This window comes from Armigeres subalbatus, chromosome 2 (genome assembly GCF_024139115.2).
Source record: "Armigeres subalbatus isolate Guangzhou_Male chromosome 2, GZ_Asu_2, whole genome shotgun sequence".
NCBI classification, from domain to species: domain Eukaryota; kingdom Metazoa; phylum Arthropoda; class Insecta; order Diptera; family Culicidae; genus Armigeres; species Armigeres subalbatus.
Window position 1 is genome coordinate 435015260 of NC_085140.1, and position 271304 is coordinate 435286563.

Consider the following 271304-nt stretch of genomic DNA (forward strand, 5'->3'; position numbering starts at 1 on the left):
ATCTGTTTAGTAGCAATTCATATTTCTGCTGAGTTATGAAAGGTTCAAAATGCATAACGTAGTATTATCTTAGTTTCTCAATTAATAACACAAGTAACTTAATTTTTAAAGGATCCATCAAAAATCAACAAAATCATATCTTGATGTACAAAAAAAATGTCAGAAAAATGTGTCAGAAATGGACACCTAGTAATATCCTTTTTATTCCTGGTATTACGTACAGAATTCCAAAGATTCATTCAAAATCCCATATTCTCAAATTATGTCTGATACAAATAATAATATCATAATTTCGAAAATTTACAAGAATAAGAATTTGAACTATATTCAAATTGAGGCAGTTCCGAATAGTAGCTTATTGTTTATTAGGCACATCTATGGTTATTAACTGTGATGTTTCATAGCCAATATATTATTTTTGCATGCATATATCTTAAGGCTAACACGTTGGACTGAAATTCTTTTGCCTAGGAAAGTTAAAAAATAACTTCCTAACCCAGATCGGGAATTAAACTCAGCCGACTTCAACTTTAATATTTAACTTCACCGCTACTCAGTCTTTATTGATAGAAACGGGTATATTCGTTTCCTAACGTTTCACACGTTTCAACACACTTTTTCAGTTGATAATTATTTGTATCGTTTCACTTTTTGGTGACTTTTGGACTTTTAAGGTTTGGTCTGAACTGTATAAACTGTTATGAAACACTACAAATCGCGAAATTACGCCAGTATTGAAATGGCGCTATTTCAAAAACATTTTTTTTTTAAATGTCAAACATTTTCATTTTGCATAGAAAACCAAAATCCAAATTTTAAGTGTTTGTCGGTAACCGGATGAAATTTTTTGAAATATGAGCCTTTAGTTCATTTTTTATTAAAAAAAATCAAGGGGTACCTCAAGCAATGCAAAGGTCTGAAGGGGTACCATTCATGAAAAAGGTTGAGAATCGCTGAAATAAAGGATTGATAATTTGGTCGAAAAAGACAACCCGAGTGAGATCGGGCAGGTTCGACTAGTAATATTGTATTATCGATCGATCGATTGATCATCAACTATGTGAATATCAACATCATATGTAATTAATTTAAGCACCCTAAATTCCCTTCCTTTCATTCAATATTATTGTATTCCCTGACCTCGACCAAACCGCGAGTCTTACGGTTCCCCAAAACTAACATTAGTGTATAAGAATCATAATAAACTGTATTTAAAAACATGATCCCGGCTCCGTAACGCTTCACGGCAAATGAGCCTTCCAAATAAATAATAGATTAAAAGAAATTCTTCGGTATGCAAAGAATGTTTAGGCCAAATTTGAGCATAATCAGTCATAAAAAAAAACCTCCGACAATAATAGAATAAAACCTGCCAAAGCCGTCATTTCCCGCACATGGAAAAGTGTGATCAAGTCCAGCCAGCAGCCGTATCTTTTTTCGTAACATTTTATAAAAATCTCTTCACCCAGTCTGTATCCAGTATTTTGCGCTTAGTAATGGCGGCCAAGTAAGTGCCTTTTTCATGTTCAAGAGGTAGAAAATATTTACATAGGTATTTTAATCAAAGCAGGTCCTGAACTCTTCAAAAATATTGGCACTCATGAGCTCTGCCACATAAAGAAACAATTTTCTTTATCGAAAGTCAAAAAATGTTTTCTGTAGATTTCTTTATTTTTTATTCGCTACGATTATTTTCTGCTAAAGCTATGTGCATTTCAACATTCCAGTTCGAGACAGTAGCACGTACGGACGTGTTTTTTGCTCGCGCATTTTTCCAAGTGTTTTTTCTCGTTTGTTCGCTGTTTACGTTTTCGCCTCGTCGCCTTGGCGTTATTTTCTCCCGGACCCGTCATGGGAGATTTGGTGACCGATTCAATCGCTGGAAAAGTGCCTAAGCGCACTGCTCTTGGAGGCACGAGTAACCCCTTCAAGCAGCTTTTGCAGAGCAACGTGTTCTCGCCGTAGCAAGAAGAAGTAGCAATTGCAGCTGCCGCAGGTGCAACCGGAGCGGAAGGAGAAGTGCTCGCCCGTGTTTGTGAAGGGCGATCCGCCGGATTTACACCCAAAAATTTGCCAGCTGATCGCTAAGGGGTTGAAATGTACTTTTCGGCTCTGCAGCGAGGGCGTGAAAGTGATGCCAGCACACAAGGACCATCATCAATCCGTCGTGGAGTTCCTTGAGGTCCACAAGTATGAGTACTACACTCATGACCACCCCAGGACGAAGCCGCTCAAGGCTTTGCTGTGAGGACTCGACGACATGAAGGAGGAAGAGCTCCAAACAGAGCTTGAAAGTTGCGGACTGAAGCCAGTAGAAGGCTTCTACCAGGACCATTCCGAAGAAGAATCGTGTTCCTGTAATCAACGAGGTGAACTTTCCAGCCATCCCGGTTCCCCGTCGTGTAATTCCAATACTCCCACCGCTACAACAGCACAAGCGACTGGCAGCGGCAGCTGCATCGGTCCAGCATCGTCGTCACCATCCACCAGCGAATGGCCCCCGCTCCCTCCTGGGTTCCGTCGGCAGTCGGAGAACGAAGCCGTCCCACTGGAAGAATCTGCCCCGCTATACACTCCGGAGCAAGTGATTCCGATCTTCGCGCAGCTCGCCACTCGGCTGCGCGGCTGCAAAACCCGCTTTGACCAGGTGGGCCTGGTCAACTGGAACGCTTGCTCGCTAAAGAGCAAAATAATTGAGCTGAAGGATTTGCTTGAGGAGAAGGAAAAAGACGTGGCGTTCATCACCGAAACGCACCTAAAACCGGAGGTGAACATCAACATCCCGGACTTCCGCATCGTGCGACTCGACCGGCCGACCAGGGGAGGCGGTGTGGCCATCGCTCTTCGCTACAACATCAACTGTCGTCTGCTTTCAAGCTTTCAGCTCAGTGTCATCGAGGCCATCGGTGTCGAAATCACCACTTCTGTCGGCACAATCGCGTTCATCGCCGCGTACTGTCCAACGCAAGCCAAAGCCAACGATGGATCATCGGCTGCCCTTCGGAGGGACATCGTCAAGCTGACGCGGAGGCAAGGCCAGTATATCATTGCCGGCGACTTGAATGCCAAACATCAAGCCTGGGGCAACAGTCGCGGCAATCGAAACGGCACCATCTGGAGCAACGATATGGAGGAAGACCACTACACTATCTTGAGCCCGGATTCCCCCACTCGGCTGAGTCGGTCCTGTATACACGCAACCCTCGGGCTCGACCTATACATAATGAACATGAATGATCACGTCTCGGAACCGGTCGTCTACCAGGAGCTCAGTTCGGATCACTATCCGGTGGTGGCGGAAAAAATCGGAGCTTCAGTATAACTTGAACCCGCTCGATATTAGTGCTGTCCAATGAGCAGCTCGAAGTAGCTCGAAGTTGTTCCCGTCCTGCTCGTTCGTTTTTGTCAACAAATGGGCATGAGCAGGACAGGAAGAAACTTCGAGCTACTTCAAGCTATCATTGGACAGCACTATTAATACATAGCTGGAACAAAGTTAATTGCCTACATTATGGATGGAAATCCGTCGTGGTAGCGTACCAGATTTGTATCCGTTATGTAGGCAATTACTTTGAAAGAAGATTTTTGTACAGAAAAATTATATAAACGTTTGTTATATGATATGAAGGTATCAACCTCTGTTTTAATTGCGTAACCGCTAGAGGTATTTTGGATATAATTTTTGTTATTTTAACAATTAACCAGCCAAATTTATAATACATTTTGTTACAATATTTTTTTCTGAAATAAATAACTCCCCTTGATTTAATTTTGTTATGCATTATTGATCGGGATTACTCCAGGAATTTCTTCAAAAAATGCTCTAGAAATAAGTTCAGAAATTCCCTTGAAAACTTCTCCAGGAATGTCTTCGGAGGTTTTTTCAGGAATTCTTCCGGAACTTCCGCCACGAATTCCTTCCTATTTTTTTAACTGACTCTTAGGAAATGCTTCAGGATTTTTTCTCCGGATATTTCTTATTAATTTCCTTCAGGAATCCTTTCAAGAATTCCTCCTTTAGGTCTGAGGGAAAGATTTTCCGTTGAAAAAGCACGTGGTAGCACTCCCTGAAAGAGAAAATCGCCCAATTCAGCCCGCCAGAATGATGCTGTCAATGTCGTCAAAATTATTTCATCATTATGCAGTTTACAATTGCTTTATAATTTGCAGAATTTGCCGTAAACGGAGAACAAAAGGAATAGGCAACAATGGGAAAGAAATTTATCACTCATGCAGTGGTTCGGCGAGAGAACAGCAGCAGTGCCGACCAATCACGCAATGAGGAGATATAAATAAACAAACTCCAGCTGGTTTTGGAAAATGAAAACATGAGCCGTTTCTAGAACAATATTAGAAAATATCGTGAGAGGATTTCTGTACAAGGTTTCCACACAAAAGGTTTCCACGAAAAGGATTTGGGTAATAACAGTGGTGCGGGTGTAAATAAGACAAATAAGACAAGAAATTCCTTCGGAAGCTCCTCCAGGAATTCATTTGGAAGTTCCTCCAGGAATTCCTTTGGAAGTTCCTACAGGAATTCCTTCGGAAGTTCCTACAGGAATTCTTTCGGATGTTCCTACAGGAATTCCTTCGGAAGCGCTTACAGGAATTCCTTCGGAAGTTCCTACAGGAATTCCTCCGGAAGTTCCTCCAGGAATCCTCCAGGAATTCCTCCGGCAGCTCCAGGAATTCCTCCGGAAGTTCCTCCAGGAATTCCTCGGGAAGCTTCCGGAGGAATTCTTGGAGAAACTTCCGGAGGAATTCCTGAAGGAACTTATCTTATTTATCTTACTTATCTTATTTAACTTATTTATCTTATTCGTCTTATTTGTGTTATTTGTGCTATTTGTCTTATTGGTCTGATTTGTCTTGTTCACCATCAATTGTTTATCTCACACCGTTGATTGCTATTTATTTATTTGGTATCTCCGTGTTTACAAATGGGAATACGCTTTTTTCTATTGTCACGCTACATAAAAAATTGACGGACTTTCTATCGCTCTCATCGCTCCTTTGCTGTCGTGCGCCAAAAGAAAATATGGTGTTGACTACTCTCCCGAAATGGCAATTTTTGTATGGAATTTGGAAAACTTGGTTGAAGTAAAAAGAGCTTCCTTCAAAATTTAATGCGGTCACATATACTTTTTATTACATCAAAATGATCGTTGAAAAATTTCAAAACTTTTGTCAGTTGGGTTTTGCAAAATTCGGTTCCTTTATGCCTCAAATCATCGGAGAGAGGTACTGAGAAGCGAAAATTTTAGTTGTACAATAGTTTAGTATTTAGAGCTTAATTCAAATTTGGGAAATAGTAGGTCCACAAAATTTTCTAGGAGCAATAAAATATAAATTGATAAATTCCAAAGAGATTGTCAGTTGGAATAAGCGAAATTCGTTCCCAATTTTGAGTTATAGACATTTTAGTATGAAAATTGCGCTCTACCGCGAGAGAGCTTCCCTCAGACCTTAAGGAACACTTTAGCTATTTGGGAATACTTTCATAAATACCATTAGGAATTCATTTCGGAATTTTAGCACAAAATTCTTGGAAATTCCTTAAGAAAATTTAAACGAATTCCAATTCAAGACAATCTCAAATTTCTTCATGAATTGCTTTGGATATTCCTTTAAAAATTACATTGCAAAGTGAATTGATCTGTAGATAAAATATCGTATTTATGCACCAAAACAATTTAAAAATATTTGAATCTCGTGATTCAATCGTGGTTCAAATCTGCAGAAAATAGAACGGAGTGTTATACCAGTTTTATTTTTTTGACATTTGACTGGTATAAAAAATGAATCTAGAACAGCTGCTGGGAAAATGAATGTTTCAGATTCATATTCAAACTGACAGCCCCGAACGATTTGAATCACTGCTGATTTTACCCTTACATTTTATTTACATTAGTATTTATTTGATTGAATCGTTGATAAATAAGTTGAAATTCGCAATTCTATATACGTCAACAAAAGTTAAAAATGTTAAAAGTTGAAAACATGGAAACAAAGTAGGTTGCGAAGGCCGACGGAGGTCCTTCGTAGCTTAGTTGGTTAAAGCACCAGTCTAGCGTACTGTAGGGTCATGGGTTCGAGTCCCATCGAAGGTGGTTACCTCCAATACATTTTCCAAATCAATATCTTCCACATAACGTACATATTCACATATGAGTTTTCACAACATTGTAAATTATTGTCCAAGTCGGGTGGTTTAATCCCCTTGAAATAGGCAATTAACTTTGATTGAACCGAAAGTAAAACTTTTCCGACAGAATACCGCTGGTTCGTAGGACAGGTACGCTCAACATTTACCAGGAAGGCCACAAGAATAGGGGAAGTGGGGGTAGCACGCCCATAGGGGTTAAAACGCGCCACCCCTGAATAAGGTTAAATACACCCAACATTTTTTTTACACGGGTGGTATTCTTCAATTTCCCGGTTAACCTGATTTTTCACAGCTTTTTAAATACCACCTGAATTTTCTTTGATTTTTTGTGAATTTTTTCATGGGGTTAACTCATATTTTCATCAACGCTAAAGGTAGTAATTAACTAAAACCCACTCGTGTAAAAAAAGAACCGGGTGTATCCCCATTTTGATTATTTTCAATAGTCTATACGATAAAGCAATGAAAAATATTGCCATTGGATACATATATTTCATGATTTTTCTCTAGTTATACATGAAAAACTCGAAAAAACGATTTCTGCGTGTTTTGATGCAATCTAGCTCGGTGGAATTTAGTCTTTCTGTCGCTGTTATACATTGATAAATTAATAATTGAGCCATGAGCCATGCTGCTTACTCGTGTTCTTTATGTTCCACACGAAATCGTCGTCAAAAATGGTTTTAAAACGATTTTATGGGCCTTCAAACTTCTGAGGTCGGTGTGGGGCATTACGCCCATGCTCATTTCGTATGACCGAAACAGCTGAAACATTCGGTTAATTGCCTTAATGTAGAGTAGGCAATTAAAATGAAAATCAGTACGATAAGCACATGCGCGTTTTAACCCATCCACTGGCGCATCTCACCCCGCATGGTTTCAAAATCATTTTTTTTCGGGTGCTTTTCAAAAATCAAATTTCTGTGCAATAAAATGGACAATTAGATATCTGTTATCGGTAGTCAGTCGCAGATATGCTGTTCTTCAGTATGCGCTGATGAAAACTGGCTGAAATGGTGGTTTTCATTGATAAAAATGGCATTTTCCTTAACGTGGGCGTCCTACCCCCAGTTCCCCTAATCACCTTCAGTATAACTTGAACCCGCTCGATATTAATACATAGCTGGAACAAAGTTAATTGCCTACATTATGGATGGAAATCCGTTGTGGTAGGGGTAGCGTACCAGCTTAGTTGGTTAAAGCACCAGTCTAGCGTACTGTAGGGTCATGGGTTCGAGTCCCTTCGAAGGGAAAGTGGTTACCTCCAATACGTTTTCCAAATCAATATCTTCCACATAACGTACATATTCACATATGAGTAACATTTACAACATTGTAAATTATTGTCCAAGTCGGGTGGTTTAATCCCCGGAAATAGGCAATTAACTTTGATTGAACCGAAAGTAAAACTTTTCCGACAGAATACCGCTGGTTCGTAGGACAGGTACGCTTAACATTTACCAGGAAGGCCACAAGAATACAAGTGCCATTAGCCAACATCATCGGGAATAAACTCATCCATGAAGATTTTGTCTCTTCTCCGTGCATTAGATCTTGCGGAATGGTGAAAGAATCAGGTGAGGCAATGGATTTTTAGTACCGAAAGTTACCTATACTGCCAAAAACAATTTGTGTATATGCTTTTGTTTACTGAATTCACTAAAAATTGTGTACACATTTTTTAAAAGTTCTCTATTTATGGACATTCCGGAATAAAATTTGGCCAAGGAAACTTATCTATTTTTTTTATAATGTAAATTTAATGTATTGTGAAAATAATTGAGCAACAACAGTGTATTCTACCAAGTGTGGTTTAACTGAGGCTATAAAGCTGTAAATACAGAACGATGGAAGTACAACAGTGGCACTTAAGTAAAAACGTGTAATTCTGTAGCTTATTAAAGAATAAAAACCTTTCCGGAAAGTTTGAAGCAGCAATATTTATAACGGTGTGGAAAATTTCAAAACGATATTGAGCATTTTCTAATAAGCTTCGCCATATCGCCGATGTTTGACTACAATGGAGCTATCTATTTTGTGATAAAATGTTGCTCTCAATGGCGCTCTAGATTACGGCGGAATACCTGCTTAGTGCTACATAAAAAAGCAACTTTGTTCATACCTGAGTTCCTTCTGTAACGGTCGCACTCGTTGTTTCATCAACAGGATCGGGCAGCGTCGCAGCAGCCGGGAGAACTTGGCAAGTTATTTGTGGCTCCGGTTGCATTGTCTGTCCGGTATTATCCTACAATATGAATAGATTAATAGGATAATGGTATAATGGACCAAATATTACTTGGCGGAGGTGATATTTAAATGACTTTCAGCAGTATTCTAACCGAATCACTTAATTTTATTTAATTAAATGATGAAAGTAATATTGGATACTAATAAAGTGTTTAGTACTATTCAAAAATATCAAGTTATAGAACAGAGACGAAAATAAAGGAGATCTTTGATATACATGGGGGTAGGCTGGTGAAAAGTAAGTTAGAATGTTACTCACCTTTTTCAGCAATTGATATATTTTTGCCATGAACTTTTCTTTTTTCTTTCCCGGATTGTTGCGAGTTCTCCTACTGACATGAACGGCGTCCTCCGAATTCCCTAACAGCATCTTGCATTTTTGGATTTTCCAACTGTCCACATCTGGTTCGGAGGCCACATCTTTCGACAATGAAATTTGGTGTATATACGTGGTCTCGTTTTGCCCACTTAGCGGGAACCACCGTCATACACGGTTTTGAGTTTTTATTTTTTCGCGTTTGCACTATGACAAATGACATTTTTGGAACACAAAAAAAACCGTACTGCACTCGCGAACTTGTCTTGTCGAATATAATTACTGGAATGGTGGCTGATATTGTCTGAGACAATGAAAGGATGAAATCAGTTTACCACACGTTGCAAAACGATTTTTTGTGGCGCATATCTGCGACGTCATTGCTTCATGTTTTCAACACCAGTGTAACACAAAAATGAAACGTAAAAACTTTAAAAAGTTTCATTACAGTAACATTAAGGTGTGCAATATCATCGTTTCGCATTTTCCAGCTAAAACTGAATCGAAACGTTTCCTAAATTTGATTTTTTTTGCATCGACGACATTTTTAAATAACAGTTTTGAATATCATCAACGCTTCAAAAATCAATGAATTATTGTTGGCAGTGGCTGGTTTTCTACCCACCGCTGCCAGCATCCAGGCGCTATCGTATATGCGCAAAAAGCCAGCATGAGTTAACCGCCAGAAATTTGTATGGCGAAAGACATCTAACGCGGGTTTTATCAAAATTAGGAACTTTTTATGAAAAACTATTTGGTACCAGTTACGTAGGAAGGTGTCCGCTACTACGCCTACCATATCTTTTTTCGATGAAGGTGCTTAGTTTTGAGAAATCGAACCCTAGATGCCTTTCGCCATACTGATTTCAGAAAGTTAACTCCTAGTGTGCCACTGTAAGCACGCTCAAAGCGGGCGATTCATTGGATTCACAAGAATTAATTGAATAGCTGACGGTATTTAAATTGTCACGATATTAAAAAAAAAGTTTTTGTTATGTTTCGCTGAAAAAATTATAAATAATTACAATTATGAGGCTTGAATTTTTACCCCAACAAAACAGCAGACGTTTTTCCGTTAATTCCCCGACTATTTGGAAGCGAACCAATTTAATGCTTATTAGTATCTTCGCTTTGTCACAAATGAATTTATCACCGCCTTTGACTGCTCCAGACTTAAACTCCTAAGCATTCTCGTTGTTTAAGTCGCTGTCAAAGCGTGCATCCGTACGAATACCTTCCAATGCCATATGTCTCGCCACGCCGCAGGACCAACTGTTGCCGCGCTCTGCCGCCCACACACACGGTCACGCTCGGTCTGTCCCAGTCTTATCGTTGAAATTGCGAAGTAAACCGCGGCGGAAGCAACACACCCGGTTCGTCGGAGATGTGTTGTAAGAATCGTGACGAATTCTGTTTGACGAGAGAAATCAATTTTAGTGCTGTGGGCCGTTTTGTCACGGATTCCGCATCGGATCAGCAGTGAACCGGAGACAGTTCGAGTATTACCCAGATGCCACTTGGATTTTCGTCTTGAAAAAAGCAATTCGAAACTATGAATAACTTGACCGGGGAAATAGACTCCAATGACCTCATTCATGTTGGTCACTGTAACTCCTCCCAGAACTTGCGACAACGTAACATCGCTTGACAGCCCGGAAGTGCGTGTCACAAAATGAAGATTTATTATGATAAAAGTGCCCTGTGTCAGCGTGTCTTACTTCCTCCCGAGTCGCAATCATGAAAAATGCTTCGCTTCCAAGACGTCCCGGTCAAGCACCGGGACACGTCCACGGAGGCATTTTCATAATTAATCACGAAAAGACAAATTTTGCATATTAAAACTTGTACCGAGCACCCCTCACCACAGCAGCTGAGCTGGGGAAGAGGTTGACCACTTGTCATGTGCTTTTTTATACGCCACCCCGAGAACGGAAAAAAGGACAACCAACGGTGAGATCGGGAGTGGAAAAACATTGTACAAGAAAAGCACTAAATCAAAGACATGTTCACCGCTCTTTCGCGTCCGGTTCGGGCCGGCAACGACCAAGGGGGGCTCGTAAAAATTTAATGACACTACAAGGGAAATAATCAACGAGCAAGAATTTTTATTCATGATCAAGGCAATAAAAATTTTCTTGTATTTCGTTACCCTTTCTGCTTTCCCGCTTCGGTGCCGATGTCAGCTTCAGAGTTTTCCGAGGTCACCGCTGACTGCCGAGCGGGGAAATATTTTCGACTCCAATAAAACCGCGGCCACTGGGGCTATAGATACCGAGATATCCTGCCAAGTCCTCCCTCCTGATAAGCGATTCCATCTGCGCGAGGCACTGCTTCGCAGGTAATCACATTTAGTGGACGCTTCTTATATGGCTACTTTCGTTTGGTTTTATAGCTGTCGCTTTTTCTACATGACGCTTGACCGCTGGTTTACGGCCTTTTCGTATAAATTTGCATCGTATTTGACTTTATCGTTCCAAAGATCGATTCTCATTTTTATCCGTTCGCTTACTCGGCGGGTTTAATCGGTTCATTGTTTGCGTGCAAATAACAGGTGATTGTCCATTTATTCCATGATTTTTTTGCGCTAAAAATGCTTTTTTTGTGATTAAACAGAATAATATTTAAAAAATATTTACACCAAATTTGTAGTACCGTTCATATTCTGAACCGAACTGAAAACCATTGTGTCTATTCTTGAATCGATGATCCGCCAATTTTCTTCAACCAACAATTGGTGTTGCAATCCTTCGAAAGTAAGATGAAGTACACAAATTTTGAGCTTTTTTCAAACTTTACAATTGAAAAACGCTTACAACATGCGATTCTGATTTTCAACACAAGTAAAGGACTTCAAAATAGCATCATTAGCGACTATTGTATATTAGCCCTAGCAACATTTGTTTCGCAAAGTGTTAAAAAACGCGTTTTGCCTATCTGCATGCATGACCCAAAGTTCATAAGAAGGTCACAAATTAACTGTTTATCTTGAGCCTGATTTTCTTATTCAGAAAACTGACCTAAATTTGAGTTGAGTCAGATGAGGGCTCCAAAGCTGCTTGATGAACCAAGTTGGTCAACTCGGTTTGGCAAACGACCACTACACACAATAATGTGCAATTTTTTACAATTTCCTGGGGGAGGAGGTAATGTTTGTCAAACATGCCTAACAGCGATAGTTTTGAAGGGTAGAGTACTTTGGAAGTGCATGCAATGATCCTTGATGTACCTTCAGTCTTCACTAATGTATTCAGCCTTTACGGCACCAAGCCCTGATGGAGAGGCATCGGGATGGGTGCCGTGCTTGAGCTCTACTGGATACTCTGAGTTGTGGAGTTCGAATTCTCCAACCTCTATATCCGTAGAAGCTGTCGAATATTGATTGAGCTCGCAGTTTGGTGTTCATAGCATGGAGCAAGATGATCTTGTTTACAGCTACTTGTTTCCTACTATCCTGCCCTCCTTAGTCAAATTGAAACCAAGAAAATATACAAATTAGATTATGAAGACGCACTATTCGCATTTAATCGACGTTATGCTTGTCTAGATTCTTCTTGGGACGATACGAACACCAGAATGCCCTCCTTCCCATTTAGAACCACTAGCTGCAAAATGAAGTATCCATACCTGCTATTACTGGCTTCGAGACGTCTGCCTTGACCGAACTGTGAATGCGAATTTATTCTATCGGTTTCACTGACAAGGGAATATTGAAGAAAATATTCCTGCATGGAGGCTTGAACTTATCATTGGATAATGGAATGTCGAATCTGAAAAATCTCCCTTTGTTGATTATTGCTGCAATGTCTCCTGCAAGCATTGGTCCATTATCTGGCATATCTTTTAGCTGTCTGACCCAACCCTAGAATACTGTATCTGGTGGCCGTCGCTCAACTCAAAAGGGCACGATATTCCTGGACGATTAAAAACTTTTTAATGTAGGTCTATCCTCAGAAATGATGTTGATCTTGAGGTTTTGTAAACCTCGTTAGGCATAAAGGACTTTAGGCATAAAATGATCCAAAGAAAGCAATTATGACTAACGTCTGTTATGTCAGTCGCAGCTGACATGAGATGGCACACCTGAGATCTGACATAAGCTTTCGAAGCAAGCAATAATGCAGTCTGGCTTTATCGGGACGCTTTGTTTTTTCCCCGACGTAGTACGCAGTACAACCAAACTCAGCAGGCTGTCAGAAGCAAGAGCATTCTGTAGGTCCATAAGTCCAATCGATCGCTTTCCGGGCACCCCGGGAACACAAACCCGTGTGGTAAGCGCTGCCACTACCAACATTGTCCTCTACCTTGTCCAGCTGTCCATAATGGTTCCGCCTACGAATTCAAATACCACCATAGCTTGACCAATTATTTTACCCTACTCCCGCGCCCTTACTTTCCCTATGGAACAAAACCCGATATTATGCAAAAGGTGAGTAGCATCATTAGCGAGATCCCCTCTCCTCTTCTAACTACTTGTTAGAGACATGAACGCCCACTATCCGATGTGGGGTAGTTGTAGCTTGTAGGTATGATCCCCGTGGAGTCGCGTTACTCGAGGTTTCCTAGGATGTTGATCCCACTCCCCTCAATGATGGAATCCCTTCTCTTTTTCAATAAACACTCGGCCACCATTGCCTCACGGTATTGTGCCGTTGATTGAGAATCATTCGATGACAACATTCGACACGCAATAGAAAGAACCCAACAAACAATGAATCGCCTGCTTTGAGCGTGCTTACAGCGGCACACTAGGAGTTAACTTTCTGAAATCAGTATGGCGAAAGGCATCTAAGGTTCGATTTCTCAAAATTAAGCACTTTCATCAAAAAAGTATTTGGTAGGCATGGTAGCAGACACCTTCCTACATAATCGGTACCAAATAGTTTTTCATGAAAAGTTTCTTATTTTGAGAAAACCCGCGTTAGATGACTTTCGCCATACAAATTTCTGGCGCTTAACTCTTGCTGGCTATTTTGCGCATATACTATAGCGCCTGGATGTGACAGCGGCGGGTAGAAAATCAGCCACTGCCAATAATTCATTTAAGCTGAACAAGCTAGTTTTTTAGCTGAAAAAGCTTATTTGCCACGAAACAAGCTCTTCTTCAGCTTCCAATGTTTGTTGGGAAGCACCCCGCTAACGCTTTCCGACTTTTCCAAGGTCGTCATTGACGCCGCTGACTTTGCCATCCCTCAAATCCTGGAAGAAAAGCTCTCCGTTGGTGGTCGGATGACAAGACGCGTCAAGACGTCAAAGCCAGAAGAGCGCCCAGGAACCGAAGACACTATGTAATGAATCGCCTGCTTTGAGCGTGCTTACAGCGGCACACTAGGAGTTAACTTTTGGAAATCAGTATGGCGAAAGGCATCTAATGTTTAAAATCTCGAAAATAAGCTCCTTAATCGAAAAAATATTTGGTAGGCGTAGTAGCGGACACCTTCCTACATGACTGGTACCGAATAGTTTTTCGTGAAAAGTTATTACTGTTGAGAAAAGCCGCGTTAGATGTCTTTCGCCATACAAACTTCTGACGGTTAACTCATGCTGACTATTTTACGCATATACTATAGCGCCTGGATGTGACAGCGGCGAGTAGAAAATCAGCCACTGCAAATAATTCATTATGTCATTATGTATCCATTGTACTTGCCACACTAGAAACATACTCATACAATGGCGGGCATTGAAAACCTTTCAATTAATAACTGAGGAAATACTAATAGATAACTAGGTTGAAAAGCAGGCCAATTTCCAGTTGGAATGTAGAGCCATAGAAGAAGAAGGAGGAGAGGATATGACAAAGAATTTTAACCGCATCTGGACTGCGTTAGTACTTAGGCAGCTGATGGACTTGGGCTTTCGTACACAATTTCTTCTCCCGCCGGTTCTTTTCAGGAGAGCAAGAGAAAATAACTTGGTTGTCATAAGAGAAAATACTAAAAGAATAATTACCAAAAATTAAAACGCAAAATACTTCCGGCATAACATACTTTGTTATTATAATACCTGAAGTAGGGTTTCTTACCCCATTCCCGGCCTAACTTGCGTACTACTGCATTATTTAATTGATATTTATGACAGGAAGCAACTTTTCCTGAATTTTGTGGGCTGTATATAGGGTGGTCTAACCGGTAGTACCGAAACCGGTAATACCGGTATTACCGGCCAATTTTGGGTACCGAGAATACCGGTATTGAAGACGGAAAATACCAATATTTTCGGTATTGAAAATTTTGCTGTCAGTATTAAAAAAATTGACTTTTTCTTCAATGAACATTGTTGATATCGTTCAGAATTTTCCCGCAAAGTATGAAATTTTTAAAACAGTACGAGAAGTATTAGTTCTTTTCCGTTGATCACTGAAATAATTCAAGTCCTCGAACATGTTCAAGCTGTTGTGGAACTACTGCTATGTGGGTTCAAATTTACCAATTCCAAGCCATAGATATTTCCGCCACTATTTCGATGCTTTTTTCATAGAATGACGAGAGAGACGATCCAAATACGCCGATCTTTATGCTTTTTTGAATAATTCTGCTGTGACGCAATTAATCAGAAACGATTTTGGCTTTTCTTCAAGGCATCCAGAGCTACTTTGATTAAGCATGCGTATGGGATCTTGAAGCGTCTAATCATTCCTAATGCGATCGTTGAAACTGAGACAACGATCATACCTGACGATCGGTCCGAATTAGAAGCCTCTATGAATATTCTTCTGGTTTTTCGATTAAAGAACAACTTGTGAAGAGACCGTAGCAAAGAAAAACACTTGCCTTGCTGGTGGCAAATACGTTGACGCCGGGATCCTTACATACAATCCGTAAGGAATTCTCCTATTATGAATCGGAAGGGATTACGGGCAAGTATTTGACACTGATTTTCGACGGTCTTGGAACCATTCGTCCTACTTCGGTTGAACCAGAGAGGGCATTCTGAGTAGTTGGCAACATTGCTAACAAAATCCAATGCGGATTGGGAGATGAGTTGCTCAGTATGTAATGTCTACTTTTTCGCTTTGCCCAGCTCAACAAGCAATGATTTTGAAGTTTGTCAACAAATATTGTTTTTCATCCAGAAGTCCAAATCAAAAGTTTTTCTTTTACTACCTGAAATTTTCACAAAAACCGGTATTTTACCGGTATTACCGGTATTACCGGTATCGACTCCATCAAATACCGAAAACCTGTATTTGACGAAAATGGCCAATACCGACCGCCCTAGCTGTATTGAGGCTGCTTAAAAAATAGCTATTCGTACTAAATATCGTTCAAAAAAGCTTTTATTTGATTTAAATTAACGAGGTGTCAGTCATAGCGATTGCCATTCCGGCATACATAAATCCAGTTCCCGGCCTAAGCAAAATTTTACTCAATCTCTCAACATTTTACTCTCATTCTCTCTCGGGACGGTAGAAAATGCGACGTAAACAAAAATATGCACGTTCCACGACAACAAGATGCCAGATGGTATTATTCATAATCATTTTTATTTGGTTGAGAAGATATATTTACTCATCCAAATTTCTTCCAAATACTTAAAAACAATATTTTTTTCACCTTTTGAAATCGAGAGAATTATAAATAACATGATAGCGTCAACGTATTAGACAGTTTTCCTATTAACAATGAAGGATCATTTTCATACTCCTGGCCTTTTGGCAGCACGGTGCGGCTAGAAGTTCTTGGGCCGAGGTGATTTTTTGTTCGGTTTGAGAATACTTTTTAAAATGTATTCTAAAATGTTTAAATAAGTTCTAGTGAAACGAAAAAGAGAAATTTTGAAATCTACATTTTTATTTTCTACAATTGGATCAATCAGGAATAAAACAAGTGGTTGAAAAATATTGAGTATTGTGAAAAATAAATGGGAGACTTTTTAAAAATTATCAATCATGAACCTAAGGCTTCCAAACAGTATAAATCATTAGTTTTCTGTGCAGTGACCCGGGAACCGGGTCCATAGGCCCAAGTAGTGATTTCTGTTATCAAGGAAGTCGCTCCTGCTCGGGAGCCCTTCCTACCGCACCAGATGTTTTTTCGTCCTACTTTTAATATCGTCCAGCTTTTATCACCCAACAAAAATGTGTTAAATTTTAGGTTGCTTTGTATTTTCCATCAATTAAATCATATATTTTGACTGCGGTATCCCAAAAAACATTATGTTCGAAAATGTTCATGATACTCAATCCATAAATGAAAGATTTAAGCATCTGGAGCATTTCTGTAGAACAACCCAAAATTTTAAGAAATAGTTCAGAGGTTCCGACAGCGCATTTTTTAAAAAAAGCTGTTTTTTAGTTTTTAGAGAACACCTCCCGGGCAGAAGCCATGAACAGAATAACAAAACATGATATGGACTTGATTTATATAAGAGATAAAAGAACAGGCAACAATATCAAAAATTTGCACCGAAATATCAATTAAATATCAAGATATGCTATGGATAAGAACAAACTAATGGCACATGATATTTATCACTTCTTATAAATAGCATAACTTGATCTCCTCATGATATTTCAGTGCAAAATGTTGATATTGTCTTTCGGCCTGATCTTTTATCTCTTATATCAATCATGTCCATATCTCATTTTGATATCTAATCAACATTTGATATTATTGAGCTATTTTCGTCTACTCGGGCTGTCATGGCGAGCGTCGAGTGAACCATCATACCAGTGGGTTCGATGACCATCAGACACCTTTGATTTTTGTTGAATGTCCCCGAGACCCGCCGACAGTGAGCGGAGCCACTGAAGTCGGAGAGTCTGCATTGATCCGATTTGGGTATCTACGAAAAACCACACGAACTACGCCAGCGGTCGCCCGAGACCGACCCACGTTACCCGGATTACCCCACCACAAGATGTTGTCCAATAAGAAGGCGGCAGTTATCACCGTCGACCGTATCGAGTCGATGCAGTCACACACTCCCACCGCTATTGGTGTTTTTTATTAGAATATAGCCGTTTAAAAATCGTAAGTAGTTTAAAAGACTATTATTCTTCCATTTACTTCCACTATTCACTTTTTATGTATTTTATGTATCAGTGTTTGTTATCGAATGTTTGAGAATAGTGGAAGTAAATGGAAGAATAATAGTCTTTTAACCTTGTAGCATTTCCCCTAAGACGCTCTAAAATAATTAATCATAACGTAAGTAGTTGTTCCATTTCCCTTGCCTCCCGAAAACTTTCTCTCCGTTCAACGCCCTGGGACCCGGGAGCAAAAGAGACCCTCGGTGCCCACTGCATGAGCTGTCGTTGGCTCTAGACCAACACCTTGGAGTCTAAGCCAGTTCCTTCTGAGTCAGCAGTAACTCCCGGAGTCAAAAGGTAGTTTCAACAGGGCTGAGATATTACGAAATTTGCTAATCTATCGAGAGTCTTCAATTGTCTAATACAGTGATCCCCAAATCGCGGCCCGCGGGCCGCATGCGGCCCCCGAATCCTTTTGCTGCGGCCCGCGAAGGATTTCAGAATATACACTTCATGTGGCCCGTTGCTACGCATTAAATGTCACCAAATGCTTTTCATCATGCCCAATTGTTTGTGCTACTCAGGGAATCTGTCAAGTTCACATCATTATGGTGTTTGAGAAGCATGTTTAAGAAGCATCATGATTAATTAAATTCATCACTTCAGATGTTACGTAGAAGAACAACAAACAACTGCAATGGTATTGCCCGGGCTATGAAAATAGGAAATTCGTTGTCTTCCTATCGGTCGGACGTGTTTTCTGGTGCGCTTACACAACTGTTCTACGTCCGTGAGCAATCACACAGTGATGATATGGCCCTAAACTCGCGAGAAAACACTTTTAAGCTGGACTTAAAGAACTTTCCTCGGCGACCTAGTTATGAAGAAATTCATAAATTTGTGCATCGTGTCCTAGGATTACAACCTAATCAAGTGAAGCGCCTACAGATTAATCATTCGTTGAAATGCGCTCATGTAAAATGTGTTGATTTGGCTACGGCAGAAAATATTGTGAAGAAGCACGATGCCCGACACGAGATGGAAATGGAAGGATGCAAGTACGGCATTAGATTGCAAATCGATAATGGATACACAGAGGTTAAGGTCCATGACCTTCCCGAGAGTGTTACAAATGAATAAATTGCTGTTTTTCTACGTCACTACGGTGATGTACATGATGTGAAGGAGCTGAGTTGGGGTTCAGTTTTCCTTTATCAAAACATCTCATCAGGTGTTCGTGTAGCGATTATGACACTTCGGAATCACATCCGATCGTTCGTCACCATACAAGGACAGCAAACCCTGGTTACTTATCGTAACCAACATCCCTTATGTAAACCACTACATCCAGGCAGTACTTGTGTACAATACAAGAAGGAAGCAAAACTCAAGTCCAACAATGAAGCAGTTTTTAAACCGACATCTGTATCGTCCAACGATAACCCAACACCCAGACAACACGACAAACCAAAGGAAGTAAGTGCATCCATTCTGAGCCGTTCCCATGAAGCGAGGAAAAAAATTCCTACTAAGCCGCCAATCGACCCTGCTGAAGCTGGTACACAGAAGAGAAAAAAAACAAAAGGAGCAACAACGCGTGGATTCAAATGCAAGCCGCACGATCACATCGCCACCGAGAAAGAAGTCCGATTGCACAGAGAATTTCGATGATACAATTAGGTTCTGCAGCGTCTGTATGTAACCTCAAACTGATGACAGATTAGTAGTACTTCGCGTTGAACTCGGGGGCAGCCAACCAATCACGAACTCGAAACTTGTCGGAGTCCGCGTCGGAGTCAGTGGATAGTACTACTGAACTGTCAAAAAAGTTCATTCGACGAGGACCGAATTCATTCGTGACGTCATGCTGCAGAACCTAATTAGGTTCTGCAGCATGACGTCACGAATGAATTCGGTCCTCGTCGAATGAACTTTTTTGACAGTTCAGTAGTACTATCCACTGACTCCGACAAGTTTCGAGTTCGTGATTGGTTGGCTGCCCCCGAGTCCAACGCGAAGTACTACTAATCTGTCATCAGTTTGAGGTTACATACAGACGCTGCAGAACCTAATGGAGCATGCAAGCAGCGCTGATTACTTGGATGAGCCCTCGCCGTACGACGATGTTGATAAATGGATTGAATGGGTAGAAGAAAATCATAAAAAATGAAATGTATTTGAATTATTTAATTTTAAGTTTTGACTGTTATGAACAGTAATGGTTACCCAGAGACGAACCAGCCTAGGGCTGCAAGTCTCTTTAATAAAGATTAAAAAAAAACAAACAACTGCAATGGTATTGCCCCGGGCTATGAAAATAGGAAATTCGTCCATTTTGTTCACATATTCAAACAAACTAAATGTTGGACTTGAGATCAAAATAATGTTGTCATACACTGCTCTGAAATGAAAAATCTACAAAATACAAGTTAGGATTTGACATAATTTAAATTGTTTTTAACTCCAGAAAATAAGCTGAATATCAACGTACTTTTCACTACCTAAATTTTTAACGAAGTCAAGTGTTTGTTCATGCTCTGGTTAGTTGATGAAGGTTTCAGTAAATTTCAATTGATCTGAAATCTGTAAACACGGTAAATAGTGCGGAATTCAGATTTATTCAACTTCTATTCGAAATTGCTGGCAAGGCTCCGAAATATGTTTGACGTTATTTGACACGACAAGTTACGATCAGTGGAGTCTCGACATCTTACCTTTTATCTATTCAATGACACAAAATTGGGAGATTTCAATATTTTGATTACCCAAATAAGAAATAAAATTATCAGAGTCAAATCATAGCAAATCAAAATCTCATTATTCCATAAACTTACGCGCACAAATTTTGCATATTGACAGTCCTTGAACCGATAGAATGATGTTTAGGAATCGTTACTTATATATATATATATTACAATTATTAAAATATTTTGTGTTTCCCTTGAAAAGACATAATCCTCGTGGCGAAACGTCTTGTCAATAATAAACTCGTTGTAAAAATTGTAAAACTGAGCAGCCGTCCAATAAATATAATTAAAACAGTTGATCCATAATGAGGAATCGTTACTGTTTTGTAGTGAACAATTAATAATCTTTCAATAAAATTCAAAATCTCAGTATCGGGCGACATTATGCGAAAATATGTTTCTCGTGCCAAGTCCGCTACCACAAAAGTTTCTGTTAGAATCAGAATTAGTCAGCTACGGCAATAAAACCCGTAGAATAAAATGTGCTTACTAGTATGTTATTTGAAGAAAACTCATCACAACAAGTTTTATTCAAATGTGAAATAGGTGTATTAAAAATAATTTTGAAAAAGCTTTAAAATTCTACATGAAATGAAAATCTAATGTTGGAAATGTACTGCGGCCCGCTTCGGCAGTTCAAAATTGCTATGCGGCCCTTGATTGTAAGCATGCTGGGGACCACTGGTCTAATAGTTGTTTCAACAATTTTGACGTTCAACCCATGACTAAATAATTTACTATATTCTACTAATAACGAATAGTTAAAGCAAATATGTAATGTCTTTGATAAAACCATGAACCCAGCCGGTCATTCAAACCGAAATGGGGAAGGACGGTTAATATATGCGCCGCCTAAGCAAATCAACGAATTTACCGTGAATCTGTTCAGGTTGGTTTCAAATTTACGCAAAAAAAAAAATGTTATCGGATTCCGTTTTAATGGATCCAAATAATTGTGTGGAAGTTCTAAATTGGAATGCCCTTTGAAGGGTAAGGAAGATGAATTATTCAATTTCCTAACAGTTCATAATGTGCATATTGCCATTCTAAATGAAACATATTTAAAACCAGGACTCCCCATTAAACGAGATCCAAATTATTGTATCTACAGAAATGATCGTCTTGACAGCGCCTGTGGTGGGGTCGCCATTATCATTAATAGACGTATCAAACATAAATTATTTTCTTCGTTCGAAACCAAAGTTTTTGAAACCTTGGGCTTTTCTGTTGAAACAAGTTTTGGACAATTTTCCTTCATTGCAGCCTACTTGCCTTTTCAATGCAATGGGCAGCAAAAGAATTTGTTGAAAGCTGATCTTCAAATTCTAACTCGCAACAAATCTAAATTCTTCGTAATTGGTGACTTCAATGCCAAACACCGTTCATGGAATAATGCTCAAAGCAATTCCAACGGCAAAATTTTATTTGAAGATTGTTCTGCGGGATATTATACTATTCAATATATGATGGACCTAATGGACCAACTTGTTTTTCTTCCAGTCGAAATCCTTCTACAATTAATTTAGTTTTAACGGATTCAAGTCAGCTGTGTGGCCAATTGGTAACTCATGCTGACTTTGACTCTGATCACCTTCCTGTAACGTTTGAAATCTCACAAGAAGCCATTAACAATCCAATCAGCTCTACTTTTAATTATCATAGAGCTGATTGGGATTTATATAAAACGTATATCGACAGGAATTTTGATGTTGATATTCCTCTCGATACCAAAAGTGATATTGATAATGCTCTCGTATCTTTGACAAATTTAATTGTCGAATTCCTAAATGTGAAATTAAATTCAACTCCATTATTGTTGACGACGATCATCAGCTACTGATCCGTCTTAAAAATGTGAGGCGAAGGCAATACCAAAGAACTCGCGATCCCGCCTTGCAAGTTATTTGGCGAGATTTGCAAGATGAAATTAAAAAACGTTTCGCTATTCTGAGAAATACCAACTTTGAGAATAATGTCTCGAAGTTGGATCCCAGTTCGAAACCCTTTTAGAAATTAACGAAAATTCTTTTAAAAAAAACTCAAAAGCCAATTCCAGCGCTTAAAGAGGGAAATAAAATTTGATTAACAAATTGCGAAAAGGCTCAAAAACTTGCTCAGCAGTTCGTGGGTGCCCATAATTTTAGTCTAGGTCTCACTAGTCCAATTAAGGATCAGGTTACACGAAGCTTCGAAGACATTCTCAATCAAGAGAATGTTTTTGACCCTTCGTTGGGAACTAATTTGGATGAAAAATTTAAAAATATGAAAGCCCCGGGTGATGATGGTATTTTCTACATACTTATCAAAAAACTTCCTGAGAGCTCTTTATCCTTTTTGGTTCATTTATTTAACAAATGTTTTCAATTGACATACTTCCCAGATAAATGGAAAAACGCCAAAGGTGTTCCAATTTTGAAGCCGGACAAAAATCTAGCTAAGGCTTCTAGTTATCGCCCAATCAGTTTTTTTTTTTCCTATAAGCAAACTGTTTGAAAAGATTATTTGAAATAGAATGATGGTTCATATTAATGACAATTATTTTTATGCTGATGAGCAATTTGCTTTCCGCCATGGGCATTCAACTACTCTTCAGTTATTAAGAGTTACGAACTTAATTCGGCTCAACAAATCTGAAGGTTATTCGACTGGAGTTGCTCTTCTTGATATAGAGAAAGCATTTGACGGTGTTTGGCATGAAGGTTTGATTGTAAAATTGATGAATTTTAATTTTCCTTTGTACATTATTAAACTGATCCAAAATTATTTATCAGATCGCTCACTGCAGGTAAACTATCAGAATTCGATATCTGATAGATTACCTGTAAGAGCTGATGTCCCCCAAGGCAGCATACTGGGGCCCATATTGTATAACATTTTTACTTCTGACTTACCTGATTTACCACCAGGGTGTCAAAAATCGATGTTTGCAGATGACATGGGCAAAGGGCAAAGCCTTCGTTTTGTAGCAGATTGCAAAAAAGTTTGGATATTTTCTCCACTTACTTGCAAAAATGGAAAATTTCCCCGAATGCTTCCAAAACGCAGCTTTTAATTTTCCCACATAAGCCGAGAGCTTCTTATTTGAAACCTTCTAGGAGACATATTGTCGCTATGAATGGGGTTTCAATGAATTGGTCCAACGAAGCTAAATATTTAGGACTTCTGCTAGATCAAAAATTAACTTTTAAAAGGCACATTGAAGGCATTCAAGCCAAATGTAAGAAATATGTTAAGTGGATACTTATAAACAGAAAATCAAAACTCTGTCTTAAGAACAAGCTTTTGATTTACAAACAAATTTTTTGACCAGGCATGTTGTATACTGTGCCAATATGGACTAGTTGCTGCAATACCAGAAAAAGGGCACTTCAGAGGATTCAAAATAAAATTTTGAAAATGATTCTGAAGTTGCCTCCGTGAAGTACCAATGAACTTCATAGAATTTCTAATATTGAGAAATTGCAACAAATGTCCAACAAAATAATTTCTAATTTTAGTTTGGTACGATCGTGAATAATAAATTCACCACTATGTGAAGAAAAAATAATTAATGAGGCAAATTCTTTAAAATTATACGAACCGTAATCCGGGGAAACAATGATCATTTATTCTGTTATATGCAATGAACAATGACTAGTCGATAAATTAATTACATTCCTCTTATCCACCAAGTTGAAAGCGGTAATAAACACAATAATAAAGCAGATATTGCAAACTTTCATGCCCTATCACGGAATAAAAATTGTGTGACTTTTTTAGCATGCCTTTCATTCTTCACGTTTCTAATAGAGATTGAGAGTAGCAGATATGTAAACATCGCGTGACATCTCTCATCGAAATTAAGAAACTGCAGTAACGCTTCATCTTTTTGCTAGTAATGTAAATTTACGATCCTTCAAATGGGCGGAAATTGTGGTCAGGCAAAAATCTTGAAGCCGAGAAAAGCTAAAACGAAACTGACTTTACAAATATCGTTTTCAGAACTGGCCCAGTTCTTTGGATGCTCAAATTGCGCCCCAACCGGTGAAAGTTCATTTTCTCATTTGTGAAAAAAAATTCTTAACTTTTCCCGCAGTCTTCAATTCGTCATTAGATTTTAGCTTGAATTTTGGATTTCTCCATAGGCACTTAATTTATTAGGCACTTATTAGCTATTGTTTAGGATTTGATCTGGCTTAATAAAATTGAAGAACTGAAGTTTCCTTTCATTGGTTGTGTTGAACAACCAATTCAGTACAAATTTACCCTTGAAGAAGCTTTTTTGGTATTGGTCATGCTTCTTTTACGAAAATATGTCATTGAATTAATAAGAAAAATATGAAATAGAAGCTTGAAAGCTATGTAAAAATAGAAGTCTTCCAGCAAAATTGAAGAATTCAACAGCTCAGAATAATAAAACCATCATCTTGGCCAAGGCATCAGATTAACCGTGAAGCAGAATAAATTAAAACTAAAATATGCTTTAAGTCAATCTTCGATAGCCAACCACCCATTCCACCAGCGTGAATTGCTCGCCCTTATTAACCAGTTTATGGCGAAAGTAGCCTTTCTCGGAACGTTCTTTTTTTTTCGTCAAATAGTGCGACGTGTGCACACGATAGTCTGGCGGGCGGCGCTCTCACGGTTCCTCTGGTGGCGCACCGTTCACGGGACAATATCGCAAGCGACCAGTTTCGGCTCGCTGATAAGAACAGCCCAGGAATGTCCTCCAATTCTGACGCGATCAGCGCACGAACGCATAGCAAATATTTGGTCCCCCGATTCTGGTCCGTCCGTTCTTCACTCTTTCGGTTTTTCCACTCGGTTTGCTGTCCATTATTAATAAATGTATACATTTTCACCTGTCTTATGAATATTCATTCTAAAATTTATTAAAATACCAATAAACTTCGTGAAATATGACGGTGATAGCGGAAAAATGAGCCAACATTGAGTGGCAAGATAACATCTCTCGATTTGGTTAGTCAGTGGCTTTTTCTTTTCGTTGACACATCCGAGCTAAAGGTTTCAGGTTAGAGGGGTTAGGAGGGACTATCAGATTCTGATAAAAGTCCGTTTCTAAAATGAAGGTGACAAATCCATTTACTACTACGGAAAAGTGGACTCACCTTGATAAACCTTCAGGAAGTCGTATGCGTATACGCGATAAAAGCAGTAGACAGCAAAAATGATTGCGTGATCCGGATCTTCAACAGTATTGTTGAAAATTCATCTTGTGAAGTAAATCAAATATCTGTTTCCGCAAAAGTTTCTATATTTTTTGAACTCTATTTCTCTCATATTTCACTAGAATTGCCATTTTATCGGTTAAATCTCGCACCAAAGCGAAAATCATAGGCACGTAACATCAATGATATATGGAAACTTATTCAATAAATTTCCACAAAACAATAATTCAACACCGGAAAATAAATTTTCCATTCAATTTCCTCTCCTGTGTTCTCTTAGAACACACGCACCACCGCCGATTGTGACTTCCTGCTGAATTCTCTTTCTCCGAAAGATTCGTTGCCACGACATGTGCAGGCAGCATATGTTTTCTATTGCATTAGTTTCGGTTATGTAGCTTGACCTTTGATGGTACCTCGTTCCCGCAACCGTCGTCGTACTACATTCGATTGCTAGTGATTTAGTGAGAAAATCTATTTTTATTGGCTGTGTCCAATCGGCCATATGCGCTCTGCTGAATTTATTGAGTGGCAAGGCTGAGAGCTGCTGCTGCCTGCGTTCGAGGTTTTCCACGTGATTTTCACCTCCGGTGGCTTATCGAAAACAATTTGGTCGTAATTTCCATTTGCAACCGAAACACCACCACCCCCTCTAGGCAAAGGTCATTCGAAGATAGCGACTCAGGTCCGGAAGAAGTTCGGACATAATTAGCTCGGAGAGGACCTTTTCGTGACGAGGAGATTTGACCTAACCGCTGAACCGTGGCAATTGTCTTATCAATGGTGGCCTTTAAGATAGGAGACTATACTGACTAAATGGTGTGCGCTTTGGTCCTTTGAAAACCACAGTGCAGAGGGACATTTACGAAGGTAGTTGGACTCGGGAAGGACCGTTGGTTGCTGCTGGGCGATGAACGGACAACATCGTAATGCTTTTAGAAGTTGACTATGGGGGAGTGAAGAATGACACTTTTAACAGTAGCACGCGTTCGAAGCATGCCAGTGGCCAGTGATTTTTGTTGGAATAATTTCCAGATAAGACAGTGGGTACACTTTGCCATGAGGAGCTCGTTTCAGAGTGTCTTTTAGGGATAGACAACCGGTCAGGAGCTGGGTGGAAAGGTATTCAAAAAAGCTTATATCGGAACTTGCTTTTAGTGCTAATTTTAGGTGGTAATATGATGGAATATTAATGTGGTATCAATGGTTTGAGAATTGTTCTTAGACATGCATACAGCAAAACATGTGAACAAACTTAAAGGTTCTATGGTTCTATCTCAGCGATTCCATGAAAAAATAATAGAGTCGCGAAAAGATCTCTGATTTTGCTCAAAATGTGTATGAATGATCTCTTCCGAAAATAATGAGATCCGTATTTTTTTGCTTCACTCCTAGGGTGGCTATCTTCTGAAAAAAGTGGTAAAAAAAGCCTATTAAAAAAAATGTTTTTAAATTTTCATAACTTTTAAACCAATGCACTATGGTCCAGGATACAGATTTACGCGGAAAGATGCATTTTACGCCAAAACTATATTTTTTAGAAAAAACTGTTTTTCTACAAAATTGTTCGAAATAGTAAGGCCATCATTATGGGTCTACCGAAAAATAGGGTGGCCCATCATATAAAAAAAATTAGTATTTTTTTTTTTATTTCTCGGAATATTGACATATTATGTTCTGCAAAGTTGAAGCGTATCTTATTCCAATCAATTTCGCTAAAAAGAATTTTCTGTAGCTCTTAAGTTGGCTGATTTAGAGCAATTTTACCTAAACAGTATTTTTGATCTACTTTTTTTGTTTTAGATTTCTCGAAAAAGTCGTGTTCAGGTGACTTCTAGAGCTCAAAAAAATGCAACTTTTGATGTGTAAATATGCTCAATTTCTTTTTTCGATCAAAAGTTATAATCGTTTTACTGTCAAAATTACATTTTTTTCATAAGTTGATATCTCCGGTTAGGGTAGACCAAAAAATATATTTACACGGCATTTGAAAGAGAAATTAATATTCTTTATTATGACAAAAAATTGGGGATATGTTATTTTTTATATCTCAAGTTTTATCAATTTTACTAAAATCATGTTTTTTTCAAATAAATTAATATAACTCGACAACGGAAGAAGATACAAATGATATTCTTATAGCAAAACACGCGTTTTGAAAAGCCCCAAAAGTCTTCAGAAGATGACATTCGTGAGAAATGAAAAATAAAAAATCTACAGCTTTAAGGTACACCGGGGCAAGTTGAAACGGTTTTTCCAAAGTTGAACTTTGACGTGCTATGAAAAAATCGCTCTTTGATAAATTTTGAATCCGTTTGCGGTGTTTGCTAGTTCGGGCTAAAGATTATACATAAAAAATAAGCAACCTCAGCAAACTTTTTCACAAATTTTTTGTATACTGAAATTACTTTTTTATGTGCATTGTTTCAACTTGCCCCGCGTATCGGGGCAAGTTGAAACACTGCGCTTCATACAGACATTAGCATATTTTTCCGTATTAAAATCACAATATATGTACTCAGTGAGACTCAAGATGCGAGGTTGTAAAGGTGACTAAATTCGCATAAGAGTCCCATGTAATTTTTTGACGATTCTGATTTTCTTTCTAGAAATTAGCTTAAAACTGTCTCCTGTTTAAGAAAAACTGATGACATAGTAGGCTTTGTTCTAAAAATTTGAAAATCAAATCCCAAATTGTGTTGCCTTATCTTGATACTTACTCGCATAAAAGTCACATTCTAGATATTGATACTCTTTTACTCAAAAAATAAACTTAAATATAGTCCATTCAATTGTCTCATATCAATATATACAAATAAAGAATATTATGTAAAATTTGTGGAAAGATTGATTTTTTTTTTCAATTTCTTAGATTTTTTGTATTTTTTCATGCAAAACATGTTTGAAAAATTCAACGGCAAATTACTCAAGTCGGATAAAACTGTCATGGGACTCTTCTGCGAATAAGGGCAGTATACAACCAAGTCACAAGAGTAATTTTCAGGGGCCAAATTCTAGAGAACGCACTACGCTGGAAATTTATCAGATTGATTACCTCCTAATGGTGACCACTCGGATTACTTTTCAGGATGGTTCATTATTTGGTTCACTTGAATTGTGCGCTTGATAAATTCGGTTGTGGCTTTTTAATAAATTCACATTAATTAACCAGTGTATCTCTCATAAACTCTTCGATTGGAGAATGAGTGGGCTGAATAAGTGAAAGGTGGAGTTAACGAAATGTTTACATGCTCTTTGTTTTGTTTTGCTGACTACGAGAAAAAGTAGATTAAGAATCTCAAAACTAGACCATGCGGTTAAAACATGACCCCTTTTCATTTTATTCTTTAGTCGAGATTGTAGGATGGTTGCATTCATGACGGGATGGGCGGAAATTTATTAAATTTATTTTCAGCAGTCATGGACCTTATAAATTTATGTTTTCCGAATGTATTTACAGACCATGTTGAATTTTAGAAAAAAAAAATTGCGAGGGAGACGTTTTGAATCGTTGTTTCAACTTGCCCCGCACCACACATTTCTATTTGCCCCGATGGGTTTGAATTGCGGAGCAATTTCAAACGACCGAAATACAAAAATTAAAACGGATCTCCCATCGATTTTTCATAATCATTATGCTTGTTCAACATTGAATAATTAGCTACCGTAAAAATTTGATGAAAACACTCTTCCAAACATCATTTTGAGACCTGTTTTATTGGCACGTCAAAAAGTTGGTTAAAATTTTGCGAAGGGCGAAAAATAAACATAGGCAGGGATTGCGTTTTTGTAGCTGAAATCTTCTGGGAATGGCAGTCAGAAGGTGCGTTCAGGGGAGTAGTTTGTTGTAAAAAATAATCAGGGCATTGGGTCATTTCCTATCCAAATTCCTATCCAAAAACAGCTTCCGTTTCAACTTACCCCGCATTTCAACTTGCCCCGGTGTACCTTAACACTTTTTATAAGTTTTATCATTATCATCGTATTGCAAGATTTACGAGAAAAGATGCATTTTCGGTCTGAAGCATACTTTTAAGAAACAAAATTTGTTCTACAAAGTTGTTCCGGATACTTGGGCCCTTATTACAGAGTTACCGAAAAATAGGGTGGGTCATTTTATAAAAATGTGAAATTTTTATTTTTTTATTTTGCGGAATATTGACATAAAATGTTTTATAAAGTTGTAGCGCAGCTTTTTCCAATCAACTTTGCTATATACACTTTTTATGTAGCTCTTAAGCTCACTTGTTTTGAGTAGTTTTACTTACCAGGATTAGGGTGTCCCTTAAAAAACAATATTTATGATCTGCTTATTTCATTTTTTATTTTTCACGGATGTCACCTTGTGAAGACTTTTGGGGATTTTTAAAACGCGTGTTTTGCTATAAGAATATCGTCTGTATCTTCTTCCGTTGTCGAGTTATATCAATTTATTTGAAAAAAAAACATGATTTTAGTAAAATTGGTTAAACTTGAGATAAAAAAATAACATATCCCCAATTTTTTGACACAATAAAGAATACAGTCAAACCTCCATGAGTCGATGTTCTATGACTCGATATCGACTCATGGAAGCAAATTATTCCATACTAAAAAATATTTTCTGGGTTACTGTGATGGTCCCTCCAAAGAGCTTTCCAAGGATTTTCTATTCTACATCTCGATATTTCTATGAGTCGATGGTCCCTTCAATATCGACTCATGGAGGTTTGACTGTATTAATTTCTCTTTCATATGCCGTGTGAATATATTTTTTTTGGTCTGCTCTAACCGGAGATATCAGATTTTGAAAATTTTGTATGTAATCTTGACAGAAAAACGATTATAACTTTTTATCGGAAAAATATATTGAGCATATTTACCCATCAAAAGTTGCATTTTTTGAGCTCTAAAAGTCACCTGAAGACGACTTTTTCGAAAAATCTAAAATAAAAAAGTAGATAAAAAATACTGTTTTTTTGAGGTACACCCTAATCCAATTAGGTAAAATTGCTCTAAATCAACCAACTCATGAGCTACAGAAAAAAATTTTTTGGCAAAATTGATTGGAATAAGCTGCTTTACAACTTTGTAGAACATAACATGTCAATATTCTGAGAAAGAAAAAAAAATTCTAATTTTTTTTATATGATGGGCCACCCTATTTTTTGGTAGAACCATAATGATGGCCTTACTATTTCGAACAATTTTGTAGAACAACATTTTTTTCTAAAAAATATAGTTTTGGCGTAAAATTCATCTTTCCGCGTAAATCTGTATCCTGGACCATAGTGCAATGGACCGATTTGCAACTTTTTGGCACGAATGAAAAGATTTTCAGTTATAGATTTTAGAAAAAAAAGTTTTACGAAATGTTTAAGGTTTCCCGAGCAGGAGCGACGACCTCGATAACAGAAATTGGTATAAACTAGCCTTGCATAAGAGGTAAAATACCAAAAAGTTATACCAAAAATAATTATGCAAAATACTTTAGGCATAACACCCAAGTAACAATTTCCATGCTTCTTAGATTTAATTTATATAGCGGATTTATAATAGCAATCACCATAGCTAGTGATGGACGGCACTTCTCCGACATTATCGACGTCAGGACATATCGTGGCGCTAACATCGACTCTGACCACTATCTGGTGATGGTAAAACTGCGCCCAAAACTATCCGCCATCAACAATGTTCGGTACCGAGGGCCGCCGCGGTACGACCTAGAGCGACTGAAGCAACTTGATGTCGCCACTGCATACACGCAGCATCTCGAGGCAGCGTTGCCGGAAGAGGGCGAGCTCGATGGAGCCCCTCTTGAGGGCTGCTGGAATACATTCAAAGCAGCCATTAACGACGCAGCGGAGAACAACGTCGGGTATATGGGACGAAGTCGACGGAACGATTGGTTCGACGAAGAGTGCAGACAGATTCTGGAGGAGAAGGACGCAGCGCGGGCGGTCGCGTTGCAGCAAGGTACCCGGCAGAACGTGGAACGTTATAGACGGAAGCGGAGACAGCATACCCGCCTTTTTCAGGAGAAGAAACGCCGCCTGAAAGAAGCGGAGTGCGAGGAGATGAAACAGCTGTGCCGTTCTCAAGAAACACGCAAGTTCTATCAGAAGCTCAACGCATCCCGCAAAGGCTTCGTGCCGCGAGCCGAAATGTGCCGGAATAAGGATGGGAGCATCTTGATGGACGAACGTGTGGTGATCGAAAGGTGGAAGCAGCACTACGAGGAACATTTGAATGGCGCTGAGAGTACAGGCAGTGAAAGTCAAGGCAGCGGAGAAGATGACTACGTCAGTTCAGCGGACGATGGAAGCCAACCAGCCCTCACCTTGAGGGAAGTTAAGGATGCCATTCAACAGCTAAATACCAATAAAGCAGCTGGTACGGATGGTATCGGAGCTGACCTCATCAAGATGGGCCTGGAAAAGCTGGCCACTTGCCTGTACAAATTGATAATCAGAATCTGGGAAACTGAACAGCTACCGGAGGAGTGGAAGGAAGGGGTTATATGCCCCATCTGGAAGAAAGGCGACAAGCTGGAGTATGAGATCTTTCGAGCGATCACCATCCTTAATGCCGCCTACAAAGTGATATCCCAGATCATCTTCCGTCGTCTGTCACCATTAGTGAATGAGTTCGTGGGAAGTTATCAAGCCGGCTTCGTTGACGGCCGCTCGACAACGGACCAGATCTTTACTGTACGGCAAATCCTTCAAAAATGCCGTGAATACCAGGTCCCAACGCACCATCTGTTCGTTGATTTCAAGGCGGCATACGACAGTATAGATCGCGTAGGGCTATGGAAAATTATGGACGAGAACAGCTTCCCTGGGAAGCTTACCAGACTGATCAAAGCAACGGTGGATGGTGTGCAAAACTGTGTGAAGATTTCGGGCGAACACTCCAGTTCGTTCGAATCGCGCCGGGGACTAAGACAAGGTGATGGACTTTCGTGCCTGTTGTTCAACATTACGCTAGAAGGTGTCATGCGGAGAGCCGGGTGTAACAGCCGGGGTACGATTTTCAACAGATCCAGTCAATTTATTTGCTTCGCGGATGACATGGACATTGTCGGCCGAACATTTGCAAAGGTGGCAGAACTGTACACCCGCCTGAAACGTGAAGCAACAAAAGTTGGACTGGTGGTGAATGCCTCAAAGACAAAGTACATGCTTGTGGGCGGAACAGAGCGCGACAGGGCCCGCCTGGGAAGCAGTGTTACGATAGATGGACAATGCTCGAGGAGGACTTGCAAGCTCTCGGAGTATTCGAGAGACGGGTGCTTAGGACCATCTTTGGCGGTGTGCAAGAAGACGGTGTGTGGCGGCGAAGAATGAACCACGAGCTCGCCCAACTTTACGGCGAACCCAGTATCCAGAAGGTAGCTAAAGCCGGAAGGGTACGATGGGTAGGACATGTTGCAAGAATGCCGGACAGCAACCCTGCAAAGATGGTGTTCGCTTCCGATCCAGCAGGTACGAGACGGCGTGGAGCGCAGCGAGCGAGATGAGCAGACCAGGTGCAAAACGACTTGGCGAGCGTGGGGCGTATCCGAGGATGGAGAGATGCGGCCTCAAACCGTGTATTGTGGCGTCAAATTGTTGATTCAGTGTTATCTGTTTAGATGTAGACTAAATAAATGAAAAATAGCTAGTTGCTCAGTTTTATTGTCGATCTTATTGCTATCTACAAACCTCTAATATAGAGTGGTTGCTACTCCGTGATTGACGCATGAAGAAAAAGAAGCAGAAGGATGATAATCGAAAAAATCCCCAAGGGAAAGCATACGAAGAAGTTTTCAAAATTCGTTTCAAACATTCTAAAAGCAATTTAATTAAAAACGGTAAGCAGGGGTGGCATTGTGCATCTCGACTCGAAACGAGCAAACCATGCAAACTCTCATACACACTCGTTTCAAATCACTCAGAGACTGAGTGAAATTGTATTGCCGTCCCTTTTTTTCTCACGGAAATCTTACTCATTTTTCATAAAAAGTGGAACTACTCAAAATTTGATTCCACTTTTTACAAAAAATGAAAAGGATTTCCGTGAGAAAAAAAACGGCAATACAATTTCACTCACTCTCTGAGTGATTTGAAACGGGCGTGTACGAAAGAGCCAACGAAAGGTAGGGTGACCATATGGTATTCTAATGGAGGACATGTCCTCCTTTTTCATTAAAAACCAGATTTCCTCCTTTTGCGCTAAAAAGTTCTGCATTTTTAGAAATTTTGGAAAAACATTTGCATGAATAACTATTGCTGAAAAAAATCTAGTTTAACAAACAATAATACAGCATAAGTCCATACCCAAAACTAATCTGCACAGTTTTGAGTTTCTTTAGTCTAAATCTAAACAGTTTAGAATTTGTTCAATTTAGAATTTTGTGGTCATACAGTTGAGGGTATCATTCTAATTCACATGCCTTAAATTGTGATTCTCAATGGCAGTGAAAAAAAAATTGCTGGACAACTAATGTTGAACCTAATGTTCGATCAGTTGTTTATTTTTGCAACAAAATATTCAGAATTGTGAACAATGATTATTGTTATAATTCTGTGGAATATCGCTGAAAATGCCAGCATAAAAATATTCAACATTTGTTCGCTACTGATTTTAAAAATAGTTGAAGCTAAAATCTTTCCATAAAGCTGGTAGTTTATAATTAGAAAGTGCTTTATGTAGACTATAATGAGAGTCGGAAACGTTCCATCTGGAATTAATAAAATAATGTTAATAAAGGGACTATGTCCCAGGGCAGCAGGGACTATGTCCAAGGGCTTGACGAACCCTCCTCAGGCCATCTGCGAGTTGTTGGGCCTGCCTAGGATGTGGTGGGGTTTGACAGTGGGCCCTGTTAAACCTCTATAACAGCGGTTCTCAACCTGGGGTACATGTACCCCTGGGGGTACCTTCGCCGAGCCCAGGGGTTACCTCGGACAAAAAAGCGTAATGGCGGATGAATTACAATTTTCATCAAAACTTATTGATAAAGTTTTGATAATTTTGTATTTTTTTATTTCGAAACTTTGTCTTGTTTTAAATCCTGCCTTCTACATCCAGTACAATGGATAGAGGGCTGTGGGACAAAAGATCAAAAGGGCAAAACCTCGAATGAACAAATTTTAAAAATCTTCTTTGCAATCTACCTGATCAAAACTGCATGTTGAGTAATATGTTAAGAATATGATTCTTAACTAAAATCTAGAGTTTACAGATTCAGAAGCCTCCATTTGAGAGACATGAAGGCTTTTTCTCGAAAAGCTCAGCTGCTTCGAAGCAAGAAAATTGGAAGCATCCTTCTACGCTTCTCGGAAACCTCCTTCGAAGCAGCTCGGAGGACTCCTTTATAAAGGTTCAGAAGCCTTTTTTTAAGAGGCCCGGAAGCCTCATTTCAAGTGACCCGGAAGCCTCATTTTGAGAGGTTCGGAAATTTTCTTTCAAGAGGCCTGGACTCCTTCTTTTAAGCTTTTTTTCCTATGAAATTTCTTGTTTTTTCTGGTTCTTTTAAAAACCTCGGAATGATCTTTTCAAGGGGCTCGGAAGGCATTTTTCACCAGGGTCGAAAGCCTCCTTTTAAAAGGCTCGGAAGCATACTTTCAAGAGGCTTGGAAGCTTCCTTTCTAGAGGCCGGGGAGTCTTCTTTTAAGCTTTCTTCTTCAAACTTTTTTTTTCTTTTCCCCTGCTTTTAAAAAGCTCGGAAAGCTTTTTTCAAAAGGCTCGGAAGACTTTTTTCAAGAGGCTCGAAAGCCCTTCCTTTAAAAGCTCGGAATTCTGCTTTAAAGAGGCTTGGAACCGTACTCTCGAAAGCCTCAGAAGCGTCCTTTCAAGATTCTCAGAAGCCTCAAAAGCCTTCTTTCAAGAGGCTCAGAAACCATTTTTAAAATGATTTGGAGGCATCCTTTCATCCAAAAAAATCGGGAGGCTCTTTTAAAATGCTCGAAAGGTTTCTGCCAAGAGGCTCGGAAGCCTCCTTTCTAGTGAGTCGGAAGCCTTCTTTCAAAAGGCTCGAAGCCTTCCTTTAAGAGGCTCGGTATTCTTTTTTCAAGAGGCTTGGAAGTGTCCATGTAAGATACTCCGAAGCCTCCTTTCAAATGGCTCGGAAGACTCCCTAACAGCACAAATCTGCTTTGGTTGTAGCAGCACTTATGAGACTTGATTTGGTCGTATATCAGCTACAGAACCTCGTGTATGCCAAGTGTACTACTCGGGCATTTTTGAAATGCTCGAAAGCTTCCTTTCAAGAGGTTCGGAAGCCTCCTTTCAAAAGGCTCCGAAGCCTCCCTTTAGGAGGCTCGGATCTTTCCCTTCAAGAGGCTTGGAAGCGTCCATTCAAAATTCTCCAATGCCTACTTTTAAGCTGCTAAAAAGCCGCCATTCAAGAGACTCGGACGGCTCAGAAATGCTTATTCAAAATACTCCGAAGCCTCCTTTCAGGGGGCTCAAAAGCCACCATTCAATAGGCTCGTAAGACTCTTTTCATGAGGCTTGAAAGCCTCCTTTCAAGAGCTTGAAACCTCCCATCAAGATGCTCGGAATTCTCTTTTAAGAGACTTAGATGAGTATTTTCAAAAGGGCTCAAAAGCGTCCTTTCAAGATACTCAGAAGCCTCCAGAAGTGGCTCGGAAGCCTTCCATAAAATGGCTCGTTAGGTCTTTCAAGAGGCTCGGAAGCCTACTTTCAAGACGCTCGGAAGCCTCCCTTGAAGGTGTTTAAAAGCCTTCTTTCAAGAGACTCGGAACCCTCTCTTCAAGGGACTCGGAATTCTTTCTCCAAGAGGCTTGGGAGCATACCTTAAAGCAGCTCAGATGCGTCCTTTTTAGATGCTCGGAAGCCTCCTTGTAAGTGGCTCGAAAAGCGCTTTTCAAGAGACTCGGAAGCTTTTCTTCAAGAGCCTCGGAGGGTTCGCTCGGAAGAGACGCGGAATCCTACTTTCAAGAGGCTCGGAAGTCTCCTTTCAATACGCTCGGAAGCCTTCAATAGTAAAAAAAAATCTGGAGGAAGCTCGATGTATCAACTTGAATTGAGAAGTTTCAAAGTAAATGTTAGTTTTCATGCCTACTTTTCATATTTCTTAAGAGTTACGATAATTTTCAGTTTTAGCGAAAAACATAGGGGGTACCTCAATTAATGCAAAAGTTCGAAGGGGTACCTCTCAAGAAAAAGGTTGAGAACCGCCTCTCTATAAAAAGCTGCATGAATACGCAAGTAGGCTCCGCCAAAGCGACCGTGTGCCGCTCAAAGCGCACAAGCCCAAGTCCTGGTGTTAGGTGGGACGCTAAACAGCCTGACACGACGGCCCTCCGACGAGACAGGAGGTTTGCGCAGGCCCAATAAGCCGCCTTTCAAAACAACTATTACGAACGACATAGAAGATAATACGACTCGATACAATCGGCAACGACCTAGGCGACGAATAAAGGATCACGATTGGAAGCTTGGAACATGAAACTGCAAGTCGCTAGGCTTCGCAGGTTGCGACAGGACAGAAAGTGTGGAAAAGCGGGTATCGAGCGGCTACCTTCTATCAAAGCTGTGGCACCACCAACGAGCTGGGTACCGGCTTCATAGTGCTGGGAAAGATGCGCCAACGTGTGATTGGGTGGCAGCCAATCCACGCAAGGATGTGCTAAGGATAAAGGCTGGGGCTGAGGATAAAAGGCCGTTTCTTCAACTATAGCATCATCAACGTGCACTGCCCACATGAAGGGAGATCCGACGACGAGAAAGAAGCGTTCTATGCACAGCTGGAGCAGACATACGATGGATGCCCACTGCGGGACGTCAAAATCGTCATCGGTGACATGAACGCTCAGGTAGGAAGGGAGGAAATGTATAGACCGGTTATCGGACCGGATAGTCTGCATACTGTATCGAATGACAACGGCCAACGATGCATAAACTTTGCAGCCTCCCGCGGAATGGTAGTCCGAAGCACTTTCTTCCCCCGCAAGAATATCCACAAGGCCACATGGAAATCACCTAATCAAGTAACGGAAAACCAAATCGACCACGTTCTAATCGACGGTAAATTCTTCTCCGACATCACGAACGTACGCACTTACCGCAGTGCAAATATTGAATCCGACCACTACCTCGTTGCAGTATGTCTGCGTTAAAAACTCTCGACGATGATCAACACGCGTCGGAGTCGTCCACCGCGGCTAAACATTGGGCGGCTACAAGACGGTAGACTAGCCCAAGACTACGCGCAGCAGCTGGAAGTGGCACTCCCAACGGAGCGCAGCATCTCTTGAAGATGGCTGGAGAGATATTCGATCCGCCATTGGAAGCACCGCAATCGCTGCACTAGGCACGGTGGCTCCGGATCAGAGAAACGACTGGTATGACGGCGAATGTGAGCAGTTAGTTGAGGAGAAGAATGTAGCATGGGCGAGATTGCTGCAAAACCGCACGAGGGCGAACGAGGCACGATACAAACGGGCGCGGAACAGACAAAACTCGATTTTCCGGAGAAAAAAAGTGCCAGCAGGAAGATCGAGACCATGAAGAGACGGAGGAACTGTACCGCGCTAATAACGCACGAAAGTTCTATGAGAAGTTGAACTGTTCACGTAAGGGCCAAGTGCCACAGCCCGATATGTGTAATGACTTAAACGGGAATCTTCTTACAAACGAGCGTGAGGTGATCCAAAGGTGGCGGCAGCATTACGAAGAGCACCTGAATGGCGATATGGCAGACAATGGTGGCGATATGGTAATGAACCTAGGAGCACGCGCGCAGGACATGCGACTTCCGGCTCCGAATCTCCAGGAAACCCAGGAGGAGATCGGCCGGCTGAAAAACAACAAAGCCCCTGGAGTTGACCAACTACCAGGAGAGCTGTTTAAACACGGTGGTGAGGCACTGGCTAGAGCGCTGCACTAGGGATTACAAGGTACTCTCCCAAATTTTATGCCGCCGACTAACGCCAATTGCAAGAGAGTTCGTGGGGCAGTACCAGGCGGGATTTATGGGTGAACGCTCTACCACAGACCAGGTGTTCGCCATACGTCAGGTATTGCAGAAATGCCGCGAATACAACGTGCCCACACATCATCTATTTATCGACTTCAAAGCCGCATGTGATACAATCGATCGGGACCAGCTATGGCAGCTAATGCACGAAAACGGATTTCCGGATAAACTGATACGGTTGATCAAGGCGACGATGGATCGGGTGATGTGCGTAGTTCGAGTTTCAGGGGCATTCTCGAGTCCCTTCGAAACGCGTAGAGGGTTACGGCAAGATGATGGTCTTTCGTGTCTGCTATTCAACATCGCTTTGGAGGGAGTAAATACGAAGGGCAGGGATTGACACGAGTGGTACGATTTTCACGATTTTCACACGTCGAAGACGAAGTACATGATAGGAAGAGGCTTAAGAGAGGTCCATGTAAGCCACCCACTACGAGTTTCTATCGGTGGTGACGAAATCGAGGTGGTTGAAGAATTCGTGTACTTGGGCTCACTGGTGACCGCCGATAACGATACCAGCAGAGAAATTCGGAGACGCATAATGGCTGGAAATCGTACGTACTTTGGACTCCGTAAGACGCTCCGATCGAATAGAATTCGCCGCCGTACACAGATAGAAAAAGTTGTTGAAATTTACACGAAAGTAATGCACATAAAGGGAATGTCAAAAAGAGCGTAAATTTAATCGATATTATCAACTGAATGTATGCAATTTATATAGCATTATGTCACTTTTTATACGAATAAGTGTCATAATGCTATGTAAATTGCATACATTCAGGGCAAACTTGTTGGGAAAGATCCATGTACGCCCAGAATAGTGTAATTTTCCACGTCTGTATTTTTTACGCGCTGATTACTTTTCATTATTTTTTTCTGTGTACCAAACTGACTATCTACAAAACGCTTATAAGACCGGTAGTTCTCAACGGACACGAAACCTGGACGATGCTCGTGGAGGACCAACGCGCACTGGGAGTTTTGAAAGGAAAGTGTTGCGTACCATCTATGGTGGGATGCAGATGACGGACGGTACGTGGAGGAGGCGAATGAACCACGAGTTGTATCAGCTGTTGGGAGAACCATCCATCGTTCACAACGCGAAAATCGGAAGACTGCGACGGGAACAAGTAGGCGAGGTGCACAGCGGGCAAGATGGATCGATCAGGTGGAGGACGATTAGCGGACCCTCCGGAGACTACGAGGTTGGCGAAGTGCAGGCATGGACCGAGCTGAATGGAGAAGACTGTTGTGTGTAGCACACCCCACTGCGGCGTTCGCCTGAAAAATAAAATTAAAAATCGGAAAATGTATTTGGTTGCAAATGCTAGTGATCAGAAGAGAAAGAGAGAGAGAGAGAGAGAGAGAGAGAGAGAGAGAGAGAGAGAGAGAGAGAGAGAGAGAGAGAGAGGGGGGGGGACTAATTACCTCAGGGCTATCGGCTATGGTCGTACTAATGACAAATCTAGTGTGAATTCATTTATACAACGCACTTGAATCGTATAAAAAAGCGTCTTGTTGGACGCTGTGGTCCAACGTAAATAAGAAATTAGAATAAATATATAATATAGAAATGAATTCTAACTGAATTACCTTATAAATAGTTTTAAACTGCTCAGAGAACAGTGTTCACCCCTAGTGATACGTATCTCTCAAACTAGATTTTTAGTATAAGAAAAAGATATTTTAATTAGAAAAATTAATAACCAATTCGCGCACTAAAGAGATAAAACTTTCACTTCACATTGCATCAATTATTTTACACACCTTCAATAAATGAAAAAAAGGTAAAGGTCACCGAGATTCACTTCTGTGCTTCAGCCGACGTAACGTAAAGTGATCCGATGTAGCATAAAGAAAAGTTCAAGAACATAAAATCTAAGATTACCTTTTTGTCGTTTACCAATACCAAACAGCGTTCGCCCATTTATACACGTTTATTTACTTCAACTAAGTTTATGAGACATCTGTCTTAAATCCTAGAACTAAACTTGCTCCAAAACTTTTATTTTATGGCACTATTTCATAGGTTGTTATGTAAACGGTTCATATAATTAATAAAACTATTTTGACAGTATCTACTTGTTTTATAGTTTATAATATAAATATATCTATAATTATGGATAAAAAAAAATGGGATAACCAAAGAACGTTACAAAGTCACATATGAGTTCCAGCAACCAAATCAGTCTGAATTGTACTACTCGAGTATGTTATAAACTCCATCGGCTCAACAGACCTGCGGCGATGTTTAACGATGCACGGCGATGTTTAACGATAACGATGCACATCGTTCAGGAATTGGTGGATCGGATAGATCACACGTTCTGAACTCCAGGACGTTTTGAAAACCTGAAATAGTTTACGTTTATTTAAAACTCGATTAATTTATGTATCATGATCACATGGATAATAGGGCGTCCCAAAAAAACACTATGTTCGAAAAGTCATGATGCTCAAGCCTTAGATGAAAGATTTTTGCATATGGAGCATTTCTGAAGAACAACCCAAAATTCTAAAAACTAGTTTAAAGGCTGCGACAGACCAATTTTTGAAAAAAAAAAAACCTTTGCCTTTCTCTCTTTTTCAAAGTTGTACCGAAAGGCTATCATTTCACTCCAAAATCGAACTTTTTATAGAAGTCTCGGAGACCCATGATGTTATATACCAATCGACTCACCTCGTCGAATTGAACAAATGTCTGTCTGTCCGTGTGTATGTGTGTGCACACGAAAACCGAAAAACATTAGCCACTTTTCATATAGTAATTCTTAACCGATTTTCTCGCAATAAGTTGCATTCGACAGGGGACAAAGCCTTGTTGATCACTATTGAATTTGATAACGATCGACCATTGCGTTTAGAAGTTATTTAAAAAATGGTATCGAACTATATAAGCGCCATATAAGGTTGGTGTCTTGGCTAAATGCGAAAAAGGCAGTATCACCACTCTGTGAATTAAGTTGGGTTTTTGGTACTTGTTGTCACATATTGCCTATATTCACCACAATTTAATCAATTTTTCATCGGTTCAATATTTTTTGAATTTTCTGTCGACCATAATGAGTATCCTTCATTGTAATTCGGTTGGTATTATGCAATTATATGACACCTACAACCATTTAAATATCATAAAGATACAATTTTTTTCGATGATTTTGACAGAAAATCGCTTTGTATACGTAAAATAATTTTTTCTCGTGCTTTATCAAGTCTAGGAACTTTTTTCAAATGGGCGTAATTGATTCTGACCTTTATTTTTGGTACAACGATTGTACTCTTCATTCAAACTATTTTAGTGAGCCCATGTACCTAACAGAAAGAATAGATTCCAAACTATCTGGTAGTAACGTCAGTTGTACGAAATTTGCTGAATCGAGAAAGTGTTGGCAGTTTCAAATTTCAAGGTCAAACACAGTTACGCCTATTTGAAGAAAGTTCCTAGAACTTTTTCATTATACGGGCAACGACGCTAAATCTGTGGAAATTAAAGCTCTCGGCGAATTTGCAGATCCGTATAAGAAATCTACGGAAAACCGGAAACTCGAAATCATCGTGAATTAAAATGATTCTTCATCGCATCGGCTTTTCAAAATTTAAAAAAATATAGTCGTGGTTCGAAAGGTTGATAATCCAAAAAATCAGATATTTTGATTATTTAAAAATATAAAGGCTAACTATTTTCTTTTCATTCGTGCTAAAAGGTTGCAAATCGGTAAAAAGTTATGAAGATTTGAAAATATTTAGTTTTGGAAAACGCCGTTTTTTTCACATCACATAGAACCTAAATTCTGGCCAGACCTATTCTGAAAATGGTCACCCTAAGAGCGAAACAAAAAAAAAACTACGGGTTTAATTATTTTCGGTAGAGATCTCATACACATTTTGAACTAAATCGGAGATTTTCTTTTTTCGACTCTATTCTTTTTTTCATGGAGTCGCTGATCTATGGAAAGCTCCTAATGCAAATGTGAAATTCTAACAAAGTGACATCACAACTTTGTCACACCGAATGTAAGGACACGTGCACTGACTGGCACATATGCAGCGGAACGGCCAAACAAAGAAAAATTTGCATATCTCCGCACGGACAGCAAGGATCGCCTGACCCGTATCGCAACAAATGCACTCATTGCGGGCCTCCAGAACAAGCCTCATAATTTCTAGACAATATTCGATTTACCCAACTTATGCCCACCGAAGCCACGATGATGTCAACTGAAATTCACAAACGCTACAAAGTTGTATGCTAAATAAGGTGTTTGTCTCCGGAAGGCTTAAAACTGCTTCGGTCAGACGATGCGTGCTCCGGGGACATCACACCCGACCAGTCCTTCTCCCGACTGTTGACGATAACCTTAAAGGTCACTATTTATTGCCAGCTAGCTCGACGTACATTTAAAGAGCATAACGTTCAAAACAGAAAATAATACAGTTTACAAATTTTCAATTTACCGGATAGGGCGCGTTGCCTTCAGTTGATCACGAACGAATGATTTCATCGCGAGGAATTCGTCCACATCTGAAATTGCGCCAAGGTCAGTGTCGAAAAATCGCACTTTCCTGCAAATAAATAATGGGACGTGATTGTTTCCACAACTTTTCTATTCAACAAGTTCGGATATATATGCGTGGATATATGCAACGCTATACAGCCTTGTGGACCGTCCATCCAGAATAGCGCTTATTCACGGTTTGCCTTCAAAGGCATGCGGAAATGCGAGGTTTCCTTCCCTTTCGGTCAATCTTTGTGAATATAATACACAGAGACTCGCTAGTTTTGAACCATTGCATTGAAGCACACTTTAAATATTTATATTAATTATACATAGTAAAAACAGAATATGACAATCTTTAGTTAGAAGGGTTAGCCATCTTCAAGTGAAGGAAATAGAGTATGAATTAGTTAGTGCGCACATTAACTTAAACTGTTTTATTTCATTTGTAACACAGTGTTGTACAAGCACTCATTCAAAACCAGCATGTTAATATACTGACCGCCAAAAGGTACCATCGTAGTCAGCCTTATTACAATCAAGCACATGGATTAAATGCAACGAATAAAATAAATGGAGAAAGTATGAAACAAGCTACGATGCTACCACTGACTCTTTTTGCTATTGGCGAAAATTTTGCATTTCGCAGCAGCCCATTGAACCATTGAACCTGGGTGGAAGCGAGAAATATAGGTCACCTACTTGACTAACCAGAGACTTGACACTATGACCAAAAGAGGGTTCTTCCTTCCTTTATCCATGTGATTAAATAGCGATAGTAAGGCAAGGATAAAATTCTTTCAATGATTTTCAACATGATTTTATGCTGATTTTTGAACGCTAAATGCACCCGATGCAGTAAAAGAGTATGAACAGATGGAGGGAGGCGGGTCCTGAGTACCCAAACTGTGGGGACAAGCACCGGGCCATCACGAGGACCCGCGGAGTGTGTGGAGTTTCGTCTCTTCTTGATGACGATCGAAAGTCGGCTCGTCCACAAAGCAGTAAATCCCGTTTCGACCTCATTTACACCAAAATTTCTGATTAGGGGTCGTACATTTATTACGTAAGCAATTTTTCTGGGTTTTTCGACCTTCCTGTTTTTTCCCATACAAATTATTTTTTATATATATGGCGCGTAAGAAAAAAAACAGGCCCCCCTCCCCCCAAAAGTGCTTACGTAATATGTGTACGGCCCCTTATAAGTTGCGCAAAGAGGATCTTCTTACTCTTATTCTGAATGATGCTCTTGTTATTATGTTGACAACTTTCAGTTTTGTTCAACCCTTCAAGTGACTTCACGGGAGTGTTACTTCTAAAGCTTTTTAATTCGATAACCAAGTCGCCCTCCTTAGCCGTGAGGTAAGACGCGCGGTTACAAAGCAAGACCATGCTGAGGGTGGCTGGGTTCGATTCCCGGTGCCGGTCTAGGCAATTTTCGGATTGGAAATTGTCTCGACTTCCCTGGGCATAAAAGTATCATCGTGCTAGCCTCATGATATACGAATGCAAAAATGGTGACCTGGCTTAGAAACCTCGCAGTTAATAACTGTGGAAGTGCTCAATGAACACTAAGCTGCGAGGCGGCTCTGTCCCAGTGTGGGGATGTAATGCCAATAAGAAAGAAAGAAAGAAACCAAGTCGCCTACAAGGCACGGCAAATGCTGAATAAAGCGTACTTAGCCTCTTTTTTTTTTTTTTTTTTTTTATTTGGAGCAGGGAAAAGCCCCTGGGAGTGGAATCATACAAACATCCTTCTCCCAAAGGCATAAAACCTCCTCTTCTTTTCAACTTGTATACATCAAAAGGAACACTTCCAGTGAGATTTAATATCTCTTTGAAGGAAGTAAATTTCACTTTCATTTATCCTTAGTTATAATACTAATATGATATGGCGGTAAGCGTTGGGCGGTGGGTGGTTGGCGGTAGGCGTTGGGTGGCGGGCAGTTGGTGGTGGGCGTTGAGCGGTGGTGGGTGATGGCAGATGGTGGTGGCTGGTGGTGGCTGGTGGTGGCTGGTGGTGGCTGGTGGCGATAAGAGAAGATACAGTGTTAACACTCCAAGACAGGGACTTGATTCCGTTTTTATAAATCACTTTATTGATGATTATAAAATTCCTGTGGGCGTATACGGGAGGAATTACTTTTCTTTCTTATTTTCTTATGAGTGATAACTTACGTTTACTGATTCCACTAAGTTGAACAGAACGCGAACCTCTCGTCGGTTCTGGTTTGTCTTGAAATGCTAAGGGTATTTAACAAGCTTGGGTGTCAGTTGAGCCTCGTAGAGCCACAGGAATTCAATTCAGGTTAAGCTATTTACATGAATAGGTTTGGATATAATGCATGTTTAACATATTTGAGTTCACTTCTTACCGATATATAATAGAAATTAGCACAATGCACGATAGATTTAAGTAAATACGAACCAATTACTTAACGTTTAAGGTAGATTTAAAGAGATACTAACAAATTCATGTGTTTTTCTTTTAATTATTCGGAGCACATTTTCTCCTCTATCCAATTATGTCTCTATTTTTGATTACAATCGACAACGTCATCCCACTGACAGATTTTATCATCGTATAGCCTAGCGTGAAGGTGCGATCGCATCTTCGTCTCTATAAGTGTGCCTTGAGCAGCGTTGCCAGTGTAAGAGAGGTGCGTTTTATAACACTTCCCCCAAGTGAGCCATGTAGCTTACTCTTCATCGCGCCGAACGTCCATGACCGCCAGTTTTGTTACTGGTCTCTCGTATATCCCATTCATCGTTTGAACTGTTGCAGATCGTATGCGTCCGTCCTTTCCTACACTAGTGTTGATCACCCGTCCTTTCGGCCAGCAGTTCCTTGGTAGCTTGGAATCAACGATGACTACTATGTCTCCGACCGCTGTTGGCTTTGTGTTTTCGTACCACTTTGTCCTCCTGGTAATTTCAGGAAGATAGTCGGAGATCCAACGTCTCCAGAATTGATTGGCAAGAACTTGAGATGCCCGCCAATTTCGTCGCAATGCGCAGCTACTGTCATCCAGGGTCGTAAGTGGCTTCATTCCGTCGGAAGACCCAAGTATGAAATGGTTGGGTGTAAGAGCTGGTTCCGAATCATTATCAAGAGGGACGTGTGTCAATGGCCGCGAATTGATGATACCTTCGACTTCAATAAGCAGGTTCCTCAACACTTTGTCGGTAGGTTTGTGAACAGGTTGGATCGCCATTAGGTTAGTCTTGATCGTGCGAATTAACCGTTCCCAGGAACCGCCCATGTGCGGTGCAGCCGGGGGGTTGAACTGCCATTCCGTATCTGGTGTCACAAATTCCCGTGCGAACTTTTCTTCATCGAGTGCTGTCATGGCCTCTTTAAGTTCGCGATTTGCACCGATGAAGTTCGTGCCGCGGTCGCTGTAGATTTTTCTTGGTGTACCTCGACGGGAAATAAAGTTACGTAGACCCATAATACATGAGTCCGTGCTTAGGGTACAGACCAGTTCGATGTGTATAGCGCGTACTGTTAAGCAGGTAATTAGCATCCCCCAGCGTTTTTCCGTCCGCCTGCCTATGACTGCCTCCATCGGGCCGAAGTAATCGACTCCAACATATGTGAAGGGCCGCGTAAATGCGGCAAGCCGAGCCGCTGGTAAGTCTGCCATCATTGGGGGAAGAGGGGCAGCAGCTTCGTTCTTACATAGTTGGCAGCTTCGGCGTACTTTGGAGTAGCCGACACGAATGCGAGGAATATGAAATCGTTGTCTTAGCTCATTAATGACAGTTTCATGGTTGCAATGATGGAATTTTCGATGGTAGTGCTGTATAATCAGAGTTGTAACGTGGTGACCTCTAGGCAGGATAATGGGGTTTATGGCATCGTCGGTCGCAAACTTGCATGCGCCTATTCTCGTTCTCATACGGAGTACACCTCTGCTGTCTAGCCAAGGTCCTAATTTGTATAGCTGACTGTTTTTCGGTAGGTTCTTCATGTTATTTTCTTCTCGCTCAGAGCGTTCTAGAGTCGCTATATCTGCAGGAAAATCATCGTGCTGGGCTATGCGGAAAAGGTGGTCTTCGGCTTTCTTAAGCTCCATTGAAGAAAGTGGTCCATGAGGTGTTGGTTGTTGTTTTACCTTCATCCGCAAAATGTTTATGTAGCGATAAACAAAAGCCATACAGTTCCTTAGCCGTTTCCAGTTTGAGAAGTTTGTCACGTACACAAATGGGCTACACGGCACCCCGGCGACAGCTCCTTTGCCATGTGTTAACAAATGGGGACGAAGCTCCAAAGTTGTTGGCGCGCGTAGTGGGGGCGTTTGAGGCCACTCTGATTCCGGGAGCCACAGGAAGTCTGGACCGTTAAACCACCTGCTTTCCGGAGTAAGATCTGGTAGCCCTGTCCATTTTGTCCCGTCGTCGGCTACATTAAGCTTTGAAGGAACCCAACGCCATTCTTCTTGCTCAGAGGTTTCTAGAAGCTCGCTCACTCGAAAGGCTACAAATTGTGAGTAGCGACGATGATCTGAGTTTATCCAGTGAAGCACATCTCTGGAATCTGTCCAGTATACTCGGCGGGTAATTCGAAGGGCGAGGGAAGTGATAATTGTTTGGGCAAGCCTTGCACCGATGACCGCAGCCTGAAGTTCCAACCTTGGGATGGAGAGCATCTTCAACGGAGCTACCCTGGTTTTCGAGGCGACTATGGTACACTTTGTATGATCTTTGAATCCAAAGCGAAGAAATCCCACCGCAGCAAATCCCTTCACTAGCGTCGACGAATGTGTAACTGAATGTCCATGCAGCTGCTAATAGTGTGTGAAGAACTGTAACATCGAGGTACCCGCACTGTTTCTACTTGTGGTAGGAATTTCGTCCAATGTTGCCACTTCTTGTATAGGTCCCCAGAAATCTCTTCATCCCACTGAACGTTCGCGCGCCAGACATCTTGGAGCAGGATTTTTAAAAAAATGAGGAAATGAGCCACAAGTCCCAAAGGATCAAAGATCGTCATTAAGACTCGGAGCATTTCTCGCTTCGTCGTGGTCGTTGTCCGACTTTAAACATGAATTCATCTTTTTCCGTCTGCCACCACATGCCGAGTACTTTCTCTTTGGTTACCTCCGGCGAGAGGTGTAGGTCCTTCTCTACAATAGAAGCTTCTTTTAGAGCAGTAAGCACTCGCTTGGAGTTGCTCATACAGCCACGAATATCGAAGCCATCCTGCGCGTGTACGTATTTGACTTCTTCTGCTAACCGAACTGCTTCGTTTTCTTCATCAACACTCACCAGCATATCGTCAACATAGTGCCGTTTTTTGATGGCTTCCACGGCGGTTGGATGAGTCACTTCGAACCGCGTTGCGTTGAGGTTTTTTACATATTGGGCGCATGATGGAGAGCAGCATGCACCGAAACTCATGACTTGCAATACGTAGACCGACAGCTCCCCATTTTCGTCCGCCCAGAAGAATCTTTGACATTGCTGATCGTCTTCTCTCATTGCCACCTGATGAAACATTTCGCGGACGTCTCCTGTTAGCCCCACACGTCTCTGACGAAACTGCAGCAGGATTACAAACAACGAGCAAAGCAGATCTGGTCCTTTCAGGAGAACAGAGTTTAGAGAAATACCAAATGTTTTGGCAGCTGCATCCCAAACCAGCCTGAGCTTGCCTGGTTTAATGGGATTTACTACCGGAAAAACAGGCAGGTACCAAATCCGGTCGTATTTTTGGTTGATCTCTTCTGACGTGAGCTTTCTGGCATATCCTTTCGCCACATAATCGGCAATCATGTCGTTGAGTGCTTTCACGAGTTCTGGATTTCTTTCCATACGTTTCTGGAGATGTTGATGCCGGCGCAAAGCCGTTGATCGGTTGTCTGGCATCCGGATGTTGTCATGACGCCAAAGCAGTCCCACTGTATAGCGGCTTCCATCATATGTTGTTAATGATTGGAGGAGTTGTTGAGCACGTTGATCCCCGGCAGACACGAGAATCTTTTCTGGTTTTGCCACACCGACACTGTCCAGAGCGAAATACGACTTCATCGCATGGTGTAGTAGTTCGTCTGGATTAGGATATTCAGTGCTCATGTGTACCATACACTGCACTGAAGGCACGGATTCGTTGCTATTCAGTCCTCCACAAATCGTCCAACCAATCCGAGTCTTGACTGCTAACAGTTCCTCAAACTTTCCTTCTTTGCATTTTAGAGCCATTCCAAGCAGGACATGCTTCATGCCGATCAGAATGCGTGGTCGAGCATCCCTGTATGAATCAATTGGCAACCCGCGAAGGTGTGGGTAGATGCCCCCTAGTTCGACGGCATCCAGAGTTTGAAGTGGGAGCAATAGTTCGTTCACTGTTCGTACAGCTGTGAGTGGAAATATCTTTTCCTGATGGTGGACACCAGCGATTCCTAGATTGACAATACGAGAAGTCTTCTCATTGCGTTGGGTTCCTCCGGTCCATCGGAGGCAGAGCGGTTGTTCGATGCCTCCAAGCTCCAGTTCGTTTGCCAGTTTTTGGTCAATAAGCGTTAGCTCCGATCCTTCATCGAAGAATGCGTAGGTTTGCAGCTTCCTAGTTTTTCCATGTAGCACCACCGGAAGGTAGCGGAATAGAACGGTGCTAGATTTTGTACGGTGAACATTGCAGTCATGTGTCTGTCTACTTGTTCCTGGTTGATGGGCCCGTGAATCCTGAGTCTGCAAGGAAGCGATCGCAGTCGGCGATGCCAACTTCCGTTCGTTGTGAAGTAGTTCGTGATGCTTCAATGTACATCCCTCTTTTCCACATAGTTTTGCTTTACATACTCCGTTGTGGCTTCGAAGGCATCTTCGGCAAAGGGCAAATTGTTTAACCACGGCCCATCGCGAATCTCGTGAGAATTCAAGAAAACGCTTGCATTTCTCGACCATTCTACATCCGCCTCTACATATTAGGCACGACTCGTTGCTTGTTTGGCCTTTCCATGTGCCTGGCTTTGTCTCAACAGACGTCTCTGAATGGGCGTTTAGGAAAGCATTCCCCTTTTTGGATCCACGAGAGTCATTACGACTAAATTTCGCTTCTTGAGGCGGTTCAGCTAGTGTGCTGGCAGCCTCGGCTAACGAATAGACCCAGTGTCCGAACGCAGCCAAATTTATAAAATTCGTTTAGACGAATCAGTGTCATGTCAAGCCGTAGCGCGGGAAAGCAGAACGCAACTGTTGGTGTTACCGAAGGATTGCAAGCAAAAGGTGCTGCTAGTGAGAATGGTGCCCGTCTTGATCTCCCTGTAGAAATCACAACTGAAGCAGGCGACGTAGTTCTCCCAGGTCAGTCATGCAAGATATGCAGAGAGCCAGATAACAACGACATGGTTCAATGCGACTTGGCAAGAACACTATAAAGATCTTCGATCATGTCTTCGACGCGTTTTGTTCATCATGGTGATTCCATGGACGGCGCCATAGGATTGGACGATGCGACCAAATTTCGATACAGATCTCCACCGCGAGATGCACGGATATCTGCCGAATTGTTGCTCACTCGGTCCGACATAAGCCGCTAAACTAAGGAACATCATCGAATAAAGACGCACAAGAGATACGTTTCGTTGACGCGGGCAGAAGTTTCAATGCGAGAGATGGGTTGCTGCTGTAACAGAGAACAATAAGCTATCACTGGACACTGGACAGATGTTTACATCGTATACTGGACAACGCGGAGCGGCATCAATCAGACCGTTCTACAAAGCGATATTGCACCGTAGGGTCATGAACAGAGCAGCACCAACGCACGTCCCACAGGTAGAAGTTCAAACGCATCTTCCAACGTAATAACAGTTCGTTAGTTCGACTATGCAGCTATATACTCAAAATTCTCACGCAAGAACATCTGTGTGTGATGTACAAAATTAGTAAAACTTTGATATGTAGCTTACTCAAAGTGTTACGGGGGGGAATGTTACGTGAGAATGGAATTGTGAGCCCCTGATCATAAGTAGAATTAGAAATGTGGTTTATTTGTGTGTGAATTCATCTTCGGTGTTGTTTTGCCTGCTAATCAAATAAAACAGAAACTATGAAGCAGCAGCACGGGAGTGACGGAAATAAAGTTTCCGTTGCTGCATAGTGAAACACCGAAGATCTTTATAGCATGACGCAATAAAATGTGTCTTAATTGCCGTGCTGAAAGATCGGTGACTTCCGTGCTGTCCGCAACATACAGAATAATTGAATCGTCAAGCGACTACTAGCTTAAATAATGTAACGGCCAATGACTCAATTTTATATAATGTAGCGAGGAAGGTTTCTTTTCAAATGTTTTCTCGTTCGCAGCTTGAAGTGGTTGAGATTTGGAGCTGATTTGCACATAGCAGGCAACTCGTTGAACAGTTTACTTCCGGTATAGCTAAACTTTCTCCTGCCAAACTCAATGTTAAGTCGACCTATAACTAAGTTTCCATTCTGCCTCGAATCCCGAACTCTTGAAACTCTTCTTAAGGACGTATTGTGATGTGTTGAATTTTCGTTGATAATTTTCCAAACTTGCATAAGGGATTGGTAACTATAAAGTGCTTTTATTGGAAGAATTGAGTCTTCGCAATTCATGTATAGGTCGATTGTTGGATGTCTCCATGGTTTTCCGTATATTACTTTCAAACACCTATTCTGAATAACCTGTAGCTCCTTCAGTACAGATTTACTTGCTGAACCCCAGCAAACAACAAGATATTGTAGTCTGCTATGGAATAGTGCGTGGTATAGCCTGACTAATCACTTCCTCGGTAAGAAATTTGCTATTTTTTTGAACACTCCGCAGATTGAGCTCAACTTGCTTTTGAGCCTGTTTACGTGGGCTATCCATTTTAACGACGGATCCAGCGTGAGTCCAAGAAACGAGTATTCTGTCACCTTCTCAATTTGATATCCATTAACTTCAATACCATCATGTGGGGGTAGACGTTTCCAGGGTGAATGGAATATCATGTATTTAGTTTTATTGAGGTTCAGCGACAAAAGGTTCGAGCTAAAGAACTCATTCAGTAGGGCGACGTCGTGTTTTATCTGTCTCTGCAGATCATCTATCGCGTTACCTTCATAAAATACAGAAGTAGCATCCGCAAAAAGTCGAAGTTTTCCTCTCAAAGGTAGCTTAGAGATGTCATTTATGAAAAGAAGAAATAGGATCGGCCCCAGGTTGCTGCCTTGTGGAACCCCCGTTCTAACTGAACCAGGAAGGCTTTCACTATCCCGAACTCGAACAATCTGATACCGATTCGTGAGGTAGCTTTCAAGTATTGATTTTATAATTCCTCTAAATCCTAAAACTTCCAATTTCGCAATCAGCAATCTGTGATTTATTGTGTCAAACGCTTTCTTTAGGTCGATAAATAGGGCAGCAGCAATTCTTTTGTGGTCTAGGGTGTATTAAAAATCATCTACCAGATCACTAGAAGCTGTTAATGTACTTGGTCCGCTCCGAAATCCATATTGATGTGCGAATATCAATTTGTTACGTTACATCAACTCGGTTATTCTAGCAGCCAAGAGCTGCTTCATAATTTTGTCCAGCGTGGATAAACAGGATACTGGACGATAGTTGATAAGTTCGCTTTCACTTCCTGATTTGAATATGGGAACTACTCGTGCAAGTTTAAGGCAGTTGGGATGGGATACACGCCAGTGCAAATCATATCGTTGAATACATCCATAATTAGTAGTGCAAAGAACTGATGATGGAGTTTAACAAAATTGGCTGGTATATTGTCGGGACCGGGAGATTTTCTAACGTTTAACTTGTGTATCAGAATCACAACTTCGTTGTACGTTGTTGGATATAGGTAGAGTGAACTTTGTTGAGGTACGAGGGTGCCAAATTTATGGATGTTCATGTCGCTGTTGATCCCAGCGGCCAAAGATGGGCCGACATCGCAAAAATACTTATTGAATGCCTCACAAATGCTGTCGGGTTCGGTAGCCACTAACCCGTTGACCTCTACTGCTGATATCTCATTATCTGTATTATGCTTCCCCAGGTTCCGGTTTATGAAGCTCCAAGCTGTTTTAGTATCTAGTCTATCTAGTTGTCTGTAATAATAATCCTTCTTACATTGCGCCTTTTTTTGGTGAAGTAACTTTGAAGCTCGTAATAATAGTTCCTTGGCCAATAGGTTGTCAGGAGAACGTCGATGTCTACGTAGTGCATTTTCTTTCAAACGAATCAGTTTTATTAAATCGAATGTCATCCATGGACAATGGCTTTTTAGTTTTGCCTCTAACGTTACTGTCTTCGTGCATTCCGACAAAAAAGATTTGTACAAGCTTATCACGTGTTCCAACTTGTTTACAGCACTAAAGTTCGTCGGAAATTGTGTTATGTGCCGAACAAACATTTCGTTAAGTCTTTCATGGTTCACGATATTTTTCGTGAAAGTACGTTTGATAGGAGCTTCTTGAAGGAAAAAGTGAGAAACAACAAAAGAGTGGTCGCTTAAATCATTCCTAACCGTTTCATTGACAACATTGTTGGCGATCTTTGCAGTACAAACAGTATGATCCAAAATATTACCACTAGCAACTCTTGTACTGATAGTGTTGGTAATAAAAGTATTGCAAGATTCCAAGAGACGAACATACTCGGAGACGACGTTGTTTGCTGTTCGATTCGATGGAATATTCATGTCGCCGACTAATACGCAATCTTGCCCTTTCTCAACATTAATCATTGCTTCAACTTCTGTTAAAAAACGTCTAGAATCGAAGCTTGGTGGTCTGTACACAGCATGCAACTGCAGCTCTTTACTTTTGATTTTTATTGCCAGATGGATGTGGTGAAAACCATCAAATGTTCTGTTCTTACACACCTTGAAGTTTAGATCCTTTCGAATGAAGATGGCCAGCCCTCCATGCATATCATCTCTGCAAGAGAAAATTGCCATGTATCCATCGAGAGAATAAAGCCTTGTTTTATCCATCTTCAACCAAGTCTCCCCCAACACAATAACATCCACTCGATTAGCATACCTATCCAACAGTTCTTTGATACAGTCAAACTTGGATAAATCATTCATGCCCCGGATATTAAGCTGAATTATCCTAAACGTACTTCTTGTTGTTATTATATCTTTATTTATTACCCAGGACTCTGTACAATCGTAAGCTTTATTTGTATACATTTTAATCAACTATCTAGAGCTCGATATAAAACATCATTTAACGTCGCTTAGCTGCAGGTTGCTGAGTTGGAGATGATTGTAGTGACGTGTTCGGAGTAGAATTCTCAAGATTCCTTTTTGCACCGGTTCGTTGCAACCGTTGTAAATCTCCGCGTGAACGAATGATTTCGGGTCTAGATGTTTCACTCCTCTTCGCCAATATAACGCCATTTCGACCAGGCCAAACAAATTTGAAGTTGAGACAATCTTGTAGCTCCTTTACTTGTCGATGCAATTCCATACCGCGTGGTGTCAACTCGTCCCTCAACATCAGTTTTCTTGCAGGGCCAGGCAGCATGGGTTCGATTGCAGTGGTCAGCACGGGTCCATAACTTCGCTTTTTGTAGAAGAGATGATCGGGACTGACTCAGCGTTGCGTTGCTTTGGCTCGGATGAAGAAAGGCGCTTAATATCCACGATTGCGCCATTTGGTAAGTCGTATCCAACGACAGATGATAGCTTCTCGATGATTTCAATCATGTTTTCATCCTTCCGCGAAGGCATCCCAAGTAAAATTGCGTTTTTCGACAGCGCCACTCTATTCAGACGATCCACTTCCAGTTCCAGCTCGCTAACAGCACCATTTATATCCTGATATTTCAACTGCATTTCGTAGGCTCCCGATTTCAGTACCGATTGCTCCGCTTTTAGTAACTTGACTTCTTCCAGAATAGTGTCCATTTTACTTGATAGAAAGTTTTGGGACCGCTCCAACTCCGTGATAGTGTTCTTCAGATCATTACCCAGCAACTCCTATCCCTACTTCCCCGTGGTGCTGGGCGAGATACGAGCAACCTTAGGGAAGATCGGGTAACCAACCCCGGTGGGAACTATGGTCGTATGCTGACAGGGAAGGGGGGGTTTGAACAATCAACAAGAGAGTACGGACCGGAACCACCGGCGAAGACCACTGCGACGAAAAGGGGCTAGGGATTGGAAACTCGGTTCGTGGAACTGCAAATCTCTCTCCTTCATCGGGAGCACACGCATACTCGCCGATGTGCTCAAGGACCGTGGATTCGGCATCGTAGCGCTGCAGGAGGTTTGTTGGAAGGGATCAATGGTGCGAACGTTTAGAGGTAATCATACCATCTACCAGAGCTGCGGCAACACACACGAGCCGGGAACAGCTTTCATAGTGATGGGCGATATGCAAAGGCGCGTGATCGGGTGGTGGCCGATCAATGAAAGAATGTGCAGGTTGAGGATCAAAGGCCGGTTCTTCAACTTCAGCATAATCAACGTCCATAGCCCACACTCCGGAAGTACTGATGATGATAAGGACGCATTCTACACGCAGCTGGAACGTGAGTACGACAGCTGCCAAAGCCACGACGTCAAAATCATCATAGGAGATTTGAACGCTCAGGTTTACCATTGCTCAAACAAATATATATAAATAGATAATTTCTCAATTTCAATGAAAGATGTCACGCGATAAAAACGCGAAGGATGAGAGGCATGCTACAAAAATCTTACCAATTTTTATTCCGTGACAGGGCATAAAATTATAAAATATCTGCTTTATTATTATGTTTATTATCCAGGGTTGGTAGCGGTCAATGCCGCTCAAAATAGTGACTTTAGTGACCAATTCTGAAAATCTCCGCTTGAGTGTGAAAATGGCACTTTTTATAATAGAAATATTTCGACATAGATTTAATTTGACTCACAAAGTATTAAATCTGAAACCCAAGAATTAGTTCAGAATTCCGAAAAGCCTAAACAAGTGAGTGTTAAACTCGAAAGAGTTAAACTCGAAATAGTTAAAATCTAAAAAAAAATCCAACTTTTCTCGATGGAATATCCAAAGTTTATACAGTCTCGAATGTCTAAATTGTCATCAGAATAGATTTTGGATTTTTTATTAGTTTTTATCGGAGCAGATGTCGAGAGACCATTCATTTGTCTCCTTACGGAAAAAAAAAAATGAAATAAATCTTTCTATTCCCTTATTCCCTTACGGCGACGACTCTTAGCGCGAAACAACGGACACGAATAGGAACATGAAATGTTCTAACCCTAGCCCAGCAGGGTAAATTGACACAACTTTCCAATGAGGCACGCCGCATGAAGCTTGAGATCCTGGGACTGAGTGAAGTTCGTTTGCCAAACTTTGGAGAACACAGAACGCTGTCGGGACAAGTTCTCTATACTCTGGTTTACGAGGTGAACACGCTCTCCGGCATCGCGGAGTTGGCTTCCTACTAAGCGCTCAGGCACACTCTGCGCTTATGATGTGGGAACCTATAAGTGAAAGGATAATCGTTGCCAGATTTAGAACACGGGTCCAAAACCTTACTATAATCCAATGTTATGCGCCAACCGATGCTGCCGACCTGCAAGACAAAGAGAACTTCTACAGTCAACTCAATGCCGTCGTAGATAGAATTCCGAAGGGTGATATCAAGATCTGTTTGGGCGACTTCAATGCGAAGATCGGATCCGACAACTCGAACCATGAGCGCATTATGGGATGCCATGGTCTCGGAAAAATGAGCGAAAACGGAGAGCTGTTCGCAGAATAACGACATGGTGATCGGGGGATCGCTCTTCCCTCATCGACCGGTTCACAAGGTCACGTGGGTCTTCCGTGACGGATTTACAGAAAATCAAATCGACTACATCTGCATCAGCCGAAAATGGAAACGAAGCCTTCTTGATGTGTGGAATAAACGTAGTGCCGATATCGCGTCTGATCATCACCTCCTCGTCGGCGAAATACGACTGCGCATTGCGCGGATTCCTCGGCAGGAGAAAAGAGTTGGACGAAGAGAGAGAAAACAATGGATTACCGATGAGACCTGGAGAAAGATAGAGGAGCGAAGATAAGCCAAAGCCGCGATAGAGCGATCGAAAATCAGAGGAGTCAAAGTCTTAGCCCGTCAACGATACGCGGCTCTTGAGAAGGAAGTAAAACGCTCATGTCGACGGGACAAGCGAACGTGGGCAGACTCTCTGGCCGACGAAGGAGATAAAGAGCCGCCGCATCCGGGGACATTCGCCTCCTCTACGATATCTCACGACGCTTAAGCGGGGCGAAGATGAATGCAACGATGTCTGTGAAAGATCAGTTTTTGACCGACCCAACGAGCACTTCGAACAACTTTTTCAAGTGCCAGCCAGGCCATCACCACCTCGGCATGATCTGCCTAGGATCCGACGTATAACACGCGTCAATACCGAACAGCCATCTAAAGCATGAAATCGAATAAAGCCCCAGGGGTTGACCGCATATCAGCCAAGATGCTCAAAGCTGACCCCATGACATCCGCTCAACTACTGAATCGTTTATTTCGTAATATCTGGGACACCGCAACTTTCCCGGTCGACTGGATGCAAAGTATCTTAGTGAAGGTGCCCAAAAAGGGTGACCTGACTGTATGCGATAACTGGCGAGGCATTATGTTGCTGTGTACCGTTCTCAAAGTTCTGTGCGAAATTATCCTAGCCGGACTCTCCGGCGGCAGCAAGCCGGATTCCGTGCCGGAAGATCCTGTGTGGACCATATTGTCACATTCATTCATACATTCTGGAGCAGGTCAACGAATTCCAAGAGTACCTTTACTTGGTCGAAAAAGCTTTCGACCGTCTCAATCACTCAATCAATATGTGGGGCGATCTGAGACGCAAGGGAGTTCCTGAGAAAATCATCGGCCTCATCGAGGCACAGTACGAGGCCTTCTCGTGTAGAGTGCTGCACAATGGGGTCTTTGTCCGACCCTCATTTCATTTCATTCATTTATTTAGTTAACATCTAAACAGATAACACTGAATCAACAATTTGACGCCACAATACACGGTTCGAGGCCGCATCTCTCCATCCTCGGATACGCCCCACGCTCGCCAAGTCGTTCTGCACCTGGTCTGCCCATCTCGCTCGCTGCGCTCCACGCCGTCTCGTACCTGCCGGATCGGAAGCGAACACCATCTTTGCAGGGTTGCTGTCCGGCATTCTTGCAACATGTCCTGCCCATCGTACCCTTCCGGCTTTAGCTACCTTCTGGATACTGGGTTCGCCGTAGAGTTGGGCGAGCTCATGGTTCATTCTTCGCCGCCACACACCGTCTTCTTGCACACCGCCAAAGATGGTCCTAAGCACCCGTCTCTCGAATACCCGAGTGCTTGCAAGTCCTCCTCGAGCATTGTCCATGTTTCATGTCCGTAGAGGACTACCGGTCTTATTAACGTCTTGTACATGACACATTTGGTGCGGTGGCGAATCTTTTTCGACCGCAGTTTCTTCTGGAGCCCGTAGTAGGCCCGACTTCCACAGATGATGCGCCTTCGTATTTCACGACTAACGTTGTTGTCAGCCGTTAGCAAGGATCCGAGGTAGACGAATTCCTCGACCACCTCGAAGGTATCCCCGTCTATCATAACACTGCTTCCCAGGCGGGCCCTGTCGCGCTCGGTTCCGCCCACAAGCATGTACTTTGTCTTTGACGCATTCACCACCAGTCCAACTTTTGTTGCTTCACGTTTCAGGCGGGTGTACAGTTCTGCCACCTTTGCAAATGTTCGGCCGACAATGTCCATGTCATCCGCGAAGCAAATAAATTGACTGGATCTGTTGAAAATCGTACCCGGCTGTTACACCCGGCTCTCCGCATGACACCTTCTAGCGCAATGTTGAACAACAGGCACGAAAGTCCATCACCTTGTCTTAGTCCCCGGCGCGATTCAAACGAACTGGAGTGTTCGCCCGAAATCTTCACACAGTTTTGCACACCATCCACCGTTGCTTTGATCAGTCTGGTAAGCTTCCCAGGGAAGCTGTTCTCGTCCATAATTTTCCATAGCTCTACGCGGTCTATACTGTCGTATGCCGCCTTGAAATCAACGAACAGATGGTGCGTTGGGACCTGGTATTCACGGCATTTTTGAAGGATTTGCCGTACAGTAAAGATCTGGTCCGTTGTCGAGCGGCCGTCAACGAAGCCGGCTTGATAACTTCCCACGAACTCGTTCACTAATGGTGACAGACGACGGAAGATGATCTGGGATATCACTTTGTAGGCGGCATTAAGGATGGTGATCGCTCGAAAGTTCTCACACTCCAGTTTGTCGCCTTTCTTGTAGATGGGGCATATAACCCCTTCCTTCCACTCCTCCGGTAGCTGTTCGGTTTCCCAGATTCTGACTATCAGTTTGTGCAGGCAAGTGGCCAGCTTTTCCGGGCCCATCTTGATGAGCTCAGCTCCGATACCATCCTTACCAGCTGCTTTATTGGTCTTTAGCTGTTGAATGGCATCCTTAACTTCCCTCAAGGTGGGGGCTGGTTGGCTTCCATCGTCCGCTGAACTGACGTAGTCATCTCCTCCGCTGCCTTGACTTTCACTGCCTGTACTCTCAGCGCCATTCAGATGTTCCTCGTAGTGCTGCTTCCACCTTTCGATCACCACACGTTCGTCCGTCAAGATGCTCCCATCCTTATCCCGGCACATTTCGGCTCGCGGCACGAAGCCTTTGCGGGATGCGTTGAGCTTCTGATAGAACTTGCGTGTATCTTGAGAACGGCACAGCTGTTCCATCTCCTCGCACTCCGCTTCTTCCAGGCGGCGTTTCTTCTCCTGAAAAGGCGGGTCTGCTGTCTCCGCTTCCGTCTATAACGTTCCACGTTCTGCCGAGTACCTTGCTGCAGCGCGACCGCCCGCGCTGCGTCCTTCTCCTCCAGAATCTGTCTGCACTCTTCGTCGAACCAATCGTTCCGTCGACTTCGACCCATATACCCGACGTTGTTCTCCGCTGCGTCGTTAATGGCTGCTTTAACTGTACTCCAGCAGTCCTCAAGAGGGGCCCCATCGAGCTCACCCTCTTCCGGCAACGCTGTCTCGAGATGCTGCGCGTATGCAGTGGCGACATCAGGTTGCTTCAGTCGCTCTAGGTCGTACCGCGGCGGTCGTCGGTACCGAACATTGTTGATGACGGATAGTTTTGGGCGCAGTTTAACCATCACCAGATAGTGGTCAGAGTCGATGTTAGCGCCACGATATGTCCTGACGTCGATAATGTCGGAGAAGTGCCGTCCATCAATCAGAACGTGGTCGATTTGTGATTCTGTCTGCAGTGGTGATCTCCAGGTGTACCGATACGGGAGGCTGTGTTGGAAGTAGGTGCTACGAATGGCCATATTCTTGGAGGCGGCGAAATCAATTAGTCGTAGGCCGTTTTCGTTCGTCAGCCGGTGAGCGCTGAACTTTCCAATAGTCGGTCTAAACTCCTCCTCTTGGCCAACCTGAGCGTTCAAATCTCCTATGATGATTTTGACGTCGTGTCTTGGGCAGCTGTCGTACTCACGTTCCAGCTGCGCGTAGAATGCGTCCTTATCATCATCAGTGCTTCCGGAGTGTGGGCTATGGACGTTGATTATGCTGAAGTTGAAGAACCGGCCTTTGATCCTCAACCTGCACATTCTTTCATTGATCGGCCACCACCCGATCACGCGCCTTTGCATATCGCCCATCACTATGAAAGCTGTTCCCAGCTCGTGTGTGTTGCCGCAGCTCTGGTAGATGGTATGATTACCTCTAAACGTTCGCACCATTGATCCCTTCCAACAAACCTCCTGCAGCGCTACGATGCCGAATCCACGGTCCTTGAGCACATCGGCGAGTATGCGTGTGCTCCTGATGAAGTTGAGAGATTTGCAGTTCCACGAACCGAGTTTCCAATCGCTAGTCCCTTTTCGTCGCAGTGGTCTTCGCCGATGGTTCCGGTCCGTACTCTCTTGTTGATTGTTCGTTGCTTATGATTTTTAAAGGCTGGCTTGCAGGGCCTGACACCAAACCCCTAAATTTCCGGAGGACCATTCCTCCTTATTTCCGGTGGACCATGGTGCACAGTTTCACTTAGAGTCCCTCGCTGGCACTCGGACGATGATCAGCCGCCCTAACATGGAGAACAGACGCTGTTGTGAGCCGATCCTGACATGGAGAACAGACGCTCAATAAGATTTGCACCTCCGGAGAGGAGCAAACCCCCCCTTCCCTGTCAGCATACGACCATAGTTCCCACCGGGGTTGGTTACCCGATCTTCCCTAAGGTTGCTCGTATCCCGGCCAGCACCGCGGGGAGGTAGGGATAGGAGTTGCTGGGTAAGAGGCTAAGGACCGCGAGGTGGGGTCTATTTTATTCCTTCAGGTACGCGAAGTACCAATGGTACGCTTTACCCAGCATTTGCCGTGCCGTGCCCTATCCGGGTCGTAGCTGGTGTTAGGCAAGGATGTATTCTAGCACCGTTACTGTTCCTCATCGTAATCGACGATATTCTGGTAGATGCGATTGACCGTGAACCAAACCGCGGGCTGTTATGGCAGCCTATAACCGTGGAGCACCTAAACGACTTCGAATTGGCGGATGATGTTGCACTCCTCGCGCAACAGCGCTCTGATGTGCAGAGTAAGCTCAACGACCTTGCCGAGCGCTCCTCTTCGGCAGGTTTAGTCATCAACGTCAACAAAACCAAATCGTTGGATGTAAACATGGTGACTCCTTCCAGTTTCACAGTAGCTGGGCAACCAGTGGAGAATGTTGAAAGCTTCCAATATCTTGGTAGCCAAATGGCGTCAGACGGCAGTACCAAGATCGATTTAGGTGCACGGATCAAGAAAGCAATGGCTTCCTTTGCGAGTTCAAGAAATATCTGGAAAAACAGGCAGATAAGTGAACGCACCAAAATACGAATTTTCAACTCTAACGTGAAATCTGTGCTGTTATACGCTAGCGAAACATGGTGTGTATCAGTGGAGAACACTCAACGGCTGCAGGTGTTCATTAACAGATGCCTGCGGTATATAAATTGGGCCAGGTGGCCTCACAACTGGATCTCAAACAACGAGCTCCATCGTCGTTATCACCAGAGGCCGATAGCGACAGAAATTCGGGATCGGAAGTGGGGCTGGGTCGGCCACAATGTACAGGATCCATAATTAAGTAAGCAGGGAGGTCGAGACAATTTCCAATCCGAGAATTGCCTGGACCAGCACCGAGAATCGAACCCACCCTCAGCATAGTCTTGCTTTGTAGCCACGCGTACGCATGTAAGACGTCTTACCGTACGGCTGAGGAGGGCCCCATACATATATGTTTACGAATAAAGCTAGCAAACGAATTTTCTTCAGAATGACTCCGTTCGTGCTTCGGAATGTTCTGAACAGAAACTGCCATTTGTGTTGTCGTGTCTTCTTGCATCAAACGTGAACGAACACTTATGATGTTGCTTCAGTTGATCACGCACATAATCAAGATAATGTTACTGGGAGTCGCTCGGGGGCGCAAGCGTACATAAAGTTTACACTGCATTGAGGTTTCTATCTACATCCCTATGTGTGGGATGTGTGGAGTATTTACAAAACATTACCTTTTCTTGTTTGCTGTTAGGCTCTGTTAATAGAGAACAACAAACAAATCCGGGGCTACACTATTGTATTCTTATATATACATAAGTGTACATATATATATAAAACTTCGCAAATTTTAAAGTATGATTTGTCTGACAGACATCAGGTGAAAATAATTTTTTTTTTATTTGAATCAGTGTGCAGCGCTCTGCCTCTGTGATAGGGTAACCAACTTGATTTGGACCCCTTCACATTTTGGACCCTCCTGGCGACATTTTTCTGATTTCTGAACTGCTAATTCCCCCATTGGCTTCAGGAAATTAACATTGTTCAGCATCTATTTCACGGGTTTCCCTTGCGAAAAAGCGATATTTAGATGAAATTTCAAGGAAATTAGTTTGTTCAAGAAGGCGAGCGTTACAATGCGTTACGCTTAAAAGTATACATCACTAAAAATCTCAGAACGCACACAATAAGTTTTTGTCGAAATTGTGAATTTAAAACGCAAAAATCTTCTCATTGATGCATGCCAATCGAAAGATAAGACTTGGCTTCGACTCAATTTACCAGGGTAAATTAGAAATTCGACTTTGAAGAGATTAATTGGGGGTGTCCAAAATGTGTACATTTGGGGGTCCAAAATATGTTGCACTGTCCAAAACGAAGAATATTTTCATTTCAGAAAATGGCAAATTTCACTGATTTTTCAATAACTGAAGCTCATTTCGAATTTCTATTTCATAAATAAGACCTTCATCTTTGAATTGGTGTCATTTCCGCCCATATCGAAACTGTATTTCAATAGATATAAGCATATATTGGGATATACTTCCTCTAGGGTTCCAAAATAGGACAGTTACCCTACACTGCCAAAAATATCTATATAAGATATATATGTCGCCGTTATAAATTTTTGCAATAGCTCCACCCTAATATAACCGATATAGAACCACACATAAATTAAATAATTCGGGACTGATTTGCGATTTGGGCGTAACTTATTTTGTAAACAAACATTGTTTTATCAATTCCGTAGAATGCAAACATTTTACTCCAAAACTAATTCCCTTATCTGGTAGAGGAAAGTCTATTCTGTCGGATACATACGTGGGTTTTCTCTAAAAATGCTTGGTTTAGCAGGAATTTGCCTTCCAATGTTTGTTTACAAAATAAGTTACGCCCAAATCGCAAAGCACACATAAAGTTTATTCGGACATATATTTTATTAGTAGTTCGCGTGGAGAATTATTATGTGTGCGCTGATATACATCATAAGTTAAATCTATGGATTTTTGCCAATAAATATGTGTGGATTTTTAGAAGTGTAGTGTTGTTAAAATCTGCTTGGAGACCTAAATATGCAAGAATATAACAGTTTTATATCTTCTTATAAACTGTCTTCGCTTTTATCCTGAAATCATATCTCAAAGTTTAATTTTGCTGAAACAAATCAGCGTTATGTTTTACTGGAAAAATGCTAAATTTACAGCACAAAAAGACTAAAATTTGCTGAATTTCAGCAATAAAAAATTAGTGTCTAAAATCAGCACGTCTTTTCCGATATTTTTCTTTATTTATGAGACAGGACCATTTCAAATGTTTCGCTACAAATTACCAGCGCCTCGATAACAGAACGAAAACTTCTGAAGGGTTCGATTATTTATAAATAAATTTCAACTGTCAAACTCAAAATCGATAGTAATTTTTATTCTATTTCTTCTCAAAATTTCAAAGTAAATATAATTCAAAATGAATAAAGGAAAAATCACATTTGGTAAAATACAGCTTAAATCAAACTCCGTTGCTGATAAAGACGTCCCAGTTGCGACAGGTATTGAACAAAAATCAATTATAATTCGCTTATCATTGAAACCAATCCAAACTGCTCTTTTCCAGCATCCGGTGGTTTTGGCTCATTTGGACGCGTAGAACCTGCTCCGGAACCGGGTCCATCCGGATCCAGTAGGTTGTTACCAGATGTTGATAAGATAGCCACAGATCTGGAGAACAGCCGCATGCAAGAGGTAATGGGAATCAGCGGATTCGGTCGGAAGGCCAAACAATTCGACATCAACGAAATGATTCAGAAAGCCAAACAGAACGCTCCCAAAGCGGAAGAGGATCCGAATGCAATTCGGGTGGAGGAACCGACAGATCGTGGGGGTGGCACTGGATCGTCGGATGATGATAGCGATGGGGAGATGATTGGACCCATACCAACGATGGCGCCCGGCGATGGGAAGAACAAGAAAAAGGAACGCAGGGACAGCGCTGAGGATAGCGACGAGGATGACGAAGATGAAGACGATTTTGACGAGGATGCTCCAATCAATAAAATTCCTAACTCTCATGAGGTGGAAATGCGACACGGCTCAAAGGCGGTAATTTCGCTTGCAGCAGATCCATCTGGGGTAAGGTTGGCATCAGGATCCGTGGATTACAATTTGAACTTTTGGGACTTTTCCGGTATGGACAAATCGATGAAGAGCTTTAGGAGTTTACAGCCTTGTGAAAACCATCCGATAAGAGATTTGCATTATTCGACCACCGGGGACATGATTCTTGTGGTGTCCGGCAGTTCTCAAGCTAAAGTTTTGGACAGAGATGGCTTCGAAAAGATGGAATGCGTTAAAGGCGATCAGTACATAACGGATATGATCAGAACCAAAGGCCACGTGGCCGGATTAACGGGAGGTTGTTGGAATTTTGTCAAAAAGGATGAATTCTTGACCAGCGCAATGGATTCGACTTTGCGGACATGGGTTTTTGCCAAATCGAAAGAACAGAAAAATGTGATTAAGACAAGAGCCCAAGGAGGCTTAAAGACAGTTCCAACGGCTTGCACATACAATCGGGATGGAACATTGATTGCGGCGGGATGTAGTGACGGCTCGATTCAAACTTGGGACACGCGGAAGATGTTCGTCAATACGACGCATTGCGTGAGAGATGCCCATGCCAAGGGAAGTGATATTTCCTCGATTCTGTTCTCATACGCAGGCCAAGTTCTCGCTACAAGATCAACAGACGAGACACTAAAATTATGGGATCTACGAGCATTTAAGAAACCTTTACACGAATTTGGAAATCTCTTCTCTCGGTATGACACCACGGATTGTTGCTTCAGCCCAGATGACACGATGGTCCTAACTGGAGAATCGTTGCCCAAAGGACAAAAGCAAGCGCGTTTGTACTTCTTCGACACTAAAACATTTGAAACCGTTGCGACCATTCCGATCACGGACTCTCACATTATTCGAGCTCATTGGCATCCGAAGTTGAATCAAGTTTTTGTGGGATGTGGAAACGGGATCATTCGTGGTCTATACGACGAAAAGCGAAGTATGAGAGGAGCTAAGCTGTGTGTCGTCCGAACCTATCGCAAGAAGAAAGATATGGAAATGGTCGGAACGACTCAGGTCATAACTCCTCACGCACTTCCTATGTTCCGACAGGAGAAGTCCCGTTCACACCGTAAAAAACTCGAAAAAGATCGTCTGGATCCCGTCAAATCCAGAAGGCCGGACCTACCGATCACCAGCGGTCAAGGCGGACGAGTGGCGAGTTCGGGAGGAACACTTTCTTCGTATGTCATCAGAAATCTTGGACTTAGCAAGAGGGTGGAAGACGACCAAGATCCGCGCGAGGCCATCCTAAAATACGCTAAAGAGGCGGCCGAGAATCCCTACTGGATCTCTCCAGCTTACAACAAAACTCAACCCAAGCCCATTTTCAACACTGAAGACGAACCGGACAGTAAGAAACCAAAAACCGAATAATTTTCCATAATTCAATAAATTTGACTCACTTTAAAGGAATTTCTTTCGATCAATCAACTCACCGAACTCCTCTAACGATTCGTCCTTGTATTTAATCCAGTTCCTTAAAAGATAGCATCCTGCAAGCGGAAGCAATCGCTCGCAATCTTCCATTTGTCCCCTTGGGCCGTGATCATGAACGTCTGCTGGAATGGTTTGGTGGGATTGTCCTGGAACTTGACCGTTCCCGACACCTGGATGATGAACGTCAGCTGCGAGGACACAGCATCGTCAATGATTGGTTGTGCGTCCAGGGTGTTCATGATGTGCTCCGATCGGGGCAGTTCCTGGAAATACTTTTGGATGTTGTCTTTGCCGTTGGCACCGTTTCCGTTCCACACCAGCAAACCGTTGTCCATGTAGAGCCGGGCCATTTGATGGCGCTTTTTGTCTACGCTTTCGTAGTAAAGTTTAGTGAATTCCTCGGCCGTCCGGCAAGCGGTGTCAATTTTGGTGCGCAGTTCCTGTGGGTGGAGCGATTTTTGTTGTATATGAGAACTTAACCTCAAAATCAAAGAAATTTGAGCAAAATTTACTTACTGGATCAATTACGGTTGCCATTTCGATTAGTCAGTTCCTGATGTAAATGCGCTTTATCCAAACTAATATGTTGCGTCTTTTCACGAGGAAATACAAGTTTTTTTTACAATTTTATAATTACAAAATCCCAAGGATGAAAATCGACGCCGCTATCTTTTTTGTTTATAAAATGTTGACAGTTCTAAGCCCTTCAGAAAAAAAGTTGAAACATCATTCTCGTTTATTTAAAAAGGGCCTAATTCAAAACGAAAACATTTAAAAAAATATTAGTGCTGTCCAATGCACGTAAAAAAAAATAACCTTATATGTTATGGCAAAAAACCATTCGAAAATACTTATGCTCTTCATTATGCCACCTAATGAATGATCCTATATCAAAAAGCTAATAGCATTCATTAGTTAATGAAAAGTATAAGTTTCCGAATGCCTGTGACTAATGCGATGTATAAGTTTTTTCTTATACATGTCATTAAGCGCCTCCCGGATAAAAAAATACAATAGAGTTGCAATAAAATATCATAAAAATACAATAGATTTTTCTGATGAGCATTAAATTCTATTGTTTTTATATCATACCAATTAAAGTGCCATTTTGTTATTCAAATATACGTACAATAAATTCTATTGCCAGTGAAAGTTTGGCAATAGAATTACAATAAATTCAATTGTAATGGCAAAAATTTGTTCGTGAAAAAATCGATTTTTTTATTGTAAAGATACATAACAACCCCTATTTTCTTTTGTAAAACTGCCATTTACAACAGACTTTATGGTGGAAAACAATAGGCTTCATTGTAATTCTATTGTGAGCCACAATAGAGTTTAATGTAATTACTATTAATTTCAGCGTACTGTCACAATAATTTCTATTGTAATTCTATTGGGAATTTTTATTAGGGCTGCTTTGGCAAAAAAGTATTAGAAATATTAATAATAAACAACATAAAATTTTTTTACGTGTGAGAGCTTGAAGTAGCTCGAAGTTTCTACCTGTCCTGCTCATGCCCATTTGTTGACAAAAAAGAACGAGCAGGGCGGGAACAACTTCGAGCTACTTCGAGCTGCTCATTGGACAGCACTATTGTCTATCCGAAAAAAAGTTAGACCGCTTTTTATACCGAAGTTGGAATTTTCTCCAAGTACAGGCAACTTTCCCAACTTCGGAAATAGTGCGCTAGATTCGCCTAAAGATGCGCTAAACAACGCATCAATTAGTTTGACAGATAAAACATCGGAAGAAAGTTCGGTTCGGAAGTCCCGACTTCCAAATTGGTTCTATACGCTGTTCTACGCCGACTACACACAAAAAAAAATCGTTGGTAAAAATCAAAGAATCGTTGGTAAATTTAAGAAAACGCGTTAGTGATTTTCAGTAGAAAGTATAGCGCTGTCCAAGGGGTAAACCACTCGGCACACTTTCAGAATGGTTAATTGTGCCCATTGTGCCTTATTTTGTGCCGAAGTGTGCCGAAATGTGCCGAGATAAAAATAATATTTTTTTGGCGGCACTGGCTTTTTTGATTATTTGGCATCACGGGAAAAACAGTTTTTTGTCAATAAAAAACAAAAAGGAACTATATTTAACGGAAAAAGTCGTAGCTCAATTGAAAAACTATTGCCTCGTCTATTGCGTATATTGCCAGCTCCGGAGACCTAAGTGAAATAACACGTCGGAGAACATAATATTAAAATACGTTTAATGTTTCGCCACTCTTGGCGTCACCCGTACCATCCTAAACGGATAATAACAAGCGGAACTCCGCCAGGAACGGCTATTAGCCACTACCGTCGTGACCGACTGGTATCACCACAGAAGTTTCCGGCATACTACACACTTAAAATAAATTGCCGAATTCGGTAAAATTTTACCGAAATCTCAACAGCAGAACTGTTCGGTAAATAATTAAACTGATTTTCGGTGATTTTGACATTTGAGCAATGGAAAAAATTACAAAAAATCTGTAAAATAAATTACCGGACAGTTCTGCTGTTGAGATTTCGGTAAAACTTACCGAATACGGTGAAATGAGTTAAGTGTGTACTATTCCTACAAGTAAGTTCCATTAAATTTATGAACTGTACAGTTTGATTACATTAGATATCCGTCTCCATCCTTCAGGAGTAACCAGAAATATCAATTCTGTCATTCCGTATGATGAACTGTTACTCTATGCATGCGTTAATCGTCCCGAATATCCACCACCGACTCACGTTCACCCTGTGCCAGCGCAATGATACGATCTGGAAAACCTTTCAGCTAGTTCTCAGTGGCAAAAGATCGGACAATCATCTCTCCGTAACATCGTTTTATCCATTATCCACCTCGTCGAACCGGAATCCTATGCCTACCATTTTGAAGCTGCGTTGTCGACTGACGTGGAACCGTTTGTATAAATGCGAAGATCAATTGATTCTTCCGATAGTTGTTCCAGACGAAAAGCAACCTCAATAACAACCTCGGAAGAAGATCATACATTGGCGGATAACAAGCGAACAGCATGAAATGTGGACCCGTTGACGGCTGGAGGAATTATCGACGTGGACATCAATCTTAACAGTAAAAGCAGAACATAACAAGAAAAAATGTATTGTAAATTTTAATTAGAATTAATTTATTGTATTTTTTTTTATTACGATGGGGATTACTATTTCACTTTGCTTCATGGTGCTGCCGTATCTGTTGAGGATTGCCTTCTGATACACTAGTTATCAAATCCTGTCGGTCATCAATGTTGGTTTCTCTTTCGTGAAAGACTGGGCCACTCATGCAGTTTGTGGTGGATTAGGAATAGTTTACCAAATCTTTGGTTTTGTTATTGTTCACTTCCTTGATGACCTGAGTGCTTGCCTGTGTGTCTTTTGAGGAAAAGTTGAACGGGAATAAGAAACGGAATTTGAAACAAGCTCATTTTAGTAAGCTGTCTGCCCCGCGATGCTTCGTTACTATCTCCTGGAAACACATCGTCATATGCGACCACTTACCACAGGGGCTAACTTATCCAGCATAAGTGCTAGGGCACACTGTTCTCTCGATTCGGCACAAGTGTGTCTTCCGCAGGAACAAGTCTGCTCAGCCCAGAAGCTCTTGCCGGTGTCCGTCTCGACCGGCGATTCCCCAGCGAATAGTAGCAGCTTGGCACATCGAATCCTTCCTTGGAGAACAGCCTTCATGCATAAGGTGGAACCGATATTGTTCTTTGGGCGAATCACCAAACTCCGGCCCTCTGTCATCACCATATGTTCACAACGTCCGTGAATCCAGCTTCTGAAGCAAAGTGGAGCGGTTTGTTGTCTTCGTTTTCTTGGAGGAACATCTCCAAGAAGTTTGTCAGGTTCGAAGTGCAGATCCATGATGTGACCGTCTTTCCGCTTCGATGTGTGGTGTTAAAAGGAAATGCTGTTTTCTAGGATGTTCCGGAAAACCACCTACAGGTACTCGTTTAGCTTCACGGAGATCACGGAGACAGCCTCAACAGTGTGGTTTTGTGTTTAATGTCACTTTTTGTTTCATTTCAAACACCTTGACATCCATGCTTGACACTGATTTCTCGACTGTCAAAACTAGATAGAGTGCCCAGATGTGCCGAAAGTGTGCCATACTGTGCCGCGGGCACATTGTGCCGAGTGGCTTACCCCTTGGCGCTGTCGGATTAACAAACGCAGAACTTTTGATTCAGGAATGTGGCTTCTCATATTGTTTTAACAGTTCACCACTCTTAAATGTAGCATCATGCTCTTATATCAAAAGTTTTTTCCGCTTTTCTTCTAACAGTTCTTGCTTCTTAATGTTAATGGTGTTCTTATGATTTTCATTATTTTTTTTTTTTTTTTTTCTCTTGTTGATGGCTCAGACCTTTTGATCCATAAAGCCAAGGATTGTGACATTTGTGTTGTTTTGAAAATCATCGTTCGGGATACCGAAACTGATGATGCCTCTTCAGTAATTTACTGATAATCTTTTGTGATATGATTACATTTTTTTAATTTCTTTTTTAATCTCAAACATATTTGTCAATCTTCCTCAGGTATTCAACAATTTGTTGGTCAACAATTTGTTCTCTGGGGTCATTTTTTTGAAGAATGTTAATCATTGGTGTATTATTATTTAGTATAGGGGTGTTTGTTCTGTTTAAATTGTATTTAGGGCAGTGATAAAGAATGTGTGATAAGTCCTCTGTGTTCCCGCAATGGTCGCAACGAGAATTTGAGACAAGATTCCAGTTTGCTAGTTTTTCTTTCGTTACTACATGTCCTGTTCTGATACGTCCTATTTGTATTACTTCTATTGTCGTTAAATTTAGTCCTTTGAACCACGGTGTATTGCTGATTGTTTTAGAATGTTCATAGTGAAATTTGCCTTTCTCCGTTGAAATTAATTCGTATTGTTCCTGCCATTCTTTATTAGTTTCGTTTTTGAATATGTTTAGTAAGTCCGGTAGTGAGTATCCTATTTGTTCTTCTGTAGTCTTAGTTGTACCCATTTTAGCTGCATAATCAGCTCGATCGTTCCCTATTATATTAATATGTCCTGGTATCCACTGTATGTATATTTTACTGAAGTCTGTTTGTTGTATTTCGTTCCATAATTTTACTATTAAACTATTATCAGTTTCCATTGGTTTTAGGAGTAGTGTGCAAGCATTTTTGGAATCAGTTAGTATAGCTATATTATCTATATTTTGTTTTTAGCATAGTTTACTGCATTGATTATGGCTACTATCTCGGCGCTCAAAATAGTGTATCCAGTTCTTAGTTTGCTACTATAAGAAATTTTCTCCTGAGCATCATAGAATCCACATCCTACTAGTGTGTTTGAAATGGAACCGTCAGTATAAATTTGGTAACAGTTTTTGTAGTAATTGTCTATTAAGTCTAATACTATTTGTGTTAGTATTAATGTTTTTCTTTTTGATTTCCTTTATATTGTTTCTGATAGTTATTCTATTGTTTGATCTGTTATCGTGAACTGGAGTCAATTTTGGTAGTAGTTGTAAAAGTAGGTAGTTATTCAGTGATGCTGTTTTTTCAAGAAAAGATATATGTTTTGGAAGATGGTCTAAATTCATGATGGCATACAAACTTTCTACTATTGGACTATTTCTATGGAACAGTGTTTTACTTATTTCTTTCAGGGCTAGCATTTCTGCTCTTTTTTTCAAAGGTATTTCTCCTGATTCACATAGGATTACATGGTTGGGTGTCGATTGTAGATATCTTAGAGAAGTTCTAATAGCTAAGTTTTGAACAGTTTCTAATTTCTTAAATGTTGTTTTACATACTATTCCGATTATTGTTAAACCATATTCTATGTGGGGTCTTACTATAGCTTTATAAATTTTCAACATTTGTTCCGGGTGTGCGCCACTACGTTTTCGACTAATCATTTTCAAAATATTAATTTTATTCTTTGCTTTTATTATACTATTATTAATGTGTGTTTTGAACGACAATTTATGGTCTAAATGAACTCCTAGTATTCTATGATTTGGTACTACTGGTATTATTGAATTGTTAATGCGTATATTAATAGACGGGTCGAATTTATTTTTGAAAACTATTGTTGCTGATTTTAGTGGGTTTATTTCCATTCCTAGTTTTTCAAATTCTAGTGATAATCGGGTCAGGAATATGTTCATTTTTTCTGCTACTGTTGCTACACTAAATCCTGTTACTACAGCTGTAAAATCGTCTGCAAACTGTATGAGTATTTCGTCATTCCTAATCACTTGGTGAATTATATGAGTGTAAATATTAAAAAGGATGGGTGATAGAGGACATCCCTGCGGTAAGCCTTTGTTTGTAGTTTGTACTATTCGTGTACCATCATTTAGTTCTAGTATCATTTTTCTTTCTTTTAAATAGTTATAAACCCAATTGACAATTTCAGATGGTATTTTAAGATGTTCCATGATTGAAAGGAGTTTACTAACGTTTACATTGTCAAATGCTTTGGTAAGATCAAGGAAGGTTGCCGCAAGGACCATACCTTCTCTTTTAGCTTCATAAATTTTTGAAATTAGTGTGTTTACACAATTTATAGCAGAGGTATGTTTTTTGAAACCATATGAATTAAGCGGTATGACGTTATTGTCTTTTAGGAAATCATTAAGCTTATTTTTAACTACGTTGTTTATTAGTTTTATTAGGACATTTATCATAGCTAAAGGTCTATATGATTGTGGTTTGTCGGGTTCCTTAGTTGGTTTTAGTAGGGGTATTATGTTTATTGTTCTCCAGTCTTTTGGAATTCGTCCTGTATTCAATACTTCCTGCATGAGTTCCGTAAATCGAATTATTAAGTTAAATTTGATGTTTTTCAAGATAAAGAATGATAACTTATCTATACCTGGTGTTGAATGATCTTTTTTGGATTTGATTATTTTACTTATTTTTATGCAATTAACCTCTATTTCTTTTCCTGGTTTTTGGGTAAATGTTATTCTGTCTGGAGGGAAATTTAAGTTCATGAACTGCTGGGATAAACTATTGTTGTTCAAGAGATTTTTGTTGTTTTTAGCTGGTCGACCTCCACTCACTACTCTTATTGTATTCCAAAGTGTTTTATTGTCCATAGTATTGTCAATTGAGTCTATCTTTTTTATTCGACTCTTCCTTTTTTCTCGTCTTATTTCTCTTTTCAGTATGGCTTTACTTTTTTTTTAAATTCTGTAAAGTTTTGATCTGTTTGGTTTCTTAAGAAGTCTCTTAATTTACTGTTTTTTTCGTCCAGCATGACTTTGATCTGATTGGTCCACCATGATTTTGGGTTTATATTTTTGTTCGAATTTATCTTGTATGTGGAATCTTGAACTATTTCCTGAACTATTTCACTTATGTCTTCTGGTGTATGGAAAGCATGAGGTTGTAGTGTATTTAGTTTTTGTATGGCTTGGTTTTATTGAAAAAATCATGTTTGTACTTGTAATTGTATGCTGTGCTGTCTATATTGAAATGAATAACTCTATGATTGCTAAAAAAGTCTTCTTCTGTGACCTTCCAATCTATTTTACTAGCTAGTTCTGGTGTTGCAAATGTCAAATCTATGGCAGATGGTATAGTGTTGGGGGCCTTAATTAATGTACTTGAACCATCATTCAGAAGTACTAAGTTCCTATTATCTAACAAATGTTCGAGCAGTTCTCCTCTTGGACAGTTTTCATGTGATGGATTCCATAGTTGATTATGGGCATTGAAGTCACCTGCTAATATAACTGAGCCATTAAAGTCATCAATTGTGTCCAGTAGTTTTTTAAAGGGTTCTTTAATATCATTATTGTTAACAGGTAGGGGTGGAATGTAAATTGAGATAAACAAAATTTTGGGTTGTGTGTTTTGTGTGACTATTGCAATTGATTCAATGGGATGTAATTTGGGTAGTTTGTGTGATTTAAATTCTATTTCATTTTTGACGAGGAAACCAACCCCACCATAGCCGGCGGCTCTGGTTTCAGTCAGAAGTTTATAGCCTGGAAACTTGTAATGTTCGTCTTTCTTTAACCAGATTTCACTGAGGATTACTATATCAGTTTTGTTTTTTAGTAGGAAGTTTTTAAGGTCTCTCTAGTGTCTATTGGTCTTAAGCTTGTGATATTGTTTTGGATTATTTCAAGTTTTTTTAATGTATTAAGCATTGTTAGTTGACAGTTTATCTATGCTAGTGATTAGTTCGTTTACTTCCGGATTTATTATTTTATTAAGTTCTTCGCTGATATCTATTAGTAATAAATCTTGGTCAATACTGTCCGTTTTGTTAGCACTTTGGATGATGGTTTTTTGAATGGTTTTAATCTTGTCGAAAAGGTTGTTTAAGTTGAATTGTCGGATCAGATCGTCTTTTATTATTTGTGTTATTTTTTCAATTTCGGTGGTTCTGTATGGATTTGGTGAAAAGTCGTGATGGATGTTTTGCGTATTGAATAAATTCTGAGGAGTTTGGAAGTGTGGTGTTAGGATATCGTTACGCCTTCTTTGTTGTTTAGTTTGTTGGGTGTTATTCTGGATGTTCCTGGGTTTGTTATTTTCTAGTTGGGGAAAGTCTCTTATTGAGTCTAATCGTGCTTGTAGGTTTTGTTTCGTATGTCTTGGGTATTTGTCCGATGCTTCAAAATATGATGTCTTATTGATGGCCATATCCTGTCTAATTAAGTCCTGTCTAGATCTTTCTGGGCATTCCTTACTCGACGCTTTATGAATTCCAGCACAGTTAACACATTTCGGTTCCATTGAATCACATTTGTCCTCAGTATGTTCCTGACCACAGTTGCAACACCTTGCTTCCCTAGACTTGCAAAACTTGTCCCTATGACCAAATCTCCAACATTTTACACAGATTTTTAATGGAAACACATACGGTTCTACCGACCGCCTTGTTCCGTAAATTTCAAGTGATTTCGGGAGTTTTTCACCCCTGACGAAAATTTTAATGGAGTATGTTGGTTGGAATCTGTTTTCTCCTATTCTTTTGTTGATCCTTTCCACCTTGAACACTTTGATGTTGTTTTCACATACAACATTTTCCATTACCTCCTGGTCTGTTATTGATGGCGGCACATCACCTACCACTCCTATGCTTTCCTTAAATCTGGTTGGAACAAAGATTGTGTACCCAAAACTATTCTTCAATAAATCTGAGTTTAGTAATTGTTCTGCATCTCTCGGTTTGTCGAAGCTTATCTGAAATTTACCACGGCCTACTCCTTTCATTGAGCTGTACTTGGTTACACCTATGTTTTTGAGCATTTTTGCCACTTCCATCGGATGTGGATGTTTGATTCCTTTCTCTTTGTCATTTTCTTTAGTTTCCTTTTCAATGATAAAAGTCGTGTAGTGATGGTTTTTGGTCCAATTGTCGTTGTAATTTCCGTCAGTCTTGTCTTTGTTTTGTCTTTTTGTCATTAAGTCTGTTTTTGGTTTTGTACTTGCCATTGACATTGTATGTGGTTGTTCAGTGTTTTGTATTTGTGCGTGTGCGTTTTTGTCGGCGTCGCCATTTTGTTTTTTCGCCTCATCGTCATCAGCAATGTCACGTGTCGTTTGATATTTGTCTTGTTTCCGTTTTCTGTCGCCATTTTGTTTGCTGCGCTTCACTCTTATTTCCTTCTCACTTTCGTCATCTGAATATTTATGTCTAGCTTTCGATTTTCTTATGATTTGTCCCCAATCATCGTCTTCCATTTTGTCTTCAATTCCCGCCTCCATCACTTTCCCACATGTGGACCGTCCCCTAGAGCAATTTTTTTTCCAAGAAATTTGCCCAGAAAACACGTCCGTCAAGTTGATACCCAATAAAACTAACTATATGGAGAATACTTACAGTAACTAATTGTAATCTTATCATTATTATTTACAGTAATTTACACTTTAGGTTAATCAGTTTTTTCACTAATCTTCTTTTTCTTCTAGAAAATTCGATTCGCGAAACGCGGTGTCACAATCCTCGTCAAAGATCGTCCGAACTGGTCGAAGTGTTTGGAGAGAATGATTTTCATTATTTACATCAATAATAAAAATACCACAAAAGAAACGTCAAGTTAGAAAAGTTTATTAATCACAAAAAAAGCAGATATTGAATCCATAATTTATGAGTTTTCAGCATATGAATTATAAGCTACAATCTTTCTGGTCTTGCAAGTTACCAATTTCCACGTTGTTGCAGGCGCTGATGCGGACATTATTCCACATGGGTAAAACTGCTCACCTACCGTATCTGAACTCCCAAAGATTAGCGAGTGCGCTATGGTTTGGGAATGTATAGATGTATTACTCTCTCCGGGATCCATCTGTCCGGTGAGCTGTCGGGTTTCCATGATGGCAGTTTCTGCAATAAAAAACAGATTAATCGAGTAAGAACCATGATCACAATAAGGACATATGTATCTAGTTTAGACAAGACTTAGGCACAGTGAATTTCGGAATCAGTTGAGCAAGATAACCTACCTACTTGAAGATATGAACATCTCATTAACAGGTTTTTCTCAGCACATCAATCTTTCTCAGCACCTCCGCGGCGTTTGTTGGTTAACTTGCCTTTTGTGACACTTTTTCGTCTGCTTTTGCACTATAGGATTTCGGGCGGTCATTAATCGAAAATGTCATGTCTTCCGAATTATTTTAAAATATTTTCTCTCCATTGTCAATACTCTAATTAAGAGAAATTCTGAATTTGAAGTCTCTAGGTGCACTAGTTCCAAAGATATAAGGTGTCAAAGTCAGAAATGGGTAAAAAAGTTAACAAATTTCCTGAAAAAATATTTTACTTTCAACTATTTATTGAAATATTTTCTTAATGTTTTTTCTTTAATGTTAATACATCATTACAAAGGTAATTGTATAAGCTTTAAAATGGTATGCAAAAACTAATGGTTACATTGTGAAAAAAAATGAAAAAAATGCGGAAACAATATTTTTTCCAAAACGACGCTATTTTCAACTTTGATAGTGAAGAACTTTTTTCCTCAGAAATCCCCGGGTTCTTTTATGATGCACATCAAGGACGAAGCTTCGACTAAAATTTCCCGAAATAATTTCTTGCCACTATTTGCAATTAACAGAGTTAAATCACTTTGATTTTTTTCATTTATTTTTTTACTGTGTTTTGCCTCTCTCGTACTCCAAGGTTAATGCTCATTCCAAAACGAATGTTTGATAGAAGGCCCGGAGATCCGTAGTGGTATATATCAACTAACTCAGCTCGAAGAATTGAGGTGATGTCTGTATGTGTGTGCATGCGCGTCTGTATGTATGTGCGCAAATCGCCATTTAGACGCTTATTTGTGTACGATTTTCTCGCAACAAGTTTCATTCGACGGGAAATCTAGTCCCATCGTTTCCTATTGAAAATGGGCCAGACTGAACTATGGGCTCAAAGGGTATGGTCAAAATACATGTATTGGTAATAACTTCGACTTTATTTATAACAATTTTTTAACTTTTCAAAGGAGTGAATGAATAAAACCCCAATACAATGCAGCACAACGGTAACGGTAACGGAATTTATATATTTCCTGTCAAATTTTACTGGTTCCGTCGCCATTCCGCTGAATTGCGTTTGGGGCTTGAGTGGTTTGAGTCATTTCCTAAACCTATTTTTCTGAGCTATTCATTAGCTACTGATGGAGAACTAAATATGAGGTTTCATAGTATGTAAATATTTATAAATCTCATGGAATCAATAATTCTGACATGTTTATTGCAAAAGTAAAGACGAACAATATCTTAGTTAGTACGGAGAGTATGAAATTCTTGCTAGTGTTCATGAATGTCTGGCTAAAGGTAGGGAAATATTTATTCACTCATCTACACTTTGAGGTTCACTGGCTGAACAACCAGCGGAAAGTCAATATAAAAAAGAAGAAATTTAGAACTCATAATGCAAGAAAATGATCAAGAGAGGCAAATGTTGACATTTTTCTTCGTGCCTTACATGAATCAGATCTATTTTAAGCTCGATTTGGATAACGAGGAGACATTGGAAAAAATTCACTTAGTTATTCTTATGCCATGCGTAATTTTGTAATATTTGAAGATTTTTAAAAGTTCTTTATCCTCTGATACTTTAGATGAATTCATGTCATCTTCCATCGTTGATGGAATTGAAGAAAATATCATTAAAGATTTAAACCTTCACACAGAAAAGAATGATGCTATATATAACTTGTAGAAATCATGAAAACAAATCAAAAATAATTTAAATAGTGTTGTTATTCAAATTGAAAGAAATTTGCTTTTCGGAACAATGGAGCATTGTGGAATGAATGAATGTTCACATTTTTGAGAATATATTATTCTCATTTATTTTTGAATAACTTGTACAAATGTCATGGGATTGCGATTTCTAATTTGCTAATACCCTTTTTCAAAAGTTATTTCCAATTCTGATTCTTTAAGAAAATTGTTTAACTATTTTTTAGTGGAATGTTTTCACTGTCATAAGACGAGTTTAGTAAAATTCCATTTTATTCCACCAACTCGTATTAGTTCTACATATACGTATTTCGACCTGTTAGGACGTCTTCAGTGTCTCGTACTTTACTCGTTCTTGACTTCTGATTCTTTGATTAACATTTAATGCTTTAGGATCCTTCAGAACCTAGTACTTTGTCAAACAGATTGTTCTAAATACAAATTGTGAGGCATGAGAGTAAGAACAAAAAAATATCACTGAATGTCATGAAATTAATGTCTTTTAACATTAATTCGGTTCTCTCGCCGCCAACTTCAGATTTAGAGCAATGAAAAGTTATTAGATTTATTGGTAGGGGAGGCGTTTTGTTACTTTCTTCCCACAAAAATGATTACCTTCCGCAAAAATATACAAAAATATATAGACGACAGTCCACAAATGAGGATGGAGAAGGGGGAGGGTTCATGATGTCCATAAATTGCTGTACTTAGTTTTTGTACAACCCCCTTCCTTCTCCTCAAGAAAACATATAAAATTAAACTTCCTAAATTGGATTGCTTTGTCACGTTAATCGAATTTATGAAAAAAAATATTACGTAATTCATAGACGATCCCTAAAGGGGGGGGGGTGTTAGAAATTATATATTCATGCTATTTCGACCATACACAGCTAAAGCAAAGTGGAAAATCACTTGAAAAGTCCAATTTTATTTTTGACCGCTCGCTTGTATGGGGATCCCCCATAGTGTTTTGGTCGGTTTATCTCCTGCATCCAGGTAGTAACAAGACGTGTCTTCCGCCCTCGCTCCCGGCGATAGATTTTCATCGTAGCTAAATCGCTTTCGGCGATAGATTTTCATCGTAGCTAAATCGCTTTCGGCGATAGATTTTCATTGTGCAGATGTTAGTCGTTGATGACCACAACGAAATCATTGCTAAATCACTTTCTCCCTGCGTCTTCTTTTAAACTGATGACAAAAGATGTGTGATTCCAACCGGTTTCCATCGACGATGTTTGCACCATACACACTTAATCACGATTTTCTTGTTCGGTAATTTTTTTTACCGATCTGAACTGCAAATTGTAAAATATACCGAGAAGGTCGTCAATTTTTAGAAATTTTTCAGTCCTATCAGTAACAGATTCATTGAATTACTGACCACTGTTATTTTATACAGGGTTTTCAGCAAAAAGTTACGTTTACTGGATAGATCATTAAAAGTCAGTACAAAAAAATACTGACTATTCGGTAATTGAAACTAACTGTGTACCTTCGTCTCGAAGGAGGAACTTTCGGCGACAATTAACCTTTGATAAATAACTAGAAATATTATATTAGAATACTTTTAAAACAAATGGAGAAATAAATAACCTACCTGTTTAGTATAACATGGTACAATACCAGGAAAAATTAAATATTATTTTCTGTATGTTTGTTTGCTTTGTTTGGTATAACTTTTTTGGCGCAACTTTCAGTGACAGATCGTCGTATGCAGGTCGTTTGCTGCCAGTTGCATTTTTTTGCTATCAGTGTTGCCAAAATTGTTAGATGTTTACGTTTGTTCAACTATTTCACACATTTTGATCTGAGAGCTCTACTGTGAAAATAACAATTTTTTGCGACTAAAAAAACTTTCCTATCAATCAATTTAGCAGTTGATTTAAAAGTTTTAGCATTCAATAATACCAAATATTCTCTACTTTTGAAATAAAATTAGAAAATGTTGTAATCACAATTATTTTTCGCTCTGTGTATAAGTACATTAGGGTCTCGCCGACATTTCTCACCAACACGAACGCAGGTTCGTGGTTGCAAACAATCCCATTTGATTTTGCCGTGACAGCTGCTCGTGGTTGCAAACAAACCGAGTAAAAGTGTGAGTGAAACGTGCGTGTACGTACACGATCGCTGAAAGCCTAATGGAGAAAAATATAAAGTAACTTTAACCTTGAACGGCGACGGAACAAAAAAAGATATTTTAGTTTCAAGATAGATTGTCGCTTCGGTTACCTTTGTTCTGCTGTCCGAGACACGGTACCTAACTGTCAGATGATCTGACTCAGATCGTATGTATTTTTCCTTCATTGGCATTTAGATCCCCTATGGTCCAATGCACCGAGTTCATCATTGACGTTTGAGACGGGCGCTGTTTACTAAGAATGAATACTTTTTCATTCATCGAGTTCATGCAAGTGTTCATTTTTAGTAAACAGCGCCCGTCTCAAACGTCATTGTGTTCATTCGGTGCATTGGACCATCCTCGCCAGCAAAAGATGGTCTGGAAAGCGACTACAGCGACAATGTTTATCTTGTAAATATATTTATACACTCAGCGAACTGGACTATCGAAATTCATAACTGGCGCCTTATGAATCTTCGACTGATTATTCCACCAACAGTGATTCTTATACGCAGTTACCTTCCTAAGTAAACAAGCGTCGATGGGCGTGTGGTCTACATACCGGCCTTCCGACCCCGACGTCCATGGTTCGAACCCAGTCTGCCGCACTTAACTTTTTTTCAAATGAAAATCATCATTCATTAGGCAACTTATTGAAATTCATACCGATTCCTTGTGGCAAATTTTCATAAGGCGTTTGATTGAAAATCATACGTCCATTTTCCTCAGTGTATAGTTATATAGTTAAATATTAGTTATAACTAAAATATCTTTTATGCAAATGCATAATATTTTTTCAACAAGTTTGTTATCTGTCCCATTTCGCATCTGTGATCGATCGGGAACGCCAGCAGCTTGTCATCTTTTTCGCTCTGCCGTATCGAAATCGGAAGCTCTCCTCCAACCAACGCACCGAGCACGCATCCACAACGAAAAACGAACGTCAAAACGACGAAAAATTGGTCGCAAAAATGCTGAACGCTGATATTTGGAAATCGTGGGAAAGAAGTGGAAAATCTGAATTGTAATTCGAGTTTCTTCCGTCTGAAATTTAGTGCAAAGTGTAGCTCGAGTGGTGCCCTTCCGTTTGGTGGTGGAATTTCCGCGAATGCTGGGTTATTTTCCGAGAAAACATGGATTCTAGTTTGCCTGATTTCATTCCTCATGCTCAAAAGAAAAAGTTTTCTTTTTCTTCCGGCGGTGGTGGCGTCGGGATGTGTTTGATTGCTTCATGTGTTTTGGATGTTTGTGCGTGAAATCCGGTAGTTACCGGTTCGATGGGAGCGATTGAGCGGTTCCCACTTGAGAATAACACTTTGCGGGAGATCAGGCGAAGTGGCAGGTAACCTTGAAATTGATGATTTTGTTGTTTCTTCCTACAGCTTGAAACAGTGTAAGACGCTGCTGAAGGAGGAAGGCAGTCCACTGTTCGGAAAGAATGATCGGAAAACGGAAATATCGCGGGCGATCTATGAACTTGTATCCCATGGTATCCACGGCCAGATTAAGAAGGAGAGCGCGCTCGTGATGCTGGGCGAGCTGGCCAACTTACACAGCGACATTCCATCGATCATGCTGGATATATTTGGAGTATTGGACGCAGAAACGGCTGCCGGTGGCGGGGGAAGTGGGACAGATGCCTCCACCGAGGAACGTGCTGCGTTTTGCTACATTGTTAAGGAATCGGACCGATTTCTGTCAGAGAAATTGCTGAAAGAGCGACTGGAAATTGACACGCTGCAAGATGTTGGGACAATCAAGAACCGCAGTTTCTATACAAAGTTTATTAAAGTTAAAACGAAACTCTAGTAAGTAATTTATTATTCAATTAATTGTTTTCATTGACACAAAAAAAAATCATTGCAGTTACAAACAGCGTCGTTTCAATCTGTTCCGCGAGGAAAGCGAAGGGTATGCAAAGCTTATCACGGAATTAAATCAGGAATTCACCGAGACGAACACGGTGCAAAATATATTGGAAATTATCAAGTCGTTGATTGGCTGCTTCAACTTGGACCCTAACCGGGTGTTGGACATTATGTTGGAATCGTTTGAGACGCGACCGGAGCACGATAAAATCTTCATTCCATTGCTTCAGTCGTACATCAATGATGGCAACATCATCTGCGAGGTGTTAGGATACAAATATCGGCATTTCTCGGATAGTCGCACGCCAGAATCGCTGTTCAAGGTGACGGCGCTGCTCTTGCAGCATGGAGTCATCAAACTGGACGATATCTACGCTTGGCTTAGTCCGACCGACAAGCTAATCGTCAGTGAATGGGAGTCGGAAGTGAATGACGCGAAAGAGTTTGTCCGCAGATTGAATGTTGTTTCCACGAACAAAGATAAGGAGCAGGAGCCAGAGCCGGAAAAAGAGATGACCCCGGAAAAGTACGCCACCAATCAGAAATGGGGTCTCTGCGAAGCGCTCCTACATGTGGGAGATTGGAATACCGCTCAGCTCTTGCTGAAGAAGCTCCCAGAACAATCAGTAATGGTACATGAGCGTATCGCCAAAGCCCTGTGTTGGCTACTGCATATGATAATCGAACCGGTCTACCGTCTGAAGTGTGCCCTTCCGTGCAATATCAAAGGACGCCCAATTAGCAACGGACTGAGTAAGTTGGCGCCGGCGCCTGTTACCACAATCTCTAAACTACGCAATCATGCCTTCCCCATGTTCACCGCCTTGGGCCCTTCACTGCACTATGATTCGGTTCTGCTGTACAAGCTCCTTCGTCTGGTTCGCATCATTCTCACAGAGATGAACGTAGATCCGGCGAATACGCCTACTCCCGGTTCGGAGAACGAACAACTCTACTATGATATAATTACCTTGCTGGATGCGTCTATTTTGCCTTCTCTGTCCTACATGGATTGTAACTGCTGCGTGGCCGAAGAAATCTGGTCCATCGTGAAGCTGTATCCGTACCAATATAGGTACAGTTTGTATGCGCGTTGGAAGAACGACACCTACCAGCTGCAGCCGAAGTTAATCCGACGTCGGGGGAATGCCCAGAAGCAAATCAAAGCTCTGATGAAACGAGTCAGTAAGGAAAATAGCAAACCCGTGGGAAGGCTGATCGGAAAGCTTAGTCACTGCTCGCCAGGTTTTCTGTTCGATTATGTAAGTCTGCTTATTGGTTTTCTTTCAACATCTGATACGAATGATTCCCAACTGTTTTTAGATTCTTTTGCAAATCCAAATCTACGACAATCTGATTACCCCGGTTGTCGATTCCCTGAAGTATTTGACATCCCTATCGTACGACGTGCTCGGCTACTGTCTGATTGAATCACTGGAACAAGTCGATCGCAATCCAATGCAGAACGATGGTACTTCAATATCGCTCTGGTTGCAAAGTTTGGCAAATTTTTGCGGCGCCATCTACAAAAAGTACAACATCGAATTGAGCGGACTGCTACAGTACGTGGGAAACCAGCTGAAGGCGCATAAGAGGTAAGCTGCTGCTTTTGTTTTTTTTTATTAATGATAAATAATGTGTGTTTATGTTGCAGTTTGGATTTGTTGATACTGAAGGAGGTTGTGCAGAAAATGACTGGGATCGAAGCGGCCGAAGAGATGACAGTGGAACAGATTGGTGCGATGTGCGGAGGAGAGTTGCTGCGCGGTGAGGTAAGAAGCGGTCAATCTTTTTATAGTTTGGTGAACACGCAATTAACTGTAACTAATTTGCGTTCCAGGCCGGGTACTTTAGTCAAGTACGCAACACCAAGAAATCCTCTCAACGATTGAAGGATGCTCTGGCAAGTAACGATCTGGCAGTAGCTCTGTGCTTACTGATTGCCCAGCAGAAGCACTGCGTAATTTATCGTGAAACTGCTTCAAGTCACCTGAAGCTCGTGGGAAAACTTTACGACCAATGTCAAGACACTTTGGTCCAATTCGGAACGTTCCTGGGATCGACTTATTCTGTCGAAGAGTACGTTGAAAGATTGCCAACCATTCATAGTATGCTGCAGGAGTACCACATTCACTCGGATGTGGCATTTTTCCTGGCCAGGCCGATGTTTTCGCACGCCATCAGCGTAAGTTTGATATGTTTCAAATAATGATCGATTGCAAAACTGACTTTTCTTTTTTCATCTACTCCAGCAAAAGTACGACCAACTGCGCAAGGCTGATCAAAACTCGAAGAAACTCTCCACCTCGCAGAAGATGGTCAAATATCTGGAAGCGACCGCCTACGTTATGAATCCGGTAATCGAATCGGTCCGACCACTACACCCTCCGAAAGTCTGGGAAGACATCAGTCCCCAATTTCTGGTCACATTCTGGTCCTTAAGTATGTACGATCTTCAAGTCCCGGCCGAAAGTTATCAGCGCGAAATCAACAAACTGAAGCAAATGTCCATCTCATCCATGGACTCCAAGGATCAAAACGCATCCAAGAATAAGAAAGAGCAGGAACGGCACGTTGCACTGATGGAGAAACTACAAGACGAGCGAAAGAAGCAGCAAGAACATGTTGACAAGATCATGCACCGCTTGACAAGCGAGAAGGATTCCTGGTTTCTATCACGTTCTGCCAAGTCAGCCAAAAACGAAACCATCACGCAGTTCCTGCAGCTATGCCTTTTCCCACGGTGCACCTTCACAGCGCTGGATGCCCTTTACTGTGCCAAGTTCGTTCACACAATTCACAGTCTCAAGACGGCCAACTTCTCGACCCTGCTGTGCTATGATCGAATATTCTGCGACATCACATACTCGGTAACTTCCTGCACCGAAAACGAAGCCACCCGCTATGGTCGTTTCCTGTGCGCCATGCTGGAAACAGTCATGCGTTGGCACGCCGATCAAAGCACCTTCAATCGAGAGTGCTCCAACTATCCTGGCTTCGTTACGAAATTCCGCGTGAGCAACCAATTCTCCGAGGCGAACGATCACGTTAACTACGAGAACTACCGCCACGTTTGTCACAAGTGGCACTACAAAATAACCAAAGCCATGGTGTTCTGCCTGGACTCCAAGGATTACATGCAAATTCGTAACTCGTTGATCATTTTGATGAGAATACTCCCGCACTTCCCTGTCTTGGCCAAGCTAGCGCAGATAATTGAGAAGAAGGTCGAGAAAGTGCGTGAAGAAGAGAAGAATCAACGTCAGGATCTATTCGTGTTGGCTTCGAGTTACATTGGGCAGCTGAAGGCCAAGTCCGGACAAATGATGCGGGAAAGTGACTTCCATCAGGTTTCGGAGAAACCCGTCAAAGTGGAATCCCAGGAATCCAAGGCAATGAACGGGGATAGCAAAAGTGGTAAGATTTTTTCAAATGTTCCAGGTAACAAACTACAACCATCTCATTTCTCAGATCGCAAGGAAATTAAATCGGAGAAGAAAATTATCGTCACCAGCAATTCGTCATCCAGTTCTAAGCAGCAGCAAAGTTCAAGCTCGTCGTCGTCGAATAACGTGTCATCGAACAACAGCAACAACATCTCGGACGTTAAGATAATCGAACGGGAAATCAAGAAGGAAACTCCGGCACGTGATTCGACACGCGAAACTTCAGTCAGCAGTAGCTCGAAGGATAAGTCGTCAAAGGAATTAAAACGGGAGGAACGAGCCCGCGAGAAGGAACGCGAACGCGAGGAGGCGGCCACCGAACGAAAGCGTGAGAAGGAGAAGGAAAAGCGACGGGAAAAAACCACCAGAGGTTTGTAGAAAAAAAAAACGATATTTCCGCCAACGGTTGAAACTGATTTTCTATTTGTGTGTTCTTTTCAACAGCGGCCCTAGTAGCAGCCGCACAAGCCGAGTATGAACTTCAATTGCAGCAGCAGCAGCAACAACAACAACAACAGCAGCTTAGCAGTGACAGGGATTCGCGTGCCAGCGAGAGGGAGCGGGAACGGGATCGCACCGAGCGGGACCTCAGTTCTGTTTCAAATTCCAGCAACGAGCATCGGCGCAGCCAAGACCCGCCGGAGCACGACAGAGGTTCGTATCATACACGGATTTCAGTAGGAAAGCTATTGAATCCTCTATTTCTTTTCAATTTATCACTTTTTTCCTCTTTTCTTTCCAGAAGTGAAACGTCGCAAGCTGGAAAGTTCCACCTCAAAGGTTAGTATTGTGGTGTAAAAACACTAGTCACATAGTGCAAATTCGAAAGAAAAGATAGAGAAATCGCCGATCCGGACCGAAGAGGAAAAAACCATGAAGACTGAGGAGGTGAAGACGATTCGAGCGAGAAAAGAAACAAAACCGCGTGATTGTTGATCGTTAGTGAAAACCGAGGTTTCGAGAGCCGACCGTGCGGGGTGTGGACAACACCCGGATTCTTTGCTGTTCCGTTAATCGATGCGTAAACCGATCGATCATCCAATGGCGGATTTTGCCACAGCGTGTCTACCGGTACGCAGGACGTGGAGGAGATACGAGAACCAACCTGGATGATACTTTTGGAAACCAGTTGTATTGAAGCAGTTGACTAATAGCCGATATTCGTATTTTTTACACACCACATGTTATTGTTCCGATTTATGGAGATCCCTTGAAAATAATTTCGAATAAAGTTGAGTACGTGAATGGAGTACTGTTCAGAAATTTCTGTAAGCAATGAAAACTGAAATTTGACAATAAAAAGGGATGTTTGTGGTAGTTGGAGAGATACATCGGGAAGGCGTAACGATATTGGGATTCGATCGAGAATCAGTAATGAAGGAGCCAGACGTTTGAAATGTTGCTTGGAGACCAGAGCATGGGAGAGATGTTTCTAGAGACGAAAACAACACGTGCATCATCCAATACAAATCCATTGTTCTTCAGAGGAAATCAATCAAAAAGCAAAAACGCACGTTGCCAATGCTACGAAGATATTCACTTCGAACAAAATAACTAAGCCTACATGTATTCGATGCTTCGAAATTCAAACGATAGTAAAAACAGAAGTCAAAACCACTATAAAAAAGCGCAATACCTAACTTGCGTTGGTGAAAAACTCGAAATGGAGAATTCAAATAACGGATTTTATGACGCCATCTGAGGCAATGGACAACATGCTGAATAGATGTCAACCTTTCTGGAAGTAGCTGAGGCCAGTAATCACCACCATCATCGGAGGCAGGAACGGAAAACTTGGAGCGTGTAGTTTCGATACCTTTGAAAAGTGACCGCGTAAAACCGAGTTTGCCCGAGTGTTTGTGTAAATCAATACCTTTTTTGTCGAATGTCTTAAAAAAGAACTTTTTCTGCGGTTGTGCTGATATCGTAAATCTTCCACAACTTAACACGATTACAAACTTTAAATAACCATCAATGTTGCTTCCTCGCGTAAACATTAAAAACGATAAAAAAAATTTCAACCGCATAATAACGGGTTGGTTATATCGTTAGGAAATTGATTAGTGAATCAGCAGAATGAATTTGGCAGTAGGCGGCAATCAATCTGCTATCTACCGGTTGGAAGTCAGACTTGTTTCTACGATCCAGTGAAGCGCTCGTAATCGATACCATTTCTGTAGTCCATCCTCTCTTCAATGGGTCTCCTATCGGTGCCAAGGTATGTATCACTCTCACAGACAAATGAAAGAAAATGTTTGTTGTTACATAGAAAGAAAAAAAAAACTTCAATGAACAACCCTATGTTTGCACTAACTGGTATCGTCCGTACACATGTCCAGGAAATCAAAATACGTCGAAAGTAAATCTAACCAGTACTGCAAAAGGTCATGATGGTCACTTTTTAGTGACTTATGTAACTTTTTTCGGGCCAGTCACTAAAAAGTCTCTTTTTTCGACCTCAACTCACTAAAGTCACTTTTTTCAGAAAAACTCACTATTTTCAACTATGTTGAAACTATCGACTCGGTTTCATCAAGAACATCGTTGCGGAATGAAAAAAAAAATGTTGAAAAATTTGAAAACTTTATCCGTTGGAAGCTACTCTATTCATAACGGACATGAAATGACGGATTTAGAAAAAAAAAGTTAACTTAGTATTTTTTGACCCGAAAGCTGTTAGCAACTTCTTACCGACTTCAAATCCAGTCTGAATCTTGGTGTGCCTATTAGATTTTTAACAGCGATTGATTTGAGGGGTTTTGTGTCACAGTGATGCAAGCAGGATTGACACAGGGGATTAAGATTCTAAACAAGGCTAATAGCATACTCTGCTTATTTCAAAACCTCTTTTAAAAACTCATAAACTCTACACTCTACATTTGTTCAATTGATAGACCTGTTGAGTATTCCGATTCATCTTTTTAATTAAATTCTGATATTTTCATCTTAATCCTACACAATTTTTGATGTAGTCCCTGTTGTGATGGGAAAATCATTAGTGAGCGATGGCTTGGTCTAATTTTATAATATATACGCCTTATTAAAAAAAAAATTATTTTTATATATTTTGAAACATAAGCACCCTAATTCTTGTTTACGTACGAACGCGCTTTCGAAAGAAAGTTGAAGTGCATTCTCGTGTACGCCAGCAAAATCAAATGGAGAAACGGTTCGAACGAATCGCATTTGTTTGAAATTATCCTTCGTCCGTAAACAAGAATATGGGTGAAGATTTTTTTTAAGACGGAATGGAAGTATTTGAATCACTGCTTGATACTGCAAAGGACTTTGGAAGTGGAACATTTTTTACCTAAGAGAATTTACTACTTACTTATGGATCCTGTACACCACCGGTAGTGAAAGGGCCGACTTGAAAGATCTCCATCCTGAGCGTTGCCCGGCTATCGCTTTAACCCGTTGCCAGGTTAGATTTCGGTCGACTTCTTTTATTTCTTTATTGAGGCTTCGCCGCCATGAGCCGCTGGGTCTGCCTCTGCTGCGATGTCCCGCTGGGTTCCAGTCTAATGCTTGTTTACAGATTTCGTTTCCGCCCCTACGTAGAGTGTGGCCGACCCAGACCCACTTCCGATCCCGAATTTCTGTTGCTATCGGCCTCTGGTGACAACGACGATGGAGCTCGTTGTTTGAGATCCAGTTTTGAGGCCACCAGGCCCGAATTATATACCGCAGGCATTTGTTGATGAACACCTGCAGCCGTTGAGTGTTCTCCACTGATACACACCATGTTTCGCTAGCGTATAACAGCACAGATTTCACGTTAGAGTTGAAAATTCGTATTTTGGTGCGTTCACTTATCTGCCTGTTTTTCCAGATATTTCTTAAACTCGCAAAGGCAGCCCTTGCTTTCTTGATCCGTGCGCCTATGTCGATCTTGGTACCGCCGTCTGACGCCATTTGGCTACCAAGATATTGAAAGCTTTCAACATTCTCCACTGGTTGCCCGGCTACTGTGAAACTGGAAGGAGTCACCGTGTTTACATCCAACGATTTGGTTTTGTTGACGTTGCTGACTAAACCTGCAGAGGAGGAGCGCTCGGCAAGGTCGTTGAGCTTACTCTGCATATCAGAGCGCCGTTGCGCGAGAAGTGCAACGTCATCAGCCAATTCGAAGTCGTTTAGGTGCTCCATGGTTATAGGCTGCCATAACAGCCCGCGGTTTGGTTCACACTCAATCGCATCTACCAGAATCTCGTCGACTACGATGAGGAACAGTAACGGTGATAGAATACATCCTTGCCTCACACCAGCTACGACCCGAATAGGGTCGGACAGGACCCCATTGTGCAGCACTCTACACGAAAAGGCCTCGTACTGTGCTTCGATGAGGCCGATGATTTTCTCAGGAACCTCCTTGCATTTAGGGCGCCCCACATATTCTCGTGATTGAGACGGTCGAAAGCTTTTTCGCAGTCAATGAATACCAAGTAAAGGGACTCTTGGAATTCGTTGACCTGCTCCAGAGTCAGGATCTTCCGGCACGGAATCCGGCCTGCTGCCGCCGGAGAGTCGCATCGATCTTCTCCTGAATCCGGGCTAGGATAATTTTGCATAGAACTTTGAGAACGGTACACAGCAACATAATGCCTCGCCAGTTATCGCATACAGTCAGGTCATCCTTTTTGGGCATCTTCTCTAAGATACCTTGCATCTAGTCGACCGGGAAAGTTGCGGTGTCCCAGGTATTACGAAATAAACGATGCGGTAGTTGAGCGGATGTCATGGGGTCAGCTTTGAGCATCTCGGCTGATATGCAATCGACCCCTGGGGCTTTATTCGATTTCATGCTTTGGATGGCTGTTCGAATCTCTAGCAGTGATGGAGCTTCGGTATTGACGCGTGTTATACGTCGGATCCTAGGCAGATTATACCGAGGTGGTGATGGCCTGGCTGGCGTTGTTGAATCGTCGTCCAATTCTTTCCTCTTGCCGACGAATCCGCGCAATGCGCAGGCGTATTGCGCCGATAAGGAGGTAATGATCAGACGCGATATCGGCACTACGTTTATTCCGCACATCAAGAAGGCTCCGTTTCCATTTTCGGCTGATGCAGATGTAGTCGATTTGATTTTCTGTAAAGCCGTCACGGGAGACCCACGGGACCTTGTGAACCGGTCGATGAGGGAAGAGCGACCCCCCGATCACCATGTCGTTTTTACCACAAAATTTTGCGAACAGCTCTCCGTTTTCGCTCATTTTTTCGACACCATGGCGTCCCATAATGTGCTCGTGGTTCGAGTTGTCGGATCCGATATTCGCATTGAAGTCGCTCAAACAGATCTTGATATCACCCTTCGGAATTCTATCTACGACGGCATTGAGTTGACTGTAGAAGTTCTCTTTGTCTTGCAGATCGGCAGCATCGGTTGGCGCATAACATTGGATTATAGTAAGGTTAAAAAAAACGGACGACTGTGTTCTAAATCTGGCAACGATTATCCTATCACTTATAGGTTCCCACTTCATAAGCGCAGAGTGTGCCTGAGCGCTTAGTAGGAAGCCAACTCCGCGATGCCGGGGAGCGTGTTCACATCGTAAACCAGAGTATAGCAGAACTTGTCCCGACGGCGTTCTGTGTTCTCCAAAGTTTGGCCAACGGACTTCACTCAGTCCCAGGATCTCAAGCTTCATGCGGCGTGCCTCATTGGCAAGTTGTGCCAATTTACCCTGCTAAGCTAGTGTTAAAACGTTCCATGTTCCTATTCGTGTCCGTTGTTTCGCGCTAAGAGTCGTCGCCGTAAAATCAGTCCGAATTCTTTCATTATCGGATTCTCGAACAAATTGATGTTTCGGGAACAGTAGGTTGATGGCCCAAGGTTCCCTATCCACTGGGATGGGGCTGCCATCTTAGGTATAGCTTCCGGGGAATAGCATTTCATACTCAGCCGCTGGATGCCAGAACAGACGCTGTTGGAGCCGCACCTCCTTGGTGAACAGACGCTCGGTCAGTCGGGTCAAATTTGTTTAAAGTCCCACCCAACACCAGGACTAGGCTAGTGCACACGGTCGCTTTGATAGGGCCTGCTTGCGGACACATGCAGCTTTTTATAGGAGTTCAATAGAGTCCACTGTCGAACCCCACCACATCCTAGGCAGACCCCACAGGACGCACCCTCTCACTCTAGCTGATGTCAGAAGGACAACAGTGCCCAGGCTGCACTACCAGCTAAGTACGCAAACGCAACCCTTAGCTGGCGGTCAATTGTCATCGGAAGACCCGTGGAAGCGTGAGTATTGGAACTTGTGAGGACCAGAGCTATGTTAGGCGCCCCTTCCCGGATGTCAACTCACCATTTCGCAGCCCAAGCCAGGGGTATGAAATAACAAAAATTCTACTTTTTATTTCATTTTGAGTCATTAAAGTAGAAATCTATTTTTATGTCAATCGAAAAATGCCGGGGCAAGATGGGTCAAACAGCGGGGCAAAAGACATTAAGAAATTAATATTGTTTTTATTCACAAAATTAAATTACACACAGATAGATAAGTTTATTGCCAATGATTTTATTGAATAAAAAAAGGATTGTATAGCTTTGGATTAAGAAATGGCACTACATTTAAAAATGTCTGCAATTTCTTATGAAAACAAGCCGTCAGTGTATTGCCTTCTTGAAAACAAAAAATATATATTTTTAATAAACAAATTAACATCCTTTTGCTCAAAGTAACCTTAAAATGATTAAATCAGCAATGGAAAATAATGTTTCAAATACGAATTATGTTCTTCAGTATGTGCTGATTCATCTTGTCCCATTTGCAAGTTCATGTTAGAAAGTCTAATTTTCGATCATATTTATTTCAACGCAGTTAGTACAACATCGCGTTTGCGACTTTCGCCCTTATGAAACAACAATGTCGAAATGTACTTTTCGGCTCTGCAGCGAGGGCGTGAAGGTGATGCCGGCACACAAGCACCATCATCAATCCGTCGTAGAGTTCCTCGAGGTCCACAAGTATGAGTACTACACTCATGACCATCCCGGCACGAAGCCCCTCAAGGCTTTGCTGCGAGGGCTCCACGACATGAAAGAAGATCTAATTGCGGGCTGTGGCCTGAAGCCAGTGGCCGTGCTTAAGATGGCTCGTCACGACAAGACGAGTAGATATCGCGACCAGCATTACGTGGTCCACCTGGAGCACGGCTCCATCATGTGGAAGGACCTGAAGCTGGTCGGCGTTATAAATTACACCGTCGCACAGTGGCGAGCTCCCATACAAATGCCGGACAAAACCTAATATGTTGCTCGAATCTTTCACCAAAGAGTAATTTTGGGACGCTAAATTCATTTTGAGGTTAGAATTGTTATCCAACATATACTATGCTACTCGAGTACTTCTGGAGGCGCAAGCCTTAAGGTCTGAAGCATTAACAGCGTCCTCATTCTAACATTGGAGCAGTCAATTTGCAGCTTTGGAGCAACTAGCCGCCGGGAAGTAGACCAAAAATAGGTTTCAATACATGTTACCAGATCGTTCCGAATCGTTCAATTTACTTTTGACGTAGGACTACGTCCGTGTTTTCTATATTGGGGTACACTTTACGATTGCGAAAATCGGGGACCGTCACGAAAATATGATAGACTTTAAACTTTAATATCTAAGACGTTCCTCGATGGATTTTCATTTTTTTTGGACCATTCGATCAAGGATGAGTCAACGCATCTTCGTATTTATTTGAAAATACTGATTTTTAACTATTTATTATCGATAATTGATAAAAAGTTTAGAAAAAGGTCAACCAACCAATCACGTACATGCATCACTAGCACAGACATAAAAAATCAATCAATTGCGATTTTGTATCTAATCTTCAGTTTGAACAAGGTTTCACGCAGAGCAGACGCATCAAAGCGATCGCTGCCGAGCGGACACAGCATCACGGAGGCGCTAATAACATTTTCAAAGGAAATCCATCGCATTGGTGGTGGTGCTCGATGTGTTGCTGCAGATCATTCAACCTCAACGAACCAGCATTTCATATGAAGAAAGGATTGACCATAAAAATAGCACTGTGGCGATCCCGCACCGCCAGTGCCGATGCTGAAAATTTATTACAAATTGTGGTGTCAGCTAGTTGGAAAGGAGCATTGGGAAAAGAAAATTGGTTCTTCTCAGGACCAACATTTTATGAAAAGAAAGAGTTAATTGCGAAAATGGACTGTTTCGGTGGCATCGGGTTTGGCGTGGTAGCTTGGTTGCTGTTAGTGATTCCATCCATTCAAATTTACTACATCATCTCCCTCCGAAGCGCTATCAAATTCGCTATTTACGATTGAGTTTTGCACTTTGAAGAAAGTTTATTTCGGATAGTCGGATCAACCTTCTTTTGTATAAAATGATGGCTTTTGTATAATATCAATGAAGACGCCACCTCAGTGGAAACTATCTACATCAACCACCCATCGGTGAACGTCGCTCAGACAGACAGATGCCAATTGATAATGTTTTGTAATATGAAGAAACTTCGTCTTGAGTCAAATTTCTGTTGTTATTCCTCGCAACAATACGCATCTTAGATAACCAACATCTCATAACCAAATCCAGAATCTTGCGAAAAAAATTCATGGGATTTTCAGAATCTGTCATTCTCGGAACAGTCCGTTGTCTGCGGAATTCCGATCAAAATGGCTCACGCGCGTCGAAAAGCAACTTTCTTATATCTAATGAAGTAATTCCATTAGCCCCGCCCCTTCGTTAATCGTTATGAGTGCACATTATATTTACACCTATATCAGATCACAAAGGGGCGGAGCTAACGGGCTTAATTTATTGAATACAAGAAAGCTGCTTTCCAGCGCGCGCGAGCCATTTTGATCGGGATTTCGCTGAGAGCGGTTGAACAAGATTTTACGCAGAGCGGACGCAGCGGAGCGAACACAGCAGCACGAAGGCGCTCTGGTAGCATTTTCAAAGGAAAATCATCGAATTGGTGGTGGAAGTCTGCGTTGGTGGTCGTCATTCAACCTCAACAACAAATCAAAATCTTGTGACGAAACTCCATTTGACTGCTACTGACGCCATCCATTTGAACAAACTCATTGCATCATCTCCCTCCGACGCGCACTTGTGATTGTGCTACCAAAGGGCAACTTTCTGTCGTCGCCAAACGATGGTAACCCGGAAAAAAAATCGATCATTTCTAATGACTAACGAAACAAAACCAAAGAATCTTGCTAGAAAATTTCACTTTCCGTCGACGACGGCCAAATCGATGAAGACGCCACCTTAGTGAAAAATGTCGTTTAGCTGCCTTAGTTTTTCAAATGGCGCATTATTAATTAAAAACAATAAAAATCTTTCCAAAATCGTCATTGTCGTTTAAACAGTCGAACAGTTTGTTTGTCTGGGTTAACAATTTTCCCAACGGTCAAAACCTCTTCTTGGATAAATAGTTTAAGTCCTGAAAAGGACTGTTTGTAATTTATTCTTGATGTACCTAGAGATGTCGCAAATTAATCGATTACTTCGATAAATCGATTAATCGATGTGATAATCGATTAATTTTGAATCGATTATTACCAAACGATTAATCGATTCAATAATCGAGAGGAATCGAGAGTAATCGATTAGTTACTAATCGATTAATCAGGATTTTACGACATCATAAGGATGTCGCAATTGGATTGATTACCTCGATTGATCGATTCATCGTTGTGATAATCGATTAATTTTGAATCGATTACTATCCAACGATTAATCGATTCAATAATCGACAAGGATCGAGAGTAATCGATTAGTTACTAATCGATTAATCGGAATTTTACGACATCTCTAGATGTACCGCTCACTTTGCCACCAGCGCTATAGAAAACGATGCATGTACGCTTCCATTGCGGGCGGAAGTCGAACGTTGCAAATTAATATATTTGTGTTTGGTTTCGCGCCACCTCCGATTCTGCTTATTTTTCCTATATTCCGGACCTTTTTGAGCACAATGTCTTCTAGGATTCTGATGATATCCACTGAAAGATAGACGAGTGGCTTCAGTGGCGATGCGGCCGATGAGTCGTTCATTTTCCACGGCTGGTTCATCCAACTGGGAGCTACTTTCAGTTTCTTGATTCGGTTGACCTCCGAGCAGTTTGCACAATGCTAATAAATTTACACAAATTATGGTGAAAATACCCTCCATTTCGTATAGCTACGTAGTCCTACGTCATCTTTGCGTACAACCCGATTGGGCTGCACCTTTGAGTTTTTTCCATACAAATTTGTTCGGGCCACCAAAAATTAGATTTACAAGCTACAATCATTAAACTTTGGAATCAGTTCATTTAATATATATGTGAAATTAAAAAAATACGAATTTCGCGAAATGAACGAAAAAATGTTTTATTTTTGTCCGGGTTTCCGCCATTGTTCGTCGTTGACTGGGAGCGATATCGGCCAGTGCACCGCGACGTCACGCAGTGCACCAACTGCTTCAATCTCGGACACGGAACCAGAAACTGTTGCATGAAGCCGCGCTGCAACAAGTGTGGCGAACCCCATCCGACTGAAGAGTGCGACAAGATGGAGGTGGCTGATCCCAAGTACGCCAACTGCGGCAACAAACATCGGGCTACAACCAAGGACTGTCCAAAGCGGTTGGCGTTTTTGGAAATCCGGAAGAAGGCCTCCACCAGGACCCTGCCGAAGAAGAACCGTGTTCCTGCTCTCAACGAGGCAAACTTTCCGGCCATCCCGGCTCCCCGACAAGCGATACCAATACTTCCACTTTTGCAATTTCACAAACGGCTGGCGGCCGCTGCAGCATAGATTCAAGCTCAAACACCACATGCTCCATCCACCAGTGAGTGGCTCCCACTTCCTCCCCCTGGATTCCGTCGTCAGGAAAATGAGCCCCTTCCGGTCGAGGGTGACCCACCACTCTACACATCGGAACAGCTAGTTCCGATCTTCATCCAACTGGCAACGCATCTACGCGGTTGCAAAACACGCTTCGACCAGATTTTCACCCTGGGCATGTTCGTCATTGAAAATGGCTGCTAGGGTGGGTCCGGTCAATTGGAACGCTTGCTCAATTAAGAGCAAAATCATTGAGCTGGCTGGTTTCCTCGACGAGAGGGAGCATATTCCGGACTTCCGTGTGGTGAGACTCGATCGGTTCAACTCCAGGAAGGAGGTGTGGCTATCGCACTGAGGAACAACATCAATTATCGTCTGCTGCCAAGTCTGCAGCTCAAGATCATTGAGGCCGTTGGGGTAGAAGTCACCACTTCCGTCGGAGTAATCACCCTCATCGTGGCCTACTGCCCAACTCAAGCCAAGGAGATCAATGGTACATTGGCCGCCCTTCGGTAGGACTTTGCCAAGCTTACGCGGCAGAAAGGTCAGTACATCACTGCCGGTGACCTGAATGCGAAACATCAAGCCTGGGGCAACAGTCGCGGCAATCGAAACGGTGCCATCTGGAGCAACAACATGGAGGAAGATCACTTCACGATCCTGAGCCCGGATTTCCCCACTCGGTTGAGTCGGTCCGGAGTCCACGCAACGTTAGACCTGTACATAACCAACATGGACGATCACATCTCACTACCGATTGTGTACCAGGAGCTCAGCTCGGATCACTATCCGGTGGTGGCCGAAACGTCTAAGTCGAGTCAAGTACGAGACACTGAAGACGACCTTACTGTTGAGGTTTTTTTTTTTTTACAAGGGAGAATGCATTTACACACTAACCCAGTACACGTGTAGTTGCCAAACTACCACACGGAAGTGTACTGGAGTGTCGGACTCGACCATACCGTTAATACCGACTAAACTCCCTCGGGCTCCACCATCGTTTCCCCCAGGAACTACCTCCCAGTACTACTTCTGGGGGATGGCAGTACTAGACGTACTCGCTCATTACTGCTCGCACACCATTCACACCATTTGAGTCTTACTTGGATGCTCTCCCAGGCGCTCCGCTGCCATGCCTCGAGGTGTCAATAGCGGTAACTGCCTGGGCCTACAGATATTACGCTACGACACTCCTGTCTCAGCACGAGCAGACCACACTCTACCCTGCCGAAGCAGAGACACTCCCCATGCACCACATGTGCACAACTGTAGGTGTGTGGGTACAACCCACTGCTACCCTGCCGCCGAAGCAGCTTCTCCAAAGACCATTCGCTCCATGTGACCCTTATTCGGGTGCTCACTGTAACACTCCAATGCCATGCCTCGAGGTGTCGATAGCGGTATGTAGGGACCAATCAACGATACTACGCTACGACACTCCTACCTCAGCATGTGCAGTCCATACTCAGACTTGTGCTGCGCTTCGAGGTGACAATAGCGGCGACGCGCTATGACACTCCTGCCTCAGCACAAACAGATCACTCACTCCCTGCCGAAGCAGCTCACGCGCTCCCCTTCCGAAGTAGGGACACTCCCGATGCCAATTGGCACTCCCTGGGCTTGTGCTTTTGAAGCGGCACACAGTCGCTTTGATAGAGTCTGATTACGGGCACTTGTGGTTTTTGGGAGGGATTTTAGCAGAGCCCACTGCTAAATCCCACCACGCCCTAGGCAGTTCTCCCTGACTCACAGACAGCTGGGGAGGGGTCGTCAAGCCCTTGGACATGATCCATGCTGTCCCTGCTGTCCCTGCTGCCCCCTAACTGTTGAAGTCGAAATACGTATCTGTCAAGGTACAATTAAGTGTTGGAATTAAATGGGAAGGTACAAACTCGCCTTATGACAAGTGAAGACCTTCCACTAAAAAGCTCAAAAGTAACCCAGGCCAGAATGATGGACCTCAGAAATAGTGATTTTTCCAATAAGATCCGCGCTCTCCCAGACTGTGCTAAGCCGTTCTGAAAGTTGACCAAAATTCTAAAATCCAATCCACCTTTGATCCCATTAGACAGCAATGGCTCTAAGGATCGCTTGATAATTCCTGCAGAGAAGGTCGTCACTTTGTCAGCTCGTACAATCTTGGACAAAACATCATCAGTCCACACGACGCAGCCGTGGACGAGCATGCTAACAACATCCCAACGATTTTTTGGAAGAGTTGGAGATCTTAGCTGGCGAATTGACGGCCTATATAAAATCATCGAAGAACATGAAGGCCCAGGTTAAGAGAACATTCTGAATCTCGAGCTCAAACACATGAGTGCTCCGTTCTTTGAGCACCTTTCGCTGGTCTTTAAAAGTGTAATCAGTGTCTCCGGCTCAGCTACTTCCCATCGTCTTTGAACTCAGCGAAAGTCTTCTCCATCCGTAAGCCTGGGAAGGATCCTTCCTCTCCCAAAAGTTATCGTCCCATCAGCCTTCTCTCAGGGTTATCTAAGCTATTCGAAAAAGCTATTCATCATCGGTTACTTGAGTCTGCCGAACACCACATCTTGCTCGACGAACAGTTTGGTTTCCGACGCGGTCGATCAACCAACCAACGTTCCAGACGTCCCAACGTCCTCAGACGGAACAAGTCTGTCTCTAAAACATCCGCCATGGCCTTACTCGATGTCGAGAAGGCATTCAACAATGTATGGCATGATGGCCTGGTGCACAAACTACTACGCTACAATCTTCCCAGCTACCTGGTGAAAATCATCAACATTTATCTGTCGGCAAGGACATTCCTCAGCGGAGCGAGTTCCAAATGCGCACAACATCGTCGCAGGCGTCCCCCAGGGGAGTATCCTCGGGCCCCTGCTTTTCAATCTGTCCACCTCCGAGATGCCAGAACCTTCAGCAGGGGGCATTCTGTCTCTGTTCGCAGATGATACCTCCATCGTCTACAACGGTAGAGTGATCGGAGCGCTTGTGGCAAGACTCCAACGAGGCCTGGATGCCCTGACAGAGTACCTCACCAGCTGGAAGATCTGTATCAACGCGGCGAAGACCCAGGTCATCATTTTCCCCCACTCTAAATCCCCTAAACATGTTTCGCCTGGGGACTGTAAAATCATCCTCAAAAGCACGACTGTGGAATGGGCCAATGTGGCCGACTACCTTGGCTTGACCCTCGACAGCAAGCTTATTTTCAGGCAACTGGTTGACAAAACGGTGACAAAGTGTATCGTTTTGTTGAAACTACTGTACCCTTTGATCAACCGTCGGTCGTCATTGTCTCTGAAGAATAAGCTTGCTGTCTACAAGCAAATCATCCTCCCTGTGATCGAATATGGCATGCCGGTCTGGGGGAGCTGCGCTAAAACTCATCATCTAAAATTCCAACGAGTGCAAAATAAGTTCCTGAGTTCTTACCGCTTTGCAGTCATTGACATCCTGAACAACTTTGCCGAATACAACTTGAGTGTTGTTACAAAGAATCTCACGCTAGACAAATCGACACTGTTGTTTCATAAGGGCGAATGTCGCAAACGTAAGCAATGCATTTTCCTGCCTAAATTCCTAAACAACTAGGGCCGCTCGCAGCCACCAACCACTTGTAACTGGTGGAGCTCCGCGCATTCCACCGAACGGAAGTGGAAAATACCGACAGAAGTCTCTAATCTTCCTGAAATCAGCAGAAGAAGTCAATGTTTAAGTTTGTGACTTTCGCCCTTATGAAACAACAATGTCGAAATATTTCATACAAATACATGAACATTGCCAGCACACTAGCGCTGCCTATATGTATAATTCCTAATTACTTCTCCGTTTCAAGACAGTACAATCCCACCTGACAAACTTTGTTGAAGACATCATGACATCATTTTTATAAATTCCATTTTTACAATAACTATATTTACAATGGAATATATATCGGATTTCAAATATGCCGCTACCTAGAGACAAAATTCTAAACTAATCAAAACTTCATTGAAAAATTTCAATTTAAAGATTAAGTAACACAAGCATAAAAAATCACTTATTTTATACCCTCTTTTACGAAAACCCCTCTCCGCCGATCTTATGGTCAATGTTAGGTAATGTCCTGGGAGATTAATTTATCTTTCAAATCATGCCAAAAAATCTAAAATTTGTCAAATATGTAATTTAATGAGTGAAGGAAAAAAACAAAATTTCTGCCATTTCGTCATGCTGGCCTGATTTTATCACTGTTCTGCTCGTACGGATCCCAGAATTCAGAATACATGTGGGGACTTGTGATGTGGTCTCCTATCCGGAGTTATTCCGGTGGGTCACTGGGTCAAATGCAGTAAATTTGATCATAACTTCCTTTTTTGGCGATATAAGCTCTACAAAATGTAGTTTTTCGTCCTGATTCATACAATTTCGGTAGATTTGTATATAGAGATTATATCAGAAACCGAAAATCATGGTGTGACCGGTTTCAGAAATATCCAACAACAAGTTTCTTTGAAGTGATTCTTTGGGAACAGGTCCCAAAATGGTCCGTTCAATATTTTCACTCCGTATTAGCATCAGTGAGAGCCCAAGTACATGAATGCTTCAACCACCTCGATTTCGTCACCTTTGATACAAACTCGTGGTGGGTGGCTAACATTGACCTCTCTAGAGCCTCTTCATATCATGTACTTCGTCTTCGACGTGTTGATGACTAGTTCAATCAGTTCAGCTTCACTTTTCAGTCTGATTTAGGCTTCCTCCACCCTCTCAATGTTACGTGCCATGATATCAATTTCGTTGGCGAAACCAAATAACTGGACGGACTTCGTGAAAATCGCACCACTCGTGTCAACCCTGCGCTTCGCATTACTCCCTCCAAAGCGATGTTGAATAGCAGACACGAAAGACCATCACCTTGCCGTAACTCCCTGCGCGTTTCGAAGGGACTCCAGAATGCCCCGGAAACATGAACTACGCACATCACCCGATCCATCGCCACCTTGATCAACCGTATCAGATTATCCAGAAATCCTTTTCGTGTATTAGCTGCCATAGCTGGTCCCGATCGATTGTATCATATGCGGCTTTGAAGTTGATGAATAGATGATGTGTGGGCACGTCTCATTCGCGGCATTTCTGTAATACCTGCTCCCAGCTTCGTCATCATGCCGCCCTCATTTCCTGCCACATCGTCATTCAGGTGCGCTTCGTAGTGCTGCCGCCACCTTTGGATCACCTCACGCTTGTCCGTAAGAAGATTTCCGTTAATGTCCTTACACATGTCAGGCTGCGGCACGTGGCCCTTACGTGAATGTTTCAACTTCTCATAGAACTACCGTGTGTTACTAGCGCGGTACAGTTGCTCCGCCTCTTCACTTTCTCGATCTTCCTGCTTTTGGTTTTTCGAGTTTTGTCCGCGCCCGTTTGCACCGTGCCTCGTTCGCACTCGTGCGGTGTTGCAGCAATTTCACCCATGTTGCATTCTTCTCCACCACTAACTGCTCACATTCGCTGTTAAACCAGTCGTTTCTCTGATCCGGGGGGCATCGTGCCTAGTGCAGTGCCTAGTGTTGTGGTGCTTCCAATGGCGGATCGAATATCTCTCCAGCCATCTTCAAGAGACGCGGCGCCTACCTGTTCTTCCATGCCACTTCCAGCTGCTGCGCGTAGTCTTGGGCTAGTCTACCGTCTTGTAGCCGCCCAATGTTATGTCGCGGCGTTCGACTTCGACGCGTGTTGTACACCGTCAAGAGTTTTGAGCGAAGGCATACTGCAACGAGGTAGTAGTCGAATTCAATATTCGCACAGCGGTAAATGGAGTGAAATAATTTACCGTCGATTAGAACGTGGTCGATTTGGTTTTCCGTTTCTTGGTTAGGTGAGCTCCATGTGGCCTTGTTGATATTTTTGCGGGGAAAGAAAGTACTACGGACTACCGTTCCATGGGAGGCTGCAAAGTTTATTCATCTTTGGCCGTTGTCGTTCGATACGGTGTGCAGACTATCCGGTCCGATGACCGGTCTATACATTTCCTTCAGAACTTCTCCTAGCAGCACCCATGTTCCACATAGGTTACTTTAACTTATATGTATTCAGTCACAACCAAGTACTACATTGTACCGCTCTCATTTTTCTCGTCCGTCACTCTCTGGCATTCCTCATCAAACCAACCATTTCTTGGCGTCGTTGTGCAGTGCCTAACACTTCCTGCGCTGTCGTAGTCACAGCTTCGTGTATATTTTCCCACAAACTGTTGACGTCGCCAGATCCGCTCGTCCAGCTTCTGGTGGTACTGTTTAGCAACTGACAAACGTTGGATATTGAAACCGATAAAATATGCGTCATTCTTGAAGTGTCATTTTCCTTACGGGCCTACCTTGTTGTCTGTATACATCCATTACATCCGAGAAATGTCGTCCGTCGCACGTGGTCTATCTGTGAGCAAGTATCTCCACTCGGATTTTGCCAGGTGCCCAAGCAGCACAAATTGTTTCACTACTGAACATTTCACTGTATTGCAACTATTCGAAAAGAAACAATCTTTGCGTATGTGCCATCAAATACAACTCTCTTGCAATCTAAAAAGCGCTAGAGGCAGAGCCTACGGAAACATCCTTAGATTGCAGTAAAATTGCAATAATGTTGCAAAATACTACAGCGGAAAAAAATTAAATAAAAATATAAAACTGGATTCGATTTATGGATCTTGTGATTGATAGTCCTTCACTCTACCACAGTACCATTCAACACTTCGAAAGGACTGCATGTTGACTCACCATAAAAACCATACGATTATGAAATTTTGTACTCGGGTTTCCTGTTACTGATGACGACTGATAACTTGTTCTTCTCGGAGGCATTCGTCCAACGTTACCCGGATAAATGGCAACCGGACAATGCAACGATCATTGGATACACGAGATGGACCGGCAACGACAACAACAATGAATAATGGAAAAATCTAAAAATAGATTGTGTGGATTCTGGCTGCAGAATGCCACAGTAGATCTCGGCACAGTAGCGGTTAAGGTGATTATACAATCAAGCCATGTGGTGAATTTTAAATTCACCACACGGTTGTCTACTCCTATTATCGAAAGTTCAAATCTAGCGTAATAGTTTTCGTACAATGCTGAAATTAAAGTCGATTGTTTAGCATAAGTAAACAAATGATCTACGGATATATCATCCCCATAGGCGTTGTGGTTCTCTCAATTCGTGCATTTGAAAAATCACTAAAAAAAACACGTGGTTTCCCAGGTGGCCGATTTGTGGCTTTGATGTATAACCACCTTAAGTAACATAGAGTGCCTATCAAATAAATAAAGGAATAATAATAAAAAATATGCAACTTAATGATTTTGTTCCGTGTTTGCAACATGAAATGCAGTATTCTTTGTTGTTTGTTTCCAAATGTCAAACACGTACTGCATTGCAATTTTAATGAAACATTGATCACAATTCGAACGTTTTTGACATCTTGATGCAACTTCTTCGTGCTTTGATGTTTTTCCAATCCCTTTAATAAAACTGAAGTGCTTTTAGGAAGATGTTGCGTGTGCTACTTGGGTGTGTTTGCGGATATTCTTACATGCGAAGTAAGTACTGCTGATTGCCATCCCTCTAGCAGCAGCAAAGGTCACAAGTCGCAGACCATTATTATTGGTAGCGAAATGAAGGCTTTCCGTACCAATGACAGGACGAAAGAAATTTTCTCTTCCGATCTTCGCATTTGCATCCCCGATGACCAGGGATTGCAAAAATCGCTCTCAATAGATAACGAACAACGATAAAAGAGAGGCCTTTTCGAATCATAACAAGCCATGAAAACAAAACTATCGCACTTGTATACAAGTTGAAAAAAAAACTGATCAGGATAGGCGAACCCCCCCCCAGCCCCCCCCCCACCCGGGGGGTTTGATAAAACAAAACGCTTTGTTTTCGCTCATCATTTTATATTGGGGACCATATTTTTTTCGCACAGCTGTGTCAAACAAGTTGAAATGCATCATCAGAATCGATGCCCCCGCAATTTGGGCTTATTAAAAGAAATTTATCATGGGTTGTAGCCCTCCGAATCAGTTCATTATCGTAACAGCTACCGAAAAACGTCTCTCACGGTATGCTACCTATCGAGATTGTATACAGACATGATAAGTGAGAGATTTTCTCATTCTCCTTTGAATACAAACCCAGCCGATGACTCTGTATAAATATTGTGTGTTCGGCACTCTCCGTAGGCCTTATCAAGGCTCTCATAGAACTCATCCTTCACGTCAGCCGGCTTATCGTTCGTTGGGGCATAGATGCTGATCAGGCCATAGTTGAAGAATTTGCCCTTCATTCTCAACACGCATGTGCGGTCGCTAATCGGCTTCCACCGAATAGCACGCTTCATCTGCTTCCCGATCACCATGAAGCCAACTCCACGTTCTGCTCTGTCACGAGTCATCGGTAATCGTTACCGAGATCTCGGCAAACTCAACTTTGCCGAATTTCGGTAAAATTATGACGAAATTTCGGTAAAAGAATTACCGAATTTCGGTAAAAAAAATGACCAAGTGCTCGGCTGTTGGAATCTCGGCAAAATTTTTGCTGAGGTCGGCAAAATAATTTAAGTGTGCACCGCCCGGAATTCACGGGCTCCAGTTCTGGGCTACCGTATTTCCTAGATTGCTGCCACACTCACGCCGATCTTCTGCAGCTCACGGGCCAGGAGCCCAACACGTGCGGGTTCATTCAAAGTTCTCACGTTCCAAGATCCGACTTTTCAATCCTTTATTCGTTGCCAGGTCCGTTGCCGTTGAATCAATCCGTTAGCATTGAAAAAAAAAAAACATTTTTGGGACTTTTTTTTTCAGATGATGAAAATTTGTTTCATTGAATTATATTGGACGATACGCAAACGTTTTCATAGCCAAAAATAACCTCCCATGCAAAATTTGAGCTAAATCGGACATAATTTAGGGGTGCTCAAAATTATTCAAAACTTTTTTTTTTAACTTTTTTATTATCTCACAAGGAGTTTTTTGATGCCAAAGGACTCAAAATGCATGAAACTGTGAGAATTATTTTTTTTGGAAAAAATCGACTGCCTTAGGACTTCGAAAAAAAAATTTGTTTGGCGAAAACTATTTATCATCGAATTTAAATATCGGACGTTACGCAAACATTTCCTAAGCCCTGAAATACACAGGATTCTGTTTTTACACGATTTTTTTTTTCGCTCGTAATTTTGATCGACTTCAATTTGCCACCAAAGTCTTTGCAAAATATATCAAAAAAAATCCTAAATACTTCGAAGACAGTCATTTTTTACGCGGATTTTGGAAACTAAACGTTTTTCTTGAAATTTCTTCACGTGTTTTTTTTACCAATTTTGTTTACGTCGGTTTATGTGTCTAACCAGTTTTTAAGCGGATTGTGAGTTTTACGCGGTTTATATGCAATGTCAAAAATATAAAATCGTGTTTCCAAAATCGAATGGCTTTATTGCCAACATCGAATGGTGTTAACTTTGAGCACGAGCACGACCCTAATGACCCTGATTGATTTCGTAATAATCAGACAAATGATGACTGACTGAGAGGTGCTAGAAATTAGATAGGCAGCAGGTAGGTGTGATTTCCAGGCATGAACGATTCATTGGAATGCTGGTTGTTAATTGACGCAACAGAGTGAGAAAATTCTCCTAATACTTACTACGGTGTGTCGTGAAATCTAGAAATACTGGAATAAGGGATCGACGAAGACGCCATCTTATTTCCAATCGAGACGTCAAAACCGATTCCAATTCGACTTGTTTGCACTTTGCATCCATAAGAGAGGATTTTAATACTTGGGTCACTTTTTAGTTGGGCCTCCGCTGGTTGGGTCATGGCCCAACTAAGGCCCGATGCCCACGTAGCGTCTTTTCGACGCAGAGTGCACGCGGCGGTAAAACGACGCAGGTGGGCATCGAGAAAAGGCGGCAACGCAGCGTCGCCGCGCCGATACACACCTGCGTTTTTTCAACGCCACGGGCACGCAGCGTTGAAAAAACGCTACGTGGGCATCGGCCCTAAAAGCAACCTTACAATACAAGTGTTCAAAAGGCTGTCAGATGACCCCGAGCCGGTGACAAGCGCGGTGTCATCATCACCAATAGACATAGCCCGCTGTCATCATTGAAACGCAATATGAAAAAATATTATAGCCAAGGACATCCTGGCTACGATCTGGCGATGGGCTAAACAATAGGATGTCAGTAGCTTGGATGACCCAACTAAAAACCAAATTCGTTAGTTGGGTCGAGGTTGTGGCCCAACCAGCGAATCGCGACTATATTCAAATCGGCCACCTGACACGACGCCATGTTTTTGCAGCCAACATCTCAGAGTAAAATTTATGGTGGTATTTGTGTTGTTTACCAACATCTGATGTGATTCTCATTGGGATCCAGAAATGTCAGTGGGGACCAGTCGCGCAATGTTGGCTGCAAAACAAGCCCATTGTGCGAAATATGGATGACACCCATCTGATTAAAATATGACGTTCACTACCCTCTATAACCTGTGCCGTCATTTTTTAACGACCCTTTAAATGTTTTCAGTTTCGCATTACTGGGAACATCTATAAATAACGTAACGCTAAGAGGGGGAGGGAGTTGCTTGATACAAAAGTTTCAAACGAGTCATACAAAAAGTGTGACATAGGTTGAGGGGGGGGGGTCTAGAATGATCAATTTTTGCGTTACGTAATTAATGGATCTTTACACTATACACACAATATTTTTTTATACGGTCGGTATTCTTTAATTTCCCGGTTAACCTGATTTTTCAAAGCTTTTTGAATACCAATTGAATTTTCTTTGATTTTTTGTGAATTTTTTCAAACTCACCCGTGTAAAAAAAAAGAACAGGGTGTATGTTCATTTTCATTTATTCAGACTAAGGCCCGAAGTGGCCTGTGCGGTATATAAGAGTCTTCTCCATTCGGCTCGGTCCATTGCTACACGTCGCCAACCACGCAGTCTACGGAGGGTCCGCAAGTCATCTTCCACCTGATCGATCCACCTTGCCCGCTGCGCAACTCGCCTTCTTGTGGCCGTCGGATCGTTGTCGAGAACCATTTTCACCGGGTTACTGTCCGACATTCTGGCTACGTGCCCGGCCCACCGCAGTCGTCATATTTTCACAGTGTGAACGATGGATGGTTCTCCCAAAAGCTGATGCAAATCATGGTCCATTCACCTCCTCCAAGTACCGTCCGCCATCTGCACCCCACCATAGATGGTACGCAACACTTTCCACTCCAAGTGCGTGTTGGTCCTCCACGAGCATCGTCCAGGTCTCGTGTCCGTAGGGGAATACCGGTCTAATACGCGTTTTGTAGATTGTCAGTTTGGTACGGCGGCGAACTCTATTCGATCGGAGCGTCTTGCGGAGTCCGAAGTATGTACGATTTCCAGCCACTATGCGTCTCCGAATTTCTCTGCTGGTATCATTTTCGGCAGTCACCAGTGAGCCCAAGTACACAAATTCTTCTACCACCTCGATTTCGTCACCACCGATGCAAACTCGCGGTGGGTGGCTCACAGGGTGTATGTGGAAATGGTAATAGGGCAAGAAATGTGAAGTGTTCCATTCTCGTGAAATACGCAGGTTCTATCAGAACCGAAAAGCATCCCGCAAATGCTTTGCAATGTAATTCAATCCAAATGCTGATCAAAAGGTTAATGGGGCTTCTTAGCCATCCGGTGAGGTATCTCGCGCAAAGCTTGAGAGCAAATCGATAACTTGTTTTGATGTTGTTAAATCGCCGAATATGATGCCTTATTTTGATATCTTTTTGGTCGTTTTAACGGTTAAAGTAACAAAACGTATATGTAGCAGAGAAATCTTACTGTGGCGTTAAATCGTAAACTAATCCTGTTATCGATGAGAGCAAATTGAAAAATTATTTTGACAATGGTTTCGATAACGAAAAAAGTACACAGTTTGATGTAAGATCATACAATTTAGAAATCTATGTACATAAAAATGAGATCAAAATATGTAATCAATCATGATTATTCATAATTGAATACAAATGATTTCAACTTGATGTCAAAATTAAAATATGTTTTCTATGTGGTCGGGGTTCTGCCAAATCACACCAAGCACCAATAAAAAAATTTCAATTTTTTTGTCAAAGTTTTTCGTGTTACAGATTCGAAAAATCACAAATTGCTTCGGACATCGTTCAACGCCATAACTGAAGCTATCCTATAACAAATGTACGCATGAATTGACTTGAAATATTTTCCGTTCTCTTTTTACGAACAAAATATCACAAGTTTTTTTTTCCTTGTTGGGTATTTTAATCACTGCGACCATTTGTTAGATCTATTGTGATAAAAAAAATATAAATATCACAAGTTAGTAAAAAAGACGCTTGGTGCGGATTGGTTGAACCCCGACTATGTGGTCTCATCATGTTTTCAGACAGTACGCAGCTACATAGCAAGACCATGATGAATGTAGCTGGGTTCGATGCCGATTAGCTCAGAAACCTCGCAATTTATAAATGTGGATGTGGTGAATGATCACTAAACTGCAAGGCGACAATGTCCCAGTGAGAGATGTAACGCCAATATAAGAAGAATACTTGAACCATTTGTTTGATAAACTGCATGTGTGACATTTTTGGCCAAAATGAGATTTTTATATATTCTGAATTCCGTCCAACAATACGTATTTTGGCAAAAAACAAAAAAAAATGTTCGGGAACCTAAATTTTGTTTCGTTTGTTTGAGAAACTACATATGTGCACGCACTTCAAAGTACAATTATGGAGTACTGATTGCAGTTTTCTGGTGTTAAGATTTGCCGAAAACTATTGAGCTGTATCGAAGAAATTGAAAGATTCGGTGTCAATTTGTTAAAAACAGTTTTTTGTTGTTTTCTCGATATTGTGTAAAATGGATATATGCAGTTTCTCAAACAAATGATTCACTTGGATAATAAGACAGTAACAAATATTTGTTTTAAAACTGTTCAGTCTTCTCCATACGTGATTCTGGAACATCAGCGAGTTTTTTTTTCTTTGAAAGGAAACAACATTATGGAGAAAGCATCAATTTTTCAAATACAACATCCTTATTGCAAATTTGCTCTAGTAACTACTTATACTCTGAAAAAAAAACCATGCAAAACCAGGTATTATCGACAGACTATTGGAATATGCTTCCCTTTTCGATTCCCATTTTAGAGTAAACATGGCAGTGGGGTCGCCGACGAGGGCAGTACACTCCAGTCATCATCGTCCACCGATTCCAAGAAGGAACGCAGCAGTAAAACTAAGGACAAGCGTGACAAAACCGACGAAGAGAAGGAACTTCGCAAGGAACGTAAACTCGGTCGGAAGCGGGTGAGTTTTTGCGAGTCAGTGTAATTGAGTTTTGCAATTCAAACTATTCTCTTTGTTCTTTGCAAAGGACCGTGCCGAGGAAATTATGCTGGCAGAAAAGCGTCGCCGCGAAGAAGAAAAAGCCAAGTTGCATTTGCAAAACGGTGAAGACGATCTGGGATCATCTCATCGCGAAAAGCACCACCATTTGCGGGTACGTGCAGTTTTACCTGTTAGTTGGTGCATTGTTGGAAGTTAATTGTAATCGATTTGTTTCTTTGCAGGAGAAATCACCCGCCTACAGCGTTCGCGACCATCGTGAACGCTCACACGATCGTATCGATCGTAGCGAGAAGCAGTACATAACGAAATCATCGCGCACCAGATCCGGCTATTAGAAAGACTTCAGCTCGGTAAACAGGTTTGTTTTTCACTTAGGAAGGACGAATGTTACAATTACAGATTTTTCGTATGCTTTACCGTTTCAAATTTATCAGTACAAAGCAAATGAATTATAAAATAGAAAAGCGACCCTATGATTGGATCAATAGGCTAGATATAATTTTCGACTATCGTAATTCAAAATTAATTTCAAATTTTTAGTTTCATTTATGGACCTTTAGTTAGGACAATGCTTAGAATCAAGTTCAGCGAAGAGTATGAGGATTTTCAGTGCTTGCGAATTTGGTGTGAATGATCTCGTCTGAAAGTTAGCATTAGCTAAGCTGTTTATTGTCTTTCGGACAGAATTAGAGATAAACCATTAGATTGAGAATACAGACCCTACAATACTAGTAAGCCTAATGTTCAGGTAAAGTAATCATACACACATCTTAATAGAAGTACAGAGCAAAAATATTCACACTGAATGATTGATAAATTTGTGATTTTAAACATTATTTTCTCATGATTTTCGATTGTAAATGCGTAAATGTCATCATCAGAAGAATATAACAGGACTGTCATAAGATGAAAAACTTAAACAACTCACTTCTTATTCTAGCGGAACGAAAAAGAAAGCTAAACTTGATTTTATCAATTAATGTAGGTAATACTTTACATGCCGTTAAATTGAATCTATGAACTTTTGACCGGCCATTCGAAGCATGAATATAAATTTCATTTTCTATTGAAATTCAACTCTTGGTTGTAAAGGTGCTATTTACTCGTATGTGTCGTTGCCGCATCATTTCCATGTATGTGACGGGTCCATCATCATCATCATCAATCTGTCGAGGGACTCCGAATAATTCCTCAAATGATTCCGAAAAGAATCCTCCAGTGATTCCGAGTTGAATCCCCCAGGGATGTTGAAGCAAATCATTGAGGGATTTCGAGGCAAAACGTGGAGAGACTCCGAATTAAATCTTCAAGGGATTCCGAAGCAAATCGTCAAAGGATTCTGAAACAAATCGTCAAGGAATTCCGAAGCAAATCTTTGTCTTCCGCTCATTTTATTATGATAGAGTGAATATGGAAGATAACACTTTTGTCTTCAAATTTTTCAGTAATTCATTATGCTATATATGTTGAAAATTGATATCACTGCTAACTAACTTTTCAAATCCTAGGGGGAGCTTATTTTTTCTAGGGAGGGCTAAGTCCCCTTTTATTTACACCAATGAACTTAACCAATAGTTTGCTTTTGTCATCATCGAAATAATCTAAAGAGACCTGTCCAATAATCGAACTATTATTGAATTGAACAAAAAAAAAGGAAATTCATAAACGTTGTCATATAAATAAATTCTAAACACTATTATAGTAAATGACATAACTTCTAATCTTAAACAATAGTTTGTGTGTTTATAACAAAGCTGATAGTCTTTCGAATATCCTGAGTAACTAAACCATCGAACAGGAATTGATACTTCGTGTTGGATGTGGTGTCAGACCGATGGAAGATTCCTGGTGCAGCACATGCGAAGATGGCGGTGATTCCGTTTTGAAGATTTGTGACTGAAGCAGCGGTGTTGCCTCTGATGCTCCCTGGGAGTGACGATTTCGGCGCTGGAAATTGTAAAAACATTTTACTAACTTGGGGCGGTAATCTAATTAAAAAGATAAAAACCGTATTTTCAGCTCCTGCATTATCTTCATGGCGTCGTAATCGCCAACCGCAGTTCCACCTCTGGTACACCAATGAGTTTAGAAAAGCTTGTAGTGGGTTCGTTATAGCCTGCAAATTGAAAAAAAAACAACTGAAGGAGTACAAATATACAATTCAACAAAAGTTAATCAAACCTCACCATAACGTACCAAACGGTTACGATCGTTTGGAATGGTAACGAGAACCACATGGTCCACAGAATGACACCATTGATTAGGTTCGGTAACCAGCACACGTAAAACACGAAGTTAATTAGAGAGAATTTCATTTTAAATTTGGTCATGAGATCGCGCTCTGTCGAAGTCAGTTGACTGAAGCGGGCCACCAGTTGCCGGTCGACCTGCTTTGTAGCCGTGAAGTACAGCACCGGATTGACCACCATAACGGCGACCATCGGTCCATACGTTGTTATATAGTTGGGGAGTATTCGCAGATATGCGCTACCAATGTCGTGCACACTGTGGCAGCTGTAATTAGAAATCAAACGATCAGCTCGCATGTCATCAACCCGCCCATATCGAATGTCACTCTTACTCAGCATCCGGAACGTAGAGCACCGTCAATCCGGTCGCCGTTAGCACCGCCGATATGCTCCACACGTACAGGTGGTAGGTACGCAGAGCCACTCCTGAGCCGCCCAGTTGCCGCCGAATGTTGATCGCATAGCACAGCGTCCAAAGCCACGTGCACATGTAGAAATACTGAATCCACGCCGAAGAAACGGCACAGAAAATGACGTTGGTGGTGTCATCGTTGTCACTGTCCGGTGGAAGTACATTTTGTATATACTTCCACAAAGCGGACCGGAGGAACACCCCTAGCGAGGCGCACAGATCGGCTACTGCAAGCCACACGATAATACTGCGTCCGGTGCAGTGGTTCGTGAGGGAGATGGAACCCGGTCGGCGGCGACGTCCGTACCGTCCGTTCGGGGGATCATCATCGCGAATCCAAATCTGGAATAAGATTGAAAAATGTGTGGTACAAATAATCACAAGTAACATTCGTGTTTTTGATGGCAGTCATAGTACCCCGGAGTAAGTGGGTACTATGACTGCCGATGAATCGATTAATGTTTTTAATGATAACAATGTTCTAGAAAGATGAAGCAGGACTATCAACGAATTTATCCGAAACAAAAATATTTGGAATCAAAACAATTAGCACCATGCTAATGCTATTGCTTGATCATGACTGTAAACTTCCGGGAAAAACTATTATTTATGTGGAAGTCCAATAGTTTGAGCAGTTAAACAATTGTGTGAAATCGGAAACGATTTAAAAGTTTTAATTAAAGCCAAAATATGCAATTTTCACTTGCCCTTGAGTTTTAACATACATGGGGCAAGTTGGACATATTTGAACAACATTTTCGATAGAGCAATATCCCTTTTGTTACCGACAAAAAACACCCTTTCGTTACCGACAGGGTACCCGGGTACCCACGGATTTAAAATGATCATAACATTGTCAGTTTTTCACCGATTTTGACGGTTTTGGTTGCTACGGATGCAGGAACTTACCCGCTATTCGATACATGTTACATAGAACCGATCGGTCTACCTGGTTACCGGAATTCCGGATAAACTGGGCCAAGACCCAAAGTATGTATAAATCGAAGATATATATTCAACCAAATGAAGATTTTTTGCGTCATGACTAATAAACTTCGTTGGAAATTTAAAGAATATAACATAACTACGTTACAGAACCATCTTAAGATTAAATCCCGGAACGGTTATTCCGGAAACAGGTTCCCGTGGGGCCTAAAGTGGCCACAAACTCATTCTGATGAAACACTGGCAATATGGGTATCATAATTCTTGAAATTGTTTCGGAAGCATGATCTGATAAGTAATTGGGCCATATGATGGTTTGACAACGAACCGGTCATTTTGGAAAAGGTTCCCGTCGAGCCAAAAGTCGAGTCATTCTCAAACAGGTTTCCGTGGGGCCCCTCATTTAGAAGAAACTCTTGCTATCTTCTTTTTCCGTTATGTCTTGTCAAAAAGACTTAAACATTCTTGACGGGTACTCAGAAATGATTTATAATGAACCACAGGCGCTGTAAGTATCATTGGTGTTTGCTGAATAATTTACAAAAATAAAAAGAACGACTAAAGTTTTCAAAAAATTTTGTGGAGGCAGAATGGGTCAAAAACGTGACAAAAGCGGGACGTGATAAAATCGGGTCAAAAATGTGATAAAGTCGGAGGTAGATAAAATCGGGGAGTGACAAAATCGGGTCAACACTGTGACAATTTTCACTTCTCTCTTCTCTTTTCTTTCACTTCACTTTTCATTTTTCTCTTTCCATTTTTTACATTCCACTTCTCACTGCTCACTTCTCACTATTCACTCCTCACTTGTCATTCGACCCAATAACCGTTCGGCCTAACCTTAATGATTACCCAACATCAGTCCCATCTTCTTGGAAAAACATGTTTCCGAAAATACTCCATGAATTTTGATGCCAGGGTGTCTTCTAAATGAGTTTGTGGCCACTAAAGGCCTTTCGGGAACTTGTTCTAGGATGACTGTACCGGTTGATATCCATCCTATGGTTTCAACTTTATGGATAACATATTTCCGAAACAACTCCAAGAGATTTGATACCCATATTGCCAGGGTTTATTCTAAATGAGTTTTTGGCCCCTACGAGCCCTCCGGGAACCTGTTCCAGAATGACCGTTTCGGTTCATATCCATTAGAGTGGCCCAAGCTTATATGGAAAAAGTGAAAAGTCTGGAATTTCAAACCTTGCACCCTTAAATGACAGTTTGGGGGTCCCAGAAGCTCCCCTGAAAATTTTAGCTCATTCGGTCCAGTGGTTGGCGTGCGCAAATGGCTCAAAGTTTGTATGGGAAAAGTGATCCAAATGTATGCGGAAACGCAACCGTTTCAGTTTTTTGCTTCTAGGTGGCGCTGTAGTCGACGGATTCCTGTTGTGGACAAAATGTAGAACCTTTTTTATATAAGGAAGCGACTGGTGAAGACCGGATGTAAATCCCTTTGAAATTGGCCAGACGCCAGAAAATTGCGAGATTAAACATCGAACAATATCCCGGATGTGTTTTTCTACTAAAAAAAAAAGATCCACCCCTTATTCACCCCCTCCCTCTCTAGCTACACTACTGTACAGAGTACAGAAAGTATTTACCAATCGGATAAAAATTCGCGAGATTGCGTGATAATCATGCATTTAATTTCGCACGGCACCGAATACGCCTGCATCGCCGCCGCAATGGTCGGTGGTCGTGGTACGTTGCTCTCATTTTAAACACCCCTGGGGGACACGCTCGAAACCCTCGACTTTGGATGCTTATAACTTGGCCAATTTCAAAGGGATTTACATCCGGTCTTCACCAGTCGCTTCCTTATAAAAAAAGGTTCTACATTTTGTCCACAACAGGAATCCGTCGACTACAGCGCCACCTAGAAGCAAAAAACTGAAACGGTTGCGTTTCCGCATACATTTGGATCACTTTTCCCATACAAACTTTGAGCCATTTGCGCACGCCAACCACTGGACCGAATGAGCTGGAATTTTCAGGGGAGCTTCTGGGACCCCCAAACTGTCATTTAAGGGTGCAAGGTTTGAAATTCAGGATTTCATGCATTTTGGGCTAGTCTAATATCCATCCTATGATCTCAACTCAACTACATGAATAATATGTTTCAGGAACAATTCCAAGAATTTTGATTCTCACATTGCCAGGGTTTATTCTAAATGAATTTTTGGTCACTTTAGGCCCTCCGAGAAACTGTTCAAGAATGACCATTCCGGTTGATATTCATCATATGGTCTCAACTACATGGAAAACATGTTTCCAGAACAATTCCAAGAATTTTGATACCCATATTGCCAGGGTTTATTCTAAATGAGTTTTTGGCCCCTACGGACCCTCCGGGAACCTATGGAAGGAACAGCAGAACGATCGCGCGATCGGCCGAAATATTGTGTTGTGCATTGCGCGGCCGGTAATAAAGCTAATCAGTTCGGTGCGTGATTTCTCTTGTTTCGGACAGCAGAACGATCGCGCGATCGGCCGAAGTAGGGGAAATGTTCCGATCTCCATCTCACTGTACATATATCCATCTCATCGATAAACAAAGAAATACGGCACCAAATTCGTCGCTTTTTTTGTCAACATGCGGGTTCACTGCTGAAAAAAATCACAAAAATTATAAACAAACCAAATTCCTTTCCATTGCTTTGTTTTTGATGGGATGGAAATAGGAGCTATGAGATGAAGTGGCAAACCGTTCCCCTATTGTGTTCTGCATTGCGCGGCCGGTAATAAGTGTAGCCATCGGACAAGTAAGTGCAGTGCGTGTTTTAGTCGTCGGGAAAGAAATAAAATATCTATCTTGTGTTCGGTGGCTCATGCACATGTCGCGCGCGGTCGAAAAAAGCGCGTTCTTCAATAGTTTGATGTAGCCATCGAGTACATGAGTGCTACGCTTCCGTGCGGTCGTCCAAAACGCGATACTCCTCAGTTTTCATATGCCACCGGGCGTGGATATTTTAAATTTAAACTCGTATTAGTGTTATTTCCCATCCCATAGATCGCATCGCTTACCAAAGTGAATCCAGATAAATTATCCTTTGTAACTTAAATGATATCCTATCCCAAGACAATCGTGGAGATGCAGAGGTATACTCGGTCTCTAGTAGCAACGAGAGTCGGACTAACAATCCTTCCATTCCTATATGACCGCAAGGACGTGGCCGGCGCCGTTATTGACTTTAAATATTTGAGCTTCCGAAACGTGTACATTGAGAATGGAAAGCTAATTCCAAGGCCCATTCATTGTGTTCTCTGCAGGGAATCAATATTCGAGCAACGCCTAACAATATACCCTTTGTCGTCAACAGAGTTTGTTACTGACAAACGCACCTCGCAACAAGCCTTTGTCCGAACCCAATATTTAATTTTTCCGAAAATACGATGCTAAATTTGTAATCATAGTTAGATTCTCGAATATTTCCATAAAAGCAGAATCTATGGTAGCTTAAAACCGTGATTTGCTGTAAAGATAATGCAAACTAACGGGATGAAAAGTTAGCATCAAAATTGTCTTCTTTTATGTTGCTGAACAAAAAATCGGATCTTTGTCATTATTATCTCCAACAAAAACAAAGCTTTGTCATTTGTTCTCTTTTATCGCTTGTTTCGTATGCGCATCCAAGAAAAAATGATTCCTTGGTTCTCTGTACAATTTCGCAAGTTCTAGTCAATCACGGAGTAGCAACTACGAATTGTGCGGTCATAATGCTCATGCTCTTAGATCATTTAGCATATATTATATGGCATTGAACTGTGAAAAAATGAAAGTATTTGATCATTCTTAGGAGAAGTTGTTCAAATTTTGCGTGGGAGGGTCAAAACACACAAACCGTCCTGCAGAACAAATACGGTTATTAATCCAAAAACCCAGATTAATCCACCTAGCGGCGATGATGCCTTTCTCGTACATCATAAAATGTACTGAAAAAATCACATAAGAAAGGTCAAAAAAAGCACTTTAGGGGAATAGATCGCATGTTTTCTACCATTTTGCATGTTTTTGCATTAATTACTATGCATTCCCACCATCCTTCAATTTTTTTTTTTCGATTTTGAAATTTTTTTCCATGGGAAAAACAATAATTTTTCAATAATGTCCGATCGGGCCAATTTTCAATAGTAAACAATGGGACCGCATTCCCCGTCGAATGCAACTTGTTGCGAGTAAATCGGGTAATGCTAAGTTCTAAAAAGTGTGTCTACAAAATTTGTACACATACATACATACACACACGGACGGAAAGGGGTCCTCGTCAAGGCTGGGGCAGGCGTAGGCACCGCGTCAGCAAGTCCCTCTGTGTGTTGGCGAATAGACCCTATCGCAGCGAGGTCAATTTGGGGTGCACGCGGCATCATCATTCTTGATACCAGTCGTGCAGAGGGAAGCAGGCGCGAAGTCGACCCTTCCCACGTTCCGAGGGCGTTGGGCGTGGTAAGGCCACCTGGAAAGCCGGCAATGCGCTGGCACGATACCATGGTGTTCTTCTAAAAAAGCGAGTTACGATGTTCGGTGCTGCAAGGACATGCAGCTAACCTCGAGGGTGCGTTGTGCACTGGCCCCCCTTTAAAGCATTACTTTCTGGTTGTACCGAAGGGACTATGAGCTTGGCGGCAATGGAAGCGGTTTAGCGGGTCGGCGATGTCCTGCCTCCCTCGTTTGCTGTTGGAGGTGGTCCCTAACCCCGCACTTCCTGGACAACCTAGGATGTCTGTTGAGCAGATTCCCCTTCCATTGCTTAGGAAGAAAAAAAACACACACACACATACATACGCACATACAGACATCACCCCGATTCGTCGAACTGAGTCGATCGGTATATAATACTATGGGTCTCCGGGCCTTCTAACAAAAGTTGTTTTTTGGAGTAGTCCTATAGCCTTTCGGTACAACTTTGTTGTAGGAGAAAGGCAAAAATAAATCACAACACAACGATCATTTGTCTAGAGAGGATCTATACCAAAAATACGCTAGAACAAAATTAACTTTGGTTTTCGATGAAACAGGTGTGAAACAGTGTGCAATAATAATCAATTGCAGTATACAAGAACATTTTAATTTGGGTTACATTTTATGTAAAATAGCAACATTAACACCATCTTAGTCGGCCATTCAATGAACACAAATTACCTATAAAAATCACTTTCTGCAAGCTACGCACCTGATAGATGGCACCGGATATCCCCAGCACCGACGAAACAATGCAAACCACTATGTACCCGTCGGTGTTGAACTCGGACATAAGCTTCACTGCCGGTGGCGATCGTATTCGATTGTGGCAGCAGAATGTTTGTATCGTGGGATCTGCCATTGTACGTCCTCACACTCTATCCCGTACGTGTAGGTAGTCAAGACACGGTCTATTTTCTTCACATCCACTCCAGGGCAATGACCTTAGGCACACAGTGACACAGACACTAGCTTCCGTGATCCATTACATTATCCAGGCGGAAGTCACAAAACCATAACTAGCGATCGCCCGATCCATCGGTAACTGCTGCATTTCATCTAAACTTTGGTTCTAATCCGTTCGTTCGTCAATTCAATCCGGCTGCAATCGACGAATTCTTCTTGATGGTAGCACTGAAATCTTCACTCACAGCTTATCATCAGGAGATTTTGCCTGCCCAGGCTAACAGTCCAACGATTCATCTCAGCGCACTTATCGCTGTTAATTCCCACAATACCCACCAAAAAAATTAACACTGATCAAACACATCTTCCTGCTCCACGCGTACGGAACGCTTCGGAAGCCCCATTAATTGTGTGCTTCTTATCTCGCTCGGAGCTATAAGGGAGACCACACTCACTGTTCCATCAGAAGTCGCGCGTTCACGGCGTCGATAAACATGTGCCACCCACTGCGGCAGGTATCGAAGTCACTGCCTTCAGGTCCAATATCTCACGTTTTCTGACTCACGACTAAGCTGAACCGATTACTAAGCCGAGACGATCCTAAATCTGCACTGTTTATTGCCGGCAACGACGAGCACTTGTGCATCTATCAACGACGTGACGCCGCATACCCACCGGCGATCACTGATAAGACAATTTTCGTGTTTTGTTTTTGCCTCCATAATCGAGTCTCATGACATTGAATAGGAAATGAAAATACAGTGCATTTAAACACTGATAACGTTCCGCTACTACTTTTATTAATGTGTACTATTGAGCTAGCAATTTGTTGCGGATGGTCGTCGTCGTCGTCATTGATCTTCCTGAACCGCTTCGACGCGTGGTTCGATGACGACAGAAGACAGGACAGGAATCGAATCAGACCATGTGGTCGTCAGACGTGAAGGCACAACCAACCGGTTAATTCTCATCCCTACTCCTACTACAACAGCACTACTCGGCAAACTATTGCCTAGTGATGCATGCCCGTTGGTATGCGTTGTCTGTGGGAAAACACGTGAAGCCGCAAAAGTGCGGTTAAGGCTCTTCGAAACAAAGTGCTTCCACATGCATTGAGCCGTTCCTTTTTTTTGTGGGTTCAGGCAGTAGAGAGAATGATGCATTATCATCCAATTTGGTTAGAGTGAACTTTTGTCACATTCTATATTTCCGGTTTGCTACTTTGGTAAGAACAATTCAGCATACACGCTCAATTAAAGCATTTTGAATTAACGCATAATTTCTGAAAAATCAACAAACACAATATATTACAACAATTAATGTAAAATAAAAAAACAAGAAAAATACACGATTTTGCAAAAACCGCAAAATTTTGCGCATAGGTAAAGTCTAAAGAGCCTTCTCCAGAGAGTAATCCACGTACAGAAGAAATAATATGTTCTAACAACAAAACAAATGAATTGTTATGAAATTCGATAATTTTTGTGTAAAATGCCTAGACATTCTGAATCAACAATTTGACGCCACACTACACGGTTCGAGGCCACATCTCCCCATCCCCGGTTGCGCCTCACGCTCGTGAAGACGTTCTGTACCTGGTCAACCCACCTTGCTCGCTGTGCTTCCTTTTTATAGAGGAATGAAGGCAAATCTGCAAACAGACATCTGAAATTATCACTCAGGGAGTGGGGTTCACAGATGGCAGACCCACAAAACCCACCCAAGTAGCGGAAGCTTACTTGAGTTATCCTCTCTGCTAATACCCTGGTCCCCCAGGAACTGCCTCATAGCATTACTTCTGGGGGATGGGCAGTACTTAATGTACTCGCTCATTCACGCTTACACAGGCACTCATCCCATATGAGGCTTACTTGGGTGCTCTCTCTAACATACCCTCTGACACACCATGACACTCTTTTTGACGCACCATATGAGTCTTGGATGCAAGCTGCAGGCAATCTGAGTGGTTTCAGTCGAAAATGCGTTGCACTTCTCCACCGCTTGGTACATCCTCTGGATAAGGGTATCCGGGGTGAGTCTTGACCTCAAACATCTAGCATTGCTCTTCTTTCGACGTCGAAACGAGGACATACGAACAGTATGTGTTCTCCAGTTTCATCAACACCGCGGTCAGTTCTACGTCGGGAATCGACTCCCCGTAGACCTCTAAGGTTAAGTCCATAATACCGGGCCCAGTATTGAACCTTAATTGCGGAACTCCTGCGGTAATAGGAACGGTTCTCTGACCGGCATCGGCAGGCTTTGGAATTTTCACTCATATGAATAAAAATCGAGGATTGATCCAAACAGCGAAGTGCAATTTTTCCATGTTCTCCTTTGAGCAAGTGTTCTCACCAGGGAATCAATATTCGAGCAACGCCTAACAATATACCCCTTGTCGTCAACAGAGATTGTTACTGACAAACGCAAATCGCAACAAGCCTTTGTCAGAACCCAAACACAATATGACAAGAATCATTTGGCTTGCATGCTCTGATATTTCCGAAAATACGATGCTAATTTTGTAATCATAGTTAGATTCTCGAATATTTCTATAAAAGCAGAATCTATGGTACCTTTAAATCGAGATTTGCTATAAAGATAATGCAAAATAACGGGATGAAAGGTTAGCATCAAAATTGTCTTCTTTTTTGTTGCTAACAAATAATTTCGGACAAAAACAAAGCTTTGTCGTTGGTTCTCTTTTGTCGCTTGTTTCGTATGCGCATTAAAAAAAAATGATTCCCTGGTTCTCACACAATATTTTATACGGATAGAAAGACGGGCGATAAACACGCGAGCGCCGGCATTCCGGATAATTTACTTTTGGGCATTCAAATTCTCCACCACGCCACTTCTCCTGATAAGTTTTAAAAGCATACTCACAAAAATGTAAGTCCGCGGCGGGATTCGAACCCAAAACAATTTCAAAATGTGTAGAGCGCCCACTATAACCCCACCACCACACGAACCGATTGAAAGCAAATAGAAAAACTGCTGTATTAAACCTACTTCTTAGGGGCCGTACACATATTATGTAAGCACTTTGGGGGGGGGTTGCTCTGTCGTTCTCTTACGCACCATATAAATAAACAATCATTTGTATGAAAAAAATCTTACGTAGGGGCAGGGGGGTCGAAAATCCTTGAAAAATTGCATACCTAATATGTGTACGACCCCTTATGGTGGCGCATCGTCGTATGCAATCAGTTTTGAGAAGCAAAGTAAGCAGCATTTGATTTTCGCGAAACATGGGAAGAGGGATAACAATTTTTCGCACCATCGCTTGTGCCGGAGTTTATCGCACTGTAATTTATCCGGATGAAATGGATGGTGGAGCGATCTGTTGTCCCGTGAGTGAGTGAGAAATCCGAACCCTGGGCATCGGTCTCTTATAATAGTTCACGGTTCTGGAAATAGCTTTCCAAATTTCGGTACAGGCCCACCGGCAGGCTTAGCTGGTGTATCGAGAGCATCCCAGTGTTTGCGCTGTTGAATGCGTTCTTCACATCAAGTGTCACTAACGCACAGTATCGAATACCACGCCTTTTCTGTTGGATCACTATCTCGGCGGTCTTTACTACCGAGTTAAGGACACTCCTCACGGAATCCAAGTTTCAAAGTGCTCGCGTTTTCGGGGGCACACCACTCGATACGGAGGCGGCGCACAACTGTCATTTTTGTTGATTTAGCTTTGCTGCGTCGCAGCATGCGTGAAATAATAAAAAATGACAATTGTGTGTTGCTTTTGTATCGAGTAATGTGCCCCCGAAAACGCGAGCACTTTGAAAATTGTATTCCGTGAGGAGTAACCTTAACAGCGTCCAAAGTGAACTTACCCTTGCAAAAACCGAACTGATTGCTTGACAGGCCGTTCTTACCCTCTGAGCCTGTTTAGGATGATCCTCTCTATCAACTTGCTCGTCGTGTCAATAAGACAGATTGGTTTATGCACCGATGCATCGCGATGGGTCGCCCGGCGGCTTCCCGGCCTTCGGCAACAACACCAATTTCTGCCTTTTTCATCTATCGGGGACTCTACACTCATCTAGGCATCTCTGCATAGCTAGCCTGACCCTTTTAGGGTTTGCTATGATTGCAGCCTGGAGAGCGCTGTTCGGAACTCCATCAGACCCTGGAGCAAGCCCTGGAGCTTTGTTCGTTAGCAGAGCCACCGCGAGTATCTCTTCGTTCGTCACCGCACCCATATTGCCTTGCGGTGCAGGAGTCCAGGGACTTGTGGCTCGGTATAATCCTCGCCAACCTATCCGGGGACCGTTCGGGGGGTGAAGAGCTCCCTTTGGTCTTGACCATCACTATCCTGTAGGCGTTACCCTACGAATTTGCGTTGGCTCCTTCACATAGGTTGTCGAAACATGCTCTCTTACTGCTGGAAAGGCCAGTTTCGCAGCTCGAAACACTTCGCTGCGGTCCCCTCGTTCATCATCGGTGTGGGCACGTTGCATCCTTCGTCTAGGCTTGAGGCAGGTTGAACGAAGGGCCATTTCTCGGCATGGTGGTGTCACACGCGCGTGATAGGACAGCTACCAACGCATCCCCGCTTAGACCTTCAGTGTTGGCTTCCAGTTCCAGTGCCGCGGAAACTTCGCTGTCGAAGCGATTGGTTCTCCACTCACGGACCTGACAGGGATCCCCGGACCTCGGATGTTGCACGCCACAGTTGATCTTAAAGCGAATTGCTATATGATCACTATGGGTATAACCGTCGTCCACCCTCCAGTCTAAGTCTGGTGCCAGACCAGGACTGACAAACGTTACGTCAATCCATGACTCGACCCCGTTTCTTCAGAACGTGCACTGCGTCGAGCTTCGCTAGCGCCTCTAGTAACGCTTGACCCCTTCGATTGGTGCAGCGACTGCCCTCCACTGCCCAAGCATTCAAATCTCCTGCTATGACGACCGGCTTACGACCCACTAGGTCAGAAGATAGCCTATCGATCATCTGGTTGAACTGTTCTAATGGCCACCTTGGTGGGGCATAGCAGCTACAATAGAACACACCATTGATCTTGACTATCGCAATCTCAACAGAGGAGTGTACTACCTCTTGGATCGGGTACCGTCCCGTCGTGCAAATAGCCGCCATCCTAGACCCGTCCGCCACCCAATTGCCGTTATCGACAGGGACGTTGTACAGGTCGGACAGGAGGGCGACATCGGTCCTCGACTCCGAGACCAACTGCCACAGCAGCTGCCAGTCGTTGCAAGCACGCTAACTTTCTCAAAGGCAACGTGCTTGCACCAAGTGGTGCCTCGCCAAATATCAATGGCTGGCCCCGTCAATTTAGAGTTCTACTTCTATGAGCACTTTCACGGGTATTAACTGCTAGCTTTAATTACCAATTTTTGCCGGCTCACTGCAGTGCTAACGAAAAATGTATTCCATTATTAGAAATTGTAAGCATATAGAATAGGTTTTGTTTCGCCCCTAAACAAAGTAAAGCTGTAAAGGCGTAAATCGTTTCTTGATATTACGGTTCATGTGAAAAACTCATGATCTTTTTGCAGAGTAAGTTTGGAAAATTAGAAGTAGGGAATGAAATAAAATACTCTCCCTCCATTGCGGATTAACATGACATGACTTGATAGTTTGTCCTACTTTCTTAAACAATATTTTCAAAATCTTACAGCGCAAGTGCCTGTAAAAACTCATGATCACGTGGAATTTCCTTAATAAAAGTATGCCTGAGACAAGAACAAATAGTGCTAGTACACATATTACGTATGCCCTTATGCGGGGAGAAGGCATCTGTCGTTTTACTTATTTATAAATAAAAAATCATTTGTATGTAAGAAATCTTACATGAAGGGAGGGGGGGTTGGATGTTGAAGAACCCAGAAATAACGCTTACGTAATAAAGGGGCCGTCCACAAAGTACGTCACGCTTCTAGAGGGGAGGGGGGTTACGAGCAGCGTGACGACTCATACAAAAATTTTAGAAATTCAATACAAAAAGTGTGACGAAGGGGGGAGGGGGAGGTCGAAAATCGCTAATTTTTGCGTGACGTACTTTATGGATTTCAGACAATTTTCAGATTATGTCGCACCATTGTATTGGGGCAAATGAGAAGTAGAAGGATAAGTGAGAACGTATTGTGCGTTGCTGTATTTATCAAAATTGATAGGCAAGACCGAAACGACCAGCGTCAGTAAAACCGAAATAACTGGGCGGGCGGAGGGTGGCGGAACCTTATTTCTTCAGGATTGGATTGGAAGACAGCCTAGCCATTACCCCACTCGCCGTTTCGAGTCAGTGTCACCCGGCTCTACTAAGAGAGTAGAACGTCAGATTGCCAGCCCTCGTTTTCACAATATTACGATATCGAAGACAAGGTCCGTTAACACGCGGCCAGAATGCCATAATCAGGATCTCGCTGGCATTGATCCTGATGTGCCAATTGGCACTCCTTGGGCTCCTGTGCGCTTTGAGTAGCACACGGTCGCTTTGATAGGGCCTGCTTACGGACACATGCAGCTTTTTGTAAAAGGTTTAACAGAGCCAACTGCCAACCCCCACCACGTGCTAGATAGGCCCTTAACTCGCAGAGACAGTAGGAAATGATCGTCTTGAATTTCCAATCGGAAATCGATTTTCGAGTTTTCTATTTATCAAGCTCGATTGATATACATACACGATACACCCATATTGCAGGGTAGGTCAAATCATAATTCGTTATGCGTTTGATATTGTAATAACAGAGTATGTCATGCATGAAGTAATTTTCCTAATAATTTTTGATATTGCTTTGGTATTTTACCCGTTATGCACACCTAGTTCATACCAGTGTAGGGAATCAATAACAAAATGAAGTTTTATCGCGTTATTTTCTCCTGTTCGGGATCCGATAGCTTTGACTATACTTAGATACCTGTGGAGAGTGGAGTTTTGTGTTATGGATGAAGAAGAGGATAAATCTTTCAAATTCACTGAATTGTCATCAATGTGTGGTCCCAAATGGCCGGAGCGAAATGTCATGACAGCAGCTCTCCGTGGGTGTGTGTGCACGCCACGGAGGTCTGACCAGAAGAGGCCGAGTCATGGCTTGCTGCGCACTGCTCGACACGCTGAGGTGTTAATGTATAATCACACGCTGATGGTAACTTACTCAAACCCCACAATCAAGTCCGGCTCTTATAGTAATAATTAAAGACCAATTATAAAATAGAATCAGCTTAGTTGTTTAGTTATGATTGTACCGTCTTTGTAGATGCGACACGAATGATTCATAATGTGCTACTTCCAACACACGTAGAACAAGTTCGGGTTTGTAGATTTATATTTATCGAAATGTAAACTCGTGCTTCTCCGTAGACATTATATTCAAAGCTATGTACTTTATTCAACATTGACCACATATACAACTTCAACTCGGAGATTGTCCATACTTATCCAACCAACTGCAATCGGGCAAAAAGTCCTAAAACCGCTGCCCCCACTCCCGTCATATGAGAGGAACAATGCTTATTCAACGCCTTCTCCCCGACAGAATTCTCATCCCGGTAGTACTTGAAACATCCAGCGCCATTTTGCCAGCTCACAATTTCGCCCAGCCACGATTGATTCCTAAACTCGTCATATCCAACGTACGCACATAGGAACACCTGCTCCATGAATAGGTCGCGGAAAATTTCCGGATAATCCAAATCTGCGATCAACTGCGATTCTCGTAGCACTTGCTCGCATAGTTTGTCTTTGGCGGTCACGATCAACTCCTGTTGGATGTTGCTGAAGCGTTCCTTGCCCAAAACCAGATAGAAAAGTAATCTGAGGGGAAATTAGCATGTTATTTTTTTACAATATCAAAAGAAAGCTTATTACTTGTGAGTCAGATGATAACCGTAGGATTTCCTGCGAATAGACATTGCATTGCTGCATTCACGACTCAGCAGGAGCGGTTTGGGATGCGATGACTCGCCAGCCGGCACGGCTATTTCGAACTCATTTTCCGATTCATTTACAAGTAGCTCAGATAAGCATTTGTCTGTTTGAATTATGGTGCACCATAAGAAATATAAAACATGTTGTGTTGATTAACCTATTTACTTGATTGATGGGTATGCATTATAAATACCTGACTGTAATTCATTGGGAGCACCAAGCTCCAGCGCGCGTAGATAACTGTGTAACGTATGGCGGCCGCCATGTAATTTTTTGCGAGATGGTGTAACGACGTCAGTGCTATCAAAGCTCAAAAAGTGTTGCGCGGCGTTGCTATACCCGATGCTCTCGTCCTTTTTCCAGAAATTTGAATTTATTAGAAGTTTACTAACTGAAAATATTCAATGAAATAAGAAAGAAAATTCTTGACTGTATCAAATTAATTACCTATGGCATTTGCAGAACTTGGGAAGGAGAAAATACTGTTTATACGGCTTTCCACATAGTCGCATTTTTGCTTGAGGTTTTCTATGAATGATCGATTCTCCAAGTTTGAGCTCATTAGTATTGACTTCATTTGACCTGTAATGGTAAAATTGCATTTTTTTAGTAGAATGCATAATTAGATTGCTGAATTTTAGATACGATCAATCACATGAGCGCAATTCTGGCCCAAACATCGAGGGAGGTAAATAACCCTTTTCATTGAAGGAATAGCAGAACCTTTGAAATCGTCTATAAATTACTTGCTTAGAAGAGAGGGGGTGGTGGATCTTTGCTAAGTGTCAGCTGCGGTGCGCCGTGCGCGTGCGGTTAGCGACGTCAATCGTCTAGACGATCTAGACGCATGTGCTATGTAGTGTGGGTTTGATTCCCGCCCCGGTAAGGAGGAAACTTTTCATGATCGAAAAAATCTCCACTGGTCCATTTGGTGTTATTTGTCCTGTCTGTTGTCTCATGCTAGGTATTAAGTGTTCAGTCTGTATGACCTCATTTTCCACATTTTCCATTTTTGAAGAAAGCAGTATAGCAGTATGTTCCAGCACCAGCGAAAACGGAAGCCCTATTTGCGATTTACACCAACCGGGGTGCACCTGCGATAGCCGTAAGGAAGTCCCCAACCCTCCCGAAACAGTCGCGCCATCCAACATCAGCAGCCATTTCCATGACGCCACCGATTCCTGTCATCAGAGTCACCCCGGCCCTGTTCTCGTGGATAGGGAAGGGGTCTTCCGAAATCTCCTCGCAGGCAAGTACCCAAGCTGTCCTTCATTCTCTCTGCCTGATGCACCCTTACATTGTAGCAGTACAACATCCAACGCCGCCAACTTTGATGTCCACTGGTTTCCTGTCAGTAATAGTACGGATTCAGTCGAAGGCCACCTTAAAATATACTATCAGAACGTTAGAGGCTTACGCACTAAGATTGATGTCTTCTTCTTAACTGCTTCGGATGCATTCTACGATGGCATAGTCCTTACAGAGACATGGCTTGATGACCGCATTTTGTCTACGCAACTGTTCGATACCTCGTATACAGTTTTTCGAAATGATCGCAACCAACGAAACAGCACTAAATCAAGAGGCGGCGGCGTCCTGATTGCCGTATCAACGCGTTTAAGTTGTTGCATAGATCCTACACCGGTCTGTGACTCCCTCGAACAACTATGGATCAGGATTAAAATGCCCACTGGTACTGCTAGTGTCGGAGTTCTTTACCTACCGCCAGACCGGCGAACAAATGTCACTGATATTAATAATCATGTCGAATCTATTCGGGCAATTCATTCAGATTTGGATGAATTGGACGTCGCAATTAAGCTTGGAGATTACAATCAATCCAATCTGGTTTGGTCTACTGCACAGAATACGTTCCCGGTCTTGGATGTGCAGCAATCGTACCTCCCGCCCTCTACCTCAGTTTTGTTAGACGGATTCAGTTTAAACGGCCTTACGCAAATCAACCCGATTGCTAATCACAATTCTCGTATACTTGACTTGGTTCTAGTCAATGACAACATCAAAAGTGAATCTTCTGTTTTTAATGCTACGGAACCTTTGATCGACCTTGATCTGAACCATCCGGCCCTTGAGATCACCATTCAACTGAAACTCCAAACGGTATACGAAGATGTCGCGGATCTACATAGCCTGGATTTTCATCGCGCCGATTACACTACTTTGTGTGAGACAAACTCTGCCATTGACTGGCGAGCTCTTGATACGGCAACTTGCGTGGATGACGCAGTGGATTACTTCAACGAGCAGGTGAATCAAGCCATCCTTGACTGTGTTTCTCTCCGTCGGCCTGTCCCTAAACCACCATGGTCGAATTCCCGACTACGTCAGTTGAAACGACCGAGGTCAAAAGCTTTACGTATTTACTGTCGATCTCGTTGTCCATTCCTGAAGCGGGTTTTCACTAAGGCGAGTAACAGTTATCAACAACCGTTTTCTCTACAAGCGATACGTGATCCGTACACAGTGCAACCTCCGTAGGAACCCGAAGCAGTTTTGGTCTTTCGTCAATTCCAAAAGGAAAGGAAATGGATTGCCACTGGAAATGCACCTTAAGGACAAGTGCGCCAGTACGCTGCAAGGTAAATGCAACCTGTTGTTGGAACATTTCAAGACTGCATTCAACGATTCTGTGGCATCGCAATCGCAAATAATTGCAGCACTTCATGACACTCCTAGGAATACGGTTGAGTTAAGTTGCTTCGAAATCTCTACGCATTTTGTTAAAGCAGCAATCGATAAATTGAAACAGTCCAGCTCTATTGGTCCTGACGGAATTCCTGCCTGTGTATTAAAAAAATGCGCTGATGCTTTTGTATATCCACTCACTGTTATATTCAATAATTTCTTGGCGCAACGTAAATTCCCTACTTGTTGGAAATCATCGGTTATGTTCCCTGTCCATAAGAAAGGTGACAAGGCAGACATTCAAAACTATCGTGGCATTACTTCGCTGTGTGCTAGCTCGAAGGTGTTCGAGATTATTGTAAATCATGCTCTGTTTGCTAGTTGCCGGCGTTACATTTCCTCTGATCAACACGGATTCTTCCCAAAGAGATCTGTTTCAACGAACTTAGTTCAATTCATTTCCACATGCCTACGTAGCATGGAATCTGGTGCTCAGGTTGATGCTGTCTATACGGACCTCAAAGCAGCCTTTGATCGTGTTGACCATGGAATATTACTAGCTAGATTGGAGAAAATTGGCGTTTCCCCCGCATTTGTCTCATGGTTGAGATCGTACCTGTCTAATCGCACACTGTGTGTCAAAATAGGAACTGAACAGTCTGAAACGTTTTGTAACATTTCCGAAGTTCCTCAAGGAAGCAATCTGGGCCCATTACTTTTTGTGCTATTCATAAATGAAATCGATATATTGTTGCCACCCGGATGCCGATCGGATACCGATCGTTTTTCGCAGACGATGTCAAGATCTACATGATAATTAAGAGTCTACAAGATTGCATGGAGCTTCAGAAGATGGTAGATTGTTTTGTAATGTGGTGTTCCAGAAACTTCATGACAGTTAGCATTGCTAAATGCAGTATCATCTCGTTTCATCGAAAAATAAAACCATTTGTCTTTGACCATACCATCGCAGACCAGCCGTTGCAAAGAGTAACGCAAGTACGAGACTTGGGCGTTATGCTGGATAGTGGCCTCACATTTCGAGTCCACTACTCTGATGTAATTTCTAAAACAAATAGACAGCTTGGATTTATACTCAAAATTTCTTCAGAATTCCATGATCCATTCTGCCTGCGATCACTGTATTGCTCGCTGGTAAGATCCATTTTGGAGTCAAGTGTGGTTTCCTGGTGTCCATACCACGCCAACTGGATTGCTAGGATCGAATCAGTTCAGAAAAAATTCTTACGATATGCTCTGCGCTTCCTCCCGTGGAATGTGCCACAAACCTGCCTCCATATGAAGAACGTTGCCAACTTCTTGGACTACAAACACTAGAACGACGACGATCCATCGCTCAAGCTGTATTTGCGGCGAAAAATTTAAAAGGAGAAATTGACGCCCCATCTGTTCTAACTGAGATCAATATTTACGCTCCTACAAGAATTCTACGCCAGCGGAATTTCCTCCACCTCGAAACGCGAAACGTTGAGTATGGTCAGCATGATCCTATTAGATTTATGTGTAGTATTTTCAATGACGTTTTTGAACTGTTTGATTTCAACTTAACCACGCGGACCATTCAAGAACGACTCTCATAAGATGATAACTATTTTCTAGGCATAATTTTTATTTCTTAAGGCGTTTTTATATGTTGTATGTTTTAGTTAGTAAGTATATTAAACCAATTGTTCATTAAGACCACCAAAGTGTCAGATGAATGTATACAAATAAACAAACAAACAAACAAACTCTGGTAAGGTAGCCTACCGAAGATTCTACAGTTACCTGCAAAAGTAGGGCAAACGGATTGATTCAACGGCAACAGATCCGGCAACGAATTAAGGAAAACTATTGGTCTTGGAACGTGAGAACTTTGAATGAACTCGCACGTGTTGGGCTCCTGTCTCGTGAGCTGCAAAAGGTCGGTGTGAGTGTGGCAGCAATCCAGGAAATACGCTGGCCCAGAATTGGAGAACGTGAATTCCGGGCGATTGATCCCATAGCTAACACTTCATTCAAGCACCACATCTACTATAGCGGCGGTGATAAAGCAGAACGTAGAGTTGGCTTCATGGTGACCGGGAAGCAGATGAAGCGTGTTATTCGGTGGAAACCGATAAGCGACCGCATATGCGTGTTGAGAATGAAAGGCAAATTCTTCAAATATCGCCTGATCAGCATCTATGCCCCAACGAACGATAAGCCTGATGACGTGAAGGATGAGTTCTATGAACGTCTTGATAAGGCCTACGGAGAGTGCCAAACACACAATATACAGAGTCATCGGGGATGCAAATGCGCAGTTCGGAAGAGAAAGTTTCTTTCGCCCTGTCATTGGTACGAAAAGCCTTCATTCCACTAACAACGATAATGGTCTTGTGACCTTTGCTGGTGTTAGAGGGATGGCAATCAGCAGTACCTACTTCGCACGTAAGAATATCCGGAAACACATCTGGCAAAATCCGAGTGGAGACACTTGCTCACAGATAGACCACGTGCTGATCGACAGACGACATTTCTCTGATGTTATGGATGTAAGGTCCTTCAGAGGTCCGAACATTGACTCGGATCACTACCTTTCCAGACTCACGAATTCACGAAACAACAAAACGATGCATTTCAATATCCAACGCTTGTACGTTGAAGGCGTTGCTGGACGAGCGGATAGGGGATGCTACCGGATCTGGCGACGTCAACAGATTGTCAACAGCGCAGGACGTGTTAGACACTGCACAGCGACGCCAACGAAATGGTTTGTTTGATGAGCCAGCGAGTGACGGACGAGATAAATGATGCTAGGAGTCGAATGCTAGTGGCTCGTACCTATAGATAGTAGAATCTATAGATGAGCGAAAGCATGGCTGAGTCGATTTTTTTGCCCGTGCACACGCGCATATGACGTCACAGCCCTTAACGTTTCCATTGAAATCGTGACGTCATGCTCGTTTGGAGACACGTTTGACAGTTCGTTTGGAGACAGGGGATTTATCTTCGCTCATCTATATATTCCACTATCTATACTCGTACCCATTCCAACAGAGAGCGATACAGTGTAACAAAGGTTAGAAGAGAAACGAGCCCACCGCAGAAAAAAAGGCAACACGAAGAGATTGTGATAGCTGAAGCGCAGGAGAACATGAAAAAAATATATGCGGAGGTTTTACGCAACTGTCAATTACTCGTGGCATAAAATTGCGCCAGTGCCCACCATGTGCAATGGTCGAGATGAGAATTTCCTGACAGATAAGACTATGGTGGCAGTGGAAGAAGCACTTCGAAGATTTGTTGAACGGTGAAAATGAAGGTGTATTAAGGAGCAGGATGAACATAGTCGGGAAGGACGAGCTTCCCAAACATGGAAGTGAGCAGCTGCATCAATCAATCCACCACATTATCCAGAAAATATGGTAGGATTAAGAACTGCCTGCCGGCTGGTTTGATGGGCTCATTTACCAAATCTATAAGAAAGGTCGCAGACTAGAGTGTGCCAATTACAGAGGGATCACCCTTCTGAACTCGGCGTACAAAATCCTGTCGCGTATCCTGTTTAACAGACTGAGACCGCTTGAGGAGTCCTACGTAAGCGAATAACAGGCAGCTTTTCGTGAGAGCCGATCAACGACGGATTAGATGCGGATGATCCTTGACAAATTCGGGGAGTACAACTTGCAGACTCACCATCTGTTCATTGATTTCAAAGCAGCGCATGATTCGTTGAAAAGAAATTAGCTGTGACAGATATTGTCCGAACATGGTTTTCCGGCGAAACTGATTAGACTGATACGTACAAAGCTGGATGGCTCGAAATCAAGTATTCGGATTGCAAACGAAGTGTCAATCTCGTTTTGCGACCTTAGACGGACTGAAGCAGGGTAATGCACTTTCGAATTAATTGTTCAACATTGCACTCGAGGGTGCTATTAGGAGATCTGGCGTGCAAAGGAACGGCACTATCCTCACACGGCTGCATAGTGCATATGCTCTTGGGCTTTGCGGACGACATCGACCTCATTGTAATCGGTAAACCCACTGAAGAGGGAAACGGCAAGAATAGGCTTAACAATTAACTCTACTAAGACTAGAGTTTCCATCCCGGGACATCCCGGGACAAAAAATCCCGGGATTTAGGAAAATTCGGGATTTCCCGATTCCCGGGATATTATTTTTGAAATCCCGAAAATCCCGGGATACCCGGGACAAAAAAAATACTGTTTCATTCTGGTTCGCAAACAGTGTAATTTTTCTTCTTAAAAAAGTTATTTGTTTTGAACGCGAAACCCAACTTAGGTGATAAACTCATATCATATTTTTATACCTCCCATCAGACACGATTTATTCCCAAGTTCGTTTATTTGGTAGGTTCAGGCATGTATACGGAGCCAAGGTTCTTTGTGATGCACAATCGATATCATCTTATTATTAAATTAGTAAGAGAGGAACAGACATGAAAATATCGGAGATAGTTAATAGAACACCTTCACAAAAAATATTAGATTTTCCTATACCACTCAATAGAGGCCTGACTGATACTTTTTCCAGCAGCTACAGCTCTTTGTTAATTAAATGACAAGTATCTACAGTAGAAGATCAGCTACATCTATTTGGCACCTGCTGCCTACCCATCTCCCGTCTACATCGAGGTTGTGTACACTAGCTAATATTCGCCTTGCTAATCTCATCGCGTTGCCCAACATTGAGTCAGTCTTCCTGAGCCTCTTGCCTCCAAAACAATTCTTGATCTAATTCATGTCCTTCCAATCGACGCTCGTACAACAAACTTTCCAGCACATACGCAGGTACAAGTGGTCCGACCCTGATGCTATACCTAATTTTTTTGGTTTTTGGTGCTGACCAGCTCCTGATCAAAGCTTCGCTTGGACTCCTACTAACCAACTATTAAGCTACCGGAAGTTCGAACCTCCCACTGAATTCTGTACGGCGCAACCCATGACTTACGCAGCCAATGCATGATCCCACGATGCCACGAGACTTATGCGCCCCATCCAAGGATCCAGGACTGCGATTACGTTTCTGTAGATAATCCATCCACACTATGTTTAAGATACGAAATCTTCCTAGACCATAATCTGTTCCTGGGTTGTTAATCGATAAATTATCGTCGTTAATTTAACGCCAACTTCGATAACGATAACGGTTGTACGATGATGTTTCGTTGACGATAAAGTGAGCGAGCGAGTCAACTGTAACGTATACTAAAGTTAAAAGTACAAATATGCTCAAGTTGGTTATACAAAACCTATTTCAAGAATTGCATCACCTTCAAATATTCAGAATCGCGAATTATTTTATAACCAACAGTGAAGACAAAATTCCTCATCCTAACCGAATCATACTGAATAGGGGACGAGGTTAGTCATTGAGAGTATTTTTACTCGGTGCAGGTACTCTATGCTTAGAATGCAGTAATGGAGGTCACTGCATCAAATATTGTTCTAGAGCTTGGATCCCAACATGTTGCCGAGGGATTCCGACTCCAGCTGCTGAACTCTGTATTATCTGGCTTTTCTAAAATATAAACTTTACCCCTGAACATTGAATAAAATCGTTTTTAAATTAAAAAATAAGTTTTCTAAGGCAACATAAAAAAATCCCGGGATCCCGGGATTTCCCGGGATAAACGAACAAGTTCATCCCGAATCCCGGGACAACGAAAATGGCCGGGAAATGGAAACTCTAACTAAGACAAAGTACATAGTGGAAGGTCAAGGTATATATAGAGGAAGACCTAGTGGTGTTGGTGCTGAGGTAGTATAGTGCTTGATGGGGACGTGTTTGAATTTGTTGAAGAATTTGTTTACCTTGGAACGCTTGTGACATGTGGCAATGACGTTTCCCGTGAAGTGAAAAAACGTATTGCTGCTGCGACTAGGGCTTTCTACGAAATACGTAACCAGCTTAGGTTCCGCAACATGCAGACTAGGGTGGCTCAAATTAGTATGGGAAAAACTTTTTTAAATTTTTTTTGATGGGCCGCCCTCTTATTCGGTTCTATTTGATACCCTGATGCTCTGGACAAAATTTCAGCCAAATCGGCCAACGTTTGGGCGGTGCTAAACTCGTTGGAAGTTTATATGGTAAAATGTATGCAGAAACATCCAAAAACAGTAAATTGCAGCTGGGCTACACAACTTACGATGAAGAACTATGGTACTCATTCAGATCTTGTAGAATTAAATACAGAATGTTATGCAGAAAACCGCGAGAAGATTAGAGTTTGCCCGGCTAAGTTACTAGCATTTCTCTGAAGTGGGGTTTGAGCAAATTTCGTTTCTTTTACCTTTGAAAAGAAATAAATTCAACGTCGTCGATTTCACGATCAAAATTAAACGTTCAAACTGTTGGTTTTGGATATTTGGTATCTTCTTCAAAGTTTTTAGGCATGAAATAACGCATCATTTGATGTAATGAGTTTGATGAGTAATCCACCTGAAAGTGAGTAAAATTTTATTTTCGCCAAAAAGATAATTGGTTTCTTCAGAAAATGTGTAGAGTTCGGTATACTTTGTAGAACATTCCGAAGCTCTACTAAACAAAATACGCATTTAGAGTGTTTCTGCCTTTCAAACTAACAAAGTTATTCTAGTTTTTCCATTATTTTCGACTTACTTTTACATTAAATAACTCCTTCCGGCGCAAAATGGCGCAGTTGGTTCAGGTGGTAATTGAAAGTCCTAGCTTCCTTCTCTAACTGACTTGCGAAAACCCTTGTAGGCAAGAGTGGGTAGGGTATGTTACTTTCAGAGTGTTCAATGTATTGGAGTTCAAAACACTCGATACCATGATCAAAATTGAATAACTTTTAAACCTTTTAATTTAAAGGTTCAGCATTCTCCAAAAAGTTTTCAGGCATGTATAGACACATCTTTTGAAATGCAAAGTTTAATTAACAATGCTCCTAGAAGAAAAAAATAGATAGCATGTTTTAATTTCATAAAAAAAAAACTTTGTAGAAGACCACGAAAACGTAAAAAATCGGGTTGAAAAGTTATATTGAGAAAACTGTTTTTAAGGGGGTCGTCCTCAGATAACGCTCATATTTCGTTACCATTAATAGATAGAGCTTTGGTATGTTCTAAAAGTTTCACGTAATACCGAACTCAATTCACTATTTATGTTTTTGGTGAAAAAAATTTTCATCTCACTTCTAGGTGGATTAATCATCAAACTCATTATACCAAAAGATGCGTCTTTTCATGTCTAAAAACTTTGTAGAAGATACCAAATATCCAAAACCAACAGTTTAAAAGTTATTCAATTTTGATCGTGAAATCGACGAAATCGGACACTGTGCATTGTCGGCCGAACATTTGCAAAGGAGGCAGAACTATTCACCTGCTTGGAACGTGAAGCAACAATAGTTGGACTGGTGGCCGTCTTTGGCCGTGTGCTAGAATACGGTGTGCGACGCCGAAGGATGAATCACAAGCTCGCCGAGCTCTACGGCGAACCCGGCATCCAGAAGGTAGCTAAAGCCGGAAGGGTACGATGGGCAGGGCATGTTGCAAGAATGCCGGACAGCAACCCTGCAAATATGGTGTTCACTTCCAACCCGGCAAGTACGAGACGACGTGGAGCGCAGCGAGCGAGATGGGCAGACTTGGCGAGCGTGGGGCGTATTCGAGGATGGAGAGATGCGCCATCGAACCGTGTATTGTGGCGTCAAATTGTTGATTCAGTGTTATCTGTTCAGACGTAAGCTAAATAAATGAATGAACGAATACAATTCGCATATCCATTCGATGGATTTTTATTCCACCGGCGTTTGCAATTGCCAAGACCGTCCGTATCATGTTCATTTTCACCACCACACCGGGGCGAATGTTTCCAAAAAAGTGCAATGTCCATGCCATTTTTTTTAATCTATTTCGTTTATTTGACAGGCTCAGGCGTGTATAACATTTAACGGAGCCTAGACTTTATGATATTTACAATCGATATCATCTTATTATCAACAGTTAGTAGAGGAAAGGGGCATAGACCAAGATACTCGTGGCGAGGTTAGATTGCGTAATTTCAGGACGGATGAGGTTGGGTTTTAGGTTTGAGGTTCACAGTTACTCATCCGGGTATCTGACGTCATTAACGGTATAGCGTAGCGTCGATGTCCATGTCATCTGCGAATAACAAATAAATTGACTAGATCTGTTGAAAATCGTACCCCGGCTCTTCGCATGACACCTTCTAGCGTAATGTTGAACAAGTTCGTGCTCGCTCGGAAGTTCTCACACTCCAGCTTGTCGCCTTTCTTATATACGGGGCATATGACCCCTTCCTTTTACTCCTCCGGTAGCTGTTCAGTTACCCAGCTTCTGACAATCAGTTTGTGTAGGCAAGGGGCCCTCCTTAGCAATGTGATAAGATACGCGACTACAAAACAAGACCATACTGACGATGGCTGGGTTCGATTCTTGGTGCCGGTCGAGACAATTTTCGGATTGGAAATTGTCTCGACTTCCCTGGGCATAAAAGTATCATCGTATTAGCCTCATGATATACGAATGCAGAAATGGGAACTTGACTTAGAAACCTCACAGTTAATAACTGTGGAAGTGCTTAATGAACAGTAAACTTTGAGAAGGCAATGTCTCAGTGGGAATGTAATGCCAATGAAGAAGAAGGCAAGTGGCCGGGTATTCCGGTCCCATCTTGATGAGCTCAGCTGCTTTATTGGTCTTTAGCTGTTGGATCGCATCCTTAACTTCCCTCAATATGGTGGCTGGTTGGCTTCTATCGTCCGCTGAACTGACGTAGTCATCTCCTCCGCTGCCATTACCTTCACTGCCTGTACTCTCAGCACCATTTAGGTGTTCCTCGAAGTGCTGCTTCCACCTTCGATCACCACACGTTCGTCCGTCAAGATGCTCTCTTTCTTATCCCTGCACATCTCGGCTCGCACGCTTCTTTCAGGCGGTGTTTCTGCTCCTGAAAAAGGCGGCCCTACACGGAAGAAAAAAAGTACCCAAAATTGAGTACTTTTAAACTTACTTTTGAGTTATTTTTTCTCTCCGCTTTCATCCACTCTTTCTTTTGTTGTCAAAAACAAAAGAGCCAAACAATCCAACGACGCCAGTTCAATACGGGAAGCCAATTTTGAGTTTTATTACCTGAGGTCGAAATTGAGTGAATTAAACTTAAATTTGGGTCAATAAATTTTCCGTTGGGTACTTTTTCAACATGGGAGTAAAGGCAAACTACTTCGACCCTACTTACTCAATTTTGGCTTCCCGTACGGATGTTCGAGGTTGGGTGAATTAAACTCACTATTGGGTAGTTTATTTCTTCCGTGTACTGTTTCCGTCTAAAGCGTTCCACGTTCTGATCTGAGACGAGACCTGCAAAGACGGCTTCTTTTTCCTTGTTTTGACACTTGTTCTTCTTTTCATCACAGTTGATCATCATTGAGTGTTTCACCTAAATCCAGGGTAGAATCTTCTGAGCACAATAAAAGTGTTTGTGATTTACGGATTTGTAAACTTATTTTTATAAAGATTTTCCTATCGGAAATAAAACACGTATTCATAACAGTTCAATATTAAGCTGTCTGGCTCTTCTAGAATACTTTTCAAAGTGAAAAAGTACTCGTAAAACAAAATCATTCGGAATACTTTTTGAGGGATACCAATACTTTTACACAAAAAGGTGCTGGTTGCATCTGACAATTCGTGACAGCGCTTGCTGGTTGCAGATGAAGTTACATTTTTTCCTCTTTTCCTACAGAATCTGTCTGCACTCTATAGTGCTGTCCAATGAGCAGCTCGAAGTAGCTCGAAGTTGTTCCTCCCGGATAAAAATGTACTATTGGTTCAATAGTGTAAACAATTGAATTACCATACAATGTACGGTATACAATAGGATACAATGTTTCTTGATGGTTGCACAGATTGTATCAACACTGAGGATACAATACATCAACATATTTCTCTAATGTAACAATACTTGCAATTATTTTTGAAACGTTTTCGTACATAAGATTCATACATTGATAACTTTTTAAACGTTTATTTACATTGCATATAAACTATATAACAATATTTGCCTCATAGCGCCAAATATGCAATTTTTTCCTTTAAATTGCAATGTTAAACAGTAAAGCTGTCACAACTGAGAAATCAAAAATCGTATTGTTTTACTATATAAATACAATACAATCCATTGTATTTTGAACAGTTTTGTTCGGATATTTCAACAATATATTAACCATACACTCTATTGTGTGACGAAAAAAATGTATGGAAAAATCTCAGATTTTGTATAGTTACGATACTTAACAACCCGTACATTCTATTGCGAAAACTTCATTTACATTTGAGTAAATGGTTCACAACAATGCATTCTAATGTATTTCTATGGTTTCATTTACAATATAATCTATTGCCAATTTAATGTTATTAATAGTAGTGTTGCAATACAATTTATTGTTATTCTACTGTATTTTTTATTCGGGCTGTCACGCTCATGCCCGTTTGTTGACAAAAAAGAACGAGCAGGACGGGAACAACTTCGAGCTACTTCGAGCTGCTCATTGGACAGCACATATATGAAACTTAATTTTAGTAATTCTTCTATATAAAGTATTCAAATGAAATAGAACCAGAAAATCAACGGATTTAAAAATTCGGAAAACAGAACTAATCTAGTTAATTAGGCTAATCTAAAAAGTTTTAAAAAATAGACGAAACTTTTGCGAATTGAATTAAGTAAACGAGTTTGATAAAATTCAATAAATTTGGGCATGTAAGGCATAACGAAGAGAACAAATCAAATAAAATATGATATACTGAGGTCTGTCTTTATGTGAGCTTCTTATTTGGAAGAGCTACCTTTCGAATTCTTGAAAATTTTTGTAAACAATTATAATTGTGATTTTTTTAAAACTCTTTAATTAGTATACTTCAACGATTGGGTGGTAACCATTTATGAAATAGTGCTACGGTCATGAATTCGAAATAGGATAGAGAGATTTGAACTCATTCAGACTTAGGTACCTGAACTGAACAATCAACAACAAAATGTTACAATATTAGTATGCAAGCATCTGCTGTTTTTGTTTTCTCTATTTTCAGAACATGGGTCATAAACTTCGAGAAATTTTTCATTGCCTATGTACTGTTGTCGATTGTGCGATTATATTCACTTCTTCAATAACGTAAAGATTTACCACTAGCAATCGCAACACCAAGCAGCAAATCCGTTGTAAGATCTTCATAGTTCTCGATGCACACATCTAGCAGTTTGTCCAATCTTTGCAACAACGCTTCCGGTCCAATCAAACTTCGCACCGGAATATCCGTTTCCACATCCGATTGGGCTATCGCTTCTCGTACTTCACAGAACACCACCGAAAAAAGCAGTAGTTTTAGAACCAACCGTGCCATGCTTTCTGGATGGAACTCCGCGTCGGAAAAATTCAGTAAACCACTTCGAAACACGTTCCAATTTGAAATGAGCTCCAACGCCACATCCACTTACATCTTAAGCCCGTCACAGCGGAAAGGAAATCATCTTCGAGATTTTATCCTTGCGTGTCCTTTTATTTTATTTTTTTTGTTTCTTCTCGCTAGCATGCAGCAGATCCCTGATGCTTGAGATAATACCAGCGTGATAGTAACGGTTGATGCTTATTTCGTTCTGGCTTCGCATTCAACATCAACCACGGCACGGGCGGGCGACGTCGGTTGCTACACAGCAAAAGACGAACGCATGCGTTCGCTTTTGGCAATCGTCCTCCGCACCAGTCAGTGTGAAATGTGGTAGGAGGAAATAAAAATTTATTTTCTCTGGATTAAACTAAATCCATGGCTAATAGAAAAACAATTTAGGATTTCACTTACTTCTGGTTTGCTCTCGCTGCTGGTGTGGTGTCGTTCATATATTTCAAATGCGGCGAAGAAACACAAGAAATAGTGCTACGAGCGCAAGGTCTCTGGCTACCGCAATGCTGCTCCTTTGTACAGTGGTGGATCTTGGAACAAAACTCGGGTAAAACTTTTAAAATTTGTCCTTGATATGACCCGGACTTTGCAATTCTTGTTTTAAGCATTTGTTTGTTAATAATATCTTGCATTTGACTGGTTTATTTTACAAAAGGACAAAATTCACGTCAATAAAGAATAAAAAAAATAACATGCTTAGTCTGTGTAGTACAATAAACTCATTTGACATAAAATTGGGAATAGTAACTTTCGAAACCGCGTTCAGCAATTTAAGGCGCGATATTTGGAGCATTTCAAAACTAAATATTATTGTATACAAAAAATGTAAACCCAGCAAAAATGAACTGATATACGATTATGGGCAGTATACGCTTAATTTTGTTCAATTTTCTTCCCAATATTGTTGAAATAGTGAGCGTGACCACACTTTTCCACAGCATACATAATACGGATTCTCATGTAAACGTTTTTCAGTTTCAATATCATCGAACAATAACTACATTTTCTCAGTGAGACAAATTTACTCGAGTTTGATATTTTTAGATCAAAGGTAACATGGGACAATTATGCGTAGAACGGCAGAAAAGTATGATGAAACCAGTGTTTGCAAAAAAAGAAAGTTTTTCTTAGACTTTCGGCTGCTGAACAGTGCCTCCGATGATGATGGTTTCTTTCTTGGAGCAAATTTGCAAAATTAAGCCACCGCATGTTTTCATTGACTGACCACGCTAGAAATCTTCTGGCGTTTCCGGTTATGCACTACCCGTCGCGATTGTTTCTATGAAAATGAATGACGTGTGGATTATTGCCGCAAATTGAAATTCCCGCAGCGGGTGTTTTTCTTTCTGTAAATTCAAATATTGACTTTTGTTGGGACATTGATATTAACTTTATTCACTCATTTTTCCAATTCAACGAACTTCAACCCACGTAGGGATTTAAATCACAGTTACAAAATTAAAATTTTCTACATGCATTTTTTTCCCGAATTCAGATTTCAATTAAACAAATGAAAAAAATGCAAATAATAATTTACAATGAAAACGAACTCGTAATTCTAAGATTTCAATTTTAGAGCGTAGCTTTAATAATCATCGTCGAAATAGTTGGGTCCATCAGGATCCGTCAGTTGGATTTCCTCCGGATTTCGGCGAGGTCCGGCGTCCATGGTGGGTCGCGAGTGTGATCCTTGGTACATTTCTTCGTAATCGTCGAAGTCGTCTTCGAACTTTCCATCGATCGTAATCAGTTCGATTATCGCCCTAATTGTGGTAAGAGAAAATGAAAGTATTTTTTTGTATTACATAAAGATTGCCATTATCATTACAAATTTTATTATCGTTATTATACATCTGGGTGAAGCGCATTATAGTAATGTCATTTTTGAAATTGATATGTAGGAATATTTTTTATGGTGGAATTTGAGGTACGGCAAGTGTGAAGAAGTTTTACAGAAGTACCTACCACGAGCAAAGCTTGACAGCAAATCGATAATGCGTTAATTTCACAACTTCATGAAATAGCCAATTATGATTACCTAAATTAATATCTTTTTGGTCGTTTTAACGGATAAATTAACAAAACGTATAGCAAAAAAATCTCTGCGACATCAAATCGAAAACTATTCCTGCTATAGATGAGAGCATTCGAAAACTAATTTTGATATTGGTTCCGATAACAAAAGTAACAATATTTTGATATCAGATCATACAATTTAGAAATCTACAGCAAAATGAGATCAAAATATGTACCGTGCTGTGCCCTTATTCCAATCAGCGCCTAATTCCGTTCACGCAAGACAAAATGATAAATAATTAAGAGTTTTTGTCCAAAAACAACAGGAAAATATCCTTGTACTTTTCTATGGTTATGTATGCATGAAATGAAATGAAAACCAGCGTCATTTTAAGCGATTAATAGTGAAAATTTAAACAAAATTTGTTGGTCGTCACTACGAGCGCCATTTTGACTGTTTTCATTAACCCACTTGCTAAGAACGTCTGTCATAATATTTAGGCATTTTTAAGTGAAAATTTGCCCTGGATTTCGAACACAACAGCATAACAAGACAAAACAGGTAACATTTTAGCGTATTACCAAATTGTTACCTGTATTTTCCCGATAGAAAATGCTGAAAAGTGAAAAAGATCTTGACCGGAATAAGGGTACATCCAAAGATGACACAAAGCAACAAGATACCCGACTTCTATGATTTAATGGAGACACGATAAGCGCCGCAAGTGAACAAAAACCGAACTAATACACTGTTAATTTTAATCGATCATCTTCTGAAGAAATGTCAATAAAATAAAACAATAACAGCTGAGCCATTGCACCATGCAAACAACTTACACAAGGCGATGTTTCTTCAAAACTGAACTGGCAAGCTGTTTACCCATCTTATTTTCATTTGATGAAGGCCCTAGATTAAATTATGTTTAGGGATGTGAGACTCAATGAGGTATCAATGAAAACACCCAAGTAACAATTTTCATGCTTGTTGGATTTATTTAATTCTTATAGCGGATTTATGACGGCAGTCACCATGGCTAGTTGCTCAGATTTATTGGCGATCCTATTGCTATCAATAAACCTCTAATAAATCTGCTTGAAAAGCTTCAAACGTCAAATACTGATTGGTCTTGTTAGCAACTATATGGTTGTAACCTGTTGTAACGAAGAGCGTAATAAGTCCAATTTTCAAAGCTTGATCAAAGCCATAATTTTTGGTCATAATGTGGTTAAATGAATAACCTCAATAAGAATATTTACATTGCAAAGGGTTTATAACGGTGTTCAATAAAAGCAACATTTTTCTGATCGAAATCTATGATGGCCATATTGGAAATGGAGAACCATCTTCAAGTCAGTGAAATTTATCACTGGAATTTATGATTAGACGGTGTTTTCGCCGCAAATGACACGTTTTTGATAAAAGCTATAAAAAACAAACATATTTGGGTGTAATATCAATAAATTTAGTGAAGATTTACGTTATTGATGTTATAATAATTTTAAATTTATTGCCCAAAACTGTATTATTTTGCGGGCGCGTAGTGCTTAATCTCATTTTTGCACTAGCTTTCACCATGAAATCGAGTGCGCACCTCATTTCCATGGAAGTATATTGAAAAAAAAAACTTGAAAAAGTATTATTTTGTATTCACCCTCATCATGATTTTCATAAACACTTTAGTTTGTTATTATTGTTTTGCAAGGTTTTGTTTCTCTTTTTTCAAAGCAACATTTTTGAACGCTGCCGCAGCCAAATTCCCTTTTCTGCGGGCGGCTTGAAACGGATTTTTATATACTCTTATAAGAGGTTTATAGTGGTAATCTAGAGAGGGCCATTTGGACATATTTTACTCTTATAGTGGTCATCAGAAGGTAAGTAGTAATGGGTAGTAATGGGTTTTATTGTCAGTTCTTGTAATTCGATCTTGAAAACCATTTCTAGAGCGGAATAAAACTTGAAATGTTACTTGGGCAGTCAAATCTGCTCAAACATTTCGCCAACTCTGATTCTACAAATCACAGAAATAAATCCCAAGGGTATGTTTACAAGAACAAACAAAGTCCAGATATTAAATCCATTTTTGGCTTAAGGCATTTTGCAGCTGCATCGCTTCTCTCGGCTAAACCAGCAGCAACAATAACTCCGATGGAAATAGATGTTTAATCGATCGAAGAAGCAACTCCATTGGATTTAGATCACGACTATAGTCATATATTAGGATAACGAAATTGATTGAAATTGAATTGGGAAATGTCGACATCGATCGGCCCATGATCATGATTTCGCATCGACTTGTTGTTGTGGAGGAGTAGAACAGAGTTTTAAAATTAAAAGCTATAAGAAAAATATGTCTAAACAGAAGTCACGAATCAATCTCGTTTCAGAAAAAAAACAACAAATACAGATGGTGTTGCCGAGTAACTGTTACTGAAGTTTGTATTCTTTTTTATTTACATTTTCGATACACGATAAATATTGATGGTTGAGTTTTTGTGCAACAGATGGAAGCACTTTCATTGATTTCAGTGTCTCCGGTGAGATGTATGAAAAGATTTGAACTCGGTTATCTTGTTGCTTCTTGCCATCTTTGGTACATCTAAATCTACTCGTTCCTAATTCCGTTCATTGGGTTTGGAGGATGGATTCCGAAAATTCTGTGTTTGAGAATATAATCTATGAGCAAGAAAAAGTACATCGTACATGAAGCCATATGAATGGTGAACATTTGAAATTCTATCCCGCAAGCAGGCAGACCGAAAGGAATTCCGTTGACGACAGGTTATGGGACCTCTGTCAACTCGTGCCGGAAAAATACAGTTTTTTCAGTTAATGATGATTTATAAAGTGAATGCTGGACAATGTTAAGAAATGGTTTCCGGAGAATACGGACAGTTTTAAACAGCATAATCCATAATTGCGGCGTTCTTGTTTAAATGCTTTATCCGGAAATTTCTTGGCGAATTTCTATAAAAAAAACACTGCCCTCTCTGAGCTGCAAATAAGGTTATGTTTCACCGAAATCCGTGAATACTTCGTAGAATTAGGGTTATCCGGTACTTTAAAGAACCGGAACTTTAAAGAATATTCAATTTGAATGAAACAGTGGTATGAACAATTCCAAACAAACAGAGACATTGTTTTGGAAGGTTCAGGTCAGAATTAAAGGCCTAGTGTCCAGGCTCTAGTCAAAATTACGATGAAGATAAGGTGGAAAACTCCAATAAGGAATCGTATCTGTACTTTTCTTTGGTGCCTAATGCAACTGGGCAGCTATCAGAACGTCGGCTCCAGGGGCACGTTCACCTCTGAACAGCTAGCATCAATGTTCATAAAACGAGTCATAAGTCGAGTCAAGTACAAGACACTGAAGACGACCACACAGTTGTGGTCGAAATACGTATCTGCAAAGATATGCAAAGATATTTTCGTTATTAACTGGTGGAATTAAATGGACAGTACTTAATTCGTCTTAGACGGTTTAATACATTCCACTAAAAGAGCTTAATATATTTTTCTATCAATGTTCATGTTGAATATATGTCGAATGGTAAGTGAAACACACGAAAAAACAGTCAACTTGGCTATACTAAGGAAATATCATTCATTGTATTTTAAATTTGCTTTTATTTTGCAATATTATATTAAATGAAAAGATGGATTTGTGAGAAAAATGATGCCTGGTATTAGCATCTCCAAGAAATCAAATGTTTTTCGGGTGATTGGAATTAGGAACTCGAATGAACGGAATTAGGAACAATGCTATTTCAGATGATTGGAATTAGGACCAGACAATTGGCCAATTTTGTTTTCACTAGTGGAGCCCAAGTCTATGAATGCATCCCAACATATTTTATTTTCAATTGTTTATAGCAAATGACACTATGTAACGAAATTGCAGCTGCAAAATACTAAACGGCTATTTTTTAGAGCTTTAAGACAGCGCATTGTCTTAGGTGAACGGAATAAGGGCACAGCACGGTAATCAGTAATCAATCATGAATATTCATATTTGAAAATAAATTATGTTAAAATCAAAATATATTTTCTATATGCTTTCATTATGTTTTCAGACTTTGCTCGAGAGATTTTTCAAGCGAGCTGAGGACAGGGTTTGGTGACGTTGTTCACAGGTGTTAAAAGTGCGTTTCTATCAAAATAAGGTACTCTCGATGATGACAGCTACAGCTTAATGTATCCAGCTCTACACAGTTGGTGTTTTCAGTGGAAGAAATGACACATCGTCTTTGTAGAATGTACTATTCCAAGAAAAAGGCTGACATCGCTCAGTGGCGATTCTGGAGAGAAAATGAATTTCTTGCTCCAAATTGGGAACTACAACCAGGGCAATTAAATCTCCTAATGTCTCAATCAAGACAAATCCGACACAACTGATCATCATCGCAGTGTACTATCTCGGCTAAAATCGCTAAACAACGCTCTGTTAAGGTGATTATAGAATGAAGCCAGAAATCGGCCATTTTGATATAAAAACAATAACGCGTATGGGGCTGAAATAATGGTAGATCGATTGCTTAGTTATGCTGAACAATCATAATTTGAGTTTCGGCACTGTACGAAAACTATTCCGCCAGATTTAAGCTTTTTGAAATGTATGTAGATAAACGTGTGGTGAATTTGAAATTCACCACGGGCTTCATTCTATAATCACCTTAAGTCAAATAAGATATTCGCCAGCTCGGCAGCCCTTTTTTCTGGTGAGAGATCTGAATGTTCAGTATCGACGAAGCCAGACGAATTCTACACCAAGTAGGTACACGTGTGCGCGGACTTCCACATTCACGCTTTTGAAACCTCTATCGACACTCTCCTGAATGAGACAGCCACTCTACTTTGGATTAGAGGCCTTGATAAGAGAAATGCAAATAGAAAATGTAACTATGCCAACACTGCAGCCAATCTTCTTCATTAAAGAACAACACATGAAAAGGTTAAATCACAGACAAACAGACATAACAGTCGTCAAATTTCCATCGTTCACTGATTTACTGGTCAATTCAAATAATCATTAGTTGGCCAATCGGTCACTAGTGGCGCGCGCATCGGATTTGCTCGAGTGTGACATTTGCTTACTATAGCCATCTGGTTCGTGATTTGCCCAACTAACTGAAATCAACAGATGTCGTTAGTGTTGAAATGACGATGAATTTGATGAGTGAATGTTCAATGTGTTATGTCTGTTTGTCTGTGGTAAAATGGTTTATCCAGGTAAAATTTTATATACTGCTATTTAATGTGTTTACATCACATGACAATACTTTGGATCATTTTTTTTTAATTTGCACTTTAGCATTAAATTGCCTACATTTCGGCCATAATCCGGCATGAACATGCATAAAATGTTGATGATCAAATTTCGTATCCACTATCGCACTATACGTAATTCTATGTTCAATTTGCGGTCGTATATTTGATACAACCCTCTACTTTTTGCCTTTCTTGTATACTAAGTATACGGTATTGCCTTTCTTGTATACTAAGTATACGGTAAAGGCTATATGATCGCTCCAAAAACAAACTTTTTATAGAAGGCCCGGAGACCCATAGTGTTATATACCAATCGACTCAGTTCGACGAATCGAGGTGATGTCTGTGTGTGTGTGTGTGTGTGTGTGTGTGTGTGTGTGTGTGTGTATGTGTGTGTGTGTGTGTGCGCAAAACTTCTCAACAAAATGTCACTCATTTTTCAGGCACTTATCCTCAACCGATTTGCTCGCAACAAGTTGCATTCGACGCAGAATCCTGTCCCATTGTTTCCTATTTGAAATTGGCCAGATCGAACTATGGGATCGAAAGTTATGGCCAAAATACAAATTCATTTGAAAAAATCGCGTGAAAAATGTCACTCATTTTTCGGGCACTTATCCTCAACCGATTTGCTCGCAACAAGTTGCATTCGACGCAGAATCCTGTCCCATTGATTCCTATTTGAAATTGGCCAGATCGGACTATGGGATCAAAAGTTATGGCCAAAACACAAAATCATACGAAAAAATCGTGTAAAAAATGTCACTCATTTTTCGGGCACTTATCCTCAACCGATTTGCTCGCAACAAGTTGCATTCGACGCAAAATCCTGTCCCATTGTTTTCTATTTGAAATTGGCCAGATCGGACTATGGGGTCGAAAGTTATGGCCAAAATACAAAATCCTACGAAAAAATCGCGTAAAAAATGTCACTCATTTTTCGGGCACTTATCCTCAACCGATTTGCTCGCAACAAGTTGCATTCGACGCAGAATCCTGTCCCATTGTTTCCTATTTGAAATTGGCCAGATCGGACTATGGGGTCGAAAGTTATGGCCAAAATACAAAATCCTACGAAAAAATCGCGTAAAAAATGTCACTCATTTTTCGGGCACTTATCCTCAACCGATTTGCTCGCAACAAGTTGCATTCGACGCAGAATCCTGTCCCATTGTTTCTTATTTGAAATTGGCCAGATCGGACTATGGGATCGAAAGTTATGGTCAAAATACAAATTCATACAAAAAAATCGCGTAAAAAACGTCACTCATTTTCGGACACTTATCCTCAACCGATTTGCTCGCAACAAGTTGCATTCGACGCAGAATCCTGTCCCATTGATTCCTATTTGAAATTGGCCAGATCGGACTATGGGATCGAAAGTTATGGTCAAAATACAAATTCATACAAAAAAATCGCGTAAAAAACGTCACTCATTTTTCGGGCACTTATCCTCAACCGATTTGCTCGCAACAAGTTGCATTCGACGCAGAATCCTGTCCCATTGTTTCCTATTTGAAATTGGCCAGATCGGACTATGAGGTCGAAAGTTATGGCCAAAATACAAAATCCTACGAAAAAATCGCGTAAAAAATGTCACTCATTTTTCGGGCACTTATCCTCAACCGATTTGCTCGCAACAAGTTGCATTCGACGCAGAATCCTGTCCCATTGTTTCCTATTTGAAATTGGCCAGATCGGACTATGGGGTCGAAAGTTATGGCCGAAATACAAAATCCTACGAAAAAATCGCGTAAAAAATGTCACTCATTTTTCGGGCACTTATCCTCAACCGATTTGCTCGCAACAAGTTGCATTCGACGCAGAATCCTGTCCCATTGTTTCTTATTTGAAATTGGCCAGATCGGACTATGGGATCGAAAGTTATGGTCAAAATACAAATTCATACAAAAAAATCGCGTAAAAAACGTCACTCATTTTCGGACACTTATCCTCAACCGATTTGCTCGCAACAAGTTGCATTCGACGCAGAATCCTGTCCCATTGATTCCTATTTGAAATTGGCCAGATCGGACTATGGGATCAAAAGTTATGGCCAAAACACAAAATCATACGAAAAAATCGTGTAAAAAATGTCACTCGTTTTTCGGGCACTTATTCTCAACCGATTTGCTCGCAACAAATTGCATTCGACGCAAAATCCCATTATTTCCTATTGAAAATTGGACAGGTCGGACTATGGGATCGGAAGTTATGACCAAAATACCTTTTTTCATAAAAATCGCAAAAAATGTCACCTATTTTTCGGACACCTAACCTTAATCGATTCACACGCAACAAGTTGCATTCGACGCAGAATCCTGTCCCATTGTTTCCTATTGAAAATTGGCTAGATCGGACTATGGGATCGGAAGTTATGGCCGAAACACCATTTTAGCCTTTTTATACGAAAAGGCTGTATGTTCGCTCCAAAAACCAAACTTTTACAGAAGGCCTGGAGACCCATAGTGTTATATACCAATCGATTCAGCTCGACGAACTGAGATGATGTCTCTCCCACTTCATACGGGAGTTTGGCGGAAAGACGGTCATGAGATTTATATCATAACAAATATTGCCCTCCGCTCGCGTAATGGGAATGACATTTTCGTTTTCTTTTTGTGTAGTCGGAGCTTCAGTTCAACTAACATCCAAAAGTGATATCCTTAAAATATATGACTGCCATAGTCGGGCACCACTCGCGATGCAGTTGCGACATCCGGAAATGGGACAAAATATGATTTTCGGTTTTCAACTGGATCTACAATATCTTTGCCATAAATAATCTGATTTTCATAGAACGGACAAAGAAATTTGTCTTTTTTACTCCTAGCCACTAGCTCATCTTTTTTCAAGCACACACATGTTACGAAGGTCGAGAAAGGCACCATCACCGCTAGGTGGATTAATCTGGGTTTTTATTTGGTAGTCGTGTTACATTACACTTTGTTGAACCGCAAATCATAATAAATAATAATTGATTAGGTATACTAAAATTAACTAAGTATCAATGAAAAACTCAACTTTCTCCAGTCCAGCGTTTGCTTGCAGATTTCGTTTTCGCTCTTTGGTAATGTGTGGCCACCTCCATTTACCCAACTCCATTTACCCTCTCGGATTTCTATAGATATCGGTTTTCTATGGCATCGTCGATGTAGCTCTGCATTCAAGTTGTGATTCCTCCAAACCCGAATTATAAAACGTAGACATCTGTTGATGAATACTTGCAGTTTCTGCGTGATCTCTGCTGATACACACCAAGTCTCACTAGCGTAAAACAACACAGATTTCACGTTAGAGTTGAATATTCAAAATTTGGTGCGTTGTTTAATCTGATTGGAACTGCATATATTGTTTAATTTGCAATAGCAGGCCTAGCCTTTTTGATCCGTGCTCCTATGTCGATCTTGGTTACAGCGTCCGACACTAATTAGCTGCCAAGATATTGAAAGTTTTCGAAAGTGAAGAAATGGTTGCCCGGCTACCGTAAAGTTTGAGCAGTTGTTCGTGTTGACAACTAACTATTTGGTCTTGTTGACGTTTATGGTTCATGCCGTCCACGAACAAATCAAGCCTACCTAAAATGTATTATCCGGGCTTCGCCGCTTGGACAAGGGCTGGCTAACATTGTTCGAATTGAAATCATGCAGAATGTTGGGGCCCTCCTTGACCTAGCGGTAAGATGCGCGGCTATCCAGCTTTCCGCGAGCGGTAATGGCCGCCAGCTTGCCTGTGGGCTAGCGGCTCTGATTTGACGTTTGTGGAGGTCAACATAACCGTTCCGAGCATTCAGACCAATGTGGTAAATAATAAGGTGCTGATGCAGTGGATTCACGCCTTATTTACCACATTGATCAAAATGCTCGGAACGGTGGGTGCAGTTGACCTCCACAAACATCAAATCAGAGACTAACCCACAGGCAAGCTGGCGGCATGTGGGCTGCAAAAAGGCGGGAAACAGACGCCATGCCTCCAATCGCCATGCTAATCGGTTAGCGCAATTTTATTTGAATATGCTTCAGAATCAAATTTAATGATAGCTCAGATTTGAATAGTTGAATATGGTTTCTAAAGATTCGAAATTTCTTGGCGCAAGTACGACTCAGACTGGCTCATTTCGTATCCAATTCGGCTGGACAGCAGAAGTGCGCGAATAAAATACTTATGTTCAGTTTTTTAAAGTTTAAATTTTTGGTTGAGTGATTTTAGTTTAATTTGAAGGCAAAAATAGCGAATGAGTTTAAAGATGTTAACTGTTCTGTGTTTTTCTTCCCAGCACAGTGGCCCGAGGTCCAATTGATTGCGTATTCTGCTCAGATATTTTTATAAAAGTGAATTTAAAAAGGTAATTAAATCTAAGTATGTTGAGCAATTCCTAAATCTAATGTGATTCCATGTTGGGCACGCAGCGCCCTGCGATTTTCTCGTACGGCTGGATTTTCTGTAGTTAATTGGCGACATTCATCGTCTCATCGAGATTCCGATCGTGGTATTCTACCATGAATTCGTCCGTCGACCGTCCGACCCGTGTGCCTAGCGAAAGCCCGCCTCAAGTAGGTAGCCGAACGGAGGTGAGTGGCATCGCTAAGTCAATCGTAGCGAATATTCCACGTCGGTCGTTAATTGCCGACGGAAAGGTCCATTTCGTTACATTTTCGGACCAGTGTTCCAGAGAGTGTAGGCTCGTTCTTTCAGCGTGTCGTCAATTGCACGCCGCGAACCTCGATCCTAACCAAAGGATAGAGGACACACCATTCCATGCTCGGTGAACCGGATAGGTACAAAAATCCAGGCCAAGTGCCACAACACTCTACCCGATCGAAATCGGAAGTTTCCGTTCCAGCCGCAATTCTCTCCGCACCTTTAGTTCGGCCATATCGCACACGGGTCACTTTCATCGCTGCGCTTCAAATCACAGCACGGACAAGCCGGTGACCGCCATCGTAGTACCGCCATATTCGAAGTAATCGTCGCCATCTTCGAGACATCGAAGGATCCATCGTTCCTCCCGGCATCGCATCATCAAAATCCGTGAAGGTAGGTACGTGAAGAGCTTTTTATTACATAACCATGTTTGTTCTTTTCCATTCCGTACGTTCCGTTTGAAAAAATAAATACACTCTTAGTGAGTCAGTCAGTTACGTTTAGTTCCGTTTTATTACTCGAATGAACGAACATTTCTCCTGCGTTCACTAAGTTTCCATACGAATAACGAGTCGAGGCAGTGCATGCGTTACGAAATTGGTTATTAGTGTTCCGCGAACCGTCCGAGTGTTTCCTTAAGCTAAATAGTCTAAAAAGTCGGGCAAATCAAACACAACCGGAGGTCTCTCTTAGAGAGTGGCGCTTAAGTCACCGTTTTAGCTAAACTCGAGAACATTCCTCGAACGGTTACACAAGTCACCCCGTTTAATGGTAACTTGGCTTGGAAACCTCGCGGTTGATAACTGTGGAAGTGCAGAATGAACACTAAGCTGCAAGGTGACAATGTCCCAGTTGGGGATGTAATGCCAATGAGGAGGGGGATGTGGGTAATCTACACTACTGTTTACCTATAGGATGTGACAACTCAATTGAGACTGCCTTGTTGTTTTTAGACGATTGCTCTGACGAGGTAATCGCCAGTGCAGCCAAATTAATTTGGTACAAAATCTTCCAAATATTATGTATCAAAATTTGATGTTTTTCTTTCCGTTCCATCCATAATTTATGTAGGAGAAGCGAAAGAATAACAGAGAGAAGTTTTCGCTAATGGAAATCGATCGAAAATGACAGAAAGGTGAATGATATTTAAGTATTATCAACAGTTTTGAACCTTTACATAAATTTATATGGCGTTTGCAGTTCAATATAAATTAATTTTGTACCAAAAAACTGGAGCTCGAACATTTACGTGATTTGCTTAATATCAACTTTAGAAACCAGCAACACGGTCAAACTAACAACATGCTGCCCTGCGAAAAACGGGCCGAAGTAATCGAAGTAATAGTAAAGCTATTCCCATCCCTCTCATGTCCTTTTGTTGACAAAAAAGAACGAGCAGGACGAGAACAACTTCGAGCTGCTCATTGGACAGCACTATTTTCAACCAATCAGCAACCGGTACGATTGTGATGCGTAGGCGTGATGCACCGCATATTATCCCCTGGGTGAGACCCGCCGCACATAGGGGTATTTTCGCAATCTAGCCGGAATAAATTATTTTATCTCTCAAACTGCTATATTTCACCTTATTTTATGATACTGTGATAATAATTTGGCTGAAATATCAGTTTTCTTAATTTTCACTTTTTGACCCATGTGCTTTACCCTTTAAAACCTTGAAAAACAATGGTAATTTCAATTAATTCATTCTCATCAACGCTTCTACCGAAATCAGCTCAACTCTATGTGTTTGCAAGGGGAAACATAGAGCAAAAAGATGGTGTCATGTAAATTGCTCTATGACTCTTCCTCTTTTCATAGGGAGGTTGAATGTATGATATAGGCCATAAATGCCTTAAATACAGTACCAAACTAAAACCATCCGCTTTCAAAATGGCGCAAATTTGCGCAAGATTTTTCTTCGGGATCCTAAAATATAGACCTCAATGCGTCCTCTCTATACTGAAATATTACCGAATATCATCGAATAAGTGTTTTATGCTTATTGAAAATATGAGTAACATTATCTAGTTTCAGCTCGAAAATGGACTTCGAATTACTCTTTTGTATTTCTGTTCAGAACCATTCATTCTTGTCAAAAATATGTTTACATGATACTATTTTGTCTACTTTTTCATGGTATGTACTGATCTGTGGATTGCTGTGACAAATATTTGACCACAATAGAACATACCGAACGTAATCAAATTCAACAGAGAAAATCATTAATTTCCTCAACTAAAAACCTCTAACTTTCTAGAAGTGTAGTGGTAAAACTTTAAATCTAAATAGAAAACCTAGTACTAGAAGTCGCTCGTCTACTATTCAGAGAAGTTTGAGGCATATTTGGACTGCTCTAGGGCAATTTTGAAAATTTAACTTTATTCCGGCTAGAATGGTGAAATACCCCTATGTGCGCCGTAGAGCAGCATTCGGCGAGGTCGTTAAGATCATTCTCTGATTTGGTACACGGTCAATCGCACCATGATCTTGTTGATTAAGATGAGGAACAGCAGCGGAGATCAAGTACATCCTTGCTTCACTCCAGCGACAATCCGAATGGGATCAGACTAAGCTCCGCTATGCAGGACTCTGCACGTAAAAGCTTCTTACTGCGTCTAAGGGCGCTCCACAGATTTTCTTGGTTCAGACGATCGACTTGGCCCGACAATATGGTCCACACATGATCTTCATGGGCTGATTCCTGCTTGCTGCCGTCGGAGAGTCGTGTCTCCCTTGTTTTCTCATGTATCCGACTTAGGATAACTTTGCACAGAACTTTGAGAACAATGCATAGTAACATAATATCTCGCCAATTGTCGCACGCAATCAGACCCCCTTTTTTGGGACCTTCACTAAGGCGCCCTACATTCAGTCGGCCGGCCATTCAAACATTTGTCACTCACAGGTAAGATAAAATAAACCGTAACAAAAAGTCGCAATCTCCCAGATATTGCAGAATAGTTTATGCAACATTTGAGTACATAACATGGGGTCAGCTTTTAGCATCTCTGCTGAAATGCTATCGACCCGGGAGTTTTGTTGGATTTCATGCTTCGGATGGCTACTTCAATCTATGAAGGATCTTCGGAGTTGACGCGGATAATGCGTCGCACCCTTGGCGGCCCATGCTGAGATGTTGATGGTTGGTCGGGTGTCGAAACTTGAAGAAGTTGTTCGAAGTGCTCGAACCAACGTTTCAACTGATCAGTTGGGTCAGTGAGTAACTGATCTATCGCATCTTTCACCGGCATTCTCGAATTCATCATTGCCCCTCACATGCGTCGTGAGATATCTTAGAGGAGGCGAATATCGCCTGTTATTGCAGTTTTCTCCCCTTCGACGGCCAGGGAGTCCACCCACACTCTCTTGTCTCGTCTACAGCAGCATTTAACTTCCTTCTCTAGAACCGAATACCGTTGACGAGATTCGTACTTGACTGTTCTATCGTGGCCTCTGCTTCTCTACGCTCCTCAATTTTTTACCAGGTTGCATCTGTAATCCACTCCTTCCGCTGAGTGCGCAGCTCACCCATGATGTTCTGGCTTGTTTCGATAAAGGCATTCTTGATGGCCGTCCACTGGTCTCCTATGCTGCCACCTTCCGGAACACCCGTTGTCCGAGTTCCAAGTGGTTGATTTGATTTTCAGTTTGTCCATCACGAGAGACTTTGTGACTTTGTGCACTGGTCGATAGGGAGAGAGCGATCCTCCAATCACCATGTCGTTATTGCCACAGAATTCTGCAAACAGCTCATCGTTTTCACTTTTTTTTTTTTTTAACTAATTTTATTTGCTAATTATCTAATACATGCATTCATCTCTTAGACTAGGTGTTCCGTGTTTTCTTAACACTATCATCCTTATTTGCTATGTCATATTTTTAGTTATTATTAATACATTTCAATTGCCTCTGGCAGTTAGAATTTTTCCTCTGGTTGAATTGAACCATGTAGGAATTACAATGTTTTCAACTTAAACTAAACTTAACCTATTTTATACTAAGGGTACAAGGAGTTAATCGTTGCAATAGAAGATTGCAATGATTTTTGTCTAAAATTGGAAATTATTTTGTTGGACATTTGTTGCAATGTCTCAATATTAGAAATTCTATGAAGTTCATTGGTACTATACCACGGAGGCAACTTCAGAATCATTTTCAAAATTTTATTTTGAATCCTCTGAAGTGCCTTCTTTCTGGTATTGCAGCAACTAGTCCATATTGGCACAGCATACAACATGGCAGGTCTAAAAATTTGTTCGTAAATCAAAAGTTTGTTCTTAAGACAAAGTCTTGATTTTCTGTTTATAAGTGGATATAGACACTTAATATATTTGTTACATTTGGCTTGAAGGCCTTCAATGTGATTTTTAAAAGTTAATTTTTGATCTAGCAGAAGTCCTAAATATTTAGCTTCGCTAGACCAATTAATTGGAACCCCATTCATAGTGACAATATGTCTGCTAGAAGGTTTCAAATAAGAAGCTCTCGGCTTATGTGGGAAAATTATAAGCTGAGTTTTGGAAGCATTCGGGAAAATTTCCATTTTGCAAGTAAGTGGAGAAAATATCCAAACTTTTTTGCAATCTACTACAAATAACACGAAGGCTTCGCCCTTTGGCTGAGAGACCAGTGTCATCTGCAAACAAAGATTTTTGACACCCTGGTGGTAAATCAGGCAAGTCAGAAGTAAAAATGTTATACAATATGGGCCCCAGTATGCTGCCTTGGGGGACACCAGCCCTTACAGGTAATCTATCAGATTTAGAATTCTGATAGTTTACCTGCAGTGAGCGATCTGATAAATAATTTTGGATCAGTTTAATAATGTACAGAGGAAAATTAAAATTCATCAATTTTACAATCAAACCTTCATGCCAAACACTGTCAAATGCTTTCTCTATATCAAGAAGAGCAACTCCAGTCGAATATCCTTCAGATTTGTTGAGCCGAATTAAATTCGTTACTCTTAATAACTGATGGGTGGTTGAATGCCCATGGCGAAAACCAAATTGCTCATCAGCAAAAATAGAATTGTCAGTAATATGAACTTACTATCATTCTATTTAAAATAATCTTTTGAAACAGTTTGCTTATTGAAGAAAGCAAACTGATTGGGCGATAACTATAGAAGCCTCAGCTGGATTTTTGCCCGGCTTCAAAATAGGAACAACTTTAGCGTTTTTCCATTTATCTGGGAAGTATGCCAATTGAAAACATTTGTTAAATAAATTAACCAAAAAGGATAAAGAGCTCTCAGGAAGTTTTTTGATAAGTATGTAGAAAATACCATCATCACCCGGGGCTTTCATATTTTTAAATTTTCTTGTAATAGATCTCACTTCATCCAAATTAGTTCCCAACGAAGGGTCAAAAACATTCTCTTGATTGAGAATGTCTTCGAAGCTCCGTGTAACCTGATCCTCAATTGGACTAGTGAGACCTAGACTAAAATTATGGGCACTCTCGAACTGCTGAGCAAGTTTTTGAGCCTTTTCGCCATTTGTTAATAAAATTTTATTTCCCTCTTTAAGCGCTGGAATTGGCTTTTGAGGTTTTTTAAGAATTTTCTTTAATTTCCAAAAGGGTTTCGAACTGGGATCCAACTTCGAGACATTATTCTCAAAGTTGGTATTTCTCAGAATAGCGAAACGTTTTTTAATTTCATTTTGCAAATCTCGCCAATTAACTTTCAACGCGAGTTCTTTGGTATTGCCTTCGCCTCACATTTTTAAGACGGATCAGTAGCTGAAGATCGTCGTCAATAATAATGGAGTTGAATTTAACTTCACATTTCGGAATTGCAATGCCTCTGGCTTCGACAATTAAATTTGTCAAAGATACGAGAGCGTTATCAATATCACTTTTGGTATCGAGAGAAATATCAACATCAAAATTCCTATCGATATAAGTTTGATATAAATCCCAATCAGCTCTATGATAATTGAAAGTAGAGCTGATTGGATTATAAATGGCTTCTTGTGAGATTTCAAATGTCACAGGAAGGTGATCAGAGTCAAAGTTAGCATGAGTTACCAATTGGCCACACAGCTGACTTGAATCCGTTAAAACCAAATCAATTGTCGAAGGATTTCGAGTGGATGAAAAACAAGTTGGGCGATTGGGATATTGAATAGTATAATATCCCGCAGAACAATCTTCAAATAAAATTTTGCCGTTCGAATTGCTTTGAGCATTATTCCATGAACGGTGTTTGGCATTGAAGTCACCAATTACGAAAAATTTTGATTTGTTGCGAGTCAGAATTTGAAGATCAGCTTTCAACAAAATTCTTTTGCTGCCCATTGCATTGAAAAGGCAAATAGGCTGCAATGAAGGAAAATTGACCAAAATTTGTTTCAACAGAAACTCCCAAGGTTTCAAAAACTTTGGTTTCGAACGAAGAACATAATTTATGTTTGATACGTCTATTAATGACAATGGCGACCCCACCACAGGCGCTGTCAAGACGATCATTTCCGTAGATAAAATAATTTGGATCTCTTTTAATGGAGAGTCCTGGTTTTAAATAAGTTTCTGTTATAATGGCAATATGCACATTATGAACTGTTAGGAAGTTGAATAATTCATCTTCCTTACCCTTTAGAGAGCGGGCATTCCAATTTAGAACTTTCACACAATTATTTAGATCCATTAAAACGGAGTCCGATAACAATTTTTTGAGTGTACTTTATACCAACCTGAACAGCTTCTGGTATGGTATTTGCTTTGAACATTGCATCAATCATGTGATGCAATTGTTCAGTTAAAAAATCAAAATCGGAAGCAGTCATGCTACCTGAATCGGCAACATGACCGTTATTTTCCGTTGGGACATGGGTATAAACCTCATTTTGAGAAGAGAAATTTTGTCTACCAGCAGCGATGTTTGCATACGTGGGTACATTCGAAAAATTGGAATTTACTGAAGTGCTTGCTACCCGTTGACGAGCGGTAAAATTTGTTTGTGAATTGTGGTGGGTATGAATTGCTCGACCGGTAACTGGTTTCGAAATTTGAGAGTTTGAAAAATTTCTACCCGTCGAATCTGGGATCCGATTGGAATTTCCCGTCATCAATTTTGCACGGGAATTCAAAACTTTTTTGCGTGAAGGGCATTCCCAGAAATTGGATTTATGATTGCCCCCACAATTTGCGCACTTAAATTTATTGGAATCTTCTCTCACAGGACATGCGTTCTTGGCGTGAGAGGTTCCACCACAAATCATGCATTTAGCATCCATTTGACAATGTTTGGTTCCATGACCCCACTTTTGGCACTTACGGCACTGGGTGGGGTTTTGGAAATTTCCCCCAGGCCTGCGGAAATGTTCCCAAGTAACACGGACATGGGACATAATACAGGCCGTTTCCAAACTTTTCATATTATTTAGTTCACTTTTTAAAATGAACTAAATAAAATTCTTGAGAAATGCCCCTCTGGGAAGTACCAGAATGGGATTTCTTTTTCATCTTAATTACTTGGACTGGTGAAAATCCAAGTAATTGAGAAATTTCAATTTTAATCTCATCCAGTGATTTGTCATCACTGGGGAGACCTTTCAAGACGACTTTGAACAATCGCTCAGTTTTGTCGTCGTATGTGAAGAATTTATGGCGCTGCTCAGTTAAATACTGAAGAAGACGTTTGCGATCGTCAAAGGATCCCGGCAAAACGCGGCAGTCACTCTTCCTAGCAATCTGAAATGAAACCTTGATCCCCTGAAGGTTACTCAAGATTTCATTCCGAAAGCCAGAAAACTCGGCAACAGATACCACAATTGGCGGAATCCTTTGAGAAAAATATATTAAGCTCGTTTAGTGGAATTAGGGTGGTCGGTATTGGCCATTTTTGACAAATACCGGTATTCGGTATTTGGTGAAGTCAATACCGGTAATACCGGTTTTTGTGAAAATTTCAGTTATTAAATAAAAAACTTTTGATTTGGACTTGATTTGGTAAAAAACATTTGCTGCAAACTTTAAATGTTAAAATTATTGTTCGATGAGGTGCGCAAAGCAAAACTTATGTAGACTTAACATACTAGGCGACTCATCTCGCTATCCGCATTGGATGTTGTTGGCAATGTTGCCAACTACTGAGAATCCCCTCTCTGGTTCAACCGAAATTGGACGGATGGTTACAAAGCCGTCGAAAATCAGTGTCAAGTACTTAGCCTTAATCCCTTCATAGGCATCTTCCTCGTTCCGATCGTCAGGAATAATCGTTGTTTCAGTTTCCACGATCGTATCTGGAATACGTTTGCTGATCGACGTTTCAAAATCTAGCCCGCTTGCTTCGTCAAGGTAGCTATGGATGTATTGAAGAAAATCGTTTCTGATCAATTGCTTTACGGCAGAATTATTCAAAAAAGCAAAAAAAAAAAATCGTGCAGAACTCACGGCAGAGTAGTTCCACAGCAGCTTGAATAGGTTCTAGGGCTTAACTTATTTCCCCAAACGTCCAAAAATCATCAATGAAGTTCAATTTGAATTAAAGCTTCAACTCATAGATCCGTTTAAGCACAAAAAAAAGACAGGGTCACCGTCTTCGACCAGAGGTCGCACAGACTGAACACTTAACATCTAGCATGAGACAACGGACAGGAACATTTACACAACACCCAAACGACCAGTGGAGAACTTTTCGCTTTACGAAAAATTTTCTCCTTACCGGGGTGGGAATCGAACCCACACTCCACAGCCCATGCGTCTAGACGATTGACGTCGCTAACCGCACGGCCACGAAGCCCACAATAGCATTATATTCCAGCGTGCTTTGGGGTCAGCCACTAATTCAAATTCTTTTTCAAAACCAGAGCGGAAATGTTTTTGCAGCAATCGTTTTTCACAGGTGATTTCCGGAAAACAACTACTATGGCTTAGTAATGAGCTCTAATAATGAGAAAAATGCCTTCAATAAAGCTTTAAAAGAAATACTGTGGTACGTACCTTTTTTACAATATCATATAATGCGAGAAAATTCGATTACAGGGTGTTTAGCTGATATATGTGGGTGAAAACTATTCAAAAAAATTTATTCTGGCAGCAACATTTGAAATACCGAAAATACCGGTATTTTCCGTCTCTAAAACCGGTATTTTCGGTACCCAAAATTGGCCGGTAATACCGGTATTACCGGTTTCGGTACTACCGGTTAGACCACCCTAAGTGGAATGTATTAAACCGTCTAAGACGAATTAAGTACTGTCCATTTAATTCCACCAGTTAATTTTCGTTATCTTTGCAGATACGTATTTCGACCACAACTGTGTGGTCGTCTTCAGTGTCTTGTACTTGACTCGACTTTGGAATCCTTTGTTTCTTCGCATGAATCGAATCACCTGGGCTAAAGGTAGATTCGATTTGCTCAATTTCATCATTAATCAAATCGAACTGATTGCTCAGTTCGATAGGAGAAGAAACAATGTCAACATTAGATTTAGAAGGAATATCTGAAGTCTCCAGCTTCCTTCTATTTTTTCCGCGCTTGGGCAGGACGGTCTTGAAACCTTGTTTCTTTGAAGGAAGTGGAGAATTCAGAGACTCCCCCTTCCTTTTGTTTTTGTTAATACTCATTGCTGAGCGTGGAGACGTGACCTTCTAAGAGGTTTTTTTTCCAGAACGGTGTCCCTGCAGTCCCTGTTGAAATTAAAATAGCTTCGGGTAGTATTAAAAACTTCCTTCCGCAAAGAGAGAAAGAACCGCACAGCACGAAAGCACGATGCGGTCTGAAACCGTTTTCACTCATTTCCCCAAGACCATGATGCCCCACGACACGCTCACAACCCATGTTGTCGGAGCCGATCTTCGCATTGAAGTCGCCCATGTATCCTTTTCCAGATGCTCTAAGCTTTCTTTTGGTGGGACAACCACGGAGGTTCAAGAAAGTTCGATAATATTCGCGATTGATCGCAGCGATGTCGTCGAAAATTCCTTTGGACCTTAGCCACCTTCAAAAAAGGAGGAGTATCACTTGTATTCGAGCCTGAGTGGTGGTTTGTTGTATGTAGCAGTGAACGTCAGACGTCGCGAAACGAATTCTCCGATATCTTAAGTTCATTCAAGAATGTGAGCTTGCTCTGGGGCCATAGGTTTGTGTTGCTATAACAATCTGTCTCAAACTCAATTTGTGCCATTGCACAACATGTGAAAGATTTAGTACGAAAAATGTATTGGAAAGTAACCACCTCCTTCGGTGGGGTTTGATCCCACGAAACCAGTACGCTAGACAGGTACTTTTCCTACTAAGCTACGATTAAGGAGCTCCACAGCTCAGAAGGCTACTGATGAGATCAAATTTCCAACACCAAATTTGATCTCCTCAGTAGCCTTCTGAGCTGCGGGGGACGATGGAGTTCCTTCGTAGCTTAGTAGCAGACATCATGCACGCGTACAAAAAAGGATGAGATTGAGCAACGACTGCTACGCGCACATAAAATTTAGCGCGCGCGAGTCTCACGAAGCTTGTGTACCTCACATTAACATAGGCAATTAACTTTGATTGTAATAAAAAAAAATGTGCCGATAGGCCTGTTATAACTTACCTCAATAAAGTTCCCTCCTCTGATGACCAATCGACCGGCGATGGTTCGCATATCTTCTTCTGGAGAAACAGATTGAAGCCACCGCGCAAATCTTGAATCAGTCGATATGTTTCTTTGTTGCATTTCAAGCTGTAGATTAGAAGAGAGGTAGATTTTATTGGGATTTTAATGACCGTTTGACATCCTGTTAGTGTTAACGTTCTGTGACTCGATATCGATCCATTGAAGCAAAGTATGCCAAATTTGAAAAATGTTTTCTGGGTAACCGTGTTTTTTTCAAACAGCTTTCTAATTTTTAATTTTATCTTTTTAATTTTATGTTATAAATCTCTATATTTCTTTGGCTCGATCGTCTCTTGAATAATCGAATCATAAATAATTGACTTTCTAACAAGCTTTAAATTCATAGTAATAAAGACACTCAAGAACTGCGATAGATAGAAATAATGGTCATTTGGCTATGTTCCATTTAATATCAAAGGAATAAAAATAATCTTGGAACTTACCAATAATGCCCTGCGATGGAGATTAGCTCGTAAGCCCCTTCCGTCTCAACCCGGTTGTCACCAAAAAAGAACAGTGGAAACGGATTCACCACCGTTGTATCAAAAATCGTTAATTCTGATATCTTCTGTTTGTCGTAATAAACCACAAAGCTAAAATAATCAACACAATAATATTATAACGCATAAAAAACGGTACGACTAAGTCAGCCTTACTTGGAGTCGAAATTTGCCAGCGTGCTGTTCACGGACGAAGGATGAATCGTGGCCCGTCCCTGCCCTTCGATGGCGAGTATTGCTCGACCATCCGCACTGTGTCGGTTGCGGATAACTTTGCGGACGAAGGCCACGTTCGGGTACAGTCCGGCACCGACGATTGCCGTCAGTAGTTTCTCATTACCGGAATTGTGATTATTGCTATGGGCTTCCGGCTGGATATGCTGTAGGAACTTGGCCTGGTGGAAATATTCGCAGAACTGAGCTTTCATGCTGCACAGCTGCTTCAACGTGGTCTGGTTGAGAAAGTTTCGCCGCGCAAATTCGTGCAATTCTTGGTAGGACAGTTGACCCCACTGGTGGATAACATTAGCCAGCATCAGATGGTCACTGTGGAAGCCTTCAGCAAATCGCCGACGGACACGATCGACTTCTTTTTCCTTGCCAAAGGGCTTGTAGAATGCGTCCTTGAACGAAAGACTGGCCGCGATCGATGTTATTGGATCGGTGCAGCTGAAGATACTGGAGAGAAGAACCATTTTTCCAGTTCGAGGGTCCATTGGGAGACGAGCGAGATGGTACCCCAAAGGTGTTAAAACTTCTTTGTCGTCGATGGCGTTGAGACGATTGAGAAGTTCCAGTGATTCCTCAATCACTGTATCGGAGGGTCGATCGATCAACCTTTCCAGGAATTGTCTGGCGTCCCCCAGAGCAAGAATTTTAATATGTAGAATAACTTCATCTAACGCTACTCGCAGAATTTCCGGTGGCGTGTTCTGGAGTAGCACGTTCCGGCGGGCTCTGGTGTACAAATGGTAGCAAACTCCTGGTTGGACACGACCAGCTCGGCCTTTTCGTTGAATTTCGTTGGAAATGGAGATCCATTCATCGCGCAGAGAAGATATGCCATCTTCATACATGTTGATCTTGTGCCGCCCGGCATTTATTACGAATACCACATCGTCGATAGTAATCGAAGTTTCCGCAATGTTTGTCGCTAGGATCACCTTTCGGGTACCTGGTCTGGGTCTCGAGAAGACCGCTTTCTGATCGAGTTGAGGAACTTTCGAATGCAATGGATAGATAAGCGTGGACTTCTGCGATAGACGGCGATGATTGGAGAGCAGTTTATGAACTTCTGTTATCTGTGCCAAGCTCGGTAGGAACACGAGTATTGCGCCTTCGGGTTTGGTGGTTGTAATATGACAAATAAGCTCCACTATTAGATTGTTTTGCTTTGTTTCACTTTGAGGATTGCTTATTGTGCGCAATACCTTGGCAGAGTATTCGTCGCGTATTTGCGGGAGGTAGGGATCGATCATGTCAAAGAAACTCATAAGCTGTTGATCCTTACTGCGATAGTTTGTTTTACTTGACTCCCCTTCAAAGTGATGGAAATCAAGCTCAGCTACCACGTCCTCCAGGTAGAATTCTTCCACGGGAAATGTTAAGCCTGGAATTTCAACCATTGGGCAGTTGTTGAAATAGTTGGAAAATGTGTCCGCAGTCAAGGTGGCACTCATTAGAATAATCTTGAGGTCTCGTCTGTATGGGAGAATCATTTTCGTAATGCCAAGTAGTAAGTCAGTAATGACGTCTCGTTCGTGAATTTCATCTAGAATTAAATGGGAATAATCCTTCAAGCAGGGATCGCTCTGCATTACAGATAGCACTATTCCCGTTGTGCAGAATGTGATGGTAGCTCCTTCTTTCCTAGGTTTTTTAGAATCCAAACGGATTTGGTATCCTACCGATTTACCCAATTTCTCATCACGCTCGACAGCAACTCGCTCGGATAATGTAATGGCGGAAATTCGTCTCGGTTGGGTACAAATGATCCTACAATCCGATCCCTTGCCCTGCAGCATAGCTTGGTCAAGGATATATTGCGGAATTTGGGTGGTTTTTCCACTGCCTGTTTCACCTTTAACCAGGATCACCTGATGTGTGTCAATCATATCCAAAATGCTTTCTCTCGACCCGAAAGCAGGTAACTTCTCCCGAAAGTGTTTCATTTTACCGGAATGATCTTTCCTTTTGCATTCTTCATACAAACTTTGATTCATCGTTTGCTTCCACTCTACCTGTGCATCATCTGAGGGCACCTCTGCTTTCAAGGACTCCTCTTTCAGAATTTGTTCCAAATTCTTGTTGATCACTCTCAGATATTCGTTCTTGAATGGAGAATTGATATCCTCATTGTGCATGAAGTGTTTGAAGAAATCCACATTTCCTTGCCCATCAGGTAGCTTTAGCTGTTTCCGTATCTCTTCAATCTGCCACTGAGGAATTGTTATGTCCACTGCTTTTCGCTTCTCCTTTTCTTTTTTCTTTCTGGTGTGTCTATCGCGAAAGAACAAACCCAGTGCTCTCCCTCGCAGTCCTGGTGGGGGCCTTTCATCTCCTCCAGTTACCACTTCATCATCTCTGGGATCTCTAAATCTTTTAAATTTGCTGGAACTTGTTCCTCCCTCACCGTTTTCATAAGCCATCCTCTCTTTGACTTTGTCCCTTCGTAACTGTTTCCCTCCTCTCCAGGGTTCAGCACGCTCGCCACGAAATCCTCCCCTACCACGTCTTCCTCTATATGCACCACCCGCGTGAAATCTGCCTCCACCTTCTTCCCTCCCTCCTCCAAATGCCTCACGGTTCATGTCTAGTTGTACTGCAACACCACCAATCGCCGAATCCTGTTTGGTCAATTCCTGCAACAAAGCAAATGACATTATGACACAACTGCTTGTCCTTGAAGTTAAACAAATCGCAAACCATCTGTTTTTAGTAAATAAACGAATCAAACTATAATCCAATAGTGATCAACGACTTTGTTACTTCCGAGACCTTACTGAAACAAATATTGTTAAAGGTTTGCGTGCTCGATTCAATAAGTTATTAAACTATTAACGCTTTGATGTCGCATGACGAAGAAGAAGCAGAAATATGATAATCGAAAAAATCTCCAAGGGAAAGTTTCTGACCTTGATTTTTGGAACGGCGACTGTGCTCTTCAATAATACTATTTTGTTGAACTTATGTGCCTAACAGAAGGAATAGATTCCGATCTATCTGGTAGTAACGTTTGTTAAACGAAATGTGCTGAATTGAGAGAATACTAACCGTTTCAAATTTCAAGGTCAAATACAGTTACGCCTATTTGAAAAAAGTTCCTAGAAATGAGGAAAAAAACTTAAAGCGAAAAAACAGGTTGAATATAATTTTAATTTACGTCTCTACCAGCCCTGTCACATGGCCGTGCTTCAGTGTTGGTGCATCGAACCAAAACAAAACGCCGAATCGTTCGAGGGAATACCACCCTCTTTCACCCACTTACCCGATCGAGACGAAATTTTGCAAGACGGGTCTCTAGCGATTCTTCGCCGTCAGACATCGATTTTCCTTGATGGCAGAAATGATTTCCATACACACTCGATAACCTTCCGGCCAGCAGCGATTCTCTGATTAGTCTGATTTGATTCTGTCCAGCGAGTTTACAAAACTGAGGTGATTTTTATGAGCAGGGGCACGCGCAACATAAAAATTGACGTTTGACACATATCGAAAAACCAAAATGAAGCATTTTCAGAAATAAGGGCGAGACGAAAAAATGGAAAAGTTGGGTTTTGACGTAGGACTTACCAGAGACGTTGTTTATAGATAGAGACCCGCAAAGAGTGAAGAGCGGAGCAGAATGGATACGTTTGCGTGCGTTTTGACAGTTTTGCTATGTGATAACTGTCAAAACGCACGCAAACGTATCTGTAGTGATAGACAGAGTATCAATAATAGATACCATAGAAGGCTTTGGTTTGTCATGAATGTCAAATCAGTCTTCCAATGATTGTCAAGAAATACAGAAGCAAAAATGAAAGATCATGTATCATTCTCTGCTCCGGTCACAACAGTATCCATTCTGCTCAGCTCTTGAAGCCGAAAGTACCAAACGAACCGTCAAACGCGGTACCAAACGAACAAAGTAAACAAACCTTACCAATCGGTACTAAATGCAAGATAGGTATTGCAATCAACATATCCATCCGCCATCCCCTCAACCAAAACAACGACAAGCGAGCCACTAAGAGTGCAGAAGGCGGCAATGCATAATTAATAATATACACCAGTCAAAAAAGAAGAAACGAATTAGCCATTGCGATAAGCTGGTCAGGGACCGAAAATTTGTTTTTATATTAAGTAAATAAATGTAGTAAATGTAGAATGTCTAGTGTAATGCAAATAAAAGTGTTGTAAAATAAACTGTAATGTGTCGTGTTGTGCAATAAAAATACGAGTTTTCAAACCCCATCCGATCGGAAGAAAACCCACCAAACCGTTAACCATCGGTAGCTCCAAGGAAGGAAAATACATACAGTCCACACGAAGTCCACCCGTAGAGAGAGAACCACTCCGAGGATCAACATTTTGGTCCAACGAACCGGATGACTAAAGGCCTGAAGTCATCAAAACCGCCAAATCCGAGCAGTGGAAAAACGCCAAATTACACCATCACGACACATCGATCAACAAGATCAACCGCCATCAATTTTCACCGATTTCAACACCACATTCACCGTACGCTGTGCGAAATCATCCCGCGCTGGATTAGTACCAACAAGTGGTCCCATAGGTGGGTACACATTAGTATTATGGCCAGCCGAAGCAATAAATCACGACACTGCTAACACTGAATTAATTTCCCGCACGAGCACTACACACAACAACACGACAACACTATCGATTCGATTGCCTGGCGGCGATCCGGAAGAATAAAGTTCCTTTGCAACCACAATCACCAAAGGAAGGATAAGGATCCGTTATAGCCTATTCAGATTGGGCTATTTATGACTTTGTTAAGTGAGAGGGTATCCAATTATTACGAGGTGTTCAGACTGCAGCAAGATAATATATCTTGACGTTTCCATGTTTCCTCATTTGCACGCTAATACAGGGTTGAATTCAAGGAGAGTTTTAAAATTTAATTTGCGAAATCAAGCATTTGTGTGGCGACAATCGAACATTTTTTTCTGAACAAAGTTTCTACGAAAAAAAAATATAAAAAAAAATGAAAAGGGATTTTCGAAGAATATTTGAAGCTCTCATTAAGGATAATGAGCGAAGCTACATTCATTAGTAGGGTGCGCCGTTCTTCGGGGAATCAGACTATTCCTCAATTTATTTTTAAGTTAAAAAAGTATTTTGATTCTGTACTATGATCAAACGGAGATTTGATAGAAAAATTTAGATACTTTAGGGAATTCTCACAAATAAATAAAAAAAGGACGATTGGACCAATTTTCAAGAAATAGGTATTATCGAACTAAAATGTATTTCCACCAGTATCTCCATGTATGAAGGGCAACTCAGTAATTTAATTTTTTTCTCAAAAATGGAAACTGAACCATTGCGTTCTACTCGACAATCAATGATACAGCTTCTAACAAAATCGAATCGTGTGAATGTGATATAATTTAAACTGGATTTTGGATGAATTAATGCATTACCAATCCATGTTTTATTTAAGGTTATTCTATTTAATATATATACATCCCATTCAAATCGTACAGTTGTCCCACGTGAAAAATGTTGAAATCCAAAGTATATTAAGCCATTCAAGGAGCAGAATTGAAACAATTTATGAAATCATGTTTATTCATCAAATATATTCGTTTCACAACCATTCCCACGTTTTAAATTGTCTTCCGCATTGGCCCTTGAATTTTGAAAATTTATTCGATTTGTTCTAGGTACTAAATCTAGGTTTAAGTTAAATACTTCATGTTAATTCTAGAGAGCATCTGTTTTTTAAACAATTCATGTTGAATAAGTGGAGAATAAATAATTATCATCATTATTTTTCATCATATAAAATGCTTTCCACAAAACCATCACAATCCGAGTTATTCTTCAGCGCTCAGAAGATTTCCATCTAATACTAATGACACACTGGTGGTACAAGTACCATGGTACAAGAATCTTGAAATGAGTACCATACCAATTATTGTCTTTATTAAAGATAGCCTTGGAATAATTTTCTTGTTCTCTTGTACTATGGTACAAGTACCACAGCTTTCGCTACACGTAAAAAAATTTAATGTTATTTATCATTAATATTTCTAATACTTTTTTGCCAAAGTAGGCGCTGAATGATTTGTATAAGAAAAAACTTATCCAGCTTTTTACGCTAGCCATAAAATATTAGAGGGGTGATTCATACATGACATATGCTGTGTACAGATTTCTATAAAAGCATCGTAGTAGCCCTCACTCGAAATTTGTATAGCAACACGTCAATATTTTTCACAAAGTTTTAATCACGGTACATTGTGTTTTTCAAACCTATAAATAATTTTGAATCTATATTTCAGTTAGCAAGATTCATGGTTTAACAAAAATAATCAAAACACAACTTTATTCAGCATTCAGCATACCATGGGAAAAGCAACAATACCACTCACAAGGTTAATGGCATTATGCGCAGCGGTCATTCAGTAGCGGATAGAACCTAGATTAAACGGCAGCAGCCCCGGAGCGTGCATGAATCCGTTTCTCATAAGCTTCGTGTCTTCGTCCCTCACTTCTTGTTTAACACATATCATTCTATATGACATTCTACTTTCCAATCACATTATATAAGAATTATTTCTTTCCCAAACAAATGATTTGTAATGACAATACTTTCACTTAGGAATTTAATATTAACGGCAATATAATTGAGTGCCTATCCTTGTCGTATGCGCTGACAAGTCAAATACGTATGATCAGTTCTCTAGGAACTGTTTGGTAGTTTGCAGGCATGAGTTTTGGGTTTTGCTGATAGTGGCTTTTGTACTCGTGTATATCGAGAAGATGACAGATGAGATTTCTCATGTGCGCCACCGGACAGCTTAGAAGTCAATGTTGGTGCCGGAGCTTGTCCTAATCAAAAACATCTATCAAGGACTTGTTACGGAGAAACTTATGTCTCTTTTCTGGCATGGCATCGCATCCCATGGCATGGCATCGCATCGTGCTCTTAACGATCGGAGGAACCCTTCAAGCATCTAAAAATCGGTGTAAATTATGAGTCCTATTGCAAAAACAAAAACCGCATTAATTCCTAATTGACTTCAAACGGTTTAAAACTATAGACGAATCCAAGTAAAAATAAGAAGAAGACACACGACGGTGTTAACTTTGACAGATCCTACAGCGCAGCATAGGGAGATCATTTTAAAATGCTTATAATAAATTCTAGACAAATTGTAATTAAAATCTGATTGATGTGCGGTACGGAAAAAGTTCTGAATTACGTATCTGGAAGCTTATCTCAATTTTTTGAATATTTTCCAAAAATGTATCTATCATACAGTTCGGAACTTTTTCCGTTCCATACATCAATCAGATTTTAATTACATTTTGTCTAGAATTTATTATAAGCATTTTAAATGATCTCTATGCTGTGCTGTAGATCTGTCAAAGTTAACAGTCGTGTGTCTTCTTCTTATTTTACTTGGATTCGTCTATTGGAGCTTTCGTCAATACTGTCGAGAATTATAGAAGAAAATTCACCAAATTATATTGCTAGGGCCCTAGAATGACTGCAGATCGGCAAGAACAAACACAACTGTATGAAAAGACTTTTTTCATCCGACTCATTGCATCCTATTTTATTTCCGCCAAGCTCCTCCGGCTGCCAATAGACAACTCTTGAATTTGCTAAAAAAAGAAGGAAATAGGTATGTAAAACAAAATTCAGAATTAGAAGCGATTACCTATTTAAATATGAAAACATTTTTCCAGACGTTGGTTTCCATTAGTTTCCATGAAATCAATATTTTCCCACGTAACAAAGCATACTTTGTTCGATTTATAAAAATTATAGTGGACGCATGGAACGTCAAAAGGGGTGATTCAAAATTTATAGTATATCCTGCGTAAAAAGCTGGATACATCTAATTAGTCACATACATTCCGAAACTTATACTTTTCATTAACTTATGAATGTTATTAGCTTTCTGATATGGGATCATTCATTAGGTGGCATAATGAAGAGTATAAGGTTATTTTTTTACGTGTAGGCTTCGCGGATAATCTTCACAGCCATTTTGTTTTCATATCACTACACCCAAAAAAATCTGCACGTTGTTTCCACCTGAAAAAGTACGTAGATTTTTTCCACCTGAAATTCACGTAACTTTTACCTGAATTTTCGATAAAATTTTCATTCTACGTGAAAACCAGGTAAGTTCTACCTTAGTTTTGGATAGAATTCACCGGACACGTAAGTTTCACCTGAATTTTCAGAAGCATTTTCAGTAACGTGTGCACGTAAAATGTACCTGAAAATTCAGGTGGAAACAACGTTTAGATTATTTGGAGTGTACTGCACTGATACCGACGACGCGACGGAGAGGAATCAAAACAAACTGCTGCTATCGCTGCGATATTTCATCACGAACAGCAGTATAGCAGGCTACCTGCGTCGTTGGATACCATCCGCCGGCCTCCCGCAGTGCGACGTTCGTTCGTTTCGATCAGCTGTTTGCTGTGTGTGTTTATTGCGCTATTCCACTACCGTCGGCATCCAAGCGATCATCATCAGAACGCCAACGAATTCCTATTGGATTTGCGTTATCCCATCCATATTCGCATCATCATCACCATCAGCACATCGACAAAAAATCTTCACGCCCGAGTGTCGATGTATGGTACAAGATTTTTTTATGTACAGGTTATCCGACTTCGTCAGTAGATGGGAATAACCAGCGCGGGGGGGGGAAACATACATTTTCAGTGCAAAACGTAAACAAACGAGCATAAATTCCATACAAAAATCCAAGATGGCTGAGTTGGGGATATTGACAAGTCGGATAACCTGTACATGAAAAAATCTCGGGTACTTTTTCAAAACGACGTATGTCGCAAATTGTAAACAAACCCGTTTTCAACAGCATATGGCATCAAATTCATCTAAAAATGTGTATATCTTCAAAGCTACATGAAAATGTGTTTTTAAAAATGTATATCAATTTTTTGCAAAACGGTGTAACATCATTGTTGAAAATATTGCACATACACCGCTTAGCAGAAAATGTACTTTAAAAAGTTTTTTCGAACAACTAAATAGTTTAAAACGTGCGTCTGCTTGTACTTTTTCATCACTGATTTCAAAATTAAACATGTTGCTTGAATATTCTGATTTTCGTTAAGAAAAACATTTTACGTTGTTTTTCTGCAGCAAATGTTGTTACGTCGTGTTGTAAGTGTTGCAACTTTTTTGTCGCATGTGCGTGAAACGTTTCAACTTGACGCAACATTTCGACGTATCAACAATGCAGCGTACGGAGCAGCGTAACATTTCGACGAAAGTAGCATGACCTCGGTCATGCTGACGTATCAAAACGACGTATGTGATTTATCTGTTGCAGAACGTTGTAACATATATTTTTATCAAAATAATTGAAATGTTCACACGCAGTGCAGATTTCAGGGTCAGTGACGATGAACCTTTTCATAATGTATCGTTGAGGTGTATTCAATTGCAATAAAAATGATTAGTTTCTAAATAGGAATAAAAATAAAATCTGAAAACTTCCAAGCTCATTTTCTCAGCTTGATCAAAATGTTACATACGCCGATTTGAAAAAGTTCCCGAGAAATATTGATTTAAATTTTGTGGGACGTGTTAATGAGGCCGACCGAAGCATTCTTGCACGTTCTACGCATTGAGGAGGAACAGTTGTGATTACCGTGAATAGCCGGCACTCTGTTATTTGGAAATCAGTTTAAGACAGTATATGCCTTGCCGAGGCGTAGGATGCTATTGTTTACTACATAAACGTTTTTTCCCAAGCACGGCGGCTATTCAGCTATGGCAACTCCATTCGGCGGCTTATAAAATCCTAACAGCCCAGACTCGCACCCTGTGGAAAAGCTTATGAGCGCGCTGCTGCGCAATCTTTGCTTGCGCGTTACCATCGCGAAGATCTGAGCGTTTGAGAAGAGCGCGACAATACAAGACAAAATTTTCAAAACGACTTATCTGCTTTTGTAAACAAAGATTCAAACGACAATTTGACGAATCTGATAGCTCTCCCACGCAAACCAATACCACCAAAAGGTAGGTGAAGGTTTCCGCTACCTGTTGATGGTGTTGGTTTGCGTGGGAGAGCTATCAGATTCGTCAAATCGTCGTTTGAATCTTTGTTTACAAAAGCAGATAAGTCGTTTTGAAAATTTTGCCTTGAATAGTTACTATAGATAAAGATTGTCGCTTCGGTTCCCTTTGTTCTGCTGTCCGGAACATGTTGGGTACCAAGCTGTCAAATCGTATGGATTTTCCTTCTTTGACATTTAGCTCCCCTATCCTCGCCAGCAAAAGATGTTACGGACAGCGACGACAGCGACAATCTTTATCTAGTAAATAAAATATCTTTTGTCTCTATCTATAAACAACGTCTCTGGTCGGACCCTCATTCGAATTTTTCTATCTTCTCGCAATACGCCGTTTTGAAAAAGTATCCGAGATTTACTCGACCCTGCACGCGTTATGTTGCATATTGTTTCGTTAAGTTATATGCTCGTCGTTCAACCAATAGACCAATGCAAGATCTTAACTTAACCTCAATTATTTGACAGTTCACAGAGCTTGTTTACAGGGTGTTAGAATTAAAATCGATCAGCTGGAAATAAAAATTAGTAATTTTCTTTCAAAATCATTTTGATCCGAATATTCTAGTGATATGCTTTGATTCCTACCATAAATCCACCACAGCAGACATCAATATTCTTAATTAATCGTAAAACAGTTTTTCCGGAAGCTGCTCCAGAGACTAAGTCCCTGTAAACAAGCTCTGTGAACTGTCAACCTACGTCATCATGCACTGGACTATCGCTTGTGCATCAGTGTTTGTGTGTTCTCGTCCGTCGCCTTGGTGTTCGTGCGAACAAACTGCCATCGTCTCGTCGGATCGGCCAAGTCGATTTTACAGTCTCTGGGCAGCAGCAGCCAAAAGACGGTGAGAAGTAAACTGAGCAGAAAAATTGGTCCGATTTCTTCCTCGTTGCGTGTCGTGAGAAAAAAGTAGTGCGATTGCGAAAAGGCTGTGAATAAAAGCGATAGAAACTCTAGTGGAGTCTGTGCGGTGCGTGAAAAGGATTCGCTTGCTGGGATCCCTTCGCTATCGAACACAAAACTACTGTCGTGCAATCGATCGTGGTGAATTTCTGGCCGCAGTAGTTGGCTTCGAAACGGTACCCTCTGCTTGCGGTGAGCCAAGCGGAAGTTGGACTTTTTTCATTTGCCTACTTGGATCGTGGAGGACAGTGTGCTCTATCCAGCAAAGTGGAGGTGGATTTTTTGCAGATTGTGAAGTGTCAGCAAAACGGAAGATTTTCTGTGCAACTAGAGAAGGAAAAGTAAGTGCAATTTTTCAAGAGTAGTCCCTGAAATAAGGTGGACAAATGTGGAAAAAAAAACGAAGAACAAGAATCAAAAGAAAACTAAAAAGGAAGGTTCATCACACATAAATCGGGCCTTCTTTGATGAGATTTTATATGATCAGGTTGCGTATAGAAGAGCAAAGCAGCAGCAGCAGCACAGTCAGGCAGAGTCGAGTATTTTTCTACAAAGAAGGTGGTCGTCTGCCAACATTAATATCATCAGCATCAGCCAGTCGCACATTGTGACAGAGTTCTTCAAATTGGCCAAAATCCGAGAGGAATTGAAACGAATTCTTTTTATTGAAAATAGCATCCTGATCGAGCTTAGTCCATTATCAAGAGATTTGTGATTTCCAACATCTGATCCGGTAAGTTGGCACTGCAAGTGGTGCCCTTTCGTAAATTCCTTTAAGTTTCAACTTTGCAATCAAACTTATACTGGAACTAAGCTGAAGACTTCTGGAAGCTGCTGTGAAAATCGTCGTATAGTTCATCGATTTCGATTCCTTAACTTTCGTTCTTGATTAAACACACGGAATTTTATTTGAATTCGGTTTTTGTACATCCACGATTTTCTTCTTTTGTGTAGTAAAGTTTGATTTCTACCTACTTCTGTTGATGAACCATGTGAGCTTATTAAGGGGGCGGGGTGAGTTGAGTGGCTCCATTTCCAACTCTAGATATTGTTTAACGGTCTTAGAGGATGATCTAGTTTCCCCGAACATCTGATTCCCCCGCATGTAGCCAGCGTGGTCGAGGCCTTCCACGAAGTCGAATATTGTTTTTGCTATTCTACCGATATTCGCACTAAGTGACAAGCACATGTTTTATAAGATTTTCAATATTTTCTTCATTGTATACTTGATAAGCAGATCGTGATGCTTGCGTCTGCACTTGATTGTTGGAACCTGGGAATAAATAGGGGAACGGTTCGCCACTTCATCTCATAGCTCCTATTTCAATCCCATCAAAAACAAAGCAATGGAAAGGAATTTGGTTTGTTTATTATTTTTGTGATTTTTTTCAGCAGTGAGCACGCATGTTGACAAAAAGAAGCGACGAATTTGGTGCCGTATTTCTTTGTTTAGCGATGAGATGGATATATGTACAGTGAGATGGAAATCGGAACATTTCCCCTATATGAAAAATACATAAACAAGAAAGTCGAGGATTAACTTTTCCTGGTACATATACAATCTTCGTGCTGTCCTACCTCCTCCATTTAGGGCAAGTTTAGTAGAAGCTATCGTTTAGGTCTACATAAATCAGAAACACAAAAAAATAGGTATGGCCGTCTTTGAATAATAACTAATTATTATAAGATTTCTTGACATCGTTATATTTTTAAATAAATCTTGTAGTTTTGTTTAAACGTAATTTATGGAGGTTGGAAGGAATTTCCATAATAAACTTCTAGCCATTTTTGCTAACTTTGTCGCACAATTCAAGATTTTGTTGGTAAGATGTTGGTTCGCTTCGTCATAAAGGGGTGTGAGTGAGGGGGTGTAGAGGCGAGACAGGCCACCACGAAGAGATATAGAGAGAAAGAGTAAAGAAAGAAAAGTTGGGGACCACGAGAGATTTTTTTGTTGCTTCGCTCTATCATCCGCTTCGTTCAACACCAGCGCTGTCTCTCGGTGTATGGAGTTCGAGCCTTGTCGGATTGATGAAACGAAAGTATGCAGTGGTGTTGGTTTATGCTGGTTCGTTGCCGTTTTGTTTCTTCGTTGTTTGCTTGTTGATTGTCTCTTCATTTTGCTTATGTTGCTCGTGGCTGTTGCCGTGACCAGGCTGCACTGGAAGAAGTGTTCAGGTGAAATTGTGTGCATTATTCGGCAATTGCCATATGAATAATTCAAAATTTATTTGTAGTTTCAGCTTGACGACTGGTTGCCACACCGACGGTGAATGACTATCGTCTGCTGAGTCTGCAGTAGCCTGTTGTCATGGCTCATATCGCACATTTCACTTTTTCTTGTATTTTGAAAGGAAACTTCGCTTGTTCGGGAGGCATGTTCATCATTCAGAAATGATAATCATATTTGTCCCTAGTCCAGCGAAGTGAGATAATTGTATCTTCATTTCGATTTCAGTATTCATGAGTCTACTTTCATAATCAGACATTCCTTGTCTAGACAAAAGTCAATTTATTTGGAGAAGAAAACGTTTTTTTGTACATGTTAAGGAAAGTGCCTGTCAATAAACAGGTAAATATTACATAAATATTTCACTTGTCACTAAGACGAGTTTGTACAATCCCATTGAATTCCACCACTTAATTGTATCTTGACAGATACGTATTTCGACCTCAACAGTAAGGCCGTCTTCAGTGTCTCCTACTTGACAGTGTCTCGTACTAGACATTCCACTAAAAAGCTCAAAATAATTTTCTTAAATAAATATTTCAATCAATTAAATTTTTTGGTTGAAACTTCACAAGTACGTATCTCGACGACCTGAACATTGTGAGCTCGGTTTTGACTCTAGATCAGGCCAAGTTTTGTGTCGTATTCAATATTGTAATTCAGTGGAGCTTGATTCGATATACTATGAGTCGAAATCCACTTATGGAAGAAAGTATTCTTATTTTTAAAACTTATTTTAAAAGAATAAAATTTATTTTATTCTTATTTTTTTTTGTATGGCTTCACCGTCCTTTGGTTGATAGGATATCAGGGTAGATTTTGCATATTCAAGTTAATTTTTTTATTGTAGCTGTAAATTAGGCATCAATAATAAACACCAGAATAAAAAAAAAGCTTCAATCTAAGTCTCGGAGACATTTGCGAACTCGATCCAATGTCTTTGATGGGCTCTATATTTCAAATGGAAACGTTTCTAGCGTTCTAACTAAGTGCTCTATTAAGCATTAAGCAAGTGTATTAAGTACAATGGAAAACTTCCTAGGCCGGACCAAGAATCAAACTCGGAATCTCCGGATTGGCAATCCTACGCCTTTGCTTGAAAGGGTTATTAATGACCCGATGAAAATGTAGCACGTTAAGAGTAGCTAGAATTGGTTAAAATAGGAAACCAATACTCATACTCTTTTTGACCATTGTCTGAGATGATTGTTACAAAAATGATCAATAGTCTATTTTTGGAGCTTTAGCCGCACAACAAGTCAATAAAATATCGCGTTTTTTTTTAAACGAATTTTGAAATTTTATCATTTTAATGGATGTTGCGGTTATTCACGAATATAACAACCAATTAAAAAATGTGCTAACTGTCTTAAGCAGCGAAAGGCTTTCGAGCCTCTTGAAAGAAGGTTTTTGAGCCTCTTGAAAGAAGATTTTTGAGCTCTTGAAAGGAGGTTTTCGAACCTCTAGAAAGGATGATTTCGAGCCTCTTGAAAGAAGACTTCCGAGCCTCATGAAGGGCGCTTTTTAACCCCTTGTAAGGAGGTCTTCGAGCCTTTTGAAAGGAAGCTTCCGAGATTCTTGAAAGATGGCTTACGAGCTGTTTGGAAGGAGGTTTCAGAGCCTCTTGGAAGGAGGCCTGCGAAGCATCTAGAAGGGGGCTTCCAAACTTTTTGCAAAGAAGCTACTGAGCTTTTCGGTAAAGGGATGCAGCATGCCTCTCAAATAGAGGCTTTTAAGTCTTCAAATTCCAGATTTTATTCAGAAGCATATTTTTATCATATTATTGAACATTTTGTCTCAATCCGGGAGATTGAAGATTTTTAATATTTATTCATAAAACATTTTTTCTTTTGTCCCACAGCCCATTATGCTGGTTGGGGTGGGCAGGGTTCGAAAGTTTTATGTACAATCAGAGAATCAATATTCGAGCAACGTCTAACAATATAACCTTTGTCACAGTGGCGTTTCCCTAACCTCAATCTACCTGTGGACTGGACTCGAATTTAAGGAATTTTCGTGCGAAAATGTATAGAATAACTAGATTTTGATTAGTTTAAACGACTCTGATAATGTAATTTTTTATTTGGGCTGTAGAAATATCCAAACTTTCATTTTTTGTATCATTGCACAGGTAAAAAGTGAGGTTACGTGACGCCACTGCTTTGTCATGAACAAAGTTTGTGACAAACGCTCCTCGCAACAAGCCTTTATCAGAACCCGAACACAATATGACAAGAATCATTTCCCTTTGCATGCTCTAAAATTTTTGAGAATACGATGCTATTTAGTTAGCTAAGAGTTAGATTCTTTCAATAAAAACAGAAACTACGATAGCATAAAACCGAAAGTTGCTGTATATATAGGTATATATGTATGTATAGCAACAAAATTACCTTTTTTTCTGTTGCTGACAAAAATTTTCGTATCTTTGTCATTATTATCTCCGATAAAGCTTTGTCGTTGGTTCTCTTTTGTCGCTTGTTTCGCATGCGCATCAAACAAAAATTAATTCCCTGTATACAATATAAAGTTTTGGAACAAAAAATTTCAAAACTTTATCAATAAGTTTTTATTGGAATTGGAATACATTCGCCATTACGCCATTTTTCCCGAGGTGTACACCCTGGGGTCAGTGAAGGTACTCCCAGGGGTACATGTACCCCATGTTGAGAACCGCTGGTCTAGGGTAAATGTCCTATTTTGAATTCCTATCCAGCTTTTCGCACACGGTAATGGCGACTCTGTGGGTTTAAAAGTGTATTCGTCCCTGTACTTCTTTGACATCTGGCTTGGGTTTGACATTCCGTTTTCCTCCTGTTCCAGGATGAGGGGAGAGAGTAATCGAATTGTCAAACCCAAGTCAGATGTCAAAGAAGTACGGGGTCGGATACACTTTTAAATCAACAGAGCCGCCATTACTATTCGCGAAAAGCTGGATATGAAGTGCTTACCAAACGACACGTTTTTAAACATGCGGAGATCACATCATTTCACAAATAGAAGTTTCTTCTATAAAATAGAAATTTGAAATTGGCTTCAAGTGTTGATGAATCGCTGAGAATTGTAACTTTCCAAAAAATATCATAAAAATAATAAAAAATTGAAAAAGTATTGTAAAAATATTATAGTAGGGGAAATGTTCCGATCTCAATCTCACTGTACATATATCCATCTCATCGCTAAACAAAGAAATACGGCACCAAATTCGTCGCTTCTTTTTGTCAACATGCGTGCTTACGGCTGAAAAAAAAAATCACAAAAATAATAATCAAACCTAATTCCTTTCCATTGCTTTGTTTTTGATGGGATGGAAATAGGAGCTATGAGATGAAGTGGCGAACCGTTCCCTTATTTGACTTTTTTTGCTCACATGCTTAGGGTACTATCGCGGTAGGCTCAAGTGCCGGAGAGTATTACGAAGCCGAAACCAGTCGCTTGTTGTTTTACATGATTTGGTTTGATTCGAAAGAGAGAAGATTACGGAGCCGGAATAAGCACTGAACAAGTTCTAAGGCCCGTCATTGTAACTCAGGTCAGCTCTTTTCTTCAGTGTGTCCCACATAACCCATTTCCCGGTGTATGAGTGTGTTCACGTACCGCACTGATTTAATTTCTACCTTCATCCAACGAACGTAGTGATGGTATTCGTGTGAACAGTCATAACTCTGCCTGCAAAACACCCAAAATATACAGTTCGTTTTGCGCTGGTTTTCGTGCGAGCTCTGTTCGAACAACAACGAGGACGGCTGCCAAGCAAGACTGAATCCACTGCCAGCTCGGTATTGGTGCCAGCAGTACAGCCAGTAGTGCAATACTTTCCGAATCTCCTTAAATCTTCGGTTCGATTTCAACTCCGGTCCACTGTGAATTATGATGGATCGTGGATGGATGGCTCTGTAATGTGATGTGCTGTATATCGTTTCTCTGTATATTGGAAGTCTCTATGTGCTATACACTGCCTGGTCTGGTGATGCTGTTGCTGCTATTATAGTGACTGACGTTTCTTTTCGCATTGTGGTCATCGTCCAGCTCCAAAGCCATAGCAGATAGATACCTACCCATCTGTGAACAAGACGAATGAAAGCCTACCTCTCCGCTGGCATAGGAAGCTCGTGCAAGATACGCCCGAAATAATGTGTGTGATGTGCCTATTTATCCATTCGATGAATTCGAATGAAAAGTGAAGCTGATCGGCCAAATTTCGATTTCCCATTGCAGGAAAATTGCTGTGCTGTGTTCGTGTTGTGTTTGAAAGGGGTCTTACGGCATTGGCCAATCTCTCCGATTCGGTCCACGGTGTGTAATATGTGTGCGGAAAAGTGTGAAGTTTCCATTCGATAGTGGCCGAAGCGATGACGGTGACGGAAATGGCTACAAGAAGATGTCTTTGTTTTGAAAAGCTCAAAACAGACAGAACCATTTAGGATTGAAGTGTGACGACGTTTCATGCATTAGTGGAAAGCATAATCTAATAACGAGTTATTAAAAAAAAAACTTATCGTGCATTACAGAACTCTAATTTCATAGATGAAAAATATTCAGTGTCTAGCAATATCGATGTAAAAGAAAATTGGATTAACCAACGCCACTACCCCAAAACACGACAAAAAGCTCACAGAAAAATTGTCACAGAAGGAGCAGCATGGAAAGCAGTGACTGGAAATAGTCCAGCAGAAACCCAGGCGACAACGAACGAGAGCCAAGCCTATGACGACTACGACGACGAAGAAAAACCAGTGAAAATAAGTTTCTAATAGGAAAAAGGATTTGCTGGTGGTGCCAGCAGCAGCTGTCGATGGTGTTATTATTGCTGCTGTTTGCTGATAATCATGGTATGGTGACACGCATCGCCGAGCCGGACCAAGTGCTGAAAGTATTTTTTCCGAGAAAGTGAGGTGAGTGTATTTTTCTGTTTTTGAACCTTGCACCGCCGACGTCACTTCTCAATCCGCGAGAAGGTGGCGGATAGATAATAGTCATGCAAAACTGCGGGTATTTACACCGCCACTCAGTGATGGTTCACGCGGATTTCGGGGAAGCAAGAAGCGAATCAGATGTCCGCGATAAGTAGGTTACTTTATTGTCGTTATGATTATTGGTTTTTCTTCGGGTTGACGCAACGTTATGTAAAGCTGGTGACTGGGGCGGCCCAATCTGTACCCCCCAAGTGAGGCAGACCATATCGAGCTGGTTGAATTTAAATCGTAGATAAAGAAAATTTAATATTTGGGATATGACAAATGGATAATAGCGTTAAGCTTTGCGACGTACTTGGCTTTATCGATTCAGTGTGAATTTATGGTAGGGATTAAGATTACATTCTTTGCTTTTTTCAATTAAACTTGTTTATAAATCAACGATAGTAAGATTACCTACTTTCAAATATCAGACCAAGTTTCTAGAAACTTGAGTTGAAAACGTCGTACCTACCTATCTATTCATAACACATCACTGTTAAGATAATCTTGAGTTACGTGGCAAAGATAAACATTGTACATGTTATTGTCTGGTTATTTGTTGTAATTTTTTTGTTTGTGAGTTGTCTGTTATATAGAAGTGACAGACGGCTAAGACCGTTCACTGTCCATCTCGCCATGTTGTAAATTTTATCCGGAGATAACGGTCAAACTCAAATCAGCTGTCTCTAACTTCTAATTAATCCTCAGCACATTTTATTCTTTAATATAGTGCTTATTCCGGCTCCGTAATTTTCTCTCATACGAATCAAACAAAATCATGTACCGTGCTGTGCCCTTATTCCGTTCACCTAAGACAATGCGCTATGTCTAAAAGCTTTAAAAAATAATCGTTTAGTATTTTGAAGCTGCAATTTCGCTACATAGCGTCATTTTCTATATACAATTGAAAATAAAATATGTTGGGAAGCATTCTCAGACTTAGGCACTAGTGAAAACAATATAGACCAATCATGTGGTCCTAATTCCAATCATCTGAAATGGCATTGTTCCTAATTCCGTTCATTCGTGTTCCTAATTCCAATCACCCGAAAACCATTTGATTTCTTGGAGATGCTAATAACAGGCATCATTTTTCTCACAAATCCACCTTTTCATTTATTATAATATTGCAAAGAAAAAGCTTAAAATGTGATTTCCTTCCAAATTTAAATTACACTGAATTATATTTCCTTAGTATAGCCAAGTTGACTGTTTTTTTGTTTGTTTCACTTACCATTCGAGATATATTCAACATAAACATTGATGCTAGCTGCCCAGTTGCATGAGGTACCACAGAATAGGACAGATACGATTTCTTATCGGAGTTTTTCACCTTATCCTCAACGTAATTTTGACTAGAGCCTGGATACTAGGCCTTTAATTCTTAATCTTTCCTTCCAAAACAATGTCTCTGTTTGTTTGGAATTGTTCGTACCACTGTTTCGTTCAAATTGGATATTCTTTAAAGTTCCGGTTCTTTAAAGTACCGAATAACCCTACTTCTACGAAGTGTTCACGGATTTCAGTAAAACATAACCTTATTTGCAGCTCAGAGAGGGCAGTGTTTTTTATAGAAAGAAATTTCCAGATAAAGCTTTTAAACAAGAACGTCGCAATTATGGATTGTGCTGTTTAAAACTGTTCGTATTCTCCGGAAACCCTTTCTTAACATTGTCCAGCATTTACTTTATAAATCATCATTAAATCATTAACTGAAAAAACTGTACTTTCCCGGCACGAGTTGAAAAAGGTCCCATATTTTTTTCGAGTAGAGTCGTTAACGGAATTCCTTTCGGTCTGCCTGCTTGCGGGATAGAATTTCAAATGTTCACCATTCATATGGCTTCATGTACGATGTACCTTTTCTTGCTCATAAATTATATTCTCAAACACGGAATTTTCGGAATCCATCCTCCAAACCCAATGAACGGAATAAGGAACGATTAGGTTTAGTTGTACCCTTATTCCGGTCAAGATATTTTTCACTTTTCAGCATTTTCTACCGGGAAAATACAGGCAACAATTTGGTAATAAGCTATAATGTTACCAGTTTGGTCTTGTTATGCTACTGTGTTTGAAATCCAGGGCAAATTTTCACTTAAAAAGGCTTAAATATTATGACAGACGTTCTTAGCAAGTGAGTTAATAAAAACAGTCAAAATGGCGCTCGTAGTGACGACCAACAAATTTTGTTTAAATTTTCACTATTAATCGCTAAAAATGACGCTGGTTTTTATTTCATTTCATGCAGACATAACCATAGAAAAGTACAAGGATATTTTTCTGTTGTTTTTAGACAAAAACTCTTTATTATTTATCATTTTGTCTTGCGTGAACGGAATTAGGCTCTGATTGGAATAAGGGCACAGCACGGTAAAACAACAACAAATATGTTTGTGGAAAGGTTATTAATACTTTTTTGCAATTTCAATTGGAGATAAACTTCATTTTTTAAATTTTATAACATTGTGCTAGTGCTATAAGAGGATTTCCATCACAATCTTCTCGTATCATTAGTTCTGTCTAATGAGAGCTCGAAGTAGGTTGCAATTGCTTTCGAGCTCATTTTTTGCGTCCTTTCAGCTACTTCAACCAACATGAAGTTGGTTGTGTTGGCGTCCATTCAGCCGACTCTAACCTACTTCGAGTCGCTTGAAACAGATTGGAAACTGTAGTCCTAGCAAGTTCGAGCTGTAGTCAAATGAATCAAAATTATCAAAACAGGAGCCGCTACTTCACAAAGGAAGTAAAGTTCGTTTTTTCTTGCATTGATGCCTGGAAACAAAAAAAAAACCAAGTTAATTTTTTCTTGTGCTTGGTGAACATCCATTGAGAAACTAACTCGAAGCAGCTTGACAGCTCCTTGTTGTCAAAAATTTTCGAGTATGCCCGAGCTACTTCAAGCAAGTTACAGCACTATTAGTGCTGTCCAATGAGCAGCTCGAAGTTGTTCCCGTCCTGATTGTTCTTTTTTGTCAACAAATGGGCATGAGCAGGACAGGGAGAAACTTCGAGCTACTTCAAGCTCTCATTGGACAGCACTAATGCCTTTTCTGTTTCTCAACTACTAGGAACCACTTGGAACTGGTGGCGCTCCGCGCCTTCTATCGAACGGAAGTGGAAAATGCCGCCAGAAGTCTCTAATCTTCCTGAAATCAGCAGAAGAAGTTAATGTTTTTGTCTGCAACTTTCGCCCTTATGCAACAATGACGAATTATCTTCACCATTGCCGTTAATTAAATATTATGTTGCCACTCATCATCTCCGTTAATTCACTTCATTTCTCATTATGTACAAACAATCATCGGAAATAATTTAGTCGCCATCATTGTTTTCTAACAAGAATTACCACCTTATCGCATCTCTACATTATTCTCTCTAATCCATCACAACTTCCTCGACTAATCCGCCAACAATCCCCAGAATCAGAATTCCCACCAACGATGAACCGGCAACGCCAGAAATTTCTCGAGGAATTCTTAGAGCAACAACAGCAAGAGAATTTTGATGGAACTTTTTAAAGAATTATTACAAAAGTTTCAAAACCAAAGTATTTTCATTGAAAAAAATCGAAGTACTCCAAAAAGAACTTTTCAAGCGATTCAAAAATTGATTTTTACATTTGAAGTCGAATTTGGATTCCTGTTTTCCTGTGTTTGAGTTTCATAATTTTACGTTACCATTTAAATTTGGGTGAAGGGTTTTCCGCACTCCCTTCGCAGGCAATGCTTCAGGCAAAAGTCTGTCTGATCGATTTCCGCTTTCTAGGTCCTCCCGTAGCATCAGCCACACATGAATCATGAACAATCAGGACTTGTCGTGTACTACATTGACCATCTATCCCTTGTCGAATTGCATGGTACATTTAACTTCTGCTGGTTTCTTTTTGTTTCATCAATGAAACGGACACTTGCCGCTAGTATTATGGAAGCCCCTGACGCCGTTGTTTTTATCGTGCGTATGGGGTAAGAAATGTGGTTTTCCGAATTCCTGTTATCGGCAAGTTTGAACAACATTCAAAGTATTCCTTACCTGAAGTAGCACTGTTCCTAATAGTCAACGCAACTCGCATATCTCAAACATGGTCAACTGTTCACCTATCATTGCCTATTGGCAAGTCACCTTTGCAGAATGTTCAGGACGCGCGCTTTTTGACGCACGTTGGCCTTTCGCTGCCAACGTTTAACTAAGGCTTTGGTCCGATTCGTGAATTAAAATCAAATTAAACTTAAAAGTGACAGTTCGGAAATTATGAAATCCCCCGCTCATAAGAATGGCTGGTACTACCCAGCAAGACCAACAAATATCTATCAAAAATGATTCAACAACTCGCAAAAGTAATCTTGCTCTGCGAGCAGGGTTTATTTGAAAATTATTGAACTGTCATTTTTAAGTTTAATTTGATTTTAATTCGCGAATCGGACCAAAGCCTAAGTGAGCATACACTCTCGATGCAGGTTTTTGGCATTGAATATGACGCGTATCGGTGCGATAGTAAGCCACGAAATCCACCAAAATCGGTGCCATTATTGCAGTGCGGCGTCATTTGAAGCCTAGGTTTATTCAAAATATTGCGTTGGAATGTTTGAAGCAAGCCTGTATCTCCATCCAATTGAAGAACAGCTCCATTTTTATTTGTGCCCTGAATATTCCATAAAGTAGGACGTCAACTACTTAGGTGCCCATGTTCGTACAATAATTATGTATGCATTTATGGGGTAGGGGGTCTGCCATTTTCTACGCTCCATATAAATAAAACATGATTTGTTGGTGAAAAAAAATCTTACAAGGAAAGAGGGGGGCTGAAGAAAAATTGCTTACGTAAGTAGTGTACGGCCCATCGTTTCATCTTCACTGCAGTGGAGTTTTCCTAACTTCAATCTACCTGTGTACTAGATTAAAATTAAAGGAATTGGTGATCGGAAATGCATAGAATAACTAGATTTTGATTAGCTTTGAGTGATTAAACGCTTCTGATTCTAAAAGAGAATGAAAAAGTATCTCACTGATCATCTACGATGTGTAGTATACCATGAGAGTCTTTTTTGCAAGCTTTCATGATAAAGAACTGATTCGGGAAACTATACCTCATCATATTTTTTTTAAAAGTCCAAACGCGGGGAACACCGGTCCTGATGATGCATTTCAATTTGTTCTACACAGCTGTGGGGCCCATGCAACACAAAATGAACGAGAACAAAGAGAGAATCATCACTTCTCTGTGGTGGCTGCCTAGCCGATTCTGTTTTTTCGCACTTGTATACAAGTTTGATAAATTTGTTATCATGACTTGTTATGATTCGGAACAGTTTTTGCCTTTCTTTTATCGTTGTTTATCATCTATTAAGAGCGAGCCATCAAAATTTTCATTTTTTGTATCAGTGCACAGATAAAAAGTGAGGTTACGCGACGCCACTGCTTCAGTGTAAGGCCGATGACATACTTACGCGTGTGCGTGCGCGAACGCGTCCAAGACAAAAGAATTACTCTTGCTGATATTCTGCTTTACAAGTGCTTGGACGCGTTCCGCATCGCTTGACGCGTCAGTATGTCATCGCCCTAATCGAAAGTAGGGTAGCGGCCGATAAGTTCCTTTTTTATGGTGACTTAATTTTTCTAGTGTTCTAGACCATTTCACAATAGTCCCCTTTATCCTGTTGTAGCATTTGAGAGCCAACGTAGCTTAGACTTTATTATTTTTGTTTGTGTCTTTATTAAGGAGACTTTCAGCCCGAGGCTGGCTCGTCTCCGGCGCTTAGACTTTATGTTTTGGGATCATATTGTCCAAATTTAGGTGAGCCTGGTCAACGAGTTCAATACATTTTTTGCTTCCGCTCTCAATAGATAACGAACAACGATAAAAGAGAGGCAAAAACTGTTCCGAATCATAACAAGCCATGATAACAAATTTATTAAACTTGTATACAAGTGCGAAAAAACAGAATCGGATAGGCAGCCCCCACAGAAAAATGGTGATTCTCGCTTTGTTTTCGCTCCTTTCGTGTTGGTTCTGCACAGCTGTGTAGAACAAGTTGAAATTTATCATCAGAGCAAGTGCTCCCCGCATTTAGAGATTTCTAAAAGAAATTAATCATGGGGTATAGCATGCCGAATCAGTACTCTATCATGACAGCTTGCGAAAAAAGTCTCTCGCGGTATGCTACATATCGTATATGTATACAGAGATAATAAGTGAGAGACTTGTTGTTTCTCTTTAGGATTCAATCACTGGTTGTCGAAGTACTGTCTGATATACACTGGGATGCTATACTTGCTGATAATGTCGAGAATCTTAGCATACGTTGTTGACCGTTTACGTTTCCAGAATAGTTTACCAGCATAATACCTACACACTCCATAATGTCCATAATTTTGATGCATAATGTCCGTTACACACTCTGGAACTAATAGAAATAAAATTTTCCAAAACAAGTGCCTTAAGAAAATACACTAAATACCGTACGATCTTCATGAAAGATTACTACGTGAGGCTCAACAACGCCCCTAAGTGAGTCAGTTGAATCTAATCACAATACGCTTCCTAAATCTTTTTAGAAACACGTCAACGACCAACGAATGGTGTCTGGCCTTCCTTCGTCGGACATCGACAGACTGTTGTCGCTAAAATTTGCTGACGTTTTTACTGATTGTGATGGAACCTTTGCGCTATCTGATTGCAAGCAGTATCTGAACGAAACAAAGCATGGGTTCACAGCTGGTCGCTTCACTATTACTAAATTGCTGTTTCTTACAGCATGACGAAAAAAATCCAGACAGACGTTATCTACACACATCTGTCTGATGCGTTTGATAAGCTAAATCACTTTTGGGTGTTAGCCATCAATTGGCAACACTAAGAATATCCCAAGGAAGTCATTTTGGGTCCGTTCTTAGTCTTCCGACCATATTTCAATGACGTAAATTTTGTGCTCGAAATCTTTCGCTTGCTAATGATCTACAAATCCAAACTATCGACGATTGCTATTTCCTGTAACATCAGTTGGTATCCTTCGCCAACTGATGAAAGGGTTTTTTATAGGGTTCCTAGTACCCACCCCTTTTTCGCAGTACTGGTACTATGGTACTGAGAAGTCTAGTACCGGTAGTACCGGGAAAATGGGTTCAAAAATGTATCATTTTGGTAATTTTCTGGATTTTCTTCACCATTCTTACATACTTTCATTTTGACTAGGGTTTGAAGTCTTTTGCCTTATAACTAAAACGGTAATTAATAAAAATGCTAACATTTTTATTTTTCTATATACAGTAGACGTTCGATATTTTTTTTTTTTTTTTTTTTTTTTTTTTAACTAATTTTATTTGCTAATTATCTAATACATGCATTCATCTCTTAGACTAGGTGTTCCGTGTTTTCTTAACACTATCATCCTTATTTGCTATGTTACTTTTTTAGTTATTATTAATACATTTCAATTGCCTCTGGCAGTTAGAATTTTTCCTCTGGTTGAATTGAACCATGTAGGAATTACAATGTTTTCAACTTAAACTAAACTTAACCTATTTTATACTAAGGGTACAAGGAGTTAATCGTTGCAATAGAAGATTGCAACGATTTTTGTCTAAAATTGGAAATTATTTTGTTGGACATTTGTTGCAATGTTTCAATATTAGAAATTCTATGAAGTTCATTGGTACTATACCACGGAGGCAACTTCAGAATCATTTTCAAAATTTTATTTTGAATCCTCTGGAGTGCCTTCTTTCTGGTATTGCAGCAACTAGTCCATATTGGCACAGCATACAACATGGCAGGTCTAAAAATTTGTTTGTAAATCAAAAGTTTGTTCTTAAGACAAAGTTTTGATTTTCTGTTTATAAGTGGATATAGACACTTAATATATTTGTTACATTTGGCTTGAAGGCCTTCAATGTGATTTTTAAAAGTTAATTTTGATCTAGCAGAAGTCCTAAATATTTAGCTTCGCTAGACCAATTAATTGGAACCCCATTCATAGTGACAATATGTCTGCTAGAAGGTTTCAAATAAGAAGCTCTCGGCTTATGTGGGAAAATTATAAGCTGAGTTTTGGAAGCATTCAGGGAAATTTTCCATTTTTGCAAGTAAGTGGAGAAATTATTCAAACTTTTTTTGCAATCTACTACAAATGACACGAAGGCTTCGCCCTTTGGCTGAAAGGCCCGTGTCATCTGCAAACAAAGATTTTTGACACCCTGGTGGTAAATCAGGTAAGTCAGAAGTAAAAATGTTATACAATATGGGCCCCAGTATGCTGCTTTGGGGGACACCAGCCCTTACAGGTAATCTATCAGATTTAGTATTCTGATAGTTTACCTGCAGTGAGCGATCTGATAAATAATTTTGGATCAGTTTAATGATGTACAGAGGAAAATTAAAATTCATCAATTTTACAATCAAACCTTCATGCCAAACACTGTCAAATGCTTTCTCTATATCAAGAAGAGCAACTCCAGTCGAATATCCTTCAGATTTGTTGAGCCGAATTAAGTTCGTAACTCTTAATAACTGATGGGTGGTTGAATGCCCATGGCGAAAACCAAATTGCTCATCAGCAAAAATAGAATTGTCATTAATATGAACCATCATTCTATTTAAAATAATCTTTTCAAACAGTTTGCTTATTGAAGAAAGCAAACTGATTGGGCGATAACTAGAAGCCTCAGCTGGATTTTTGTCCGGCTTCAAAATTTTAACAACTTTGGCGTTTTTCCATTTATCTGGAAAGTATGCCAATTGAAAACATTTGTTAAATAAATTAACCAAAAAGGATAAAGAGCTCTCAGGAAGTTTTTTGATGAGTATGTAGAAAATACCATCATCACCCGGGGCTTTCATATTTTTAAATTTTCTAGTAATAGATCTCACTTCATCCAAATTGGTTCCCAACGAAGGGTCAAAAACATTCTCTTGATTGAGAATGTCTTCGAAGCTCCGTGTAACCTGATCCTCAATTGGACTAGTGAGACCTAGACTAAAATTATGGGCACTCTCGAACTGCTGAGCAAGTTTTTGAGCCTTTTCGCCATTTGTTAATAAAATTTTATTTCCCTCTTTAAGCGCTGGAATTGGCTTTTGAGGTTTTTAAGAATTTTTGTTAATTTCAAAAGGGTTTCGAACTGGGATCCAACTTCGAGACATTATTCTCAAAGTTGGTATTTCTCAGAATAGCGAAACGTTTTTAATTTCATTTGCAATTCTCGCCAAATAACTTTCAACGCGGGATCGCGAGTTCTTTGGTATTGCCTTCTTCTCACATTTTTAAGACGGATCAGTAGCTGAAGATCGTCGTCAATAATAATGGAGTTGAATTTAATTTCACATTTAGGAATTGCAATGCCTCTGGCTTCGACAATTAAATTTGTCAAAGATACGAGAGCATTATCAATATCACTTTTGGTATCGAGAGGAATATCAACATCAAAATTCCTATCGATATACGTTTTATATAAATCCCAATCAGCTCTATGATAATTAAAAGTAGAGCTGATTGGATTATAAATGGCTTCTTGTGAGATTTCAAATGTCACAGGAAGATGATCAGAGTCAAAGTCAGCACGAGTTACCAATTGGCCACACAGCTGACTTGAATCCGTTAAAACTAAATCAATTGTAGAAGGATTTCGACTGGAAGAAAAACAAGTTGGTCCATTGGGATATTGAATAGTATAATATCCCGCAGAACAATCTTCAAATAAAATTTTACCATTGGAATTGCTTTGAGCATTATTCCATGAACGGTGTTTGGCATTGAAGTCACCAATTACGAAGAATTTTGATTTGTTGCGAGTCAGAATTTGAAGATCAGCTTTCAACAAATTCTTTTGCTGCCCATTGCATTGAAAAGGCAAGTAGGCTGCAATGAAGGAAAATTGTCCAAAATTTGTTTCAACAGAAGCTCCCAAGGTTTCAAAAACTTTGGTTTCAAACGAAGAAAATAATTTATGTTTGATACGTCTATTAATGACAATGGCGACCCCACCACAGGCGCTGTCAAGACGATCATTTCTGTAGATAAAATAGTTTGGATTTCTTTTAATGGAGAGTCCTGGTTTTAAATACGTTTCAGTTATAATGGCAATATGCACATTATGAACTGAAAGGAAGTTGAATAATTCATCTTCCTTACCCTTTAGAGAGCGGGCATTCCAATTTAGAACTTTTACACAATTATTTGGATCCATTGAAACGGAGTTCGATAACAATTTTTTGTGTGTACTTTATACCAACCTGAACAGCTTCAGGAAAGGTATTTACTTTGAACATTGCATCAATCACATTATGCAATTGTTCAGTTAAAAAATCAAAATCGGAAGCAGTCATGCTACCTGAATCGGCAACATGACCGTTATTTTCCGTTGGGACATGGGTATAAACCTCATTTTGAGAAGAGAAATTTTGTCTACCAGCAGCGATGTTTGCATACGTAGGTACATTGGAAAAATTGGAATTTACTGAAGTGCTTGCTACCCGTTGACGAGCGGCAAAATTTGTTTGTGAATTGTGGTGGGTATGAATTGCTCGACCGGTAACCGGTTTCGAGATTTGAGCGTTTGAAAAATTCCTACCCGTCGAATCTGGGATCCGATTGGAATTTCCCGTCATCAATTTTGCACGGGAATTCAAAACTTTTTTGCGTGAAGGGCATTCCCAGAAATTGGATTTATGATTGCCCCCACAATTAGCACATTTAAATTTATTGGAATCTTCTCTCACAGGACATGCGTCCTTGGCGTGAGAGGTTCCACCACAAATCATGCATTTAGCATCCATGTGACAATGTTTGGTTCCATGACCCCACTTTTGGCACTTACGGCACTGGGTGGGGTTTTGGAAATTTCCCCCAGGCCTGCGGAAATGTTCCCATGTAACACGGACATGAGACATAATACAGGCCTTTTCCAAACTTTTCATATTATTTAGTTCACTTTTGTTAAAATGAACTAAATAAAATTCTTGAGAAATGCCCATCTGGGAAGTACCAGAATGGGATTTCTTTTTCATCTTAATTACTTGGACTGGTGAAAATCCAAGTAATTGAGAAATTTCAATTTTAATCTCATCCAGTGATTTGTCATCACTGGGGAGACCTTTCAAGACGACTTTGAACAATCGCTCAGTTTTGTCGTCGTATGTGAAGAATTTATGGCGCTTCTCAGTTAAATACTAAAGAAGACGTTTGCGATCGTCAAAGGATCCCGGCAAAACGCGGCAGTCACCCTTCCTAGCAATCTGAAATGAAACCTTGATCCCCTGAAGGTTACTCAAAATCTCATTCCTAAAGCCAGAAAACTCGGCAACAGATACCACAATCGGCGGAATCCTTTGCTTTTTCGCATGAATCGAATCACCTGGGCTAGAGGTAGATTCGATTTGCTCAATATCATCATTAATCAAATCGAACTGATTGCTCAGTTCGATAGGAGAAAAATTATTTCCGACCTTAGAGTTTGAAGGAATATCTGAATTCTCCAGCTTCCTTCTATTTTTTCCGCGCTTTGGCAGGACGGTCTTGAAACCTTGTTTCTTAGAACGAAGTGGAGAATTCAAAGACTCCCCCTTCCTCTTGTTTTTATTAATACTCATTGCTGAGCGTGGAGACGTGACCTTCTAAGAGGTTTTTTCCCAGAACGGTGTCCCTGCAGGATTACCACCGCTTGTCGGAATTTTACTTCCGCAAACGGGTCCAACGTAAAACGAAGGCACGGGTCCTTGCAAAGATCGTAACGGGATCAGTGGGTACAAATAGCGCTGAGAAGCACTGTTGAAATTAAAATAGCTTCGGGTAGTATTAAAAACTTCCTTCCGCAAAGAGAGAAAGAACCGCACAGCACGAAAGCACGATGCGGTCTAGACGTTCGATAACTGCAAGTCATTTAACTGCAATGCTTTTTACCTGCAATTCGATAGTTGCAACAGTGTTGCAGTGTCTTGTGAAACCAGATGGACTCGAAACATTCAATATTTTTTTCAACAGAAAGCAAGAATACTTTACCAAACCATTGCTCATTCTATTACCATATTTTTTATTCCAAACTAGAAGAGTTTAACTTTGTTGAAACTTGGAACCTCCGTTAGCGCAATCGTTGCGATGAACATAATTAATTAATCACATTCTGCTGTTTATGCGACTTCACGATTTTTGTTTTGTTATTTTTTCATCCAATCTCACAAAATTCTCGATTTTTTTTCGCAACTAATTTCAAAATGCAGTGGCGTTTCCCTAATCTCAATCTACCTGTGCACTGCATTGAAATTTAAGGAATTAGTGTGCGAAAAGGCATAGAATAACTAGATTTTGATTTTTCTTAATCGACTCTAATGATTTAATTTTCTATTTGGGGTGTCGAAATTTCAACTTTTTTTGGCGCATTACGTAATTTTAGTTGAGGCCAAAATACATTGTTTACTCGAAAATGCGTAAAAAGTTATTCAACTCATTTTTGGGTACTTATATTTAACCGAGTTGCAATCCTGTCTCATTTTTTTCTATTGAAAAATGGCTGGATCGGACTATGGGCTTGAAAGTTGTTGCTAAAATTATTTTTTACACGATAAATCGCGTAAAATAGTGTCAATTATTTTTTTTGGCTCTTACCTTTAATCGATTTTCTCGCAACAAGTTGCATTTGACGCAGAATTCTGTCCTATTGTTTGCTATTAAAAATTGTCCGGATCGAATTTTGGGCTCCGAAGTTGGCCTTGACTTGAATTTTTTAAAGAGAGAATACGTAAATAAGTGTCATTCAGTATTTTGACGCTCATCTTGCAGTTGCAGCAAGTTGCATTCGACGCCGAATCCTGTCTCATTGTTTTCTTCTGAAAATTGGCTGGATCGGACTATGTGCTTAACCCTTAAATGCGCAATTTTGTTTTAAAACAACAACCAAAAAAACGTTTGATGTTAATCATTTACATTTCAATGGATATTTAATTTAAAAAATTTTCAACGATTTCTAAAAAAATCACCTTGCGCCTTTGAGGGTTAAAAGTTATGGTCAAAACCTGAGACGAGGCCGGCAAAGACAGCTTCTTTTTCCTTCTTTTGACACTTGTTCTTCTCATTATCACAGCTGATTATCGAGTTTCAACTGTTTCCTTGACTGTTTCACCTAAGCCCCGGGTGGACTCTTCTGAGCACTATAAAAGTGTATCCAATTCACGAATTAGTAAATTCATTTTCATAAGGATTTTTATACCGGGAACAAAACACAAGTTTCTAACTGATTATTAATAACCTAAACGGATGATTTGGAATACTCGTTTAAGTGAAAAAGTTTTCGTAAAACAAAATTCATGCGGAATATTTTATTTGGGATACCAATACTTTCAGTTCGTGACAGCAGTTGACTGGCAGCAGCTGAAGTTACATTTTTTCCTCTTTGCAAGTCCCGTCCCAGGTCAAAACTATTTATTTACACGAAAAATCGCGTATAAAGTGGCATTTATCTTGATTCGATTTGCTCGCAACAAATTGTATTTAACGCAGAATTCTGTCCTATTGTTTGCTATTTAAAATTGGTTGGATCGAATTTTGGGCTCCGAATTCATGGTCAAAATACTATTTTTTAAAGTAAAAACTGCGTAAAAAAGTGCCACTCAGTTTTTTTGGTATCCTCAACCGATTTGCTCGCAACGAGTTAAATTCGACAATGAACCCTGTCTCATTATTGTCTATTGAAAATTGGTCAGGTTGCGCTATGGGCTCTGATTGCCCCGTAACGCTGGGTTGGCATAATACTTATATGTTATGGTCGTATGAGTACTAAAGAACTATAATTTGCTTTTAGCTGACCCACTTATTCTACCTTTTTAGATGTAATCAATGGAGTAAATTATAAAAACGCAACCCAATCACTCTTAGGCTGGTTTCGAAGCTGACGACATGATTCTGCAAGGCCCAGAACAGAACGATCATAAATTAGGAAATAAACAGATACGAATTTGGTGCTTATTTTTAATGGGAATGGAATAAAAATACATGTCCTAAACAAAGGACACGAGTTTACTACAAAAGTTCAGTTAATGGATGTAATGTTTCATCCCGAACAAAAAACTAAATTGGGCTCAAACATTTTTGCCAACATACAATTTTTTCACATACACGAGAAAGGCACCATCACCAATAGGTGGATTAATCAGGGCTCTTTTTATATCAACCAAGTTATTATATTGCATGTAGAAATTCACATTTATTATTTACATATATCTTTTTATTTTCAAATCAAAAATTCATTATTTTTTTGAAAATAAGTTCAAACTTTGGAAAAGGTTACGAATAATGTGGGAGTTATTTTTCAATTATATATTTATGAAACATCAAATAAAATAAAAATGACTGGAACTTGCTCACTGACGTTATTTCATTGGCTGTCCATGCAAGCAATACCTTCGGGATACCACCACATCACAGAGGGCGTCATCATCCTCACTTACAGGGAAATGCTACTCGAAACGACACTCTAATCAATATCACCGGTGACAGTCAGCCCGCAGTAAACCTCCGTGTATATTGTTCCTCTGGTATATCGCTAGTCACTTATCACTTCTTTCGGCGATGTGGTAGAGGTTCTCGTACGAAAACACTTCTCTCACTACATTCCACAGCTTCACAGTTATCTGACTGACTTAGGTAATTTTTCTTCCTGTTGAATACTGTTCGTCCGATGATGTGCGACACCTCCGGTAGCTGATGTTACCGCATTGAGAAACACTGTAATCGGCTTATCTGCTTATACTGTTTTAAGATTACCCAAGTAACTTTTCAAGTTTTATTCTCTAGGAATGATTTTCAAGATCAATTTATAAAATCTAACAATAAAACCGAATAATACACGGCAATCTTCTGATGACCACTATAAGAGTAAGATATTGCCAAGTGGCCCTCTCCAGATAACCACTATAACCCTACTATAAGAGCATTTAGAAACTCTTTTTGAACCACCCGCAAAAAAGAAAATTTGGCTGTGGCAGCTGTCAAAATGTTGCTTTGAAAAAAGAGAAACAAAACTTTGCTGAAAAATAATAACAAAATGGATTGTTGATGGAAGTTATGACGATGACAACAAAATAATATTTTTTCAGGTTGTTTTTTTTTTAATTCAGTGCCATTGAAATTTTATGGCCAAAGCTGGTGAAAAAATAAGGTTGAACAACACGTGCCGGCAGTATAACGTAGTTCAGGGAAATAAATCAAAAATATTCATTACCACACCATCTAGGATGTCCACTAAATCGATTAGTCCTTTAGCCCAAATTATTAATAAATAAAATTATTTATCAGAAAAAGTATGATAAGCGGTGAAAATGTCGTTAAATTATGAATTTCAGTGATATAATTCACTGACTGCGAAATGCTACTTCATTGTCAATATGGCCATCATGGAATTTGATGAGAAAATTTTCGCTTATTTTAAACACCGTCATAAACTCTTCGCAATGCAAACATTCTTATGGGGGTAATTCATTTGACCACATTATGACCTAAAATTGGAGCTTTATCCGAGCGTTGAGAATTAGATTTATTACGCTCTTTATCACAACCATAGATCTGTTCATATGGTCAATAGGCATTTGACGTTTGAAGTTTTTTTCAGCAGATTTAAGAGAGGTTTATTGATAGCAATAAGAGCGCCAATAAAACTGAGCAATTAGCTTGGTGATTGCTGTCATAAGACTGCAATAAGAATTAGATAAATCCAAGAAGCATGGAAATTGTTACTTGGGTACGTATTCCCATTTCCCATATGAAGCCTGTCTGCGGTGTGCCTTATGGTAATCTGAGTCACAATTGCCAATGTCTACAATACCAGAGATGTTGTTATTATGGAGAAGAAGAGAATAGAAGCATTGGAATTTTCGGCTTCATTCTTCGCGGGTCTCTAAATATAAAGATTGTGTCTACTAATAACACCTCCCTCCTTTTCCCTTCGATTGCGGCAAGAGAGCACAGATAGACTTATCACAGGAGATGAATCTCCTGAATAATGAGGAATCCATAAGATGACCAAACAAGAAACAACTGATTATATGATTGTGAATATTTTCAATCATTGGCTGTACACGTCAATGACTATCAGAAAATATTCCCCGTCAAATGGATCGCATGGTCAGTTTGAACGCGCTCTCATTTGGAGCACTTGTGGACTGGACTCCATAAACGGTAAACATTCCGAAGGACAGGATCTAATTTTGTTGCATCTTTTAAACTAGGAGAAAAACAATTGATGCTACTGACTGACCTACTCCACGGTACTGTGAACCGATTCTTTGGCAAACTGGATTGTATTTTTGCTACGTGTCGATAAAGCGGCAAGCGAATAGGTCGAGGCATAATCAACCTTGATGGAACAGAGAGTAGTGGAATCCGACTACGGAAGACTCGTAGACGCCGGATTTAGAATGTCTATTTAATTCACTGAACGCATCACGCTTCCGCTCATATATTTCTCGGCTTGCAAGTAACATGAAAGATAACCCGAAGCAGTTTGAGACATATTTCGGAAACCGTACAGCCAAGTCAGCAAATCTATTCTCGCCGTTCTTTCAAAGCGTGTTAAGAAAAAACTCATCATCTATGGCTGAGCGTATCGGTATTGACTGCAGACTGACCATCTCAACTTAGCTGCCTAGCAAAACTTTTCGAAAGTATGGTGTTGAATTTTTTTTACCCAGTTATTTAACACATCATAGTATAGTTGAGAAACGTTCAGCTACAACGAATTTTATGAGTTATGTGTCTATGCCATTCGATAATACAGAAAGGCGAAAAGTATAGCATAGTATAGTCGTATGAGCCCCGTATTATGCTTCGCGAATATCGAGAACCCAACATGTCCAAAAAGCTTTCAATAGATTTGCGCTTTGAAGGCTTCCCTGAAGTAATCGATATGAACTGCCATCATATGATAAGCACCAGTGCGAATTGTTGAGTCTTTCTACTTTTAGGAGTAGGAGAATGCCTTTTCAGAGGCTCTTCATATTTCACCTGTCTCTGAAGGAACAGAGAGAACAAACTTTTTCCGACATTCATTTTAGGAGACACATCGAGTCAGCTGTTTTGCTCATGTTCATCTGTTTTGACAGTTAGTGGGAACCTGTTTGTATGATTGTTCAAAGAGGCCAAATAAGTCAATTTTACTGAACATGGTACAATCAGCTAATCTGGCGAAAATGCTCTGTGACAGCGGGAGCAGATATTGATGAAATTGCAGCCGCTGGTTGAGTCCAGTGGAGTAGTCTCCGCATGTGTGAAAACTGTCGTTCGCCTTTCTGACCTCGACTCGATTCGGCTTTTTTGGGCTAGTTTACTGGTTTAGTAATATTCAACTGTTTGCGCCGGTCAAGTTCCTGCTCAAACTGTTGGCAGTATGGGTTTGCGGGAACGGAAAACCAATTGGCAGGACTCTTTGAGGACCAGTTTGATTATGTTCTTAATGCAGAGCTCCAATCTCAACGTAACAGAAATGCGACCTTACTGGGACCCGATCTGTGTTGCTTATTGACCTAACTGCTGCCAGATCTGCTCGGACACAATGGTGATGTCCGCGATGATGTATGCCTTTGATTTTCACCTGCACAAACCGTTGTTTGCTTTGAACGTCACCTACATTACACACTTGAGCAATAGCCTTCCTTTTGTGACTAAACTGCTTGTATTCGCCACATTCCACCTTTTCAGAAATACAAATCGCACTACATCGTCTCCAGAATTTGCTTTGCCTTTTCTGACATCGGCGGAGTTTTCTGTCTTGTAAATGTTTTTTGGACGATGATTCTAGTTCCCAAAAAATATGAGACGCTGTATAGTTTTTTGCATTTTTTTTAAGTAAGCGTCCAACTTACCATCCTTCCCCTTCCTCAGTTTCAGTATTCTTGAGTACTTGACCAGAACAGTTTTTTCCTGTTGGAGAAATGCCTTGCTATCACTAACAGCTAGTGATTTTTCCCAAACCGTTATACACTGGCCGGCATAATAAAGTGCCCACTTGCCGTTTTTCATACAAAATGGTCAACTTTGGAGCTCTAGATCTTGGGCTCCCGTGAACCGATTTGGCTGAAAATTTTACCAGAGCTCAGATATAACTTGAATTTTAACATATCTATGTTTCGAGCATATTGACTCACAGGGTTAAAAATTATTGCGGTAATACCAACGTGAATTTTTTGGCAAAAAATTGTTTTTCAAATACCTCGAAAACTACATCTCTAAGTGTACAGGTATATATAGCAAACTTTTTTGTATTGGCAAAATACGCGTTTTTGCTGAATATGTCATCAGTCTACAACCTATAGAATTCAAGATATTTAAAAAATAAATTTTTGCCAAAAAATTCACTTTGGTAATACCGCAATAATTGTTTAACCTGTGAATCAATATGGTCGAAACTTAGATATGTTAAAATTCAAGTTATATCTGAGCTCTGGTAAAATTTTCAGCCAAATCGGTTCACGGGAACCCGAGATCTAGAGCTCCAAAGTTGACCATTTTGTATGAAAAACGGCAAGTGGGCACTTTATTATGCCGGCCAGTGTATGTGTTAGCGAATGGGAGTGATGTTATTGTCATACAATAGTCTAAACTCTTTACTAATGCTATTATCATTTTCCAAGAGTTGTTTATCTGTGGAGTGACTGCACTGTTCATACATTTTCAGTAATTTCAAGTTTCGACATTTTGTCCTTTCGACCTCTTGTCGTTAATCCGCTAAAACGCGTGATGCGAATCCATATAACTGACAACGATGAAATAAAAACAAAACTGTGTCTTCGACGCTCGTAATCCCACCAAGTGCAGTTCCAAGTAGTAGAGTCTGAAAAAAGCTACCCGAGTGGAGGAATTTGAAGAAATATCCTACCTAGTATTTTGATTTGTTGTAGCAGAATTCGTTCGATAATATGCTATTTTTACTAGGACTTGGAATCAATTCCGATTGTGACATGGCATGTCTAATCCACTCGAAAGTATCATGTAAAAACTCTGACTTATCCACTTAGCGGTAATTTTGTTTCTCTCGCACTCAGCCAAGGCACGATTTTTTCTTATGGCTTGAAATGTATGGCTCGTGTTTTGAACGCAGCAACTGATTGTATCTTTATATTCGGTATGGCGTGTCTTAAAATCAATTAATTGCGTCGAGCTCATGGTACTTGGATCTGGATCGAATAAAAACCTATCTTCCAATATATCGTTTATTATGAAGTGAAAGTATAGCCTTTCAGTTCCTCTGTGTTGCACGAATAAAGGCAAAAAGACAGCCACGTCCCCTCGTCAGCCATTTCCACCTTCGACAACACCAATCCGTTTGTTCTATTCCTTTGATGATTGTTTGATTTGATATGATACCACCTTCCCTCGGTGTCCCCGCACTCCACGGTTTATCTGTTTAATTATTCTAAAGCACAATAGCTGCTGTCAGCGTTACAAAACCATAATCAAACCACGATTCAGGTCTTCGGGAAATTGGGGATCAACCAACCATTACGCCTCCCGCTGTAAATAATGCAAGCGGAGACCCAAACGGCACGCACTTACTCTCCACCGGAGCTTTCCAGTGCTTTGAACTGCTTAAGAAGGGGAGATTTGTGGGCTCCTTCATCAAAAAACTATAAGCGCCTTGTCATCCCACCATCATTCGCACCAGAGCGCGAACGATGATGAACTCTGGCCTCTTTCTGATGCAGCAGCTCCGGGCCCCGGTAGCCCAGGTCTGCGCGGCATAACCGTCAATGCAAAACAGGAAAACATGAAAGCCAAGATAGATAGCCCTTAAGCTGCTGCTGGTGCTTTGGCTGCTGGTAGGTCAGTCGGTGGTACCAAACAACACTGATGGGCTCTGGCTCATAGCCAGCCTCAGAAAGGCCAGGCCGGGCCAAGAGACTACTAGAACGAGCCTATCGATGCTGTGGCTGGAGGCGAAGGAAATGAAACGGGACACGACCGTTTGCATGGTTTGTACGAATCGATTGAATATCGATTCCACATCGGGTCGGGACGTGTGCTGCAGCACATGGCACACTCGACGCCGCCCCGTCCAATAAATGGACGGACGGTTGCTGGTGCCTATCACTACGTAGTTGTCCGGAAAAGCTCTACAATTTTACTGGGGGGAATTCCATGGCGATGGGTTTCGTATTCGCTTGCCAAGTGGAACACACCGGCAGGACTGATGGCAAGGAAAGTTGTATAACTGCAAGGTGAGTTAATCACGACTTTACAGCTTGTTATTTGGCCAAAGGTTGCCTTGCAAGCAGCAGCTGAAAGTTTGGTTTATTTTCGACTTATGTAGGGTGAAGGCGCCAATCCGTCTGTAACTATTTTGCATCACAACCTTCCCAAATTTTCAATTATTTAGCGATTGCAACTGAATGTTTGGCATTCATATCGAATGCCTAGGATCAATTAATAGTTGTTCTCAAAAGTAGAAGGAGGACGCACAGATGCGGCACCCTAATAGATATTGGTAGCTACGAAAAGATAATTTGTTGCCTACGTCGATGCGGTTGAGGTAATTTTCTAGGCAATATTCAATTATGAATGTAAAATTTGATTTCTCGGCAACGGTAGGCATTGGAGAGGCTTTGATTTTGGTTTAATTTATATTTAGAAGGCTAATGGCACTTCTTAGAAAGGTTCATGTCTTCGACTCTTTGGTTTTGCTGAAATATTTGTTTTAGTTTGAGATACATACATATTTTCTCAGCTTTGCATATTTTCAGTACCAGAGCTGCATTTGTCACATTACTTTGTAGAAGAAGACACTTCTGGAGTATAGAGCTGTGAGCCGACGATTTTTAAGCGCCGCTGCCGCTGCAATTTTTAGACCGCGCGCTGATAAATTTTAGGCGCACCGATGAACTTTTAGAAAGAAAATACTGAGGATACTGGCCGTAAGATTTTTATATGACCAAACTTATGAGTATGTTTCATACGAATTGAACTATGAAAATCGTAGGATATTTTTCCAATAAATTCTAACTCTTTATTGGGTATCCAACGAGACAGTTTCTCGAAGCGTCGGTGGGCGTGTGGTGTGAACGCACGCCTCCTAATCACGACGTCCATGGTTCGAAACCGGGTTACACTTTTTTTTAACAAACTGAAAATATTTCATTAGATTGTCGTATGAAACGCATTCCATGAGAGAATCGTATGAAAATCAATACATTTTCTTGTGGCGAAATTTCAAAAGAGAAACGTGTAATGTTCTTACGACCAGTATCCTCAGTGTAGTCATCTGGTTAATGTACCAACAGTGAATGTTGATCACCGTACCAGTTTGGCAATCCTTGTCTTATTTCTTGTGCAACTCAAGTGGGCATTCAATTAGTATTTGTGATGGAAACAAGTTAAATGTATGACAAAATTGTTATTCGTTTGTTACATTCTTTACAGTACTATGGCGAGATTTACAAAAACTGTCCAAAAACAATCCTTCCTCCAAAAGTTTTGAGAAATTCTTCCTATAACATTCGAGCATGTGCGCATACAAGCCTGCAAGAGCGTTCCAGGACCGCGCGCGTTCTAAATTGTTAAGAATGCCGGGGAATTGCTCTTCTCTTTCCAGATATCGTGGGAGATTTCTCCATCAATATTTCTAAGCACTTTCTTTTTCTTTAATTCTAAGAAAATCTTCACCAAGAAATTGCTTATCCAGGAACTCGAATAATGTTTCAAGAAATCAGGATTATTCTTTCTATAGAAACTCTGAGGAATTCCTTTCTAGGAGTTCTGAGGATTTCCCCTCCAAGGATTTTAGGGAATTGAATTTTTTCTTGAATCCTGTTTTTTCGTATTCTGAATCTGGAAGGAAAGTTTTTAATAGGTTCTCCAATAAATTGAAAATATGTCGAAAACCAGTGAAATGTGCTTCATCTGTTGATCAAAAAACTCAATATTTTCGTTTACTAAACTACCAACATCTTAGAAAATCTTGATTCATTAATTCTAGGAAACTCATATTGCAATTTTTGCGTCGTCTTTCTACTCAAAAAATATTATCTTACCAAAATATGATCCCACGAGTTTCTCCTTATATGGATGACGTCTCAACTGCAAGGAAATACTCCTAGGAATGTGGGAAAGATTGTAGTAAGAACGATGTTTTGGATTGCACTTTTGCTAATTTCCATGCCGGTGTTTTGGAATGTAGAAAATGTTTCATGATATTCTATTCTTCGATAAAAAAGCAATACTCCAGAGTTCTGGGATTTTCAATTTTCAGGAATTCCCAAAATCTCTCGCCCAGTTGCTCTGAGGACTTATCTCTTCAGGAATTATGGGAGTTCTTTCTCCAACATTCGTTCTTTCTAATTCTCAGGAAATTCTCCCCTTAAGAAGAATGGTTCGCATGGTGGCCAACTTCGCTACGGGAGAAAACGTTTCATTGTAGTCGACTCCGTCCTTCTGCTGGAATCCTTTAGCCACCAAGCGCGCCTTGTAACGAACCAGTTCGCCATACTTGTCTGCCTTGATCTGGAAAACCCATTTTGACTTGAGCAGAACTACATCAGAAGGACGTCTCACCAATCGCCAAACTTGCTTGACCACTAGCGACCGCAATTTCTCACTAACCGCTTGTTGCCAGAAGGTTTCGTTGGCTCCTCCAGCAATCCCCTTGTACGCTTCAGGAACATCGAAGATCAAACGCTCGTCATCATCTCGTTCCCTGTAATCATCGAATGGAAAATCAGGAACGTTTCGTACTTCATCTTTAGAATAAGATTTTGCGGCAGTAAAAAAATTGTACAACCTTTTTCTTTTAACTTACCGGGGAGCCTGCGCTTCCGTTCGCAGCGCCTCGGGGTTTCCATTTCGAAGTTTGAGCCACAGTCTGATTGCGAAATGGGCGCTTCGGTTTCGTTAACTCGTCTTCAAACTCGTCATCGATGCCTGCTTGTTGTAACGCCAGCGGTTCATCATGTTGGACGGATTGTTCAGTCTTCCACATCTTGATCATCGTACTTGTACGGAATAACCACCAAAAGAGTTTCATCACGGATCTCGATAGTAAACGGAAAACTGCTTTCATCGAACTTGACATCTCTGGCCAGGAACAACTGCTTCTTGTCTTTGTTCCCTAGGCGGTAGGCGTTCGGAGCGTAGCCGACCATTTCAGCAGGTATGCCTTTCGGTTCCAGTTAGACCAAGCAAACGCTTTGCAACATAATTCGCTCGGGTCTGGGTTGTATCTGTGGGGTTTGAGTAAGTCACCATCAGCGTGCGATTATACATTAACACCTCAGCGTGCCGATCAGTGCGCAGCAAGCCATGACTCGGCGTCTTCTGGTCAGACCTCCGTGGCGTGCACACCACACGCACCCACTGAGAGCTGCTGTCACAACAGTTCGCTCCGGCCATTTTGGCCACACATTTCGGCGATCCTGCCAGGTTATTTGTTGGATTCTGACGCTTATTTCAAAAGATGATTTGAATTCAATTTGTTTATGTGCTAATGTGTTAAAATATTTGATGATTAAAAAAAAACACAAGGCAATAGGTTTGTATTGCTACAAAGCGCGTCTAGAAGAGCGCTGCAAAATGGATAGTGGTTTGGAAAATTACAAAGTGTGTCTGGAAGACCGCTGCAAAATGGATTGTGGTTTGGAAAGTCATAAAGCGCGTCTGGAAGACCGCTGGAAAATAAATTGTGGTTTAGAAAATTACAAAGCGCGTGTGGAATACCGCTGAAAATGGATTGTGGCTTGAAAAATCACAAAGCGTGTCTGGAAGACCGCTGGAAAATGGATTGTGATTTGGAAAATTACAAAGCGCGTTCACATTTCCGCAGAAGTCTTTCAATCAGATACTGCACTGTACTTCTGTTTGTTAGGTAAACAGCCACGAAAACCACTTCGTTCCACAGAGTCTTCAAAACTTGGGCTTTAATCAGCATCGCACGCACCTTTTCGACGATTGTCCGATTGAACCGTTTGGATATTCCATTTTGATGTGGTGTGACTTTGATCCCCTTGGAGGCGTACAATTCTCGCTGGTCATGAGAACAATACTCGCGACCTTGGTCGACATTCAGTTTTAAAATTGACTGCCCCAGAGTAGCGCTGGCCTCATACTGTCGAAACTTTTGGAACACCTCTGACTTCTTCTTGATAGGATATTCTACTGCGAAGTGCATATAATCATCACTAAAGGTGACGAAGTACTGAGAACCATCTTAAACCGCTAGTGTGATTGATCTAAACGGAGTCAAGTACCCGTGAATGGTTTTCGACACTGCTTTTCGAGAACACAACCATCCAACATATCTGCCTTCTCGGGAATACCTGTTGCAATGTCTACAAACAGAGGCGTCTCGTGGATCGTAAAGCTGGTTGTGCACCCGACCAATATTTTTCCAGAAAAAAAACAATCGTTTCGTGTTTAAAAATTAAAAAAAAAAGTTTTTTGCTGTTAAGAAAATTATTTTGAGCTTTTTAGTGGAATGTTTTCACCTGTCATAAGACGAGTTTATACCATCCCATTGAATTCCACCACTTAATTGTATCTTGACAGATACGTATTTCGACCTCAAAGGTAAGGCCGTCTTCAGTGTCTCGTACTTGACTCGACTTCGTCGAGTCAAGTACGAGACACTGAAGACGGCCTTACCTTTGAGGTCGAAATACGTATCTGTCAAGATACAATTAAGTGGTGGAATTCAATGGGATGGTATAAACTCGTCTTATGACAGGTGAGTTTTTTGCTGTATTTATTGTAAATCATTCAAGAATATTACATCAATCGAACTTATTATTTGTACAGTAGCTGAACTCTACGATCTACTCGGCGAGCAAAACGATCAATTATTTCATCGAAGAAATTACTATCCAGTTTCAACTGATGAAGTAGGGCATTTTCGACCGACATTAACATCAGCCATTTGAGTCGCTCCTCTGCCATTGTCGACCGCAGATACGTTTTGATTCTTCTTAGAATTGAGAAACTCCTTTCGACCGATGCTGTTGTCGAGGGAAGCGTTAGTATTAGCCTAGCTAATCGATGTGTCTCAGAGAAAATGTCTTCTAGGTTGTCTGTAACCAACACGTTCATAATTTCAGCCACTTTCCTCCCAGCAAACTCATCTTTAGTGTAGAACACTTTAAGTTCATTTGTCAGCTTCACTTTGTCAAAGTTGGAGAAACGTGAGCAAACATCATCAACAAGTTCCTTTGAAATTTATCGCAATACGCTTTGAACTTCGTAGAATCGAGTAGGCTTAAATAGCTCTGTTTATTAAGATCAGCAAAGCGTTCGTCCAATTCGGAGATAATACGATCGATAATCGAGATGTACGTTTTGAAATATTGTTTGAACTGCTTTCCGTCACTATTGCCACCAGTCATGGTTACGGTCTCTTCCCAAATTACTTTAAATTTCGCTTCATTTCGTAATTTGTGTATGTTGGTTCGAGCATTTCGCACACTTCTACCACATTCAACGTAGTCCAATTCTTTCAACTGCAGTATTTGATATAGAACGTCCGTGAAAGAAAAAACAGAGGCAAATAATTTCAAGTAGAAGATGGTATCAAACTCGATCAGGAAGCTATGGAGCCCTCTTGCTAAAGTCCGTGTTTCACCGTCCCACTGAATATCTCCCATGCATATTTCACCCAAGCAAGTGGTAATGTCAGCATGATGTGTTTCAACTATGTTGATCATTCTTGAAGTATATGCCCATTTTACTTTGCAAACATTAGGAATTTTCTGTTGCATATAATTTTTCAACTCAGCATCTCTTTTTGGACTTTGCGTGAAAAAGGAAGCGAGAGCAGAAAGTGTTGAAAAAAACTTTTTAGTGTCTCTTTGATTAGTGCAAGCGTGTAACAAAACAAGATTAAGAACATGGGCTTTGCAATGAATGTAATCAGCGTTTGGATACGATTTTTTACTATTGCCTGCGTTCCTCCGCTCGCACCTGACATTACACGTGCTCCATCATACGTCTGTGCCACAAGTTTCGTGGCAGGCACCTGAAATTTTTTCAGCAAGGCAACTATTTCATCTGCGAGTGCCACAGCCGATTTGTTACTGCTCACATCATCCAAGCTCACAAATCTTTCTACGGTTGTACCTAGAAGAGTTCGATTGAATTTTTATCAATATTACAAAACTATAAACATGTAATTCAACGGAGAATCATTGTTACCGGAAGGCTACTTACCATTTTTAAACAGTACCGTAATGTGGTAGCAAGTTGTGATTTCCTGGAAATATCTGTTGTTTCATCCACCATTACTGCAACGAATTCAGCTTCATCAACTTCACGCGAAATTTGCTCAATCATCAACGATCCAATCACTTCAATGAGTTCGTTTTGAATGGTTGCAGACATTCCCGAAAATACTTGACTACTAGTAGTGAACTCCAAGAATGATGAATCTCTTGTAGCAATGAATTCACATAGGTCTTTGTAGTTTCCTCTATTCACAGAGTTTTCGGTTTCGTTATGGCCACGGAAGCTCAGACCATGTGATCCGAGATAGCAGATGAGATCAATCAAAGTTTTCATACCATCTCTATTCTTTTTCACCTGCAAATTATGGTTTCTCCTCGAAACTTCCCGCGCGTGATCCATTGCTTCATCAATGCGGATTTTTCCAAATGTCCTGTGTGCCATGGCATTGGCAATATGCTCCTTGCTTGCCGAATGAATCTTAATGGCAGCTGACAAGTGATTTAAATCACTGAAGCCTTCCTTAATCCACACGCATTTGTCCTCCGGATTTTGGAACAATAAACACGGCCAACAGAACAGCTTATTTCGCACCTTCGAACCGCTCAACCATTTGGTATCGTATGCTGATACGTTGAAATTACGAGTAATAACTTTCCCTCCTCTGGAGAACTGCGATTTCAAGTTCTCAAGCTTAGGCTGTGGCACAGGTGTGCTTGAAATAAGCAGCTTTTCTTGAAATGATCGTCTAGCAAATGGGTTGAGAAGAATATCATCCACGGTATCGTTTTCCATTTTCTTTTAGTGTTCAATTACCACGAAAGACCGCACTACCGCGACGTACCGAAAATACAGAATGAAGCTATTAATTCATTCAACAATGTAAGCGAGAAAAACAACGTGTTTAATCGGTGAAAGAAGCATGGGGTGACAAATTAAATTCTCAGAGACCAGAAAAATCCAAGAGCGACGCTGTCATCGGCAACGTTCTCACACCGGGCTGATGCCGAATCATTTCGTCGCATATGATGCCGATTCGTTTCGTCTCCGTCCCGTATTAACGTCGTGCATTGAGAGAAGTGCACCAATTTTTACTAACACACCGACAATTTAGCTGAATGCTTTTCAATACATTTAGACGTGGGCTTCGTGTACATATGCGGCGTTCTTGTGTACTTCCAGCAGTGAACCAAGCTAAGCCAAATTCGCTCATTGCGATGACGCATCGTTTGAGCACATTGCAGTGTGTGGTGTGCGTGGTGCGTCGCATTGGGCGTCAAAGAGTGAGGTAATCTCTTTTGATCATTATTTTGTTCACCGATGATGTTACACAAGTGAGGTAGCGACCAGGCGACCAAATGAAATTGATTTTCTTGCAATAATAACTTGGTAATTTTATTCATTATTGACGTGGGACTACGTCTGTGTTTTATATATTCAGAAACAGTTTGTGATTTTTTTTTCTATGAAGAAATGTTAACTGTGTAGTGCACGTAGTGCACCAGAGAGCGAGACGCCACTGTCTACAAACTATTGCTTCCCAAATGGGCGACGATGTCACAAATCACCGCTCGCAGCTCCACACATGTTGGCTGCCATAGTATCGATGCACAGATCAAGGTCGTAAAAATCGGCCCCGCGTGGGACATTTCGCAATCAGCTCACCTCACTGCTTCAGGATAGCTTCCTTTCTCGTGAACGTGACATCTAGGTCCGGCTTTGCCATCTTCTCCACAGATTTGGTATGAAGAGTACATTCTTCAGGCTAACGCCCTCAATCGTACCTCAAGGAAAATAGGGATTGGTCATCTTTCGGTTGCTCTAGCTTTGTGAGGTCGGCGAAACTGTGCTTCACATTTACAAGGTGGTCCGAGGCTCCAGAATCCAGCTTTAAGTAAACCCCATCTTCTGCTTGCTTATGAAAGGACCTTCCAGTCATGAAGGCCATCGCCTTACCTCCGGAAGCAACGTTTGATTCAGCACGCTCATCTGTCTTCAACTTCACGCGACAGTCTTTGGCCTTCAGCATCTACTGGCAGCGGTTACACTTTCCAGTAAACTTACTTTTTGCTTTGATCTCAGAAATGCTGTAGGTTTGTCTTGGCAGGAATCCGCTACCCGGTCGGTTTTCTTGAGCTCTTCCGCAAGCAGACGCTCACAAACAACACCCAGCTTCAATTTTTTCCACACAAATTTTACAGCGCAGCAACTAATGAATCGAACGATTCCGGGAAGTGTAGCAAACAGATGGGGCACGATATCGTTCTCTTCAAGCTTCGGAGTTTCTGCTACCAGATCAATTCTTCGAAGGTCTTGAGGTGATCTTTCACGGACGAAAGAAAACTTAGGCTGCTAAGAAGACCTGAACAAGTCACTAAAGTCACTTTTTCTCGAAAAAAGTCAATATATTCAACTATTTTGATCAAAATTTAGGATAAGAAGTACATTGTCCTTGAATGGGTAAAATAAAAAAAATGTGAAGTGCCCGTCGAATGACTATTGTTCTTAATCTGTCCGTTACCAACCCCTCTTTAAAAACCCTGATTAATCCAGTGGTGAGAGCCTTTCTCTTGCATTATGAAAAATAGTATTTTGACCATAATTTTCAAGCCCATAGTCCGATCTGTGAAATTTTCAATAAGAAACAATGGGACAGGATTCTGCATCGGATGCAATCTGCTGCAAGCAAAGAATAACGATAAGTGCTTGAAAATGAGTGACACTTTTGCTACATTTTTTTGGGTGGGTGCGCACAGACACACAGACATTACATCAATTCGTCGAACTGAGTCGATCGGTATATAACACTATGGGTCTCCGGGCCTTCTATAACAAGTTTGTTTTTGGAGCGATCTTACTGCTGTGAATCGCAAGTCAGTCCCATCTGTACGTGGATCTTTAAAAAAAAGTATTTATAAGCTACGTTTGTTTTTTACAAGCCGAGTGAAGTAATAGACACTGTAGTCGATTTCACTGTTTCATCTGTAAAGTTAAAAATGCTGGACTGAAAAAGTACTAGCTATGTTATAACATTATTGTTATTTGTAAAAGTTACTCTCCACCTCCAGAATGTATTCAGTTGTTTACTGAGTCGGCATGTAGGAGTAATAAATTTATTTCACAAGATCAACGACCTCAGTTTTTTTTTTGGCACGGCCGATCTAGTCGTTCCCATTCTGTATCTGAATAAAGTAAAAAAAAATCTTGCCAGAGTGGTTTCTCATTCATCTTGAAACGCAATGCTACCTCATTTGTTTGTCTGGGCTTTCCTCATTTTAGCAGACTTTAAGCTAATATACCTTTCAAATAAACATCCAGATCGAATCGATCAATTAATTTAGTTCCATATCCATTTCCTAGCATTTACATTAACCATTATTCCTGTAAGATATCGGTAAACTAGAGAACGAAAGAGAGGGAGATTGAAAAAGAGATACATCATCCGAGTACCAACATCGTATTGTTTTGGCCGGAATTTGAACTCGTTTGTTCGAGTTCGGACTTGACCATACGATCATCGACGAACAACCGATCAACTTGCAAGGGCCGGTTGCTGAACTTGTTTTGTCCGGGACCAAGAACGACGGTGAACGAAGATTAGAGGAAGAGAGTGGAGGGTGGTTGGCAGCACAAGCAAGGTGATGTGAAACCTTTAATGGTTGCTTGCTACTTGCCTTCAGTTGGGAAGGCCAAAACGAGACGCATTAGGCCACCACACAGATAAAGCGAGAACCGGAGAGGCGACCCAGCAAAGGCTCGGGTTGAAGCGCTGCTCTTCCCAAAGTAAACCGATGATCGAGTCATAAGATCTTTTTCCTTGCACTGTTTTTGCTCTCTTATCGGTGGTGGATAGTTCTTGTTGGTCCCTCTTGGGCTGTCGCCGCCGTTTGTCTCTGTGTGTATGACCGTGTGGGACTTTCGAGGAGAGCAGCTGCTGTCCGACCTGGGCGCTGGACTGAATGAGCTAAGAAACAGGTTCTAGCTGATCTTGCTCTTGAATTGCATCCCCGCGGTAAACTCTTTGTCCGAGTTTGATTCGGTTCACCTCAAGACGCCCCTATGGTGGAGCAACCTGTGCGTAAAAATAAATATCGCGAAACACTACACCACCATGACCGACCATACTGCATGCAGCAACCAACAGCGATGATCTAATTGGGCCGACCGACCCCGTAAGGATATGCGAGGAAGACGGCTTCGGAGCATTGCACTCTGGGACGGTGTTCATCATTGAAGATTCGATATTCAACAAATTAGTTGAATAGAGTATTTAATAAAAGTTTGGTTTCGATTTGAAATTCTAGAAATTCCCGAAAAAAAATCTATGCTTAGAGAGATTTAGCTTGTTTTGTCCCACTGTGCACCGCAAGGAAAAGGAGCAGGCACCATGCATGCAGTCATAAACGAAACGAAAACAGACATGTGTGCTGAATGAAGCAAAGCGGTGGCCTATTATTGGGTTTGGGTGCAAGATTTTTTTTGTTCCTCTGATAGGGTCACCTTTTTTTTCTGCAGAGCGGGTAGCGGAAGTTGAGTTGATTTCACGTGTTGATGCCTTATAAGCGAAATATGAGTCAGGATTGTCACTGCACTGAACTTTGAGGAATTCGAATATGAGGTCGTTTTGGAGGTTATGTGATGCATGAACTTGTCAGATAAGGATTTGGATAATTAATGACGAGATGAAACTTTTTCGTCGATGAAGACTGACTGCATAAAGCTCGATTAAGTTACGTGGGGATGAGGACAGTTTGGGTAGCTTTTCAAGGCAACCCAATCGATAGTTACAGCTTTGATTAGCTGCATTGCAGATTCCGGCAATGGAATGTACCGGCAATAGGACGTTTGCCATTGGGTTAGGTGCGTAACCCTACTACTTTCGTGTTCGAAAAATCTTTTTTGTGGCAAGTGGTCTCTCGGGGAAAATTTTTCCGTTGACATGCTAAGGTTATAAACAAAAGGTAGGTATCATAATCACGTGGTCGGCTTATGAATGAAAATTGAGCATTCGCAGGTGTTATTAGCGAAAAGGATTGCGATTTGAATCCATATGCCAACGCTGTGACAAAAAAAAAGTGAGATCGTCAAGCTAACTAATTAACTTTTTTTCTAATCTATTTTTCTTCTATAAATAGCATGGAATAGTAGATTTGGAAATATTATCGATACTAAATCCGTAGAACGTTCTTTTCTGGACAGTGTTTATTGCCACATATTATTAGTTATTTGGCATTGTAGACGTTCCGGTAGATGGAAGTTAATCTGTCTTTTGATTTAAATGTAGCAGAATAACATTAAATAGTTGAGAGCAGCTATGAACTTGGTTTCGTCAATTTTCATTGGGGCTCAATAATTTTCTTATTAGAAAGTCTCTTGTACAAAACGAGCAAACTATATTATGGTTATTTGTTGTAATTTTCCAGAAGAGTTCTATAAACAGTTCTGATCACATCTTTGTAGTAATAAATCAGATGATAAATTTGAACACTCATGCAATTAAATTAGCAGCGGTTAGTTAGTACACCATCTTTAAATCTTAAACACCATCTTTGAATTAAAATTAAGTTCGTTATAACTCTCATCTTAGTGATCAGATGGAAAATCAACATTAGTACAGCATATAGGAGTATACATTATTCAATACCCAATAGCAATATTATTGCAACTCATAATAATTTTATAACGTTATGCATTCACGACATTCGCGTAAACTTAAAATTATTTTTAGGAATTGCAGAAACTGCACTTACAAATGAAATTATTTCATAGAATTCTCTACGTGGAAATTTTAAAGAAGATTGCGAAGATTTTAATTCGTGAATATCGCATAGGAGATACGTGAGGCAAATATTTGATATTCAAGGCCATCCAATACATCCTGGATTGGGTGTCCTGGATGTCCTCAATTGCTATGGGGTAAAACATATATCTTCTAATTAATTCCTAATTACACCTGTAAAAAAAAGTATGTAGCAAATGTGATAGGTTTACCAACAAATCGTTCACAAGTTGCGTTTTTCAGTTTTATAAATGAGCTAATGTATCAAGATTGGATATCGTCAAATTATGCGCAACCCTCAGACAAAGTCTTTATACTCGTGTCGTCTATAATGACGGTTCTGTGGTGGTTCGTTTAATTTGCAGTAAATCGAGGATCTTGCCTAAGAAATCTGATAAAGTCTAGTCCACTGATCATAAGGAGGGGTCACTTTTTCTTGCGGAATGTTCCTTCCAGTTGGAAGGAATAATTTTCCGCAAGGAAAAGCGACTTCTCCGTTTACTTTTTATTGCAGGCGTTATTAGCGTTACAAAATTTGATCTACTTGTCCGTTCTGTGATGTTCGAGAAATTTAAAAAGCGAAATTATTTCTTGACCATCCCTTGTTCTTTTATCTTGCACTCTTATTCCGGCCGGATATCCGCTCGAGGTTGCCATTGTGAGAAGTTGGCATGGTACAAATTTGCATATCGGGCAGAAGGGTATGCTTGCGTTGATTTGCCAGTGGATTAGGCCACTGAGGGTGATTATTTTCAACTATCGTTGAGACGGTTTGATTCTTGTGCTTCCATATTTTAGGACAAGTTTTTCAGTTTTCCTATTGTTATCTAGTATATTATTCAATTCGATGGGGAGTTCTGTTCTTCTGCAGATAAAACTTTGGACAAGCAGATTTTTTTCCTTCGCTTCTCATTCAATTTGTATTGGGGTTTGGTGTTTTGATTTCCCGGTTTACAATGCTTCTAGACAACTGACAGGGTCACTGAATATGAGAGACGCAATCCTAGTGACGACGGCTAGGGCTGCAGCTTGCGCTGTGCAAACGGAGCATTGGTAAACTTACCTCAATTCTTGCGGAGGGTGCTATCACCCCAACTTCGACTTTTCCTTGTGGTACTGATCCATCTGTATACAACTGTGAGTGGTGAATTCAGCTCCGTTCTACTAGTTCTCTGAAGATCACATATACGCGTTGTGCAGCTTGGCCCGGATTGAGCTCTGCTTTTATTCTCCAATAAATTCTAGGTCCGTTATCATGCCAATGTCTGGAAAAGTTTGCAATTAGCCATTAGCTTTTTATCCAAACGATGCTGAAAGGGCAGGTATCCTAATCCTGATTCAACGAACATTGAGAGTGGGTGTCGTTCGGAAGGCTCCAGGGGCAAGTCGAATGATTTAGTTGTAGGTGGGCGTAAGATTTATGAAGTTATCTTTTCTCATAACCTCTTTTCCGTAGAGAAGCTTGGAAGCAATAGGTTATTGCGCGCGGCAAACCTAACCTCACAATTTTGACAGGTAGTGGTCTTGTTGTTTACGTTTCGAACTTATAGAAATTGTTTGATTCCAATGAAATCTGCATATTGCACGATATTGAGGTAATTGGGTAATTAGGTTTAGGTAATTATGGATCAGATAATCCAAAGAATAAACAGAAGAATCTCAAAATTAAAATGTAGTCATCTGTGAACAACAGGACCAGTACCTAGGTACTGTTCAAAAGTCATGCGTAAAGTCACTGTGCAATTGAGTATTGCTACATCACCTATGTACATATAGTAAAGTTTTACAATCTGATTCATTGGAGACTTAGCTTTTAGTAGGATCAGACTATATAGAAAGTCTTCCTTTTGTGCTTATTCTGCGTCTCGTATGAGGTGAGGCGTTTTGAATGAAGTGACAATTGTCGATACCTCCCATTCATATTACACGATCGTCTCACGTGAGATGTGTCGAAATCGACAATTCTCGAGTCATTCGAGACGCAGAAAAAGCACATTTATTTTTTTAACATATTGGTTAAAAGAGCATTTTCGCGTTGTGTTTCAGTCGAAGTAGATTCTTGTGATCTTTACCTTTTGAAGTGATGTATTGTCCAGTGAAAGATTAGCTTCCTAAAAATGCCATTTTTTGTTGCGTTTTATTTTACTGCAATGCATTGTTGCTGATTTCGTGGGTAATAGTTCTAGTACCCTCCTTAGCCGTGCGGTAAGACGCGTGGCTACAAAGCAAGACCATGCTGAGGGTGGCTGGGTTCGATTCCCGGTGCCGGTCTAGGTAATTTTCGGATTGGAAATTGTCTCGACTTCCCTGGGCATAAAAGTATCATCGTGTTAGCCTCATGATATACGAATGCAAAAATGGTAACCTGGCTTAGAAACCTCGCAGTTAATAACTGTGGAAGTGCTTAATGAACACTAAGCTGCGAGGCGGCTCTGTCCCAGCGTGGGGATGTAATGCCAATAAGAAGAAGAAGAAGTTCTAGTACGATGTCACTAGCCCAGTCGTCTACAGCGTTTATGGCTTTTTGTAGTCTCTTTCTAGCAAAACCGAACCATTTTTTCAAAAGTAATGATGACGATATCATCGGTGTAAAGTAATATTTTAATGTTCTTGGGGATTTTATTTACTAGTGTGTTCATCCCAAGCAAAAATAAGGACTCCGAGAGTACGGCTCCCTGTAGAACTCCGTTTTCTAGATTAAAAGATATCGGAGACGAGTGATCCTAGGGCTGAAAGTCTCCTTAATAAAGATAATAAAACAAAAAGATTAAAAGATTTCGTGCTGTTCTTTTTCAGCAGTCGCACCTTTTCCTTTACAAAAAGCAAATTGGTTTGGATGTAGAACACCACGCGTTCCCAAAAAACTACATAGCCGAATATTATTAGTCTATGTTCCTTCGATCGTGACTCCTGGGGCTTTCAATCTATGTTTTCCATTAAGTTTACAATAGCTTTGTCATAGCTGGGAGGTGCTAGATCCCTTGGAAAAGATTTCTAGGAAATTTGACCAATACTTACTTTTGGCAGCAACCTTGGTGGTTCTCGATTCGATTTTCGCTTTGTTGAACTTTTGTTTGTCTCGATTTTCTCTGGATCATCGTCTTGAATATTTTAAAGTTTCTCAATGATTTCCTTCTTTTTTTCACCACTTAATTTTTTTTTTTTTTAATTTACTCTATCATTTCACCAAAACTATAAGTATAAAGACAAGCATGATTTTTATACATTTTTATCATGCTTGAGTATCGAAATCTCGATTCGTAGCGATTCGATTTAGCTAAAATTTTGCTAGGCACCTGTTTTCAACTTGAACTTTCGATCTTTGAGTGAATTGTATACATCTCTAATGATTTTGACATCCGAATCTGGAAATAATTATAAAGACATCACTTTTTATTATGGGACTCCATACAACGGAACTGTTTTCCTAATTATTATCAACGAAAACGCGTATAAGCAGAATATATGCATAAATGAAGCTTTTATTGAATAAAAATTCAAGTCATTTTAGGCCTGCTGGCAAAAATCAGCCCAATCGTTTAAAATTTAGACCAATCCGCGTCCTTAGACAGCCATCCTCCGGTTGAGTTGACGACGGGAAGCAGATGGTGTGTTCTAATATGAATTCGAAAGTGATCACTTTCATGTAGATCTTCGTCGGAGTACCAAGATAGACCTGTGCAGGAGTTCATCACATTCACTCACCTAACAAGGTTGTTGTCTACAGCCCATTCAAGCAAAAGACGTCCTCGTAGATTAGATTTTGTGCTTCCCCATGCTTCATGAGCAGCATTAAAATCTTCACAGAAAAGGAAGGGAGGTTCAAAAGTATAAAGCAGTACGTTTAGTGCATCAAGCAATTCTTGACTGTTGAGTGTGTGGCGAGCATAAAGTGAAACGATGGTTGGGTACCAAGGGGATCCGATTCTTCCAATGCAAACGAGTAGATTGGACGCATTACCAAAAACTTAAAAAGGGATGTCCTTGCGGATTCCGAGACCAATAATTCCCTTTCCGAAATTCTCCGGATGGCTTCTTATGTTCCGGTGGTATTTGTTTGTGAGACTATTGTCGATTCTATGTTTCATAATTTCCTGAAGACAGATTGTTGTCAGTTGGTTGTCGTCATAAATTTTCTAGAATTCAAGTTAGTTACGCCAGATGCTGCGTATGTTCCATTGCAAAACAATCGTTTCATGACAGTTGGGTATTGTAGATTGAGAGCCGCTAAATCTACTTGAAGTCGGTATGCTTTCTTGCAGTGCAATTAGTTTTCTGATTTCTGGTGAATGGTAGATTGCTTGGTTCTCTGCCGAATAATGGATGTTTGTCGTCGCAACATAGAAGGGGCCATCCACAAAGTACGTCACGCTCCTAGGGGGGAGGGGGGGGGGGTTCCGAGCAGCGTGACGACTCATACAAAAATTTTAGAGGTTTAATACAAAAAGTGTGACGAAGGAGGGAGGGGGGGTTGAAAATAGCCAAATTTTGCGTGACGTACTTTATGAATCTTCCCGAAGAGGTACTTGCCTGTAAAGGTAATATTGTGGATGGTATTCGTTTTTGGTGGCGGATTTGTTGAGTTTTGTTGTTGTTCGTATTTGTCGATTCCTGTGTCTGATTGATCTAGCAGGTTGATTATCTCATGGAATTTCTGGGGTATTTGTCGTTACTTCCTGTATCTAGGCATGCTGTGTTCCTTGTAGTCGCTTGAGGCTTTTCCTTTTGTCTGTTTTTGTTGATGGTTCGCTAGTCTGTAATTCCATTCAGGTTTTATTTCGTGATACTTCGATGTATTTTTTGTTTTGTACATCTCCAGTTTTTCAAATTTTTCGGCCTTCTGTTTAATTACTTTTATTAGTTGGTTGTTTTTTTCTTGCTGTTAACGATTCTCTTAATCGATTGAATTCAATTGGTCTTTTACTGCTGCTCTTTTATTAAGTTTTTGTTCAAGTTTCACGATTTGTTTTTTTTTCTCCATTTCTTCTTGTAGTGCGTTGAATCTGATATCGTCTAGTCGTGTCTGTGCTTTCACTTGGGCTTGGCTTGTGTTTTTTAGTTGAACTCGTCCTTTTTGATTGATTTTCGTATAACTCGTATAACTCCTACTTCTGTCCTGTAAATCATGACTGTTTGGCCTGTGGATGACTCCTTGATCTGCAAGTTCTTCCTGGATCTCTTCCTCTGTCAGGTGAAATAAATCAAAAAACGAAACAACACATCGGCTCGTATTGAGCACCGGGTGGAGTTGTATGGTGACTTTTGTACCATAGCTCGGTACTCGGTATAAACTTCCGGTTATTGTGGCATTGATGCCATCGAACAAGCTGATATGCCAACAAGACTTGGTTCATCTCGAGCATTTATTTGTGGTGAACGTTGCATTCAACCCAACGCATTTAATGCTCGAAATCTAGATTTTCCAAAATAAAAAAAATAAAAAACGAAAAAAAAGTCTTAGTACATTGCAGGTCTTATAACAGGCCATTGCCCGAGTCGATATCACTTGAAGCTGTTGTCGATATCACTTGAAGATGATGTATGTCGTTTCTGTGGCATACATGAAGAGGACTCAGAACTTTTTTATGCCATTGAGATGCCGAAGCGATTACAAATTCTTCAACAGGGGGCTGAAGTTTGAAGAACACAAAATTGTGGACAAAATGACGGATCTTGTGAAAATCTAGGCCCAAAAGTTGCTTTTATTGTGTTCGTGGCCTAACATTCCCACTGAAACCTCTCCGCTTGCCAAAAAATATACATTTTTAATGCAACTTTTGTAACTAAGGTACACCGGGGGAAGTTGAAGCGGTTTTTTCAAAGTTGAAATTCGAAGTGCTGTAAAAAAAATCAACATTTGATACATTTTGAATCCGTTTGCGGTGTTTGCTAGTTTGGGCAAAAGATTACACATAAAAAATTAGCAACCTTACCAAACTTTTTTATAAATATTTTGTATACTGAAATTATTTTTTTATATGCATTTTGCCGTATTAAAAACAAAATGTATGTACACAGTGAGATTCAAGAATCTCTGAAAGTCTCGATAATAAAGACAAAAAAAAAAAAAAAAAAAAGATTCAAGAAGCACGAGGTTGTAAAGGTGACTATAACACTGCCAGGATTCGCATAAGAGTTCCATGTAAGTTTTTGACCATTTTGATTTTCTTTCAGAAATTAGCTTAAAATTGTCTCCTGTTTAAGAAAAACTGATAAAATGGATTATGATGATGTTCTACAAATTTGAAAATCAAATGCCACTTTTGATGTCTCATTTTGATATTTACTCGCATAAAAGTCATATTCCAGATTTGGATACTCGTTTACACAAAAAAAAACTTAAATATGGTTCATTTAATTGTCGCACAGCAATATCTACAGATAAAGAAAATTATGTCAAATTTTTTTTAAAGATAGCCTTTTTGCTCAATTATTAGATTTTTTGTATTTCTTCATGTAAAACAAGTTTGAAAAATTCAACGGCAAATTACTCAAGTCGGAGAAAATGACATGGGACTCTTATGCGAATAAGGGAGTGTACAACAAAATCACAAGAGGATTTTCAGAAACCAAATTTTAGAGAATGCACTACGCTGAAAATTTATCAGATAGATTACCTCCTACTGGTGACTACTTAAATTACTATTCAGGGTGATTCATTATTTGGTTCACTTGTATATTGTGCACTTGATTAATTCGGTTGTGGCTTCTTTATAAATTCATATTAATTAACCAGCGCATCTCACCTTAGCTCCTCGATTGGAGAAACAGGGGACTGGGGAAGTGAAAGGTGGAGTTAACGAAATGTACATGTTCTATGTTTTATTTTTTTGAAAGCCAATGCTCAGTAGAATCTGAAAACTGCAGTTTAAACATGACCCCTTTTTTTTTCTAGTGGAGATTGTAGGAGAGTTGTATTCATGATGGGATGGGCGGAAATTTATTAAATTTATTTTCAGAAGTTTGCATGTTTTATAATGTTTAATGTTTGCATGTTTGGTTTTCCGAATGTATGTATTTACGGACCATGTTGAATTCTGGTAAAAATATTACTTCTAATTGCGAGGGTGACCTTTTTAATCTTTGTTTCAGGTGATTATAGAATGAAGCCCGTGGTGAATTTCAAATTCACCACACGTTTGTCTACATACATTTCCAAAACCCCAAATCTGGCGTAATAGTTTTCGTACAGTGCCGCAACTCAAATTATGATTGTTCAGCTTAACTAAGCAAACGATCTACCATTATTTCAGCCCCATACGCGTTATGGTTCTTTCATCTCGTGCTCTTGAAAAAAATATTGGAAAAGCACGTTTTTTACAAAATGGTCATTCTATAATCACCTTCAGCTTGCCTCGCACCACGCATTTCTATTTGCCCCGATGGGTTGAAAATGCGGAGCAATTTCAAACAACCAAATCTAACTTTTTGAATAGATTCTTAGGTCTCCGATAAAAATCTATGCTATAATGTTTTCAAAACAAGATAAATGTGTGCTTTTATTCGGGGGATACGTTCCGCGGAGAAAAAACGCCCAAGGTTGCCAATCTACCGGAATGAGGCTGTCATCTTAAACATAGATTCCGACGATTAGCATGTTGAATAGCCAGGACAGAGGACAAGTCGCATAGTGAATGACGTAGATCTTCAGAAAAGGAATCGGTCATAGAAACTAATGGCTTGTGGTGAGAGTCAAACTTCAGAATAGTAGCAGATGGTTCGAACATTTCTTTCAACCTGAATCCCTAATAAATGGTAGGTAAGGAGCACTAAAAGATAGCGATAACCATGTCACTGATTACAGTGAATAATACAACTTCCTGTTCCGGGAGAGCATTGAAAGACAGAAATCCATGCGAAGCCCAAGGCCATATTAAAAATGTCGAAGCTACAGTCGCGTCGCGTTTTATTAGTTACAGTCACAGATTATATTTTTCGTGTTACGAAGGTTTGTCTATCGCGAATATGGTCAAACGGAATCATGATGTGTCATAACATGTGCATGCACAATAACTTGCTACAAGATGCCTTCCTCAGCTGCAGAGATCAGCTCGTCCTTCATATCTAATTCACAGCAGCTTCAAGACGGCGAAAAACAGTATTATTCGTCACAACGGTAGAAGGTTTTGTTGTTTGCTAGTTTGGCATTCCAAATTGTAGTTTTATGGGAGTTTATGTTCCTGCAAATTTCTCAATAATTAAAACTGTCGTCAGTATGCTACTACCAACATAAGGCAGGCAGTGAGTGTGTCTTCTATCAAATGGAAGTTGACAAGTATCAATTTGATCGATTCAAGTATTTCAAGTTATCATTGTTCAAATTTATGCCTCATGAATCAAAGGTATCAACTCTCCGTTTCAAAATCAAGGTAATTTTCGGTTGCGAATAAATTTAGTTTGGTAATTGCTCTGAATATAAAATGTGAAATGTTTTTATTCGCTAGGCTTCGGCCCATTCCCGCGTATTCTAAGCCACAATTTCTCGTTTAAATTTTGTACATGTAATATTTACTTCGTAATGTATACTCCGCACTTCTTGTACAACTTTTCCTTAATCAAAGCGACAGCGCATCGTTTCTACCGATTTGAACATAGCCGCATCTTCGATTATCTGACAGTGAGTGAAGCCTCCGGTCATTGTTCGTTTAAATTTGGCGCTAAATTTCCCCAATTTCGATCCCCGACAAAAATCGTTTGTTCACACCATTTTTTTCTGCCACTCGGTCAAACGCCTACCGATTTGAGCCTTGCCGCGTATCGTGTACCAACACCACGCACCGCACCCCGGTGTCAATGAATGATAATTGTGAAAGCAAATAATGTTAGCACTGGATGCCGCCTTGGCCAGATGTAATATCGTTGGTACAGGTATGACTCAGTTTTATGGTTTTATACTGTTCGGTAATATCGATCAAATTATAAGCCCATCACAGCTTGGAGTATAATTAAAGTTCGCTGAACTTTCACATGGGCTGGTAGAAGAGTGCCACGTAATATCTTTATCAGTTACTGTAAGGCTTGTCACCTTGTATGTCTTCTTAAGCGTTCACTGAGCCAAGAATTTATTGCAAAGGTTCATCGGTCTCAACATTTTGGCTCCATAAAATCGAGGTACACCTCTGTTTGGATAATCGGCGGCGCAATCCGCACAGATTACAAATTTGGATATTTTTATTTGTTCGTTATAATACACTCTTTTCATATTGCTCTCTATCTCACTATCTTTCTATCTCTTCTCGTTTCATTTTTTTTGCAGATGTCGGCTTTCACGTCTTTACACAATAACTGAACTGAGCACCTCCAGCGATAGGAGTCGGAAAGATTGATTGGATCGAATCGGTGCGAAAAAGAAAAACGACGGCGGCGAGGTGTAGGCGAAATTCAACTGGCCAAATGCATGCAGCCATTGGATTGATCTCCGGAATCCAGATCACCGCGATTGGGTGTTACATCAACGCGACGGCGTAATTCTCGCTGCGGAAGCGGAACACGTGGAAGATGCATGCTACTTAAAATCCATATTCGAGTGGATCCTATTTGTGATATCTAGTTTTTAGGGAGTATCGACTAATGAAATTTACCTGAATGGGAACATTTTAGGCAAAGGACGACGCTCAATCAGCCAACACTCTCATCATCATGACTAGCATAACGTTCAAAACGACAACGACGACCGGGGGAGATGCGAACGGTTGCATCGCGACAGGGGCGTCATCCTCGTCGTCGGCCGTGGCCCTCATGTCGGACAAATCGATAACGATGACCCCGTCGCAGCTGGCCTCGGCAACGACGGCAGCTGCTGTGGCCGCTTCCAACCTTCTGTCGACGGCGGCAGCCAATCCGTCTAGTGCGCTGTTTGCGGCTGCTGCTGCTGCGGCGAGTAATCCATCGAGTGCACTGTTTGCGGTGGCACAACAACAGCAGCAGAACAACAACTATCAGAGCAATAGCAGTAGCAGTAGTCTGCACAATAACGACAACAATAGCAATAATAAAACGCAGTCGAGTGACAAGCTGAGTAGTGGCAGCAGTAGCAGCGGGGTTGGGAGTGGAACCAGCGGTACTGGCGAGGAATACGAACGGGCCAAGCACAAGACGCCCCAGGAGGTGATGATGCTGTACATGGACAAGCTGACCCAGTATGAGCACCACGAGATCTATCAGTACCCGAAGATTTACTTCATCGGTGCCATTGCCAAGAAGCGGAGGGGTACCAGCAATTCCGAGTACGACAACGAACAAGGATCCTATATTCATATAGCACACGATCATATAGCGTACAGGTACGAGGTGTTAAAAATAATAGGTAAAGGTAGCTTTGGTCAGGTAGTGCGGGCGTATGACCATAAGAACTTCCAGCATGTGGCGCTCAAGATGGTCCGGAACGAGAAGCGATTCCACCGGCAAGCCCAGGAGGAAATTCGAATTCTCAAACACTTACGCTCGCAGGATCGTATGAACTCGATGAACATTATCCACATGTATGACTATTTTGTATTTCGTAATCATATGTGTATAACGTTCGAACTATTGTACATAAATTTGTACGAGCTGATCAAAAAGAACAAATTCCATGGCTTTAGCTTACAGCTGGTAAGAAAGTTCGCTCATTCTCTGCTTAAGTGCTTGGATGCACTGTATAAGAATAAGATTATCCATTGTGATATGAAGCCGGAAAACGTGCTGCTGAAACAGCAGGGACGGTCCGGTATCAAAGTGATCGATTTCGGCTCGTCTTGCTTCGAGCATCAACGGGTCTACACCTACATCCAGTCACGTTTCTACCGGGCACCAGAGGTAATTCTTGGTGCCAAATACGACATGGCGATCGATATGTGGTCGCTGGGTTGTATTCTGGCGGAACTGTTCACCGGTTTCGCCCTTCTTCCTGGGGAAGACGAAGCGGATCAGTTGGCTTGTATTATCGAGCTTATCGGAATGCCACCGAAAAAGATCCTAGAGAACTCGAAACGAGCGAAAAACTTCATCTCGGCCAAAGGTTATCCACGGTATTGCAATGTAAAAACCTTGGAGGATGGTACCACTGTGCTAACGGGTGGCTTTTCCCGGCGGGGAAAACTGAGAGGACCACCTGGATCTCGTAGTTTGGTTAGAGCGCTGAATGGGTGCGACGACCCGCTGTTTATGAACTTCATCGAACGTTGCCTACGGTGGGATCCGGCGTTACGAATGACGCCGGAAGCGGCGTTGAATCATTTCTGGTTCCGAAGGTTGCTGCCACCATCGCCCAACGTTGCCACGATCACCACCACCAGCAGTCCTTCCACATCGAGTAACTGTCAAAATAGCCATATAAATAAGGTACTGAATATCGCGTACGCGGATCAGCAAGCATCATCTCTAGTAACGACCTCCACCTGCAATTCGCTGGTTGCGTCACACCACGGAAACTCCAGCTCGCTACAGTCGCTCCAGTCGGCTTCCCTTACCTCGTCGGCGATAAGCATTCCGGCAGTCAGCGGTGGCATCGGGGCAGTCGGTGGGGTTAGTATTGTCGGGAGCACCGGAACGTTAGGACGGTCCGCGGCTACCACCATCATCGATATCCCCTACAACCCCAACGACAAGAAAAGGCTACTGAATACTTCCCCGCAGGCGGCGTCCTCGCTAACCTCCAATCCCGGGCTGGCAACCACTTCCTTTGTAGACTATGGTAAGTTTAGTTAATTCCTTCTCAAAACCACACAACCCACGAGTATCACTCACACAAACGCTGCGCTGCTGTTGTTGCTGCTGTACGCGCTCGATCGTTCGTTCGTCCGTGTATCTCTGGTGTGTCATCTCATAAAAATCGTCTTTCTGTCTGACTGTGCGTAACTACCACCACTCGATCCGCAAACAAACACACATTTATCGCTCCTCTTCCAGCTAATGACTACCTACTTAACCACCCCGTATGTGAATCTTAATGTGTACCGAACCGCTAATATCTACCGATCGCCGCTCACTGTCAGTCATTGTTTTGTGATGTTAGAACTTCAATCTCCGCCACTAACTACTATAAGGCGTCAAGCCGCACATTAATATTACTTTCCACATCGTGTATCGTTTATGAAGTTCCTCGATTCTAATGCTCACATTTTTCTAAGTCAACGGCAACCGGCACGTGTGCAATCTGTTCGATACTTTAGTACACTTAGTTTTACATTTTTCCGTGAGCGCACATCTCTGTGGATTGGAAGTCACACGTTTCTAACTCTTGAGATATGACATTGGTAGATGGTATAGTGGAATTTGAGAAAAAAGTTCGATCACGATCACTGCTTGCACTGGAATGATAAAACTTAACGAAAACATCTTCATAGAACCATGTACTAAAAGACATCAATTATTGTGGAAATGTGCCAGCAGCAAATTGCATGTGCGAATAGCCTAACATTATGATGAATCATAAAGCTAACCAGAATGTTATTTGTTCATGATAAGAACTACATAGGCCTACGTTTTCATTAGTTCAATACGTTTAATATATTTCGTTAATAAAAGGCAGTGGCGGTTCCTTAACTTCAATCTGCCTGTTCAGCAAATTCAAATTTGCGAAATTTAAGCTGATCGACTCTGCTAACTTTGTTCCCGGTTTTGGCTGACAAAACATCGAAATTTTCCTCCTTTGTGTCGTTGAACAGATAAAAAAAGTGCGGCTACGGGACGCCACTGATTAAGGAGATACCAATTGTTGGATATCATGTGTTTTGTCCATGGAGTGCGACTTTTGCTAACCTTTTGCTTTATACCTAATATGAAAACATTGATGCCTAGAAAGATAATGAAGGAAATGTGGTCTGATTTTGGAAACTATTTTTTTCTGGAATTATACTTCCAGTTGTGAATTGCTGAAGTTGAATCACTGATTTATCTGAAATAGAGGGAATGACGGCTTTGGCAGGTTTTGTTCTATTATTGTCAGGGGGGTTTTTCTTCCCTGATTATGCTCAAATTTTGCCTAAACATGCTTTGCATATCAAAGAATATTGTGGCCAAATTTCATAAAATTCGGTCGACAAAAATCCCCTGCCAATAATAGAACTAAACCTGCCAAAGCCGTCTTTTCCCCTAATCTAAAAAATGTAATCCTTGACCAATTTATAACTCTTTCACAATAGTATCTTCCTCATCAAGCCATCAGAGTTTGAACCAATCGAAATCATTTTTAAATGGCTGCCTATCTTTGTTGTGGGGGAAGCCCAAGTCCCATAACGCCGTTTGACATAATACTTTTTGTTCTAACGAGTTGACGGTCTGATAATATGTTGGGCACTTTCATGCCATTTGCCATAACGATTGTTTGGCATTTTCGTTGGAAAATTGTATCGAATAAAATGGGCCGTTCGACATAACGACTATTTGACTAATACTTACATAAAAAAAGAAGAAAAGCATATGAATATTTTGATGTCATCTTTAGAAGTATGGATTCGCCCGAAATAATGTAAAAAGTATATGATTCCCTCTTGAAAAGTACGCATTTGTCCGAAATAAGGCAAAATAGTAGAAGACCACTACTTCAAGAGAACAAATTTGCCGGGAATGAAGCAAAAGAGTAGATGAGCGTTTTTTCAAAAGATCACGGTCTGTATCCGACAAACTAAACCTTCCTCAATCCGATCCGGATATTAGTTTCGCAAATGTTTGTTTGAAAACGGAAATCACTCCGGATTTGTCAGGAATATAAGGCAAATAATACATGATTTTATCAATTAAATCTCTATTTTGTCTGGAATCATGTGATAGAATAATTCCTTAAAAAGCACGTATGTGTCCAGACTGAGACGAAAATACAGATGCGTAGAGCGTAACAAAATTAGTTGTTCTACAAATCGAACCTTCAATGCCAAACCGATTACATTAGCTGAGTTTGTATAAACTTTATCTGAACTTTAGCATGCCATTATCAGTTTTTCAAAGTATTTTTGCATCATCCTTATTACGTTAACAATTTTTTTAGTATTTTGTGAATACTTTTCAATTCATTCTACTTACCAGTTCTTTTGTGCACAACTTGCTTCTTTTTTTAGCTACATCATTGTTTAACCACCACCAGTTGATTACAAAATTCAATTTGTAAAAAAAATCTGCTTAACCTTTTGTCTTGATTCTTTTTGGTTCTTCAAATAAAACATCTAAAGCAGTGGTCGTCATCGATTAACCAATCACCAAGGGAATCCTGTCGGAATGTTCGTTCCACAACCAAATAGTTCCCCGTTTCTCTTGTTCCAACCTGCCAAAAATAAACATTAAAGCAAACTCACAAAGCCCCTCTCATCCAGGAACGATAAAGCAGAGAATCAAAGCCAGATGCGTTGAGTGTTTGTGACTTCTCACACGCGCGCACCTTGGGGGACGGTATATTGGTTTCGGAGCACGATGCGGGTGGTGGTAGTTAAATCCGGCTGTCACGGAGACACACGGTTTTCGGTCGACCACACCGGGTTCAGGACACGAACCGGAAGGCCATGCAAGCTCCCAAGGCAGTGCATGTAAAAATTACAATAAACTAGGTAACGATCTTCTGAGGGAGAGGCGAAAAAGCACGAAAAAAACACTCATTAATTGATAGGTTCTGTATGCGGTAGTAGCTCTGAGAGTAAATCAATTTATACTAAACTGGAGATAAATTAATTTAATTTGCTATTTTAGTGGATAGGTAAAACAATTAGCAAAATGTGACCGACGAAAGATGAAGATGAAGGTTTAGACGGAAGCAAAGAGAGAGAGAGAAGGGAAACAAAAGAACGATGAATAAGGAAACAAAGATCTTTTGGTAAAAACTATAGTTGGATTTTAAAAAATTGACAATTTATAGCAAAAACTGGATGTAGCGATGCAGAATAACCTTACAATTAAAGTTCATATGTCTGTTGGAAGATTATGCAATCATGAGGTAAATTTTGTAATAGCTTGCATAAAAAAACATTAATCACAAAAATGACAAAAATTAACAAAAAAAAACATGCTAAAGCTGTGTGCATAAATGTGCGCGAGAATCAAGGATAAGTACGAATTGTGACTGAACAAAGATGAAAATTAGGGCTTATTGTTGTTAGAATTATGTAATTGCATGATGCCACGCGCAGGAAGTAAGTTAGGATTCATTCGGAAAGTGAAGATATCCAGAATTTGGCGAAATTTCTGTCGAGTACTAAAATATCTCTAATGCGCACACCGTCGACGCTGAGACTCCAGATCTCGTATAGGAAACTGATTACCAAAAAAAGTCTACACGGAACCCCCTTACAGTAGTAATTTGACTGAATTTCGGTTTTAACTTTTTGAATCACACAATTTTCTAGAAATCGAATAAAGGCTGTTAATGCTCTCGCACACATATCGACTGCCTCATCTTAAAAAAATGCATTGAAACGCATTCTTCACTAGACAAAAAAGTGAATCAAAACTAATGCATTCTTTTCAGTACTGCCGGGCCCATTGTTTTAGTATAGATTGAATAATGTTTCGCAAAACTTATTCGGTTTTAGAACTTTCCATTTGTGAAATTAGCTTTTTTTGAACTTCCAATTCGAACTCGATTTGAATACCGCATTTCGATTAATTTTATTTTTGCTTGAATTCTTGTGATGTTCCTCCACCAATGATGTTAGAACGAGAGTGCGTACTTGAAGACATCAAAAACAAATGTAACGGATACAAAGAACAAGTTGTGAGTATAATACGTTTTTAGGGAACTTTGACGAACACACTTATATGGACATATATTTTGGAAGCTTGAACTGTAAACATTTGTAAAAAGTACGTTGTAGTACATATTTGAAACAAAATCCTCACTTGAGCATATCTTGGATTGATGCAGATTATAACGTGTTTCGTGATCATGGAAATTGTTATTGTTATTTATTTTTTTGATTCAATATGATTTAATTTTTTTCAGTTCGGCGAGACTTTTTGATCTAAATTAAGTTTTAGATAAAAATTAAAAACTTTATTTCACTTGGCAAAAAGACGATTTAGTATTGGTTAGTAATTGCTTACTTGCTGATATTAACATCCGTCGAAAACGTAAGTTGCGGAGGCTGACGGAGGTCCTTTATAGCTTAGCGAATGCAACATGCCCACAAACATCATCCATTCATCGACTTTTATGCCGCATATTAACCAATCGATCGAGACCAGCGATGGCTGCTGCTGCATGAACATGGATTGCCGGATAAGCTGATACGGATGGTCAAGGCGACGATGGATCCATTCAGCTATTTGGTTTCGCCGGCGGTATCGATATTATGGCACGTAACTTTGAGAAGATGGAGTAAGCTTACATCAGTCAAACATCGAACTTGTCATCAACACGTCGAAAACGAAGTACAGGATGGGAAGTGGTTCAAGAGAAGACAACGTGAGCCACGAGTTTGTATCGGTGATGATGATGAAATCGAGGTGGCTTAAGTATTCGCGTAGCTCGGTTCACCGCCAAGTTGTTGGGAGCACCATCCATCGTTCGCACAACAATAATCGGACAAATGCGGTGTGCTGGGCATATGTCGGACAGCAACGGGGCCCTCCTTAGCCGTGCGGTAAGATGCGCGGCTACAAAGCAAGACCATGCTGAGGGTGGCTGGGTTCGATTCCCGGTGCCGGTCTAGATAATTTTCGGCTTGGAAATTGTCTCGACTTCCCTGGGCATAAAAGTATCATCGTGCTAGCCTCATGATATACGAATGCAGAAATGGTAACTTGGCTTAGAAACCTCGTGGTTAATAACTGTGGAAGTGCCTAATGAACACTAAGCTGCGAGGCGGCAATGTCCCAGTGGGGGATGTAATGCCAAAGAAGAAGAAGAACCAGGTGGAATGTCGGACAGTAATCCGGTGACAATGGTTTTCGACAACGATCGGACGGGCACAAGAAGACGAGGTGCGCAGCGAACAAGAAGGCGGAGTGCCTATCGCTGTTAGTACGAGATTAAAAGCCGGGGGCCCTCCTTAGCCGTGCGGTAAGACGCGCGGCTACAAAGCAAGAGCATGCTGAGGGTGGCTGGGTTCGATTTCCGGTGCCGGTGTAGGCAATTTTTGGATTGGAAATTGTCTCGACTTCCCTGGACATAAAAGTATCATCGTGTTAGCCTCATGATATACGAATGCAAAAATGGTAATCTGGCTTAGAAACCTCGCAGTTAATAACTGTGGAAGTGCTTAATGAACACTAAGCTGCGAGGCGGTTCTGTCCCAGTGTGGGGATGTAATGCCAATAAGAAGAGGAAGAAGAACGAGATAAAAAGCCGAAAGCCATCGAGGATGACATCTAGAATTCCGTCGAATTGGTTTAAGGATCCTTCGCGTTCATAGACCGTCATCTGTTACTCTGTGCTGTCTACACATCATCCAGATCGTATTCGGACCATCAACACTTTGATGCACATTAAAGGTCAGTTAGTAGTGAGACGAACAACGTGATTCCTTGTGACGAAATTGTAATTTTGGTGGACTTGAACCTTGCGAGCGTTGCTTGAACGCCGATTCATTGTGATTCCCTTGCTCAGAGCAGTCGAGCCATCAAGTTTCTTGATAGCTGGTAATTCTGCAGATTCCAAATCAACAACTCTGATGATAACAACCGCTCGTTGTCTAATTTGACATGGGATCATATTCAGGATCCAGACGATGTCAATCTCGCTACACAAACTTATTCGCACGTCTTGGATTATGTTGTAAATACGCATGCCTCGAAGCAGATTTTCCGCGATAGCTCCCGTGTTCTCTGGATGACAAATGGATTGTATGTACTGAAGAGAATGAAGAAGGTCGTCCTAAGAAGATTCGTTAAATATCGTACACTCTCGATCAAACAGTATGTCAGGCTCAACTCCAAGCGTTTAAGTGAGACCACTCATCACGATGCAAGCAAGGAATTTGATTTTGGCTCCAATCACATCCAAAATCCTTTTAGAATAACGTAATGCAATGAGCAGTGCAAGAAGAAAGGATTGCCATCGTCTATGGTATTGGACGGAGTATCGGCCTCGGCACAACACGGTATTTACCAAGTTTGTCAGCGTTTCATCAAACGAAGTGCTCCTTACCGGTCTCATCTTACTTTCGGCAGAGGATGTTTCAGTCACAAATCAGTAAGCAGTTTGACATTAAGCAGTTCGAACGTTTCTGACACGACGATTTCCAATACCGCATCAAGACCGAAATCCATATTCGATCCCAGATCCCGGTGGAATTCCGTCCTTCTCAATCAATCGGCTTGTTTCCATCATGCTGAAAAAAGAACCTCTCAGTCTACAACAAAGGTAGCAAGGGTGACGTCAATAACTCCCGGGGGATTACTTCATTGAGCGCTGTTTCAAGACTGTGTGAGCGGGTTGTTATGGATCGTATGCTGTTCCATTGTAAGTATTGTCTGAACGGTGATCAACATGGGTTCATATTGTCGGTCGATCCACAACGACAAATCTGCTCTGCTTAACTTTTTATGTTACCGGCAGTTATTGGAACGAGCTCAAACGCATGTTATATACACCGAACTTTCCGCTGATTTCTATGTGAACCATTTGACTGCAATTACTAAGCTTAAGAGAAATAAACGGCGAGCTTCTTTGCTGGCTCCGTTCCTATCTCAAGGATCAGCAACTTATGGTTGCATTAGAATACGTCTATTATTCAGCCAAGTTCTCTGTAGAGTTCCGCAGGGCACTCAATCGGGTGGGACCGTTGATTTTCCTGCAAAGGGCCGACTTGAAAGATCTCCATCCTGAGCGATGTCCAGTTATCGCTTTAACATGTTGCCAGGCTAGCTTTCGGGCGACTTCTTCTATTTCTTTATTGAGGCTTCGTCGCCATGAGCCTTTGGGTATGCCTCTATATACTGCGATGTCGCACTGAATTCCAGCCTAAGCTTGTTTACAGATTTCGTTTCCGCCCCTACGTAATGTGTGGCTGACCCAGCCCCACTTTGCGAAATATTTGGACATCCAATTAGATCAGCCAACGCATCAAATTTATAAAATTCAACCCTAACGCAAAACTTGAGCTGTTATGCAGAAGCTGCAAGTATTCATCAATCGATGTCTTTGTTTTAAAATTCGTGCCTGGTGGCCTCACAACTGGATCTCTAATACTGAACTCCATCGACGATGCCATTTAAAACCGATATCAACAGGTGGGATTGCCTCACATAACCAAGGAATGAGAACGACATACCTATGTTATGTGAACTTGCTTTGTGTTCGTACCCGGCTGAATAAAGAGTCGTATAAGACTCAAAGGCTCGTAATGACAAAGTGTTTTATCAGGTTGGCCTCAGACGTGTTTTGCACCTTTGTTTGTCTCTTAGTCTTCAACATTGATCTACAATTCTGCAGTATTCTTTGGGTGAGCAGACCAAACAGTTTATGTTTTGCTTTTTTGTTCGGGTTCACAATCTTCTTTTTAATATTGAATTCAGAGTGAGAATAATTTTAATACATGCTTTTTGAAGAAACCCCCGCTTGCATCGGAAACTCAGAAAATCATTTCGATGTAAAACATTATCGATGCATGCTTATTTTCGTGTGCAGCTCAGTGATGGGATCATTGATACGAATCGTCTGTTTTTTTAATGCCATAAAATTGAATCTGCATCTTTCCTTGACTGTCTCATTTCGAGAATTCCTCCCTTTATTAGGAACAAAGTCTCACAATATATATACGAGCAGATGTAGTTAGCTCAGTGTCAGTAATAGTAATTTATGGTAGCTGGAATATGGAAATTTTGGCTTAAAGAACTGAAAATATTAACCACATTTTTTTCCTGAGTTATCACAACTATGTCGGACTTAGGTATTTGCTAGAACAAAACAACAGTTCCACCACATCTTGTCAATAGCTGTTCAATCTAAAGAGAAAACAGAATACACTAAATGAACCTTATCTCTTATTTTCGAATATTAGGAACTATAGGCTGACTATTGATTGCCCCTGACCATCGAGTTTCCATTGAATTCCCTGTGCATTGTTCATACACATAGTGTGCATTTATGTTAGCTGATCATGTTTTTTCCATCTCGTGTAATATCTTACAGAAGGACTCAAATAGAAAACAAAATAACCGTGCAAGAACAAACTAAGACAACACAAAATAAACCAGAATAGTAAAACCAGTATAGGTAAGCAAAAAACTGCCAATAAATAAGAATAGTAAAAAAAATCATTGATCATCCCGAAAAGGTAGCATTCGTACAAGCACGAAAGCTCAACTTAGTAAAGTCATATTTATAAGCTCACCACAGCCAATTTGAAGATTTCTGTGTCAACTAGGACAAAAAACTAACCATTCAGCAAGCATAACCTACGAATATGAGCTAATAGAATAACCCTCTGCGCACACCCCGTTCATTCACAATCACCCTGATAGAACAACTTTCACTACCCCGGAAGCCCATAACCTACCAACACATCTAGATAGAGGCATATTTGTACTTGTATTACCAATCAACACTCACATACTCACTTGTATACAATCAATCAACTGATATCGTACTGAGAATAATATTAGGAAAACGGCATTTGTCGCCTAATCGGTTTAAACAACTTACTACATTTATATATTCCAGAACTGTATTGTTTGAATATTGTTCCTCTTTTTGTACAACAACCAACGTCAGGCCGGGAAACAATGCTACGCCGTAACACACAACACTTATTGTATGAAAACCACTCTCTCTTCCTTGTGCAGATGCCAGATAGTCATTATATCAAAAACCCATACACTTTAACAACACCCTATGGAGTTTGGATAAAAATTGGGTATTCAATTCAACGGGCATTTGTCGTGACTCACATTGTACAGTTAGCAAAAAAAGATCGCCCAATATTACGCCGTTTAGATCAATCTCTCTTCATCTGTTTCCATTCGTCCTAGTTTGAATCGCACCCCGTCTGATATGTGTTAGTTTAATTGTGTCACACCTTAAAAAATCTCTCTTTTTTCGCTCACAGGCAATTTGTTTCTCACACGTTTCAAAACACTGTAAATTATTACACTGAAGAACAATAGCCCCATAGTATAGTATTTAAGTTTTTTTCCTGGATGGATGATAATATATCGCTCTTTCACAGCGCGATTAAATTCGACACTAACCAAAATAATGATGCTAATTCGCAAGTAATGGATCAAACAGAAAAAAACATGTGAAAATGAAACATAACAAATGGACTGTATTACTAGTAGAGCTAGCATGTAAACAAGTAAATATTTGTAGATAATAAAAAAATGGAAACAAAAAAACGCAAGTCACAAAACTGAAACTTCCAATATTGTGCAACACGCGAACCCTAGCTTAGTAAACGAAGATTGTAAAACCTAAAATAATTTTATTAGATTTATCAGTTTTTTTCGAATTCGTTCTCCACCTTCGCCGACGCCCACTATTTCCTAATTCCAAAAGGTCTCAAGATTATGAACACACAGAAATACTCAGCGAAAGTCACATTTTGGCGCATAACATACGCAACAAACGAAAAAAAAGTGTTCCCCGTTTTTTCCACCAACCAGACAACTCCCACAAAACAAAATCCGATGATAGCGAATACGACAGGAATCTAAATAAATATGTATAGGAGAAAGTAATTGTTGTGTAGAGAGATCACCCGCTAGGTAAAACCACCCCCACCCATATACACACACACCCAACAGAGCGTATAATGGTAAAAATGGCATACGTCACAAAATAACGCAAAATCATTCGCACTCACACAGCCGCAAAATAAGTAAAAAAAAAAAAATTCAAAACTTAAACAAAAAAATGCGCGTATGACGAGAGAGAGACATTATTAGTTAAGGCTATAAAACTAGCAGCAATTGATTGCAAGAATGTGAAATGATGATGATAAAAAAAACCTATATTGTAAGTGAAGCAAAAAAGTATGTATAGAGAAAAATATATGTCGGATGAAAACAGTAAAAAATCGTTGAAAAAAAATGCTCCTGTATTTCATGTTGGCAGTTGCCGTATCCGAAATTGTCCTTTTAGTTTTGAATCGATATGGTCACCGCTTGATGAAATTTCTTAGTTTTCTTGATTTACTCAATTTCAATTCGAGTTCGAATACGATGAAAAGTTTAATGATTATTATTTCACTGGGTAATCTAATTCCTGTAACAATCGTGGAGATGCAGAGGTAATTGGAAATCAGTCCCAGACTCCATCTGTAATGGTTTCTTGTGGAACTTTGATCGTTCGTAATGTCTGCTTCGATTAGAAGAAATCTGGAAGCAGGCTTTGAATCTAAAGGAGAATGAAAAAATCTCATTTAGGGGAAAGTGGGGCAAGATGGCCACCCTAAGAGGTAACCCTTGTAAAACAGTAAAACTCCTTCGTATTCTGTAGATTCGCCCCTGAAACACCTTTATTATGCCTTGTATTTGATATAAGCATAAGTTTTAGTATCCTTAAACTGGTTTAAAAAAAATGGTTATATGATGCTTATATTTGCTGAGTTTATTTAGAACGAGTGATACATTGCTCGCTTTGCTCGCCTCTTAGCCCTAGCTCTACGACAATAGCTAAATTTGTCTAAAGGGAATTTTTATGATTAAAAACCATCTCTGTTGTTTTAAATCATCTTTGATTCAAGTAGAAACGCATTTAAGGATTAGGCGATTCTTGTTCATAGAGGTTACTTTGTCCCTAATCTAGTTGGAACTACCGCCCCAAGCCGACATAATCCAAACTTTTATATCCAATCGATCATAATCACTGTAAATCTTACCGATTTATTAATATAGACAAGCTATAGCTATAAATAACCTTGGCAACTATCAACTTGTGCTGGAAAACGATTAATTTAAGCTTTGAACCTTAAATTATGCAACCACGAGATTATAAGAAAGTTCGAATTTCAACTAAACCATCTTATCGATATTTCTAAGACAAGTTAGGTTGTTGAAATGCGTTTTTCGCGCCGCTGTTCAAAATCTGTCACGCCGCTAATTTATAATTTCTCACACCGAAATATTTCCCGAGGAAATTATGAAGAGTTCCCGCAAAAATTCTTAAGCGTTTCCTGAGGAAGTTTCGAAGCGTTTCACGAGTAAATTTTGAAGCGATTCCTGAGGAAATGCCGAAGCGGTTCTCAAAAAAATTTCAAAACGTTTTTCAAGGAAATTCCGATGAGATTTCCGTGAAAATTTCGAAGTGTTTCCCACGCAGTTTCGAAGCATATTTTGAGGAAATTTCAATGCTTTTTCCGAGGTAATTCCAAAGCGTTTCCAGAGGAAATTTAACCCAAAGAAAGTTTTGAAGTGTATCCCAAAAAAAAGTAAACGGTTCCCTATATGAAATTCCGAAGTATTGCCCGATGACATTTTGGAGCGTTTTCCGTGGAAATTCCGAAGCGTTTCCCGAAGAAATTCCAAAGAGTTTCGCGAGTTTCGAAGAGTTTTCCGAGGGAATTACGAAGCGTTTCCTTTAATAAAGAAACAAAAAAAAACGAAGCGTTTTATGAGAAAAATTTACTTTACGGCGTTTCTCGAGCAATTTTCGTAGCGTTTGCCGAGGAAATTCTGAAGCATCTCCTTAGAAAATGACGAAGCGTTTCCCGAGAAAATTTCAAAGTGTTTCGCGAAGAAATTCCGAAGTGATTTCCCAGGAAGTTTCGGAGCATTTTCTGTAGAAATTTTGAAGCGATAAAGTTCGAAGCGTTTCCTGGGGAAATTTCAAAGGGTTTACTTAGGAAGTTCCGAAGAGTTTTCCGAGGAAATTCCGAAGTGTTTCACGAGAAAATTTCGAATCGTTTCGCAAAGATCGGCACCATCGTATAACATTGGATTATAGTGAGGTTTCGGACCCGTGGTCTAAATCTGGCAACGATTATCCTTTCACTTGTAGATTCCCACTTCATAAGCGTAAAGTATGCCTGGGCGCTTAGTAGGAAGCCCATTTCGCGATGCTGGGGAGCGTGTTCACCTCATAAACCAGAGTATACCTAGCAGAATTTGTCCGGACGACATTCTGTGTTCTGCAAAGTTTGGTCAACGGTATTCACTCAATCTATGCGTTAGCGTTAGCGTTGTTACGGTATACTTCGTAGATTGGACACTAGTGATACTCATGTTTCTTATGGAATCCTTATCCAGATTGCTATCGGAAATCAAGGTGGGGAGTTACCCTTGATTCCAATCTAAGATAAAAATGGCATAAGCATGAGGATTACTACTCCCGGCCACGCCCATCTTTACCGTAACTAGGGATAGGAAAGGAAATGTTGATGTAGAACTTACTTAACGAGAGGCCCCCGACTTGGCGACGCCCTCATAAGTTCTATACGGAGTTGGTGGTTTGGTAGGGTAAGGTAGGTCATGGAGGTTTGCCTCAAGCTGGCAATTCGACCCACAGACTATGTTGTTTACCTGTTTTTATTTAAACTCTTGCCAGCCGGCTGTCGAAAGAGTATGCTAATATCAATTTTATTTACAGTTTATTCTTTAAATAATTTACAGACGATTTCTTAACCTCAATCTATCAACAAATATCCGTTGAACAAATCTAAATTTACCAAATTTGTACTTTCTGCTCAGTGAGCAAAACGATTCTTCTAGGTTCATCGAATACAAAAATCAAACCATGCCTTTTAAAGATAATTATACCACAGATAACAGATATTTAGGCTAGAACAAATTTAATTGAAAATCCTGTGTAAACTTTTGAATTGATATACGTTTGCCCACTACTGCCATCTACGCAACAGATTGCGGCAGTACATATGGACGCAGCTGATTAACAACCGTCGAACGCAGCCAATGCATTTGACAGCCGCATTCGGGCTGCGTTTTCAACAACAATGATTCTTGCGCCATCTCCAATCGATTGCCAAACGCGGTCAAAATTAAAAATATATTTGAATTAACGGTTGCGGATGTTTACACACGTATCGGATGCCAGCCTCAATATCTGTTATCTGTGATTATACTAAACATTTTACAAAGTTTTATTTCAAGTATTTTCGCGATTTCTGATATAAAATTCAATAGCAAACAATCAAACAAAATTAAAATATTCTAGCTAAATTCATTCATATCATTCATTCATTCATATTTCCTGTGGAGTTAAACAAAAACGGACGAAACGACAATTGATGTGTGTTTTCAAGAAAATAAATGTTTAAAGGAACAAAGCAGCTACAGGAGCATTCTCCTTGCGAATCAAAAGATTCAACGAGAACAATACAACGGAGAATAACAAATACAAGAGAAATACGCAAGAATAAAGCGAGAAATAATAAGAAAATAATAACTTAAAAAAACTTCTGCACGGCTGGTATAGAAAATCGAACGACGCCACCCACGCAACTAATCGAACATTCACTTAAACGACACGGGACCCCTGTTCGATCAACAGGATCGCCCTCAGAATCGAATCTTCTAACTTCAAACACCAATGATTTAAAAATCTGCGTACCTGAACCGGAAAGGCCAACAAATCACACACACACCCGTATCCGAACAGCTGATGGAAAACTAAAAAAATCACTTTTTCTACGCGAACCGAAAAAAAAATACACCGCCAAAAACGTGTCACATCGTAAAAATCGCTCGCACTAGGATCCCGGGGCCACAATCAGCCGAAATTAACAAAAAGCGTTGGATAGAATTCTTTTGGATAAAAAAAATTCAACGGTATTCACTCAATCTATGGATCTCAAACTTCATAAGACTTGCCTCATTGGCAAGTAGTGCCATTTTACCTTGCTGGGCTAGGATTACAAGCATTCCACGTTTCTATTCTTGTTTGTTGTTTCGCGCTAAGAGTGTTTGAGCATGAGCATGAGCATTATGATCTCACAATTCGTATTTGCTACTCCGTGATTGACTGAACTTGCGAAATTGTACAGAGAACACAATGAATGGGGCTTGAGATTAGCTATCCATTCTCAATGTACACGTTTCGGGAGCTCAAATATTTAAAGTCCATAACGGCGCCGGCCACGTCCTTGCGGTCATATAGGAATGGAAGGATTGTTAGTCCGACTTTCGTTGCTACTAGAGACCGAGTATACCTCTGCATCTCCACGATTGTCTTAGGATAGGATATCGTTTATATGGATTCACTTTGGTAAACGATGCGATCTATGGGATGGGAAATAATACTGATACGAGTTAAAAGTTAAAACATGGTCGCCTAGTGGGATATGGAAACTGGGGAGATTCACGTTTTGGACGACCGCACGGAAGCGTAGCACTCTGTACCAGTCTTCAAAAGTACCCTTGCCATTCGTTGCATTGATGCAAAATCCAAGGAGCAGGAGAATGAATACTCCCTATGTGTCAAGTGATCATTGCTTTGATGCACTTGCATCATTTTGTAAAATAATGCATCATTGATTTGAATCCTTTCATTGGATTCTAGGCAAAGGCAAACACGTGGTGCGTATTATTAGTAACCGGTTTGCTTTCCACTTCGTTGTTACGTCGAGAAGACGATTGTTGTTAGCAACTGGATATTTTGTCATATTTTGCTTCTGCAATAGGAAATTACATTTGAAACAAAATTAGAGGTCCGAGAACCAAAACTTAAATGAATTGGGTTGAGAAATTAATTACCCTACTTGTTTACATTATATGACTCTTAGCACATTATATTATATGACAATAGCATTAGGTTTCATCCAACAGATAGAATCGCCGAAATCGAAATTTCATTACGACGAGCTCTATAGATTTGGTGCTCGGAAGGTTGTTGTCTACATTTTTCGCTGCTGCTGTCAGTTAGAAGTTTTTTTTTTCGTCAAAATAAACAGTCCGTACCCTCAGAATTACCACCACCGACGAACCGACGTGTCACTCCATAGAAAATAATTCAAATTTGCTGCCCACGACGCCATGATGAAAAATCATCGAACACTACCGCCACCCTAATAATGGCTCGCGAAGTTGTCGTAGCTCACCCACCAACCTACGTGTATTAACATTGCAGCGGAGTTGCGTCTTAGCTCATTTGACAGGAGCGATCGCCTGAAAAAGCGAATGACCGTTAAAAAGTGTGAGACAATCAGAGAGCGCCAGTGACACGTCGGTTCGTCGGTGTTACGTGTGTCCTAACACTTGAATCATATCCATATAATAAAGTATAAAAAACGAAAAAGTTCGACGGGAGAATCAAACTTTCACTCAAGAGATTGACACAATTGAATATGACACCACTAGCCATATAACCACATAGCCACCTTTGAGTTCCATGCTTTCAAAGGGCAATTTGATGCTTCGATTTACGATTCGGTAGGTCATCGCCTGAAATGATTTGAATCAATGATGCGATATTTCCAATCAAGTGTGCAAAGGAGCAATTGAAAGCGAGAATGTAAATTTATTCCAATTTAAATCATTTTTTCAAAGCTTGCTTCTGCGAATTATTCTGAAAAGAGGATGCTCTTTGAAGACTGCTCTGTACTCACTTGGTCGATGGCTACAGCAAACTATTGGAAAAAAAAAACTATTGAAAAACGCGATAGATATTTTATTTCTTTCCCGACGACTAAAACACGCACTGCACTTACTTGTTCGATGGCTATACTCTTATTACCGGCCGCGCAATGCAGAACACAATATTTAGGCCGATCGCGCGATAGTTCTGCAGTCCGAAACAAGAGAAATCACGCACTGAACTGATTAGCATTATTACCGGCCGCGTTTGATAGTTGTATTTAGGCTGCGTTTTACACAGTAATGATCATCGCGCCATCTGCAAACAATTGCCAATCGCGTTTCAAATGTTCGATGCGTTTGAATCAACGGAATCAGCGGATATGTACACACGTATGGTATACCAGCCTAAGTATCTGTTATCTGTGGTGCTACTAAGTACGTACCCCTTCACTGGCGGGCAATTGTCATTGGAAGACTCGTGGAAGCGTGAGTATTGGAACTTAAGGATTCTTCCGAAGCAGTATACTATGATTTTAAAATTGGTGATTATACTAGTATGAATACCTTCTTCTTAGGCATAGATTGGCGCATCATCATCGACCAGGATATTAATTCTTCAATAATTGCATTTGGCAATATAGTTTTGTATGCCATCGACCAATTCATTCCGAAGCGTTCCCGCAAGTCTCCGCCAAACCCACCTTGGAGTAATAAAAGTCTGAAGCCTTTTAAAAGATTAAAACGATCTGCTCTTCGAAATTACTCGAAGTTCAAATCTCGCCATTACAAACAAATTTACAAATCTACCTCTTGGCAAACTCCCGTTACAAACGTTTGAACAAAGGGCTATTTTCCGCTTACCAAAGAAAAGTTCAACTCAAACTTCGACATAATCCTAAAGGATTCTGAAATTAAGTCAATGACCAGCGAAAAGAATCTGGCCTACCTACCGTCATGTCTATGGGTGCCACTGAAAGTTCATCTACCGAAGGAATCTGTGATCTTTTCAAAAGTCATTTAGCAAGCGTTTATACTCAAGAAGCTCTGGATGCGGATCAAGTTCGTACAGCTGCTATCAACGTTCCTGTTCGTCCCCCAGTCGGTAATCATCCGTTCGTCAATGCTGAAATGGTTGAAAATATGTGTAGCTCAATCAAGGCCTCAACAAGCTCTGGACCCGATGGTATTCCTGCATTCGTTCTGAAGAAGTGCTCCGGAAGCTTATCAAAACCTCTCTCAACACTGTTCAACCTATCGCTTCAAAATGGGACATTCCCCGATCACTGGAAATACTCCTATCTTTTTCCTGTTTTTAAAAAAGGCAACAAACGAGAGCTCAGCAATTACCGTGGTATAGCCGCCTTGTGTGCAATTTCAAAGCTATTTGAAAAAGTAGTTTATAACTTCATGTGTCATAACTGTCGCGATTACATCTCTGAATATCAACATGGATACATCCCGAAGCACTCAATAAGTTGTTGTGAAACGACCTCTCCGTATCAAAAGGGGGATTAGTCGGTCCGGCTAGCAACAATAAACGCCACAAGACATAATTCAGTGTGCAAACATATGTTTATTTTGACCCATCCATACGATACCTCTTTCCTCTTCTACTTCCCTATTCTCCTGCTTACTGTGCATGCTCTTCTTCTTCTTCCTTCTTCCCTTCTCATCTTCTTAGTGTTATAACTCACGTCCGCCGCTCCCGTCTCTACCTCCCGCCTGCCAACAGCAAGAACAGTTCCCGTCGCGTGGGATTCAATGACCTTTGCTCTCCTCAAGAAGTAGGTGATCGATGTGCGCCTTGATCGCTGGAACGCTGTCCGCTGGAAAGGGGATTCGGGCTGGCCACGTCACGACTGCCAGATCCTCACGGGGTCAGATTCACTCTCACCGTCTTTTCCTTTCAGTTCCGTGTTTTCCGCGATTCTGATTCATTCAGATCCGCGTCTTGAGCGCGATCCCGCCGGCGCTTCTTCTTGGTCCGTCTTTCGGAGTGTTCGTTTTGCGGCTTCTGCCTCACAGGGGGTTGGTTGATCCCGGTCTTCACGCAGTACACTCAAACTGCAAAAAAAAACACAAAAGAAGAGCCCTGAGGCACGTTTCGGGTCAGAATGAATACGCCCAAAGATTGTTATTCGTTCTTACTTCCTGGGAAGGCTCTTCTCGTTCCCGAATGCGACAGAGACCAAGGAATTCAGTACCGGTAGCGAACCTGTGTCGAAGGTTTTTTCTTATTAAAAACTTGTTTTTAATTGCTTCTCGATGTTCCTTACCTTTCTGTGAACTTTTCGATTGGCAAACACTTGGTGTGACAAAACGTATTTGTCGCCACCGTTTGAGTCTGAATGCCACTCTCGAGGATCGTGAGTCGTTCTGACCGAAAAGCTGGACACTCGGGGATTTAAATTTCCACCTGCATGAATTGTCATGTTAGCACATTTCACTGGTATGTCTGCTAAAACTGCTTACCGGGTAAAATCCTTTCGTGAATTTTGTCCACAGCCTTCCCAGATTATCTGCTTCCGATTTTCTCGTGCCTCGTGTGAGATGGGCTGATTTCTGACGGTGGCAATTGTGACGATTCTCGGGTTTCTTGCCTTTTCAGCGGTCTTGTCAAGCCGATGAGTTTTACCAGCGGCACTGTCTTGCAGCCGCAAGAATCACACGCGAAACCGTTATTGGCGAGAATGACTGAGCTCCCGTTTTCGTTCACGAACTTTTATTTTCTTTGTTGGTTCCAATCGATGTTGCTTTTTTCCCCACAGCGGATGTTGCAACTGTCATGCTTGTGCGACAGGAAAATCTTCAACCGGTGCATCATTTTCAAGCTTGTACCTTTTGTACTTGCGGTTATTTACATTCAGGACAGTTTACACTGGGATGAATGATCGAACTTATTTGCACACTGGACGAAATTTAGTCAAAATAAAGCAAAATCAACAAAGTACCAACTTGACCGTCTACACATCGTTCATCATTCGAGCTCTGCAGAAAAGACAACAAGTGAATTCAAATTATACTGATTTCTCCGCAGCATTCGATAAAATCAACCACAAGATTGCTATTGCTAAGTTCGGATGTCTCGGTTTCTCTGGACCTTTCCTCTGCTGGCTTGAATCTTATCCATCCGGTCGTGAAATGGCCATTAAGATTGGCGATTCCATCTCGACATACTTTCCCGCTACTTCAGGTGTACCACAGCGTAGCCACCTAGGGCCGTTAATTTTCCTAGTTTATCTCAACGACGTTCACCAGCTTATAAGATCATTTAAGTTGTCCTTTGCCGACGATTTCAAACTTTACTGGATTGTTAATAACGCTTCTGATGCCTATTTCTTGTAAACTTAGATTGACGTGTTCATCGATTGGTGTGAGATAAACCGTATGGTACTTAATGCTGACAAATGTTCAGTGATCTTATTCTCGCGCAAACGCTCCTCGATTGACTACTGCTACAAAATTGGAACAACGAATCTTAAAAAAGAACGCGTCGTTAAGGATCTAGGCGTACTATTAGATTCAATCTATCTTTCAACGATCATGTCGCATCCGTATCCTCCAAAGCTTCTAAGATGCTTGGTTTCATTTTCCGCATATCTAAAGACTTCAAGAATATCCATTGTTTGAAAGCACTGTATTGTTCCTTGGTAAGATCGATTCTAGAATTCTCTTCTGTTGTTTGGGCACCGTTTTACCAAAACAGTATATTGCGTATCGGGGCAATCCAACGCAAATTTGTTCGTTTCGCGTTACGGCATCTCCACTGGCATGATCCAAACAACCTACCTAGTTACCGATGACCGCTGTAAGCTCATTGGATTAGAGTTGTTGAGCGAGCGTCGGGATATATCCAGGGCTTTATTTATTTCCGACTTTCTTTAATCAAGAATTGATTCCTCCTATTTGCTCTCTCTTTTGAACCTTAATGCGCCCCGTCGTCAGCTTAGGTTCAGTTCTTTTTTGTTCCTCCAGGGTGCTCGTACAAATTATGGACATAACGAACCATTCACTTGTATGAGCCGTATCTTCAATCAATGTGGTACTGAATTTGACTTTCACCTTTCTCGTCCCAATCTTCGGAAAAAGTTTTGCCGAATACTTGCCGCTTCTAACACAAACACCCTTTGATAGATAGTTAGTCAGGATAGACATTAAGTATTCTTTAATTGTAAAATTGTAATAGTCTTAAGAAATATTGTATCTGTTGGAAATTGTAATTTCTGTTGATATAAAAGAAGAGGAGGTTTTGCGCCTGCTTGAGGAAGGGATTTTGCTCTACTCAAGCGGACTTTTCTCTGCTCCAAATAAAGAACTTGTGATGATCAGAGCTAAGTTAGGCGCTTTTTCCCGGATGTCAACTCACCATGTCGTAACGCATTAGTCTTATCTATTATTAATGCACAAAAATGATGATGTTATTTGTTTATATTTATAAAAAACTAACAATCAACATAAAATGTTTCAAAAACACCTGAAAAAAGTATTTGCGGATTAGCTTATTACTCCAGTAGATAGAAGAGAACTAGTCTTAAAAACAAATTTTTGATATGTATGTACAAACAAATTTTTAACCAGCCATGTTCTATGCTGTACCGATATGGACTAGTTACTAGTTACTAGTTACCAGAAAGAAGGCATTTCAGAAGATTCAAAATAAAATGTTGCCTCCCTGGTATACTGCCGTGAATCGCATGTTTGTTCCATATGAATAGGAAACCCAGCAAAGATGTTTGGCAGTAAAGTACCAATGAGCTTCATAGAATTCCTAATATTGAGACATTGCAACAAATGTCCAATACAATGATTTCCATTTTTAGTCAAAAACAGTTGCAATCTTATATTGCAACGATAAGCTTTTTGAACCCTTAGTATGTATTAATTAAGTTAAGTTTAAGTTAAAAACTCTGTAATTCCTATTATGGTTCAATTCAACCTGTGGAAAAATCTTTACTGCCTGTGGCAATTGTAATAAATTAATTAATAATAACTAAAAAATGTATCATAGAAAATAAGGATGTAGTGGTAATTAAGCACGGAACACTTAGTTTAAGAGATGAATGCATGTATTAGATTATTAGCAAATAAAATGAGTTAAAAAACAAAATACATATTTGCAACCCCATATAAACTTTTCACCGAAAGTTTATCCCATGCACCGAAAATCTGAAAGGAACAGCCATCTAAAAGCTTCTTTTACGAGAAAGCTTTTAGATGGGTGCGTTTCCAATGCATACCTATACGTGCCTATACCTACTTACGCTTCCACCAAACCCACAGTAAAGCCACAACAAGTTTGTAATAAGAAGGAATGCGGTGATTGTACCTTGAAACCAAATTCATAAATTGTTCCGCTAATAACAAAAATCTACTCCTTCACTTATTTTTAGTCACAATGAAAATTTGACACTCTAACAATGTGGATCTTATTGCTAGTTTCAAATTATGAGTACGGCATGTTATGTTACATTCAAGTAATGAAAACCATTCTGTTTATTAATGATTTAATGTAAACGATGGCTGAAATGCCATGGTGATGTAATTTTTGATGTGCAGTATTTAACCTTTTAAAACAGAAATCCAAAATTGATGATTTATCTCAAAATTAGTTTTTTTGGGATTTTTTTTAAAGAAATTGGATCTTTGTGGGGTAAAACGGACATGTTCTTGTGTGGGTGATAAACCGAAACTTTATTTTGATAAGTTTGTATTGTTTTCCAAATACCAAGCATTCATTAGAAAATTTCCGACTTTCGTTCAGACCAAGGGTATTTTTTAGCGATTTGCAGTGATGTAACATGCTTTTTTTTAGTAAAATCATTGTAAGTTACCAATATATCAATTATTGTCAAACATTTTTAATTTCGAGAGCATTTTATAGATGCCGCTAACCGCAAAGTCGAGTACATCTGTATATGGGCCTCCATATACGATATGCTCGACTTGCGGTTAGCGGCAGCTTAGCCTTAGCTAGAGTGTGCGCCGCGACGCATTTTGCATCCGGCGCGGCATTTCAAATTTTCACGCCGCTGATCTATAGTTTTCCCGCCGATTCAAATTTTCAGTGGAAACTCCAAACTTCAGAGCAATTTCGTATAATTTCCTAATAGATCTCTACAACATCATTTGAGACTCCAGAGAATTTTTCTGAAGATACAATTATTTATTTCCATGAAAATCCATACAATATCTTGTTGAATTTTGAAAAGCTCTCCGTAAAAACTAGGCAGAAGGAGTTCCGTTGAATTTCAAAAAATCTAATTGAAATTTAATTTTGAACGAAAAAGTCGTTCGTCAAGCTACAAGGCTGAAAGTTGTTAGGTTGAATATTTGTTTAACAAAAGACTATTTGGTAGAAGCTTTTCCGAGCAAATTGATAACTTTTTAATGTTGTGAAATCATCGATTATGTTTACTTAATTTGATATCTTTATGGTCGTTTAAACGGTTCAAATAACAAAACGTAATAGCAGAAATATCTTACTGTGACATTCAATTATAAACTATTCCTGCTGTCGATGAGGGCAAATTGAAAACTAATTTTGATATTGGTTTCCGATAACAAAATAAGTACACGTTTGATGTCATATCATTCAAATTAGTAATGTACAGCAAAATGAGATCAAAATAGTAATCAATCATGATGATTTATACATGTTTGATAAATTATGACTCAATTTGATGTCCAAATCACAATATTTTTCTATATGATCTTATTTGTTTCAGACTACGTTAGGATATCTAGCCTAAAGTTATTTGGCTGAGAATGTCATTTGGCGAACAGTTCCTTTGGCTGAAAAAATCGTGAATATGTCCTTCGGCCGAAATATCGTTTTGGTCGAAAAGGACATTCGGACGAAAGTGTTTTCAGCTGAATTGGTCATTTTGATATTTTCAAGACAATAACGGGAGAATCTTTTGAATTTCGCCTCAAAATTTTAATGAAAGATCTCAGTTTTCCAGAATATTTATTTGAAAATTGTTCTCAGAATTTCCACGGAAACTACTTTCAAGTATCGAGAACTCTTTGGAATTGCCAAGAGGAGCTCTTTGGATTACCAAGGAAAGTTGTTTGGAATTTACATGAGAATCTCTTCAAGGTTTTCACGGAGTTCCCAAATTTCTATAGGAAAATATTCGGAATATACACGGAATGTTTCTATTGAGTTTCTGGTGAGTATTTTTTGAAATTCACATAGAAAATTGAAATCCAATAATTTCGAATTCGTTAAGACATTTTGAACAATCCTCCATGGAAATTCTAATGAAGTTTCCGTTAAACTTACGGACAATTTCTCGTAAACTTGAGATTTTTCTTGAAAACTCCTTGAGTCTCCCAGTTAAGAATTTACTGTCTTATTGTTGGCCATGCCAAACTAGACGTCTTTATTATTCTAGACTGAGAAAGCCAACGGTTAAACACCCATTTTACCAAAAGCACTCTCCTACAATTATCAAGAATTTCTGGTGAAAAATTCAAAGAATACTCAACAAGAACTTTCTAAATTTCTAAAGTTTTTCCTATAAGTTAAAACAAAACACAAAACACAAATAAACAAAACAAGTTTCTCATGTAAATTGTGACGATTTTCTGCTGAAACTCCAAACAATTTTATTTGGAATTACAAAGACCTTCTCTAGGTAATTCAAAGATTGCTCGAAAATGTTTTCCAAATTTTGGAAAAACTTAAGATTTTCTGGAGAAGTTCATTAGTTTTCATGCGAAATTCAAAAGATTCTTCTTTTTATTTCTTGAAAATATTCCGAAAAAAAGCAAGAAAAAAAATCTTAGAAAAACGCAATGAAAAAATCGCCACGCTGATTCACGCCGCCGCCGACGCCGGCCAAAATTTTGACAAACGCCGCCGCCGACGAATATCGGACACCTTTACTTGGGTGGTCAAGCTATGGTTTGGGAAGCATTGTTTGCAACTGGCACAAAAATCTTCGTTTATCCATAGTATACTGTCCTATAACTGTCGTTCCAGAATACGGACCTGACGAGCTCAGTTGTCTATAGTGACTACCGAATTTGCCTATCATTAGCATTAGCTTTGTTACGGTCACAGGAATGTCACAGGAGTTACGTTGTTGGTAAGGAAGGGTAAGGATAAAAGTAACATAGGTCTGGATTCACATTGGTATGTGATATGATCTATGAAACTGTGGACAATAAATTTACAGACACTACTACAACATAGATAGAATTATTAACACAGTTTTAATTAGTATAGAAACAACATTAGCTTCTTTCTTGTTCTGGCATTACACCACAGACCAGGTGTTCGCCATTCAAGATACTGCAGAAATCCGCGAATACACGTGCCACATCATCTATATTCATCGACTAAAGCCGCATATGAAACAATCGATCGAGACCAGCTATGGCGGCTAATGCGACCGGATTTCGGATAAACGACACGGTTGATCAAAGTGACGATGGATCGGGTGATTGCGTAGTTCGAGTTTCAGGGGCATTCTCGAGTCCCTTCGAAACGCGCGAGGTTGCGACTAGGTGATGGTCTTTCGTGTCTGCTATTCAACATCGCTTTGGAAGGATAATACGAAGAGCAGGGATTAACACGAGTGGTACGATTTTCAATAAGTCCGTCCAGCTATTTGGCTTCGCACGACGCAGATTTATGGCAGTAACTTTGAGAAGATGGAGAAGCCTACATCAGACTGAAGAGGAAGCCAAGCGGATCGACTAGTCATTAACGTCGAAGACAAAGTACATGATAGGAAGAGGTTCAAGAAGACAATGTGAACCACCCACCGCGAGTTGCATCGGTGGTAGCGCAATCGGTGGTAGAAGAATTTGAGCAGGCTCACTGGTGACTGCCAGAATGATACCAGCAGAGAATTCGGAGACGCATGAGTGGCTGGAAATCGTACGTCTTTGGACTCCGCAAGACGCTCCGATCGAATAGAGTTCGCCGCCGTACCAAACTGACAATCTACAAACGCTATTAGACCGGTAGTCCTCTACGGACACGAGACCTGGACGATGCTCGTGGAGGATCAACGCGCACTGGGAGTTTACGAAAGAAAAGTGCTGCGTACCATCTGCAGATGGCGAACGGTACGTGGAACCACGAATGAACCACGAGTTACATCAGCTGTTGGGAGAACCATCCATCGTTCACACCATGAAAATCGGACGACTGCGGTGGGCCGGGCACGTAGCCAGAATGTCGGACAGTAACCCGGTGAAAATGGTTCTCGACAACTTCCGACAGGCACAAGAAGGCGAGGTGCGCAGCGGGCAAGGTGGATCGATTGGGTGATGACTTGCGGACCCTCCGTAGACTGCGTGGTTGGCGACGTGTAGCCATGGACCGAGCCGAATGGAGAAGACTCTTATATACTGCACAGGCCACTTCGGCTTTAGTCTGAAATAATAATAAAATAATTATATTAATAATAATTGTTCTAGCATTGCTAGAACTTATGATAGATATCATAGTTTGATTACAGCTTACACTACGTAAGAAATATAAAGCGGAGAGGAAGAAACATTAAACAAATGAAATAATAGGAAAATACCTATTCTTGGCAGTCTAAGACATTCGCCAAATTGAATGATAAAAATAATGAATAATTACACTAAAACACAGGTATAGTTCAACTGGTATACATTTGTATGCTCTTCCTTTGATGATTTTTCACTTAATATAATATCTTTTACCACAAACTTAGTAAATTTAATATAAATAACAGGTCAAAGTTTCTTCTATTGGCATAGCAATTTCTATTATAGCAATGATTGCTCCTTCAGCAACTAGACATGGAAGTAGAAATAACAATGTATTGGTGCCAGATGCTGTTGTTTATATCCTCTAGTAGTAAAATTCATTCATAATAATCAGCGCTCATCTCGCTTCACTCAATTTTGGAAGAATTTTTTATTAATTATCAAAACTGGCTTAAAACAAAACGAATTTTAGCCTCAATTTTATGTCATGTGGAAGATAGCAAAAACATTTAAACACATTGTAAAACAAATTTTACCCCTTATGCAGCTAAACAAAAACAAACGTGAATGCAGATAGGGTACCCGTGTACCCGATATTGACAATTTCATAACTTTTACCATTTTAACCTATTTGAATAATGTTGGCCATTTTGGAAAAGGAACTTACATACCTTTCGTCCGCCAAGATTTACATCTTTTGTCTTTGAGATGCCTTAGAGTCTTCACGCGTAAGCAAAAGTCTATCAACCAGTTTCAAATATGCTCTTTACAGTCCTTAGATTAGAAGGTCCTTACATGATATGTTTGTTTCATCAAAATAATCATGGGGGTTGTGTACAACGACGTAAACTATGTAAAACCAAATCTATACACATAAGATTGAGCTGGAGCCACATCATTCGTACACTACGTTTCACAGTTGAATAATTGATAATACCCTAAAAGTAGGCAATTATTTATGGTTGAAATGCTGCTATGTAAGACAGGAATAGTTATGATTTTTTGATGAGCTTGGAAAGTATTAAAGTTGCAAAAGGAAAACGGTTCTGTCAGCACATAAGGCTTAAAATACTACGGTTTGGCTATCACTTTTGATTCATGGTCTGAGTAAAAATCTGAATAGAAGCATTTGAATCATTTGTTTGAGAAACTGCATAAGTCAATTTTACACAATTTCGAGAAAACAACAAAAAACTGTTTTTGAACAAATTAGCACCAAATCTTTCGATTTCTTCGATACAGATCAATAGTTTTCGGGAAAACTCACACCCTGGGACACTTCAATTAAAAGCAGTACTCCACAATTGCTCTTCAAAGTGCGTGGACATTAGTTTCTCAAACAAACGAAACAAATTTCATACATTCCTGAACAAAATTTTTTTCGAATTTTTGCCAGAATACGTATTTTGGACGAGGATTCAGAATATATAAAAATCTCATTTTGGCCAAAAATGTTACAAATGCAGTTTCTCAAACAAACGGTTCATTTGTATTCTAACACTTTTTTAAAATAAATGCCAACGCCGGATATTTTGTTCGTAGTTTTGCTAAAATCAAATCACATGGAATTGTGAGTGGTATTTTTTTAGCGTGTGTTTGATATGCTCAACATTCTCTGCTCTATTCGAAGTGCGCTGCTGTCAAAGAAAACGAACAGTCCGATTTTATTTAGTGAAACATAGAGCAAATATTGGATAAATTTGCTATTTGTTGTGATAATCAAGTGGTAATAAAGTGTAAAAAGTGGTTTACATCCTAATTTGTCGTATCATACACGATAAAGAGAAGAAACAGGGATCCAAAAAAGTAAGTAACATTTGCTTTTCGTCTCTCTTTCTTGGCAATACAATAATGAAGGATTTCGTGTGTGCAAATTTGTTTCATGATTAATTCGTCAAATCTTCTACTTTTACACAAACAACTTATTCAAATGAAAGCCTAGACTTGTGTGTGATTGAATCAAATTTATGTTTCATAATAGTGTGTTTGCTGGAAAACGCAAATATTTTTGAGGGTGCCAACAAATGTCGCACCCTGCCAAAGCCGTATTCTACCCTATATGAAACATGTAGAGTATTGGGTTCATTACCAATAACATGTTCCCTTCCCATATCAATCATACATATTTGTAAAATAGGCGATGTAGTCGCAATATGTTCGTTTTATTGAAACGAAAAAGAGATAATGGTTTCCATTTAGCCTTGCAGTAAAATGCTTGGGATAACCATTCCGTAGATTGCAAGTTCGATTGTCGATCCCGGTTTAGCATGTTTTCGGTGGATAAATTCTCGACACCCTGAATAAATGTATCTTGTGTGCAAGCACAATGCATATACCAATAATTTGAAAAACATGCAAGCTCTAGTTGAAATGTAGAGCCATTTAGAGGAAATCAAAACAGTTTGAGCTCAACTCATTGTTGTTGATGGTGATTGATATGGTACATGAGATTAATTCAAGGACAGTAAACCTATCCACGGTGAAACATGAAACCGGAGAGAGATCGTGTAGAAATATTTTTATAAATATGTTCCAGTATTCTGTATGATCTATAATTATTAGCGGTTAAGATAAATGTGTAATTGTTTGACATTGTTGAGTAAAAATTTGACAAAATACATGCAGCGACATATCTCGGGTACTTATTCAAAAGGACGTATGTGATTTTGTAAACAAAGATTCATACGTCGATTTGTCCAATCTGATGGTACTCCCACGCAAACCAACACTACGAACAGGTAGCCGAAACCTCCCCCACCTGTCAGGGTGATGGTTTGCGTGAGAGGTGGTAATCGACGTTCGAATCTTTGTTTCAAAATCACATACTCCTGATAAAGTACCGATATACATTTGTGTATTTTATTGTGTGTATTTGTTGAAAAATAATGACAGCTAATACAAAAACTGATACCTTCAAACATCAGATGATATCAAAATGTATCAATATCTACAACTATCTCAATTCCCAATGAAGTGTGTGTTACAGATCTTGCTAATTATTCCATAAGCACTTCACTGTTCAAAGCCACAGAAGATTTCTTTTGATTGACTGTACCTACGAATCGACTAATTGAAAGGCTATGGAATTTATTGGCGTGATGTGGAGATGAATACAGAGAAAGACTTTAGTTGTGGTAGAAGCAAAAACAAGTAAACAGAAAAGAACTCCTATTTGATACGAAAATTATTTCAAGATTTTGGTGGAATCTGCACTAGTCCACCCCACCACCCACTACCCCCGACAGACCGCACCCCGACCCCAACAGCGGGGCCGCCTCCAGCGTCCACTAGACTCGACTTCGTACTTCAAGTCAGATCAACAAGACACTGAAGACGCCCCTGCAGAGGCCGAAACACGCATCCGCCAAACGCACAATAAAGTAGCGGAACCAAATGGAAAACGCTCGTCCTATGACCTCTTTGATCCCACCACCCTCTACCTACTTACCCCTATCCTCTAGAGTTTACAAAGGAAAAACAACATGAAACACGCTCACCAAATTAATCTTTCGCCTAAAGTTCGAAGCCTGCAGGAACAGCACTCAAATATCTAGTTCACCATTTGTATTTAAAACACACACACGCTTCAGGTTTCATACATTTCGCGATCGTAATTAATATCCACGAAATCCACTAAACACAATGAAAAAAATCACTATCAATAGAATACAGCTCATTCACCACCCCTGAATCTACAAAATGCCGAAAACGAAGACAAACCGACGCGAAAACAAAATTAGCGTGCGTCCACAACCATACACTTGGTCTCTCAAGGGAGTAGCGTGGAAAAAAGTAGAACAATATGAATTATAATGCCTGAATCGTGGAAATAGAATGTTCCTGTTGGAATGTAGAGCCATAGAAAAGGAAAATGAGTAGTGTCATACTACAAGTTCGACATTACTCACATGCCCACAACCGAAAATATTGTTCTATCATTTATTTACCATTTGGGAAAATCATTTCTGCACTATCAATATTTCCACTCTCTCTATTTACAGAATTCATTTGAGTTCGATTTAAAGTTGGAAAGCTGTGTTTTCTGCTTGAAAATCCTTCATATTTATCATTAGGCGTACAACGTCCATACACCACCACTGCTGGGGAGCTTTCACATTCATCACATCCCTTACCGGAGAGCTTTCCTCTCACAGCATCGTCTACACGCTTAAAAGTAAATTACATCACATGAATAATTTTCACACATTGATGATGACACGAGAATAGCAATCTGTGAAAATTATGTAGAACATGCACAGTCTGTAATGCTCTTTTATTCTTTTAATATGTGGAAACTTTGCTTCGAACTGTCAGTCTTTGATCGCCATGATGGCTTGCTCCCATGCATCGCAACGAAAATTATTTTCTGGGATTTCGTCATGTTTCGATACGATACAACTAAAATGTGCGACTATAAACATCGCACTTTAGTTTGGTCATATCGAAACAATAGGACTCCTCTGAAATAGTATAAAATGTTGCGATAATTTTCAATTTACATGAAAAATATAATTGAGGATTAGGTCCGTTTCCGAGCTCTCTCACTGTGTGAAATCAACTCATCGAAATCGTTAATCGTCATTACACTAAAATGAGTAACATAGTTACTCATAATATGTATTATTCAGTTAGGCCCGTTTTGTGTGAACGACACAAAGTATCGAATTTGTATGACATTCGATCGATGTCATAAGTGCTGTAGCTATTAGAAACCAGATCGACATCAGTTCGTGTTAAGCGACATGCGATACACGCTGTTGAGAGTATATACGCGCGGTCGGTTTTTCGAACGCCGCTAAGCGGCGCAACAAAGGCAACATCAACACCGGCGGACCGGCCCCATTCAGTTCTCGTAGTACGTCGTCTTGTTGGATCGTCTGTTGTCGTGTGCGTTGCGCCTGTTACGCTCAGAAGAGCAGCTCAGAAGAGACGTGTGTTCCGCGGAACGGTCGGTCGGTCGTCATCGCCGCCTTCTTACCACCGCACAGGGCAGCTTAGAGCAGCGCAGTCCAGTTTTCTCGCCGCTTTTGTTTCCATCCGTTCTTGTGTGGCTGTGTGGTGCTCCTCGATCGATCAATCGGTGCTTGTTTTTGCTTAGATCTTTCTCAAGTTCTTTGCGCGGAACGTTCGGTGATGATGGAAGTCGATCTTTTCTAGAAGCAGAAGAAGCCATCGCGCGACAATAACATACCTGTGGATGGTTGTGCACGGGAAGAGGCACGGAATCAAGTGAATGAAGAAGCCATCTAGCCAGGTTTCACGAAGATGTGCAGACGTGTTGGTTGGTTGTGATCGTTGTTCTGGAGAAGTGCCCTGTGTGGTGAAGAATTCGAATAAACTGTGTTGCAAAACTGAAGAATGAAATTCGCGATCGCGAGTATAATGGATCTTGTTTGCGTGCGTGTGTTTGTGCGCGCATAGAAGTGCAGGTGGCAGTGAACCTAGCAGAAGAACCTATGGTCCGAGGGCTGGTGATCGGACTTGATCGCGCTGAAAGTTCGGAACCTCTTATCGTTTCGCAGTGACAACTGAAAAGTACCGATTGTGTGTTTTTGGGGTTGTCAGATCGACCGAATTGATTCACTTGCAGACATCGTGTGGTGATCGAGTGTTGTAGGTGCGCTGTGAAGGAATGTGAATCATACGTCGGGCAGTCTGTGGAGAGGTGGACAAATTTTGCAATTCCATCATTTGGCCGGCACAGTTTATTGTTGTTAAGGGTTGTTTTGTTCCACATTCTGTTTTGCTATAACATAAATACAAAACTATACATCGCAAGTGTCGAACACAGGTATTTACGTACATATCGCTGGGGCGAAAGCCGGTGTAAAAAAGAAAAAAACAAAATAAAGGAAACCCATCGAACCATCACCAAGAATGTAGCAGGCAGCCAACCCAAGTTGTGACCATATGTGCACTGCAGTAGCTTCGAATTAGTCTCGATCTATTGGAATATTCAGCCGGGGTGTAAGGTGTTTTGTAAATATGCTTGCATATCGATAATTTGAGTGTACGTAGTGTGAACAGTGGCGGCAGCGATCGTGCATTTGAAGAGGTGTGAAGATATGCTCCAAACAGTTTGATTGGAAGCTATTCGGATGGATGAATGTTTTCACTTGGCTAAATTGAGTGGCAAAGTGAATGGTATCGATCGAGTGGGCCAGCCGTGGATTGTTTTGAAAACATACAAACCAAGCGAGAAGAATCCACAGTGGACTTACTCGTTGGAAGCGGATTGGCTCAACCTTGCGGAACGAAAGTGTAAGTTTGCGTTCCAGTTTGGTTTACGTAAGGTTCTATCTGTTGAAAATGCAAAACCACACATAGGTACTTACTTTGAGCTTGGTTCTCTGATTTCACCCTGTAGATGATGCAAGGTCAAGCTGGGTCTTCGTTTTTATTCGATTACGTTTTCCTTCGTCTATGTCAGGATCTTGAGATTATTTCTCGGGTTATGTGACTTGGTTTTATAGTTTGGTTTGAAATGTATGAAAATCAATATTCAAAAAAGGTTGAATATTAAAATTGATATCATATTAGATAGTAAACAGAAATAAAGATATAGAATTGTTATTTTAATTCGAGTTAGCTTTCTTGAACTCTACATGATATTATAATTTGACATTTTCCAACTTCCCCTCTAATTGATCAACTTTAATGTATACAAAACAGCAGCTGGTCCCAAGGCGAATCGATTAGAGAATCTTGTAAATCGTCTATCCGCGAGAGTTATATTGCCTGACCTGTGCGCCACCGCGCCAGGCCCCGCCGCCGTGGTTTTACTCGCGCCGCCGCCGCGACGATTTTGGGTCGGGCGCCGCCGATCATAATTTAACGCCGTGAGTAATCGCAATAAAAATCAATTAACAAGTCGAGTCGAGCCAAGCACGAGATTCAGTGTCTCGCCTAATAATTGAGATCGAAATACGTATCTGTGAAGAAATACAGTGTGTAGAGTTAATTTGAATAGTACTAACTAGTCTTATGGAAGTCAAAATTCAATTTCAAATCTACCTCAAACGATGGTGTCCCTAAGTCAGACATACATTGTCTTGGTATTAATTAACCGTTGGTTGATTAGTTTGAGAGTTTGAATGAGGATTTATCTAGTATAATAACACATAAATTTTAAACTGCTTTGGAATGCTTAAGCCAGGCCTCATTGTCGGCACCTAAACTTGTGGTGACTCGAAAAATGGATTTGTTGTGAGCCTGGATACATGCCCAAAGCGTCCCCATTCTTAAAGGATCTGGCATTGGTGCAGGAAAATTATGCAGTTAAGAAATTTAGTTGCACATTAGTTATTTGACATTTTTTATTTATTTAAATCAACTTATTTAATCAGTTTTCTTTGTTTTAAGATTTGTGCTATTAGGATAGTTGCTTATAAGGCAAACTGATTTAGCAAATAATTAAATCCAACTGTTAATGATTTACGATTTTTTGTTCTGACTCCAGTAAGTAATTCATATTTTGAAATCAATTTCTGACACAAAACCACTTGCTGAGCATCACAAAGCAAATATGCTGAGCAAATATTACGAGCATCAGTTTAAACACGCTCAGACGTAACCAGAACTGGGGTGTTGTCGCCTCGCTGAATAGTATTTAATCAAATTATCTAGTTAAAACGTCAGGTATTTTCAAACATAACGAAATTTAATTTTATTTTTTGTCTTGAAATTATTTAATACTGTATATAGAAGCTTTATTGTGAAATTCCTGAATTTCAGGGAATATTCGAAGAAGTATCGTTCAAACATTCATTTATAGATTCCTTCGATAAATACTCAGGTATTCGGAAATAAATCAAGAAATTTTTGATAATTCCTTCAGATATTCTTCCGAAAAGTTCCTTTTAAATAGCCTTAGAAGATTATTTTAGGAATTCTTCCTATTTTTCTGGTATTCCTTCGAAATTCTACAAAATTTCTCCGAAAATTCCTCAAAATTTTCATTACAGTTCTTCAGAAAATCCTTTACGAACTTCTTTCGGAGAGGAATGCTTTAGGTTTTTTCCACGAATTCCTACAATCTCCTTCGGAGACTCGAATTCTAGGAATTGCTTTAAATTTCATTCGTTCTTTAAGAATTTCTTCGAATTTTGTTGAGAATTTTTCGAAAATTTTCCTTTGAAATTGTTTCGGCATTTATTTCATGAATCGCTGGAAAAGTTTTTCTAGATATTCATAAGGAATTAATTCAAATTTTGCCTAGGAATTTCTTCAGAACTTCTTCAGCCTCCAACAAAATTTCTTGAATTCTTCGGTACTTCCTCAAGATTTCTTCAAAATGCCTTCATCTTGCCTAAAGTCTTTGTTTGTTTGTTGTTTGTTCTAAAATTCAATAACATCGCACAATTTCATTTCAATGAATTTGTAAAAAAATCTGGAGAAATCTCGAAGGAAATCTTGGAGGTTTACAGTAAATCTTTAAAAGAAGTCCCTGGAGGAATATTCAGATGAATTCCAGGCGGTATTTTATTTTTATTTAAGAAATAAAATTCTGGAGGAATTCACAAATAAGTTTTAGGCGTTTTAAAGAAATTTTTATGGGTTTAGTGCAGCAATTTCCAAATAAACTTTGAAGGATTCCCAAAGAAAACCTGAATGGATTTTCACAAATAATTCCTAAAGGAACTTCTAAAAGATTTTGAAGGTAAATACACCCTAAAGAATTCTAAAGAATTTCCAGAGGAATCGATAAAGGTATTTTTGAAGTTTTATGATGGAATTTCCGAAGGAATTCTCAAAGATACGGAGAAAATCCTAATAAATTTCAGAAAAATACCTACTGGTTTTCTGATGTAATTCCTAGGTTTCTGAATTCCTTTGGAATTTTTCTAATAATTTACTCAAATTGCCTCAAAGTTCTAAAAAACTCCTCTAAACGAATTCCAGAAAGTTCTTCGGAATTTCTTTCGGATATTTCTTAAAATTTACTTCGGGATTACGTCAAATTTCCTCCACGTATTCCTTTGTTTAAGAAAACCTTAGGAAATTCGTTAAGGTTCGTTCTTTTGAAATTCCTTTGAAAATTTCTTAGGAAATTGCTTTAGGAATTGCTTTATAAAATTCTTTAGAAATTCTTTTGGATATTCCTTCCGAAAATCATTCGCAAATTCCTTTTGAAATAGGGTAGAACATTTGGCGCACTATTCGTCTGCAAGTTCATTACTCGAGGTATTATAATCTGTGCTTGTTTTATTGCTGGTTTCTGTCGATATCTAGTGATGTACAAAATCAAGCCATTTGATTGAACTGTCGAGTTATTAACGATGCGGACAAATAGTGCCTATAACATCCGCTATCGACGAAAATATTTTAGAATTCCTCCAAAATTCCTCCGAGTTTGATTACCTTCGAAAATCATTCTAAATTCTTTGAAATATTGACGGAAAATATCTTAGAATTCCTCCAAAATTCCTCTAGGGGTTCCTTAGCAAGTTCTTTGACAACTTTTCCTGAAATTCCCATAAGAATACTTTCAGAACTTCTTCTTCTTCTTCTTCTTCTTATTGGCATTACATCCCTACACTGGGACAGAGCCGCCTTGCAGCTTAGTGTTCATTAAGCACTTCCACAGTTATTAACTGCGAGGTTTCTAAGCCAGGTTACCATTTTTGCATTCGTATATCGTAGGCTAACACATTGATACTTTCTATGGGGAAGTCGAGACAATTTCAATCAAAGAAATTGTCTAGACCGGCTAGAATCGAACCCAGCCACCTCAGCATGGTCTTGCTTTGTAGCGCGTCTTACCGCACAGCTAAGGAGGACTCAGAACTACCTTAAACAATTCCTTGGGAATTTCTGCGGTATCTTTGAAAATTCTTTGGTAACTTTAGAAACAAGTTCTTGGACATTTCCCAATAATTCCTCACAACATTCTCCATTTCTTTTGCATTTTTCGGAATCACAAAATTATAAAAAACTTTATACTCTTTCGGAAACTAATTTTCAATGAAATCCTGAAATAATATTCTAGCAGCGGTTCTAACCTTTTTCTTGAGAGGTACCTTCAAACTTTTGCATTAATTGAGGTACTTTGATAATAGGCTTCTAAGCCTCTCGTAGACACGCTTTCAGCCGCTTAAAAGATGATTCTTTTGCATCTGAAAGGACGCTTCTGAGCCTCTTAAAAGTATGCTTCTAAGCCTCTTGAAAGAAGAATTACGAGCTTCTTGAAGGTAGGCTTAGATCTTAAAAAGAGCCTTCGAGCTTTTGAAAGAAGGCTTGTGACCTTCTTAAAAGGAGGCTTCTTTGCATCTTGAAAGGACGCTTCTGAGCCTCTTAAAGTATGCTTCCAAGCTTCTTGAAAGAAAATTCAGCCTCTTGAAGGAGGCTTCATTCACTTAAAATAGGCTGTCGAGTCTCTTAAAAGAGCCTTCTGAGCTTTTGAAAGCAGGCTTCTAGCCCTCTTAAAGGAGGCTTCGAGCCTCTTGAAAGGAGCTTCGAAAGTTTGCTTCCAAATTTCTGATAAGAGGCTTCTAGCCCTTGTAAAGAGGCTTTAGCATCTTGAATGGTGGCTTTTGAGCTACTTAAAAGGAGGCTTCCTATGCATTTTAAAGGATGCTTGTAACCTCTTGAAAGTATGCTTCCAACCCATTGGAAGAAGAGTTCGAGCCTCTTGAAAGGAGGCTTTAGCCTTTGAAAGAAGGTTTTCGAGCTTGAGAGGAGGCTTCAAGCCTCTTGAAAGAAGGCTTCCAAGTTCTTCAATGGAGGCTTTCAGTCTTGAAAAGAGCCTTTGAAAAGAACCTTCCGAGCCTCTTGAATGAAGGCTTCCAAGTTTTTGAAAAGGCTTCCGACCCTCTTGAAGATCTTGAATATTTGAAAGAACTTGAATTTCTTAAAACGAGGCATCCGGGACTCTTGGAAGACAAAGGCCTTTGAAAGGAGACTTGAACCTTTTGAAAGACAGTCAACACAAAATCATATATGATGCAGCATAAGATGCTGAGTGGAGACGATATACGTACATGTTGTATGGGGAAATACCTATATTGCCTCCACTTTAGCATCTTATTCGGCATTATATACAATCTTGTTGTGACTGGGAGGCTTCTGAACATCTTGAAAGGAGGCATTCAGCTTGAGAAGCGTAGAAGAATGGTTTTGTTCTCTGCACAAAGCAACTGAGCTTTTCTGTAAAAAGCCTTTCTCTCTCAAATGGAGGCTTCGTAACCTTTAGATTCTAGATTTTGGTTCAAAACCATGTTTCTAACGTATTTGTCAACATTTGTTTAGATCAGGTAGATTGCAAAAATATTTTTTAATTTGCTTTTTGTCCGATTGTTTTTTTTCGTTCAGCAACCCTTCACACGCTGTTTCGGTTTAGGAGGCAGGGTTCAATTGGCTTTGATTTACTGATCGCAATGCATATTATGTACAAGACAAAGTTTTGAAATAAAATATACACAATTATCAAACTTTTTTCTCGATTGAATTGAAACGTCCGCCATTATGCATTTTGCCGAGGTACCCATAGGCAGTGAAGGTCAGGTACATTGAGTTGAGAACGCTGTTCTACGGTTTACCTGGTTTACAGGAATTTCAGAGAACCTTATGTATTCTCCGTCGATGTTAGTGCATAAAGGAACCTTGAGTCACTCAACGATGAAGTAATTTTTGACTCTATTGAAATCTTGTGATGACCGTCTTTTAGAGGTTATGGCAGAGGAACACTGTATTTACACTGAGAATTTTCAGTGCAGCAACGTCACTCTCCTATGGTTTTGCAAAATGCTTCATGGAGTTTTGCAGAATTTCTTATGGGTTTTACAAGGAATTTCTAATGAAACTTAGAAAAAAAGTAGTTTCTCCGAAATCCTTCAGGAACTCCACGAAGAACTTTTTGGCATATTTTACCAATTTTAGAAAAATATTCAGTTTGGTTGGTCGTCGTGCCCAAGTCTTATTCAGCCAGAGCTCATATTAGTTATGTTGATCATCTATTGAGATTTGTCATACAAAACGCGAGGTGGGGAGTAAACTGTCCATTGTGGTTGTCATTAGTGGACTCATCGTGAATGCCCTTCCAGGATCTAAGGGTCACAGCAGATGAACGAAGAAGCACTTCAAATTATCTAAATATACTAGATACGCAGCCGCTCAAACGCCTATTGTATATGTAACTCAAAGAATAGTAGTTAGATTTTTCTGAAATTTAGATATATTGAAAGTAAATCGACTGGAGTTTATCAAAATCCTGAATAGGGGAAAACTTTTGGAAAAAATATTAACAAATTAGTCCTATGACACCGAAGTCTAATTCTCAATACTGCTCAAGGATACGAAAAGTGAAGCAGGATTCGTTGTTAAATTTTGATTCATCAAAATCAGAGAATGATAAAATAATTGTAGTTAAATAACTTTTGAGATCAGGTACTTATTAGTGTCGCTGGTAATTTACTATGGAATGTGCTGTTTGATGATCGACAAACATAGAATATTTCAATTTTAATCCACTGATCGATTTTATACTGTGAATCAAAACCACGTGAATTCAAAATCGCGTAAAATTGTTTTTTTTTCCACTGATTTTTCATCCACGCGGTTCACGCCGCCGCCGATAAAACCAACGGCGCGCGCCGTGACGCCGCCGCCGCCGGAGCAAAAGTGACCACTACGCCGCCGCCGATTATATGACCGGCGACAGGTCTACTCAAAGGAAAAGTCCTTTGAGGCAATATAACTCACGAACGAATAGACCGATTTACAAGATTCTTTCACTAATCGATTCGCCTTGAGAACCAGGAAAACTGATTTTAATATACGAAGATTAGTTTTTTTATTATTTCACAAAATAGCCTACATTTTTTGTTTTTTGCATCAGCTTATCTTATTCTTTTGAGAGAAGTCTGGCATGATACAAATTAAAATCTGTCAACAAAAAATAGTTTTTCATTTTTAAATTAAGTTTACTAACTAAAATGTGACTCTATATAGGATGTCTCAGTTTGGAACTTTTATGCTCTTGCTTATATTTATCAAAATTTATTCTTCTAAAAGAAAGGCTTCTTCCGCCTAAATATTTGTGGAAACATTTCGATATCCGTTAAAATGAGATCTTAAATTCATAACATTTTAAGTATTTCACTTGAGTTAAATCTCAAAAGTTCTGAAAATTATAAAAGGATTTTGCTTATTGAAAATAACATGATTCACTTTCAAATTTAACTTCTAAGTACTCTAAGAGCCTAAGAAGAGTTTCCATGTAAGTATATTTTACAACATTTGAAAATTATTAATTTGAACGATTTTCAAACAGACATAGCTCAAATTAAAAAGTAATACTCAGATAAAAATGGTCTTCCAGTGCACGTAAAGCCATTGGTATTCCAAAAGAATTTTGATTACGTATTAAAAATTGGATTTTTACTTTAGAAAATTATATGCCATCAAACTTTATGGATGTCAGGCTCAGATTATGATAGAATTTTAGAATTCTCGGAGACCTGCAGTGCATCAGATTCATGAGGCCGAGCCTCTGGAAGGAGGCTTCGAGCCTGCTCTGGAAGGAGGCTCCGAGCTCTGAAAGGAAGCTGGACTTTGGAGGCTCCGAGCTCTTGGAAGGAAGCTTCGGACTTTGGAAGGAGCTTCGAGACTCTTAGACTTTGCTCTTGATGGAGGCTCTGCCTCTTGGATGGAAGCTTCGAGCCTTTTGAAAGAAGCTACTGAGTTTTCGAAGTAGGTCTCAGCCTTGAAATGGAAGCTTGAACCTTATGATTCTAGATTTTATTCACTCGATTTCTTTTTACGGCTCTACAATCCAACTGGAACTTGACTGCTTTTCAACTTGATCACCAATCATGTATGTACAATACAAGGTTTTGAAATAAAAATTACAATTATCAAAACTGTTTCAATACGTTTTATTGAAATTTAATATATCCGCCATTAGCATCTCTGTCCGAGTACCTTGGGCCAGAAATGTACCTCAGGGTACAGTATTCCCAGGTTGAGAACCGCTGATGTAGCCAATTTTGAAGCCGATTTTCAGCCGAATAATTCAATCAACGATTGTTATAATATTGATATAAAGGTATCAGCCTCTGTTACGTACTAATACCGTTTGTTGGATTAATTACGGTTTTTATAAATATATCAGGAATTGAAACTAAAACTTCAAAATCATAATGAATGAACACTTCATGAAATTCCCAAGAAGATATTAATCTCTTGAAAGAAATAATAGGTCATAGAAAAATACGAAATTCTTTCTATAAACAGCAATAATTGTAAAGTAAATGAATTATTGTATTTTTTACTGAAATGTTTTTATTTTTACTACTTTCAAATTTCATTGTTTTATTGAACAAATTTATTGCTAATTTTGACCATTCTAACCAAGGTTGGAAGCTCTTGATGTTACGAAACCTCTGTATTACCTATTTCTTCAATTTAACTAAAGTAGTTATATGTTCTCTTTCTATTTAGCATGCCTCTGGAACATTGTTCAAAATTGATAAAAAATAATACTACTCTACTGGTTTACAATTGGTACATTGGCCAAAGAAAAGATAAAAATTCAAATTAAACTTCGTAGTCGATTGTATGTAACACTACGCACATAATCAATCGTGATCGTATCGATTTGCGCTTCAATGGTCACATACCTACAATCACCATCAGGTATCTCTTGGGATAACGATCGGGCAACTCGATTGCATTTCACAATGTGTTAGATATCAGAACACAGAATCCTACTCGACGGCATACCTATCACTGGCGTTTGGGGATCTTCCGAATAAGTTCTTCCAGTTGGTTCAGAAAGCAGGCCTTGAAAAACTGCAATACGCAGGATACCGTTAGTCGCTTAAGCTTCTGAGTTTTACAAAACGTCATGATACAGTTGGTTAGAATTCGCGAAAAGTTCTGCAGCATATCGATCGTTCAAGCAACTGTCGAATCTCGATTACACTGAATCACTATTCCGGCTGAGCAACGAGGCTGATTGCTTTACTTCACCAATGGGTGGCCGTGTTGATAATCGGAAATCGTTTCTTCCGAGAGACTCAAAGTGTGGAATAAAATAAATGCATTAGCCCAAATGTATTACATGTTTTGCTTAAATAACAACGAGAGGAACTTAAGCTTTAAGAGCTTTATATGACGATTAGAATTACGTGAATTACTTTAATTCTGAATATCGGACGACTTGGTAGTACGTCGAGCACTATCTAACTGATGTTGAAGGTGAGTTCGACTTTTTCAAGTATAAACCACAAAGAATATCTCAGCTATCACTAAACATCTAGTAATTAAATATGTCATTAATTCACTGTTATTTTCGTATCTTGCAGATGTGTTTGACCAAGCTGTGGTCGTCTTGAATGTCTTTGCACTGACATCGAGTCAGTACAGCATGAACGAAAAGTTGTTTCAATCTTTAATTAAATGGACATTAATGGCTGATTTAACCATCCACTAAAAGAGCTTAATATATTTTTCTGTACTGTCACCTGTTCTGCAAACCTGTACACCTAGTTTCAGAATCTCAACGTTTGGAAACTGTAGATCATCGAGTGGGACGAAATAGCCCGCTGATACCCACTCCAGACTCTTCAGCTGTGGTGCCAGTCGACGTATTACTGGATGGATCTATTTGCATCCATTGCGTCGTAGAATTTTATCTCAAGTCGATAAGTTCGCGGCACAGATTCCGGATTTGTAGTACGTTTATCATTGAGTGCAAGGAGCATTTTTATTCATCTCGGATAGCACAAATGGAAACGATTCAGGTCCGAAGCGTGCACTCTGACTATCAGCTGCTCCAGAGTTTGGCGAACGAACTAACACGTTACATAGTTCTTCCAGATAAATCGTTGAAACAGCAGAAGCTCTCCAAATTGGCACCGAGCACATCTAGAATATCGTTGATCTTCTCGTAATTGTGTATAAAATGTGACATTATCTCGACATTACGATATGAACGGGAGCTTTTCCGGAGGTATTGCATCACAGGACTATTGTGCTCTAAGCTTAGACTGAGAGTTATTTTGCGTAGGAATTTGACATGAAAGCCAGATTGCTCCATGCACACCAATGAAGCTGACTTACGATCACTCAACGGAAGAAAGGAAAATATGTGCCCTATCAGTTCCACGAAGGTGTCAAGTAGTCTTTCGGAGCCATTGCTGCACTGTATCTTGCAGGAATAGTTGAAACATTCGTCGTACAATGAGACTTTTGAACGATTATCGATTTATCGCAACGCTGCATTCGACGAAATGTATGTTCTATTAATACCATCGGAATTGAATTAGAATCTGAATCATTGTTAAGGTTCACTTGACTTTTCAAAATCATTTATTCAACTGGTCATGCAAAATGTATTATCGAAATGTGATCTATTCGTAAAGGCTTTTCGACATTCTCATGTTGTTTATATTTTATAGTGCACGAGAAAGGCATCGTCACTGCTAGGTTGATTAATATGGGTTTTTTTTAACCTAAATTGTTACCTAGTTATCAAATACATGCATTCATCTCTTTAACTAGTTGTTCCGTGCTTGTTATGCTTGAAGTATTGTGCATATTAATTTTCGATTTATTGACTTTTTGGTATTTTTGCTATGGAATTTAATTGAATTTACTATTAACAAAAATTATCATTTGATTAAATAAAGTGGTATTTGCTTTACTTACATGTGATGACCGATTTTGCAACATATGCTTTTTCTTAGGGAATCTTTGAGACACTCTCAATCAAACCAGGTGGCCCTGCTCTTGGCTCGTCTGGGTCTTGGATAATCGAAAACGACTTCAAGGTCACATTTAATATGTGTTTAGCTTTCAAATTTGTAAGAAACAAATCATATTTTTAATCATATAAAATATCGATATTATAAAATCGTCCTCTCGGCATTCGGTTCTTTACAAGACAGCGAAGCTTTCAGAGAGAATTCCGTGATTTGATCTGCACCGTTTTCTGATGATACGCAACTCTGTTGAAAATGGATAAATCTATAACAAGGATTGAATAGCGTTAAATTTTAATACTTTTGTTTCTAGTGGACATAAATCAGTGATGAGAACTCACGTTTGGCGGAGCAACATTTAGCGCTCCGGGCTTTCTCTCATATGGTCGGGGTTCTGCCAAATCACAACACGCGTCAATGAAAAATCCCTCAAAATGTTCGTTAACAGATTCAATTAATCACAAATCGCATCGGACATCGTTCAACGCCATAACTGAGGATATCCACAACAAATGCACGTAATTTGATATAAAATTCCGTTTTCCTTGCGAACAAAATATCACAAGTCAATCAAAAGCCGCTTGGTGCGGTTTGGCTGAACCCCGACCATATAGACAAAGACAATTTGAATGTTTTCAGTTCCTGTCAAATGAAAAATGCTAACTGTTTTATGGTAATAAATAAAAAACCCAGATTAATCCACCTACAGTGAGATTTTGATCTTTCCTTTGCCCAAACGAATAACGGAACGGCGACGAGAAGGCAAATTGACAGAAAATATGTGGCTAACTGTCAATTTCGGTTCCGTCGCCGTTCCGATTAATATTACGTTCAACTTCTAATCAAGAATTTTTCCAGACTCCAGTAGTAGAGAACATTTGGGGTACCTATTAAACCCACGTTCATTACTCGATCGCGTACAACCGAATTACTTGTTTTTTAGTACATGGTTGGTTTCTGTCGATATCTGTGATGTAACAAAAATCAAGCAATTTGGAACCGGCCGAGTTATTAACGTTGCGGAAGGAATAGGGGTGCCAATGTTTATTTAAACTAAACCTAAATCCCTAGATAAAACTACTCAGCTTCCGGCATTTGAAGTAAGCTGACAAAATAATTCCTACCCAGGCGGATGTCATGGGTTGAATGACAACTTAAGAGTCGAGTCGCTACAAGACACTGAAGACGGCCTTACTGTTGAGGGTCAGAAATACGTATCTGTCAGGGATACAATTAAGTGGTGGAATTCAAGGTTTATTTCAAACTCGTCTTATGACAGGTGAAAACATTCCATAAAAGCTCAAAATTTTCTTATCAACTTAACGAATGATAACATACTGTGCTTCATGCTCTACTTGCCTATCTATAAGGCGCTCGTCGATTGAATAACTATTGTGACATGGTTAGAACTATCGTAACGGTGGTTAATATATTGTACTCGTAATTTTCAAGAGACCTCGATATTAATTAATCCAGAACTAATAAATCAATCATTGATCTGAGCATACTCAATAGCGTTCAATAATAACATATATTTCCTTATGGATGCCTAATTTGGTAAAACTATTTGTCAATACCTTAAAAATAGAGCGAGATTTTATGGTAGTAAATTTCAGAATTTGCACACATACGCACACACACATACATGATGATCTATTATTGTCTCAAAACATGCTCATTTGCTATCAGCTCCCACTGAAGAAATTTTGAAATCCTTTCAATTTTACATTTTGCTTTTCTGAGAAGATTTTCTTATACATGCCTCTATATGTTCTAAATTAAAATCATTTGTTTCTTTGAAACAAATCAGAAAATAGCATAATAATTCCATGTCATATTATTTGTTATAATTATATTTCAATGACAAAGTGTATTTGTTTAAAATACGATACATTTTATTTAATAATTCACTAGATTTCTTGATAGATCTAATACACACTCGTAACGCATACAAAGTGAAATTAATTATAGACACTTCCGATAGGAAGGTCAAAAGATATAATAAACGTTTCTTCACGTCAATTTTGTAAATATTGTCCATATATGATACTCCCCATTTGACGTCGATTTGGGGCTTCTGCTTCATTGGCATTACATCCGCATCCTCCCAGCTTAGTGTTCATTAAGCACTTCCACGGTTATTTTCAAGGTTTCTAAGCAAATTACCATTTCTGCATTCGTATATCATGAGGCTAACACGATGATACTTTTTACCAGGGAAGTCGAGACAATTTCCAATCCGAAAATTGTCTAGGCCGGCACCGGGAATCAAACCCGTGGCTGGGCTGGTCAGCAAGGTCTTGCTTTGTAGTCGTGCATCTAACCGCACGGCTAAGGAGGGGCAGGGCTTCAATAAACTGGTGCTCTGTGCAGTTCCACAATCTGAATATTATTTTAACAGTGGTTTCAATCAAAATACATTGATTTACCTCTGAATGTCTTTAAAGTTGGAGCAGAAATCAGCAAGTCCAACAGCAAATTTTTATCGGTAGCCATGTGCACATCAACACACGTCACAATATTTTGCACACCAATTGACATCCTATTTGTAGAAAGACTATGAAAAGATGAGAGCAGGTAATAGAAATTCATCTATATCATATGAAATACAAAATAGTCGAGGTGAGCCAGCCTAGGGCTGCAAACCTCTATAATAAAGATATAAATAAAAACAAAATAGTCTTTTGAAATCATTGAAAATTGTTTCATAAGTGGTGTATTCTGGGAATCTGGTGTTATTTCCCTCAGTGTACGATAAGTTTCAATCAAATTATCAAACGTAGCTCGTGAATACTCCTAATGCGTACTATTGATCTGTACCCTCTTATTCTTAGTGGAAGCGATCGGGTACTGGAAATTTTAATAAAGATCGTGAACCCACTTAGGTGGCCGTGTCAGATCAGTTTTTCTGTGATTTCATCCCCAAGTAACATTGTTGAACGGTTTGTTTGAGAAACTGCTCATGTAACATTTCTGGTCAAAATGATATTTTTCATCTGAATCATCGCATCGTCCAAATATACGCATTCTGTCAAAAAAATACGAAAAACATTTTTTTTGGAAATGTATGAAGAATTTTTCATTTAGCAATACGTAACTTCTAG

General features: G+C 40.4%; 9 protein-coding genes and 2 long non-coding RNA genes across 17 annotated transcripts in view; 3 read left to right on the plus strand and 8 right to left on the minus strand.

The window, feature by feature from the left end:
- Positions 1-45780: 45780 nt before the first annotated feature.
- Positions 45781-46728, minus strand: LOC134210371 (uncharacterized). The gene has a single exon (XM_062686425.1). The coding sequence runs from the start codon at positions 46726-46728 to the stop codon at positions 45781-45783; it is 948 nt and encodes a 315-aa protein (XP_062542409.1).
- Positions 46729-64270: 17542 nt separating this feature from the next.
- LOC134213591 (gastrulation defective protein 1 homolog) lies at positions 64271-66426 on the plus strand. Its single transcript, XM_062692793.1, has 2 exons — positions 64271-64443; positions 64509-66426. The coding sequence occupies exons 1-2, from the start codon at positions 64362-64364 to the stop codon at positions 66389-66391; spliced, it is 1965 nt and encodes a 654-aa protein (XP_062548777.1). The 5' UTR covers positions 64271-64361; the 3' UTR covers positions 66392-66426.
- A 32-nt stretch (positions 66427-66458) lies between these two features.
- LOC134213592 (NTF2-related export protein) lies at positions 66459-67152 on the minus strand. The gene is made up of 2 exons (XM_062692794.1): positions 66971-67152; positions 66459-66894 (listed from the first exon to the last, which is right to left on the minus strand). The coding sequence occupies exons 1-2, from the start codon at positions 66989-66991 to the stop codon at positions 66496-66498; spliced, it is 420 nt and encodes a 139-aa protein (XP_062548778.1). The 5' UTR covers positions 66992-67152; the 3' UTR covers positions 66459-66495.
- A 14488-nt stretch (positions 67153-81640) lies between these two features.
- Positions 81641-111214, plus strand: LOC134213594 (THO complex subunit 2). Its single transcript, XM_062692798.1, has 13 exons — positions 81641-81798; positions 82157-82582; positions 82641-83904; positions 83966-84237; positions 84297-84414; positions 84483-84827; positions 84895-86059; positions 86114-86458; positions 86533-86742; positions 86831-86868; positions 110091-110249; positions 110317-110442; positions 110513-111214. Exons 1-13 carry the CDS (start codon positions 81746-81748, stop codon positions 110624-110626), a joined length of 4635 nt encoding a protein of 1544 aa, XP_062548782.1. The 5' UTR covers positions 81641-81745; the 3' UTR covers positions 110627-111214.
- A 686-nt stretch (positions 111215-111900) lies between these two features.
- On the minus strand, positions 111901-120245 carry LOC134213596 (G-protein coupled receptor 143-like). Its single transcript, XM_062692799.1, has 5 exons — positions 119069-120245; positions 112873-113294; positions 112478-112805; positions 112300-112407; positions 111901-112238 (listed from the first exon to the last, which is right to left on the minus strand). Exons 1-5 carry the CDS (start codon positions 119216-119218, stop codon positions 112074-112076), a joined length of 1173 nt encoding a protein of 390 aa, XP_062548783.1. The 5' UTR covers positions 119219-120245; the 3' UTR covers positions 111901-112073.
- A 6351-nt stretch (positions 120246-126596) lies between these two features.
- LOC134218006 (uncharacterized) lies at positions 126597-141285 on the minus strand. The gene is made up of 5 exons (XM_062696884.1): positions 140992-141285; positions 127611-127745; positions 127357-127554; positions 127104-127266; positions 126597-127049 (listed from the first exon to the last, which is right to left on the minus strand). Exons 1-5 carry the CDS (start codon positions 141206-141208, stop codon positions 126671-126673), a joined length of 1092 nt encoding a protein of 363 aa, XP_062552868.1. The 5' UTR covers positions 141209-141285; the 3' UTR covers positions 126597-126670.
- A 1346-nt stretch (positions 141286-142631) lies between these two features.
- LOC134213597 (ATP-dependent DNA/RNA helicase DHX36-like) lies at positions 142632-168001 on the minus strand. Its single transcript, XM_062692800.1, has 5 exons — positions 167789-168001; positions 164458-167162; positions 164245-164394; positions 163739-163867; positions 142632-143028 (listed from the first exon to the last, which is right to left on the minus strand). The coding sequence occupies exons 1-5, from the start codon at positions 167843-167845 to the stop codon at positions 142851-142853; spliced, it is 3219 nt and encodes a 1072-aa protein (XP_062548784.1). The 5' UTR covers positions 167846-168001; the 3' UTR covers positions 142632-142850.
- Positions 168002-175406: 7405 nt separating this feature from the next.
- LOC134213598 (dual specificity tyrosine-phosphorylation-regulated kinase 2-like) lies at positions 175407-229991 on the plus strand. Of its 7 annotated transcripts, none has more exons than XM_062692807.1 (4): positions 175407-175848; positions 181956-182632; positions 223902-226319; positions 228793-229991. In XM_062692807.1, exons 3-4 carry the CDS (start codon positions 224285-224287, stop codon positions 228810-228812), a joined length of 2055 nt encoding a protein of 684 aa, XP_062548791.1. In that variant the 5' UTR covers positions 175407-175848; positions 181956-182632; positions 223902-224284; the 3' UTR covers positions 228813-229991. The 7 variants fall into 7 exon arrangements, with proteins under 7 accessions (XP_062548791.1, XP_062548792.1, XP_062548785.1 ...); XM_062692808.1 differs by having other exon boundaries at positions 228796-229991; XM_062692801.1 differs by lacking the exon at positions 228793-229991 and adding an exon at positions 228682-228746.
- On the minus strand, positions 205009-205805 carry LOC134210372 (uncharacterized). Its single transcript, XM_062686426.1, has 3 exons — positions 205657-205805; positions 205463-205525; positions 205009-205360 (listed from the first exon to the last, which is right to left on the minus strand). Exons 1-3 carry the CDS (start codon positions 205803-205805, stop codon positions 205009-205011), a joined length of 564 nt encoding a protein of 187 aa, XP_062542410.1.
- Positions 229992-235415: 5424 nt separating the features above from the next.
- LOC134213600 (uncharacterized) overlaps positions 235416-271304 on the minus strand; it is a 108605-nt gene continuing 72716 nt past the window's right edge. The window contains exon 2 of the long non-coding RNA XR_009979488.1: positions 235416-235963. This is a non-coding gene — a long non-coding RNA (uncharacterized LOC134213600). The remainder of the gene's footprint in view (positions 235964-271304) is intronic.
- Positions 243590-244777, minus strand: LOC134218007 (uncharacterized). The gene is made up of 4 exons (XR_009981215.1): positions 244496-244777; positions 244300-244439; positions 244172-244238; positions 243590-244115 (listed from the first exon to the last, which is right to left on the minus strand). It is a non-coding gene; the product is annotated as an uncharacterized LOC134218007 (long non-coding RNA).

Excerpts from the sequence above, each read along its gene's own strand:
- LOC134210371 (XM_062686425.1), bottom strand. The coding sequence starts at position 46,728 with ATGGCAGACTTACCAGCGGCTCGGCTTGCCGCATTTACGCGGCCCTTC.
- LOC134213591 (XM_062692793.1), top strand. The coding sequence starts at position 64,362 with ATGAATAAAGGAAAAATCACATTTGGTAAAATACAGCTTAAATCAAAC. Across the intron at positions 64,444-64,508 it reads AGACGTCCCAGTTGCGACAG|CATCCGGTGGTTTTGGCTCA; the intron begins GTATTGAACAAA and ends GCTCTTTTCCAG.
- LOC134213592 (XM_062692794.1), bottom strand. The coding sequence starts at position 66,991 with ATGGCAACCGTAATTGATCCA. Across the intron at positions 66,895-66,970 it reads TGGCAACCGTAATTGATCCA|GAACTGCGCACCAAAATTGA; the intron begins GTAAGTAAATTT and ends CTCCACCCACAG.
- LOC134213594 (XM_062692798.1), top strand. The coding sequence starts at position 81,746 with ATGCTGAACGCTGATATTTGGAAATCGTGGGAAAGAAGTGGAAAATCT. Across the intron at positions 83,905-83,965 it reads CAGGTTTTCTGTTCGATTAT|ATTCTTTTGCAAATCCAAAT; the intron begins GTAAGTCTGCTT and ends AACTGTTTTTAG. Across the intron at positions 84,238-84,296 it reads CAGCTGAAGGCGCATAAGAG|TTTGGATTTGTTGATACTGA; the intron begins GTAAGCTGCTGC and ends TTTATGTTGCAG.
- LOC134213596 (XM_062692799.1), bottom strand. The coding sequence starts at position 119,218 with ATGGCAGATCCCACGATACAAACATTCTGCTGCCACAATCGAATACGA. Across the intron at positions 113,295-119,068 it reads TATCCGGTGCCATCTATCAG|ATTTGGATTCGCGATGATGA; the intron begins GTGCGTAGCTTG and ends ATCTTATTCCAG. Across the intron at positions 112,806-112,872 it reads CTCTACGTTCCGGATGCTGA|CTGCCACAGTGTGCACGACA; the intron begins GTAAGAGTGACA and ends TTCTAATTACAG.
- LOC134218006 (XM_062696884.1), bottom strand. The coding sequence starts at position 141,208 with ATGGCACGGTTGGTTCTAAAACTACTGCTTTTTTCGGTGGTGTTCTGT. Across the intron at positions 127,555-127,610 it reads AAGTTCTGCAAATGCCATAG|TTAGTAAACTTCTAATAAAT; the intron begins GTAATTAATTTG and ends GAATATTTTCAG. Across the intron at positions 127,267-127,356 it reads TCCCAATGAATTACAGTCAG|ACAAATGCTTATCTGAGCTA; the intron begins GTATTTATAATG and ends TAATTCAAACAG.
- LOC134213597 (XM_062692800.1), bottom strand. The coding sequence starts at position 167,845 with ATGTCTGACGGCGAAGAATCGCTAGAGACCCGTCTTGCAAAATTTCGT. Across the intron at positions 164,395-164,457 it reads CTGGCAAATTTCGACTCCAA|CTTTGTGGTTTATTACGACA; the intron begins GTAAGGCTGACT and ends TGATTATTTTAG. Across the intron at positions 143,029-163,738 it reads GAGGAGGGAACTTTATTGAG|GGCGATAATCGAACTGATTA; the intron begins GTAAGTTATAAC and ends TACCACAATTAG.
- LOC134210372 (XM_062686426.1), bottom strand. The coding sequence starts at position 205,805 with ATGGTCGGCTACGCTCCGAACGCCTACCGCCTAGGGAACAAAGACAAG. Across the intron at positions 205,526-205,656 it reads TTGGTGGTTATTCCGTACAA|ACTGTGGCTCAAACTTCGAA; the intron begins GTACGATGATCA and ends TTTCGCAATCAG. Across the intron at positions 205,361-205,462 it reads ACGGAAGCGCAGGCTCCCCG|GGAACGAGATGATGACGAGC; the intron begins GTAAGTTAAAAG and ends CGATGATTACAG.
- LOC134213598 (XM_062692801.1), top strand. The coding sequence starts at position 224,285 with ATGACTAGCATAACGTTCAAAACGACAACGACGACCGGGGGAGATGCG. Across the intron at positions 226,320-228,681 it reads CACTTCCTTTGTAGACTATG|CTACATCATTGTTTAACCAC; the intron begins GTAAGTTTAGTT and ends TTCTTTTTTTAG.